A 288,358-nucleotide genomic window follows, 5' to 3' on the forward strand; every position below is an offset into this window, starting at 1 on the left:
CCCTGGCACACCCTTCAAATAAGATATAATGGCCCAAGCACCTCTAGGAAGTAACGGAGATGGTGATGGTGTGATCCTTATGGAAACCAGAGCTGGTGGCTGTAGACTGATGTCCTCAGAGAACAGCCAGGTAGACTGAGGTATTAGGAAGATCATGCTAAAAAAACACACGCCAGCACAATAAGGCTTTCTCTTGGGTAACGTCTCCCCTGAAAACTGCATCCCCACCAAATGCTTTTCTGAGTCACAGAGAAGGAAAAGAAATGCAAGAACGAACAGTTAGAGGTGGAGCAGGGGACACGCAGTTTAGGGAGAGCTGGGGAGCCTGGATGCTGGAGAAGTGGGAGCCCATGGCCCTGGGGACACTCAGTCCATCCCAGGGGATTGAACTGCAGGATGAGGGATGGGCAGGGGCAGAGAGGGCCAGGTTCTGGGGAGCTGAGAAGAAAGAGAATGGTCTCTTCTCAGGAGGAGGAAAGCACCAAAGACACATCCTGCCTGCCCTGCATCACATCCTGGGGGTGCTGCCTTCCCTGGCCCATTTTTCATAGAGTCCCCCAAGCAACCCCGAGAGAGCAGATCCTCACGGAGCCATTCCACCGCCCCGCTGTCCAGAACAGGGCCATCCAACACCTTCACCAGGGCGGGGCACCGCTCCCCTGCCTCCTACCCCAGCGGGAGCTTTTCACCAGTAGCACCTGTGCAGAGCTAGTGTAGTGGCTTCTTGGGGCCTGAAATCACCACAAACCTGCTGCCTTAAAACAACATGCATGCGTTCTCTCTTGGTCCGGAGGCCAGAAGTGCAAAACAGGTTTCACTGGGCTGAGATAAAGGGGTCTGCCGGACATGCTCCTTCCGGGGGATCTAGGTGAGCAGCCAGATCCCTGAATTTCTAGCTTCAAGAGCTGCCTTGCTCAGCTCGTGGGCCCTTCCTCCATCTGCACAACCCGTGGCGCAGCATCTTCTGCAGTGGGCACCTCACCTTCTTCTGTGCCCAATCTCCATCTCCTCTCCTTCTAAGGACCCCGGGATTGCACTTACGGCCCCCTTGGATGATTGAGGGTAACTCTCCATCTCGGGGTCCTTGACTCAACCACATCTGCAAAGTCCCCGCTCCCATAAGGCAAGGCTTGTGGGCTCTGGGGGCTGCCCATGGGACAGGACATGCATACATGTGGGGGCCACTGTCCTGTGGCCACAACAGGCACCCCAAACTCCTTTGTTATAACTTGTTCATCATCCCAGTCCAGCCCCTCAATTCAGCCTGTCTCCACACCATGTCCGTGTGACCTCAACTCAGCTTCTGCCTGTCACCTTTTTTGGGGTCAAAGAATTGTCAAAGTACATCAATTCATCTATAATGCAGCATATATTTTCCTAAAATTCATGGCACTATGAAAAACCCACAGTAATGGGAAAGATGGATTTAAGGGCACAACACTTAAAAACTTTGATCTTAACACAGAAAAAACAGGACCTAACTGAAATGCTAGCACAGTTTTACACACAATCAGTCATTAATAAATGCACGGACATGACAATGGATCTGGTGCCTTACCACGGGAAAGACCTGGAATTTGCTTGGGAATGGGGATGCCTGGTGGGCTGCCCCTTGTGAGTCCTTGTGAAGTGATAGAAGGAGGGTTCTCTGAACCAGGGCAGAAGGTTCTAACTCCAGATGTGGGCAGCTGTGGCCCATAACACGCATGGCAAACCAAGGTAGCAGGCGGTTGTGTGAGGTGTATGTGTGTGCGTGTACCTGTGCATGTGTGTGCATTCTTAAGTGGTTCCATGCAGCTGGATGCTTTTTCACCTAGAGTTTCTGGCAAATGAAATTGCTTCAAGCAAACTCAACACTCACATGATGCTCACATCGTTCCCTAATGTGCCAGTCACGGTGGACCCAATTTGCATTTGCAGAGCAAGTTTCATAGAGGGACAGGCGAGTCTCTTAGTCCACCCCACAATCTCTGGAGGCAGGTGAGCCTGCTGTGAAGACGCGGCCCTGGAAATCAGGGCGCTGGGGTGGGGTGCATGCTCAGACACACGTGGCATTGTCTGAGCCTCCTCTCTTCTTCCCCCAATTAGGTCCTCCAAGGCTCTGCAGCTGCCATTCCTTGGCTGTTATTATTTATTCTGTCTGCTTATAGTGTTTCCTCCACTTCCGTGACATGCCCTAGAGGGATGAGGCCATTGACTCTCCAGGATAATACAAGCCCCACCCCCCGTCCCAGCCCTGAAGGAACCCAGCTGGGGAAAACTGCAGGAAGTCAGAAATATGGCCCAAGAGGAATGGGGCACGGCCCAGACATGGAGACTGGGGTGATTAAAATGACCAATGTGCCAGGCACGAAATAGTAGCTGGTGACATCGACCGAGAGTCAGGAATAAGGCCCTTATATCACCCAGGAAATGGGCAATTTTATGCCAACTTGGAGCAGTGTATCTTGAGGTAATGGTGAGTATAATTCATGTCATTTGCACTGCCCCAGACCTGCTTGCAGAAAGAATTTCAGCCTGCGCTCAGGTTTCCTAAAGCCAGACCTTTAAAGAAGTATATATATTTAAAAGAATGCTAAAATATTTGCCTTACTCGAAGGGAGATACGTGCCAGGGAAAATGTCCAGGTCGATGGACCCTGGAGACAGAGGTTGCCCCCCTTATGTCCAGATGGGTCATTCTGGGCTCCGTCCCTCGTGCCCCATCCCCCACACTCCCCCACCCTCACCTGCATGCGTTATGTGGCTCTTGACACTTCCTTTCCAGTTCCTTTGCCCTCTCACTTCTACTTACCTGGGCTCGGCCTGCCAATGCCCTAAGGTGAGTGTGCCTGCCCAAACGAGAAGCTGTGGGTGTTAGGAGGCCTTTCCCAGCTTGTTTCTGAGGGGTCCAGGACAGAGTGCTTTCTCTCAGTAGCCAGCAGCCCACCTCTGGTGGAGAAGACAGAGCTTCTGGAATAAAAAGTGGTACGGCTGCCTCCCAAGGGAAAAATGAAGAAATAGGACTTGGCAACGTGATCTAAGAAAGAAGATATCCAAAGGCCTATGTTATTTCAGAATGCTTTAAAAGAATGTATGATTTGCTGCATTTCCCAGATTTTCTGCAATGAATATAGATGACAAATATATACAAAGAAAATTTTTTTAAATGTACCCAAACCCCAATAAACAGATTTTTGTTTCATTCAGTTTTCTAAATATCCACGCATAAATAATACAAATTCATGTCCTTTTCATTAGGATCCTACCATAAATCATTTTGTAATCAATATTTTCCACTTAATATCATGTTACATGCCTGTCCCCATAAATCGGAAATGTTCTAAAGTGGAATTTTACATCAAGAATTTTTCATTCTTTATGACATCTTAGCCATCTTCCCATTGGTTAAAGAGTTTTAAACTGTCTTTTTTAATGACTGAGAAATAGTCTACCATATGGACATACCCTGAGTTGTTAGCTGTTCGTCTGTTGCTGAATACATAGGTGGTTAATAGATTTTTTTTTTTTAACTCTTCCAAAGAACATGGCTCTGGTAATCCCTTTGTGGAAGTCTTTGCTCAGATACAATTATGTGGTTAAGATAAATTCTCAGGGATGGAGGAGGGTGCTTGCCAGGGAGAGCATTCTATTAAATTGTTCTCAGAAGGTTTTACCAATTTATAGTTCCATGCACCAGGCATGGCAGTTATACGTCATTCCAGCCTCAACAGCACTGAGTATTATTTCCCTTTTACTGTTTGTGTTTGCCCATTTGACAAGTGAAAAATAGGTGCTCCTTTTAAATTTATGTTGCTGCAGACTTCCAGCAGTTCTGGCACCCTGTGCAGAGCCCATTGCTTTCGCTGATGGTATTTGAGCCAGGTCAGCTCTGTTCTTACCCCACAGCTGGACAGCCAGGGGCTCTAGGAGTTCTCAGCCAGAACCAGTCTTTGTAAGCATTCTTGCACTTCTAGAGCCATTTCTAACATCACTGACTTTTAATTTTACCCCCCAGTGTCTCATAATTCCATTTTCTCCTCTCCATCTAAACCGCCCCTGTCTTCTTGGTTTAAGCCACCATTATCTTTCACCTGGACCTTTGCAGTAGCCTCATAACTGATGGGCCTGCATCCCTGCTGGGTCCCTCCACCTGCGTTTTCTCCACAAAGGCAAATCTGACTGCATTTACAATCTGCTGCAATGGTCCATACATCTCGCTGCTCTATGGGATAAAGATGAATCTCCTCCATGTGGCATCCTCTCCATCCTCTCCCACCGTGCTCCCCTCACCCTCCCTGCTTCAGCCATTCTCGCCCTTGTCCTTCCACTCCCTGAACTTTGCACGGGTCACCGCTCACCCTGAGCCCTCCACCTGGACTGCTGTTTCTGTCCCACTCAGGTGAGCTCCAAGGGGTGTGTTGCACTCTCACAGCCCTGGGCACCTTTCCTTGCAGGGGCTTATCCCAGTTGCAATCCCCCGTGTCAGCGTATGGCAGCAAGTGTTTGCTCTCAGCTTGCTCCCTATGAAATTCCCAAAGTTTAGCATGATGTTATGTATACAACAGGTGCTCAGTAACTACTGGTGAGCAGGATAAATGAATGAATAAATGGATTTTTGGTTCCGAAACCACAGTCATCTTTTCTATAGTTACTCTGAAAAAATGCTGCTCAAATCCTTTGAAAGGCAACATGTCCATTTCAGAAGAGGCAGGAGATAACCGGTCACACTCTCCTAGAAGGACTGGGCTGGGGATGGGTGGCAGCAATAAAACGGGACAAGTGGGCCTGTCTCCTGAGCTTGCCCGTACAGAAGACAGACACAAAAAATTAACTCCGTCCCTAGGGAGTGGGCTTGACCCAGTAAGGCGAGTGAGTGTCCCCTCACTGGAGGCGCAGCGCCATTTCCTTCCAGAACGCAAAAGAGCCTCTCTGCCAGACAGTGAGGTCCCTGGACAATGGCCGCTTGTTCCCAAGCCAGTGTCGGTGCTGGTCCCCAGGCCGGCCGCGGGCTCTGCCTTGAATAGGAGAAGGCTGGTCGTTTCCCCCCAAGAACCTTCTTCCCAGAATGAAGAACAAGCAAGCCCCTTATCTGTGCCTCATGCATATGCATTTATGGACATTTAAAGAGGCCCATTGCAGAAATGCACATTTAGCAGCTTCACAAAATGTGCTTTATTGACCATGTAGGACCTTTTGTAATATTCTCTGGAAATCCATATTAAAGAAGATTTCAAACCCAAATGACTGACCCAGCAAGCCCTTATGGTTCCTGTCTGCACGGAGGTTTTATTTAATAACAAAGTGCCTTATTTAAAGCTGGGCCTATTGATGAGATCGCCATGAAGGCGTTAATGTCTCCAGAATGCAATATTATATGCGTTATTGGCCGACTCACCCAATGCGCCTCTAGCTGCCCAATTTCCTTTTTATGTGCTGGGCGCTTCAAATCCTTACAAGATTTTCATGTATTTTTTAGCAAAATAGTGTTGCCGATTTCTGCTCTTTTAAAAACAAGAAAAGGTATGTAAATTACATCCTAAAGCAGTTTCTCAAGCTGGAAGTGGAAATCACGCACAGCTAGATAGAAAAGCGTGTTCTCTTAGCTTAACACAAGACCCTGTGAGCATAGGTGTGAGGCTGAGAGAGGCTGCAACAGGGAGGCTCGTGGCTGCCTCTTATGGGGTCACTTTCCCAGATTTCTTTTGGGGTGCATGTGCAGAGTGTGTGGTGGCAGGGAGAGAGGCTGAGGCCCTTACGAAGGCGAAATTGCTGAGTGTGTGCACGTACCACGGTGGAAATTGCCCTCATTGAGGATCAGAAATGAGCCCTGTGCCACCGTCCCTGTGAATTTGCATCTGGTTTTGGAATAAAAATGGTTCTGCTTTGGCGGTGCCAAGGGCTCCTGTTATGGCAATAAGGCAAAGGACTCGTGGAGACGCCGTCCTTCTGGAAGGCTTGGTCCTCTTGGACGCCAAGCTACTGTGTCTTGTCACAAGGTAAAGAGATTTTCCTGTTTGTTAGCACAACTGCTAAAAAGCTGCCCTTGAACCCTGCAAGTTTTCATTTTAAGTCTAACAATTCGGCATGTGTCAGGAGGGCAGGGGAGAAAGGAATGACAGGAAAGCAAGTATTGTGGGAAGAAGTCAACAGAGTTTCTGATGCTTTCCGTAAGTCCTGCCCGCAGCTGCCTGGCTTGGGTCCCGGGACCTCTTCTGCCAGGACTCTCTGGCAGAGGACAGAAGGCAGGTAGAGATTGTCGGGGTCCAGCCCAGCTCAGCATGTCCTGATATCTCCGTTTCTGCTTTCATCTGCTCACATTGTCTCTTCTTGATTTAATGCAAGAGGGAGCTTACGTCCAGCCACCGTTCTTTCAGCCCCTGTAGGAAGAGTTTATTTAAGCCCAGCAAGTCAAAAAGTCCACAAAAAAGAAAACAGACCTAAAGGGCATGGGGGCTGCTGATCTCTTTCTACATCTTATAGCATATGTAATTAGGCAGGAATGCAGCCCTCTTGCCTTAGGCATCAGCAGGTCCTGAACAGTCAATAATGTCTCTGACTTGCCCACTGTGTTCCATTCTCTATGGTTTAAAAATGCAAATGTGTGCTGTAAGAATGACCTTGTGACCTACTTGCCACCCAAAAATGACAACAGAGTAATTGCAATAAAAACTCTTGCTATCACACTGTCTTTTCTTGTTCTAACCGCAAGCCTTTGAACCCTTGTATGCTTGGGGGTCTTTGATGAGAGCCTTAAAAACAATGGGGGCCGGTGTCCATTTGGGCTTCTGTAGCATCTGGCTCAGTGGGACCAAGCCCATGGAGGGGGTGGGGTCTAATGCCCTACCTGCATCTCACCCACCTGGACCAAACCCACAGAAGGGGTGGGGTCTAATGCCTACCTGCATCTCACCCACCTAGACCAAGCCCATGGAGGGGATGGGGTCTCATGCCCTACCTGCCTGTCATCCTCCTGGACCAAGCCCATGGAAGTGATCGGGGTCTACCACTCTCTCTGCATCTGACCCACTTACACCAAGTCCATAGAGGAGGTGTGGTCTAATGCTTTACCTGTATCATCCACTGGGACAAAGTCCATGGAGAGGGTAGGGTCTAAGGCTCTACCTGCAGGATGAATGTTGGTTGGCATCGAGGCTGGACACGGTGTTGGGAAGAGGTGACTATTTTAGAAAAGACTCTGAAGACAAAGGAAAAAAGAAAGCTCTGTGTTCATAAAAGCAGCAGAAGGGCTTAACTTATTTTAGTGGCTGCTCACTGGCTCACTGCCATTCCCCCATTGGGGGGTTGGTTCTGCAAAAGAACAGTTACTTCTCTGCCGTTTGAGTCTTTATTACATGTTTCCCATTGCTTGAGACATGCTGCTGACGAACAGCGAGGAAGTCCTGAGACTACTGTCCCCCAAAAAGCTTTTGAGAACCAGCGTTGCTGTTGAAGACAGTTGGCGTCTAACAGCAAGTGGTAATCGCAAACCAGAGCTAGAGCAGGTCATTTTGTCTTTGAAGTTGAGCTAGGAGCTTTCCTGATATTTGGAACTAGGAATTTGGGAAATCCAGGTGCTCAGTGCTTGCCTGATGATTTCTTACAGAATTTTAAAGAACAAAATATGTGCCCACAGTGTGCAGGAGTGGGTGGGAGGATGCTCACGGCTGGGTCTCATCCCTTGGAGAAATCGAATAGGGGAATACCTGGGATTCTCATTCATGGTAGCCCCTTTAATTGACTTTTAGGATGGCAGTCAAGTTCTGATTTTTGGAGCCAGGCAGATGAGCTTCTAATTGTAGCTCTGCCCTTTATTCATTCTGCAAACTTGGACACACTTCTAAAACCTCATGAGACTTGACGTCTGGCATTGTCATAATGAGGTCATTACGTTCTTTCAAGGATTCAGTGAGACAATATGGGGAAATGTCTTAGAACTTGGCCTGGCATGTAGTAAGCCCTCATTAAATGTGTTACTTATTTTGTATTTGTAATTAAATTTGGATGACCAGCTGTCAGTCCACCTCTGAATTTCAGCATTCAGCTATAGAAATTGTAACGGAAATACAGAACTCATTGGGACTGAGCACTGGGGATATAGTTTTGCCAATTCTTGCACGACTTCCATGCCCAGCACGAGACACTAAGGGAATCCATCATTTTTATTTCCTTTCCAAATCTTTGCACTGGAACTCTCTGCAAGGGCACCAGCAATTCAAGCCGCAAGGCATTATTGGCATCCAATGACAGCCTACCCAAGCAAAGGCCTCAGCAACAGGTGCAGACTTAACTGGCTCCCCCCGGAGCTCCCTGCTCCCCCTGCTCCCTGAATCCCTTTATGGAGCAGCGAGACAGCTGCTGCACTTGACTCCTCTGTTTGGCACAGACATCGTTTCCTATCATCGATGTCTGTACCCGAGGACCCCTCTGAAACGTGGCACAGAGTTTTCAGAGAATGAATTCCAGCTGACATTTTCATAGTAACGGGGGAGGGAACATCTCTTTACTACACCAATAAATTCTGTGACCGATTTATCTTCCATCAGGCCAACATTAATATTAAAATTTTCTAGGAATCATAAATCTGTCATACAATCAAGAAAGGCAGTGCCAGGAAATCAAGAAGTCCTCATTAACAAAAGCCGAATGCGTCCTTTGAGGATGCTTGTTGATGGCCAAGCTGCCCATTTATGGTCCGACAATCGTAATAATGATCTACACTTAGGCACAGGGTCAGCGAACTAAACTTTAATTGGCCAGCCTTGGCCCAGCCAGTGACCATATTCCAAGGCCCACGAGGTGCTTGGAGGCTCGAAGTACCAATCCAAGTAGATGAGTAAGGACGTGGTGGTAAGCCACTCAGAGCTGGCGGCAAGAAGGAGCCTTGATGAAACGGCTGCTGACGCTTCAATGGGCTCTCTGTGTGAAGCCCTATGACATTTCATTTCAAAGAGTAGGAACCAAACACCGTGTGGGTGGCTCTGCCCTCCAGGAGTCTGCATTCCAGGGGAATGCACCTTTCCCTGGGAGGGTACTGGAGCAAATGCAGCAGGCCCGCTCCCCATGGGGACCTGGAAGAAGGGCGCTTCTCTGTGTGCTGCTGTGGCCCAGTCAGGAGACCCCATCTTGGGAATTTCTTCTACGGACAAATCACTGCCTCTGAAGCCTTTCTCACGATGGCAGATCATTACGTTGATATTATGGAAATAGGCTGAGACATCAGGGCCAATTGTGGAGCAGGGAGCAGCTGGTGGCCTGGAGGGGGACTGCACCTGTTCTCCCTGCGTGGCTCATAAACCAACTTGAAGTACAGTTTCCAAATGGAGAATACCAGCCACATACGCTTCTCTAGCTGGTTCGTTAGACCAGGTGAGTGACCTTCTCCACCCACTGTGGGTTAGGCAAGTTCAGTTTCATTCATTTAAGAAGGGAGTTTGCAGTTTTGTTCCTCTGTCTCCAGAGTCTCACCTGTTAACAATATCAGCTTACAAAGGCATAGGAAGATCAAGCCTTTTTTTTATATTCCAAAACAAATAAATATTTATAATAAAATATCAGCAGCTATCTTTACAGAAATGGAAAAAACTGAGTCATTTATATACCCACAGTAGGCTGATATTGCATATAAGTCTTTATAACTGAGCTTTAAAAATATAATACATAGTGAATCTCTGTGCATGCTAACCAGTATGCTTTTTTGACATGGGTTCATAACCCTGGGGTGCCTCTCTATCTATAGAGTGATTTCTATCTTTCATTAGACTAAAAAAGATTTCCATTGTTGAGCCTTAGTCAATGCAGCTCATGGAGGTGATGTGGAAGCTTTCTCTGAGATTAAATACAACAGTGAAATTGACAAGTACTAGCCTGATCAAAAACAAGAAAAGAAAATCCACAGACATTGTAAATGAAGAAGAAATGCAAAAGGAGTGCAGTGAGAGTGAAAGCTGAATGCCTCTGTGGATCTTGGAAGCCAAGGATTTAAGCCCACATGGGAGCGTTTTGCAGACTTTTGGGAAATGGGAAGGAGTGCTGCAGTGAGCCTGGAGCCATGCACAGCTGTCTTTGAAATAGGAACTAGGAAATATCTGTTATCAGCCCTGGTGAGGAATAAAGAAGCTTGATGCTGGCCTGGACTGCAGAAGGATAAAATATCAACAGCGAGAAATTGGAACCCAGTGTCACGAAGGACCTAACAAGACGATGTGGGCCGGCTCAGAGACTTCCCCTTCTTTGTCAGTGGCTACCCCTGGGTCACAGGGCCTGAGGTAGATCCACAGGAGTCTGGGGATGAACATTTTTAACTGAGCATGTTACTTCTGCCAATCAATCCAGAAAACTGGCAGGACTGGCTGTAGAGTGAGCAATCAGGAGTCTATGAGCTCCTACAGAAACATCCCTCTTGAGGTTAAGCCCTCAATCAGAGATCACAGTGAGTCACCACACAGGAGGTGAGAAGATTCAACAACAAAAAATATGGAGAGAAAATAGTGGAAGAAAAAAATTGCTGCCAATTTTTCAGAAGTGAAGAAAGACATGAATCCTAGATTCAAGAAACTCAAAAATCCTATGCAAGACAAATCCATGCATCATCACTTTTATAATAAAACTATTGAACCTCAGACACCAAGAAAAAATCTTAATATCCTCAGAACTTCATAGACAAAGGGAAAATCTTAAAATGCACCAGGAGAAAGAGATAAAAAGCAAAGCAAAAGAACAATAATAAGATGCAGAGTGGACATCTCTTTAGCAACATAGATGGTGTAATTCAGAAGAATAATTTATTTAAAATACTGAAGGAAACAACTTTTAACCTGGAATTCTATGCCCAGTCAAATTATCTTTGAAGACAACTTTAGGCTCAGTATGAGTTTATTAACCTATTTGAAAGAAGTACTTAAGGATGTAGCTCAACAAGTAGGAAATTAAACCCAAAAGGAAGAGGTAGGAAGCAATAAAACCTATGTAAATAAAGTGGAAATGCATTGGCAACTCTAAATAAGCATTGATACCTTAAAAAAAAGACAAGGACATTTAAAAACAAGATGACACTGAAATACTATTGAACGGCACATGAAATTGGGAACAAACATTTGTTTCTAGTTTCTGATCCCCCCCACCTCCAACCCACCTCTGGAATGATTCTAAATTTGGGGAAGGTAGACACAGTTTGGTGGTCTAAGGCCAGTGTTGCCCACTCCCCTGGTGTCACGATGGCACAGTGAATTTGGCATCTTCCCCTGGCCCAGGGTGCTGGGACACTGCACACTGTGATGCGGGAGTTTGGTTGAGGTATTAACTCAGCCTCAGATTTTATTATCAAGGAAAGGAATACTTTGTTTCATCAAGTTCCACCTAAGTGTTTGCATGTTCAAATTTATCCATTTTATAACTCACAGCTAACTGCCAGCAGAAGTCCATTCCCATTTTAGAGATGAATAAACCAAGGCTCACCGAGTACTTAAATTACCACTTTCACAGCTAATAAGTAGCAGAGGCATGATTTCACCCAGGCCTTTGGACTCTGGTGCTGCTGCTTTCTTGTTGTTGCACCACAACTAATTCACTGTACGAAATCCGCATTGGCTGTTCTTTGCAAGGATGCAGGTCTGCTGGAGATCAGCGAAGAAATCCCAGCTTGAGCCCAAGGGCACGACAGGTGCTGAAGGAATTCTCCAGGACTTCTGCAAAGACCCTATTCCTGCCCTTGGGAGACTCTTGTTAGACACAGGCAAAGCTGACCCTGAAAATCCCGTTGGATGCCAACGAGCACAAGAGGAATGGCATTCAAGAAAGACCTAGACAAATGCCAATGGATCGATATCCTAAGCGGGCTGGGGCAGAGCCCATCGGGCAGGGGCCGGGGGATTTGGTGAGCAAACAACTGCAGCTTCATTTCCAGCTGCCCAGGGCTGCAGGGGCAGAAACCCCAAGAGGCAAACACTGTAGAGAGCCTGTGGCTTTTGTCAGACCCTGTACAGAACTGGTTCATTATTTGGTAATATGTAGCCATTGTGGGGCATAAACCTGCTGGCTGGGAGACTGAACCCCATCACCCACTTTACAGCCACTGAGGATTCAGGCCAGGTTCAGGATACCTGCAGGCTGTAGGAGGGGTCAGGGGCTGGTGGCCCAGTCCTCCAAAATCCAGGGAGGTGCCCTGAACCCAGGGAGATGCTGAGCAAGCCAGAACCCACCAACACCTCAGCACGGACCTCCCCTCTCATTCTTCTTAAGGCGCTTTCAGTTTCATGCAGAGAAGAAATCCTGTAGGAGGTAATAGCAGCTCCTGCAGCAGCATTTTGATGGCAGAGCCAGGGAGGGATAAGGCCCGGGTATCCATGCCATCCCCTGGCCGTCCCTATTATCCTCACCCCACCCCCAAACCAGCCCTGCACCTTGGCCCAGAGGTCCAGTTTCCTTCCAGCCTGGGGGCTGCTGCAGCATCTACCGGACTGAAGGCCCAACTGGCCCCTGCCCGCCCTGCCTCCATTCTCAGTCCCGACATTTAACCACACTTCTTAGGCTCAGCTATCAGCTATGGGCAGCATCTCCTTGTTGTTGGAGGACAGTGAGTCCTTGCACAGGTAGGCACTCTGCACATGTGTGGTGCATGGACAAAAGCACATAGACTAGCCTCTCCATTCTTCTGTTAGTAAAACAGGCACAAAGTCCTCCCTCTGTGTCATTCTGGCTGGGTGTCACAGATATGAGCTAAGCCAGGGTCATGGAACCCTTTGAAATATGCTGAAGCAAGGAACTGAAAGCACAAACCATTATCACTGCTGTCACCACTGCTAATCCTTTCACTCGGGATGCCAGGGGTCCAGGATAGAGAACAGAACTCAGAGGGATGATTAGCTAAATTTAGCCCAGGACACAAAAGTCTGAAGCTTTGAGCTGCCTCTCGCTTTGACAAATGATGAGCTTGGAACCGCTGCCTATCTTTTGATTTTATTCCCTTGGTGGCCTAAGGAGCTGGGAAAGACTTACTCTCAGACAAGGATCTTCACTGTTTGCATAGCACGTATTTTCATGTGACTGCAAAAACATGCTTTATTAAATTTCCTTTGAAATATAATGCTTTGATTTAAGGGCAAGAATATTTTTCTGTGCCTTAAAAATGCCAGGCCAGTTCAGGCCGGAGCAGAAAGTCCTTGCAGGGTAATTTCTAGGCAGGAGCTACCCACTTCCCCCTGCAGTCCTACACCACAGTCCAGGGCCCAGGAGCTGTGGTTTACAAACCCTAGAGAGATCATGTGATGGTTGGGTTCAGGTGTCAACTTGGCCAAGTGATGGTGCCCAGTTGTCTAGTCTGGCAAGCACTGGCCTAACCATTGCTGCAAGGATATTTTGTGGCTGATTAATAACTATGTGGCTTATTAAGTCATCAGTCAGTTGGTTGCAGCCATGGCTGATTACATCTACGATCAACTAAGGGTAAGTCTTCTGCAAATGAAATAATCTAATCAGTCGGGCATGATCTGCTCACTTGAAGACTTTTAAGGGAGAAGAGAACATTTTCACCATTTCTTCAGCCAGTGAGCCTCTCCTGTGGGGGTGGTTGAGACCCTTCATCAGAGTTGCCAGCCTCACAGCCTGCCTTATGGATTTGGGACTCTGACTAATATAGCTCGAAACCAAGAGTGGGGTGATTCTTGAGAACAGAATCTTAAAAAGGGGCTTTTAAAATTGGTCTTCTACTCTGATAGATTCAAAGACACTAACAACTCTGTTTTCAATAATCAAGATGGCACTAATATATCTCCACGAAGTTGTAGCACACTCCATTGTGGGTGTGGTCTTTTGGTTAGATGGAGATGTGACTCCGCCCATTCAAGGTGGGTCTTGATTTCTTTACTGGAGTCCTTTAAAGGGGGAAAATTTTGAAGAAACCTCAGATGCAGATGCTTGCAGAACAGTTGCTACAGAGCTTCAGAGCCGACAAAGACACGAATGTTTAGAGATGTTTTGAGAGCCAACAGAGAGAGAAGATGCCAAGACATCGCAGAGCTCAGAAGATGTCACTGTGTGCCTTCCTATCAGATGCTAAGCAAGCCAGGACCCAGAGTTCTGTCCTGGAGGAACTAACTGAAGGCCCACAGATGCTTAGAGAGGAAACTACTGGCATCAGAAGCTGGAGGCAATGGAACCATGAACAAGGAGCAGCAGACACCATCCACATACCTTCCAGCTAATAGAAGTGATCCAGATGGCATCAGTCTTTCCTGAGTGAAGATAAACTCTTTTGGGTCTTGATCTGGACATTTTCACAGCCTTAGAACTATAAACTTGTAATTATTAAATTCTTTTTTTTTTAAAGCCCTTCCATTTCTAATAAACTGCATTCCAGCAGCTTAACAAACTAATGCAAGACCTTTCACCTGATTTTCCAGCCTGGCAGCCTGCCCTGTGGATTTTGGAGTCTCACATTCACAAAATTGTGTGAGACACTTTTATAAATCTTATATTTACAGATATCTCCTGTTGGTTCAGTTTCTCTAGAGAACCCCGACTAACACAGATGGATATATAAATAGATTGATGTTATGTGATAGACAGATAAATGGATGATGGATTGATATATGATAAAGATAGATAAATGATAGATTATAAATAGATAGATAGATAGATAGATGATAAATTGGTGACAGATATGGGAAGGATGGAGATTGTTTTAGTTTGCTAGGCTGCTGAAACCAGATACCATGAAATGGAATGACTTATGCTTTGCTGCCAGACTGAAATATATCAGAAATGGAATGACTTTTATAAAAATAATTTATTAAGTTGCAAGTTTACAGTTCTAAGACTGTGAAACAGTCCAAATTAAGGCACTAGTAAGAGGTTACCTCGCTCCGGAAAGTTTGGTGCCGTCTGTAACACTTCTACCAGCTGGAAAGGCAGCTGACCGGCATCTGCTGGGGTCTTTGGCTTCTGGACACCTCTGTCAGCTGGAAGTCACATGATGAAGTCTGTGAGATTTCTCTCCCAGCTTCTTCATATGGCTTTCCTGGGGGAATTTTCTTTCTGCATCTCCACAGGTCCCTGGTTATGTGGGTTCTGAAGCTTTTTCCAAAACGTTCCCTCTTAAAGAGTCCCCATAAGCAACTCCACCTTGAATAGGTGGAGATACATCTCCTAATCACTCCACAGTTGGATGGGTCATTTCTCCATGGAAGCAACTTAATCAAAAGATCCCACATAGCAATACTGATTCAGGGTTAAAGAACATGGCTTTTCTGGGGTACACAAAATTTCAAACCAGGACAACTTATAAAAATGGGAATTTATTAGCTTACAGTTTTGAGGCTGAGAAAAATGTCCAAATCAAGTCATCATGAAGGCAATCATTTCTTCCTAAGACCAGCTGCCGGAGATCCTTGGCTCTTCCACCCACGTGGTAAGGCTCACGTGGCATCTGCTGATCTCTCCCTTCTCTTCTGGGTTTTGTTGTTTTCAGCTTCCTGCTTCCATGGCAAGGCTCTGGATGAGAATGTTTTTGACATCTTTTGGAGTTACGTGCTATAATAATATTGACTAGTTGTTGTTAGGTATGCTGGATATAGTTATGAGAGAAAGGCATGAGCTGAACGCTTAATATTTGCAACTAAAATGCCATATGAAAGATGTAAAAGTTTTTATGTGTGCCCTGAAAGGAAATCTTATTTCTTGTAGTCATGTACTTGAGATCTCTGAAAACCAGACCCAGAGTCTCAATGTGCTAGTAGCAGTTTACAGTGCAAACTAAATCCTCAACCTTGTAGGGTGTCTGCTGTTAAAGTAATGGCTTTGATAGGAAAGGAATGGGATCCTTAAACTTAGGATAGGGACACATGGATTGATAATGATGGCAGTGGAGACATGGAAACCCTGGATTCTGCTGAGTCTTTGCTAGCTAGACCTGTGATGGTCTGTCCTGAGGAAAGAGCCACCTGACCTGCAGCCTGCCCTGAGTAAACAGCTTCCTGGTCTCCATTCTGCCCAGAGGAGTCTGCCATCCAACCTCCACCTAAAGGGGATAACCCTTCAGTACCTGCCAAACCTGTAACCACCTCCCTGGGGAAAACAGTCTTCACTCCTCTCTCTGGAGAAATTAATCCTGTTTTACTAGATGAAACTGCAGTGGAATGCCCTGAAGTAACTGGCTTGAAAGATTCTATTTTCTTCATGACCACCCCCACCACCCCTCTTTTCTTCAAGACATATAATCAGACCAAAGACCCTAACAGGCACCAAAAGATGAGGTACAAAGTGTCACCCATGAGGTTCACTAAACCCCAAAAGAACTGCTTGAGTTTCCAATTTATATAGACAGAAATCAAGGGAATATGTGTGTGAGTAGATGTTAAGGGTGCAGGATAATGGTGGAAGGAATATAAAGTTGGATCAAGCTTAATTTATTGATATAGACTATATTGGTTTGCTGAAGCCACTGGAATGCAATATGCCAGAAATGGAACGGTTTTTGAAATGGGAATTTATTGAGTTGCAAGTTTACAGTGAAGATCTTAAAAATGTCCAAATTATGGCATCTAGAGAAAGATACCTAGACTCAAGAAAGGACTGATGGACTTCTTCCAGGGCCAAGATGGCGGATTAGCAATGTGCGTGTTTTAGTTCATCCTCCAGAACAACTACTAAATAAACAGAAATAGTACAGAACAGCTCCCAGAGCCACGACAGTGACCAGACACACAGCGTACCCCAATCTGGACCAGCTGGGCCACCTGCGAGCCCCCCAGAACCGTGAGTTCCCCAAGCCGCGGCGGCCGGCACCCGGTGCCCCTCCCCCACAGGCAGCTTCCCAGAGGGAAAGAAAAGACACTCTAACAGTAGCAGGGACTGAGTCCAACCAAACACCAATTGTGGCATTAATAAACAAATTCTGACTACTGAAAATAGGCTCCCAATCAGGCAAACCTGGTCAAGGTAGAGGTCGCTTATTGGGCTAACCGAAAAAGAGGAAAGGGGATGAAACGGAGGTTTTTGTGGCTGTCTCTATGGAGGCTTGGCTGCCTCTGGATTCAGCGGCGGGATTGCTGAGGCTGCAACTGCCCCAGGCATAGGCATAAACAGACTGCTTTCAGGGCTGTCTCCTGCCTGTGCCTTCCCCAGGGGAGGGGTGAAGCCCAACTCAGGTGGAGTCCCTCTCTCAAGGAATTCAGAACCCAGGGCTCAGCAATTTGAAGCCATTAAAACCAGCCTACAATCTCTCCTCTGTCTCCACCACGTGCCCAGCTGGGAGAGCCTCCCAAACTTAAAGGAGCCACAACATCTTTTGCTGGGGGCACCCGCAGACAAACAAGCACCACATACTGGGCAGGATAAGGAAAACAGAGCCCAGAGACTTCACAGGAAAGTCTTTTAACCTGCTGGGTCTCACCCTCAGGGAAATCTGATGCAGGTGACTCCTTCCCCCTGATAGGAGTCCAGTTTAGTCTGGGAAAACCTGGCTGGAGTCTGTATTACCTATGTAGACCCTCCTAAGGGTGGGGAGGAAAAAGGCACCTTATAAGCAGGGCAAGAAACAAGAAAACAAGAACTGAAAAATTATCCTCTGTTAAACAAAACCTAAGCTAGAGGTCCAGAAAAAGCTGAACTGAAGGTCAAAGAACAGATAGACAACAAACTCATCTAGCAAGAAAACCCTAGGTAAGATAAGTGAAAGCAATCTCCAGAATAAACTAATTAAGGTAATTAAATGTCTAGACACCAGGAAAAAATAACAAATAACACCAGGAAAATTGAAGCTATGGCCCAGTCAAAGGAACAAACCAACAATTCAAATGAATACAGGAGCTGAAACAATTAATTCAGAATATACGAACAGACATGGAAAACCTCATCAAAAACCAAATCAATGAATTGAGGGAGGATATGAAGAAGGCAAGGAAGGAACAAAAAGAAGAAATGGAAAGTCTGAAAAAACAAATCACAGAACTTAAGGGAATGAAAGGTACAGGAGAAGAGAAGAAAAAACAATGGAAACCTACAATGGTACCTTTCAAGAGACAGAAGTTAGGATTAGTGAACTGGAGGGTGGAACATCTAAAATCCAAAAAGAAACAGAAACTATAGATAAAAGAATGAAAAAATATGAGCAGGGACTCAGGGAATTCAACGATAATATGAAGCGCACAAACATACGTGTTGTGGGTGTCCCGGATAGAGAAGAGAAGGGAAAAGGAGGAGAAAAACTAATGGAAGAAATCACTGAAAATTTCCCAACTCTTATGAAAGGCCTAAAATTACAGATCCAAGAAGTTCAGCGCACCCCAAAGAGAATAGATCCAAATAGACGTTCTCCAAGATATTTACTAGTCAGAATGTCAAAGGTCAAAGAGAAAGAGAGAATCTTGAAAGCAGCAAGAGAAAAGCAATCCATCACACACAAGGGAAACCCAATAAGACTATGCGTAGATTTCTCAGCAGAAACCATGGAGGCGAGAAGACAGTGGGATGATATATTTAAATTGCTAAAAGACAAAAACTGCCAACCAAGAATTCTACATACAGCAAAACTGTCCTTCAAAAATGAGGGAGAAATTAAAACATTTTCAGACAAAAAACCACTGAGAGAATTTGTGACCAAGAGACCAGCTCTGCAAGAAATACTAAAGGGAGCACTAGAGACAGATACAAAAAGACAGAAGAGAGAGGTGTGGAGAAGAGTGTAGAAGGAAGGAAAATTAGATATGACATATAAAATACAAAAGGCAAAATGGTAGAAGAAAGTACTACCCATACAGTAATAACACTAAATGTTAATGGATTGAACTCCCCAATCAAAAAACATAGACTGGCAGAATGGATTAAAAAACAGGATCCCTCTATATGCTGTCTACAGGAAACACATCTTAGACCCAAAGATAAACATAGGTTGAAAGTGAAAGGTTGGGAAAAGATATTACATGCAAATAACAACCAGAAAAGAGCAGGAGTAGCTATACTAATATCCAACAAATTAGACTTCAAATGAAAAACAATTAAAAGAGACAAAGAAGGATTCTATGTACTAATAAAAGGAACAATTCAACATGAATACATAGCAATAATAAATATTTATGCACCAAACCAAAATGCCCCAAAATATGTGAGGCAAAAACTGCAAACACTGAAAAGGGAAATAGACACATCTACCATAATAGTTGGAGACTTCAATTCCCCACTCTCATCATTGGACAGAACATCTAGACAGAGGATCAATAAAGAAACAGAGAATTTGAATATTATAATAAATGAGCTAGACTTAACAGACATTTATAGACCATTACACCCCACAACAGCACGATACACGTTTTTCTCAAGTGCTCATGGATCATTCTCAAAGATAGACCATATGCTGGGTCACAAAGCAAGTCTCAACAAATTTAAAAAGATTGAAATCATACACAACACTTTCTCAGATCATAAAGGAATGAAGTTGGAAATCAATAATAGGCAGCACACCAGAAAATTCACAAATATGTGGGGCTCAACAACACATTCTTAAACAGCCAGTGGGTCAAGGAAGAAATTACAAGAGAAATCAGTAAATATCTTGAGGCAAATGAAAATGAAAACACAACATATCAAAACTTATGGGATGCAGCAAAGGCAGTGCTAAGAGGGAAATTTATTGCCTTATATGCCTATATCAAAAAAGAAGAAAGGGCAAAAATACAGGAATTAACTGTCCATTTGGAAGAACTGGAGAAAGAACAGCAAACTAACTCCAAAGCAAGCAAAAGGAAAGAAATAACAAAGATTGGAGCAGAAATAAATGAAATTGAGAACATGAAAACAATTGAGAAAATCTACAAAACCAGAGGTTGGTTCTATGAGAAAATTAATAAGATTGACAAACCCTTAGCAAGAATGGCAAAAAGAAGAAGAGAGAGGATACAAATAAATAAGATCGGAAATGGAAGAGGAGACATAACCACTGACCCCACAGAAATAAAGGAAGTAATGACAGGTTACTATGAACAACTTTATTCTAATAAATACAAAAATGTAGAGGAAATGGACAACTTCCTAGAAAGGCATGAACAACCAACTTTGACTCAAGAAGAAATAGATGACCTCAACAAACCAATCACAAGTAAAGAAATTGAATGAGTCATTAAAAAGATTCCCAAAAAGAAAAGTCCAGGACCAGACGGTTTCACATGTGAATTCTACCAAACATTCAAGAAAGAATTAGTACCTACCCTGCTCAAATTCTTCAAAAAGATTTAAGTGTAGGGAAAGCTACCTAATTCATTCTATGAAGCCAAAATCACCCTCATACCAAAACCAGGCAAAGATATTACAAAAAAAAAAACCTACAGACCAATCTCTCTAATGAATATAGATGCAAAAATCCTCAACAAAATTCTAGCAAATCAAATCCAGCAACACATTAAAAGAATTATACATCATGACCAAGTAGGACTCATCCCAGGTATGCAAGGATGGTTCAGCATAAGAAAATCAATTAATGTAATACCCCATATCAACAAATCAAAGCAGAAAAATCACATGATCATCTCAATTGATGCAGAGAAGGCATTTGACAAGATTCAACATCCTTTCCTGTTGAAAACACTTCAAAGGATAGGAATACAAGGGAATTTCCTTAAAATGATAAAGGGAATATATAAAAAACCCACAGCTAACATCATCCTCAATGGGGAAAAACTGAAAACTTTCCCCCTAAGATCAGGAACAAGACAAAGATGTCCACTATCACCACTGTTATTCGACATTGTGTTGGAAGTTCTAGCCAGAGCGATTAGACAAGAAAAAGAAATACAAGGCATCAAAATCAGAAAGGAAGAAGTAAAACTATCACTGTTTGCAGACGATATGATACTATACGTCGAAAACCCGGAAAAATCCACAACAAAACTACTAGAGCTAATAAATGAGTACAGCAAAGTAGCAGGTTACAAGATCAACATTCAAAAATCTGTAGCGTTTCTATACACTAGTAATGAACAAGCTGAGGGGGAAATCAAGAAACGAATCCCATTTACAATTGCAACTAAAAGAATAAAATACCTAGGAATAAATTTACCTAAAGAGACAAAAAACCTATATAAAGAAAACTACAAAAAACTGCTAAAAGAAATCACAGAAGACCTAAATAGATGGAAGGGCATACCGTGTTCATGGATTGGAAGACTAAATATAGTTAAGATGTCAATCCTACCTAAATTGATTTACAGATTCAATGCAATACCAATCAAAATCCCAACAACTTATTTTTCAGAAATAGAAAAACCAATAAGCAAATTTATCTGGAAGGGCAGGGTGCCCCGAATTGCTAAAAACATCTTGAGGAAAAAAAACGAAGCTGGAGGTCTCGCGCTGCCTGACTTTAAGGCATATTATGAAGCCACAGTGGTCAAAACAGCATGGTATTGGCATAAAGATAGATATATCGACCAATGGAATCGAATAGAGTGCTCAGATATAGACCCTCTCATCTATGGACATTTGATCTTTGATAAGGCAGTCAAACCAACTCACCTGGGACAGAGCAGTCTCTTCAATAAATGGTGCCTAGAGAACTGGATATCCATATGCAAAAGAATGAAAGAAGACCCATCTCTCACACCCTATACAAAAGTTAACTCAAAATGGATCAAAGATCTAAACATTAGGTCTAAGACCATAAAACAGTTAGAGGAAAATGTTGGAAGATATCTTATGGATCTTACAACTGGAGGCGGTTTTATGGACCTTAAACCTAAAGCAAGAGCACTGAAGAAGGAAATAAATAAATGGGAACTCCTCAAAATTAAACACTTTTGTGCATCAAAGAACTTCATCAAGAAAGTAGAAAGACAGCCTACACAATGGGAGACAATATTTGGAAATGATATATCAGATAAAGGTCTAGTATCCAGAATTTATAAAGAGATTGTTCATCTCAACAACAAAAAGACAGCCAACCCAATTACAAAATGGGAAAAAGACTTGAACAGACACCTATCAGAAGAGGAAATACAAATGGCCAAAAGGCACATGAAGAGATGCTCAATGTCCCTGGCCATTAGAGAAATGCAAATCAAAACCACAATGAGATATCATCTCACACCCACCAGAATGGCCATTATCAACAAAACAGAAAATGACAAGTGCTGGAGAGGATGTGGAGAAAGAGGCACACTTATCCACTGTTGGTGGGAATGTCAAATGGTGCAACCACTGTGGAAGGCAGTTTCGCGGTTCCTCAAAAAGCTGAATATAGAATTGCCATACGACCCAGCAATACCATTGCTGGGAATATACTCAAAGGACTTAAGGGCAAAGACACAAATGGACATTTGCACACCAATGTTTATAGCAGCGTTATTTACAATTGCAAAGAGATGGAAACAGCCGAAATCTCCATCAACAGAAGAGTGGCTAAACAAACTGTGGTATATACATACAATGGAATACTATGCAGCTTTAAGACAGGATAAACTTATGAAGCATGTAATAACATGGATGGACCTAGAGAACATTATGCTGAGTGAGTCTAGCCAAAAACTAAAGGACAAATACTGTATGGTCCCACTGATGTGAACAGACATTCGAGAATAAATTTGGAATATGTCATTGGTAACAGAGTCCAGCAGGAGGTAGAAACAGGGTAAGATAATGGGCAATTGGAGTTGAAGGGATACAGACTGTGCAACAGGACTAGATACAAAAACTCAAAAATGGACAACACAATAATACCTAATTGTAAAGTAATCTTGTTAAAACACTGAATGAAGCTGCATCTGAGCTATAGGTTTTTGTTTTGTTTTGTTTTGTTTTGTTTTGAATTTACTATTATTTCTTTTATTTTTGTCTGTATATTAACATTCTATATCTTTTTCAGTCATGTTGCTAGTTTTTCTAAACCGATGCAAATGTACTAAGAAATGATGATCATTCATCTATGTGATGATGTTAAGAATTACTGATTGCATATGTAGAATGGTATGATTTCTAAATGTTGGGTTAATTTCTTTTTTTCTGTTAATTAAAAAAAAAAAGAAGGGGTAATTGGAGCTGAAGGGATACAGACTGTACAACGGGACTGGATATAAAAACTCAGAAATGGACAGCACAATACTACCCAATTGTAATGCAATTATGTTAAAACACTGAATGAAGCTGCATGTGAGGTATAGGTTTTTTGTTTTTTTTTTCTTTCTATTAATGTTTTAATTCTTATTCTGTTGTCTTTTTATTTCTTTTTCTAAATCGATGCAAATGTACTAAGAAATGATGAATATGCAATATGTGATGTTATTAAGAATTACTGATTGTACATGTAGAATGGAATGATTTCTAATTGTTTTGTTAATTCTTTTTTTAATTAATAAAAAAAAAAGTCAAAAAAAAAAAAGAAGAACTTTCCTGGAATACAGGAGATCCCCTAGGGCATCTCTTAGTACTAACATGCCCTGTGATTAAAGTCAAAGGAAAACTGCAACAACCCAATCCAGGCAGGACTACCAATGGCCCAGAAACTTCAGGAATGAACGTTTGGGTCATCCCACCAGGCAAAGAACCATGACCAGCTGAAGTGCTTGCTGAGGGTAAAGGGAACATGGAATGGGGAGTGGAAGAGGGTAGTGATAAATATGAACAGCAACATGTGACCAGTTACAAAAACAAAGACTGTGATTGTATCAATATTTCCTCCTTATTTTGTAATGATTATATTTGTATTTGTACATAAAGCAAATATCTTTTCTTCTTATCTTGTGACATAAGTTGTATTGTTTATGTTATAGTATTTAAGTTATAGCAGATCAAGTTTAAGAGTGAATGTTACCTAAGGACTTATACCCTAATCTGGAGATATTTAATGGATTTCCAGTTGTATGCAGGACAGTTGAGTATTGTTAGGTACAATATGCCTGCCATTGTGTTCTATTTAGAGATTAAGTATGGTTTAAGTGATGTGTGTCGCTCCAAATTGACAATGGGTGGATTGTGATGGTTAGGCTCTGGTGTCAACTTGGCCAAGTGATGGTGCCCAGTTGTCTGGTCAAGCAAAGACTGGACTAACCATTACTGCAAAGACACTTTGTGGCTGGTTGATAAGCCAGAAGGCTGGTTTATTAAGTCATCCCCTCCGTTGGCTGCACCTGTGAATGATTACATCTACATCAACTAAGGGTGTGTCTTCCTCAATGAGAGAATCCAGTCAGTTGGATTTGACCTAAGCAGTTGAAGACTTTTAAGAGAGGAGAGAGCATTTTCACTACTCCAGCCATTAAGCCTCTCCTTGGAGTCTGTTGAGGAACTTCATTGGAGTTGCCAACCTTGCAAGCTGCCCTATGGATATTGGATTCTTTTGTCCCCAAGGTCATGTGGGACACTTTTATAACACTCAAATTTACAGATATTTTCTTTTTGTTCTATTTCTCAAGAGAACTCTGACTAATACAGATGGGAAAGGACCTGAAATTCCACTGGACAGAGCTGTTATGGAAAATTGGAATCCTTCATTAACCAGCAGCATGGGCACAGCTGGAGCTCCCACTTGTGGGTGTTGAGGAATCACCTGTCTTATTGTGAGTGATGCCCAATGTGTTCCTCATTTAGTTCATTTCTACTTTCTACATCATTTTAAACACTGAACTGCAACTGAGGATTTCACTGGGTGTTATTACCTTGAGATGAAAATCTGGGTATGAATGCCTTCTGTCCCACTGCACATCAAATTCTGAAATCTTGTGTGGGCAGCTGTGTGTTTAGAGTCAGGGATGAGAATTGAGTTGGGTGGTGGGACCACCTCCAAAGAGGCACATTAAAGAATAAAGACAGCTATGTTTGGGTCATTAGCAATAGGATCCAGTACTTCTTTGGAAAAGAATCAAGCCATTTCAATGTGTTTTCCTTCCTGCATGCCTGTGGGAACGTGCACTGCCTTAGCCTGCGGAAGCCTGTGCAGGCTCCTGCCATCACGGTAGAAGGACGTGTGTGGGATGTGGGAGGGATGTGTGCTTGTGTGCCTATGTGCCACTTTCCTGGGGAGACTTCAGTTACACCCACCTCTTTAAAACATCCTACCTGCAGCCTGGATGCTTTCCTGGATACTTCCCGGCAGAGAAAATACTGAGGTGGTAAAAATCCAGAGAAGAGGCGCATTAAAACAACAATACTCTTTGATGGATGTTCCCCCATCAAACCTCCGGAGCGTGAGTCTGTGAGTGTTAAGAAGGCAATTGTCGGGAAAAAACTGCCACTTATTCCTTTTAACCTATAGGCTCCATTTAATCAATTAATCCTATTTATGAAAGGACAAGCAAACATTTTAAGTCTGTGTGGTTTCAGTTTTGATCATTTTTCTGCTGTGAACAGACAGGGTCATCCTTCCTGATAATTAAGACACTTAGAGTCAATAAGACCCCACTATTAAATTTAACTAATGTTGATGGCTAAACCATTGGCTGCCAGCTCTGCCTCCTGCTGCCGGGCTCTTGTTCCCTTTGCATGTACGTCCAACTTCTCAGCCTCTCTAGTTGCATGAAACCCAGCACCCATAGAAAGCACAGGCAGCGCCTTCTGCAAGCCCCAGGAAGAGAAGGCAGGAGTAGGAGGCCGAGCAAGGGGAAAGGTGGCATGGGGTCAGGTTATCTTCCGGCTGTATGCAGAAAACTTACAAACAAAATGAAACAACACCCTTTGGGCCCTGCTTCTTAATCTTACTATTTCTTATTTCTCTCCTTGCTTCCAATATCTGACTTCTCGACACCTAGATGGACCCCAGATACCACCTCTACTTCCATGGAAGTCCTTTGAGATCTAAATTCTGTGCCCACCACTCCGCAAGTCCCTTTCTTTCTTGCCTCTTTCCTCCCCTCCTCCCTCCTTTCCTTTCTCTCACTGGGCCTCTCTAGGGTGCTTGGAGGAACAAAGAAGATCAGAGGTCCCCGTGGCCTGGGAGGAGACCCACTCTGGCAGGGGAGAAATGAATTATCACCACAGACGTGGGCAATTGGGAAACGGAGGTTTGTTTTGGAGGTCATAAGTGTTAGGGGTTGAGTTGTGTCCTCCCAAAACATACATCGGCATCCTCAGCCCCATTATCCTTATTTGGATATAGGGTCTTTGCAGATGGAATCAAGTTGAGACGAGACCATACTAGAGTTAGGGAGGGTCTTCAACTAGCATGACTGGTGTCCTTATAAGAACAGGAGAAGAGTCCCAGGACTCTGGAATCACAGATAGAGATTGGAGTGCTGAAGCAAGGAACACCGAGGACAGCCTGTGAACACCAGAAGCCAGGAGAGGCACAGAAAAATCCTTCCCCGCAGGTTGCAGAGAAAGCACAACTCTGCCCACACCTTGACTTCAGAATTTTAGCCTCCAGAACTGTGAAAAAATAAGCTTCTGTTGTTTGAGCCAGCCAGTTTGTGGTACTTTGCTGCAGCAGCCCCGGGAAACTAAGACAGTGTCTTGGATACGATCCTGGATGTGTGAAAGTAGACGTTTTTGAAATGCAGTGTCCCCTCCATAATAAAGAGATCAAAATTCTTAAGTGGCTGGTATCATGCCCAACACACAGTGTCTGCTAAGTGGCAGCTGTCATTACCTTGGTTGTACGTAATTGATAGCATGCAAGGAAAGGCTCAGCAGGGATTCTTCAGGGAGGTTTTGGGGAGGAGAGAACATTTGAGCTGGGCATCACAGGAAGGGAAGGGGTGATGTGTGTGGTTGAAGGTTGACCATCACTAGTGGACAAGAATTCAGAGAAAGAAGAGAGAGGCAGGGATGTGCAGGTGTGCTTGGCGGGCAGTCAGCAGTCCAACATGGTTGGGGCACAGGGGAGGTGAGGGGAGTTCCTGGAGATATGCTGAGGTGGAGTTCTGGACTCCAGGCTGCAGTACCTGTGGTGGTTCCATTTTGTAGGCAAAAGAAAGTTTCGCAGTTATTCTTGTGACCTGGTGGTATTTGATATGATTAGAGCAATTTAAGGGGGCAGGGGAATTCTTTGATTATCATTGGGGAGTAGAACTGAGAATATCAGTTAGGAAAGGACATTTAGGGGGAGGAACCAAAGGTGGTTGGCACAGAGAAGACTATTGATCAGCCACTGATGAATAACAAGCAACCACGAGAACATCTCAGAGGTATACAACAATGAGTATTTGTTTCCCATGGCATTGGCAGTCTTCTGGAAGTCAGCTCATCTACGCTCCCCTCTGCAGCCACTCCCCTAGCCTTGGATCCTAGCTGTGTTGGATCTGGTCTCTTGGGGGAAGCTCTTCTCACAGCCATGGCAGAGGTACAACAGGGAAAGTGGTAACACGCCAGGTCTTTTAAGGCCAAGGGTGAGAAGAAGCATATGTCACTTTGCTATCACCAAAGTAAGTCAGGTGGCAAAGCCCGAAGTCAAGGGTTGGAAAACAGCCTCTGCTGTTACTGGGAGAAACAGCGAAGCCTCATGGCACCGAGTGTGGATGTAGTAAGGGATGATGAATGTGGTGATAATTCATTCTACAACAAGTACACTAACACAACTTGCTCCTTGATAATCAGTGGGGTTTTCTGTGTTCTGCCCATTATTCTTAAGAGAAAGTAGTACCTGGAGACACTGACTAGCTTTAACAAAAGTCATTTGACAGCACTAGTTCCCGTTCTTCTCTTTCTCCCCAGGGATAATTTACACATGAAAGTGCCCAGATTTTACATGCATAGTTGGGCGACTTGGGACAAACGTGTACCCCTTGTCTCTTGTAAATATAGCACCCCAACCAAGATGTAGGAGAGGCCCATCACACTGGAACGGTCTTTTCTACTAGAATGGTCTTTGGACACTTTACAGTCAACCCCTCAGCTCCTTTTAGGTAATGACAGTTCTGATTTCAATTCCCGTAGAGTATTTCCTGTTCTAGAATGTCATGCAAGTAGAATCATAAAGTACGCACACTTTGGCAACCTTCATAAAACTGGGGAAGTTCATCTGGGGTGTTTTATATCTCAGTGGTTTGTTCCTTGTATCACTGGGTAATATTCTATTATAGGAACTCACGATTTGTCCAGTCTCTTGTAGGTGGGCATTTGGATTATTCCCAGTATGGGGCTACTATGGATTGGTCTGTTGGGAACATTTGTGCACAGGTTGAGTTTTTCAAACACATGCTTTCCTTTGTCTTGGATAAATGCCTAACAGGGGGCCACTAGGTCATAGGATAAGTGTGTGTTAGCTACGGAAGAAAGTATAATGTTTAATGTGCTGGTACCATTTTACCTTCCCACCAGCGACATAGCAGAGTTCTGCTTGCCCCATATCCTTGCCAACATTTACTATTTCTGTGCTTTTTATTTGCCTATCTCTTTATGACTTTGATATTTCATTGAGATAGTTTTGTGACTAATGATGTTTCACCTCTGCATGTGTTTATTGGTCACTTGCACATATTTTTCTGTGAAGTACCTAGGTAAACCTTTCTCCCTGCTTCTTTTTCTTGTTCTTTATCTTTCTACTATTGAAGTGTAGGAGAGCTCCAATTTTTAGCTGTTTACCCCCTAAGTCAGGGGTTATTATCTGGGTAAATCAGAAACGGGGGCCCCACCACCTTTGCTGGAGCAGCTGGTTTCCTGCAGAAGGAGAGGCTGATATCAAAGCCCTAGGAACTCCAGTGCCCAAAAGACTGAGTCTCCCCCCATTGACCTGGCAATGTTGGTCTAGAGGAAAACCTGTTTTATTAAATCAGACATTAGCTAGTAGAAACAGGATATGAGACAACACTTCAGTTGGAGGAACACAAGCCACAACCTTATTTATGGAAAGATGAATAGCTAAGATGGGGAAACTGCACCGCCACGAATGCAAGAGGCTGATCCCACGGAGCATGGATTCAACTAACGAGATCAAGGGCTCAGGGATCCCAAGACATAGATGACCCCAAGGGTCCCAACAATTAAACACCCATGTTATGGTGGTCCTATCATAAGAGATCCTGAAGATGAAATCAGTGGTGGTGAAGGTCAGAGTCACAGGCGGTCCCCTTAGCATCTCCTCGCAGTAGGTCTAGGGAAGAGCTGGGGAAGGTCTGTGCAATGTGCAAGGAAGCACATAAAGCAGGGCTCTGGGGTGGCCTGCAGGGGCAGATGATCCACCTAGAACAGCCCTGTGTAGCTCTACAGAAGAGCAGCATTCCAAGGAAAGGAACAGCCTGTCCCAAGGCAGGCATGAGCATGCACAGGAAAGATGAGGGTATGTCTGGGAGCTGCTGGTCGAAGTGAGAGTGGCATGGGGAGAGGAAGGAGAGTCAGGCAGGCACGTCCTCCCCCCCCCCCCCCCCAATTCTCAAAACACCCTTCTCCTTTTCTTGAGAGCAGCAGAATACTGCACGGAATTGTCTGAAGTATTCAATAACATTGCTGCTGTATAAGCGAGCAGCACAAGTTCTAAGCAAACAGTAGGGGCCCCATAAGGGTTTGTTGAACAAGATGAATACATGAGAGCTTGTCTCAAGGTGTGACTAGGGTGGCACCCATGTCCATGGGAGGAGAAGACTTTGAACGCCCCTGTCGCCCTCTCCATTCTTGGATTCACAAAGCCCCTGAGCCACAGCCCAGCCAGGGTTTTCGGAGACCCCCAGAAAGCTTCTTGACCTCTGACCCAGGTGTCTGGGGCTGTCCAGAGACTCTAACACAGAACACCGATTTTTTTTCACCCGCTGTGATTTTATTTAGGATTTACTGGGGCAACATCTGCATTCTGAGATGAAATCTCAGATGGCAGATACACCCAGGACTCATTTACCACATCTTTTATTTTTACACACAGTAATGGAGTATAAAGATGGATATCTTGTGGTTTTCAGCTTCCTTCCAGGCATCTCACAGAAAAACTTCCAAAGTATTCCAGTGCTTAGCACACTCTCCAGGCATTTCAGCCAGCCGTGGCGCATCTACTTAGCCCCATGCCTGTGCTGACTTTGGGGTGCTGGGGAAGTCCACGGCCCTCCCTAGCCTCACCTCTGCTTGTGCCTGAGAACTCTGAAAGCTTCGGAGGGGAGGGCCAGGGCTCTTGGGGGTGAAGACCCCTCACTTCTGAATACTCTCGAATATGAAGGTCTTTGGCACTGCCCGGATGGGAAGGCCATGCCGTTGCCTGAGCCCACGCTTTGGAGGAACGAGTGGCTGTTATCAGCATCCCCAAGGGTTGATCACATCTAAGAAGAAGCACTCGTGGCTAGCATGGAAGCAGGCACAGATTTACAGAAGTGCAGTAGTAAATATTCAATGACCCACTTCAGGAGAGGAAGGGACTTATGTGTAGTATTTGCCAATTACCCAAGTGTAAATATACCCATCATGGCTAACTCCAAACTACCAGCAGGACATCCCCGGGCCTGAAGCTGGGAAGACATGCGCAGCATCGATGGGTCCCTGTGAACGGATGTGAGCTGGCCCCAGACCCCAGTGGAAACATTCTCTTTTTCCAGATGCCCTACTAGGCAAGCTCCTCTCCTGTTCATCCCTGAGGTCAGATCGTTCCTTTATTGAGCATCTTCCATGTGTGGGCATCATACAGGAACCCCAAGAAGATACAGGCAGGTGCAGAGAGAATTACACTGGAGTGGACACCGTGGAAATGGAAGTGGAGACTCTTCGGACCCCCTAGAATGGAGTGTGAAGGCGAGAGGAGAAGGCGCCTTCTCCAGGCTGCCCCACATTGGCTCACCACAGGTTGCTGATGAGCTCCCCAAGAGGAGAGTCCAGGCCATGGCCCAGGGCTGTGCAGGGGCTGCAGGTGGCAGCTAAGGGCTCAAACATGCAGCCCCCATACCAATTCTTTTCACTGTCCATTCTTTTGGACAGTGTTTCTTCCTTGCCAACTCTTCTCAGTTCTTTCTACTCCCTGCTCCTCCTGATGTTTACATTCCGGCTCTTTTGACCAGTGAGATAGCATGGAAATAACCAACTTTTCATGAAGAAGAAATTTCCCTGGCTCTAAGCAAAACAGAGACTCTGTCTACTGCTTTCTCACCATCTGGACCTGAGCAGGTGATCTCTGCTTCAACAGGCATTTTCTTCCCTCTCCTTTTTCCATGGGAAAGGTAATATAATCATCTCAAGAGAGTGTGGGGAACAGTCAGAAAGGATTTTAAACAAAGTACACAATCATGCTGTGTGGCCATTACCTTCAGTTTTGGGTGCCTTTCCTTCGAGTCTTTTCCTAAGTCCTTTCACACTTTTGTACGCCTTGTTTGGAAGCCTGCTGTTCGCGTGCCACCATTATGGTTCTCATTTTCCAGGTTACTGTGCAATTTCATATTCACCATTGTTTCCTTGGATTTTTTCTACTGAGTTTTTATCGTTAGCAAAGTTACCCATGCACATTGCTGTAGAGTCGATTCATTTTATAAGATTTATTATGAAAATCAATAGTCCCTGATTTAACTGTTGCCCATTTCCTTCTCCTCAGGGGTTACCACTTTCAAGTCTTTTAGCCATTTATTTTACTCTTTACCTCTATGCTTATAAATGACTTACTTCCCTGTAGACAGGTTGATTTTTGAACTTTCATCGTTATCTGTTATCACGAAGGACAGGGAATGCCGAGCATCTTTTCACCTCTCCCACCCTAACAGAGTCACGTCTCCCCCCTGGCTAGGTCAATACTCAGTGTTTACATTGCTTTAGCCGTGCAAATGCTGTGCGCTGGCACTAGAATCGTTTTTCCTTTCCTGAGCAACTGTGTGTTTTCAGCAGAGCTGATTGCCTTGAATGTTTGTCTTGACTTGTTCTTTGCCTGCTTTTCTATGTCCCTGGAGAAACCGACTCCCACACGAGGCTCCCCCGGGGTCACACCCAGACAGCGGTACACATCTGGGGACTGCATCTTCTGGGAGACATCTCTCCCAGTTCCCCATCTGGACTCCTGTGGCCAGGCCTGCCCGGCTGTTGCCCTCAGGTCTCCTTCACCAACACCCTAGGGATCCACCTCTCCGCGTCCCCCAGACCTTACTCCCTCCTGTTAACAGAGCCTGTCTCCAGTGGGATACAGAGAAAAGGGCGCGAGAACTCACACATCTGAAAACACTGCCATACCACACTCTCACTTGCCCATCTGGCTGAGTATAGACTGCTAGTTTAAGCTCCTTTTATCTCCAAATTTTGAAGGTATTGCTCCACTTTCTCCTTGTTTCCAGAATTACTCTTAAGAAATCAGATGTCATTCTGAATCATGATCTTTATAGGTGATTTATTCTCTACTGCTCTCTATCTATATCTATCTAACCGTCACGTATCTTTATCTCTATCTCCATCTCAGATAGTTTTTCTTTTTGATTAGAGAAGTCATGAGGTTACAAAAAAATCATGCATATAAAACAGGGTCCCCCTATGTTACCCAGTAATTAACACCTTGCTTTAGTGAGGTTCATTTGTCACAATCTGGAAAACCCATTTTTACAACTGTGCCATTAACTGCAGTCTATAGTTTACCGTTGCGTTTACTGTTTGTGTTGTATTGCCCTATGGATATTTTTTTAATTTTTATTTTACCAACATCCGTACAAACTAAAATTTACCCCTTTTGGCAACTTTCGAATATATAACTCAGTGCTGTTATGGTCATAGTGTTGTACCACCATCACCATTATCCATTACCAAAACTTTTCCAACATCCAAGCAAAAAACTCCGTACGATTTAACCATTAACTCCTCTTTCTCTACCTCCACACCATCCCTGGTAACCTCTATTCTACATTCTTACTCTCTGAGTTTGCTTATTCTAATTATTTCATAGCTCTGGTTTGGCCCAAGTGGTATGAGATTTCATGTTTCAATGCATGGTATTGATAATTTTTCACCTATTATACTGGACACTTTTAGTTTGGAATTCATGCCCCTCTGATTTGGGAAAAAGTCTTGAATTATTCTTTGAATTTTCTGTTGTTCTTTTGCCGAGAGGTGGTGAGTGTGAGGCAGTGGTTAAGGGCTTGGGTGCGGTGTCAGCCTCCCTGGGTTCACACTGGTTTGTCATTCACCATCTGGGCAGCTTTGATTAGTCAGTCTTTAATCTCTCTATGCCCTGGCTTCCATGGCCTCATTTGTCAGGTAGGATAGAAATAACTTCTACCTCAAGAGCTGTTATGAGGACTGCATGCATTAATCCATGCAGCTCTTGGCACAATGAGAGGTACAAAGAATTACTGCACTAGCAGCAGTCACCAATTACTCATTGATGGATAACAGATGGCCATGACTGACTGGCCGGCCCCATTTTCTAGAACTTTTTTTCCAAGGTTGGATCTCCAGGCTCCCCAAGCTGACCCTCTAAAATTTCTATTCCTTTTTATTTCATTTTGTCTTTTTGTGACTTTCTGGGCAATGCTGTCAGCTTTATCCCAAGAGGCTTTTACTGAGCTTTTAATATCTACCATTATCTTTTTAATTTTCAAGAGTCATTTTTCCTGTTTTCTTAATATTCCTTTTTAATGGGTTCCCTGTTCTTGTCCCATGGATGTAATGTCTTCTTCTACAACTCTGAGGATATTCCTGACATGCTTCCTGCTAGCTTGGCTTTGCTTTTATCTTCCTTTGTAATTGTTTCCTCCCTGAGATTCTGCTTGCTTGGTATCTGTCGATGCTACAAGCTTTCTTTAAATACTTGGTGATCTTTGAAAGTTCACTCATAAGTAATGGGTGGGCCCTAAAAACTGGCCAGAAACCCTAACTGCACGGTGGCATTGGCGACTGTGGCCTTGTGGTGGGACGAGCTACCTGGATGTCCTTGGGGAGACCGTTGGAGTCTGCCTGGCTTGTTTCACTTGGGCTGGTCAGACTTCCCAGAGAAGGCCCTTCTGGAAGGCAGAGTTCTGCCCACCAGTCTCCTGAGAGTCAGCTGCTCCCGTTTCATCACTGTATTTTCAACTTGGCCATTAATGTCTTCTGCCTGTATTCAGGGACCCTCTGCTTTAGACTTTCCAAAGAATAAACCTTTCACCCTGCCGGGTTGAGGAGACCACTGTCCTGGCATGCAGAGCCTAGAAGGCAGCTCTGGGAAGGGGTGACTCACCACCTCTCAAACAGACTGTCCGCAATTGTCCTGTTCTCAGCCACACCTCCACGTTTGCTCCCAGGGTATCCAGTGCCTCCTGGTCCTGCACCTTTGGGGACTTTCTGAAACTCCAGTCCTTCTGCATTTTCTGCACTGCTTATCGGATTCTGCTTTTTTGGGATATTTGAATCTGTTAACACTTGACCTTCTGCTTCCCAGCTTCCAAAATAATGTTATCATCTTCTTCTCTATTTTCACTGTCTTGGTGATCTTATATGGTTTTTAAAAATTCATTTACTCTCCCTTTTAGTCCTACAAAAAGGACAGTTTGGATAGTTACTAGAGACAAAATATTTGTGTTCTTCTTGGCCTCTATAACCTAAATTTCTAGATGTTATTTTTCAAAAGCAGCATTGTAGTCCACTGAATCATTTCCAATTTTCACTATCATAAGAAAACTAATGACTACCTTTTTGTCAAAGTCTTTTTGTGAGAATGTGTTTAGGTTCCTTCCTAAATGCGGACTATACGAGTAACTGTACACAGGAGAGGCTGCGATGTGGCTGGTAGCACAGCCTTTGGAGCCGGAATGCATTTAATCACTTCCAATCTGATGAACAAACACACACACACGTGCACACACACAAGTATCTGCATATTCATGCACACACTTGTGTGCTCACACTTACACATGCATGCATACACACCTAGTCTTAAAGCTCCATTTGCATTTTCAAGTGCTGAGGGAGTGGGACATTTTTCTGTACATTTGCATACTTGTCTTCTTCTTTTCGTGAATTGCTGGCTTGTGTCTTCTGCCCGTTAAAATTTAGGGTTCTCATATTGCACCCGTGGTGGGTGTGGCGGCAGACATTTCTCAAGTAAAATGATAGCACAGGAACAAGCTCACCAGCTGTCGGTCCTGCCTGCTCTCGCAGGAGCACTGCTCCATCCGGGAGACCTAAACATCCTGGGAGAAGCCAGGGACTCCAGGTGGACAGGAAAAGCTGTTTCAGGGGCATAAGGAGCAGCACCTCACTTCTTGCCTTGAGCAGACAGGGAAGTTTCGAAGGCTCTCACAGACTGTGCAGAGTACTCTGGATTTCCATAATCAGTCCCCTGCCAATGTGATAAACCTCTTTTCGATCCACAAATCTTGAGCAGATTTTCTCAGTACTTCCCAGGCAACTCAGCTGCCAAATGGCTTTGAGCCGTTCTTGTAGATGGAAAACTCACAGGACCAGAGAGGCAGAATCGACATTCTGGGGGAGAGCTGTCTTTCTTTTTGACAACCGTTGCAGTGAGGCGAAGGCAACAGCCCCTTGTCTTTTGCTTGGGGGAATCAAAGTGTAGCGCAGCTTCTCACGATTAATGCAGGCCGATTCTTCAAACTGGAAAGCAGAAGCCCAGCTGAAAGGTTAAAATGCCACTGATGACGGATATCATTGAGCTGACACTGGGTGATGGTTTTGCAGGGACCATTTGCTCAGTTGCAAAAGATGCACGGATGGGAATGGGAAAGAGGGTGGCTTCTTTTGCCATCTAAGAGGACGGAAGGCCAACATTCTTGTTCATTCTAAGTGCATTTTTTTAAGTGCAAGTAGCCATTCTCAGTTGTGCATCCCTACCTGGTACAGTGAGCAGGTAAGAGACATTTTATAACTGCAGAGGGGATTGGAGGGCATCCAGTAGAACATTTCTGCAGTATATATTTATTTGGAAACTAGCAAGCAGATGGTCCCATAAAAATAATATCCTCTGGTCAAATCCACCTGGGAACCCTGCATTTTGCCCCCCACGCCTAGCGGACCACGGATATTAGTTGTGAGGAGATGTCTCCCAAGTCAAAGCACTTGGTTTACTTCAGCATTTGCAAACATGCTAGATCTCAGAAACCTGGCCTGCCTATGAGCTGTCACAGGCTCAGCACCTGTGGGGAGCTCTGAAGACTCATCCTCTCGAGGACCAAGTTGAAAGGATGAGAAACCCACTCAGCCTCCTGGTTGAGCAAGAACAAGACCTTGCATCTTGAAAGTCTTGGCCCAGGGTTCTCTCAAAGGTCACTTAATCTTTGCAGAACTCAGCCTCCATGGCAGCAAAGCAAGATGATTGCAGTCTCTGCGTCCCAGGACTCGGTGGGGAACAAAAGGCCGGTACATGCAAGGGTGGGCATGGGGCAAGGTCTGCACACAGAAAGCGCTTGAGAATGGTTAGTTACAAAGATAAACAAAGAGCTGCATGAGCCCGATGACGAGAAAGCTCTTGTAAGCATACTTATTTACATCTTTCCAACTGCCGCAGTAATTTCTAAAATAAAATTAAACACTGACCAAAGAGGTGATCACTAAAAATCCAGGCATTGTAATCACCAGGTGCCCGTCTCTGTATTTTATACACATTAACTCATTAACTCCCCACAGCCCTGTCAATTGGGGATTATTTTTATGCCCATATCACAGATGAGACCACTGACATTAAGTGGCTCATACATAGTCACTCACTAGTAGGCAGCTGAGCCAAGATTTGAACTTGGGATGTCAGTCTAGTTTCAGAGCTCAATCTCCAAGATGTGAGATTATGCCACCATGTCTGTGGGCCTGTCCAGTACTCACAGAAAAAGAAGCTCATCCCACTTCTTGAAAGAAAGTGGTAGATTGTGTACTTTTGAAGATGTCAATAAAAATATTTATTAAGCTAAATGACCAATGAAAGGAAAAAAAGACTCAGTCCATATCTTAAAAATAATAAGAAGAAAAAGAATGACGTGTGGGAATGCAGAATGCAATAGATGCTTTGGAAGACAGTTTGTCAGTTGCTTACAAAATTAAAGTCTCACCATACGGTCCAGCAATCACTTGAAAGCATATGTTGATGAGAAAACCTGTGCACCAATGTTTGCAGCAGCTTTATTCATAAATGCCAAAAACTGGAAGCAACCAAGATGCCCTACAATAGGGGAATGGATAAACAAACTATAATCCATCCATATAATGGAATACTATTCAGTGATAAAAAGAAGAGTGCTGTCAAGCTATGAAAAGTCATGGAGGAAACTCGTAAATGCATATTTCTAACTGAAGAAGCCACTCTGAAAAGACTGCATGCTGTAATGATTCCGATTAAATAACATTCTGGCAAAGACAAAACTATAGACAGTAAAAGACCAGCAGTTTCCGGGGCTTTGGGGGAGGGAGGTGAAGAGGTAAGCACAGGGCATTTTTAGGGCAATGAAATTCTATAGCATAGTGTAATGGTGGATACATGATATGATGCATTTTTCAAAGCCCATAGATGTGTGCAACACAAAGAGTGGGCCCTCGTATAAACTATGGACTCCAGCTGATAACAATGTACTGATATCGGTTCATAAATTACAACACATGTACCATACTAATGCATGCTGTTAATAATTGAAGGAACTGTGGGGGAGCAGGGTCAGAGAGAGAGGATATATGGGAATTCTCTGTACTTTCTACCTATTTTTTCCTCTAAATCTAAAACTTCTCTAAAAACAGTATATTGAATTAAAATAATGCATAATTAAATAGAATCAGATGGTCATACTAATCCATGTGTACTGGAGAGCAAGTGTCTCAATTTGGAGCTCAGGAACTGTGCAGTGATGGGGTCAGCACACAGAATTGCAGTGACAGACCTGACCCAAGCATGAGCGCAAGGCAAGAAGCCCCAGGCTCATCTAATGTCCCCAATCCCAGGGTACCATTTCTGGCCATCTTGCTTAGGTCCAGTCTTACTGCAATACCTGAAGGGGCAACCTCTCTCTAGTCTGACTTTCCTCCTGGTTAGAGAGAGCTCTACCTGGTCTTCCATAGATGTCCAGGAGAAGTCCCCAGGAGAGTCTTCCATGTGTCAGGATGCCTGTCATCTGCTCTTCCTTCATACAAGGCATCCCCAGACCCAAACTCAGAAGGGTCTCGCTGTTTCCCTACTCACCCTATGGTGTTTCCTTGGTGCTCTCATGCCAACCTTAAGAAAAAGTGTCCAATAACCCTCTCCCAGGTGGCTCATCTCATAAGAGCTCCTCCAACCCATCTCAGATGCCTCAGTGCTACAGGGCCATGCTCAACTCAACAGAGAAACCTCAGCCAGTGGCTCCAAGACTGTCTACAAAATGCAGTCCCCAGTCTATGTGGCATCTCAGAACTGCTTAGGAAAGGATGGGGGAATAAGCAAAGCAGGGGCTAAATCATCCCACTCCTGAAGAAGAGAGTGAAAATCTTTTCTGTTTCTGGCGAATAAAACAAAACAGATGTTTTTGATACTGGAAAATGGGGTATGGTACTATTAAAAATATCTAAAAATGTGGTAGGGGCTTCAGAATGGGTAATGGGGTAGAGCCTGGAAGAATTTTGAGGTACATGATAGAAAAAGCCTTCAATGTTTTGTAGAAACTGTCAGTAGAGATATGGATGTTAAAGGTGATTCTGGTGAGAGTTTAGTGAGTGCTGTAAAGAAAGTTTCTGTTGTCTTAGAGAATACACTTATCATCTGAACAGAATGCTGGTAGAAATGTGGATATTAAAATAGCCTCCGATGCTGCCTCAGAAGAAAATCATGAATGTGCCATTGGAAACTGGAGGACAGGCAACCTCACTATAAATCAGAAGGGAAGTTAGCAAAATTGTGTTCTGATGTCAGATGGAAGGCAGAATTTTTTTTTTTTTTTTTTTTTTTTTAAAGAGAGAGGGAGGAAGGGAAGGAAAGACAGAGAAGGAAGGAAGGATGGAAGGAAGGGAAACATTTTTAAACATTTTCTTGTTTTATTATATTTTGTTTGTTTGTTTGTTTTTTTTTACATGGGCTGGGGCCGGGAATCGAACCGGGGTCCTCCGGCACGGCAGGCAAGCACTCTTGCCCGCTGAGCCACCGCGGCCCGCCAGAAGGCAGAATTTTTAAATGATAATCTTGGATGCTTAGTTGAAGTAATCGTTAAGCTGAGTATGGAAGGTGAAGCCTGGCTTCTCCTTGCTACTTATAGTAAAATGAAAGCAGCAAGGTATAAACTAAGGACTGAACTCCTAAGCACAAAGGAACTAGCAATTGATGATTGGGAAAATTCTCAGCCTGTCCAGATAGCATGCTCTGAGACTAAGTGCAGAATCCCAGAGCTTCTGTGAAACAAGACTCCAGAGAACAGGGCTTTTGAAAGTAGCCTATGACTCACAGACCCATTCAGTCATCTCAGAGGAAGTCACGATTGGAAATACATACAACCAGGAAGGCTCTGGGAGAGACCATTTTGTCTGATGGCTTGGACTCCCTTGAAAGGCACACAGAGCTAATAAGCCTGGGACAAAAGGAACAGAAACAGGACAAATGAAAGAAAAATGACTTCAAGGACAGAACCATGGAAGCAGCGGTCTGGGAAGAAGAGATTCCTTTGGTCTAAGAGAGAGGGCCTTCCAACCCAACTCTTAGGAAAGACTGGCCCTATGGTGCCAGCATTTGGGGAGAAGTGGCCACCACCATAGTGTCTGGGGACAGCATGGCCACTGTTCGAATGATTGGGAAAGTCCCAACATGCTTAGAGGACAAAGCACCTATCCACTGATGACTCTCAGACCTTAGAATCTAAGGGAGCTTACTTCCTCCTACCTTAGCTTATTGGCTATGAATCGGTTCTATTCTGGATTGTACCTGTTTCCCACCCACTCCTACTTCTCTTGGTACACTGTATCTATCTAAGCTCCTTAAGGACCCTTTTCCACCTACACTTATGCTCAGGGGCCTGGGTCTTTTGAAAGTCATTAGCTCTCACAATTCTGGGGCCTAATTTATTAAACTGGAGTGTGTTTATTTGAAGGGGAGTCATTAACTGCACTTAGTCTCCATGTACACATAACAGACTCCTGGGTCAAATACACAGAGATAACCCATCTCTTCCAGGGCCAGAGCTTCATTCATCAGTCCTGCCATGACCTGACATCTTCTGGAAGCTCCTGTGGTCTTCTCAGCTTGGAGAACTTCAGGGCACTTGTAGCTGAAGGTCTCTACTGAAAATCTTCTGGGATTTTAGCAGCTGGGCCTAGCTTGGCATTTTTATGGAAAGTTGAGAAGAATCACACTGAATGGCTTCACCCTTGGAGTTTTAAGAACATCATGCATCTCCTGATCAACTAAAGACCAAGTCACTTATTCAAGCTCCTTCTACTCTGATGTATTCATGAAAATAAAAGGTACGATTTTTTTTCTATGCTCAATGGGACTTGCATTGGACATATACTGCCTCCTACTTCCTGAGGGGAAGTCCAGAAGCCTAAAAAATAAACCCTTAAAGCAAATTGCCCTATAAGGTTGAGCTGTCCTACATCCTACCTGCAAGAGGATGTAACATCTATCTGGTTATGTAAAAGTCCATGCATATGATTTTGTCTAATAACTTAGTAAAGAAATATGTGTTCTTTCTGTCTGCTTGCCAAGACAAATAGATTTTTCCCTTTGGCCTTGTCACTGAGCTGACCCATCACCAGGCCCTCTGCCAGCACCAAAGAGTAGGTGAAGCTCTCATGTCCATGATGAGACAGGGCTTGCTGCACAGCCTGTCCTTCAATCTGTCACCCAAATCTTCAGTTCTCTCTTCCTTCTCCCTTGTTATATGGGAGTCATCCAAGATGGCAGCTCCACTTAAGAACAAACTTCCTCCCACTTCTGCCTTCTTAAATCTCTGCGAGAAGTACTGTAATTCCCTCCTCCAGGTCCCCTGGTAAGGAGAGAGACAGAGAACCCTCTGGGGACACGATTTTTAGGAATAGAATAGTAGAAAAGTCTACATATTGCAGAAACCATAAAGTTGAGCTGGCAGAGGCCCTCTGAAACTGCTGGCTGGTAACACAGGTCTGTTTAACCACCTAATCAATGAGAAACCCACTGGCCAGGACCCCAGAGGCGAATGACCTCACACTCAGTCTGAGAAACAATCTCTAGGGGTCATCTCCTCAGCCAGTCAGTGGGATAGGAGGAGAGCTTGACCTTGACTTTGCCACACTCAGCAAATAGTGCGATGCTGACTGCATTTAACAACTTACCTTTGCTTTCTCAAAGGGAGATCGGGATTCTTTCTCACATTGAAAGCCGAGGTTGAACTGCCTGCGTCGTGGAATGGGAAATGGGGCAGGTGGGAGAATCCAAGACCCTTGACCCACACCTGGGACAGCTCTGTGGCTACAGTCTAAGAGTCCTGGGGACAGAGATTATGCCAGCCCAGAGCTCCAGGAATTAGTACTGAAGATGTGTGGAATGAAGGGGTGAAGAAGTGAGCCAACCCTGCTTCCCAACCCCTCAATGGCTGACCCACCCACCCTTCTATCTATTGTAGGGCCAGGCTCTGGGGATAGTGAGTTTATTTTAACACAGCCCTAATCCTTGCTTTCAACATGTTCACAATCATGCAATGAGACTGGAGAACAAAGTCGTAAACAACCTCCTGCCACGGCTCATTGTAAGCTCAGAAGCACTGCAAAGACGTTGGAATCAGAGCAAATACTTAATGACCACAAAATTCATTTACATAAAAGAGAAGGGCATATTCAAGGGACTCTGTCAGAATCAAGGCACAGGGGAAGTTTCTGGGAACTCAGACGCTGAAAAACTGTGTTTGAGTCCTGGCCACCCCCCCCCACTCAAGCTGGGACGCACATCATCCTGAGTCCCAGCTTCACCACTGAAAAATCAGGAATTTCATCCACGTGGTGCTAAGGTCTACTTAACTGAGGTCATGCCATCCCAAGGGAAGGCTTTGGTTTTGAAACCCACCTCCTTGGACTCTGCCCACGTCCACGCGTGCACTGGAGTTTGCACTTTGTGATGGAAAGGACCCTTTTTCCCCCTGACTTGCCTGAAGGGCGGTACAGGAGATGTAGGGCTTCAACCTCGAAGATTCACTCCGTACCAAGCAGATGGGCTCCTTGTTCTGGCCTTGGCTTAACTCTGTGTGAGCTGAAGGGTGGGCTGAGGCTATGAGAGGTCGGATGATAGAGGCAGCACCAAATTGTGTGAGATACAACCAGTGAACATGATCCTTCCAGAGGCCCCCCTGGGGCTGGAAACTGTGAGTTTTGCTAATGAGTCATGTGCAGTGGTTGGCTCCTGTTATCTGGTGCCAGAGGTGCTGGTGTGAAAGCTGTAAAGATGCTGCTACCTCTTTTGTCAGCTAACTTTCTGCAGGTAAGTTTTGCGGTGCAGAGTCCAGCAGTGACCAGAGACCTAAGGCAAGCACAGCATGGGATCAGTGAATCCCCTAATGGGGGATCAGATACCCCAGGGCCTGTCTGCAGTCACCTGCCATGCACCGCTCTGGACCAAGGGGAAACCGCAGGACAGGAAGCACCCTGGGTCTGCGAATGATGGCAGAGGCCATTGCGGGGGGGAGGGGGTGGGGGGGTGGGTGGGGAGACCTGCTGCACCTCAGGCGGGCTCTCACTGGAGGTTTAAATCTTCTGCGAGATAAAGCCAGCAAAACCGTAACCCAACGACATTTCCAAGAAATCGCCCTCTAGAATTAGCTGCAATATGGTACTAATCAAGAGAGCAGTCTATAAAATATTATCAATTCTAATTGATAATGGGATTTTTGTATCACCATAAGTAAGGTTAAAAGCTTCAGGTATTGTATTTAAATTTCTACTTCAAAAAATGCTAGGAAACCTAGCCAGGCCCTTCATTAGAGAGAGAAAGAGAGAGAAAGAGAGAGAAAGAGAGAGAGGAAGGGAGTTGCACAATAAACACTAGAGATAAAGCTGAGAAGGCAGCAGAGAACTAAGGCTTCAGTAATCCAGAGCTCTTAAAAATCCTTTTCACTTCAATTTACCCTTCTTACTCACTTCTTCTCCTTTGTTTGACACGTGTTTAGTGCCCTGTTTTCTAAATATTTGACAGGCAGGGTTTAATCTCTGTAGGGTTAGTTCCAAGTGGTGTTCTTGGCTTTAGGAAGGAGACAGCACCCCGAGGAGGCTTCGGGGTGAGAGGATGGCATTTCAGGGTCTGTCCAGGACAGAGACTCTCAGCCAGCTGATACTAGGGCACGGTGCCCCCATTTGGCATGAGAGTCCTCATTGCAGAGCCCCAGGGCTGGGCAGCCTGACCAGCCTGCAGCTCAGCCCCCTCACTGGGATGGCTGGAATGCATTTCAGAACCCAACAGTACTCCCCCCAGACCCTGGGGGTTGGCTGTTGAGTGGCAGGAGGAGGCAGGTACTGGCTGGGAGGTAGGAGGCTCCATTGTTGAGAGCTGGCAAGCATGACAGTGTTCATCAAACTTCACAGCAAAGATACTCAGAACTGACACTTCTACACTAAAAGATTCATTCCTTGGGTTTAATCACAAGCTTCTACTTCAAAGAATGCAAAAATAATGGCGTTGTCAAAGTCCTTTGGAGTTGACAGGGTGTGTGTGTGTGTGTGTGTGTGTGTGTGTGTGTGTGTGTGTGTGTCCAGCCCCTCGGGGCCAGCCTGGAGCAAGGGCAGATGGAATCCTCACCTCCATCCTGCAAACACGAACAGGGAGTGGTGGAAGCTCCCACAGCCCCAAGCCTCTGTGCCCACATCGACTCCTCAGGCTTCTCTTTCCTCCCAAGTGGGGGTGGGGGGGCAGAGCAGGACCTCAACGAGCAGGTGAGGTGCCGCGGCCAGTGGGAGCACAGCATGGCAGGTGGGGCCGGGGGACTGGCCTCCCCCTTCCGTCTCATCCTGCTCTGCAGCCACCCAGATGCCACTCTGGACAAGTCACTGACACTCAGATGCTCGGCCCACTGGGGAAAGGACTCGGATGAGCTGAAGCCTGAGCGCCCTCGGCACGACAGAGCTGTGAAAAAAGGGGCCCATGTCTCTCATTATCCTTGCATCACTCTCCTTGCCTTGGGGTACCCGAACCCCAAAGGTTTCAGGGCACACAGTGGGATAAAGAGGCGTGCAGGTGTGCATGTGTAGTGTGTGCTGTTGGCTGTGTGTGTGTGATATGCATTTGTGTGTGTATCTAGGTGTGCATAGTGTGAATGCATAGGGTGTGGTGTTGAGGTTTGCGGTGTGTGTGTTGCGTGCACTGGGGCAGAAGGAGGCACATCAGCAAACTCCTGTCTGTGTCCCGGCCACCCCTCGGCCTTGGGTGTAATTTAAAATTTACCTCCACGTCCCAGGGGCTCTCCGGCCCTGGGTCTGATTTAGAATAGTCTCCCATGGTTTGTGAGCTCCCTGCTTCGGGGATCGGGCAATGCAGCCAAGTGCCCTTTGGGAACCAACCACTTTTCCCAGGCGGCCCTTGGCATGGACGGTGTGTCACTCCTGCCTAAGAGGAGGGGCCCACAGTGCCAGCCCAGGCTGCTTGCTGCTGCTTCTACCATTCCAGGAGGATGGCATGCTCCCTAAATTTGCCAAATTGCAACAAATCAGCCCACAATCACTTCTGTTTGCACTTGTAATTATGGAGGAAGCGAATTTTAACCTACAAAACAATCCCTTGGATGAAATTCCCCTGGAGAACTATTACAGACTTGCTGCCTGTTGTCTGCAAATAGGAACCCCCGGGCCAAAGGAGCCGGAGGACTAATGTGCCATTAGTGGGCAGGGGCTGTCACCACTTCCAGGCCAGGGGACCTAGACCCATGCAGCCTTTCCGCCATGGCCGGCTTCCCCTTCTTCACCAGAGGTCATGAGGATCCAATGCCACCATCTAATTGCACATTGCACAGCAAATGCTTTCCAAGCAAATGCATGGCATCAGGTCAGGATCCTGTGGAATTCCCAAAGCCTGGACAGGGCCAGCCCCAGCTTCGATGCTAACTTCCTTCACACCCAAGGCCAGGCTAGCTCTCATTTACACCAGCCTTGTGTGACACGTAGACAACTGGGAAGGCTTCGGAGGTCACTCTCAGCTCTTACGTGGCCTCGCCCTGCTCCCCCACCGTGTGGTCAAGACAGAGGATGCTCAGGGAGGCTGGTGAATTTGACAGCAGTGGAATCAAAACTAGAGACCCAGCATGATCGCCACCCCCCACCCCCAAGCATCTTACCAACTGGCTCCCCAAAGGGACCCTGTGCCCTGCTTTCTGGGCATCAATTTCTAGTGCCCCAGGGAACTGAAGGGGAAGGACGCCCCTGCTGCCTCTACCATTTTCAGAGGAATTGGCCTTTACCACCTCGCCCATCTGCTGCACCTCAGTCCACATTAGAACTTGCCACACCTACTTCAGAGCCAGGTTCAAGGATGAGGAGGTGCTTATTGGTTCTGCAGAAGCAGCAACGTCCATGGAGCCCCAGAGGGGTGAAAGGAGACTCTCGATGCAAAGATATTACAGAAAATAGGTGGTGGTGCTACTCGAGGGGAGCAGAAAGAGGCTGTGTGGGAGGCAGCCAGTGCTACGCCCTCCCAGTGCCCCCATGAGGTCCTCCAGCCTCGTCTCCTCATCCATAGAGGGGTCCTGCAGCCATGACAGAGAATCGTATAGGGCCATGGGACTGTGCCCTGGGACCTGCTTCCTACTGGACTTCTGCCATCAACCCCCCCGTGACCCTACCCCTGTCCTCCAGTGGTGCCACCTGGCTGCCTGATGCCTGCAGCGCCTCAGCCTCTGCGTCTCCAGGTGCCCACTGCCCACCCTGCCGGGAAGATGACAGATGCCAGCGCGTGGGCCCAGGCTGGAGTGCTCATGGGAATGTGGCAAGGGAGACTCTAAATGCTTTCCCTATTTGTGCCATTAACTCGACTTCATTTTCCTACCGTTCTGCCAGCATTCCAGCCTCTTTCCTTGACTAGGCTTCTCCTGGGATAGTGCTGACAAACTTAGGTGACCTGGCAAGGAGAACTCCATCCAGCTGACAACTCCTCTCTGCATCCTCGGAAGCCCTGGAGGGCTCTAGTGGCTGGACCCGCATCCTTCCTTCTGAGCTCTGATAAAGTCTCCCTCTAGAATTAAAAGTCCATCCCCAGGTTCTCCTGATGTTGCTAAGTCCCTGAGGGGGCTCAGACGGAGACACCCAGAGAGTGGCTTACATTTGGGGAGCTCCTCCCATGCGCCCATGATTTGAGACAGCTCCCAGGGGGCTGTGCCCCGCACACAGGCAGATGGATACCTGCCAGCCCCAGCCCTCTGTGGTCACGTTCCTGGCACGCTAATGCCGAGTGAGAACACCACTAATCCAGAGCAACTGTCCTAAATGAACTGACTCTCCTATTCTTATTCTATTTGCTGGGAGAAAATACTTTTAAAAAAAATTAAGAGTCAAAAGGAATTTGTCAGAAGGCCATTACCTGCAGACATTTCTGCCAGGTTGACTCTCTGAGTGCTTGTGCATAATTAATTAGCAGACACAGCGCTCATAGTCCCTACATAAAAGTTAAAAACCCATTTTACCATGCTCCATATTTTTTGCGTGGTATCACTGTCAAGTGGATTTCAAGGGAGATGGGCATTTGCATATGGTGCCAAGCCGGAGTTTCCATAGCAACAGGCTCCCTCAGGGAACTCCACCAATGGGCTTCACCCTCATTCTCAGGGTTCCACCCCGAATGTTGTGGGTGAGAGACTCAAGTGGGGGAGAGATCACGCCTTCCTGAATCTGGGCAAGCTGCAACCTCCCAGGGGCCCGCTTGCATATGCAAATCATAGGACAGGTGAGCTGCTGATAAAAAATAAAAACAAAAAGGCAAAAAACACAAGAGGTTTTAAAATTACTGGCTTTGAACTAAGCAAGGAAGAAGAAGGGGGTGGAGGAAGAGGAAAAGGAAAAAGAGAATTAGGAAGAAGAGGAAGAAAAAGGGGGGTGAGGAAGGAAAAAAAGGAGGAGGAAGAGGAGGGGGGAAGAAAGGAGGAGAAAAATAAAGCCCCTTTCTCCTAAAAATCCAGGCTCCTCTTCTCCTAGGGATAGTCCTATGAAAGAGGATAATGTGGACGGCTGCTGTGAGCTGTTGTGAAGGGGAAAATCTAACAAGGTTGCGTTTCCTGTAAGGGAAAGGGCAGGAGACTGCAAAGAGAGGGAAGGGAACATGGCCGCAACCTTGGGTGTGGGGTGCCCCAAGATCAGGTGAAGAAAACCCAAGTGTAGTTTTCTCCCAGAGTGTCTGTGGCCCGAGCCTCGCAGGCTGTGCATGGTGGGGGAGAGGGTTTCCCACAGCGGGTCCCTGTGGGGACTGGGTTTCCCACAGCAGTCCCTGTTGGACACTGAACATGGGGCTTTGGGGGCTCTGCAAGATGCCTCATGGCTGAGCTGGGAAAGAGGAGTTTCCGAACAGTGGGGCCCTCAGGTATGGACAAGGACTAGCTGAGGCTGCAGTCCACCATGGCCAGAGAGCCAGGCTTTGGCCGGAGGACCCTAGGAACCCCAGGTCTAGGAAACAATGGGGAGTAAGAAAGAGCGAACAGGAAAGGAGAGTGACAGTGGACTTCTACTCTCCAATCTTGGTGGGAAAGGGGCTGGACGTGAATTTTACTTTAGAAAAACAAAAGATAGGCTTTTTTGCAATTGTGCCCATCACATCATGAAGCAATGGCTGCCTGTTGCATGGAATGATTCATCAAACAAAGTTGAGCACAGATTTGACAGCTAATGCTTTGGAGAAATTAAGGGGAAAGAATTCTTCCCCTTGGTGCATTGCTTACAGTTTACAAAAAACACATCCACCCACTTTATGTTTCCTAAAACTTCCCAGAATCCAGTGAATCGGGGCTGCCCAAAATAGGGCTGCACCCTATTATACATAGGGTGAAACTGAGGCTCAGAGAGGTGAAATGACTTTCCCCAAACTTCGCAGATTGTTATCAGCTTATTCACCTCTGAAAAATAATCCAGAATTGGGTCAAAATCAAAGATCTTTAGGAATCCTTATAGAAGGGAGATCAAAAGCATATCTGCCAGTGAGGCTGGCTCCCAATGCAGCTCTGCTGTCATCTGAGCCCACAACTTATCTGCATTCCCTCTGTAAAATGGGGATAACACAGGCATCTCCCTTCAAGAGCTGTGGGAGGGTTCAATAGGACATGGTCCATGCAGGTGGAGGACCTGTTGAGTACATGTTTGTGTACTCAGGTGTAGACTTACTGATACATCCATGGTACACCTCATAATCTGAAGAGCTGATGGATATTCCCCCCCAAAAGTTAAGTTCCCATGTTTAACTTCCCAACCTCCCTGCATCCTCTCTTGCATAATGAGAAGCTTCCAATTCATGTCCTGTGATGTAGGCTGCAGCCCCCAGTTAGGCCATCAAACAAGCCTAGGGTTGCTGTGAAGGTGTTTTGTGAATGTAACCTGTTGTGCTGGTTTGGAAGGATGTATGCACCCTAGAAAAGCCATGTTTAATCCTAATCAATCTTGTGGGAGCAACAGTTTCTTCTAATCCCTATTCAGTACCATATGTTTGAAACTTTAATTAGATTACCTCCCTGGAGATGTGACTAAATCAAGAGTGGTTGTTGAACAGGATTAGAGGAGACGTGTCTCCACCCATTCTAGGTGTGCCTTGATTATTTTACTGGAATCCTAGAAAAGAGGAAACATTTTGGAGAAATCTTGAGCATCTGAGAGAGCAGAGAATGCCACATCACCACGAAGCAGTGAGTCCACCAGCCAGTGACTTTTGGAGATGAAGAAAGAAAATGTCTCCCAGGGAGCTGGAGGAGAAGCTAGCAGATGATGCAGTGTTCACCATGTGCCCTTCCAGCTGAGAGAGAAACCCTGACTGTGTTCACTATGTGCCTTTCCACTTGAGAGAGAAACCCTGAACTTCAATGGCCTTCTTGAACCAAGGTATCATTCCCTGGATGCCTTAGACTGGACATTTCTATAGACTTGCTTTAACTGGGACATTTTCTCAGCCTTAGAACTGTAAACTAGCAACTTATTAAATTCCCCTTTTAAAAAGCCATTCCAGGGGCGGGCCGCGGTGGCTCAGCGGGCAAAGTGCTTGCCTGCTATGCCGGAGGACCTCGGTTCGATTCCCGGCCCCAGCCCATGTAACAAAAACGGAGAAACAGAATACAATAAAACAAGAAAATGTTTAAAAATGTTTCCCTTTCTTCCTTCCTTCCTTCCTTCTCTCTGTCTTTCCTTTAAAAAAAAAAAAAAAAAAAAAAAAAAAAAAAAAAAAAAAAAGCCATTCCATTTCTGGCATATTGCATTCTGGCAGCTAGCAAACTAGAACAGCTCTGCAATCAATCGCTTTTTAAGTAAAGGAGATTTTCCTCGATAATGTGGGTGGGTCTCATGCACTCAGCTGAAAGGCCCAAAGAGCAAAAACTGAGAAATGAGGAATTCCTGTGGGGACTGCAACCTCACCCAGCCAGTCTGAGTGCCCGGTCTACAGATTTGGAACTTGCCAGCCCCCATGACTGTGAGCAATTACCTCATCGCTCTCTCTCTGACACACACACACAAACACACACAAAGAGATTTATTCCAAGGAATTGGCTTATATATATATACACACACACTTGCTTTATATGTATACATATATATACATTCGTATATACACACAGAGAAAAGAAATTGGCTTACACATATGTTTACCTTACACACACATATATAAAGAGTACACACACAGATCCCAGAGAATCAACACCAGTAGGATACACACACACACGCGTATGAAGATATTTCAAGAAATTGGCCTACCTGATTTTTTGCTTATGTATTTAACAATATAATAAATACACACAAATATACACACACATATAAAGAGAGAGTACATACACCCACAAACACACATACCAGAGAAACGGGGCTAGGATACACATCCATGTCCACACGCCTGCATACATGTAAACACACACACACACACCACAGAACCAGAACCGGGAGGATGTGCACACACACACATACACATACATAAATGCACACATGCGTATCCCGTTCTCTTTCTCTGCTAGACCCCTGACTTCCAGCAAAGAAAGACTATACACTGAGACCGTGGCCATCGGCTGTTCCAAGCTCAGAAAGTTAGGACAGCTCCCTTTGGACCCTCTCATACACTTCACTATTGCACCACCGAGATGCATGTGTTTATTTTTGTTGTCGTTTGTCTTGCTGGCGAGCTCTTACTTGGGCAAAACTCTTAGTCATCATCAAATCAGCCGGCAACTACTGCACACTGCGGCCACGCTCAGCATCGAGGCTTGCCTTTAGCTCCATTTCCCCATCCCTGATCTGAAGCCTCTACCACTACCCGCCACTACAAGCCCTGGAGTGCAGCGGTGAGCCTGTCTCGGCGGGTGGTTCTGATACTCAAGAACCAGACTTCATGCAGAAGTGGTTTCTTCAGCCCCCGTGTCCCTGTCTCCGGTGCCGTGCTGCGGAGAGGCGCGCTGCATGTGTTTGTAAACATGCATTAATCAGGGGTATGGGGCTTCCTAATTGCCATCCACCTCTGAGAGGCTCTGCAATGAATACAGTTGTCATCTACATCATTTTACATCTGAAAGGGCTTGTTAGGGCCCCACGCTTCTCAGGAATGTATACAGCCAGGGAGGGATAAAAACGCACGGTGGGATCCATGAACCATAATCTCAAGATGTGCTCTGCTGGAACGCATGCAATAGAGACGCAGGTGAACATCTCCGAAACTTGGGTGGTGAATGGGAGATCACCAGGCATGATAATGCTGCTTGATGAGCAATTCAGCAATCTGCCTCCACGGCTTCGGCCCGCAGCGCTTCGCCAGCGCCTTCCATGCTGTCTGCTGTTGGCTCCAGATCACGCAGCTGGCCTGATGTGCACTGATGCTTGCTCATTCTTTTGGGTCCTCGGAGAGACACTTGGTCCCACCATGTTTTACTTGGCTGGTTTAATGAGCTGCAAATTTACGCCACCGTGGTATAACTCTGCCGGTGGTTCTTGAAGCCATTTCTTTAGGAAACCACCCAACAGACCCTACTTAAAGGTACAGGTATGCTGAGTGCAGTTTCAAAGTGTTGCTGTGAGGCTCTGGGGTGGGACATTATATTTTTTGATGGGAAAATAAAGATTGGAAAATAGAGCATCTATCATAGAAAGGTAGCTTGGGGAAAACGTGGTTGCAGCTCACTCTTCTCTGACGTTAGCCGGGGGAGAGAATTTGTTGCTTACTGGTTGTCAAGCAACATTTGAATGCAATATTGAACTCTTTACTTGTAATGATTGTTCGCTTACATTATCTAATTTCATCCTCAAATGGGTCCCGGAGGGTGGGAGAGGAGGAGGAGAGAGTGAGCTCGCTGCAGCCAGCGGCTGGGTAGCCCTCTGCAGTTGTTCTGAGGGTTATTAACAGCCCAGAAGTCATCTCGACTTTTTCCCTGCTTCACAGTTTGAGGAAAATGAGGCCCAGAGAGTTTTGCCAACTTGCCCAAGATCCCCAAAGATATTTTGCAACTAGGCTTAAACGCCAAGTGAAAGGGCGACTCAGCATCTGACAATTTTATGTCCACCTCCATGTCTAGCAAAGCGTGAGCTCAAGAGGGGGTTATCCTGTAAATGGGGGAAGGGTTGAGGGGGCTGAGAAAGACCGAGTCACTTGTGTTCAAGTACAATGAGCAAGCACGTCTGCTGGGCCAATGATGGCGAGTCATCTGTCCACCTGGTGGGACAATACCCGGGACCTCTTAGTCAAGGGAAGCAACATCTGGTGAGCCTGGAAAGCCGTTATTGTATGAATTCTCTTGTTCTCTGGTCTAATCTGGAAGATTTTATTAACTCCCCTTTCCTCCTACTTAAAGCCCTCCCTGGAGAAAGACTTTAAGATTAATTTGAAAATAAAGCTTAGCACAGTGCAATCCACTAGTTAATTGTTGTTGGCAGACTTGAGTCGGGGGAAGCACATCATCTGCAGATGGTCTGACTCCTAAGAAGCCACGGACACTACGTCTTTTTTAACGACTGATTGGATGGACAGGTCAAGGTGATTCTAGACTCAAGCTTAGAGATGTGTCCAAATCCTCCACGTTTAAAATGTATCAGGCCTGTTACGTGATGTAAAACATCCCATCTTCAGTACCTAAATCAATTCAGTGGGGGCGAGGACTATTTTTCTCTTTTCTAGATGAGGAGACTGAGGCTCAGGGGTGCTGTATAACTTTCTTCCATGAATTGCCAGTTAAAAGGATCGGAGCCTGTGGCCCCACCCAGCCACACGTGCACCATTCCTGTTCAATTTCCCACGTTGTCATCCAGGCAAATCCTCCCACAGCCGGGTTGGAGCAGACTTGCCGTGGCTACTTTAATCAAAACAGGGAGCTGATAATCAGATGGCTGTTTGGAGACATCATTTCACAGTCTAAGCTCCATAATTCAGAATCAGTGGCTATGGCGCTGGGTGTGAATATGTTCTCTAGTGATGGAAGCAGCTCCATGAAATCCAATCTCATTGGGTGCTCCTGAGCTGGGAGTATCTTGTAAAAGTCAAGTTGATAATTGGGTGACATGGGTGATGAGGGGGCCCTCTGAGTGATTGGGCCGTAAACGTGGGGAAGTGCTGATGGAGAGAGGAAATGATACGCAACCACGGCACCAAAATCAGCAAAACTGCAGAGGAATGGCCTCAGGTTGGCTTAAGCTAGAATGCTGACAGTGTGCACCAACCCAGAGGAGGCAATGCCCAATACATCACAGCGTGTCCCCACCCCAATTTGTCTCCACCGAGGATAAGATAATTTTCTTTTAGAATAACATAAATTTCATATGGGGATCTGCTCTTTCTCTCTCCTTCCAGGTGTTCTGAAGGGGTGGAAGCTGATCAGAGCACACACTTTTTCTTATGCTGTGATGATTTGGGGTGGGGGGTGATAGGAAGTGGAATATGACACCCGTAGCTTTCAACCTGGGCTTTTACTTGTGCTGTACACTTCCCCGGGTACTTGGTCTGTGTGAATTTATGTGAGCCTCATATCTATGCTGTGCAATTGATATATCCCTTTTTATAGATGAAGACCAGAGAGGTTAAGTAACTTAACCAAGGTCACACAGTGAGCGTGTAATAGAGCCTGGATTTGAACCCAGATCAAGAGCCTGAGCTCTTGATCATCAACTCAAAGCTTGTAGATTCAGAGTGATAAGGAGGACTTCTGGGGCTACAGAAAAGACTCCCTTTTCTTGCTTAACTTAAATGTGAAAGGTTGTGAGTCTGGAGTTGGAGCACCCACCTTTTCACCACAATGGAAAAGCTGGAGCATCCAGAGACAAGAACAAAAGAGGGATGACAGTGCCAAGAGATGAAAGCTCCAAAAGTTCTGTTTGCACCCTGTTTATAACTCTGCCTTAAGCTGAACACATCCCAAGATTTTCAGTTGCATGAGTCAATACATTCCTATTTTTGTTTGAGATGGTTTGTGTCAAGTTTTGTCACTTTTGTAGGAAAAAACCCTAAACTGATGTAATGGTCTCTCATTTTTCACAACTTAAATAGAATGTGAAAATCTAAAGGTAAAGTTGGCATTTTTTTAAATCCAGATAGACTATGAAAACAAAGTACTACAATCAGCATCTCAGAACTATCCCTACAACTGTAATCTAGTTGTGCTGCTCCTGCCTGTAAGCCTTTTATCCATGCTATGCCTTTGCCTCTGAGGACAGCACTGGGCTACCACCTTCTCCACATATTCTGGAGGTGGGCTGACATGCTACATTTCTCTTCCCTTGCTGAACTCTGCTGCATTCCTTAGCGCAGCCAGATTTCAGAGACAATTTACTAGGATACCTTTAAAACTTCAGACTTGCAAGTCAGCAGGAGCTGAGAACATGGAAAACAGTGGGATGGATCAGAAAAAAAGAGCAAAACTTAACGTCAGGCTGTGATTTTTATAGACAGTGCACATGATGCTTGTAGACCAGCCACTTCAACTTGAAGTGAGAGAAAATGAGGCAATGGAAAGCATAGGAGGCCAGCCAGCCTGCAAGTGCCCGAAATGTCCACCACAGCTTGTTATGAAATCATTATTGGTTATTTTTGCTCCTGACAACATGATGCTGTCACCAAACTGTTTCATCCACAGCTGATTAATGTGTTTTAGAATTTCCCCCCACAATCAACATGGATGAGTTGATTAGCCCATTAAAATCCTCTCCTTTCAGCAACCACTAAATCACATTTGTTTTAATTCATTGATTTAAATTAGAGATGGTTGCCCTCCGACAAGTCTCAATTTCACAGAGAAAACTATCATTTGAAAAGTTATTTATCTTAATGTCAATTAAAAGTAGCTAATTAGATATAATTTACTGAACTGTAGTTACTTGAGTCTCATAATGGTGTTTATGATTTTAGAAAAGTATTGAGGAACAAAAGTGGGAAACGGGTGGAGAATTTGGGTGCAGGCCAGCTCTGCTTTCCACCAGGATCACTGGCTGTGATAGTATCACTCTCTCTCCTCTGGTCCTGCCAGTGAAGCTGTTACTCCATTCTTAGTATGGGAAAGTATTAGTATAATATTGGTAGTAGCAACTGGTACTGGTTTTAATAATTGGTATTAATAATACTACCTATATTGCCATAATCTGTACTGCATGTTTATTCAGTATGCCAGGCAGTATTCTGGGTACATTACACACGATACCACATTTAATCCTCACAACAAATCTTTCTCCTGACTGTACAGGAAACAGGAGCAGAAGAAGGCAAAATCATTCAACCCAAATCCCACAACTGGTAAGTGACAAAGTCAGGATTCAAGTGTGACTTTGCTCTCTCATATTCCTGCACTCGGCATCTCCTGTCAAGGAACGAGGGCCTGGGGTGAAGGCCACAAGTGCAGACCATTTGACAAGTGACTTAGCCTTACAAGTCGATCGCCTCATCTTTAAATGGGGACAACGACGTCCAGTTCTTGGGTGGCTGTGACCACAGGGAGGTAATGCATGGAAGGTTCTGGCATGGGGTGATCACTTATGATATTTGAATATGATTTGAATTTATGGGATGTCACTCCTGTGATTAGAATAGATTATGTGGCAAAGGTGAAGGAGTTCTTCAGCTGTAATTAAGATCCATAGTCAATTGACTTTGAGTTAATCAAAAGGGAGATTATTTTGAGTGAGTCTGGGTGATGATGGATGATTCATTGATTGATTGATGGACCGAATGACAGATAGATGAAAGCTAGATAGCTAGAGGGATTAGTAGATAGATGATAAGTTAAAAAGATGATAGAGAGATAGAGGCAAAGATAGAGATGATAGGGCTGTGGCCTGGGCCCTCTCTTCTTTGCTAGCTATGCCCTTGGCCATGGTCAATAGCATTTGATTCCAACTTCCCATCGAAAGTCTGTATTAGTTATCTATGCTGCATAGCAAACAATTAGATACTTGGTGGCTTCAAACAACACCCATTCATTATCTCACAGTTGTTGTAGGTCCAGAATCAGGGCACAATTTAACTGGGTTCTCCTTTCAGGGCCCCCATGGCTGAAGTCAAGGGGTCAGCTGGCCATGTTCCTTTATGGGGCTCAGGTCCTCTTCCAAGCTCACATGGCTGTTTACAGAGTGCAGGTCCCTGCAGTCAGGGACCGAGGCCCTTTCTTTCTTGGTGACTGACAGCAGGGACTCTCTCAGCTCTTACAGGTATGAGGAAGTTACTTGCCACATATTTGTATATCTATTTTCTAAACATTCAAGAGTAGGTTGCATGCATATGCTCTTAGAATATTTAATATTTTCATGTATATTTCCAAGAACAGGAACATTCATTTATGTGACCTCATTTAGTGCAGTTAACAAATTCAAGAAATTTAACACTGATACAAGCTTACAGTCAATATTCCATTTTTTCCAGTTGTCCCAGTAATGCCATTTTGGGCATTTTTTTCTCTCCATTATTAGATCCAGTCCAGGATCATGCATTGCATTTAATTGCCATTGCCCCATTAGTGTCTCTCCCTCTCTTCTTCATTGTGAAAACATGTATACAGCTTCAGATTTCCCATCTCTACTGTTCCCGAGGATCCAATGCATTGGTATCAGCTACATGCATAATTGTGTCACCTTCACCACCATACCATTACCTGAGACCCTATATCCATTAAGCGTTGACTCCTCATTCCCTCTTTCCCCACCCTAGTAACCTGTTCTTTATTTACTGCCTACGTAAATTTGAGTATTGTAGTTATTTTGTATATATATAAAATCCTACACTGTGTTCTTTTATAGCTGAGATATTTCATTCACCATGTTGTCACATTTATGAAAGCGCCATCCCTTTTCATGGCTGAATAATATTCCACTGAATATATATACCACATTTTCTTCATCCAGTTATCTGTTGATGGACACTTGGGTTGTTTCCACCTTTGGACTATTGTAGGCAATGTTGCTATGAACACTGGTGTACAAATATCTGCTTGAGTCCCTGCTATCAGTTCTTTGGGTAAACACCTGGAAGAGGGATGGCTGGCTTATATGGTAGTTCTATGTTTAAGTTTTTTAAGGAACTTCCAAACTGTTTTCTACATGGGTTTCTCCATTTTACATTCTCACCAACAACATGGTAAGGTTTCTGTTTCTCTACATCCTCTCCAACGCTTATGTTTTATTCTTTATATAATAGCCATCCTAGTTTGTGTGAGGTATATCATATTGCATTTTTGACTTGCATTTCCCTAGTGGCTGATGATGTTGAATATCTTTTCAGGGGCTTATTGGCCATTTGTACATCTTCTTTGGAGAAATGCCTATTCAAGTGTTTTGCCCATTTTTTCTTGAGTCCCCTAGACCACTTTTAGAATGGTTAGCCCCTCAACCCCTGTGAGGAGAGGATTGTACAGAGTGTGCAAACTGAGGGCCTGGAGACTTGAAGGCCACTTTGGAATTCTGCCCACCACAGGGTCTAGCCCATCAGGTGAAGGAAAGTAAGTATTTCTTCTTAAAAGCACAACCCTCTGGGGGCCACATTAGTGTGTAGTAATAAAGCAGCATGCAGTAGGAGCTGGAATGGTCTGTCCACCAAATGATTGTGGAGGGCAGACAGCGTGAACATGCAGCGTAGCAGGTTGCACCCCTCTGTGAAGCCCTCCGCTCCCAGCTGACATCTGCGAAGGTAGCTCTGCACCCTCCTGCTTAGACAGGTGAGCCACGTCACGTCTGTGCAGACTTCCAAAGCTTTGCACCCTCTGCAAGATTCAAAAAAAAAAAACCTGAATTGAGGAGCCCCCAGAATCTACCTGCCACTGTCGTTCCCCCTTTTTAAGGGGAGGTAGAATTTGCCATGTTGCTTTGCTGCTGCTTGAAAGGGGCAGAGCCTTGTGCTAGGTCGGCTCAGCTGGTTGTGCCATGGAAATCTCGAAGGTGAGGAGAAGTTGCTGCCCCAGAAACAGTGTCCAGTTCACTGCCAGTCCCAGCAAGTGCACCTTTAGGAAGGAATTGGCTATTGAGTTTGGAAACACTAATAAGCCCCACTCAAACCTCTCCAGTTAATTTGGCATTTTCCTTTCTGCACTGAGCCTGCAGAGAGAGGGCTCCCTGCTTGGGGAAGGAGGAGGAGGAGGGAGCGTGGCCATGAGATTAAAGGTGTCTTCTGTATTCTTTTCATTAGAAATGACACCTCATGTTGATTTTGGAGTGAAGGGGAGCTGCATTGAGGTTTTCTCAAGATTTTCCTCTGTGAAGAACTTGCAAAATAGGCAAATGCTCTTGATAGAATGCAGCACGCTTTTTTCCCTTGTTTTAATGGCTTCACTCTGATGAAGAGTGATTTTGTTCAGAAATAGCTGGTTTTCTTGAGCTCTGGGTCTGTTATGACTCTTCCACCTTAGATAAAGTTCTACTGAATTGTAAATCTCTGCCAAGGGAGATTACAGGCGGAAGAGGCTTATTACAACAAATTACCTCAATGCCCAGCTCTCCTACAACATTAGCTCTTCCCCAGGAGCTCACCTCTGCCTCAGGTGGGCAGCTCCTGGCAGCTGTTTGGATCTCAACCAAGAAGAAGACACTGTGTTTGAAACACTCAAGGTGTCTCAGGGTCAGCAATTTCAAACTTGGTTGAACTAATGCATTCTCTTTCCCCTGAGCACAAGCAAACTGTCAGCTCTCAAAAGGACTCAAAAAGGAATAGCTTGAACTGTAGCCCGCATGTGTGCACACTCCCACATGCATGCAGGTGCACACTTAGTCTAAACCACCCGCATGTGGGAACAAAATGACGGGCACTTCTAGCTCCTGTGCACCCCAGAGCTCAGCCTTTGGAGGAAGGAAATCGATTATTACTGACCACAGTTAGGGATTGGACTGCGTACCCCCAAAAAAGACGTGTCCGAGACCCGGTGCCTGTGGGTGGGAGCCTCTTTGGAGATAGGATCTTTGGAGATGTTATTGGCTAAGAGTTGGCCAACCTGGAATAGGGTGGGTCCTTATCAATATGGCTGGCATCCTCATGAGAAGAGGGAAATTCAGACACAGCGGCAAACAAGAGAAGGCACGTGATGATGGAGGCAGAGATTGGCAGGGGCCGCTGTCAGCCCAGGAATGCCAAGCATGGCCTGCAACGACCAGGAGCTGGGAGAGACAAGGACGCCCCTTCCCATAGAGGGTTCAGAGGCAGCATGGCCCTGCTGACACCTTGATTTCAGATTTCTGGCCTCCAAAACTGTGAGATGATACATTTCTGTTGTTTTATGCTTCTAAGGTTGTGGTACTGTGTTACAGTAGCTCTAGGAAACTGAGGCCAGCACGTTGCATCTGAGTTATGCTTTACATTCTGTGTCAGGGCTCCATGTCACATTGACATTGACATTGAATGAGGGGAACTAAGGCTGACCTTCGGAGCTCTCTAGGGCTTCCTGGAGCTGAGATCACTGGGACTCAAAAACAGTAAACAAAACTGACTCCCCTCCTCCCCTTCCCCTCTCTTTTTTTTTGCCCTTCTTTTTTCATTCCTTCCCTCTTTCTCTCCTTTCTTCCCTTCTTTTCTTCCATTCTACTTGTATCAGACTGGAGAGATGAGGTTATGCTGATGTAACAAGCAGACCCCAAATCTCAGTGGCTTAATAAAACAAATTACTTCTTATTCATTTTTAAATGTTTTTTTAAATTGTGAAATACAACATATGTACAAAGCAAAGAAAGAAAAAGGCAATAATTTTCAAAGTACACTTCAACGAGTAGTCACAGAACAGATCCCAGAGTTTATTATGGGCCAGCATTGCACCACCTCAGATTTTTCCATCTAGCTGTTCCTAAACACTGGAAGCTAGAAAGAATTTTAATATAATGATTCAGCAGCCATACTTGTTTGCCAAATTCTATTCTCTCTGTTATACCTCCTCCTCCTTTGATCCTTTTTCCAATCTATAGAGATCTTTGGGCAATGCCCATTCTGACTTTTTCATGTTGAGAAACAGTGTCCACACTAAAGAATAGAGGCTGTGATTAACTGACAATCTTGGAGAGGCTGGTCCCTCTGGGTTTCAAGATTTATCTGACCTAGGAACCCTCTGCGAATGATATGTTCCAGGAAAGCAAACTTAGTGCATGAAACATCTATAGAGTCTCAGTTTGAGCCCTAGGTGTTCTCAAGAGTCAACAGGAGTGACGTTGGTTGGGGTTTAGCAAATCATGGCAATCAGTACCATCTAATGGAAGCTTACATAAGAGTAACCTCCAGAACAGCCTCTCGACTCTATTTGATCTCTTTTAGCCAGAGATGCCTTATTTTATTGTATCTCTTTTCCTCCCCTTTGTTCTGAAGGCGTTATCAATCCCACTGTGCCAGGATGAGACTCATCCCCAGGAGTCAGGCCCCTACACTGCCAGAGAGAACTTCGCCCCTAATGTCACGTCCCACACAGGGGTGAGGGCAATGACTTTCCTTGCAGAGTTGGGTCTAAAGAGAGAGAGAGGCCATATCTGAGCAACAAAGAAGTTTCTTGGAAGCAACTCCTAGGCCTTGCCTTGGGCAGTGTGCTAGTTTGAAAGGATGTAGGTACCCTAGAAAAGCCATGTTTTAATCTTAATTCCATTTTGTAGAGGTAATTGTTTCTTCTAATCCCTATTCAGTACTGTATGTTTGAAACTACAATTAGACCATCTCTCTGGAGATGGGACTCAATCAAGAGTGGTTGTTAAGCTGGATTAGGTGGAGATGTGTCTACACCCATTCGAGTGGGTCTTGAGTAGTTTATGGGAATCCTATAAAAGAGGAAACATTTTGGAGAAAGCTGGAGAATCTGAGAGAGCAGAGAATGCCACAGCACCACGAAGCAGAGAGCCCACCAGCCAGTGACCTTTGGAGATGAAGAAGGAAAACACCTCTCAGGGAGCTTCATGAAACAGGAAGCCAAGAGATAAAGCTAGCAGATGATGCAGTGTTCACCATGTGCCCTTCCAGATGAGAAAGAGAGAAACCCTGACCATATTCGCCATGTGCCCTCTCACTTGAGAGAGAAACCCTAAACTTCATCGGCCTTCTTGAACCAAGGTATCTTTCTCTGGATGCCTTTGATTGGACATTTCTATAGACTTGTTTCAATTAGGACATTTTTCTTGGTCTCAGAACTGTAAACTAGCAACTTCTTAGATTCCCCTTTTTAAAAGCCATTCCATTTCTGCTGTATTGCATTGCAGCAGCTAACAAACTAGAACAGGCAGTCTTAGCTTCTCCCCAGCTATTTATCATTCATTTGTAAAGGTCCTTGGCAGATTGACAGGGAGCTAAGATCACCACTCAAGGACGGAAGCTGACCAAGGCTTCATCCCAGCACGTTTCCAATATTTTTGAAGCAGGCTGCGGGGAATGTGGAGAAGCACACACTGGTGCTGGGAGTTTCCTCCCAGAGTTGACACAGATCGTTGCTGCCCTCATTGCATTGGCCAAAGCAAACCCTTGTTCACCGCTAACTTCAGCGGGTCAGAGGAACTCCGACCACGTGCCCAGAAGGAGGATCAGAAATATTTGGTGAACAGCACAAATAACGGCCACACCTCCCACTCCATAGACTCTCCATCAGTATGAACCATATACCGTGTGCTAAGTCCCAAGAAAAGAGGGCTAAAAAGTTGTATGCTGTAATCTATGAAATCCTATACTTGCGATTGTATGATTGACAAAGTATGATGAGCAATCGCCATCTGTGGTCTGTGATGTAATCCCAATCTTCTGATCTGAGTCCACAGAGATGGACAGCAGATCCTTTTCTAAGGGTGCATCCTACGGGTCAGAGTTGTCACAAAAATCCTGGGGACACTTGGATCAGAAGCCTTTGGTACAGGGTGGGGACTGGGGATCAAATGATCATTTTTTATTTTTTCTCATTCTTAAAGATTCCTGGGAAGATCCATACTCTGGTGTAGACGGCCACAGGACACACGTAGGTGTGGGACGAGTCCCAGGGCTCCTTGAGCTGTGATATAGAGGAGGCCTCCTGCAGGAGTCCTGAGAGCTCTGCGTGGCTCCAGGCACAGAGCTGGTGTGGCCTCCCTCCTTTCTCTGTTCACTTATTCCCCATTCATCTTACACATATTCACTGAGCACCTACTTGGGTCCAAGGACTGTTTTAATGCCAGGAATTAGGAGTGAACAAAACAGACAAGAATTCCTGTCCTGGTGAACTTCACAGTGCGTAGAATTCAAAGCACGTTCCACAGTGAAATGTGCCCAGGAGAAATGGGAGAGGGTGGGAGCTGGTGAGCTCAGGCGGGGCAGGTCACAGGCACATAGAGGACAAGTGAGGGCAGGCTGCCTGGGAGGGAGCATTAGAGCAAAGACCTGAAGGTGACGCTGGAGAGAGCCTAGGACATACTTGGGCTTCGATCTGTCTCCTACAAGAGGACTGGGCTGGTCAGTTGGTCCATCAGACAGCAAGGGGGCCCTAGGGCAAAGCTGCAGCCACCCTCTAAGGAGCATTCCTGTCATCTTCACTCATGCCCAGCCCCCAGGACTCCAACCTTCATTCTGGAAAGCTGACCCCCAAAGAGCAGCAGCTCTACTTGATTTCATGCAGTTGGGTGAGAGCTATTGGCACCAGCTCCTTCAGTGTCTGCCGTGCACAGGTCTCTGACACTCACCGGGCACTTCCTGCAGTCTGCCCCGCATGCTCTGGGGGAGCACAGCCCAACAGATCACAAATGTGAAAAATACATCATCTTGTGTCTTTTAGTAACTGAAAAAGTAAAAAGAAGCATGTGTCACTGTTCATAAAACACTATAATTTATTTAATCCAACATATGCCAAATAGTTTCACATGGGTATATAATCGATACAAAAATTATGAAGACATTCTGCGTGACGTTTCTGTATGAAGTCAGCGAGACCCGGCACATGTCAGTTTGCACTAGCTGCATTTCAAGACATTGGACAGTGTGGCTGTAGACGAGGCCAGACTCTTCCTGAAGAATCCCGAGAGGTGGCATGGAATGGGACCCAGACAGCATTCTGGTAGGGATTGTTTTTAGATCCTCCCCCAAATGCTCCTAGGATTTGTAGAAATTTCAGATGCTTGGTCATGTGTCCAGCTAGGGGAGGCTGAGCACAGTGATGGCCGCTGGTGGTGGGCCTCCAGATTCTGGAGAAGAGGGATGAACAATGGGTGCTTTCAGCTGTTTAGTCCAGAGGTCTCCGGCAGCTTTGCCCAGAAAGAGGCCACAGAGCCCAGCTCCCCTCCGAGCGCCTGACGGCACCGACAGATGATGCGGCATCCTCTCCAACCTCTTGCTTCTTCCCACTGGAGCCATCTGAGCAGCCCCCTCCTTCCCTCTTCTGGAGTGCAGCATCCCCCTCCTAGGTCATCATTCTATGGCAAAGACTAACGTAGGAATTACTGTACGCCAGGCACAAGTCCAAACGCCTTGCAGTCACCCATTCAATCCTGTCACCAGTGAGCTACAACATTCTCTCTTTTATAGGAGGGGAAATGAAGTCCCAGAGTTGTTAATAGCTGGGCCAGCATCACACAGCTGGAAGGAGAGAGATGTAGGGTTCAAACTGTTCCAACCAATGAGGTCCAGGACCTGGAGCAATTAAGGGGTGCTCGCTGTCCCCTCTGCATTGCAGCAGGATTTCTCCTGGCGCACCGGAAAAGCCAGGCTGCATGCTGTGGAGAATCAAATTCGTAGCACAGTCAGCAGACCGTGGACTTCAGAGACGAGTAAATCTGCTTTCCAAATCTGGTTTGGTGTCCTTGGGAAGTCTCTCAACTTCTCAAGCCCTTAGTTTTCCTCCTCCGTGAATGAGGGGATAAAAATACCGTGGGTGTTCTTAAGGAAGGGAAAGAAAATAAAGCATGTCCAGAGCCCAGCATGTGGCCTGGTTGACCAGTGCTCCCCGCCCCAGGCACTGGTGTGCAACCCACACAACCCACACCACGCTCGGGGCCCTGCCATCAAGGCCGCATGGTCAAGTTTACTCCTCTTCTGTCCCTGCTTTGAAATTCGTAATAATTTTAAACAAGGGATTCCTCGTTTTCCTTTCGTACCGGGCCCTGCAAAGTATGAAGTTAGTCCCATTCTCCCCTCTTTCTCCATCAAAAATGGGTTTCTTTGGGTCAATTGTTCTCTTTTCCAGTCTGCATTAGCACCTGTGCAAGGAAGGCTGTGGGATGGAGGATAAGGACCCAGCAACAAGGGAAGAAGGAAGGAGGGGGCCATGCCCCTCCCTGGTTGGCAGTCCCCTGGGAGAGAGATGCTGGTGCACAGGGGGGTTTCATTTCCCTTGCTGAGAACGCAAATACTAGGCAATGGGCTGGCTTAACCAATGGGAATTTATTGCCTCATGGTTCTGAGGCCAGGAGAAGTCCAAAATCAAGGCATCATCAAGGCAATGCTTTCTGCCAGAAGACGGTGGCCTCCAGAGTCTGGCTGCCAGTGTCCTGGGTCAGTGACTTTTTGGTCACATGGCAGTGCACATGGCAGCCTCTCCTGGCTTCTCTGGGTTTTGTTGACTACTGGCTTCTTCCCAGGCTCTCTCTCCTGTCTAAATTTCATCCTGCATATAACAGACTCTGATATTAGGATTAAGATGCTTCCCAATTCAGTTGAGTCTCACCTTAACTGAAGTAACCTCATCAAAATATCCTCTTTACAAGTATTCACGTGGACAGGAATGGACTAAAATTAAGAGCATGCTTTTCTGGGGTGCATAACTCTGAGCCACCATGAGCGTAAGCAGGTCTATTGGCAAATGCACTTGGAGAAGGGACCACTTGGTTCTATTGCTCTAGGAGAGACGGGGTACCCCCACTGAATGGGGGGGTCAGGTGGGTCAGGTGCTGAAATAGGGACTTTATTTCCTGGTGCATTTTTTCCATGTCATACCCCTGTGTGTTAGCATTATGATTCCCAAATTGTAGATGAAGAAACTGAAACGCAGTAAATAATGCCTCAGTCCGAGGTTGCACTTCTGGCAGGTAGATAAAAGCACAAGCCAGCTGGAACTGTGACACCCCTTCTATTTTCTCAAGGTCAAAGATGCCAATTTTCCCAAGACCACAGCTCTCTGGTCAACCAAGCATTTATGGGAAATATCGCTGCCTGCATACAATGTTGAGCAGAACTGTCCTTGGATGTCACTCAGCAGGGTATTTGCAAGTATATAAAATAATGGGAAAACTAGAAGAAATGAAAACGGTTTACTCTTTGGAAGATTCAGAAATCCTGAACTATAATAAGAGGGGACTCACAACAACAAATCATGTTGGACATTCTTTATCGCTCTTTACTTCCAATAGGATTGTAAGAAAAGATGATTAGACACAATTGGCATTATATATTTAGACTCATAAAATGTTTGATAGCATCTCATGGAATTTTTACTGGCAGAATTATTTAAATTGGCTGGGATCACAACATTGTCACAAAGATTGAAGGCTGGACCACTGTCTATAAGGAGAGGGTTATAACACATGGCAAGGACAGAGTGTTTGCAGATGGGTGCTCGGGGGTTTGCCAAAAATTCCATGTTTTAATTAAGCCCTCTGATAGGAACCAAGGTAAGTCATGTGGTTATCTGGGAAAGGGGCTGTAGTGTGTGCGCTTGGAAACACACAGATGGCCCCAAACACCTGCAATGACAAGCACAGTGGCAACAACACGGCTACAATCATGACGACAGCCTCAACCAACAATAGCAACTACCACTGCCACGACACCCTCCACCACCACCAGTGCCTCAGCATGTCATCACTCACCACCACAGCAAACCCGTCAACCAACACCACAACCACAACAACACCCACCACCACCACCAGAGCCTCAGTGACAACCCCCAGCACAACGCCCACGGTCACCAGGGTGTCATCAACCAACACCACAACCACAACACCCACCCCACCACCAGAGCCTCAGTGACAACCCCCAGCACAATGCCTACAGCCACCAGGGTGTCATCAGCCACCACCACAGCAAACCCGTCAACCAACACCACAACCACAACACCCACCACCACCACCATCACGACAATCACAGCAATAACAGCACTGTCAACCACCACCACGCCACAGCAGCATCAACCACTACGATGACACTGGCAAACACAACGCTACCAACAACTCCACCAACCACCGTTCTCCAACATAGTGACAACCACAATAGCCACGACAGCATCCACAGCCACCACTGAAGCAGCATCATCAGCAATACCAGTAACCACCACAACATCACCATCAACCAGCACAACCACAAGCTTGGCCTAAACGTCAGGAAGGATCACACGGAGGTGACACTCGTTCTGCTACTTGTTCTTTGAACCTGGCTCCTGGAGATGTCACCCTCCCAAAGAACACGTAGCACAGGTCCTGAATCATCTGGACTTCTCCCCTAATATTTCCTTCTTTTTCTTATTTTTCTTTACTTAAATAATTTATGGGTTTTGTTTTGCAGAACATATTGCAACGGCAATTGCTAAGCCACAGTGTCTTCCCTCTCCCATCGTATCTCCCCTCTTGTCCAGGGGCATCGGAGTGGCCACTGGAATCTGAGTAAGGGGAGGCTGAGTAGGAGATGCACTGAGGATTAGAAGGGCGTGTTTTTGTGTATAGGGCATTGTTAGGTGTCTGGTCGAGGAACAGCTTCTAGGAGTTCTCCTTCTGGCCAGTTGTGTAGGCCCTCAGTGAACATATGTTGACATAAATGAGATTTTTGGGTCCAGTGCTAGAATTATGCATGTATTGGAGAAGAAATGAGGTTCGAAAGATACTAAGCTAAATGTAGTCCATAGTAAATTCTCCCAAGCATAGGGTGCCACTTTCTTCCCCAGCTCTGCTGTGATAAGTAGCACACCCTGGGTGGCTTACACAGAAAGAATTTATTATCTCATGGTTTGGGAGGCTGGAAGTCCCAAGTCAAGGTATAGGCAGGGTTTGCTTTCTCCGGGAATCTGTGGCTTTCTGGCAATTCTCTGTCACATGGCCATGTCTCTCTGTGTGTGTGTGCGTGTGTGTGTGTGTGTGTCTCTGTGTGTGCATCTGCTCCTCTCGTTTCCACCGACTTCTGGCTTCTACTTCTGTGTCCCGTTTCCTTTGCTTATTGGGACTCCAGTCACACGGATGACGGCGGACCCTGATTCACTTTGGCCTCATCTAAACAGGATCTTCACGAAGGAGTCCACACTTAGCCAACAATAACACCGTCAAAGGTCCTGTGTACAAATGGGTTCACACCTCCAGGTCCGGGGGTCAGGAATTGGACATGCCCTATTCGACGAGGGCGGTGCGTGCGATTGTGGACCCCAGGCTGGACATGTCTCTGGTCGTGGTCTGTGTTCTGAGGGCTGTGGACCCACGTAAATAGGATCTCTTAAGATGTTGCTTCAGGTCAGGGGTGTCCCCGCTGAACCAAGTTGGGCTTCACTCCGGATTACTGGCGTCCTCAGCGGCAGAGTGGAAGTCAGGCAGAGAAAGAAGCCAGGAGAGGCTGTCGTGTGCACCGCCGTATGACGGAAAGCCGAGGACCACGGAGCACGGGCAGCCAGTCCCAGAGAGCCACAGCCTTCTGGGAGAAAGCGTCCCCTTGATGCCCCTTGATTTTGGACTTTTCCTAGCCTCAGAGCCGTGAGGCAGTACATTCTTGTGGTGTAAACTAAGCCATCGCATAGTACCTATTTCAGCAGCTGGGAAACTAAAACAGGGACAGGATTCAATCCCCACTGTATGTGTAAAATAGTAGAGAAGGATTGCATTCTCATCATCCTGGCGTGATCCCACGAGGGTCTGGTCTCTGGAATATGCTCAGTTGTGTTGTATGTGCAGTTACACAGACACTATGTATTTTTTTTTCTTTTATGATAAGAATCACACAAAACAGAACTTATCAGAATGTCTGCGTTTGTAACATGAGGCAGAACTGCAATCCGCAAAGCTTGCATGTGACATCTCATATTTTATGCATTCCAATAGATTGGTTCAAATCTTAGTACATCTGATGCCTTTTATCCTAAGTCCAGCACTTCCAGCTGACGCAGAACGCACTGCTAGCAGCCCAGTGGAGCGGCTTGAAGAAATAAATGTTTCAATGACAAAACTATACTCATTCATCAGCAAGTTAACCTAGGGAATGTGGGGATAATTTGATTAGACAGAACTGTAGCTCAGCAGAACATAGCAGCAGTAGAAAAATGCATTAATTTCAGATTAATATTTAACTTTCTTTCAGAATTATGGATTAGACCAAATTCAAATGCAAATATGAGGGATGGAAGTATCTTAATGGAAGCCAAAAATGTAAACCAAAATAAAATATATCTGCCCGCTCTCTAAGAATTGAAATGAGTTGCAAGTTCTTTTTTTCTCATTCTAAATAAAAATTCACTCTAGAATCTAATTTTGTGTTTATATTGATATTTTCTGTTGTGCAAGAGAGCCCTAAAGTTCTCTAGTTTTCAGGCCCCAGCATTCTGGGTTTGCCTCGGCTGGGCGCGGCCGTGAAGATACTCGGTTGGCATGTTTCTTGGTTACTCCGAGGTTCTACTCTCAGAGGGAGTCCCTTCTCCGGCGTCCCCCAGGTTGCTTCCCCTCGTTCCTCTGCGGGGGGCCTGGTGGAGTATGTTCTCTGTAAGGGCTGAAGTGTTGGGGAGCTGGGGCTCACTGTTGAGGTTAAACAACTTTTGCAGGTAAAGTCTGTATTTTACTTGGCAAACCAGCCGTCTCAAAATCTTGCAAGTCTCCATTCTTTTTTGCTTCTAGTCTGATCCCTGTCCAAGTAACCACAGGCAAAGTTCCTGTTTCGGCCCATGTCTGAAGCCCATATCTCTTCTTTCATTTGTGGCCCATCCTTAGTCTCCTTCCCCCTCTGAATGGTTCCTTCTCTGAGACCTTCGGAAGTGAGCTTAAGGGGGAGGTGACGCCCACAGTCTGACCTTTTCCCACTGGACAGGCTCCACTGGCCGGCAGGAAGTACTGAGGGCCCAGCCTCAGACCCCACTGTCTATGATTCAAAAGCAGTTGATTTTTCAAGCCAACAGCACCCCAGGTTTCTAAGTACTCAGTCGATTTAGGGCGCCCAGGGAGAGGCCTTTGCAGAGAAGGGTGCAGAGCCCTTCCCAGGCAGCTGGCATGGTCTGAGCTTCAATCTCTCTTGGAATTTGCCAAATCCTACCAGAAGTAGCCAGCCTGTTCTAATTCTCTGACCCTTTCCTACCGGTTCTTCTGAAGTATATGTCAACGCTCCACGGTGTCCCAGATGCTTTGCCACCGCACTCGAGGGGGCAGCTTCCAGCGTGTGAGATCCGGGCCTCATGGCCTGCTGTCTGACTGCTGAGTCAGTCCTGCGCTGTGGGGTTTAATTATGGCATTGCCCATTTCCGGTGCCCATTTCTGTATTAATTAAAGAACCGTCTACGGTGCCGTATCGAAGAGACGTTGGTAAATTGTGGCTGAGACTTGGTAGAGTTTTACTTCTCTCACATTCCAGTCTGGTCGTAGCAATCTGCAGAGGGCAGGAGCTCCGTGTCCCCAGCACATGCCCGCCCCCTGTGAGTCAAGGGATATGCCAGTTCTTGTCAACTCCCAGCCAACGGGGAGAGGGATGGACCAGGAGTGGGCACGGTTGACCCAGGGAAGGGAAAAGCCCCTAGCAAAGTCTGGTGCCTCGCTCTTGCTCACATGCCCCTGGCCTGAGCATGTGCAAGGATGAATAAAAGCTTGTCAATCGTCTACAGGCAGCCACCCACCCACTAAAGGCTTTTACTGAGGAGGAAACGGGAAGAAAAAGGGGGTGGGATGGGGGCACTGGCAGCTTCCATGAGTGATCGTGGGCAGATCTCATCACCTAAGCCTCTGCAAGCACAACGCTAGCCTTCTACCATATTGCCAGGATTGGATGTCGATGCCCACACAAACTCTTAGAAGGGGGCCTGACACCATCCAGGTGCTCAAGACTTCCTCCCACGTCACCTCTGTCATCAGGTCAGTACCACCAGGGCAGACCCACACGCCCAAAACCCAGGACCGGGAGGAAGACAAGGCAAGGAGATGACTCATCATCACTGCAAATTCCAGCTCTCGTCCAGGTCGGGGACCACGGCTGCATCGCGCCCAAGAGAAGGGAGTGAAGGAGGCTCTGCTCAGTGTCCTGCTGCCATGAACCTTTCCTCTCGGGGAGGTTGAGGTATGCTTCCCTGTGCACCTGAGATGGCACAGGGTGTGTGCGCACACATATGCATCTGTGTGCATGTGTGTATGTATGTGTGCACGTGCAGGTGTGTGCACACATGCCTGTGTGTGTGCATGCAGGTGAATGCATGCATGCAGGTATGTGTGTGCATGTGTGTGTGTTTGCAGACACATACATGTTTGTGCATGCAGGTTTGTGCATGCACGTGTGTACGTGTGCATGTGTGTATGTGCACGTGTTGATGTGAGATACGTGGAACCCTCTTCAGGGGAGCCCTCACGGGCCACCCCCATGAAGCCATTCCTTTAGTAACAGCACCTCCATGACCCAAAGTAACATGCTTGTAGATGCTACGTCAATGATGAAACCCCAGGCCACATGCCCCGGCACATGTGTGCGCACACACACTTACACACACACGCTGAGCAAGATGCATGTCCGGGTGCTGACAGACGCACAGACAGCTGTGGGGTGTGTGCTCACTCCCACTCCCCACACACCCGGCAGGCACACTTTGCACACCCTCTCAGGCTCACGGGGTACACACCTGTGCAAACACCCCTATCCTTCACCCTGCTGGTGCACCTGAAGCAAGGGCTTCAGCTTAGGATCTCACAGGAAGCCATCCGAACCCATAAATTTGGTGCTGCATTGACATTTAGTGCCCAGCAGGTGTCAGACAGATATTATCTGCTCCTGACAAATCTGGAGGAGAGGCCAGCAGCCCCTTGGAAGGCGAAGCCCCTGATGAATAAAATCCAGGGACCCCCGTGGAGGTGCGATACTAAGCCCCACATCAGCAAAACCAGAAACCTAAGCTACTCCCTATTTCCAGTAAATGCCCCGCTCGCCCAGGAAATCTCATTTAAAGCACCAACTAACTTCCTCGATCCTAAGCAACCACCTGTTCCCCACTTTGTCAGACTCCCTAAGTAAAATGGAAACTTCATGTCAGCCAATAAGAACACTTCCTCACTTGTTTCTGCATCCACTGCATAGGAAGTTTTCCTTTCACCCCCTCTGGGGAGTTTTCTTCTATTTTCTGAGTGTGATAGCAGATTCATGAATTGCCCGATAGAGCTGGGAGATCCTAAAGTTCATGAAGCATTTTTCTTTCATCACCCCAATAGGAGAGAGAACAGTATTGACAAAAGAAAAGGAAAATGGTTGTAGAAACACGTGTCTGTTTATAGATGGGTCATAGAACAGGTATCAGTGGGTGTCTGAGCTCTAGTGTAAGGAAGGAGCCTGGGTTCCCCCAAATTTTCTGGGCTCATGAGTTACCTGTGGGCAGGTTTCAGGGGCCTGGGCACTGGGGGTGCTGGGGTTGGAGGGTTGTATAATCTGCCCTTGCGGGTGATCTTCCTTCTAGGAAGAGCATGCATGAGTGATGTGGGGGAGGAGAGTTCTTGTGAGTTTGCATAAGCCCTGGGGAGCACGTCCATACGTGGGGGTGGGTGGGGGGTGCGGCTGAACAACCAGTTGCATTGAGTGAGCTTGCAGCATCTGGCCAAGACCAGCTCTGGTTCCCAGGTGGGCCGAAGGAGGCCAGGCTGGGTGGGGGCATGGAGTGTGGGCTCCACATGGCCCCTGCTTCTCCTGGACCCTTCTCAGCGGACCCCACACACCACTTTCTGGGCTGTGTCTGCCATGAGCTGGGAGCATGGAAAGGGACTCGCCCCAAGTCATGGGTTTCAGCACAAGGAAGCCGTGACTACATGGCAGGGTACTCAAAATGACTTTAAGAAAAGCCCTGGGGGAATCCGGGGGGTAAGGGCCAAGATGGCAGCTTAGTGAGGTGGGGGATTTAGTTCATCCTCCAGAACAGCTAGTAAATAGCCAGGAACAGGACAGAACAACTTCTGCGGCCACATCAGTGACCAGACACACAGCGTACCCCAGTCATGACCAGCTGGACCAGCTGTGAGCATCCCCAGAACCATGAGTCCCCAAACCACAGCGGTCCGTGCCCCTCCCAGCAAGACTGCTTCCCAGAGGGGAAAGGAAAGGGACTTTACCACCAGCAGGGGCTGAGCACAACCAAGCTCCAATTGTGGAATTAATTCACAAATTCTGAATACTAAAAATAGGCCCCCAGCTCAGCTGAACCTCATCAAAGCAGAGGTTACTGATTTTTGCCCAGGTGCCGAGGGGGCAGGGCTGACAGAAAAAGGAAAAAGAAAAAAAGAAACAGAGGTTTTTCGGATCAGACAGCACATAATACTTGAAAGGGTCTGGGCCCTGAAGGAAAGTAGGGGGCACAAAGGATCTGAAGATACACAAAGCAACATACCAACTCATCCTCTTGATTGGCAAACCCGAGGAATGGAGGTCCTGCTCTGAGAAGGATTTTTCTCTTCCTTTTTTGTGACTGTGTTTCTACAAAGGCTTGACTGCCTTTGCACACAATGGCAGGGCTTCTCAGGCTGCAACTGCCTCTGGCATAGGCAGAAACAAGCTTGTTGGAGAACTTGTCTGGAGCCTGTGCCTTCCCAAGGAGAGGGGTGGGGCCCAGCTCAGGTGGAATCCCTCCCTCAAGGAACTCAGACACCAGGATTTGGAAAACAGAAGCGATTAAAGCCAGCCTGCAACCTCTCCTCTGTCTCCACCACGCCCCCAGCAGGGAGAGTCTGCTGAAGTTAAAGGTATCACATCACCTTATGCTGGTGGGACCTGCAGGCAGACAAGCGCCACATACTGGGCAGGATAAGAAAAACAGAGTCCAAAGACTTCACGGAAAGTCTTCCAATCTGCTGGGTCTCACCCTCAGGGAAAACTGACACAGGTGACTCTTTCCTCCTGACAGGAGGCCTGTTTGGTCTGGGAAAATCCGGCTGGGGTCTTTAATACCTAAGTAGACCCTCCTAAGTGTGGGGGGAAAAAGGCACCATACAGGCAGGGTAAGAAACAAGAAAACAAGAACTGAAAAATTCTGCTCTGTTAAACAAAACTGAGCTAGTGGTCCAGAATAAGTTAAGAGGGAAATTTATTGCCCTAAATGCCTATATCAAAAAAGAAGAAAGGGCAAAAATCGAGGAATTAACTGTCCATTTGGAAAAACTAGAGAAATAACAGCAAACTAACCCCAAAGCAAGCAAAAGATTAGAGCAGAAATAAATGAAATTGAGAACATGAAAACAATTGAGAAAATCAATAAAACCAGAAGTTGGTTCTATGAGAAAATCAATAAGATTGATGGACCCTTACCAAGAATGACAAAAAGAAGAGAGAGGATGCAAATAAATAAGATTAGAAATAGAAGAGGAGACATAACCACTGACCCCACAGAAATATAGGAAGTAATGAGCAGATGCTATGAACAACTTTATGCTAATAAATACAACAATGTAGAAGAAATGGACATATTTCTAGGAAGGCATGAACAACAACATTGACTCAAGAAGAAATAGACGACCTCAACAAACTAATCACCAGTAAAGAAATTGAATCAGTCATTAAGAAGCTCCACAAAAAGAAAAGTCCAGGACCAGATGGCTTCACATGTGAATTCTACCAAACATTCAAGAAAGAATTAGTACCAATCCTGCTCAAACTCTTCAAAAAAATTGAAGAGGAGGGAATGCTACCTAACTCATTCTACAAAACTGACATCACCCTCATACTGAAGCCAGACATAGATACTACAAAAAAAGAAAACTACAGACCAATCTCTCTAATGAATATAGATGCAAAAATCCTCAAGAATTTTCTAGCAAATCGAATCCAGCAACACATTAAAAGAATTATACATCACGACCAAGTAGGATTCATCCCAGGTATGCAAGGATGGTTCAACATAAGAAAGTTAATTAATGCAATACACCATATCAACAAATCAAAGCAGAAAAATCACATGATCATCTCAGTTGATGCAGAAAAGGCTTTTGACAAAATTCAACATCCTTTCCTGTTGAAAACACTTCAAAGGATAAGAATACAAGGGAACTTCCTCAAAATGATAAAGGGAATATATGAAAAACCCACAGCTAACATCATCCTCAATGGGGAAAAACTGAAAGCTTTCCCCCTAAGATCAGGAACAAGACAAGGATGTCCACTATCACCACTATTATTCAACATCGTGTTGGAGGTTCTAGCCAGAGCAATTAGACAAGAAAAAGAAATACAAGGCATCAGAATCAGAAGGGAAGAAGTAAAACTCTCACTGTTTGCAGATGATATGATACTATATGTCAAAAACCCAGAAAAATCCACAGCAAAACTACTAGAGCTAATAAATGAGTGCAGCAAAGTGGCAGGTTACAAGATCAACACTCAAAAAACTGTAGTGTTTCTATATACTAGTAATGAACAATCTGAGGGGGAAATCAAGAAAAAATTCTATTTACAATTGCAACCAAAAAAATAAAATATTTAGGAATAAATTTAACTAAAGAGACAAAAGACCTATGCAAAAAATCTACGAGAGATTGTTAAAAGAAATCACAGAAGACCTAAATAAATGGAAGGGCATACCGTGTTCATGGATTGGAAGACTAAATATAGTTAATATGTCAATTCTACCTAATTTGATTTACAGATTCGATGCAATACCAGTTAAAATCCCAAAAACTTACTTTTCAGAAATAGAAAAACCAATAACCAAATTTATCTGGAACAGCAGGGTGTCCCAAATAGCTAAAAGTATCCTGAGGAGAAAAAATGAAGTCGAAGGTTTCACACTACCTGACTTTAATGCGTATTATGAAGCTACAGTGGTCAAAACAGCCTGGTACTGGCATAAAGGTAGATATATTGACCAATGGAATCAAATAGAGTGTTCAGATACAGACCCTCTCATCTATGGACATTTGATCTTTGATAAGGCAGTCAAGCCAACTCACCTGGGACAGAATAGTCCCTTCAATAAATGGTGCCTAGAGAACTGGATATCCATATGCAAAAGAATGAAAGAGGACCCATATCTCACACCCTATACAAAAGTTAACTCAAAATGGATCAAAGACCTAAACATTAGATCTAAGACCATAAAACTCTTAGAAGAAAATGTAGGGCGATATCTTATAAATCTTATAATTGGAGGTGGTTTCCTAGACCTTACACCCAAAGCAAGAGTATTGAAGAAAGAAAGAAAGAAATGGGAACACCTCAAAATTAAACACTTTTGGGCATCAAAGAACTTCATCAAGAAAGTAAAAAGACAGATTACCCAATGGGAGATGATATTTGGAAATGATATACCAGATAAAGATCTAGTATCCAGAATATATAAAGAGATTGTTCAACTCAACAGCAGAAAGACAGACAGCCCAATTACAAAATGGGAAAAAGACTTGAGCAGACACTTCTCAGAAGAGGAAATACAAATGGCCAAAAGGCCCATGAAAGGATGCTCAACTTCCCTGGCTATTAGGGAAATGCAAATCAAAACCACAATGAGATATCATCTCACACCCACCAGAATGGCCATTATCAATACAACAGAAAATGACAAGTTCTGGAGAGGATGTGGAGAAAGAGGCACACTTATCCACTGTTGGTGGGAATGTCAAATTGTACAACTGCTGTGGAAGGCAGTTTGACGGTTCCTCAAGGAAGCTAAATATAGAATTGCCATATGACCCGGCAATACCACTGCTAGGTATCTACTCAGAGGACATGAGGGCAAGGACACAAATGGACATTTGCCCACCAATGTTTATAGCAGCATTATTTATAATTGCAAAGAGATGTAAACAGCCAAAATGTCCATAAACAGACGAGTGGCTAAACAAACTGTGGTATATACATACGATGAAATATTATATAACAATAAGACAGAATAAAGTTATGAAGTATGTAACAACATGGATGGACATTAAGGACATTATGCTGAGTGACATTAGCCAGAAACAAAAGGACAAATACTGTATGGTCTCACTGATATGAACTGACATCAGTGAATAAACTTGGAGAATTTCATTGGTAACAGAGACCATCAGGAGATAGAAATAGGGTAAGATATTGAGTAATTGGAGCTGAAGGGATACAGATTGTGCAACAGGACTGATTGTAAAAACTCAGAAATGGACAGCACAATACTATCTAATTGTAATATAGTTATGTTAAAACACTGAATGAAGCTGAATGTGAGAATGATAGAGGGAGGAGGGCTGGGGGCACAAATGAAATCAGAAAGAAAAATAGACAATAAAGACTGAGATGGTATAATCTAAGAATGCCTAGAGTGTATAATGATAGTGAATAAATGTACAAGTTTAAAAAATGTTTTTGCATGAGGAAGAACATAGAAATGTCATTATTGCAGGGTGCTGAAAATAGATGGTAATTAATATTTTAAAATTTTAACTTATGTGTGAGACTAAAGCAAAAAATGTTTATTTGGTGCAAAATTTATATTTTGCCTAGTGCATTTCCTAATATAACATATGTAGATAGCTTAACTGAACACCATAAGTACACAGAACCTTGAGTAAGGCATGAGATTTTGTTGGTTTGTCCAGAGTGATGCCCCGATAAATCCTAGAGTGATTTGAACAGTGAATAAAAAAGTATTTGCAGGGTGGGACACGGTGGCTCAGCAGGTAAGAATGCTTGCCTGTCAAGCCCGAGGATCCGGGTTCGATTCCCGGTGCCTGCCCATGTATATAAAAAAAAAAGTATTTGCAAAGTTCCCCTCAGAGAATGGTGAGAAAGGGGGAAAATTCAACTTCCCCAAGTTGAATTCTTGATGTTCTCACAAGCAGTCGGGACAACCAAAGCTATAGGCTGAGTCCCCAATCTTGGGGGTTTGTTCATATGAAACTTAACCCCACAAAGGAGAGGTCAAGCCTACTTAAAATTAGGCCTAAGAGTCACCCTCAAAAGAACCTCTTTTGTTGCTAAGATGTGGCCTCTCTTCTCCAGCCAACAGAACAAGCAAACTTACTGCACTCTCCCTGTCTATGTGGGACATGATTCCCAGGGGTGTGGACCTTCCTGGCAACGTGGGACAGAAATCCTAGAATGAGCTGAGACTCAGCATCAAGGGATTGAGAAAACCTTCTTGACCAAAAGGGGGGAGTGAAATGATACAAAATAAAGCATCAATACCTGAGAGATTCCAAACGGAATCAAGAGGTTATCCTGGAGGTTATTCTTAAGCATTAAATAGATATCACCTTGTTAGTCAAGATGTAATGGAGAGGTTGGAGGGAACTGCCTGAAAATGTGGAGCTATGTTCCAGTAGCCATGTTTATTGAAGATGATTGTATAATGATATAGCTTTCACGGAGTGACTGTGTGATTGTGAAAACCTCGTGTCTGATGTTCCTTTTATCTACCTTATCAACAGAAGAGTAAAACAAATGGAATAAAAATAAATAATAGGGAGAACAAATGTTAAAATAAATTTAGATTGAAATGCTAGTGATGAATGAAAGGGAGGGGTAAGGGGTATGGTATGTATGAATATTTTTCTGTTGTCTTTTTATTTCTTTTTCTGAATTGATGCACATGTTCTAAGAAATTATCATGATGATGAATATGCAACTATGTGATGATATTATGAATTGCTGATTATATATGTAGAATGGAATGATCATAGTAAAAAAATAATAAAAATTTTAAAAAAAGCACTGTTACATCTTGTGTGGCTGCTACCTGTGGCTTCTGAGTGCTGCTTCTCTTTTCCAAAATTATGTGAACTGGTGCTTAGAATATCCCAGACATTCCTCTCTGCCTTAATCACACTCATTAGGCTTCGATTAGGGCTAATGCTGGGTGGGTTTTGTTGTAGTTTGAGATTTCTCATCCATTTCCCAGATTTTGTAACAAGCCAGGTAAGCTCCAACCCACAGCAGTGCCCGGCAGAGGCTGCTTCCCTGCAGGACTCCTGAGCCTTGCGCCCTGGTCTCTGCTCATTCTTAATCCAGGGCTTGAGCAAGGAAAACAAAAGGAGGGGGTACCTTTTCACTTGGCCCCAGGTTCTCAGGGCTAAAGCTGGGGGAGGGTCTGGCCTCCCTGGCAGGTGTGAATCCCGCAGGGTCTGTGAACTCCCTTGGTGTTTGCACGATTCTGGCTTATTTAACTTCTCTGTAAAGTTCAAGGTTTCTCTGGGAATTCATAGAATATCCTGAACCCCAAAGAGGGGCAAACTCCTGTCCGAAACCTCTTGCTCCACTGGCCTTCTCTGGGTTTGAATTTCCACATTAAGGTGGAAATTCCTATTATCATGCAAATATGTTAATAGAATAACATTTCTACCCACAGGAATCACCAATCCACCAAATTAGAATGAGAAAGCAGAAGGGGGACCCAGGGGAAGCCCGGGAAGGCAGCCTGACCCCTGAAATCTTGGGACCTGAGGAGGTCTTGGGCCATCTCCGTGCCTCGGTTTCCTCACCCTCAAGAGGAGAGGGTTGAAACAGAAAATGCCGGCCCTGGGAGGGCAAACCTAGCCCCCTCTGCCCCAGGGGTCCAGGTTGTCTTTTTTCCTGTGTCATTTTCACAGCCCCTCCCCTTCACCCTGAAATTCTCTTACTTCACTGTAAACCGTTGCTGGCTCCCTTAAAGGGCCCTTGAGGCTCTGACCACTGCCTCTCTGAGCAGCTGCTTCTGGGGAGAATGAGGAGAACTTGAGGGCCACAGGAGGGAACTACAGAGAGGAAGGACGCGCCCCGTTTGGCGTCTATGTGAACAGCGCCCCCTGGCATTGTGCAGCCCTTATCACTGCACACGTAAGCCCTGCACATCTGCGGCTTTCAAAGTCCACCCTTCTCTGCTGACCTTTATATTTAAAAACATTTAAGGTATGAAATATCATATAGAAAAGTGCATGGAAAATAAGCGCTCAGTTTAACAAACAGTTCTAAAGCAGACAGCTGTGTAACTAGCGGCTGAATGAGCAATGGGAATTGGCCTGTACCCCAAAAGCCCCTGGAGCACCCCTTCTGCAGGGAAGACACCTCCCGATGTTAATGCAGACCATGTCCCTGCTTTGCTGTGTTTTGCTGAAGCTTTGCCACCTCCATGTTCATTCCTGATGGCTTGACGAGTGGTTGAAGATGCAATCGCATCACACCATGTGCATTATATGGTGTCTGGCTTCTCTCACCCAACATTACTTTACTTTCGTGAGATTCACCCATGCGTGTGAAGGTAGTTGGTTCATTTTTATTGCTGCTTAAGTACTTCATTGTAAGATTATACCACAATTCACGTCTCTCTTCTAGTGCCGATGGAAGCCTGGCTTGTTTCCACTTTGGGGCTCTTGTAATCGATATTTCCACAGCAATCTCGTGTATGTCTCTGGGTACATTTATGCGCCAGGTTATACAAACATCCAGGAATGAAATCGGTCAACCAGAGGGAATGTGTGCATTCACCTGGTGTGGATAATGCTTGATAAAATTGTATAGAGAAAGGCTTGGGTGTGCTCAGAGCAAAAAAAAAAAAAAAAAACCAACAAAACAAACAAAAACTCATGCCCGCTTGAGTTACCTCTTTATCTTGAAATTTGAAATCCCCACCAAGCAGCTGACCCAGACAGCAGAGCAAACCCCCTAGTTCATGACCATTAACCCAATACAGACAAAGTCCACCTGCCCTAAACCCAGCCCTATTAGATGGACAAATCCAGGTCCAGTCAATGGGATAGTAGCCAATTTCCTTTCTACATCTGTAAAAATCCTTTGCTGTCCCTAGAACCCAGAGCCATTTCCACTGTGGTGTTTGGCTATGATGCAGCGAAACTTTGGTGTCCTGATTAAAGTGCCGTAGTCTGCAAAATCAACCCTAATTTATTTACCACGTGCTCGACTGTGCTCCAAAGTGGTTGTGTGACCAAGAGTTCCAGGGCAGGCGCCAAGCGTTTCAGCTGTGCCATGCCCTCACCAACCCTGGATGACGTCAGGTTCCACTTTTGCCCATCAGGTAGGTGTGGAGCGGTAGAGATGCTTTCTCAGATTGATCAGTGAGGCCGAGCACAGTTTGCTTTTTTATGGGCTTGTTGGTTGTGTGTACGTCTTCCTTTCTGAGGTGTCCAAGTTGCCCATTTTTCATAGAGTTATTATCATTTAAAATTTTTTGCCTGTAGACTCTTTTTTGTTTTAAATAAGGCCAGCCTTCCCTTAACACTTCAGCAAATCAATTTCCAAACCCTCCCAACCTACTTATCAATTATTTTTCTCACCTTGTTCTCATATTTCCAAGAATTCTGCATACCTGGCTTCGTCCCCCGGCCTCCGACCTGGTCTAGTACAGTTTACTACCCAGACAAGTGCCAGATATGAGGACGGAAACTCTCACTATGTCAGCCCTCTGAAAAAACCCTCCACTAGCCAGCAGGGTCAGGACGCAGTTCTGGTTCTTAGCTGGCGTGGAAGGGCTTGTATGTTCTGGCTTTGCCACCTCTTCAGCGGGATTTGCTGCGCCTTCCATTTCATATCACAATACAGTGAGGCAGAATTGTCTGCAGGGCTCCCTGCAAACTATTTCACTTGTCCCTGGAATACATTTCATATTTTTAAAAAGTCAGCTTTATTGAGGTCTAGTTTACAAATAATTTACAGCACCTATTTAACTGTAGTTTGCTGAATTCTGACAACTGTGTACACGTGATCATCATAAACACAAAATGTAGAACATTACTGAAAATAATTGCCTCTTGTCACTTTGTGGTCAATCACATCATCTCAACCTCCAGTGTAAAGAAAATTCTGATCAGTTTTGTGTCAATAAAGATCAGCTTTGCCTATTTTAGAATTTCATATGAATAGAGTCATATAACATGTGCTTTTGATTTTGTTTCCCTTATTTTGCACATCCATATTATTGAATCTATTGGTACTTTGTTGCTTTGTATTGTTGAATAGTACTCTTTTGTGTGACTACACCACAATTTATTTACCCATTTAATTGGTAAATTTAGATCATGTGGATAGTTATTTGGATCATTTCCATTCTTCTTTTTTTTTATTAATTAAAAAAAGAATTAACAAAACAATTAGAAATCATTCCATTCTACATGTACAATCAGTAATTCTTAATAACATCACATAGTTGCATATTCATCATTTCTTAGTACATTTGCATCGATTTAGAAAAAGAAATAAAAAGACAACAGAATAAGAATTAAAACAATAATAGAAAGAAAAAAAAAACAAAAAACCTATACCTCACATGCAGCTTCATTCAGTGTTTTAACATAATTGCATTACAATTAGGTAGTATTGTGCTGTCCATTTCTGAGTGTTTATATCCAGTCCCGTTGTACAGTCTGTATCCCTTCAGCTCCAATTACCCCTTCCCTTTTTTTTTTTAATTAACGGAAAAAAAGAAATTAACCCAACATTTAGAAATCATACCATTCTACATATGCAATCAGTAATTCTTAACATCATCACATAGATGCATGATCATCATTTCTTAGTACATTTGCATCGGTTTAGAAGAACTAGCAACATAACCGAAAAAGATATAGAATGTTAATATAGAGAAAAAAATAAAAGTAATAATAGTAAAATCAAAACAAAACAAAACAAAACAAAAACCTATAGCTCAGATGCAGCTTCATTCAGTGTTTTAACATGATTACTTTACAATTAGGTATTATTGTGCTGTCCATTTTTGAATTTTTGTATCTAGTCCTGTTACACCGTCTGTATCCCTTCAACTCCAATTGCCCATTATCTTACCCTGTTTCTACCTCCTGCTGGACTCTGTTACCAATGACATATTCCAAATTTATTCTCGAATGTCTGTTCACATCAGTGGGACCATACAGTATTTGTCCTTTAGTTTTTGGCTAGACTCACTCAGCATAATGTTCTCTAGGTCCATCCATGTTATTACATGCTTCATAAGTTTATCCTGTCTTAAAGCTGCATAGTATTCCATCGTATGTATATACCACAGTTTGTTTAGCCACTCTTCTGTTGATGGAGATTTCGGCTGTTTCCATCTCTTTGCAATTGTAAATAACGCTGCTATAAACATTGGTGTGCAAATGTCCGTTTGTGTCTTTGCCCTTAAGTCCTTTGAGTAGATTCCCAGCAATGGTATTGCTGGGTCGTATGGCAATTCTATATTCAGCTTTTTGAGGAACCGCCAAACTGCCTTCCACAGTGGTTGCACCCTTTGACATTCCCACCAACAGTGGATAAGTGTGCCTCTTTCTCCACATCCTCTCCAGCACTTGTCATTTTCTGTTTTGTTGATAATGGCCATTCTGGTGGGTGTGAGATGATATCTCATTGTGGTTTTGATTTGCATTTCTCTAATGGCCAGGGACATTGAGCATCTCTTCATGTGCCTTTTGGCCATTTGTATTTCCTCTTCTGATAGGTGTCTGTTCAAGTCTTTTTCCCATTTTGTAATTGGGTTGGCTGTCTTTTTGTTGTTGAGATGAACAATCTCTTTATAAATTCTGGATACTAGACCTTTATCTGATATATCATTTCCAAATATTGTCTCCCATTGTGTAGGCTGTCTTTCTACTTTCTTGATGAAGTTCTTCGATGCACAAAAGTGTTTAATTTTGAGGAGTTCCCATTTATTTATTTCCTTCTTCAGTGCTCTTGCTTTAGGTTTAAGGTCCATAAAACCGCCTCCAGTTGTAAGATCCATAAGATATCTTCCAACATTTTCCTCTAACTGTTTTATGGTCTTAGACCTAATGTTTAGATCTTTGATCCATTTTGAGTTAACTTTTGTATAGGGTGTGAGAGATGGGTCTTCTTTCATTCTTTTGCATATGGATATCCAGTTCTCTAGGCACCATTTATTGAAGAGAGTGCTCTGTCCCAGGTGAGTTGGTTTGACTGCCTTATCAAAGATCAAATGTCCATAGATGAGAGGGTCTATATCTGAGCACTCTATTCGATTCCATTGGTCGATATATCTATCTTTATGCCAATACCATGCTGTTTTGACCACTGTGGCTTCATAACATGCCTTAAAGTCAGGCAGCGCGAGACCTCCAGCTTCGTTTTTTTTCCTCAAGATGTTTTTAGAAATTCGGGGCACCCTGCCCTTCCAGATAAATTTGCTTATTGGTTTTTCTATTTCTGAAAAATAAGTTGTTGGGATTTTGATTGGTATTGCATTGAATGTGTAAATCAATTTAGGTAGGATTGACATCTTAACTATATTTAGTCTTCCAATCCATGAACACGGTATGCCCTTCCATCTAGTTAGGTCTTCTGTGATTTCTTTTAACAGTTTTTTGTAGTTTTCTTTATATAGGTTTTTTGTCTCTTTAGTTAAATTTATTCCTAGGTATTTTATTTTTTTAGTTGCAATTGTAAATGGGATTCGTTTCTTGATTTCCCCCTCAGCTTGTTCATTGCTAGTGTATAGAAATGCTACAGATTTTTGAATGTTGATCTTGTAACCTGCTACTTTGCTGTACTCATTTATTAGCTCTAGTAGTTTTGTTGTGGATTTTTCCGGGTTTTCGACGTATAGTATCATATCATCTGCAAACAGTGATAGTTTTACTTCTTCCTTTCCAATTTTGATGCCTTGTATTTCTTTTTCTTGTCTAATTGCTCTGGCTAGAACCTCCAACACAATGTTGAATAATAGTGGTGATAGTGGACATCCTTGTCTTGTTCCTGATCTTAGGGGGAAAGTTTTCAATTTTTCCCCATTGAGGATGATATTAGCTGTGGGTTTTTCATATATTCCCTCTATCATTGTAAGGAAGTTCCCTTGTATTCCTATCTTTTGAAGTGTTTTCAACAGGAAAGGATGTTGAATCTTGTCAAATGCCTTCTCTGCATCAATTGAGATGATCATGTGATTTTTCTGCTTTGATTTGTTGATATGGTGTATTACATTAATTGATTTTCTTATGTTGAACCATCCTTGCATACCTGGGATGAATCCTACTTGGTCATGATGTATAATTCTTTTAATGTGCTGTTGGATACGATTTGCTAGAATTTTATTGAGGATTTTTGCATCTATATTCATTAGAGAGATTGGTCTGTAGTTTTCTTTTTTTGTAATATCATTGCCTGGTTTTGGTATGAGGGTGATGTTGGCTTCATAGAATGAATTAGGTAGTTTTCCCTCCACTTCGATTTTTTTGAAGAGTTTGAGGAGAATTGGTACTAATTCTTTCTGGAACGTTTGGTAGAATTCACATGTGAAGCCATCTGGTCCTGGACTTTTCTTTTTAGGAAGATTTTGAATGACTAATTCAATTTTTTTACTTTTGATTGGTTTGTTGAGGTCATCTATGTCTTCTTGAGTCAAAGTTGGTTGTTCATGTCTTTCCAGGAACCCGTCCATTTCATCTAAATTGTTGTATTTATTAGCGTAAAGTTGTTCATAGTATCCTGTTATTACCTCCTTTATTTCTGTGAGGTCAGTAGTTATGTCTCCTCTTCCATTTCTGATCTTATTTATTTGCATCCTCTCTCTTCTTCTTTTTGTCAATCTTGATAAGGGCCCATCAATCTTATTGATTTTCTCATAGAACCAACTTCTGGTCTTATTGATTTTCTCTATTGTTTTCATGTTTTCAATTTCATTTATTTCTGCTCTGATCTTTGTTATTTCTTTCCTTTTGCTTGCTTTGGGATTAGTTTGCTGTTCTTTCTCCAGTTCTTCGAAGTGAACAGTTAATTCCTGCATTTTTGCCTTTTCTTCTTTTCTGATATAGGCATTTAGGGCAATAAATTTCCCTCTTAGCACTGCCTTTGCTGCATCCCATAAGATTTGATATGTTGTGTTTTCATTTTCATTTGCCTCGAGGTATTTACTAATTTCTCTTGCAATTTCTTCTTTGACCCACTCGTTGTTTAAGAGTGTGTTGTTGAGCCTCCACGTATTTGTGAATTTTCTGGCATTCCGCCTATTATTGATTTCCAACTTCATTCCTTTATGATCCCAGAAAGTGTTGTGTATGATTTCAATCTTTTTAAATTTGTTAAGACTTGCTTTGTGACCCAGCATATGGTCTATCTTTGACAATGATCCATGAGCACGTGAGAAAAAGGTGTATCCTGCTGTTGTGGGGTTTAATGCCCTATAAATGTCTGTTAAGTCTAGCTCCTTTATAGTAATATTCAGATTCTCTGTTTCTTTATTGATCCTCTGTCTAGATGTTCTGTCCTTTGATGAGAGTGGGGAATTGAAGTCTCCAACTATTATGGTATTTGTGTCTATTTCCCTTTTCAGTGTTTGCAGTGTATTCCTCACGTATTTTGGGGCATTCTGGTTTGGTGCGTAAATATTTATGATTGTTATGTCTTCTTGTTTAATTGTTCCTTTTATTAGTATATAGTGTCCTTCTTTGTCTCTTTTAACTGTTTTACATTTGAAGTCTAACTTGTTGGATATTAGTATAGCCACTCCTGCTCTTTTCTGGTTGTTATTTGCATGAAATATCTTTTCCCAACCTTTCACTTTCAACCTATGTTTATCTTTGGGTCTAAGATGTGTTTCCTGTAGACAGCATATAGAAGGATCCTGTTTTTTAATCCATTCTGCCATTCTATGTCTTTTGATTGGGGAATTCAGTCCATTAACATTTAGTGTTATTACTGTTTGGATAATATTTTCCTCTACCATTTTGTCTTTTGTATTACATATATCATATCTGACTTTCCTTCTTTCTACACTCTTCTCCATACCTCTCCCTTCCGTCTTTTCGGTTCTGACTCTAGTGCTCCCTTTAGTATTTCTTGCAGAGCTGGTCTCTTGGTCACAAATTCTCTCAGTGACTTTTTGTCTGAGAATGTTTTAATTTCTCCCTCATTTTTGAAGGACAATTTTGCTGGATATAGGAGTCTTGGTTGGCAGTTTTTCTCTTTTAGTAATTTAAATATATCATCCCACTCTCTTCTAGCCTCCATGGTTTCTGCTGAGAAATCTACACATAGTCTTATTGGGTTTCCCTTGCATGTGATGGATTGTTTTTCTCTTGCTGCTTTCAAGATCCTCTCTTTCTCTTTGACCTCTGACATTCTAACTAGTAAGTGTCTTGGAGAAGGGCTATTTGGGTCTAATCTCTTTGGGGTGCGCTGCACTTCTTGGATCTGTAATTTTAGGTCTTTCATAAGAGTTGGGAAATTTTCAGTGCAAATTTCTTCCATTAGTTTTTCTCCTCCTTTTCCCTTCTCTTCTCCTTCTGGGACACCCACAACATGTATATTTGTGCGCTTCATATTGTCCTTGAGTTCCCTGATACCCTGTTCAAATTTTTCCATTCTTTTCCCGATAGTTTCTGTTTCTTTTTGGAATTCAGATGTTCCATCCTCCAAATCACTAATTCTATCTTCTGTCTCTTCGAATCTATCATTGTAGGTATCCATTTTTTTTTCTGTCTTTTCTACTTTGTCCTTTACTTCCATAAGTTCTGTGATTTGTTTTTTCAGTTTTTCTATTTCTTCTTTATGTTCAGCCCATGTCTTCTTCATGTCCTCCCTCAATTTACTGATTTCGTTTTTGAAGAGGTTTTCCATTTCTGTTCGTATATTCAGCATTAGTTGCCTCAGCTCCTGTATCTCATTTGAACTATTGGTTTGTTCCTTTGACTGGGCCATATTTTCAATTATTTGAGCGTGATCTGTTATCTTCTGTTGGCGTCTGCGCATTTAGACAGATTTCCCTGGGTATTGGACCCAAAAGTTTGGAAGATTTTTCTGTGAAATCTCTGGGCTCTGTTTTTCTTATCCTGCCCAGTAGGTGGCGCTCGTGGCACACGTTTGTCTGCGGGTCCCACCAGTAAAAGGTGCTGTGGGACGTTTAACTTTGGAAAACTCTCGCCGTCCGGGAGGTTCGCTAGCTGAAGCGGCTTGGAAGAGAGCGAGCCGGCCCGGGGTCTGAACGCGGGGAGGGTCGCTGGCCGCCGCAGGCCGGGAAAGCACCCGTCCGAATTTCCTAGTCGGCCCGGGGTGACAAGCATGGCAGGAGGGCGCCAGCGGCAGCAGCCCACCCGGGAGAGTGCATGTTCCCCCACCCGTCACCATTCTCCGCGGCCTGGGGATTTCCAATCCAATTCTCTCAGTTGGTCCGGGGGGCCGCGCGTGGTGTGGGCACCAGCCGCCGCGGTTTCAGGGGGCCGCCTCTCCAATTCTCCCAGCTGGCCCGGGAAGGGGGAAGGGAGTGACTCCAGCCGCTTGCCGCCCCGCCCAGTGAAGCCCGCGCGCCTTGGCGATCTCACCCGAGCGGCTTCTCTCAGCCAGCCAGCCATTCCAGGATGGGGTACGCTGTCTTTTTTATCTCTTTCATGGCTTTGGGAGCTGTTCTGTATCGTTTCTACTCCCCTAGTAGCTGTTCTGGAGGAGGAACTAAGATCCACGCGTCTTACTAAGCCGCCATCTTCTCCGGAAGTCCATTTCCATTCTTGGCTGGTATGAATAAAGCTGCTATGAATATTTGTGAACAAGTCTCGGCACGGACATAAGTTTCTATTTCTCTTGGGTAAATGTCTAAGAGTGGACTGTTGGGCTGTATTGTTAGGTTTAACTTCATAAGAAACTGGGAAGCTGTTTTCCAAGATGGCTGTGTTATTTTATGTGATGAGCAGTGATGCATCAGCATTCCAGTTACTCCACAAACTCAGGGCACTGGGTATTTTCCCTTTGATTTCAACCCTTCTAACAGGTGTGAAGTAGTATCTCTTATTTGCCACTCAGGTATCTTCTTATGTGAAGTGTTTGTTCATCTATTTTGCCCATTTTTAAAAAATGAAGTTGACTTCTTTGCTGGTTTGATACTGTTATGTACCCCAGAAAAGCCATGCTCTTTTTTTAATCCAATCTTGTCGGTGCAGACTTAATGGGGGGGGGGGACCTTTTGATTAGGTTGTTTCCGTGGTGATGTGAACCTGCCTATTCAAGGTAGGTGTTAATTGGTTTACTTGGAGTCCTTAAATGAGCTCATGGAAAGAGAGAGAGAGAGCTCAGCATCCACACAGAGAGCAGAGAGATGAAGCCAAATAACAGAATTTGGAGATGCTAAGCTAAGAGATGAAACCCAGAATCTGCCCTGGAGAAGCTGAGTGAGGACCCACAGATACTTAGAGAGAAAGCCCCTGGAAACAAAGCTGAGAAAGCCATTTGAGAGCAGAAGCTGGGAGAGGACAGGAGACGTCACCTTGAACCTTCCCAGTTGACAGAGAATCCCCAGACACCATTGGCCTTTCTTCAGAGTCAAAGAATCTTTCTCTGGATGCCTTACTTCAGACATTTTCATAGCTTCAGTACTGTAAATTTGTGACTTAATAAATCTGCCTTGAAAAAGCCAATCCATTTCTGGCATAGTGCATTCCAGCAGCATTAGCAAACTGAAACATTTCTTTTATTGTGTTATAAATCTTTATGTATTCTGGATATAAATTTTTGTCAAGTATGTGTATTGTGAATATTTTCTCAGTCTTTGGTTTGACTTAAATTCCCTTAACAGTGTTTTTAGAAAAGCAGAAGCTTTTAATATTGAATGATATACAAATTATTAACATTTCTTTGTGTGGTTTGTCCTTTCTGTGCCCTATGACATCTTTGCTTACCTCAAGGCCATGCATATTTCTCCTGTTCTATTTCAAAAGTTTCATAATTTTAGCCTCTATATTTATGTTTATGATGCATTTCAAGTTAAATTTTGCATATGGTATGGGGTAAGAATCAACGTTCATTTTTGCATATGGATGTTCAATTGCTCCAGCACTGTTTATTGAAAACATGATCATATTTTCACTAAGTTATCTCAACACCTTTATTGAAAACTAATTGGTCACAAATGCATGAATCTAATTCTCTCATCTCTATTCTCTTCCATTGACTAATCCGTCCATCTCTTTGCCTGTCTTGATTACTGTGATTTTATAGTAAGTCTTGAAATCAAGAAATTTAGGTCTGTCATTTTGCTATTGCTTTTAGAAATCATTTTATCAGGTGTTTTATAGCCATATAAATTTTCGAATAAGTTTGTCAATTTCAAAAAGTCTGCAGAGATTTTTAAATTCTTGCTCTACGTCTTACTGTGTGCCTTTTAACAAATCACAGACTACTTCAAATAACATATCATTTCATGTATAATGTAACAAATTTACAGTAATAAACTTCCATTTCTCCTTCCTATCCTGTGTACTAATTAATATTGTCATCTGTTTTGCTTCTGTTGCCAGATTTCAGCTTCCAGATTCTTGGCCATGCCACAAGAACCCACTTCTGCAGAGTAAGCAGGCAGAAAATTGTGAGAACACATGTAAAAGGATACTTCCTCTTTTTTAGCACTCCCTTTTTTTCTGCACCCCTACAAAGACTTTGGTGAGAAAGGTGAGGCCATAGGCAATGAGGGGCCATTTGCTTTACAGATTAGCTTTACTGCTTCTTGCTCTTCCAGGCTTTCTCTTCTACCCTGCCCCTAGTGCTGGTGGTAGAGGGTGCGTTTGGGTGGGTGGGCTGGCTCCATCCTTCTCCGTGGATGGTTTAGGTCGGGTCTTTGGGCTCCAGATGGATCAGCTGTTGCCAGTTGTTCCCCCTAAGTGGGTAGCCCCCAGGCACAATGTCTGTAGAAACCAGACCTTCTTGACCTTGATTAATTGTCTTCGTCCAAGGGCTTCTCTCCACTCTGAGAAGCCCTTGTTCTACCTGCCTCAACTTTTCTAATGCTTCTTAACCTCCTAGAACACTACAGTTTTTGAAAACAATAAATTATCTTTTAAAAACCTTAAAGATGAAGATGAATTATTTTTATATATCTGCGTATTTACCGTTCTTGATGCTTTCCATTGTTTTGTGTCGGTCAGAGTTTCCATTTTGGCATCATTATCTTGCAGTCTGGAAAATTCTAACCCTTCTTCTTACAGTGCAGCTTTGCTGACCCTGAATTCTCTCAGCTTTCGTTTGTCTTTAAAAGTCCTTATTTCACCTTCATTTTTGAAGGATAGTTTTACTGAATTCAGAATTTTAAGTTGATCTGTATTTTTCTTTCAGAATTTTAAGTATGTCACTTCATTGTCTTCTGACATGAGCTGTTTCTGATGAGAAGCTATAATAATTCTGATTTTTGTTCCCCCGTATGGAAGGTGTTTTTTAATTCTGAATTATTTTAGGGTTTTCTCTTTATGACTGGTTTCCAGTAATTGGGTCATGATGTGCTTTGGTACGACTTTCTTTGTGTTTATCCTGTTAGTGTCTATTGAGCTTTTTGGATCTGGATTATAATTTTTATCAGATCAGGAAATTTTCAGCCATTATTTCTTCAAATACATTTCTGACCCATCCAAATCCTCTTATTCCTGGACTCCAATTACACATATGTTACGCTGCTTGAATTGCTCTATTGATCACTGAGGATTTGCTCATTTTTTCAATCATTTTTCTCTGCTTCCATTGAATAATTTCTAGTTCTATATTTTCAGGTTTGCTGATCTTTTCTTCTTATTCTTATAATCTTATAATAAGATATCTTAGTCTTCAGCTCTAGAAGTTCCATTTGGTACTTTTTAATACTTTTTTTCACTTAAATCCTTGAGTATACTTATTTTTTTAAAGACCTTTTCCAATTCTTTCGTGTCTGTGACTTCTGAGTATGTTTCTATTCAACATTTTTTCCATGTGATGAATGACACTATTCAGATTCTTCATATGTCTAGTATTTTTTTAATTGATACTAGATATTTTGAGTATTACATTGTTGAGTGTTTGCATTTTTTATCCTTCAGAGTACAGTTACTGGTGGATTAGTTTGATCTGTTTAGGCTTGTTTTGAATTTCTTTTAGACAAGTCTACATTATTCTTTAATTTAAGCCTATTTTGGGGCAGTGTGATGGTGGCTCAGTGGCAGAATTCTCGCCTGCCATTACAGAGACCAAGGTTCTATTCCCAGTGCCTGCCCATGCAAAAAATAAATAAGTAAAATTTAAGGCTATTTTATTCAGCCTTATTAATAAAGTGTAACTCTCTGGGGTCTCCCTGAGTGTCAGAGGTGTTTAATAAAGTCCACTCTGGCTTACCAGAACTTGAAAATCTCCCATCCATGTATGGATTCTAGGAATTGTTTGGCTTACAGCTACCTGATAGTTCTCTACCAAGCCTTATGGAGTTTCACCTGACCCATTTGCTACTTGGTATTAAGCAGCAGACTCCTAAGGGGCTTATATGCAGGTTTCTGGAGCTTTTCTTTTTATGGAGTGTCCTCTTCTCCCATATCAGAGTCCACCAATTCCAGCCTCAGGCTTCTCATATGACAGTCCTTATCTTCTCACTTCATGAGACAGCTGTACTCTGCTTGAGTTCACACTGCCTGTGCCATGCGTTGGAAAGTACCTCCAGGGGAAAACCTGGGGAAATCTTACAATTCATCTAATTTGTTCTCTCCTTTCAGGGATCAAAGTCCTGCATGGCCACTTATCCCAGGTTTCATATATTTTGCCCAATTTTCTAGTTCCTTATTATGGGAGGAAAAAATCTGCTACAGTTACTCTGACATGGTAGAAGCAAAGGTCTTTCTCCTTGTGTTCTTCAGTCAGTCAATCCAGCCCAACTTTCACTTAGTCTCTGGCCACTTTTCTTTAATTACCTAAGGGACATTTCCTGCCCCGCTCTTGCCTCTGAGTCACCATGTTTCAAAGTGAATTCCTTATATTTCCCTTCTAAAATTCTATTCCTCCTGTGTCTGTCAGATTCAAAATCTTGATCATCTTCAAAAATTAACTTAATTGTCCATCTGTTATTTATAATCAATTCCAATTCCAAGGCATCTTGATTCTTCCTTGCAGGTCTTTTTCTTCTACTCTCTTCTTTCCTTTCTACTGCAAACTTAATATTAAGACAAGCCTTCATCAGCTCAAAAATAGTTTTCTAATTGGGAGGCTTTAAAGGGAGTTTGGAGGATAGCAAATGTCTTAATTTACCAGGGCTATAATAACAATCCTACAGACTGGGTGGCTTAAATAATAGGAATTTATTGTATCATCGTTTAGGGAATTAGATGTGCAAAATCAAGGTATCAGCCAGTCATGCTTTCTCTGAAATCTGTGGCACTTGGTGGTGGCCACATTTCCATTTCTTATAAGAGCGCCAGTTATATTGGATTAAGGCCCATCCTGTTTCAGGGTGGTGTCATCCTAATAGGACCCAGTTTATAAAGGAGTTCACATCCACAGGACCAGGGGTTAGGGCTTGAACATGTCTTTGTGGAGGCATGATTCAATCCATCATAGAAAATATGGCAGGGGCACAAGAATACCTCACAATGATCAACAGAGCTCTTCTAAGGATGTCCAATCCACTCTCTCTCTTAAATCCTGAGAAGGCTAATAGTGACCTCCTCTGCCATGATCCGTCTACCTCTCTCCACCACATACTATTCCCTCTTCATGGCTCATGCTTCCTTCCTACCCCTTCTCACCATTTTTGTCTCCAAACTTCTGCTCATCCCCCAGTTTCTCTCCCTTCCTCTTCACAGATGGGATTAGGTGGTCTTCTCCTGGGCATTTTCCCCACAGAGTACTAATCCTATTGCATAGATTTGTCATTTTCTGTGTCTCTCAATAGACTCCTGCACCTCTTTATTCACAGAGCTGTTAACATCACCATGCTGTCTCAAGTGCCTTGCATGAAACCTGGTACATACAAGCTGATCAATAAATGTCGAATAAATGAATGCCTGGATGAAGATATAAGGATGAGGTGCACATTGCTTGTTCTTCATTCCATCAATGTATTCCAAATAGAATCAGAGACTTATATAGGGAGTTGTTGTGAGAAAAGATGCAGACTGAATTTAATCTAATTTAATTAGGTAGCAGGTAGCAGGTAGCAGGTGTCCCTTTGCCATCCGAGCTAGGTTGTGTTGAACCTGCTCAATAACTGGGAACTCATTCCTTTTCATAGGACCCTGTTCCATCTATGACAAACTTTATTGTTATAAATCGCACTAGAATCTACTTTTATACAAGTTCCGCCCATTGGTCTCAGAGCTCAGGTCCTCTGTCGCTCTGTACAAGGGCTACTGTTCTTTATACCAATGATAGCTCTTAAGTCTCTGAAGATGTTCTGTGGGCCCCAAGTCTTCTTAATACAAACAGTCGTTACTTTATCAGCGAGCATTTGTCAAGTGTTTCCCTGCTTATTTGATTTTTCCAACAATCCTGTGAGATAATTAGTTTAATTTTTACCAGCTTTAAAAAGAGGAAACAGAAGCTCACAAAGGGGTGAGAGAGATAGAGAGATAGAGAGAGAGAGAGAGAGAGAGAGAGAGAGAGAGAGAGGGAGAGAGATGCCTAAGCTCCCTCAGCTAGTTGAGTCTTCTTGGCCTAGGCTATGGAACCATGAGGACTATGTCTTCAGAAGATTCCATTCCTAGCCACCATCTGACTAAAACTGCATGAGAAACCGTGAAGGAGAATGAGTCAGTTGAGCCCAGTCAACCTGCAGTGGAGTTGGAGAAGAGAATAAAACCAGCAATAGATAACCAGGCCATTAGCCTCACCTCACTCCGCCCACTCAGGCCAGAGTAGGGAAGACACTGTGCCGGGTATGCATGAGGAAAATGCTCAATAAATGTTACCTCGTTGCTGCCGCTACCACAACTACAAATACTTTCGTAAACATAACCAAACCTTATAGGAACCTCGGGCAGGGCTCATCTCACCCTAAATGTATGCCAGAAAGGTGAATAGTTGGGGGTAAAAGTTTTAGGACAGGAGTAGAAACCAAGAGCTGTACCTTAGAGGATATGAGATAGTCTTCTTGAGAGAAGGACAGCTGAAGTTGAACAAACAGTTTCAGCATGAATCCAGAAGGACAAACCATTTGACCTATGCTTTGTCCTAGGACCTAAACTCTGAGCCCTGAAGTTGAAGCACAGGGTGAACGGCAAGGAAGACAGAAAGGGATGGGAGGGTGGGGAGGAGCCTAGCCAATCTGATGACTTTAGGGAGATAAAAGCAAGTTTTCCACTGGCAGAAAACATCTAGATTCTGGAGACTCACTTCTTTGATTCTCCTGTGCTGTCCCAGTCTGTGTGGCTTGTCTCACCCATGTGTTGAAAATAAGAATAATGGCCTTCCCATCTTATCTAAGAGAGAACGGGGGACTTATTAGATCCTAACAGATGGGATACAGAAGTAAATATATGATACTGAGTTGACTTTTGCCATATTTCCAGACATTGAGGTTGTAGGGTCTTTGGGCAGATGCTCCTTCTGTGCTCAGCTCAGTATCACCAACTACAGACAGCATGCTACAGAATGCACATCTGTGCTTCTGGTATGCAGCCAGGAAGGGGTAGAGCAGAAAATGGGCTACCATACCCAAGAGTACATGAGTCTCTGGTGTCCACTACAGAACCTCCAAATGCTTCAGGTGGTTTGATGTGTATGCTTTCTGTGTTGCTTGACATTTTTATACCCATGATGACTTGAGCCCAAACCTTCACAAAAGGAGATGGAAGAAAGCCTCTTTTGGTCTTGGGTTTCACAGTTGTCACCTCTCAAACTTGGAATTGATAATAGATGGCCAATGTATAGTTTGGAGTGAAAAGAGTTGATCTAACATCAAAACATACCTCCAGTGGACTTGAAAAGCCTCAATGCAGCTGTTCCATGAGGTTAATCCATCAAGGAAAATAGAAGACACCCATCTGAATAAGGCCTTAATTTCATTGAAATTTAAATTTCATTCCTCTGGGTGTCACTTTCCAGGGGACTGCTCTTTCTTGGTCAAAAGTCAAGTGAATTCAAAGATGTCTGCTCCTAAGTGAAGAGGTGAAATGGGAACACAGCCCTTCTCAGGACCATCCTGAATATAGGAAATGAATGGGCTTAGAAGCTCAGCTAAGGGATGTGGGCCAATGAGGAACCACTGAAATGATTGGTACAGAAAGTATTCAAGATCAGTTTTGTGATGGGCAACAGGAAGACCAATGAGAAAGAGAAACAAATGGTGTGTGGCAGGAAGGCTTGACGAGAGCAGTGGGATAGAGCTCGAGAGATGGGAGAGTGCACAGCTATTTGTTAGGAAGAAAAGATGACCTTTGATGGACTCACCAGTGATGGACTCTTGAGACACAGCTAGTTTACCTTGTTTTCCTCAACACCGTGCTGCATCCTTGTCTCCATTCACTGGTGCCCACTCCAAGAGCCCTTTTTCATTCATTGGCACATGCTCCAACTTCCTCTCTGGCCACCCTTCTGCCAGACTGAGACAGGGGAAACCATTGGTTGGAGTTCTGGTGGACAGAGCATGAGAGATGGGGTCAATGAGCCATCTAGAGAGAGCCCGGGAGAATGAAACTCTCTGTCTGGATTTCTCTTTATATGGCAGTCACCCTGGTGTCTGCCATCTCCCAGGATCTCTCTGTAAGAACTCCCAGCCCCGCCTGGGCTCATGATTTCTGGAACTTTGTGTATTTGACCAGGCTCTGTCATGTGTGTGGACATTTTCCAGTATAGACATCTGGCTTGCTGGCGAGCACCCTAGATGGTTCTGGAAGCAGCTCAGCACAGTGTTTTTTTCTTCTTGTGAATCCTCCCCCTAACTGGCAATTCTGCCTCAGTTGACTTCTTCCCTTGGATGGCCCTTCTCATGTCTCCTCTCTGGACTCTGGCACTAGTAAGACTTCTCCTCCAATCCTCTACCCGAGTCTTTTTTCTCAAACTCTGTTCTACTTGTGTCACCTCTCTGCACAAAAGCATTAATGACTCCTCATTAATCTTCATTAATCCTCCTTAGTGCTTGCCCCAATGGGGTATCTCTGATTCACCTGGCACCTCCTTTAAAGTCAGACCCATTTAATCTGAGTATAGGCCTCTTTTTCCAGGTGTGCCCACATGGGACCATTGGATGTGTTCCCACCTGGACTGCAGAATTAAGCCTAAATGTCCAAACCACCCGTCAAAGCCTTCCTGACCTCGACCTACCTACATAGCTTTATGGAAATTATGCTTCTGGATAAAACTCCTGTACTCAGACTGGTCTCCTCTGATTCCCCAACATTACTGCCATACTGTGATTTCCCTAAATGTCTTCCCTTCCTCTCTGCTCACAAAAGCCACAAGATCCAGCTCTGTCTTAGGTTGGGTTCTCCAGATACCAGGACTTGAAACGGGACTTCCGTGCTGATGCTTTATTGGACAGAATGTAATCCTAGGAGGAAAGAGGAGTCAGTCTGGAAGGAGGGAGAACAAATTGAATATGGTGTGTGACTGTGTTGGCCATAGCTTTTCCAGAATATGCAATGGCCTGACCAGGCAGAACTTGCCTGGGAAAGTCATGCAGAAATGCTGGAAACATAAGAAAAGTGGAGAATTTACTTGCTGGCTCTTTCTTTTCATCATTCTCTTAAAATTTGCTCCATGGGTAGTTTTCTCCTGCACACATCCCGGGTTTTATTACCTGGGCCCTCAAGGTAACTTCTAGGGAAGGGGATCCTATTATCAGGGAAGCATCCCCATTATCAAAGGTCACCCAGCATGGTGTGCATGAGGACCCACATGTTGACAGAGCCCTAGTGATGTCTACACGCAGCCTACCCTGTATCCCACAGGCCTTTCCATGAGAGCCAGACATATGGGTAAGTGCTAAGCAGGACCTGGGGCATCTCACATCTTCAAAGAGACAGGATAGTGCAAGGTGCCAAGTGACAATGTGAAGTGTGAGATGTGAGGTGAAGCCTTGTCTGGTCATGAGCAATGTGAGGGAATGGGCACAGCTGCCACAATAGTCCTACAGCTGTCATAGGTGGCTCAGTCTTGGAGATGGTGAAAGAGCTCATTGAGAATTTCTCCAACAAAGATTTTGGCCTCTTCTCTGGCCTACATGGTCTTGTTTGGGGCCAGGTCATGTCCCAGAAGGGCCATCAATAAGATTGACAGAGTACTTCTGCCAAGTGACCTTGAGCAGCATCCTCACTATCATGACTCCTGTGCCCTCCTAGGCACACTGTCCCTCTCATGTTTCCAGGCTCTTTCACATGTATGGTGCATATGCTGTCTTGGACTTTTCACTTTTATGTATCTGACTCCATTCTTCTCCCCACCTGGTGCTGGATGTCATTTTTGGAAATCCCATGTCTCTAGGAAATGCTGGTTGCAGAAGCCCCTCCTGCAGAAGGTTGTGCCAGAACCCGCTTGGATACTGACCACTTGGCCCTCTAGCATAGCCTTCCTGGCAGAAGGGTTAGCACAGTGGTGGCACATGTCCCCTCCAAAGAAGGACTGCCTCTGGGAACTTGGGCAAGTTATTCAACTTCTCTCTGTCTCAAGTTCCTCATCTGAAAATCTGGGATAATGCTAAGGCAGGACTTACCATACGGCTGTGAGGAGTGAATGAGGGCATGTGAGCTGTGTGCTTGGCAAAGCACCTGGATCAGTCTTGAAGAAGGGTCAGGCATACTCGTTATGGTACCATAAAGAAAGAGGAGGAAGCTCCCATCTCCCTGGAAGTCTGTGGGCTCTTTGGTTTCTAGGTGTTCATTCTTTCTCTTCTCACCTCCAGCAAGTCTCCCTGCTGGGTACATGTTGCCTTCTTGGTGAACCCAAGATGGAAGGAAGAAGTCTAAACCCAATAAGAGATCAAGGTTCCAACTTAATATCAAAAAGGCAAATGCCATACAGATAAGAGAAGGAGGCATTCTGGTGGGTGAGGTGGTAGGAGAAAGGCAGGACAGAGACTAGAAAAAAGGGTGTTCAGGAAGGGGGGACACAGCAGAACTCCAGTTCCTGGGTTTGAGATGCAAATGGCCTATCGATTTGTACCACTCTCTGTCCTTACTCTATCTCCTAAACAGGCATTGAATAGAGCATGCAGCTGCATCACCAGCCTTTCTGATCTGACATTTCTATAGAAAAGAAGCTGAACCATTAGCTTCCGTCATATGCAAGCTCATCCTAGTTATGTTGCTAATCAATATTTATGCCCAGGGAAGTTAAAAATAATCATGGGAATTGGGTTAGAGCAAGCCCTTCTCAGTCCCCTCTGCAAAGAGTCCTGTGCTGAAGCCTCCAGAACAAATGAGTAAACGATGGGGGTGAAAGATGTGGGGTGGGAGTGTCCCTCATCCTAAGTGTGATGACATCATGCAGAAAAATAATGAGAACCATCGAAAGATGCTACTCATTTTGGGAGCAACTCTCTTGGGAGTGTTGGCAGAAACTTGAGTGTGCCAGGCAAGAAGCGTGCCCAAGAGACAAAGCTGAAATAACCCAGTCTTTGACCTCTTTTGTGGGAAAGCAAGCAAAAATTCTGACTTGTATGTACCTTAATTTAGATATGTTCTTAATCTTAACTCACATCCCTGTGGGTATGAACCCACTACAAATCAGGCCATTTGAAGATGTTATCATTAGAGGTGTGGTGAACCATATCACGGTGGATCCCTGGAGACCTTATCAAAAGAAAGCCTCAGAGAGGAGTCAGAAGCAGAAGTCAGCAGGACTCGGAAGTGAAAGGAGAGGATATGACCATGTGATGGAAAGTCAAGGAAATCACAGGTTGAAGCATCCTTTAATACGAGTGATCCTTTAACCTCTAAAACTGTGATCAAAGAAATTCCTTTTTTTAAACTGAAACCAGTTAGCAGTATTCGTGATAGCAGCTCAGGCAAATGGAGACATTGATTTTAGCATCAACTACTTACGATCCGACAGGCAGGAAGGGAGAGGCAGGATGTCACCAACACCGAGGATGGTTTGGGGACCAAGGGGACCAATCTGGGAAGGTTGGGAACTGAGTTGGCTGGTCCCTCCCATGGAACACTTGCTGGTTCGTCTTTGGCCCTCTGACCCCAGCCATATGCCTCTTACCACACTAACGACTGGACACAAGTCTTTATATCTGATAACTTTCTGAGGAAAAGCAGCAGGAGTCATTCTTCCCATCCCACCTAGACCTTAGAATCCTTCTTCCTCCACATGTCTCTTCAGTCTGCCTTGAACTGGAGTTTAAATACAGAAGGGAACAGAACTCAGTGTTGCTTCCTGTGCTCTCCCCAGTGCCAAATCCTTCCAACTTGGCTTCCTGTGTCTTTGATTCCAGGATGAGATGTTCATTTGCTCTCTGAAAATAACATTCAGAGCCATTCAAACAAGCCTCTTCGGCTCAGATTAATCACAAGGAATGGAATGGGAGCTCAGGATTATATTTCATTTAGAGGAGCCCCACTTTCTTGGAAAGTACCCAGCACCTTCCAATTGAAATACAGCTTCTTCCTTAATTTCATTCCACAAGCCCCCTGCCCAGTGTCAGTTTGATTTAAGTGGTAATTCAATCCCAAAGTGAGAAGCATCTTTCAATGGTACTCATTATTTTTCTGCATAATGTTAACATATATAAGGACTTGGGCTGAGGGACATCCCACCCCAGCCATTATTCATCCACATTGCATAGTCTCCAAGCCCAGTGAGAGTCTGGTTTAGAGAATCAAATGTCTTTCTGAATTCTGGAGCAATTCCAGTGGTTGGATTTTTTCTCAAGAGAAGAACAAAGCCAAGCCAAATGCCCAAATTAATGCTTCATTATTATTTTTTCCCTCATGATCCAAGGTAATCTAGCTTAATGAGTAGTCCCTTGGTGACTCAGAGAAGATATGAGATAACACAGACCACAGACTGTAATGTCTTGATGCATGACTTCAATGAAATCAAGGCAGAGCTGTTTCATAAATCTCTCTATGCTCTCTTGCCTGAGATGCCTTTGATGATGGCAAGCTCCATGAAGCTTGCTGGTGTTCATAGCAACAGCCCATTTGAGGTGGTTTGTGGTCCTAGGAAGGTCTAGCCTGTGTTCACAGTTGTGATGATCAAAACCTCATTATCTTGAAGTTTTCCAGAAGCTATCGTTTTGCATAATTGTCCCAGGGACCACACTATGTGTGATTTCTTATAAAACTATTAGCAGGATATTTACATATTGGTTCTACTGTAAATGTCTTATCAAACCAAAGAGAAAGAGTGGGCTAGGCTTCCCATCTTCAGCACCACGGAGAGCTCCTGAGCACCTACAGCCTTCTGGGCCCACCTTTAGGCAGAGCAGCAAGTAGCCAGGGTACTCTCACCCTCGCTTCCTGCTTTAGAACATTCCCCTTCACCCCTAGAAATGCTGCAACATTGCAGAAGTACAGCCTCGAAGGCCAAAGATTTTGCTACAACATTTTTCCACCAAGTCAAGGACTAATAGTTAGGAAGTGCCTAAAGAACTATGGAGAAGAGGAAGCATATAGAACTGGGTCTGGGCAGATAAGAGGGCTCCTTTTCAAAGCCAGACCTTCTTGCCCAAGATAAATGGGTGCCAAAATGCTGGGAAGAGCCTGCTGGATCATATGGCAAAGTCACCAAAAGTGATGGGGCTTTCATCAGCAGTCCCTGCCTCTGTCCGTACAGCAATGCAGCCGATCCTGAGGAATGCTCTCCAATGGTTCAGGCTGAAGTGTGCAAAAGCTAGATAGGATGCTCAGAAATGCAGGGAACAGATGAAATAGAAATGAGGAATCACAGATGCAAAAGGAAAAAAAGAAAGAAATGAGGCAAATCTTTGCATGTGCAGCTGCTCTCCGTGCAAGGAATTATGTATTCAGCATCCCCCATTTTTCCCCCAAAGTTTTATTACAGAATCTATCCACAGCAGCTGTTTCACCTTTATCTGGCAACCTGAAACCAAAACAAAAATACCATTCTGGGTGCTGTTAGTTGAAAAAGAAACTGCTTCCCCATTTAAAGCCCAGCTGGGCCCCCAACTAGAAACCCAGCTGCCTCAGTACTGGTGCTGCCTCACTGTCCATGCCATTTCCTAGGCCAGTCTCCCAGCTTCTGTGGAGGGAGAAGAAAACTGGAACCTCCTTTCTGAATACTCTAGCCACCCCTTGTCCTTCACTTACCTTTAGGGTAGTAGAGAATAAAGAAAAGTGGAGCAGTTTTTAGTGCTAATATGGGATCTCATTCTGATTCTGTAAGTTGAAAAATACATAAAAGAGAAAAGAGAGCTCTAGCTTTGTTGGGGTGGGAGGGAGCTGCAGTGCCAGCGTCTCTCAATGGAGTTGCTGTTTTCAGGAGTGCTCTGTGGTCAGGCTGGTGAGTCAGCCACCCATAGACCTGGATGTATTGGGTGATAAACATGCAGCCCGTTTGCAATTACCTTCTGCAGAAAAAACGCAAATTTTAACTCCCTGCCTCCATCCCTAGAGCAGGGTTTCTCAGTGTTGGCACTACTGACATTTGGGATTGAAACACTTCTCCATGGGGGAGAGCTGTTCTGCACATTGTAGAATGTTTAGCAGCATCCCTGACCTCTACCCACTAGATGGGTAGCCCACAGCATCCCCCACCCCCACACCCCATCAGCTGTGACAACCAAAACTGTCTCCCGACATTGCCAAATGTCACCTGGGGGGCCCAATGTGCAATGCCACCCCTAGGTAAGAGCCCCTATCCTAGAGGGACCTACCATACTTTCTTAGAACCCAAGCTCTGGCCCTGAAGTGGAGGACCAGCAGTAAAGCACAGGAGAACCTTCTACCTGATCAGTGTTTATTACAAGGCAAAACAAATGGCTTCCATAGACAGCACATCTGTAGTCTACCAGCATTCAGGGTTCTAGGGCCTTTCCTTACTTGGCAGCAGCCTGGCTCCTTTGTTTTGGCATATTTTTGTATCAAATCCAACGTGTAGCTTTGGCCTCTGGCCTATTGAATTGGTGGGAAGTGATGTTGTGACTCCCTAGCTCCCTGAAGGCACACCATCCTGCCCTCGTGGTCCTGCCTATGTTGGCGGGAGACTTGATGAAGACATCCTGTGTCTGTTTTCTATGCCACATCCTTCTGATTGATGGCTCAGCCCATCTCAACTACTGAGCCTCCACAGCCCTTGTCCTCAGCCAAAAGGTTTCTGCTGTGTTTGCAAATTTGGAAGCCCATCTCAGTCAAGTTTGCCAAATTTATCCAGCCATATTGGGGCCCCATATTTATTTTCTTGGCTTCTGTTCAAAGGCAAGAACTCTATATACCAGCAAATGGATACTAGAATTCCAATTTCCCACCTCTGCCTGGAGTTTATTTTAATGGCATCCAGGCTGTTGATTTGTTTAAATCGGTTTAATGGCCAAAGTGGTATTGTTTTTTCTGCTTGTTAAAGTCATTTATGTATTCCATTCATCAATGCTCCAAGGCCATCCAGCCCCTCATAGATTCAGGAGAGGTCTTCCCTGGGGAGCGAGTGGGGACTGCAGCCATCTGCCAGCTCACAGCCTCAGGAATAAATGGAAGCTCCTGGAGTGTAAATGAAAAGTAGAAGCAATGGCCCAGGTCAAGGCCAGAGACAGTAGGAATGGAAGTGCCTTGTGTCACTCCGGGCCTTGCAGCTGGGAGAGGCCATGTAATTGTCTATTCCACTGGGGTGAGGGGTGGGGGATGGGCCAAAGGTCCCCCTGCTGTCCCAAGATGAGAGAAACCACGCTCTGAGTTTGTAAGGAAAGTTCTCCACCCTGCTTTCTATCCTTGGCACTTCTGCTGTCTTCAATGGGCTTTCCTTTTAGGAAAAGACTGTGGCGATCTCACTTATTCAGACCCCCAGACCTTTGCCTTGTGCTATTTTCTCATGTGCAGGTCAGCCCATTGGTGCTGATGTCACCCTCCCTCCTGTCCTCCTGGGACTGGCCCTTGGCCTTGGCAGTGGCCTCACTTACGGAAGAGACAGTAGACAACATAGTAGAAGGATAATCATGGAATCGAGATTCTCCATCTCCCAAAATTGCTGTGATTAGAACCTGGCACACCAGGTGAGGCATTGCGTTCAGCTGGGTCCCCCGGTCCTTGGCTAGGGACTTATAAGCTAACAGTGTGCCCTCTTTGTTCTGTGGTGTCACATTTGCCAAGAGGGATGATGGATGATGTGCGTGTCTTTGGTAGAGTGTTCAAGTATTTCCAAAAATGTAAAAATATATTAGACAAGTGAAAAGGTGTAAGAGCAGATGTGCAAGAGTACCTTGGGGCTGGACCATGTGGCTTCACTGAAAACAAGAGACTGCCCATTACCCTTGCTTTCTTAGACAGCCTTAGGTCCAAGTAGCAGGGGAGGGTAAACCTCAGCAGCTGATGCAAGGTATGCACGTTTAAATATATGGTCCACTGAGCAAAACCCACGCCTCCCACTGGAGGTGGAGTTAAGCCCAACTTCTCCCCATGGTCTAGGTCAGGTTTCTCCATCTGGGTACCAATGACATTTGGGTTGGCTGGTTCTTTGTCTTGGGGGCCGTCCTGGGCACTGTAGCATGTTCAGCAGCATCCCTGACCTCTAACCACTAGACGCCATAGCAGGTGCCTCCTCCCCACCTAGTAGGGAGTTAAAAATGTGCTCAGTGGCAGAATTCTTGCCTGCCATGCTGGAGACAGGGGTTTGATTCCCAGTGCCCGCCCATGCAAAAAGAAAAAAAGGTAAAATGTGCTCAGACACTGCCAGGTGTCCCTTGAGGGCAAGCTCACCTCAGCTTGAGCATGCCTGGTCTAGAGGCAGGGAGTGCCTTGGTTACAACAGCTTTAGCCTCATCTGAGCCTGTCTGGAAGAAATATGGCGTCTTCCCCTCTGAAAGTGTTGGGCAGGTTCTAATTGTCCCCTTGGCTCCAGGAATGGCGACCCTTTCCAACTTCCTGGACTGGACACAGGCACATAGCTATAAGCTTTGGGTCCATCTGTGGCCGAGGGGAAGGTTTCCTATGCAGGACCTCAGCAGCATTAGCTGGACTCAGACTTTCCACCAAAGAGCCACAATTTGCGTCACCTGCCCCCCGTCCCACTCTTGAGGGTGATTGTGGTCTCAGGGAACACGGGTGCAATACTGCCAAACCTTCCTAGTTCACCCAAATTCAGTGTAAACCAAACCCAGGGCAAAAAAACAGACACTTGGAAATGTTTTCTTAACTGTTTAACTGGGTGAAACACTGGGTTGAAAATCATGGGGATCCCAAAAGAAATAGCTTAGAACCTATGAACCGTGGCATAGAAACATGAATAGCCATATGTTTAGAGTAGGTCTCTGATAATATTTTCAAGCAATAAATAACATTTTAAAAAAAGTCCTTTTGAGGTCATGTCCTGAACTCATGGCAATGCTTTTCTTTTTTTTTATATTATGTTTTTTGTTTTTTTTTAATAGCAACATCAGAGTACTAAATATACACAGGAGAGTTGATATAGGTGTTGCATTTACAATGTTTTCCAAATACATAGCTTTGAAATACAGAAACAACTTAAAAAAATCTGGAATAAAATTTACCTGTTTGGAATTCACACCCAGCCGCCTGCCTCCCTCCCGCCCCCCACCGTAATATAGTGTGTCATTTCTGTTTAATAACATGATTATGATGTGCATTTAAAGAAAACACAACATTAAGCAACAATAGTTTAACTTGTTCAAGAAATTGATATATAAATAAGTCTATAGAGACAGCTGTGGTATAGATAGATGCATAACACGTAAACAGAGAAGCTTTCATTTTTCTTTTGAAAAATAACAAGTGCTCCGTGTAAAAGTATAAATAAACAGTTAACAGTTTATTGTATCAGAAAATAATTTAGGAAAATCAAAATAAACCCAAGTTTGCTATACATGAGAAAGGGGGGAAAAATAAAATTCTTGAAATATTCAAATTAAAACCTGTGTCAAATAGGCCCTTTGGCCGCTGCTATTTGATTTCTTGTTGTGTGAGTGTGGCTGCACTTTTGGTGAGTCTCAGGTTCCACTGGTGAGCTGAGGAGGAGCCAGAAGAAATGGGCTCCATCTTTTACATTTATGTGGTGAGACCTGGTGACGCCAGGTGGTGTTCAGATGCAGTGGAAGCACTGAAATGGAAATGGACCCTCGGTTTCCAGCTATCTTTTGTTCCTCAGACCTGTGACTCCTCATAGATGCCCCACATAAAAAAATCCAGCCAATAATTTGGATGTTTCTCTGAGAGTTTTGTTTATCCCACCCCACTGCCCAAATCTGCTCATGGTCAGTGCTTGATGTCAAAGCAAAACATCCAAACGGTCAATCACCCTTTCTACCTAATCATGGAGACAATCTAAATGATCAACACAAGCTTAGTCAATGACAAATTAAACCAACAAAGATGTATGCAAGACTAATGGAACTTCCTTTTTACAAAACATACACTGGAGCCTGATTTGCCAAACGTATTAACTACAGATAGAGCCCTGTGGCATGCCCCCTCTTGTTCAGCATTTAATGCACAGTTCCCACCAAATTATGAATTGAAAGCCTCAGATCTTTCTTTTCGGTTTGGTTCTTGGGATTTTCCAGCAAACATTTCTTCTTTTTGCAAAAAACCTAAAAGACTTAAAAAATATTATCAATGCATGGCCTGAAAGAAGTCATTCAGCTTCCTCCAATCCTCCAATGTCCAATTTAACACTTTCTGGGTGTAACACACTCAAGGAGATGTGTCCTCAATAGCATGTGAAGAGTGACTGAATACCGATTTTTGGTCCCAATAATCTTGCGTTGATCTATGCATTAATGGCAAATAAAGTAAACTTCATCAACAAGACCACTGAAGTCCTTGGTTGTGGCTGTTCTGTTTTCATTTAAATACTTTTAATGAATGGTGGCCCTGGGCTTCAGCACCGCCATCTTGTGACTCTCCAGGGAAGGTAAGAGAAGGGAATGGTCTCATTGGGGGCTGCCAGAAGAAGAGGAAATTTAAAACAAAACAGAAAAAAACACAAAACCTTCTTGCTTTTTCAGGAAACAATTATCCAGAGCCCCAAACTGGTCAAACGTTCTCTGAAAATCTCAATGCTTCTTCCTGTAACTCCACAAATCCCCACCCCTTCCATTCCCCACCAGGAGCGGCTCCAGTGGCTGCCGTGGATCATTTTCTCCTCTCTTTACACTGGGTAGAGTGCCAGGAGACAGTTCCAAAAAATGGGGGCTGAACCTCAACACTCCGTGTCAGCTCAGGTTGGGAATTGTTTAGGGTGCCATTTCTGGTAAGTTGACTTAGAATTAACTTTGTCAGAGTCTGTTTATCCTTACGGCTTCAGAGGAAGTGACCCCAATGCAGGTTAAAAAAAACAAACAAAAAAGTCAAACAAAACATCTACAAATCATGATGACTAAATTCCAGAGCCCTGTCTTCAAGGTTCTTTAACTGTGGGAAAAGTTGTGCTTATATTTGGAAGAGACAGCACCTTAGAGGATACTCTCCAGACTTTCTAGGTTCACGTTTACCTATAACTCATCCAAAAAAAAAAAGAAGTCACATTACTTTGTAGACTTATGTTGCAGGCAGTCACATAACCTGACCAATGCATAAGAAGACCAAATGTATAAGAAGGAAAGAATACAGAGGGGGATCCCCAAGTCGGAGGAGATTTAAGAGGCAGAGAGAGAAAGAATGTTCCTGCTGGCAGGTGGTGGCTGCGATGTCACATAAAACCCTGTCCAGAACAATGACCCAGTTCTTGCTACCACACCCTATGTGGCTTCCAGCAACCTACGACATTGGCAGAATTGCTTTGGGGAGCAAAACCCCTCTCTTTCCAACTCCCAGTTAGTCACAGTGGGTTTGAAATATCCCATTTGTCTTGGGATGACCAAATAGTGGAAAAGGATGGGATGGTTTTGTTAAGAAAGAGGTCGGTGACCAGGGGTTGGTACAACGGCACTTGCCCTGCATGATGATATGAAACACACTGGGGGGTCCTCAGCGGGTTCCCATCATAGATTCTCAGCGGTTACAAGTCCTCATGGTATACAATAGTGCCAAGAAATATACCTTAGGACTGCACGGTGCTTTTGCTTCTCCTATGGCCAAAGCGACCCTCGACTCCCTGGAAGCACGAATTTGTTAAGTTCAGTAAGAGTAGTGTCAGCTGACAGTTGAGTGAACCAACTTGAAAGCTGTAAAGATCCACACTAAAGAATTTGATTGGGCAATTTCATAAATCTAATAATGGCAAAAGCTATTTTATCATTATTTATTATTAAAAGCTATTATTATTATACCTATTATTACAACAGGTGTGATCAGCTGGATTATTTCCGCAAAGGAATGAAGTTCCTAGAGAGTTATTAGTCAGCTTTGAAAATATTTGGGGGATGAAAAATATCAAAAATAAAGGCACTCAGTCACACGCTGCTGCCTTACACAAGGAGTTCCAGGTCTCTGGAGGTATTTTAAGAGACAGACCGTTTGGGACAAAACTAATTAAATTTTATAAAGAGAAATTACATATATTCAGATCCTGTCTGTCTCTGTGACTTCCACACATGATTCAGCAAATACTGCACTACAGGAGTCAAGATGTTGGCAAGAGTTCATTCAGCCCAATGGGGGTGACTTAGCAGCACTCTTGGTTGTTCTATTTGCTTGTTTAATTTAATACCATCCATGGCACATGTGTGCTGTGTTCCACCCAAGAGATAACAAAGCCTTCTTTGCAAACATGACATTTATATAGTCACCATTCCCTTCCCCCGCTACTCACAAGTGCTTTAACCAGCCCTGTCCTAAGTGCTTATAAACCCACAAGGCCCAGATGGGCAAGTCATACCAGTTTATATCATGCCTCTTAAGCTGAAGCTGTTCTACAGATGACTTAGATTTATGGGCTCATCCAAAACTACTCTCTGGATTCTATGTGCAGACTCTTAGAACATTTAGCAGGGAATACATCAAGTAGGAAATGCAATGGAGCTGCTGGAAGGATTTATTTTAGAACTTCGACTCCCAAATAGACACAAACAATATGTTGTAACTCAGCTGACCGCTCTCTTTGGTTGTATTTGTGATGGGGTGCAGTTACAGGTATGAGGTGTAGACTGACGGCTGATGTGTCTGGGAATTCATGCAGCACTCCGCCCTCACCCACATCCCACAGCTATCCATGCACCGTTGCCTTAAAGAGCCTCTGGTAAACAGCACACCTCTTACACTGATGCCATATTATATTCTGGAAGCCATTTGTCCATGGCTTCCTCAGTCAACTGTAGCCCATGTGCTTAACCCACCCCAAACCAAAGTGCAATGGAATAAGGGTGTGGGGAGGGGGTGTCAGTGCGCATTAGAGCCTGGATTTCTCTGCTCTGGTGGGACCATATTGTGTCACTGGCATGGAGGGCAAGGCCGTCCTTCTGAAAAGAGTGCAAATGTTACTACTGGCCTTTTAGTGTAAAGGGAAAATGTGCATGGAGTTAAATTTCCTAGCTAAGATTACCTCGTCAAGTGGAAAACGATGTGAACTGCAAAGACTGGCTGAGTGCTTGCTAGGCTGAGATCATTCCAGAGCCACCTGAGGTCAGAAGCAGTTCATTCTGTCTGTGTGATGGTGGGGATGGTGAAAAAGACAGTGATTCTCTGCCTACACTTCTATTTACACACCACTTCACCCAACTGCAAACTCTAGACCCAGAAATGCAAAACTGTACAAAACCATGCTTCACACTTCTCGGAAGGAAGGGCTGGTAGTCATATCTCAAAATGTCAAGCAGTGATTTTAAGACCTCCCTAGAAACCCCACGAATAATGCTCATGTAACAAACACACATCTTGTATCCAAGTGGTTGAAGAAGAGAAAAATCTTCTTCCTAGCCAGAAGCACATTACTGTACAATAAGCTGGGAAAGATAATCAAAGATTCTCAGATGGTGAGAATTTGGCTCATTTATGTGGGCTGTGCTATTTAGACTGGTTAAAAACAAACAAACAAAACCCAGAATGGCACAGCAAAATGACAGACTGCACCCAAGTAACCACTCCAAAATTACATGAATCATGGCATGCTTTGGAGTAACCGCTTGCTTAAATGCAGATGTCGCCTAAGAAGTACACTGCTAAGTGTGATTGGTGTTGAGCTTCAACTTTGGAAAAGGTTGTTGCCTCCCTTTGCCCCGAGGGCTGTCTCCTAGGGGTCCCAGCACCCCATGGATTACATCCATATCTAATTCCTCAGCCACCTTGAGACCTGGCAGACCTAATGGTGCCTTGGTAACATGGCACTAAGCATGGAGAAGGTGTCCAGGGCAGTATCACTTCTCTCAGCCCTACCCTTCTGCTTCTCCAGCAAGACTCTACCCTTCGGCATGATGGAAGGGTTTGGTGAGGAGCCCCATAGAGCACCTAGAAATGATGGGAAACCTTCTGTATGACACTGCACCACATTTTTAACCAGGAGCTAGGGGTAAGACTTTCTCACTCTCCTCAATTCCAGACCAGTCCTTGGTGAGGTGGTGGTTTCCCAATAGGAAGTGGTGGCAGGGCTCAGAGAAACAGACAACTCCTACTTCTCTCTCCCATCACTTCCCTCCAGTGTCCTCCTACCACTAGCCCTCCCTCTGGAGATCATTTTGTTTGCTTCTATGTTATTTCTCTGCATCCTCCCACAGTAGAATGAAAAACGACAAAGTCAGGACAAAGTCTATCTTGCTTCCTGCCATATTGCCAACAGAGTGGAAGTTCAACAAGTATTGGTATGACGAGCAGATGATGAATGATCAACTAATTATGGCAACTTACGAAGAGTTGATTCTATTCTCACTGCATGCCATGTCTTCTTAAAGAACTGTCATATCGAAACAAAAATGGCTCTGGAAATTGGATGTAATGGGAGTTTCAGTATCTCTTCCCATTGCTGACTTGAGGGTTGGCTCTGGGGAGGAGAGGTGGAAAGACAGTCCAGTGGAGTGCAGTGGCTGCCTCGAGACTCACGGGTGCTAAGAGCTCCCTGATGACAGAAGGTGATGGAGTCAGGATCTGGACAAAGAAGGTAGGCTTCCATGCCACTTCGAAAGGAGCCAGGGAAGATACAGTCTGGATGAAAAAGGGCTCAAGGTCCCAGCCCCGCTTCCTCATCCTATCTTTCAAAACATGGGGGTCAACCCAGCCTCTCAAGCCACAGAGGACACTGGACCATTGAGATGAAGAAGAAAAAGTGATGGAACACTTTCCATGGGCCAGAGAGTCAAGGCAGAGGCTATACAAGGGGAAAGGGGTCAATTCTCCAATGTGTTTGCTTTATGATAAGACTGACATGGTTGGACACCCAAGTGTAGAATCCCTGATAAACAAAACCTGCTAGGAGGTTCAGGCTGATGTTGAAATGTGGTTTGTTAAAGAACAATATAATTTTTAGGAGAAATGTTCAGTTTAAGACAGCAAGGTTATGGCTGTCTTTCCTGCTTTCTGGTGGTCAACTCTGGAGAACTGGTGGGGTTTACTCTCGAGTCCCAGTTTCTAAATGTCAAATGCTCTACGAGGGTCTAAGATGTACGACTGTGAGCTGAAAGTGGCAGGAGAGCCCCACCAAAGCTCAGGCCTGGGAAGACCAGAATCATTTAGGAGAAAGCATGGCTTCCTAGGGGACCTTTCTGTGCACGATGGACCATCAATCTGCGCACTCACAAACTTCTAGCACATGCAGATGTCACCACACTTTGACACTGTGCATGAGAAGGTGGAGTCAGAAAGGAGATTCCATGGCCCCAAGTCCTGAGCTTGACTGGACACCTGCCGGAATATATCCCAATGGAAAGGACCAGAAGGCCCTGCCGACCCAGCCTGGAGACACTTCCGGAAGCAACGATGCTGGCTATTTCAACCAGATAAAGATGACATCAAGCACATGAGAACGAGAGTAACTAAACCCAGAAATGGAACTGACCCCACGGAAACAGAGTGGGAGCTCCCCAAAGCTGTGCCCAATTGTTCCAAGTGTTTGAAAGTCTAAGGTCACTGAAGGGATCAGATGGGGGTTGACAAAAATTCAGGGACCTTACAAAACATATCACTCCTCCTTTAAGCACCTTCCCTGAGGGAATAACATAAACACCAAAGCAAAGGTCGGGCCTGGGCCCAGGGGTGTGGGAAGACGTCGTGTTTGCCACGGAACACTGGGGGAGTCGCTATCACATACAGTGGTCAAGCAGAGAAGGGAGAGCAGCTCACTCTAAAATAGGCTGCCGGTGGGCTGACCTGGCCAGGCTCATCACACGGGGATGTGCCTTCCCTGCGTCACTCGCTTTCACTTAGCATCTCCCCTTAGGCAGACAATGGCCCATTGCGGTGCTGGTGACCACTTATAAAAACTAACGAGAACCTTCTACATACACAGCCACGATCTTCGCAAATGGTGGATTTGCTTCAACAGATGGGGCTTTATACACGCTGGCTCATAGGGTGGGCTGTCCCCAGATCTCTGGTCCTGCCCTGGGTAGGTGCTGCGGCGCCCTTGTGGTCTCAGGTTTCCTTCCAAGGTTTGGTGTCCTGTGGAGCTCTGGAAAGAGTTTAGGGCATCCCGAGAGCAACTCATGGAAGGGGGAAGACATTGAGCAGGACTTGGGAGTCTCCAGGCACTGTGTCATGGCCCCATGGGGAAGCCTGGGTTCCTCCATCAAGAAAGGAGCAGGCTTCCCTACCATCGCCTCCTTCCCAGCTGGGTTCCCTCTGATGCTCAGAATGTCAAAGTTGGGGGCAGCAGCCTCTGCTGCCCTGACCCACGGTGAGGGGTCCTGAGCCCCCTTGGGGTCGATCCTCGGCACAGGTGCGACTGGAGGGCAACGGGTGGACACGGCCGGAGGCAGGGCAGAGGGGGCCCAGCCCAGCCTGACGTAAGGCGTCCCAGGGACCTGGAGATGACTGACTGCCAGTGGCAGATGTGTGTATTTCTCCACATGTGGCAAAGCTTTGGGGAAAAGCAAAAACAAACGAACACAAAAAATAACAAAAACGACTTTCCTACTTCAAGAGCAACTGATCTTAACTCTACTGTCTTACAAAAACATTTTTCCCTCCACTGCTGTCTTTACTTCCACATATTTCATGAGGTGCAAAAGTGAACTTTTGAAGAACATATCAAGTTGTTTTGGAGGGAGACAGAGGCTGATTGACGACTCAAAAGTTAATGAGCCTAGCCACTAAGTTTGCAGAAGGTCAGTTGTCCACCTGATCTCGGACCCAGTCCTTGGGCGGCAGTTCACCCGGTTCTTTCATGCGCCCTATTGTTGCAAAGTCACACCTGGGTCATCTTAGGAGTAACTTTCTTTGGAGACACAGCTGGTCTGGCCTCCCCACAAGCAGGCCCTGTCCTCTGTGGACCAGGGAAAGCCACAGGGCTTGTGGATGGACCTTCAAATCCCTTATAGAAAGCCACTGGGGCTTTAATGAGTTGTGGGTCCAAAGGGAGTCAACCCCCTCGGGGAGGGTGGTTTTTTTGGTTGGGACTCTCTAAACCAAGGCTCCAGCCTGGGACCCACTGTTTCCACTGGGAAGGATTACAGTAGGATCCTCGGGACAAAACACAAATGTCAACCCATGAAGCAGCATTTTTTTTTGCTACCGACTCCAGCAAGATCAAAAGTCACCTTTGGGCCCATGGAAGAGCCAAACAAGCAACGACTGTGGGAAAGAAATGCAGAACATTCTAGAACACAGCTCAACGGAAAAACGCCTGGATGTTTGCTCACAGAATTATTTCTTGGATATTTTTAACTTCTGCCCTGACATATGCACACACATGTATGAGGATATATCCCTTTAATTTTTGGAACTGGAAAACTTCTTTAATTCAGTCTATGCTCATATAACCAAATACGTTCAAGCATCCTTCGCCCACCTGAGCTTACTCTCCGGTTCACTTACAGGCGGTTACATCTGGGCGCACACAGCCGTTAGGTAGCATCTTCAAACAATTGAGTGGAAAAAGAAAAGATAGTATCTATATATTTATGTATATAAAATCAAAGCATTCTTAATTCTGCCCCAAGGCAATTAATCGCAATTGATCTGGCGCCACTCACCAAAGGTCTAACCAACGGAGGCCGCACCCTCAGGGCCTCGTGGTCCACGTGGAGGCTGGCCGCTGAGGCGGACGGTGATGGAGCTTCGGGTCACCAGGAGGAAAAGGCTCACCTGTGGAACTGCCTTTCCAATGGATGCGGATGCGCGCGCGCGTGTGTGTAAGATGAGTGGCCAAAGTAGAAAACTCCGTTCATACTAAGCATGTTAAAGAAATCAGGTTTTGTGACAGATAACACATTTCTTTTTTAAAAAAAGGAACATTTAAGATCTTCAAAAATTGCTACAGTACAAAAAAAGTGTGCATGTGTTTCCGCGTGTATTTATATATTTATATATATATATTAACCACAAATAGTGACTCTACGGGACGAGATTCCCACCCCTGTTTTCTGTAAGACTTCCACGCGAGATTCTCTTGGCTTCGGCTTTGTCCCCAAGCCTTTTGGGTCAGTCCATGGCACATAATGGTATTATTGGCACAGGCTCAGACGCGTTATACAAATCGAAGTTTCTAGAAGTTTTCTCCTGTCCTTTTGGCTTGGTCTCCTTTCCTCTCTGTCTCTCCAGTTCCTTGCTTGCGTTTCCTCTTTCTGTTCTCCAAAGAAAACTCTGGGAGAAGGCAGTCACTCATAGGCATGGGCATTTTTATAAAAATATATTTGGCCTATAGCGTCCTGCTCTGTGAGTCCCCCATGGGCAAACAGAAGTGGGAGTAGGTGCCGGGACCCTTCCCCTTATATATTTTAGTTTTAGGTTTTGTATTTTTTTTTACAGGTTCACCAGCGGAATCCTGTGTAGAAAGAAAACAAGAGATTAAATGGCAGCAGGTCAAAGGCTCGAAGAGGGCAAGGAGGCTTAGAGTTTCCCACCTCCTCAGTCCCCTCACTGCAAAGCCCCAATCTTCCTTTTCCTCGGCTAACAGACACCAAAGAGTCCAGTGGACATGGCCCCGTCGCCCAGAATCGGTTCAGACACGAGGTGTTCCAGGGGCAGAATACTGGGGCTAAACCTCGTGTTAGTTACGTCTTCCCAACTGAGGCTGAGATCCTTCTGCTGCCACGCCATGCGTGGGCCTGGCCCTCCGAGGCTGGGGCTGGGACCCCCCTTCCATAACCCAGGAGGAGACCCTGTGCCTCACCCATGCACCCCGCCCCCACCTGCTGATGGCACCCTCTCCCCCTTGGCATATTCCCTCTCCAGCCACCTGGGTTCCAGCTCCCTGATGGGGACAGTGTCTCCCTGCCCTGCTGCCTGCCTGCAGGGACAGTTTGGGCTCCCTCCATCCACCGCTTGCTGGAGGCTCCCTAAAACTCAGACTGGGGACCCATTAGTGGACTGCATCACAAAATCCTCCCTGAGAGGTGATCTTGCTAAAGAGGAGAAGAAGGAATCCAAAAGGCCTGCAGGCCAGGCCATCTGACTGCAGCTGCAGCTCTGTGGGCTGGAGAAGCAGGTGGCTCTTTCCCAGCCTGAGTGTGCACGTTGGAAAATAGGGAACCCACTACTTCCTGGCTCCATGAGAGACCCCAGTGGGTCGGAAGGAAGCGGGGGCAGACCCTGGGTGTCCCCAGAGGGTCTGGAGAGCTTCAGGTCTCTTGGGAGTGGCCAGTGGGCTGCAGAACAGCCAAGCCTGGGGGCACTTCTGCTCAAAGCTGCATCCATCCCACATATAGCGAGGAGGTCTCGGTTTCTCCACTGTCGATCAGAGCTCACCAGAACTGCAAGGATATTTGGACACTCAAAAATAGAAAGGCAGAAGGCCATCGTGCTTTCTCCCATGCGAATGATACCAACTAGAAAATGGGGTGAAACACCTGGAGATCCCAAAATGAAGCTGGGAAAACCAGGCAGCTGGAACGCTGGCATTTCAGAGCAGCTCCCAGATGCAGTGCGCAAGCTGATTGCAGCAGGACGGCTTCGAGCGTTTCAAAAGCACCGACTCCCAGGCCCAGCTCTGCAGATCCAGAATCAGGGCTCAGCTGAGAATGCGGGGTCTTAAAAGCCCACTGCAGCAGCTCTCCTTGACACACTGAGGTGGGGCTCTCTCTCCTGGTCAGCCACGCTTGGCCTGGAGGCCTTCCTGGAAGTGGGGGTGTCACAGGTGCTCGGCTTCGCCGAGGGCTGCAGGACAGCATCCTCCGAGCTGGGACAAGGCGGTCAGGGTGACCTGTGCCTTCTTTATCCTGGCCAGGGGCCTCTGCGTGGAAATGTCCAGGCGATCTGGGGTGGACTCGGATTCCTTCCTTCCTGACTCCCAGTCCAAGCACACGGGACCCCTGGCCTTCCCTGTCTTTGCCTTCTGGCCCCAAAAGACACCTGCCTGGGGGGCTCCAAGAGGCTTAAAACAGGGTGTGTATTCACCCCAGGGTGAATGGGTGCCAGGAGCCAGACGCTGCTCAGGGCACTCATGGACCCACCCCTTTTGTTAGAATTGGCCCCAACTCTAGGAATTTTTTAATTAAAAAAAAAAAAAGGAATTAAAAGAGAAATGCCCCTCTTTTTTTTTTTTTAAGTTTTCTTAAAGTTAACAAACATATATATGGTGCCACTCAAGGCTGGGTTCCGGCGGCCAGAGTCTCGGTGCCTGCTGCCGGCCCTGTTCTCCCAGCTGATTGTTACCACTCTCAGAGGGGACCATTTGGTCACTCATCTCCCTGAGAAAGGTTTCCTGCCCAGTGGGTGCCGCATTCCAATCCAGGATCTGGAGTTGAAACCGACAGCTCCAGGGACAGGCAGTGGGGGGCGAGGAGGCCCCAGCAATGGGCGCCACGTCCACCCTTACCCTCTGGCCAGCCCACCTCCTGGGGATTTTCCCACCTAAGCATCTTCAGTGCTTCATGTCTGTGCCAGTTCAAATCCGTTGTGTACCCCAGAAAACCCAAGTTCTTTTTTTCTCAATATCGCTGGGTGGGACCTTTCTGACTTTCCAATGGAGATGTGACTCACCCAATTGTGGGTGGTAAGTTTTGATTAGATGGTTTCCGTGGAGATGTGTCTCCACCCATTCAAGGTGGGGCTGCCTACTGGAGCCCTTTAAGAGAGAACCGTTTTGGAAAAATCTCAGAGCCAGGAGAACCAACAGAGCCCACAGAGCCAGACGTGGCACCTTTGGAGACGCATAAAGAAAACACTCCTGAGGCAGCCGCTGACAAAGCCTGGAGAGAAAGCTAGCAGACATCACCATGTGCTTTCCCAATCCCGCGAATGTCATGGGCCTTCTTGAGCCAAGATGCCTTCCCTGGATGCCTTAGTTTGGACATTTTTATAGACCTGCCTTATTTGGACATTTTCACGGCCTTAGAACTGTAAACTTGTAACTTAATAAATTTCCTTTTTAAAGCCATTCAGTTTCTGGTGTATCGCATTCCGGCAGCTTTTAAAAACTAAAAGGGTGCCCCAGCCAGTACCCTGCAGACCAGTGCCCTGCCTGCCATCCACCTCAGCCTTCCTCTCTCCCCGCAAGCTCCCAGGCGGCAGCCTGAGACCAAATCGCAAACTCGTTTGACTTGGAGCTTTTCCCTTGCTGTGCACCTGGCAGGGGCTCCCATTTCCCTGGACCTGCTTGCAGGCTCCCTCCTGGCCTCCAGGTTTCAGCTGAAACAGTCACTCCCTGAGCGACCCTCTGGTCAAATGTGCACTCTGTTTCACGTCTGTCTGGCAGCATGCCCTGTCCATCTACTTCTCATCTATAGTATAGTTTGCATTCATTTTTGTCCCTGCACGTGTCTATTCCTTGCCCTGCTGTGAGCACAGCTGCTGCTGGAGTTCAGGGGTCAGGTCCCCTAGGTCACTCTGTATCCCCCATGCACTAGCTCTGTGCCTGGACACGTGCAGGAAATCAAAGCCAGATGGAGCTCAGACAGAAGGCATGCGTGGAAGCAGGCGATGCATCCTCAGTCTCGTGGCGGGCCACTCTTCAGCACAGAAAGGATCCCACAGGGTGCCTGCAAGTGGACACTACAGAGTGTCCCCACGTGGGAGGACCACGCGTGGGGCTGTGCCTTTGGGAGAAGGAAGGCTGTTCCAAACCTAAGGGCAGCTGTCTCTAGCACTGACTCAGGATAATAGAGAGAGAGAGGGGGGTGGAGGGCTCCAGGCTCACACCTCAAATGCCTGTTCCAGAGCAGCGCTGACTTACTGCACAGGGTGGCTGGATCCCCTCTAAGGGGCCCCCCTCCAGGACGGCCAGCATCCAGGGTTGTCTGCAGTCACCTTCCTGGAAGGCCCCAAGTTCTTGCCAAAGCCCTGATGCCGGAACTTCATCTCACGGGGCAGTGCTGGGATTTTCCATTCCGGAGACTCAGCCCTGGGCACTGAGCATGGCGGGGAATGGGGACGGGGACCTCAGAGTGCAGGAAGCACCACGGGTGAAGATGTCCACAAACCGGTGTAGCACAGCGTCCGGCAAAAAAGAAGCTGGTACTGCAAAGAAATCAGTGAGATGTGGATCTGGGAGGAAGTTTGGTTTTGGAGCAAATGAGTGCCCTCTGCTGCCTGGGAGCTGGTGGAAGCATCTGGAAACGTTTGGGGATCTGGAGCTCGCCTGGCCCCACCGGGTTTGCAAACCACACTGTGCTGAATGGTCGGTCAGCATCTGCCTTTGCAAATCAAAGAAAACAGACCGCAGGGATTTCCCCCGGGAGCACAGCAGCTACTGGTTAATTTCTCTACACCCTGAAGCAGATGCTTTTCTACAAAATTTTAGTTGGTCCTTATTTTCTTCCTCCCCAGAGTTCAGCTTCCAGGACAGTCTAGAAGTTGCTTTGAAAAAGCATCCCTTTGAGTCACAGAAGCTTGATATTCTATTAATGTATTTTTTAGAACAAAATAGGAAGGCTCAGGTGCACTTCTTTTGCTATATTAGTTACGTCTCTGAATATGTTTTGGAAAACAATAATAACGCATGATTTATTTCTCACTTGTTTCCAAGTCAAGAGCTTTTCTTATTTTGCAGGCTCCGTTTGGAATGAAGTGGCCTCGGCAAATGAAAAGATCTGAAGACTAATGAGGTTTTCCAAAGTTTACCTGTTATATATGAAAAATGACGGGAAATTAGCCCAAGAACCAATGCCAGGCGTGTTTGCTATGGTTGCCGGCTCTGGCGCGCCTTCCGGAGCAGGGAAAGGCGAGTCCATTTTGTCTTTGTCCCCGGCAGAGCTGGTCTGAGCAAGAACTGGCTTGACTCTAAGGCAGAGGCTGAGCCAAGGGAAATGGCCAGGGCAGGAGCTGCCCACACACAGCTGGACACCGGACGCCGTCCCAGTTTGAGTCCCAGATGTGCAAACAGGTTAGGCTGAGAAGACAAGGCCTTCTGATAACAAACTGCTCTATCATCATTAAAAATGCATTTGGAGAGGCTTAACAGCTAGGCGAGAGATAAATATCTCCGCCAGCTCTTAAACCATAATTAAATGTTTTAGTATTAATTGCTATTTAGTTAAAGGACAATAAGTATCCTGGTAAAGCAGAGAGAGGTCTTCCTGGCAATTCTCTGCTCGATGCTCATGTCCGGGCATTAATTGCGAGAATCAGGGGCTGCTTGGAATCCAAATGCTTTCATCCCTGTGAGTGATAAACGGTCGGCGTGATCCACAGCGACGACGGGATCTCGAAGCATTTATCAAGGACTAATGAGGCTGTTTGCACAGCCCTGCCGGTTGGCGTGGAAGGGGAAAAGGCGACGGCCACTACTTGGTGGCAATAATTTGTACCGGCGACAGCTCAAGGCGAGTGCAGGCCAGGCCTGTGGCACCCACAGCTGGGTTCGTGGTAGGTGGGGGACCATAGGGATGCCCGCCTGGCTGCCCCGCCCAGAAGCTGAGCTGGGAGGGCTCCCCAGATACCCGTGGGGTCCTCAGTGCTCCGTGCTGCTGGAAGGGGAGAACTGGGCAGACGAGGCGGGAAGAGCTTTCTGGAGCAGAGAATTAAATAAAAGCATTTTTTCTGTTTCTCCCAATTTGGTCAATGCTGTGTGCACTCCTCTCCCCACCCCACCCCCGTTCCAGGGTGAAGGAGGAGCCCCTGGGCAGGGCTTGTGGGTGCTCACCCCTGGCCCAGTTCCCTGCCTGGCAGAGTCTGGCTAAATACCCATGCTGCTCCCAGTCAGGGCTGGGGCAGAAGGAACACGGGAAAATGGCAGGGGACGGGTTTGTCAGGGCGTCGTGAGGGCATGGTAGAGAGAGGCCGCTGCCTGATGGGTGCACTGCAGCCCTGGCGGTCTGGGTGTCATCCGCTCCGCCAAGCTCCGGGAGGCTGACCTTGAGCCTCAGTTTCCTCATCTATAAAATGGGAGTGTTCAGGGGATGGAATGAGTCATTGTGGGCAGAGAGCTGTGAGCAGTGCCAGGCAGGTGCCCCACTGAGCTGCCATTTGAACCTCTTCATTGGGGACCAGCCCCTTGGTGAGGCTACCTGGAAGAGAAGGTCTCCCAGCAGGCCAGAGGGTCCAGATCTCTTGGAGGACAGAGTGTCGGCGGCCACCAGGCCCTGGCCTGTGCAGAAGCACCACGGGGAAGGCCAGAGCCCCTGCAGCTGAGGCGCAAGCTCCCTGCTGCTGGTCCGGCTGGACCCCAAAAGGGAGTCCTGCTGCAGCCTTCCTGACTCGGGTCCCGTCAAGGTAGACAGGGGCGTGGGATTCCAATGGGCACGCCAGGTCTGGCACACTGGGTCCATGACAGCTCAGGAGCCCACACCCCAACTCCCAACTGCCGGGCCTGCCCAGACCTGTGAGCATTCCCATTCTAATCTGGCGGCACGATCTGCCTGTTGGCCGAGCACCATGCTGGCTGACCGCATCCTATTGGCTTCCGGACAAGGAGGGAGGCTAGAACTTTGATTTGGACCAAAAAACCCACGATTCATTAGCACGGGGATTAGGAAGTGACTACTGGTTCCTACTTCTGAGGGCAACGAGTTCCATTTGGCTCCGTCATAGCACCCCAGGCTGAGGGCTGGGGGGAGACGGGGTAATGGGGTGGGGGGTTACGGGCACCGCCCCAAGAAAGCACCTCCCCACCTCTGACACTGATGCTTTCCATTCAGGAGGTAAGCAAAGCATGAGAAAAAAATATATACATTTATATATCATTTTCAAACATTGCTATTCCATTCTAGAAACTGAGTTTCCTGTTCATAAAAGGAATCTGAGGTCACGATTCAAAGGAACATCTGGGGACAGGGGAAGATTACTTCTGTGGTTGAGTAAAATGAACAAAATGCGAATCCCTGGAAAATTTAGCATCAAAATGAAAACCAAACACCCAAAAAAGCCAACTCCCCTTGCATCTATAGACCGTGTATATAGAATGTTCAGTCATGGGGGCAAAATGCACTTTCCACCCAGCAGCCTGAGCGCACAGAAGATTCAGCACAGAAGAAAGCAATTTAACATTCACATTAAAGTTCATATCATTGAAAGCAAACCAAATGTTCTTATCCAGCAGAGCGTGGAAAATTCATCCTGTTTTGGTACCGGTTCTTGGCTTCAAATTAGTAGATGTCTCGACTCTTCACTTTCTTTCCTTCCCATTTTCTTTCTTATCTCATTTTTATATTTCACAATTGTATTTTAATTCTGCTTGCACCCTCCTCCTACCGTAAAGACATGAGATGAAGGCGTGGCCCCTGCCCCCCACTGCTGCCCTAATCTCTTCCTGATGAAGAAAATGAGAACTGTAATTGCAGTGGTTTCCAGGAATGGTTTTTCCTGCCATGTCTTCCCCTAGGGTTTGGAAAGACGCTGACAAAATGGTCAAGATGTGGAACCCGGGTGTGGAGGGATGTTATTCCCGCCAGTTGGGACCAAGGGGCATTTTCTAACAAACACAACAAAAAAGACCAAACGGTTAGCCATCCTCCCACAAGGCCTAGAAGGCTCCAGATATCCCAAAGGGGAATCCGGGCTGGGGAAGGTGAGGAAAACGGGGACAAATCAATGTCCAAAGAGAGATACATACCATGAAACAGACACAAGGCATCTGCCCTGCCCCAGGAGGTAAGAAAGGCTCCGCCGGTCAGCAGGAGATCTCAAACCACTTCTCAGACACAAAGGCCACGGGAATAAGATGCCGGTCAGAAGACGAGGGTCTGCAGCGAGCAGAAAAATGGGCTTGCGCGTGCTGGCACACAACACACAACAAGCCAGCCAGGTCAGGCCTGCTGCGGGAAACTGGCTTCTAGAGAAGTAAAGAATTCCAGAGGGGAATGCTCTCCTGGGACCCGCGGGGCTTCAGGCAGAAAGGTGGACGGAAAGGGTCCAGTCCAGCTGGCCAACGCCTCCCTTCCACCCTTCTGAGGCCTTGGGAGTCACCAAGTGACCCAGCTTAGGTGGAATTTGGTGGCATCTGGCCCAGCTGTGCGATCCCCGGAACTTAGTTCTGGAATTTGGTGGCCAAGCTTGGAGCTCTCAGAGGGCAGAGATTGGATGGGTTTCATTGAACACAATGGCGCGGGCAGAGCCTGGCTCATAAAATGGCTTCTCTATGTTTTGCCAAATTTGAGACCAAGCTTGCTATTTCCCAAGGCTGCTGAGATTCAACAGAGCAGTACCTCAGGACAGAAAGCAAGAACCCTTTCCAACCAATGCTTCCATGCCAGGGCATTAGCTCTCCAGCGGTGCCAACCCCAGACTGGGACAGGACACCCCACACAGCACAGGGGCAAGAAAAGACAGAAATGACCCCTCAACAACCCCCCCCCAAGCCCTGGCCCCCCAAAGGCGCAAGCACTGGTTGGCCAGGATTCATCTCCAAACCTACACACACAGTCAAGGAAATGGTTCGAAAACCTTTTGCCTATTCTTTGTGAGCTCAGCCTTCTGGACAGCCGGGGAGCAACAAAGAAGCTCCCCAAATGTGAGGTGAAAAACCAAGGTGAAGAACAGCTGAGAGGGCTTCTGCTCTCTGTTGTCCTTTGTGGAGAAGGGAACGTTCCTGACAGATATTGTGACATCCAACACAGGGGTCCCAACAAGATAAGGTGCAGTAAAAAGGCACTTAAGGAACAGCGGCATATTAGCTGGGGAGCCCTACAGCTGGCCACTGCAGCCCCCCTCACCAGGCGCCCTGCACTCCCTGTCTTGGAACAGATTTGCAAACAAAAGAGAAACAAGCAGGACCCTTCTAGATGACCCATTTCGGGAGACCTCAGCAAACATCACCCAGCAGCCAACCCCATGGTTAAAGCAGCTCCTCACTGCCTGGTTACTTCTTTTCTCCCTTAGATTTTTTAAGTCCTTGGAGAATTTTTTTTTTTTTAATTTACAAAATGATGCACGAGTACATGCTCACTTTAAAAAATGACTTATTGATATTTTAATTTAATTCTGGGTAACTCTTCAGGAGCTGACTCAACAGTTTCTTTGGTATTCCAGGGGCTGCTTTGAGGGGCATGTTCTCTTTGAAGAATTACACATGAATAATAAAGGAGAGCATTTAACTAGAAACCTCTGGTCAAATAGTCTGGTTGGCATTTGACACTTTTGCTCAATTTGCCACTGACATTTTACTGGGTTCAGAGACACTAGCTTGGGAAGGGCCAACACCCCATTTCGCTGCTATTTAGAAGAGTGGTAGGTGCAAAGCTGGCACCAGGTCTCGGCCATGGTGAGAGCCCAGCGTCCATGGCACGGCCCCCAGGGCTGATGCCCGCAGTGTCCGCGAGGATCCAGAGTTCAGATGTGAGCTCTGGCTGCCGTGTCCCACAGCTCCTGCCTCACCTGCCCTCGACTGCCAGGGGAGATCTCAGGACCCCTCCCCGGGGGCCCCAGCCCGCCCCTCGGCACCCCAGCCCTGTGCCTGCGATCCTGCCCGGGCCTTTGGGGTTTCCGGTCGGGAGCAAGGCCGAGCTTACCGGTTCCCATTGAACGTGGATTTGTACTCCCCAGGTGGGAGCAGTGTCTCGTCGGTGTACACAGGCACGGAGGCCCGCACACACTCGTGCGAACACTGGAGGGACTCGTTGTAGGCCGTGAATATGTCCAGGTTGCTGGGCACGCGGGCAGGCGTGAAGTCCGTCAGGTTTTGGCAGCTCTCCTCCTGCTGGTTGATCTTCCGCTGGTGGCTGTTCCGGCGAGGGTTCCCGCTTTGGGCACAGCTGGAACAGAGAGGGCAGGGGTGGGGGCACGCAGAAGCTGGGGCCTTCCATGCGGAACCTCCACTGCGGGCCTTAATTAGACATCATCTAATATTAAATGGTAATGCCCAGCCTCTTCAGAAAGATCAACCACAATCAAGCAATCAGCCTATTTTCTTTTTTTAATTTGAATTTTCAGGGTGGACCATTATTGCAGAGAGGATAGGAAATGAGTGGGCGAGTTGCGTTGTCAGAGACCTCAGCCTCATTGGTCCGAGAGCCATCAGCCAGACAGTGGTGCTGGCCCGACGTCCCCACGGACGCCCCATCGGAGTGGTCTCCGTCATGGGCAATGCCCGCCTCATGGGTGCTGGGTACAGGCTGGAGTGGCTCATGGATTCCTTCTAGAGGGGCAAGGAAATTACCTTTGGAGGAGAGCTGGGAAGCTGAGATACCCTCATCCTCAGCCAACCTGATGGGGATGAACTGGGAACCCCCTTCACCCCAGATAGGTGAGTTGAGAGAACACTTCCTCCATGCCCCACGGAGATCTGCCTTGGGCTTCCATCCCCTGGACCCCAGGGGCTTCCAGACACCACTTGGGGTCTGACAAGGTAGGCAACCAGTGGTCCCCTTGATGCCACTTCTTAGGGCACGTGTCATGAGGAAGCTGAGCCCACCCTTGCATCCAATCACAGCAGTGCCTGGAACAGGGGCTCTCAGGGAGATGCCCCTGTAGCCTGGGGATCCAGTGCAGTCTCTGCCCCTCAGGGCCCCCAGCTCCCGGCTCCCCTCCTTCCCTGGACCCTCAGAGCTGCACGGAATGAGGGGCTGCAAGGGGAACAGGGTCGTGGCACCAGCTCCCCGTAATCTTGGCATTTGCCTGCCATGGTCCTGCCAGTGTAAGGACTCGAGATTCCCAGAGTAACGGCCTGGCCCCGTGAACAGAGGGAAGATGCAGAGGCAAAAGCCACAAGGCCCCAAATCCCAATCCCACCTGAAAATGCCTTTTGCAGAGCACGCTCAGGGTCCTGGGAGCCACTCCCCCCAGCCTGGGTTCCTGCCCTCTTCCAGGCTGCTCTGCCCGCCTGAAAACCCAGACGTGCTGGAAAGCTGAGAGGAAGGTGTGTCCAGGGAACACAGCGACAAGGCCACCATCAGCTTTGAGGACCACAGCTGTCCTTCATTAGAAGGCCCAAGGCTGTTCCGTGCCTGCAGCTCCCTGCCCCTCACCTATTACCGAGGTCTTTCCAGGCCGGACCCTGCCTAAGAAGCTCCAATGTGGCTTGAGGCTTTGTCCCTGAGTCCTGTCTCCCAAAAGCCCCCTGTGTCCAGGTCTGCTGGCCATCAGATGTGGTTCGGGCCCCGCCTCCCATTCCAGCCAGGCGATTCCACGTGCCCTCGTCCCAGAGGTTGAATGTCTCTGCATTTCTTTTCTGACAGGTCCCTTTATTCGGAGCTCAGGTGGCATTTCCCATCAGCCCTCTGTGAGTTCGTGTTCCCACCTGGAGGCAACAGGGGCCCATGTGGTGGATTATCCTGCAAGAGGGCTTCAGCTCTGATGCTAGGAGGAGGCTGTCAGCTGGAGGTGCGACACGGGCAGACGGGGGCCTCCGGGGCGCCCCGCGAGCAGCAGGGTTACCCAGCACTCCCCTGATTCTCCCAGGGAGGCATCAGGTCCAAACACCCAGCAGGGCCAGCCTCAAAGTAGGCCAATTTTCAGGAGGAAATAGGCAACGGCAGGCCGCCCGGGGCAGGCGGTGACCTATTTCAGCCGGCGCAGAGCGGCCACCGGGGAAGGAGGGACACAAAAGAGGACAGCGGGTCCCCGGCAGCCAGAAGGCAGGGAGAGCGTAGGTCCTGTCTTTCCAGGGAAAGCCAAGAGGAGAGAAAAAGAAAAGAAAAGAAAGCAGAGGCTCCACAGGGCGGGCCACTTCCAAAGGTGCCCTTGGATCAGAGACGAAGGGTTTGGAAGCAGTTGCTGCGTGGAGCTTGAGAAACCTCTTCCTGCCACCAGGGTGATTCCGTCTCACAGGGACGCCCCAGTGCCCAGGTCATGTCCAGAGCACAGGACCCAGCGAGCAGCTGGACGTCAGGCAGCAGGAGCTACACAGAACGCTGAGCCGGAGCAGGCAGGGATTTGCGCTTCCCCGGGGACCCCTCCCCCAGCCCCCCTGTTCCAGACTGGAGGGCTGAGACTCCTTACCAATTTTTTAAGACAAGGGTTGTGATCAGGGCAGCGATGACCATGACGAGGGACACGGTGATGGTGATAATCTGATGGACAGCCAGACCTGCAGAGACAGAGGGGACAAAGCGGGTGTGAGTCAGGGGGGCGGGGAGCGGGCAGGGAGCAGAGGAGGTCTTGGCCCAGCTCCCTCAGTCAGGAAGGACAGGCCCTGCCCTCATGCAGACACCCCGGACGGGGAAATGGCAGGTGCTGGCAGGACTGCGGGTCCCTGCAGATGCCCCAACATGGGGTCCAGGAAGGGAGACCCAGCTCTGTCTCTGCCCAGCCATGACCTGTGTGTGTCCTTCTCTGCCTCTGCCCAGCCAGTCACCTGCACCTCTGCCTGGTGAGACACCCTCTTTCCTCTCCTCCTAGCCCAGGGGGGCACCTCAGCTCCTTGTCCTGGAACCGTGAGCACCGGGCAGCCAGGCCGTGAAAGAAGCAGGGCTTGGCTGGCCCAGGAGGAGCCAGGGCAGACCAGGGCTTGCAGGGAAGGAGGACGCACTGGCCGACGCCATGGCAGACGTGTGGGGAATCCCATGGGGTTTGCCCCTGCTCAGAGTTCTTCCAGACACTTGTTGCTGATGAAGCCCCAGTTAATAAAAGGCCCCAGCTCAGGGTGGGCCACAGTGGCTCAGCAGGCAGAGTTCTCACCTGCCATGCTGGAGACCCAGATTCAATTCCCGGTGCCTGCCCATGCAAAAAAAAAAAGGTCCTAGACCAGCGGGCGACGATTCCCCAAGTCCCAGAGGAGTGTCCATGTTCTGGCCACGCTGTTCTGTCCCCAGTCCAATTGGGAGAGGGGGGCGCGAGGAAATTGGCAGAGTAGGATTAGCAAAATGGGTCACTCGCCCAAGACGCCAGTAAGACTCCCAGCCAGGAGCTGTCTGCTGACCTTGCACAAGGATGGCAGGACAGGAGTGCTCTCCCGTGCCCTCCCTGTGTGTCTGTCAGTCCTGCCAGCTGCAGACACAGGGTTGCCAGCTGGGGAGCAGGAGGGGAGGAGTGGCGTCAGCCCCCACCTGGGGCCCCACCCTGAGCTACACTCCTTCCTGAGCTGTCTCCTGCCTGGCACTACTGGGTCAGTGGAGGCCTCCTGGAAGTCCATGGCTCTGGCCCTGTCCTGCTCTCAACAAGAATCAGAGCAGCTAGAAGATAGGGGCAGTGTGGGGGATTTGAGCATCCACCTGCGATGCCCAAATACCTGACCCCTCTGCACCCGGTGCCTCAATCTTCATGTCCGTCTTGCAGAGTCTCACTGCCTACAGGTTGAATCATGACCTGCCAAAAGCTATGTCCAGCTCCTCACCCCCAGCTCGTGAAGATGGCCTTATTTGGAAATAGGGTCTTTGCAAGTAGGATAAGTTAAGCTGAGGCCACAATGAATGAGACCAGGTCCTAAATCCAATATGATAGGAGTCTTTAAGGATGAGGAGGACTGACATGACACGGGGTGGGGGTAGGTCACGGGTGACCGAGGCAGCTATTGGAGGGATGCATTACAAGCCAAGGAATGCTAAGGATGGTGGCAAGAAACCCGCAGCTGGAAGAGGCAGGAAGGATCCAGAGGGTACATGGCCCCAAAGACACCTGGATTCTGGCCTTCTGATCTCCAGAGCTGTGAGAATAAATTTCTATTGTCTTTAGCCCCCTGGCTTGTGGACTCTGTGGAGGCAACTTGAGGAACCTGAGGCAGCCGCCATCATGTCTGATGGAGCTGCTGGACCACCCAGGCCACTGTGTTCCTGGAGGTGCCAGGGAAAGCACGAAGCACACGTATCCCAGGGGACGGACTGCATAATATAAAGATCCTTCTGGCAGCTTCCCAAGGACACAGCCTTGCAGACAGATGTTACCTCTCTATTGAATATTATCCTCATGGGTGAAATTGTTAATAAATGATTAAAAGTTGGCATGACTGGGAAACGAGCTTTCTCTCTATTTCCCTGCCTTCAAAGGCTTTTACTATTTATCACGAAGGTCTCCATATGGAACTTCCATGATAAGCATTGCTAGAAAAACAGCAAATACATGGAAGTCACAGACTTCCCATCATCCATTCTTTTTCCAGTGATTCCAGAACCACTTACTGAGCAGTTACTCTGTACCAACCAGTCCCAACAGTGACCAGTTCAGCCGTGGTGCTGCCCTCAGGCAACACCTGCTCTGGTGCCATCTCTTAAAGCTGCAGCATTGACATCCATACACAGGCGCACAATGTGTGGCACCTGCTGCAAACTGCTGCTCTTCTGTGACTGCCAATCGGCTTGCCCATGGCTCCCTCCCTCAATCTCACCCACAATGGAATGCCCACCAGCCTGAGTAATCTCTCCTTGTGCAGTAGGTTCTTGGAGACCCAACTCAAACCTTGATGGCAGAGCAAGGGGTTGAAAAGGATGCCCAGTTCAACATGTAATCATGAAGGGGTATTTGCTTGCCCTGCCTCTCCTTGCCCTCCACCTGCATACTTCCTCCGGCCCAGGCAAGAGGCAGCTGGCCTGCCACAAAGGGTACAGTCATGCCTATGTCTGTGTTGCCTATGATGATGATTTTGGTGGTAATGATGATGGCGATGACAATGGGGATGGTGATAATGATGGTGGTGGTGGTGATGGTGGTGGACATGATGATGGTGATGGTGGTAGAAATGATGACAGTGGTGGTGGTGGAAACTATGATGGTGGTGATGGTGGAAATGATGATGATGGTGGTGATGAGGATGGTGATGGTGATGGTGGTGGAAATGATGATGATGATGATGGTGATGGTGGACATGATGATGGTGATGGTGGTGGAAATGGTGACGGTGGTGGTGGTGGAAACTATGATGATGGTGGTGATGAGGATGGTGATGGTGATGGTGGTGGTGGTGGAAATGATGACGGTGGTGGTGGTAATGATGATGGTGACGATGGTAGTAGTGGTGATGGAAACGGTGACAATGGAGATGGTGATGATGATCCTAAAACATAGTAAGTAGCAATGATCATTGGGAATTGAGTGATCAATTGAAATGCATTATCCCACTCATTCTTGGCAACAACACTAAAATGTAAATACTGTCATCACTAATTTTGGAAGTGACAACTGTACCTGGGAAGGGTTGTATAAATTCCTTGGGTCACAGAGGATCTGCTGGCACCAAAGCCCATAACAAGAGCAGGTGTATATATACGATTTCCCTTCTGAACCCAGACTTGGTCCATCCATGTATTGGCTTTGCCCTCCCTGCCTCACTCCTTCTAGGGAAGCATCTGGCACCTTTGTTCTGTATGCTACTGGGAGATACTGAGGTTCTAACATCTCAAGGGCAGGTGCTGGTCCCTCACCACTTCCTCCTCCATGGATCAGGCTGGGTCCATGCCAACAGACTCCTAGCCATTCCTTGGCAGGTCACACCACAAACATATAACATAGCAAAAGACGAATCTTTATTTCCTGGGCGGGATCCATCATCTTCTAGGGCAACACTGGCAAACCCAATGCCTATAGAGATAGGGTGGTAAGAGAGCACAGCAAGCTGGGAGACAGTATCAGGGAGCTGTGGGGACAGGTTCAACTAGAGGGGCCAGGTCTCAGCTAATGTAACTGAAAAGTACCTTACAAAGAAAAAGCACTTGTCGTCCACTCTTCAATCTCTGCAGGGCCAGAGGAGGTCCAGGGGACTGCAGGATTTTGGTTTCTCGTCTTGTTACTAAGGAAACACATCTGTTGGCTTGATCATTTATATTGACTGACGTCCTTGGAAGGGAAGAGTCTTGTGATCAATTGTCTCTTACATGTTTAATTCCCTTTTATTCTACCTGGTACTGAGTATAGGAAGGAGCTGATGCTCCCCTTCTAACTGATGAAAAGAATTTAGTGCAAAGAGAAAATGACTGGCTCAAGGGACACACCTCACTGATGATACTAAGAGGAATGAGAACCTTAAGAAAGGGATCAAATCTTCATTATCTTTATACGTTCCACACACACACATGCACCTCCCCCCATGCACACACACAGCCTGACGCGGTATCTTGAAACAGTAGCTGTGATATATTATTAAACTTACAGCTGAGAAGTAAAAATCATAAACCAGGAGAAAGAGAGAAAGGTAATGACACAGTTCCAAAATTTGCTGTGTTTGGAAGGCCCTTCTTCTGCCATCTATTGGAATGTTCTATATAAAACTCCCTAAAATAACATTTGGAGGAAGTGATACGTGTTTAATTATCAGCTGAAGTAATCTGGGCAGAAATACAACAGTAAAATAACAGCCATCTTTTCTCAAAATATTTCTTTATGCCAGGTACCTTACTCTGTCTTCACACGTGTGATTGAACCTATTGCGTAGCCCCATCCTGTGAGAATAACAGTTGTTGCTTTTGTCTGACTTAAGAGGAGTTTGAGCCTCAAATAAGTAAAACGACTTTCCCGTGGTCACTGGGCAAAACCAGGATTCAAAGTCAATTTTCTGCCCTAGAGTTCCAGAGAAGATCAATCGTGCTAATTCCAAATCCAGTAAATCTGTAGCCACATTCTAGTAATGCAATTGATTAGAGGGAATCATCACCATAATCCTCAAAGCAAACAGCCTTGCACTTCAACACCTGGCCCTTGGGTTCTGAATGGACCATTGAGCTCAAGCAAAAGGAAGCAATGGCTGAAAGAGGATTTGGCAGGCCATGTTGGTTGGACAAGGAGAGGGTTTTCTGACATGTGGTCAAAATAATATTTATAAGAAACTAAAATATAAAAAATATTTATAAGAAGGATAGAACATCAATAAACATACCTTGTTTTTCCCTCTTTGGGAAGTTGGCCACCAAGAAAAGAGAATAATGTGTGAAGTTGGATAGCATTTTAAAACATTCAGTCATATCACATCATTTATTGCTCTCCAAATACCAAGAGTTGTTTCCTCCTCATCTACGTAAGTCCTTTAAGTCTCAGAGTGGTTTCTGGACTTATAAACCTTTTCTTGAAGGGCCAGATAGAAAATATTTTCAACTTTTCAGGGCATTGCAACTACTCAACTCTGCCACTGTAACATGAACTCAGTCTTGGATAATACATAAACACATGGACATGCTTCAATAAAACTTTACTTATAAAAAATAGTTGCAGAGTAGAACTTGGCACATAGTTTGCAGACCCAATTTAGATGAATAGCCTAAAATAACTTGGCTTGTAAATTAAATAGAAATAGGTATCTCTTTAAAAAATAGAGATACCTATTTTTGACTGGTTTGCTAAAGGTGAGACTCAAATTGCAATTGCTTGGTTCTTAAGATGAAAACCTTCAGACCTCATCATCGCAGGTTTACTATCTCATGGGATTTTCACTGGCTATGACCTTCAAGTCTGTCCCAAATACAGCGACAGCCTCTCACTTATTACTGGGCCACAATTACCTACAATGTTGCCACTTCACCCTAAAGGGTTCCTCTATATGAAGGGGGCATGATAGTAGTTCATTTAGGGCAAGGATTTCTCACCAGAATGCAAGATACCAGTTATGGAATAGTTTCTGAAAAGGGAATACATTAAGTTACAAGTTTACAATTCTAAGGCCATAAAAATGTCCAAACTAAGGCATCCAGAGAAAGTTAGCCTGAATCAAGAAAGACTGATGTTTGTCACATGGGAAGGCTTGTGGCTGGTATCTGTTGGTCTCTGTTCCTAATTCTGTTGATTCCAGCTTCTGATGTCAGTGGTTTCCTCTCTAAGCATTGTGGGCCTTTACTTAGCTCCCCTGGGACACAGCTCTGGGTTCTGGCTTGCTTAGCATCTCATGGGAAGGCACACAGTGATGTCTGCTAGACCCTGACTCTCCAAACATACATGTCTAGGCATCCGCTTTCTCTGTTGACATTCCAAACACTGTAAATACCTCCATCTCTGTCAGCTCTGAGCTTTCTCCAAAATGTTTCCTGTTTTAAAGAACTTCCAAAAACTAATCAAGACCCCCCTCGAATGGGCAGAGTCAAATCTCCATCTAATCAAAAAGTCACATCCACAGTTAGGTGTGTTTTATCTCCGTGGAAGCAATCCAAACAAAACTTCCACCCCATGATACCGAATCAGGTTTGAAAGAGGCATGGTTGCCCCCACAAGACTGGATAAGAGAAAAGGACATGACAGTTTCAAACTGACACAACTTTTGGGCTCAATAGACAGGATTCTTCACTTTTGGAAATCAAACTCAGGAAGAATTTCACCACTTCATCCCTCCAACACCCTCAGAATATGTTGGCTACAATTCTATCTCAATTTGCTCCATTAATGTTGGAAAAGAAACAGCCTGCATCTTGTGAAAGATAAGAATGTTCAGATCACCGATGATTGAGTTGAGAGGGCCTTGTCCTCTGGTCTCCCCCTGCCCTTCCTAAATGGCACCATTCCTAGAAGACCATCTTCCCACCTGTTCTCCTTCCTCGCAGCTGCCTGACAACACTCAGACCTTCAATAATGGTTCCTCTTGTCAAGTCTCTGGTGGCCGTTGAACAGCACAGGCAGAAGCAGCTGTACCATAAGCTTACCCACCCTGGTCAATGTAACACTTTGATGATTTTGCACCGACTTTCATGCAGCTTGGGATGGGGTTGAAATAATGTCAACTTAAGGGTATATATGCTTTAGGCCCCCAAGAAAGGGAAAAAAAGAATGTCTCCTGATTGTGCCCAAGGTCAACATTAAATCCCATCTTCCAACACTCTGCAGTTTAGACGTGGTCCCTGAGCTCAGAGGCAGGCTGTGTGCGGACTCTTGCTTCCTTTTCCTGACAGGTGTTATTGTTCCTTCTAATTTAGGGGCTCTTTCTGCTCCTGGTAATTGCACCGTATACTAATGTGTTGGGAATCAGTGGCCATCCAGATCATGAAAAATTATGCCTGGAATAATAGATGGGGACAGATGGATTGCCAAGCTCTGCATCAATCAATAGGGCTTTTATGGTTATATTTGCAGTGGTTTGTAATAAGATCAGGACCTGCAGATTGATGCGAACGTTGGTAATTCATCTCCGTGTCTGGACAAAGTCTCATTAAATGAAACCAAATCAAACCAGAGACATTGTCCTTTGCAAAAGCAAATAAGTATAGGACTCTCTTTTCCAGCATGTGAGGGATGTGTAGTTCATCTGGCTGGTACACTTGGGTGAAGGCGGTAACAATGGCCTTGGAAATGGCCAAGGCATATGGAGGCCATTTCTGTATTTAGAGCAGTTCGTTTTGCAATGCAGGGGTCTAACGAGACTGCAATATGCAAACAAAGACTTGGAGATCAGTGGTTCCAAGCATGTCTTTCCGGCACAGGTGCGTTTAATAGGTGAGAAATGACAATGGGTACATCAAGTGCCAATTCCACTGCAAGGAAACCATTTATTTTTCATCAATACCTGCGCAATTTCAACTCCACAGTAGGCCCTTCAAAAATAGTCTCTGGGAACAAGGCGGCCTAAGTAGCACTCACATGAGATGGGCAAGGCGCTAGCCTGGTGATCTAGGTAGAGGTGGTGGTTTCAAGGCTTAGAACCCCACTGGAGGCAGCTGGTCACCTCCTAGGGTAGGATATGGAGGAAAAGGTCTCCTTCTAAAACCAGGGTGTTAACAGAGTAACAAGGCTTTGTGGCAGGGGTGCTAGGGAGTGTGCAGTTTTCTGAGCAGAGCCCTCTGAGGGGCAAGTGTTATCAGGAAGGTCCTTGGAGCCTCTATCGGGGATGAGTCTCCTCCTATCAGAAGGGAAACTGGGAGTCCCTCCAGCTTAGGGAGGGCTCCTACACTAGAAAACAGAGCCTCCACCAAAGAAGCACCTGCCACTGAGCTTCCATGGAACTCCATGTGATCCCAAGTCCTCCAGAGACCATTCCCAAAGGTTCCACAGAGTCCAGGTGGAGCAGGTGCCCAATGAGAGTCACCTGGCAATGACCAGAGACATTCGCAATTGTCAACTGGAAGGAGATGTGCAAGAGGGAGAGGCCAGACATGCTGCTAAATACCTTCTAGTGCACAGGTAACCCCCCCACACACACACACACAAAGAATCATTCGGCCCAAAGGTCAAGGGTGCTGAGGCTGAGACAGCCTGCGCTAGAGGTCAGAAATGGCCCCTTGATCAAATCCTGTGCGGCCTTGAAGACAAAACATGGGCCAGTCTCGATACCTTTCTCTTTCATGGTCCCTCTGCGCACACTTCCAGCCCCTTCCTCATTTATGGCAAAGGCAGTGCCGGGCAGAGGGGATGCATGGAGCCCAGGACTGACTTCTCTCAGCTTCTGTGGAGCAACTCACTTAATGAACAGCCCTAAGTTTGGTGCATTGGACCAAGCAGCGTCCGAAGCACGTCCATGTACAGCTCCCACAATGCTGTGAGGTGGGAGGAGAGAGAATCCCACTTCCAATTGCGGAGCAATTGTCTCAGGGTCACACAGCCGAAATGGGGGCAAGCTCAGTCGTCAAGCTGCGGCGGGCTGGATTATGCACCCCAAAAAAGGCACATCCTTAGTCTTCATCTGCATCCCTGGGGGTGTGAACTTATTTGTAAGTTTTGAAGATGTCATTATTACTTAAGGTGTGGTTCAAATGCATCAGGGTGGGTCTTAACCCACATTACTGGAAGTCTTAGAGGAGCCAGAACCAGGAAGTCAGAGGAAATAGAAGGGCAGGTACCAGACAGGAAGGCAAGCCAAGGAACCCCAAGGATTGCCCTAACCAGCACCAGAACTCTAGAGACTCCAAGAGGAAGCATGGCCTGTCAAGACCATGATGTTGGATTTCTAGCCTCTGAATCCAAGGCAATAATCTCCTGCCGTGAAGCCAGCCAGTGTGTGGAATTTGTCACGGCAGCCCTGGCAGACTAAGGTAAAGCCCAAGCAGGCTCGCCCCAAATACAGGGGCCTGAGCCCCTTGCCACTGTCCTGCACAGCCTCTTAGAGAACAATAGTCTTTCCTCCATTCTACATGGCCAAAACCAGGGTTCCGTCACTAGAAAGTACTGGGGGATTCTCATACACACTCCACCAGCTATGGGTTCTCTTGGTTCTCGACTCCAAGAGGGCCTGATGCTTTGTGATGCCCCTAATCCAGGCTCACCTAAAGCTACTGCACCCTTTGCTTGGCAGTGACTTTGGAGAAGGAGAACCTTCTTTCCATTTGGAGATTACTCGGAACTTGAAAGAACACAGCACCACAGATAGGAAGACAGGGTGAGCCTTGAGGACAAAGACAAATCTCCACAAAAATGGTCACACATCAGCCTTCCAAACCCAAACAAGAGCTTGAACGACTTTCACTTCTCAGCACCATCTTCTCAGCCAAATCTCAGCTTGTCCTGTGTTCAGCCTGAGGGCCAAGGATGGCCCTTTCAAACTTGGGATCTGTCAGGAGGGTGGGGAAGAGGTGGGTGACGCGTGGGGTGGCCCACGGATGTAACAATGAGGTTGCCCTGAGTTGAAACGCTTCTGGAAGGACTGGACAGGCATGCTGGCGGACTGAGTAGAGTTGAGGAGGCTCTTCACCCCATGTTTGCAAAATCATGGTCCAACCATCAGCTGACTTCAGAGCTAGGATCCCAACTACACTACCCTGGACCCTGGGACAGCAGACACTGGACTGGGTGCCAAGGACTGGACAGCAACGTCTGGACTGGATGGAACAGCATCTCCTAAAATGCACATCCACCCGGAACCTGGACACAGGGTCTTTGTAGATGAAGTAAGTTAAGGATCATCTTGGATTTAGGGTGGGCTCTAAATCCAATGGTCTGTGTACTTGTAAGAAGAGGAGAGGCAGAGACACAGAGGAAGTGATATAGAGACAGGGAGAGCCTGAGATGAAGTGGGCCCAAGCCAAGGAGTGCCAGGAGCCTCCGAAAGCTGGAGGAGGCAGGAAAGAGCCTCCCCAGAGCCTCAGAGGGAGACGGCCCTGCTGACAGCTGGACGGCAGACTTCTGGTGTGAGATGAGAAACTCCTGTTGTTTGAAGCCACCCAACGCGTGGTAAGGCTTTTAAAGGAACCCTGGGGAACTGACACACTCGCCTGGCCTCAGTTTCCTCGTCTGACTGAGAGGAGGATCTCTTTGGCTGTCGTACCCATCGCAGGCCGATGGGTGCAGGCATCACTGGCGGTAAGTGTCCTCAGTGCAGCTCTGAAGTGGCCCCCCCAAGGCCGCATGTCTCAAACTTCTGTGCGCACATGGGTCTTCTGGGATCTTGTTCACGCGCGGACTCTGGTCCAGCAGCCTTGGAGGGGCTGACCTGCACTTCTGCCCCACGCCCAGGGGACACGGACAGCGCTGGCCACGGGCCACTTGAAGTAGTGAGGCCTTAAAGTAGAGGGCAGCAGACATCGGTCCCAGGCCAAATCGGGCCCATTGCTCGATTGTCTCAATAAAGCTTTATCAGAACACAGCTGTGCCCTTTCATTTACAGGCTGCCTGTGCCTGCCTTGGGGCCACCATGGCAGAGCTGCATGGCTGCAATAGGACCTTATAGCTCACAAGCCTAAAATATTTACTCTCTGGTTCTTTAAGGAAAATGTGCTGACCCTCTTGGAAGGTCCCTGAGAGTCCCAGAGCGGGAACTGAGTCTGCGCGGGGTGACTGGGGGGCGGGGGACGCGGGCGGCTGGGGAGAGGGCAGTGGTGCCCCTCCCTGAGCAGTGACCACATGGCTGGAAGGAGGCTGAGTCTGCATATTCGCCCCTGGTGGAAACAGCAAAGCTTGATAAGCGTTTCTGAGCTGAAGTTAACAGCTATGAAAATGGGTTACGAGCCGAAGCCCAGCCCTGTTCATTCCGCCCCTGTGACTCATGTTCAGAGACCTCGGGCCAGCGGACAGCGGCAACCCCAGCGCGGCATCAGGCCAGGGACATGCGGCCCCCCGCTCCCCACGACGCAGACGCGGGGCACCGGCTCTGCCCCAGAGGCCGCTCCCTTCCTGAACACAAACATCGGTCCTGGGGTCCGTGGGCCCCACCAAAGAGGGAATGAGATTAAACCTCCAGCACTGTGCCCCCGCACCCCGCTCTCTCCTCACCTGCCTGCCGTTTCCCCCAAATGCACGCACGCACCCACCCACAGGCAGCGTTCACTGTGCCTCCCATTTGAGAACAAAAGCAGCAGAGGTCCTGCCTTGAGCTCCCTGCACACAAGGTAATGGCCGGCTTCTCTCACCTGACTTCCCGGAGTCCTTGTATAGCTCAACAGAGGGTGGCAAGTTTGGCAGGAGTGTCCTCCCGCGGCCTGCAACGCTGGTGAGATCGGGGCCCTGGACAGAGCTCCCAGAGCGCATCCTCAAGAGGGTTTTTTCAGAGGAGCAGAGGCGCTGTTGCCACATCGCCGGAGGACAAGGCTCTGGGGCCCTGGGCCAGCTGCGATGTTGCTTCCTCCCCGAGGCGTCAGCTCCCACAACGGCAGGGAGCCTGGACTTGGCTCAGAAGACAGCGAATGGGCCACACCGCCTGCCCGCAGCCTGGCGTGCCCCGCTCCCGGTCACTCCCGGTCACTCCCACTGGGCGGCCCACGCTGACGATGGAGGACCTCCTCTGGCCGCAGGGCAGTGCACTAGAGACCCGGGGAGGGGCATGGGGTGGCATGTGCTCATGGCTGCAGCAAGTGAGGGCAGAGGCTCAGCGGCCGTCCTGGAACGAGGCCGGGCTCCCCCATCCTGGCTCTCCCCTAGCCCCCAGCGGATGCTCCTCCAACACATTAAACAAATCTGCATGCGAGCGCCTCCTTGACATCAGAGACCTGCGGAGACCATGGTACCCACCGCAGCTTTGCTATGCTGCTTTCCCTCCCAGAGGTGCCTGTCACCAGTCTTTTTCCATCTGGGGATCTGTAAAGATGTGCATCTTGTCCCCGGATGCGCAGAACCGGAGGGAATCCAGACTGTAGGATGTCTGTCTGTCTCCTGGTGGCTTAAGGCCTCGTCTCATGTCAGGTGAGTTGAAGGGAGCCACCCCTGGCACATGGCCGCCGGGTCGCCGAGGTCCCCAGCTCAAGGAAGAGGGTCAAGGCATGACCTGTGCGGCTTCTGAGCGAAGCAGCGATGCTAAGGGCCGGGGAAAGTGCTGCGGAGACAGGGGCTTCTGGCAGAAAACCCCTTAGCCGCTGGCGCCTCCAGAGGCCCAAGAGCGCGAGGAGCGGGAGGTGAGCCTGGCGGAACAGGACCCGGTCCCTGGGCTTCCCAGCCCAAGTTCGGCCAGGTCCTCGGAGCTGCCTCCCTCAGGAACTACTGGGAGAGCTGTGGGGCGCGGCCAGCACCCCGTCCTGGGGCCTCAGGGTGAGGACAGAGTGCTGCCTGCAGCTTGGCCCTGGGAAACTTGTCTCATGTCCCCCTGCCACAGGCAGCCCTCAGGTAGCGTCTCAGGCTCCCCAGTGAAACGGGCCACTGGCTCAATGCAAGGCAGAGAGGGGACTCGCCCCCCAAGCTGTGCTCTGCAGGGTGTCCCACGGCCCCCTATATACCCCTCCCCCTCCCCCCCAGGGTCTGACAACCCCACACAGTTTAGGAGCAATGTGCCTTGTCTCCAGAAGGCCCCTTTAGATAAAGACGTACTATTTATTCCTTCAACAGGCGCTTATTGAGCCACTCTCCTTCCCACCCACTTGGCAGTGACCCCTGCACTTGCCACGCCCCTTGCCTCTGGGTGGGGCCACATGACCTGAACAGAGGCTGGGCACGGGCATGTCATGGGCTGGCACTTGGGGCCTTTTGCTGTCACTGTGGGAACGCACCTGAGCCAGCCGCCTGGGGAATGAGAGGCTCACAACCCCAGCCGAAGCCGGCCTACATCCCCAGCAGCCAGCAGCCCCACACACGTGAGCAAACCTGGCTAGGATCAACAGAGCTGCCTGGGGGGCCCCAGACACCTCCAGCCATGTAAGCCATAAACTCTTAGTAGCGCGTACCTATGAGGCTCGGTGGCTGTTTGTTATGCGGTGTCTTTGAGGCCATAGCTAACTGATACACTAAGTGAAAAGGACAGGAGAAAGGATTCCAAGCAGAGGGAAGGAACCTCAGGGAGAAATGCCTGCAGGTAGGACTGCTGGGGGGTGGCGCAGAGCAGGAGGCCCCCCACTGACCCAGCAGTACAAGTGAACTGTTTCCTCCTAAGCAGGATGATGTGGGGGCGCCAATCTAGAGAACTCAGAAGGTCAGATGCCACCGGTGTCCACTTCAAATCCTCTCAGCCTCACACTGACCACCTGCTATCACATTCTCAAAATGACTTTTGTCATATAAACCCCTCTGAGGGGCTCTCCCTCCCAGGAAACCCAGGCTGTGGCACATGATACAAAGAACTGCACAGAACAGTTTTGCTTTGTAGAAGCCAGGAGGGTTTAGGGAGGCAGCTGGGGCAGACTGAAGGTACCCTGCCTGGAGGGGCTACAGGGGAGTCAGCTCCCCACCATCCCCAAACTACTTCTCAGTGCTCTGAAAAGTCAGGAGCTCGTGCTCAAATCAAATAGGGCATTCCGTGCTCGGAGTTCAGCTCTTCCTGCAGATTCACAGGCACTGTAGCTAATGGACAGGATGAGAATCCTCCAGGAAATAAATCTATTTCAGAAAGTTTGCTTAACCCAGCAATTCCCAAATGGCGTGGCATCTGCACCCTTCTCCCAAGGAGAGCTGAAACCTGGCAGAATTCATCCACCACGGGAAAGTTCCTAGAACACAAGCCCACGAAAGGAGGGGGTCCCTCTGTTTCATGATCCTGCTCAGTGCTGCTTCTCCATGTCCAGCACAACACCCACAGCCCCTGGCCTCAGCATCCGTGGGCTGGGCGGGGTGTGCTCAGTGTGGGAAACACTGACCCAGGAGCAATGTCAGCTGGTGTACAATCTTGGTGCACCGGTTTCCTGGGGCTGCTGTAACAAATTACCCCGCACTGGGGGGCTTAACACAACAGCAATGCATCCTCTCCTATTCACAGAGGCCTAAGTCTGGCAACAGGCGTCGGCAGGGCCAGGCTCCATCTGGAGGCACTAGGGGAGGCTTCTTCCCAGCCATTTCCCAGCTTCTGAAGGCAGCTGCAACATGTGGCATTCTTTACAGCTGCCTCCCTTCAATCTCTGCCTCTGTCTTCACATGGCCTTTTTCTCCACCTCCCTGCCTCCTAACCTCATTCTATAGAAACACCGATCATTTGATTCAGGGCCTGCCACAATCCAGTGGGACCTCATCTTAACTAACTACAGATTCATGAAAGCTATTTCCAAATGAGGCCACTTCCTGAGGTTCTGGGTGGGCATTAATTTTGTGGGAACACTTTTTCACCCCACTACAGTCCACCCTCTGGTCCCTAAAATTCATATCTGACCCCTGTACAAAATACAGTCCCCTTTTCCAGTATCCCCAACATTCCAGCATTAACTCTGAATACAGGTTCTCATTTAAATGCCATCAACTCAAAAGTTCCAAACTTCACCTAAATCAGGTATGGATAAGACTCTGGGAAAAAATTCCTCTCCATCTGTGGGCCTGTGAAATTAGAAAACAAGCTACCTGTTTCCAAAATACAATGGTGGGACAGGCACAGCTCACTATTCCCATTTGAAAGGGAGAAAATGGAATGACCAGGTCAAACCAAGTCCAAAACCCAGCTGGTTTCAAGACCTGGGAAATTCTCTGTGACTCGGTACTGTGCCCTTTGGGTATAAGGAGACAGCAGCCGGGTTCTCTTCACCAGTGAGGGCGGTGGTAGGTCCATCCTCAGCACCCCCCCCCCCCAAGAGGCATTTTTTTCTTTTTCTTGGAGGATAATGCAAAGTGCCCAGCCGAGTACCTCTACTGGTCCATGTCATGACTGTGCAATTTTGGAATTCTGACAACCTTCCTGCATTTCACCTCATTTTTGCCCCCTTTCAGTTCCAACTGTCAGTTTTTCTATCGGCCTACCTTTTTCAAAAAGCTTGTCAGTTTCCTGGGCCATTCACAGGCTCCAATCCATCATACCTAAGGGTCCTCCACAGATCTTTACTGGATGACCCCATCTCAATTCCTGGCTTACACTAAGAATACTGCCTGAAACCATGAGTCACATACTCAAATCTCTTTAGCAAAAAGCTGTCCAGCCACATCCTTGCTGTTTTCTCCAGGGTCTGCCTTCTCACCTTTTGCTGTCTGAATAGGTTGAGAACTTTCCAAATCATCAAGTGCTGGTTTCTTTTTTGCTTGACAGTTCCTCCCTTGATTTAACTCTTTCCTTTCACATTTAGCTAAATGCAGTACTTTGCTTGCAAATTTCAGCTAAATATCCAAGTTCAATGCTACCATCCAATGGTAGAACACAATTCAGTCAAATTTCCTGCCACTTTATAAGAAGGAGCACCTTTCCTCCAAGCGTCCAATAACATCGTCATCATTTCCTTCTAAGCCTCCCCAGGGGAACTTTAACATCCATCATCCTAGAAACATCCTGTTTATGATGCCATATGTGTTCTCCAGGATCATAGAGGCTTTCTCTGCAGTTCTCCCCTCTGCTTTCTGAGCCCTCTCCAGAATTACCTTTAATGTCCCTATCTTTACAAATCTCTTCAAGGCAAGCTAGATCTTTTCTACCATGTTTCCCAAAACTCTTTCACCTTCTAACCCTTACCCAATTTCAAAGCCACATCTGCACTTTTAGGTCTGTTTTGCAGCAGCACCCTCTTCTCAATATCCAAACCTTTATTAGTTTCCTGGGGCTGTGGAGATTAGAAAATCAGAGAAGAGGGTCCACCTTGCATGTCCACTACATATACCCACAGAGCATTCCTAAGTGTCTGGTCCTGGGCTCCAAGACGGGTGACATAGTGGTAGAAAGCCAGGCTTTCCTTCCACCCTCACTGGACTGCTTTCTGCAAGGCCAAGTCCGTAAGCTTTGCTGGTTTCCCCTGATTTTGAGTCCCGAGGCAACCACAACTCTATTTCAGTGGGGAGAGGCACTTGCTCATGCGCGTAGCTAAAAATGCAAACATGCATCAGCAACATACCTTCCGGTGAGTTCTACGTCCAACCTCTAGGGTTAAACCTCGTCAAATAGGCAAGGTGGGAGGACCCCGGCCTCATCTTGGAGCATAGCCTGCAGCTTGTGAACAGAGCCCAGCAGCCAGTTGGCAATCTGCTCTGTCTTCAAAATCCACAGACAGAGTCAACTGAGCCAGCAGGAGGGAGATGGTTATCCTGTGTTTCATTAAAATCTCAATGCAGCCTGAAACTTTGGGGAAATTGCAATGCAATTTTGATGGGGGGGAGAAGTATGAGAGAAGGGGAAAAATGCAAGAGCTCCCAGCCCTAGCTTCCCACAGAGGTTCTCTGAGTACTTTTTAAAGGCTTCCTGGTGGGGAATATCATTAAACCCAACAGCAGCTGCTGTCTTTATGCTGCCAGCTGCCATTTTATTAAAAACAATAAACATATAAATAGATGCATTTAAAAGGCACCCCCAGTCCTATATCCCCAACCCAGCAGACCATGCTTGGCCTTCTAGTTGACCCAGGAAGCGTTTTTATCCCACTTCCCCCACTAGGATGGTGGCAAGCAGTGCCAGGGTAGTGCCATCTGTGGTTTAGGCCCTGAAGGGACAGACCCTGATACAAAGCACAGCTGCCCCTACCAACCCCCGCCTCAAGGCAAAGCCACCTGTGGATTAGGCTAGAGAGTCCCTTGTCCAGGTAGGGCTGGTTCTCTCTGCATCTTACCCAACAGGGAGTGCTGCACAGGCAAGACAGGATTGGCCAGGGCTGGTGGCTCTGGTGACACCAGGCCTCAAGGTAAGTTAGGGGTGGGGGGAGGTGCATTTAGGAGAGAAGATATGAGGGCCCAAGGAATGGGGGCACAACGGGGGAGGTGACTCATTTTGGAAGAAGGAAACAAACAGGAGAATAGCGCTCTTTCCTTTGCTGTGGGGTCCCTGTAATATTCGAACACATTTCCAAGCACAAGACTGGACTCCATCGTAGAGCACAGATGGAAACAACAAACAAAATGCTCAAATTCAGTCTGGGAAATCAGAAGCTGGGAATTCCATGTGAGCTTGAATATGGAAAAGATATTGTCCTACTATCCCAAATACGACACACCAGGAAGGCATCCACGTGCTCAGGAGACAAAAGCTATGCTGAAGTCCTGTCTAAAAGGAGAATCCTTGTGAAAGATGGAAACCTGGCTTCCCATCAGCACAGCCCCAACCTAGCTGCCTGCCAGAAGGAAAAGGCATTCACCTCTGGAGGAGGGTGACGTCATGTGGAGCAGGAGTCAGCAGAGCTGTCCTATAAGGACCACACAGGTCATAATTTAGGCTTCATGTGCCAGGAGACAGTCTCTGCTGCAACTACTCAATACTGTCTTTGTAGCTCGAAAACAGCCACAGACAGCAGTGAATGAGTAGGCACTGCTGCGTTTCAATAAGATTTGTTCACGGGTGCCAAAATTTGAATTTCAAGTAACTTTCATGTGCTATGAAATCTTCTGCTTTTTTTCAACCATTCAAACATGTAAAAAGCATCCTTAGGTCACATAGCATTCAAAAACAGGAAGCATGCAGCACAAGTTTGCTAGTCCCTACACTGAGCCTCAGATTACCTCTATGATGTTTTCAAGCAGGATGTCCAGCACTCAGTGCAAAATTACCAGGCATGCTAGGGAAGATAACCAAATGACCAAAATGAAGAAAGGAAAGAAAAAATAAAGACAAAAGACAGTCTTATAAAATGCATAGATAATGGAGTGAGTTAGACACCAATTTTTAAATAATGGTGATTAATGTTTTCAAGAAAGTAGATTATGACATGGGGATGTTAAGGGAGAAATAAGACATATGTAAATACTAACATATTTAAATAACACATGGATAATCTATATAAAAATAATATACACATGAGTATTTTTGAAGAAAATGCAATCATCCCTGCTAATTTCTGTGTGCCTGGTTTGGGAAGTCCTTGTTTCCTTTTGTGTCCTGGTTTCCTGATGTGTAACGAGGAACTGTACCAAAATCGGTGGTCCCCAAGCTGTGCTCCTCAGACTTAGGGACCTGAGGTTGCACCTTCTAGGTTCCTGGGCCCTGCTGTCTCTCCACACCGTGACGGCCCCTGTGCTCCTCAGACTTAGGGACCTGAGGTTGCACCTTCTAGGTTCCTGGGACCTGCTGTCTCTCCACACCGTGACGGCCCCTCCAACTGGCTTTCCACACGAGGGATGCAGCTGAGATTTAGCTAAAAGGAAATCTGAAAGCGTTGGACTTCAGTGTACAGGGCTCTTCCAACACGACCACACACGATTCTGTGAAAGACGAAGGAGCCTGACTCCAGGCTCTGGGAGCATCTTCTGCAGCAGGTCCAGGACGCACTGGAAGAGGTCCAGGGGAGGGGACCTGCTGGATGGCACAGGGCGAAGGGGAAGGGGCCAAGGGGCTTCCAGGTCACAGCGCGCAGGACCAACGCGCAACGTGCCGTGAGGGTGCCTGAGCAAATCCAGATGCAACCTGGTGACCGTGTAAGGCGTGCCTTCCCCAGACAGACCAGTCTTGGTTAACTCCCACCACTCCGCATCCAGCCCCTATAGCTGTCTTTTAAGAAGCAAATTCCCCTTGGAAACACCCATTGTTCAGGCGACAGTGTATTTGGAGTGGGGGAAGGAGGTCAGAATCATTTTCTTAGTGACAGAAGGGGCACAGAGAAGCAAGAAGACCTCCAGTTCTGGGCAAGTGGTGGCACCGAGCATGGGAAAAATTGATTTCTTCCATGATTCTGCCCAGGACAAGAGGCAGAGGGGGGCAGGTGGCATGGGCAGGGCAGCGGGCTCGGCTCATTTAGACTTTACGACTTTACAAATCTCAGACAAGTTTCCACAACCATGTCTGTTAAAACCAGTTGCCGTGAAATTCAAGGGCCTGGTTTGGTCACGGCCGGCTGATAGCTGTAAAAGCCTCCCTTCCTCCTCTCTCCCCATCCTGTGTTTATTAACGCTTCTGACTGTCTGGGCATCATTGGCAGAGCTCACGGGGTTGGTCGGCAATTTTTAAAGTTATCTTGAAGACGAAGATGAGAGTTAGTAGAGAAGTCATCTAAAGCGCATCTGTGACCACTAAAGGTCACGCTTCCCACAAACCACCTGGGTGGGGAGGGGCCTCGGTCAAAGCTGACGAGGCCCCTGACCAGCCAAGACATGGCACAGAAGGCACTAAAAATGACCACGGGGGTCTCTGTCCTGAGACACGGTGGACTGACCGGGAGAGGTGTGGTTCCCAAGGAGGGGAGAGGGCTTTTCCCAGGTCTGGGACTCCATGTGGCTGCTGTGGGACCCCTCTCCTTTGTACATGCCTGCGCTGGAGCATCCTCTGTCCACTCGGGTGCATACTCACTTTCCTGGCAAACTGTCTGTCTGTGAACACTGCCATCACATCCTCACCAGAGGGTAGGCTGTGTCGCCTGCACCCGCAGTTTTGTTGTCTCGGCCCCAGCACCGTGACCCACTCCGACTGCACGTGGAGACACGCTCTGCCGAGAATGGAATGCCCAGCCCTGGCTTTGTTTCCCCTGCACCCGAGCTCCCTGCAAAGCACCGTTGCCTGTCCGGCCTAGCAAAGCCCCTCTCCCCCCGATGAAGGGCAGAATGCAGCAGGCTGGGTCCCGGGCCACACTGCGGACACATTCACCCAGATGGGGCAAGTACGGCCCTTGGCCGGCAGCCACTCACGAGGCATCTGATGAGGAAATGACTGTACGGACAAAGGAATGAATGAAGTCAACATTCGGTTTGGTTCTCTGCACCTTCCTTCCAGCAACTTCCCTTTGCCCCACCCCAGGTGTCGTCTGCGCGCGCGCGCGCGCGCACACACACACACACACACACGCTTAGCTCAGGGGCCTGTGCTCTGCTGAGTCGGGGGAGCTTGCCAAGAGGCTCACGGGTCACCCTCCTGGAACCGAACCCAAGGATTGTCGTCCCCAGGTGGCGACAGACGCTGAGGCTCTGTACCTCCGGGCGTCACAGCGTGGCAGGTTGGTCCCCAAGAGGAGAGCAGGCTGCAGGGCGGGGCTGGGGAGCGACCCCGAGGAGGACCTGTCCACTGGCAGGTGAGGGCCCTGGGGAGAAGGAGGCAGAGCAGGGAGCATGGCCTGGGAGCCACCCCCATGGGCTCCCGTTGCAGCTCAGTGGCTGGTGGCTGGTGGCTGGTGGCCAATGACCTGGCAAGGAGCTGGTCAACACCCCAAGCCTCAATGTCCCTAAAATGAGGTAAACAGAAGCCGTCGACCTCATCCCCACTCGGCCTCCCAGCCCACGTCGGGGTACCCCTGCCCTGCTCCCTAGACGCACCACCCAATGTGTCCCCTGATCCTGGGAAAATAGGTGGTGTGGCCAGAGACTGGAAGGACCCCTTTACACCCAACCTTTCCTTCCTGTCCCTGCCTCTAGGGGAAGGTCCCCGCCCTCCTCCCTAGCTGAGCCAACCCCCCTGGGGCTGTCTCACAGGGTGATATGCCCTGACCCCCACTGCCCGCGGCAGACCCCCCAGGGAAAATGCCCTTCTGGCAGCAGGACTGCCCATCCACCCAGGGAGCTGGGCCTGCCCCTCCTGCAGCCTTGAGACGAGGCTACCAAGGCCAGCGGTCAGTGCCCTTTGTGGCCCCCACCTCATTCTTTTTTTAACACAGAACTCACGAGAGCAGTAAAGATAGGAAGTGATCATACTGCCACCTGCCTCCTCCAGTGCACGCATCTGCACACACACACACAGACATATGCCTGTGTGTGCACACTCATGCACACATACATGCACACAAACACCAGCACATACGCACACCCACATGTGCACACCCACACCCACACACACTCTCAGGTGGAACGCTCTCTCAGGTGAAAAGCCCTTGCACCCAGGGACCTGCCCCCCTAAAATGCCTGGGGTGTGGGGACTCTGTGCACACGCAGCTACTGCCAATGAAGTAGATGCGCTGAATGCTCCTTCTTTTGCTGCCACCTGGCCCCTTTCCTGTCAACCATGGCCTCACCCAGCATATGCTCCAGAGCAAAGAGGAATCCATCTCCGTCCATGGGGAGCTTGTGGGTGGGAAGGGCAGATGCAAAGGCACAAAATCACAGCAGTTCATACATGGCACCTGCTCATCCCAAATCACGGTCCCACCTCATGGTTCTCAGGCTGCTGCTCTCTGAAGAAATCCCAGGACATGGTAAGGCAGACACTATCCCAACTGGGCAGATAAGAGTCTGAGATTCCAGGACAAGGTGACTTCGCCGAGTTCATTTGGCCAGCATGAAGGCCAGCATTACTTGAATCTGGTGCCCGCGCTCAGGCCCTGGGCATGCCCAATGGGCCCTGTGTGCCGTGCGTGTGTTCCAGGAGCATCTGCGAGGGTCTGGAGGTCTGGGGAGGGGCCTCTGCCAGCCTTGGAGTTCACAATCCAACAGGGTATCCAAAGGTAGTGGGACCAAAGCGCAAGAGCCAAGGAAAGCTGGTCTGTGGGAGGGGTGCAGGGAGAGGGGAGGCGGATCCCAGCGTTCGCAGGCAGTCTCCTATTGCAGGGCCATGAGACGGTCAGAAGGCCCTGGACGAAGAGCACTGGCCCCTCCACTTACAGGCAGAGCTTGGAGACCCCGCGGGCTCAGTTTCAAGCCATCAAAATAAAGCAAATTTCACGATCCAGCAAGTCACACACATATTTTGGTTTTCCAGTGCCTATAAAAGTGATGTTTTCACTATACCTAAGTCTAAGTGAAGAATATCATTAGGTCCAAAGAAACAACGTAGAGATCCTAATTAAACTGTGACACAGAGACACAAAATGAGCACATGCTCCATGCAGGGTTGCCACAAACCTTCTACTTATAAGAAACGCAACATCTACAAAGCCAATAAAACAAAGTGTGGTAAAATGAGGCACGCCTGCACTAGTTTCGTATTCAGGTTCAAGCCACCGAGCCTCAGTTTCCCCACTGGTACCACACACACCAGCACTGCGGCCATCAGGCACGCAGCTGGTTCTGTGCAGGCCTTGCCAAGGCCCCCGTGTGCACCACCTGAGCTCACCTTTGTGCAAACAATCCTGAAAGGGCGAATAACAAACACAACAAAGCCGAGCGTGCCGGAGCCGTCTCCTGCAGCAGGTGTGACAAAGCACTACCAGAAGGCTGGCTCGGAACTTCAGATCTGGGGGCAGAAGTCCAAAGCCGAGATGCTAGCAGGGCTGGTCCCTCCAAAGCCCCGGGGGGTCCCCCCTTGTCCCTCTCAGCCTTTCACGGCCAGCTGCCATTGGTGTCCCTCGGCTCACGGAGGCATCCTGCCCTTTGCCGATGTGGCCACGGGGCCTCTCCCTGGGCGTCTCTTCTCACCTTATGAGGACACCCATCACTTTATGTCTGGGGCCGCTTAGCTGAACTCTGTCTGCAGTGACCCACTCCTCATGCACCCACCTTCTGATGTGTCCAGGGGGCACCTGTCACAGCCCTGCTGGCACCTGGATGAGGCTGGCATGGAGCGCGCACAGGGACCCACCGAGGTCTCAGCTGAGGGTCAGGGCTCTCCAGGGCAAGTGTCCCCATGGCGCCTGGGCTGGCCCGTGGGGGAGGGAGGGGGCAGCAGCGGCGGCAGCAATGACCGTGGAAGGTTCTGCTTCTCCACAAAATCCAAGGTGCTTGTCAGGAAGGTCAGAGGGTCGTGGGCTGGGGCTAGGGGTGGAGACGGACAGGCGTGGGAGAGAAGAGGGACGCTTCCTACAGACCCCAGCAGCCGGGAGCACAGAGCGCCACCCCTGTGAGTGGACGGCAGGAGGCCGCAGCCCGAGGGTGAGGGGACAGGTGAGTGGCAGTATCAGGGAGGGCATGCAGGGGACGTTGGATGGGCCTCCAGGCCAGGAGCTGAGGGATGGGAAGAGAGTGGCAGCATCAACGACTACAAGGCCACGTGTGACAGGAGAGGGGCAGGGGCAGGGAGTGTGAGGGACAGAGGGAGGGGAAGGTCAGAGAGCCAGATGAGGTGGCCAGAGGCCACTGGGTGGATGCTAGGCTGACCTGGAAGCCAGCAGGAGCACAGAGCAGGGCGCTGGCTGGAGAAGGGGGCCACCTGGGGAGGCAGTGGCACAGCCTGCAGCCACCTGCTGGAGCAGAGGGGGCTTTTGCAAAAAGCAATTTTCTGAAAGTCTAAGGAGAACAATGCCCTCCCCCCTCCTGGGCCAACCGGCCTCATGCAGTACTGGAGAGAAATGTCACCACCACCTGTAGGCACCGGGGGACAATGTCACCACCACCTGTAGGCACCGGGAGACAGTGTCACCACCACCTGTAGGGACCGGGGGACAGTGTCACCACCACCTGTAGGGACCGGGGGACAATGTCACCACCACCTGTAGGCACCGGGGGACAATGTCACTACCACCTGTAGGGACCAGGGGACAGTGTCACCACCACCTGTAGGGACCGGGGGACAACGTCACCACCACCTGTAGGCACCGGGGGACAATGTCACCACCACCTGTAGGGACCGGGGGACAGTGTCACCACCACCTGTAGGGACCAGGGGACAGTGTCACCACCACCTGTAGGGACCGGGGGACAATGTCACCACCACCTGTAGGGACCGGGGGACAGTGTCACCACCACCTGTAGGGACCGGGGGACAATGTCACCACCACCTACAGGCACTGGGAGCAGTGTCACCACCACCTGTAGGCACCAGGCAGCAATGTTACCACCACCTGTAGGCAATGCCTGAGAGGCTCAAAGTGGGGCAGGGGTGGGGGAGGGGCTCCAGGTAAGGCAAGGAGTGGAGGGCACATTTTCGGGAGTGAGGGTCAGGGCTCAGGAATTCAAGGGGACGTGGCAGAGGATTGTGGGTGGGGGCAAAGGGATGGCTGGGGAAATGTACAGAGCCCTGCAGCAGCAAGAGGGTCTGATGATGATGGTACAGGGAAAACCTCAGACCCAGGCTGGGTGTGCCTGGAGGCCCCTCGCCTCCTTCTCGCCCTGCACACCTCCAGGGGTACCTGAGACCCACATCCCACATCTGGTGGCTCTGGGTGACATTCAGGTTTGGTCATTTTGCAAAGGTAAGAATAGAAATCTCTAAAAGTTGGCTTACTGTGAGTGCTGGCCACATGAGCTGCTGGCACTTCAAGGCGAATTCACTCATGGATGAATCTGGGCCCCTACCCTCAGCCCCCATACCTGGACCCAATGTCCCGGTCATGCAGTGACCATGGGGATGGCCGTGCACCCAGCTGGGAGGGTAGGCCAGCACAGATGCTGGACCACCGGCTGCTGTGCCACCAGATTCCTGAGCACTGAGGGCAATTTCCCAGGCTGGGAGCATCTTCAGAGGCCAGTTTGTGGACACCCAAAGCAACGGGCAAAATGTGCAGCGTGCAGTTGCATCCCATACCACCGCCACACCCAGCCAGTGTCCACAGGGCTGGGAGAGAACGGAAGGCCGTGGAAATGGTTTGTACCACCCAGGACTGCTTTCATTCTACGGCACAGGAAACGTCTTCCATCAAGGTGTGATTCTGCCTTAGAGCACACATGGACCCTTTCTTCGGTCCTTCTACGGATGATGCTGGCTGGGGACCATTTGGTGGGTCCTTGGCAGGGTGAGGCTGAGCTGGGGCAGACACATAGACGACTGTTTATTCTCACAGCTGTCACTGTACAGAGCATGGTGGGTTGGACGGTGGCCCCAGAAAGAGAGGCTCCATCCCAGTATCTGCGCAGGTGATCCTATTCAGAAGGAAGGTCTGCAAATTGTCCTTAGGGTCTCAAAATGAGACCACCCTGGATATAGGGTGGGCCCTAACACCCATGACTCCCCTTAAAGAAAAAGGAGATGGAGCTTTGAGACACAAAGACACAGGGGAGACGCCATGTGAAGATGGAGGCAAAGAGGGGAGGGATGCAGCCACGAGCCAAGGGACACCTGGGGCCACCAGAGGTGGAAGAGCCAGGCAGGACCCTCCCCCAGAGTCTTGGAAAGGAGCCTGGCCTTGACCACACCCTGATTTTGGACCTCTGGCCTCCAGAACTGTGACACAACACATTTCCATTCTAAGCCACGCAGTTTGTGACAATTTGTCATGGCAGCCCTGAGACGGCCATGTGGCAAGTAGGTTTAGCTCTCTTCATCCCAGGAGGAAGTAAAGGATGCTTAGAAAGTCCAGGTTACCTAGAGCCTGGCAAAAGCCACCCCTCCCAGTGGTCTCATCCCAGCCACAAAGGGACGTGGGGATGAGAAATCAGACCTGGGGACAGCGGTGGTCCCTTTTGTCCAGACCCCAACCACAATCCCCAAAGGATCCATCTTTTCTGAATCAGAGTCAAATGTCAAATGTTTCTCCATGGGGGAGGCTTCCACCTCCACCCCTGCCCGCTGACATGCCTGGTTCATTCCTGAGGCCAAATTAAGGGGAGGCAGGCTATTCCCGGGGGGCTGGGCAGGAAGGGGGTGCAGCCCAGATCCCCGCCTGGGGAGGAGGCCCCTCCAACGGCTTCCCAGCTGTGCACTGAGTGCTATGCCGTCATCAAAGCACCCAGGGCTGTTGGAGGGGAGGGCGCGATGTAAATGCTCAGGGGCTCGAGATGGGGACAGCAGCAGAGGAGCTGGATGCTGTCCCCTCCCTGGCAGGGGGGAGCAGAGAGACCTCCCACGTGGAGCGCCTCGCCTGCGGTTGAATCGGGAGGGCACCCAAACAATTAATTTAGGAAACTGTCATCCTAGACTCTCCAACAGAGTCGGGGCCTATGAGGGTGTCTCCGACAGCCATTTGTTATCCTTACACATTGGTATTTAGCATGATTGCATATGATAATTTTGATTATTTCAATTCTAGCTGTGGACATGGAAAACAGCTGGGAATTCCGCTGTGATTGGCTCATTCTCTCCTTTCAAGGAGTCTTTGTCAAATGGGTTCTTTCCTTGGCCCTGGTGCATGGACACAGGCCCACGAGGGGGACACGCACGGGCCTGGGCCCAGAGGTCCCCCCGAGACTGCCCAGTCCTGTGGTCCAGCCCCACTTAAGTTCTCACCTGAATTCCCAAAACCCAGAGGAATTCTGCCCCCTCTGCCTTCCCGTCACATTTGGGTGGCACCACACGTGGACAAACCCTCACACGTGGCTCTAGCCTGTTATCTGCCTTTGTGTGCACGTCTGTGGGTGTGCGTGTGATTTTCACGTGCATGTGGCTATGAGCATGTGAACGTGTGTTGTGTGCATGTAGGTGGGAAGGAGGGAGTGTGTGTGTGCATGGTGTGCATGGGTGTGCAGGGCTTTTGAGTGTGCATGGGTGTGCAGGGCTGTGGGGGGGGTGCCTGTGAGCCTGAGAAGGTGTGTGTTGTATGCACACGGGTGGCAGGGGGCTGCACACACATGGATGTGCACCCATGTCTGCATCTACATCCACATCAGCATCTCTCTCTGGCCCACCCCAGCCAGGCCCTGGGGCCCCGAGGTTGCTCTCTTCTGCCCTCAACACAATATTTGCAATAGAACTCAATGATTGCTCCATTGATGGATTCATTGACCTTGGACAAATCACTTAAATTCTGAGCCTACTCATCTGCCAGAGGAAAGAAATAAGTGAGAATCTTTAAAAAATCATGAAGTATTGTACAAATGTGAGGCTCTGTGTAAGGTTCACAGACAGGAGGAAGAGAAGTCCACCTCCAGCCAGAGACGTGCGGAGCTCACACCGACAGGCAGAAGCTCCTTCTGAGTCTCAGCCCACACTCCAGCAGCTGCTCTGTGTCCGGCCGCACTGCCAGGCCAGCCAGGCCACTCTGCCCTTGACAAAATGACACGGACCCTCAAAGGGCCATCTGCTCTTCTCCCAGGCTGTCCCTGGAGGTCACAGAGCCACTGGCTAGAGGCCAAGGGTCTCCAGCCATCCTCCGTCCCATTCTCTCCCGGTAATCCCTTCAGCTGCCCCCAGTTCTCAACCAAATAAAAACACCTAATCACTTCAGTGTGCCGTCCTGAATTGCAATCGAAGTCTTGAGAGTTCTCCCTGTATTAGTGCAGGGCACGCTGCTGCCTCGCCTTCTCCCATAATTATATCATCAAGCCTGAAATCAACATGCACGCTGACATCGAAGTCGGGAGGCCAATCATTTCCCAATCAATTTGGAGTAGGTAAGTCAGGGACCGCTCTTGGCAAGACCTCTACAGACAGGGTGAGCCAACCTGACCTTCACTTTGCAAATCCATCCCAGCTGCACAGAGCACTTATGGGTTCAGGTCAAAATGCAAAAGGCGAACTCTTGAGGGGAGAAGGGTGAGGAATTAGAAAAGTATTCCAGTCCACTTAATTGTAGGCTCCTCGAAAAGTCTCAGCCATTTATTTACTGGTCTACTGTTGAATGAATGAATGAAGGTTATTTTTGGTGGTTCTCTGTCCATACCAAGTGCTGTTCCCTGAAACTCTTGGGGCCCTTTAACTGTCCCACTGACCCAGTCCTTCCATCACTCACCACACACAGGAGGGGCCTCTGCGGTACCCTGCTCAGATACTAGCCCTTCCAGCCCCTGTCCTGCCTCCCATGTTCTCAGGACCCTGAAGAAGTTCTGAAAACTCAACATTGAAGAGGCCAAATCTGAAAATGGCCCTGTGGGACAGCTGGCAGCTAACACACCTCTATTTTAATACGAACTTCCAGGGCAGCCAGTGGGGTTGTGTCCCCCACCTCGCAGCCAGTGTGGGGTGAATACCTGCCAAGAGCAAGGACCCCCGAGTCACACTGCGCAGGACGGCGTGGGGCTGGCACTGGGCTGTTGGGGACCATAGTCCTAAGCAGCATTTCCCAGCACCTGCCAGACACCTGGCCACTGGGAAGCGCCCTGCAGGGCCGGTGAGCCTTGCTGCATGCTGTTTTCCTTTTACCTACTGGGACACAGTCACCAAAAGGGGACACAATAAAGCCCATTCATAGTGAAAGCGACCTTAAAACATCAGCGCTTCTGGGGTAAAAAAAGAATTGAAAAGGGGAAGTATTGTCCTGAACTATTTTTACTGGGGCTGTTGTGGGGGGGTGCATAGAGTTCTCTTTATCTCGTAAGTTGCCGCCCGAAGGGAAGGCGATTCGCGGGGTGTGGACAGGTGTGTCCACGTACAGGGAGGGGCTTCCAGAGGTGTGTAAATGTGTGAGGCTTTTGCACTCATTTCTTTCTTTTAGTCCATACTTTGAAACCATTTCAAACTTAGAGTCAAGGTCCAAGGAAAGCAAGAAGAGCCCACACCCCTTTCCCGGGGCCCCCATACCGGTCTGGCTGATCATCCCCAAGGATTCAACGCAGTGTCACACGTCATGGTTTTGGCCACTTGTCACTCATCTCCTTTCGATCTGGAATCACGTTCCCCTCCTACCTTGACTGCCATGGCCTTACCCTGGGGAGACTACAGATCAGGGACTCTGCAGAATGTCTCCCGATTGGGGTTGTGCGGTGTTTCCACACATGTAGACCGGGCTATGGAGTTGGGGCAGGAAATTCACGGGCATGACGCTGTGCGCTCAGTGCCCCGAGGCAGAGCTGGCCCCTTGCTGCTGGGGCCACATTGGTCATTGCGCTAAGATGGCGTCTGCCAAGGCTCTCACTGTGAAGTTTCTCTCCCCTCTTTGTGAATCAAAATCACTTTGTGAGCCATCATTTGAGACCAAGGAAAGTGTGGCCCCTGCCCCACTTCTACCCACTATTCTTATCACCTGGTGATGCTTCCTGCCTGCACCAGTTCTCACTGTCATGGCTCAACCTTCCTAACCTCGTCCATCTTTCTACACGTACTGGGTGACATTCCACCACCAAGGAGAGCTTTCTCATTCAAGTGGTTCATTTGCTTTTTTTTATGCTCGTGTGGACTTGGGGATTCCTACTACATTCAAAGACTACACCATTAGTGCTTATTTTGTAGCCAAAACTGTATTGGGTTTAGCCAACAGGACCCCATCACGCTGACTTGGAGGTCCTTTTTACCTGCCTCAATAGTCTTTGAATGCCTCTACACTTTACGGAGCAAGATGCTTCAGGCTTAACTTGTTCTTTCCCCGCCCTACTGCTCCAGAGCTCCCTCTGATGGAGAACGCTGGACACCACGCTGGGCACTGGGTGTGCTCGGTGCCATAGGGTATGGCCGTCCGATGTCCTGTTAATCTGAGTTAGAAAGCGTACATGAATGGGGTATTTTAAACCATGAGTTTCCACCTATAGCTCCAAAGCCAACCCAAACCAAGGGGCTCCTTCTAGCTTTCCCCTCTCCATGCTGGGGCCTCCCTTCTACCCCAGGGAGAAAACCGGCTCCCCTGTCCGCCTGCTGACTCACTCACTGTCCCTGTATGCAGCTGATCTCTCAACCCGGCCAGGACTCCGGCTGCCAGGCGGTCAGCTCCGAAGTGACCCTTTGTTTTGCTGTTACACTGCTGACAGCTCTTCTGCTCTTAGACCCTCCAGGAAGTGTCTCAGATCCAAACGTTGCCCGGGGATGAACAGTGCCAGAAAGCAAGACACATTGGACATCACTCCCGAGAAGGGCTCTCTGGCAGATACCCGGGCCGTCCGAGGAGAGAGGAGGTATGAACTGGACGGGGTGACCACTGGGCACAGAGGCTGTCCTGGAAACCCTCCAGGGACCTGGGCAGGAGGCAGGGGTCTCACTCATCAACAACAGATGCCAAGGAAACAAGAACAGACCTGGCCCCTAGCAGGGAAGCAGAGAGATGTGCATTTGACCACATATGTACTTAATGGAAGAGGTGGGGCCTCTGCAACCACTGCACACGGCGAGGAACAGAAATCACAAGTACAAAAGTAAGAGGAGGGGAGCAAACAACCCAGAACCTGCTGCTTCTTCCCCCTCTTCAGATGGCTTTCCTTCTTTTAAAATATGCTCTAAGGGTCATTATCTGTACAGCAAGAGAACACAAAAAATACCAACAACTCCTGTGAAATACCAGCCAAGATGACTAACTAAGAAAAGATGAAATGCAAATTGATCTCTGCCTCCTGAGTACTGATTTAAGAATCTGTTCAAAATCAAATTAACTTTTTGACTTATTTCCCCAGAAAGCTCTGAAGGCAGCACTGAGACCTCGTGTTAACACTCTCAATAGGGAAACATATGAGAGTCTAGGGGGAGTGAATTGAAAACACATTTCCCACATGCGGCTTCCCACGGATCCATCATTTGGTCATTGGTTTTGACAATGAGTAGCTCTCATGCTTGCAGGGACCGGCTCTCCAAAGCTGGCAAATCATAAGCGCCCAAGGTGAGACAACATCTGCCTGCTTGATCAGCGTCTCAGGCACTTCTCCATGTCACTTAGCTCCTGGTGTGAGGAGTCTTGGGGTGGGGGGCCTGCCCGGCGTCGATGGACAATCCAGCCTCCTAGGGGGAGAGGGGAGGGTGGCTCCTGGATGGCCCATGGGCCTCTCTGCATGAACAGGCCAGCCCCAGAGCCCTGCCCCATCCCCCTGGTCGCCAGCAACCTTCACCTCCACCACCATGCCCCCCACTCAAGCACCAGATCCTGGGGTCACCTTTTATTCCTTCTGGCCCCCACCTGGTTCCCGCCACCATCGTGCCTCCCCTTGCCTGGAGGACTTGCTTCCGGACAGATCACCCCACTTCTCTAAGTCTCCCCAAAATACAGTGACCTGGAGAAAATAACCGTGGAGAGTGCAGAGCACATCTGGTCACGCTCAGCTCACAACTTCCAACAGCCTCTCCCAGCCATGGGACAACCCTTCCATGCTTCCCCATCCTGCACAGCCCGGTCCCCTGGTGCTGGCAGCCCCCTCCCTCACCTCCATCCCTCTGTTTAGTGCCAACTCCGGCTCCTTACCCAACTTCAACCAACCCCCAGACTCAGCACACACAACCCACATGGGCCACTGAGGCCGGATCAGTCTCTTCCAGTTGCCCAATCAAAACAGGCTCCTACAACAGAGCCCCACCCGGCCCAGGGGGCTGGCCACAGTTGCAACCTGCAGTTTTGCATTTACTTGAGCAATTTCACATGCACTCTCGCTGCACATGGGGGCTGAAGCTCGGTGAGAAGAGCTCTGGCTCTGCCACTCTGCTCCCAAGCATGAGTGCTCCAGGAAGAATGGAGGGATTCGGGGGCCTCTGGGGTGAGGCATCCTGGCCACTGTTATCCTCGCCACGTCGATTCCCTCCCCCCAGAGACGGCCGAGGAAGTGAGTACAAAGGTCACGGGCAGGGGCTACAGTTTGCTCTTGGGAGGTGGCAAAGCCAATAGCAGGAAGAAAGATGGTGGGCAGCAGGCTTGAAGGGTCCTGGGGACTGTGTGATTTCAAGGGCTTTAAACCCACATGAAGAACATGGGCCTTTGTGGAGGGGGGTTGGCAGTAGGGAGCCACTGACAATTCTTGAGCAGGCGAGAGGCAATGCCAGAGCCGTCCTTTGGGAAAACAGCTGCCTGCGGACCCTTTTCTAGAATGCACTGGGAGGACACTTGATAGCTCTTCCTATGGGCCAGGCATCCCCAAAGCACTTTGCAAATCGCAACTCCTTTCCTCCCAACAACACGATGAGGCTGGTAGCGTTATCATCCCCATTTCACAGACGGGGAAGATGAGGCATGGAGACGTTAAAGCATCTTGCCAAATAAGTAAGGGGGCCATGGTGTTTGGACCATGGTGCGAGGGGCAGACAGCGGAAGGCTGGGGCGCAGAAGGCTAGCGGTGAGTACGTCGAGGAGAAGAGCCACTCCTCGATCAGGGGCCCAAAGCCAGAAGGAATCAGGGAACGTGGGGGTCTTGGAGGAAAAGGACGCCCCACGGACCTTATAGCTGTCCCCAGAAGGAGTTGGGAAAGCTGGCACTGGCCACCATCAACTCCTCTTGGGGGCCATCTCTGTTCGCCATCCAAGAACACCTCAAGAAGCCAGTGCACCCACTGCTCTTGGCACCACCCACGGAGAAGTCACCTGAGAAAGTCTCAAGCCCACGTAGCTACAAGGCCCAATGTCCATTCTTTGGAGGATGATGGGCTGGATCCCCGGGCTCCTGAGGAGATGGACAGTGTTTTCCGGAAAGCCTGGTACCCAGGCTGGCCTGGCTGGAGGTGGCGTGATGCCAGAGAATGGGTGGCTTCGCTGCCCCCTCAGCCGCCAGCTCCCCCACCCCCTATGCTCTGAACGCCTTCCGTGGGGCAAAGCTCCCACCAGCTGTGTCCTCGGGGCCGGAGACGGTCAGCAGACACCCTAGACTTAGGTCAGGGATGCTCCTGCCTGCATCCACTCCCTGGGGCCAGCAGACCTCTGCAGCCAGGTAGCAGTGTGCTTACCTGTGCCCCCCGGGTACTTAGGCTCTCTCAGATTCCGTTTCCTAATCTGTACAAGACAATATATCCCAAAAGGGGTCGGGAGGATTATGCGAGGCAAGGTTGGGTGGCGCAAGGCATCCCATAAGGTCCCAGGAGTCAGGTTCACCTGTTTGCTGTGAGAGCACGGACAACACACTTAACCTCTCTGGGCCTGTTTCCTCCTCCACCAAAAAGTATCCAGAGAGCGCCTGCCTCCCAGCTCTGCTGCGCCTAACCTGATTTGATTCATGCCGAAAGTTCAGAACCCAGCTCAGGGCAAGGACACAATAAATATTAGCAAAGTGTTAGGACTAGGGCCGGAGCTGCAATTATGATCCCTTCCCCCCCTGCACTTCCCAAGGCCCAGGTGACGCGCAGGTTTCTTCTAAGAACAGGTGGCATCCAAGCCGGCACCTCTCCTCCCCCATGTGGGTACCCAGGGACAAGGGATCTGCAGGGCTGGGTTTGGATTCTCACTGTCGTGGTTTAAGGGCATTTTGCAAATCCCTGTCTTCTTCTTGAAACTCAGCCGAGTAGATGGCTGGGTGGCTAACGGGGGTGTCGCATGGCCCCATGTACCGAGCCCGGACCTCGCGCCAGCCGCTCCACTCGGATCCGTCCCTCCCCATCTCCTGTGCTCCACATTTCATTGGGCATCTTGCCCTAGAATGATGAGCACAGAAATCAGAGCAGGAATCTTCGGCGTTCTATTCTGGGCACTGACACAGACGCCGGGGCGTGGGCAGATGCGACGCCAACGTGCTCCCTGGTCCCTGGGAAATGGCACAAGTCACAGTGACCTTCTCTCCCTCCTGTCACCCCAGAAGGGGACAGAGGTCACCGTGGACCTCCCTGCAATGGGGGACAATGCACCGGACCGCCCACATGAGGCTGGCCCCTTGGGATTTCTGGGGCTTGAGAGCAAGGTCCGTTCTTCCCGAGCGATGAGTCTGGGGCTCACAGAGCTGGGACGGGCACGGCTCCCTCGTGCTGTGGGCAGGGTCGAGTCCCACCCCTCAACCCCAGCCCAGGATCCATGCACAGGAGGTACTCGAGATATGGGGAGGGGTATATGAATGAATGAATGAATGAATGAATGAATGAATGAATGAGGGAGCAAACAAGAGCCTGTTGGGCAGCTTCTCACTACTGGACAAGCCTCCTCTGTTGCTCCTTCTGGTTCGAGACCCAGAGTCAGGAGATGGCCACTTGGGATCTTGGGCGAGCACCAGGCCACAAGTCCTGGAGAGCTCTAAATGTCGCATGTCCACAAAGCAAGCCCGTGAGAACTGTGAGCCCAGCGCAGCAGGTTCTGCTGCCTCCCCACACCCCCAGCCCCGAACAACGGACAGGATAAGACCAGGATGGGGAGCTCTGCCCATACCTCAGGGGGACAGGGAATCCCACAAAGATCCCCAAGGTGCACATAAGTGTTTTAACAGCTTTTAAAATCTTCCTTAATGCAAACAAATTCTGAGACTCCTTGCTGGGCAGAGAAGAGTCCACAAGTCCGATTTCGGTTCTGCTGTGGGGAGCTTGGACTGGAAGAGGCCACAATTAGAAGTCCAGGCTGACATGTCTGTTTGGAAAAGAAGCTGCCTGAGGATCTCCTGAGAACGGCAGGAGAAGGAATGACACCAGCTCCAGCTCACAGAGCAGACCCTGGCTCAGCGGGCATGGCCGGCCAGCACCATCTCCAGAGGAGGAGCCAAGGCTCTGAAGGAAACGACTTGCCCAAGGATCCCAGGTGTGGCACAGCCCTGCATCTTGAGGCTCAGCATCTCTGCAGTCAACTGGCCTGGGCACTGTGCGAGCCCAAGGATGGGTGTCACCCGGCTGTTTGCAGGCAGCTTCTAGGACAGGGAGGAGAGGGCAATTCTGTAGGCTCCCCTTTCGTAGCCCTAGCAGTGGCACAGCTTCCTGGACTCTGCTGGGAGCAGTGCCGGGGCACAGCTGTGGGCAGGTAGTCTTCTCAGGGTCCCTCTGCTCATCCCTCCCAGAGGTGGGGCTGTGAGACACCCAGCAATGGGCCCTGGAAGCTGCGGGGCCTCCCCCAAATGCTCGGGGCGGGGGTCCTGCTGGCCCCAGCCCCCTCCTCAGCTCGTCTGGGCAGGGTGGGCCCGGCTCGCAGGCTGTGGCCACACTCGAGGCTGCGGAAACGTGCGCTGGACCCTGAGGGAGGCTGGTGAGGTTGGCCCCGCGTCCCGTCTCTCCGACGGCCCAGCTGCTGCGCTTCAGAGAGGAGAGGGGAGCAGGCCCACCCGGGGCGGGGGGACGGGCATGGCAGGCACACACCATTCTTCCACCCCAGCCACGAGGGAGGGAGGTGCCATGGTGGCCAGGGAGAGGAGGGGAGGCCTCAGGGGACCCATGAGGGGTCTCTTTGGGGGTGCTGGCATCCAGAGAAGAGCTGATGGGGACAGCTGGCCAGGTGGTTGCTCTGCAGAAGAATGCGGGTGAGGGTCCCTGAACAGAAGGAAAGGAGGACGGGGAGGTAAGTCCCTCACAAGCCCGCTTGGGTTTGGGCTTTTCTCTGGAAACTGCAGGCAAAAGGGGCTGCTCTGCTGTGCCTCTCCAGCTTCGCTCTGGGCAGAGGCACTGGTCCTCTGGGAACGCCAAGCCTGGCTCCTGGAGCTGGGGTCTCAGCGTGCACCTGCCGTGTTGGGCTCCGTATGATGCCAGCCAGGCACCACAGCCCTTACAGCACCCACTTCTCGAGCTGCCCACGGGGCTCCGGATGGCCTTGAGGAGCAGAAGGGCTTCTTCCCACACCGGCTCAGGATGCCACAGGGCCCTTTTCCCCGCCTACCCTTCAGGCTTGACACCTCTCATTCTTAACTCTTTGAGGCACCTAAGAACAGCCCTTAGAGCGCTGTACACTTGCCCAGTGATGAACACATCCCGGTGGAGTCTGAGCGAGGGTCAGCTCTTCAACTACTTAAGAAAAACTTCTCCTACCTACAGAAAACACACGCACACACGCAAAGTGTCCTCCCTGTAAAAAGCATTTGCACTCTCCCTTGAATTGTGGGAGTTGAGTCCCTGAAGGAGCCTAAGAGAAAATACTCAAGCGAGAAGTGGCACACTATACATAAGGAAATTGGGAGATGGAAGGGGTGATGCCTTGGAGTGTTTGTACCCTAGAGAAGTGTGTTCTTAAAGGCAATCGAGCCCTGTGGGTGTGGGCCCATTGCAAGTGGGACCTTTTGGTGAGTAGACTCTTAAGATGAGACCCACCCTATGCAAGTCAGGCTTCCCTAGAGAAAAAGAACCAACAGGAGATACCTGTAAATAAAAGATTTCTGAAAGCGTCTTACACAATGCAAGAGTTTAAAATCCATAGGGCAGTCTGTGAGGCTGGCAACTCTGATGAAGGGTCTTGACGAACTCCACACGAGAGGCTCGCTGGCTGAAGAAGCAGTGAAAATTCTCTCTTCTCCCTTCAAAGTCTCCAACTGACTGGATTAAATCCAACTAACTGGAGTATCTTGCTTGTGGAGGACACACCTTAGTTCATCGTGGATGTGATCAGCCACAGCTGCAATCAGCTGGCTGATGATTTAATAAACAGCTTTCTGGTGCATCAACCAGGCATGAAATATCTTTGCAGTGATGGCCAGGTCAGTACTTGCCTGACCAGACAACTGGGCACCATCACCGGCCAAGCTGAAACCAGCACCCAACCATCACACACTTCAGACAGGGCAGATCATAATTCTCTAATGAGTCCATTATAAGAGAATGAAATACAGAGAGAAAGGCAGAAGCTGGGAAAGGAAGCCTCAGAAACAGAGAGGAAGCCACTGAAGCCAGATGCTTCCGCAAAAAAAACCTGGAAGCGAAGGGAGAGAGCCGCTCACACCGCATGGACCTTGCCACCTGACAGAGGGGCTCAGGATCGCTGGCAGCCTGTCTTCAGGAAGAAAGTATTGCCCTGGTGATTCCTTGATGCGGACACCTGCATGGCCTTGGAACTGTAAACTTGTAAGCTAAGAAGTCCCCACTGTTAAAAGCCAGCCCATTTCTGGGATATTGCGTCTTGTAGCCCAGGTGAGTAAGGCACAAGGCAGAAATTGGCTGGAGCCAGGCGGTGGTGAGAATTTCTGGAGCATGCAGAAGGGGGCCTGCCGAGGCCGAGTTTGCGCTGAGCCTCGGTGCCTCATCTTCCTCGCCCCCTTGCCTCACTCCATTCTAGGAAGCATAGGTCCTCCAGGAATGCTTCTGTCCATGAGGAGATGAGGCCTGGGTCCAGAGGCTTGGTTAGAGCCCAAGTCTCCACCTGGGTCCACCCGGGGGACAGGTGTCTTTTTCTCTGGCTTCTGGCCTGAGGGTGGCTTTGGGCTCCACGGTGCCATCATCAGCTGCAGAGCTCAGAGAGACCCCACCATGGCTCCTGACATCTGGATTAAGGAGACACTACACACATCCTCAAGGAATCCATCAGCTAAAACAGCTTCAGCAGGAGGAGAAGGGGCTTTCATTTGTTGCTTCACTTTTAAAACGCATAAAAATGAAAAGAGATGGAGAGGAAGGCAGGTGCTTTCCCATGGCGGGCTTCTCCAGGGCCAGCCTGGGAGCTGAGGCTTTATCTTGGCTACTGGAACAGCTGTGCTCAGCTGCTCTGCCTGGAATTCTGATTCCATGTCTTGTGTGGGTTTGTTATGCCCCTCTGAAGCCAAAGGTTACGATAAAATCAAACCGACAAGAGCCCCCTACAAGCTCCTCTCCCTTCCTCCATGCTTCCTCCTCTCACAGGACGCTAACCCACCTGCCACCAAGAAAAATTTCAGGAAACTTCACTTCCCGTGGGTGCAGCATCTGTCGGTGCAAAGGCAGCTCCGGTCGCCCAGCGGAGGCCCCTTGGCTGCAGAACTTCCTTGCAAAACGCCTCCTTGCTCCCTGCCTTATGTCCTGGGGCAGCCAGAGCAAAGGACTCCAGATGGGCTGCTCAGAGCAGCGGGAATTCGTGGTCTCCCAGCCCCCGAGGTGTTGGCAGGGCCAGGTTCCTGCAACCTGCAGGAGAGGGTCTGTGGAGGCTTGTCAGCAACCCAGCCATGCTCAGGATCAGCTGTCACCTGGTGTCCTCCCTCTGTCTGTCCGTCTGGGCCCACATTTCCTCTTCTTCTAAGGATGACATGTTGGATGGAGGACCCACCCTACTCCAGTGTGGCCTCATTTCAACTTGCGAATGCCACCTGTTAGGACCCTATTTCCCAGGAAGGTCACATTCCACAGTGCTGGGGGTTAGTACTTGGGCATTCCCTGTGCTGGGGTAATTAGCTAGTGGCAAGTGGGAACTGGCGCAGTGCTCGCCGGTTAGGCCCTGGGTACAGAATCGGCCAGGCAGGGGCCCCCCGCCTCGCCACCCCCTCCCCTCAGCCCTGCAACGGAACCCTCAGAAAGTTCTGGGCTGGTGCACGCTGTAGTGGCACCAACCAAGGACACAGCCTCCTGTCACATGTTTTTCTTCCTCTGACCTGCTTCCCCATCTCAAGAAAAGACAGAACTTGTCGATATCCCAGCCTGTGGAGCTGCACCTGCTTATTTATTCACCACGGGTGCTATTTATGGCGTGGGAAGTCGGGATGGCTGGGCTTATTAATTAATGACCCATCTCTAGGTGTTGATGTATAATTCATTTTAATGATTTTTTTCCCCAGGACATAGCTGAACAATCAGCTCAGGGCAAGCTGGGGCTGGAAGGGAGCGGGAGTTGGGGGGCAGCCGCCCTTGGTGTCTGTGGACCCACCTCATCAGGGGCTGACGGGGGCACCAGGCCCAGGGATGCTGGCCCAAGTGGGGTCCAGATACCAGAAAGAGAGCCCCTGCACCAGGTATGCCAGGGAGAAGTTCAGAGGCCAGGTAAAGCACACATGGCTCTCACCTGAGGACCTGAGGCCCAGGTGTCCAGGGCCCCTGGTGACGGGAGCAGACCCTGAGTGCTCTAACTAGGACAGGGCTTGGGTGAAAGGAGTAGGGGGCAGCCACTCCCAGGTTGTATGCAGAGTTCCTGGCCACTCCTGCTCTCCCAGGGACTCAGGCAGGGGCTGGTCCGCCTGCTGGAGATGCCCTCCAGCCCCACCACTCCCAGCCTTCAGTTATTCCTCCATTTACTCATTCACATGCTCAGACCCACTCACTGGCATGGACTAGGTTCCAGACAGTACCAGCTAGTTATGCTGCGTAATAATTCACCAGTGTAGAACATCCAGTTGTTCTCTCACACTTGCTGTGACCAGGACTCCGGGCACAGCTGAGCTGGAGGCCCTGCTCAGAATCTCACAGGCCCTGGGGAATCAGAAGATGCCCCACTGTTTCAAGGCTCCTGGAACCTCCCATGGCTGGGCTGCGTTCTCCTCCAGAGGCTCGAGTGGGGAAGGAGACCCTTCTAAGCTCCTTGAGGCTGTGGGCATGATTCACTTTCTCACAGTGGCAGGACCGAGAGCTGGCTTCTTCTGGGGCCCTCCCATGGCCTCCCTTTCAACACGACGGCCACTTCTTCAAGTCTCCAGTGGGTCTGGGCAAGGTGGGTCTTCAGTGCACAAGGCAACCCCATGTGGCACCTGTCGCCCTGCCACATTCTGCTGATCAGAGCAGGCCCAGATCCTATCTACATCCTGGGGAAGGGCATGGCCCAAAGGCACGGACATCCAGGAGGTAGGGCCATAGGGGTTGCTGTAGGGGCTGCTGGTCCTCAGGCCCCCCGCCAGGCACTGGGGACACAGTGTTGACAGCATCATGACCTCTGTAGCAGGGCCAGTCAAGTCCGGCTGACATTTAGGCAGATGACAATGGTGGACAAGCCCTGCAGACGAAGCCAGGGTGGGGAGCGGCTGTGGGACTCTGGCACGTGGGGTGCACATGTTAGTGCATGGCTAAGGAGGAGCGAGGTGTGTGCGCATCATCTGGTGGAGAGGAAGGACGATCCAAAAGCAAGGGGCTGGGGAGCTCTGAGAACACGGAGAGGTGGGCCCTGGAGCCAGCCAACATGCTCCCTGGGCACCCCAGGCCTGGGCTGCAAGCAGACAAGGGGGGATCAGAGGCCCCACATTCCGAGGTTCCGGGGCCTCCAGGACCTCTCTGCCATGGCCAAGTGACACATTCCTGCAGGGCTGGCGCGTGGTGCCTGAGCTCCTGTGCTTGGCAAAGGTGCCCTGGCCTTCTGGGAATCACGTGCACCCCTGCCCTGAACCAACGATTTGCCCTGCACTGAGGCATCCTGGCGGGGGCGGGGGGGTTCTCCAAGAGTTGCTGCAGATGGGGCTCAGACTGGGGGACCCAGATTCACACTGCCAAGGAGAAAGGCCAGCTCCCCACTCGGTCTGGGCCACATCTGTGCCTCTCAAAGCTCGTCCGTGTGTTTTCTGTGCTGTTTCGTGAGACTCTGGGGCAGGCATCCTCCCTGCCCTCAAGCCCGAGGAGACCCAGGTCCAGGAGAGGGTGCGCTGTGTCTCTGAAGCCCCTCAGCCCTCAGGTGTGGTCTTCAGACACCTGAGTCCAGCTCTCCCAGCAGGGGCCGCGATGCACCTCCCAGGCCGAGTTTCTCACCAAGTCCCCAACACTCCGTACTCTTCCCAGAGTCGAACGGCGTTCATTCACGTTTAGTATCACCTTTTTTTGGACCTGCCTTCTCTGCGACCCCCACCCCAAGGCCTCTCTTCTGGGCTCCCCAGGCCCGCACCCCACCAAGAAACCCGTACGAGTTCAGGAGGAGGCCCTGCTCACCAGTCCCGGCTCTCGGGGCAAATCCTTCCCTAAATGACGGCACCGGTGAAGGTTTCTCCCCCTGCACAGAAAGACCCTGGAGCATTGCATAGGGGTCCCCAGAACTCACAGCACCCAGCTGCTGGGAGTCTTATGCAGCACTCCAACCCCCCCAGCACCCTCCCAGGCAAGTCAAAGCCTCAGCGAAGGAGTTCTGGGCCCCCAGCCCTCTCCACGCTCCATCCCAATCCACCAAGGTTTTCAGGTGTCTAGGGTGCCCTTTGGTCCCCACAAGGGGTGACCACACCCAATGCAGCCCAGCCTCGGGCACAGGGAGCCAATTCTCTCATAGGCCCCTACCAGCCCTGCTTCTAGCCAGGGGAGCCACAAGCCCTGAGGGACCCAGACTGTTGGGGGTCCCGAGTTTCTCCCCAGGATGCTTTTTGGAAAATCCTGAATCAATCTACCCCCCCCCCATCCTGTTTCCTCCATTCCGCTGACGTTCTTGGCAAAGCCCCCGCCTAGTTCAGCCAGCGCCTTTGCAGGCTCTCAGTGTGACCATGTCACTGCCACAGGCTTGTCACGGCTTCCAGGGCCCATGTGCTTGAGCCAGCTGGGGGTGAGACTGCAAGTCGGGGAGGACAGGGTGCCTCATGCTCCCCCAATTGCCCCCCACTTCAGGGCTTGCTGCCTAGTAGGGGATCAGACACTATTAGGGGAAAGAAGGCAGGGAGGGAGGGGGAGGAGGGGGAAAGAGGGAGGAGGCGGGAAGGGAGGGCGCCTGGCTCCAAGTATCAGTAACTGTGGGGCTGGACCAGACGAAACGAAGATATGGACACTGCCTAGGGTTTTCCATCTAGAGTCTCCGCTCCCCCCAAAGACCCGGCCATCAGCGCAAGGTCAGCCAGCACATGGCTGTGGCAGGCTCGGCTCCTTCCTGGCCCTGCCCCGCCCACCTCCCCAGGGTTTCCTGCCTGGACCCTTTGCCATAGCCCACCCTCCCGCTTCCTCACCCTGCCCCTCCATCACGCCTCCCTGTCGGAGCCGCGGAAGGGTCTGCAGCCGAGTCCTGGCCCTCCGCTTGCTAGTAGGGGGCTGGAGTTAGTTCCTGAGGACAATCCAGAGTCAGCAAATGTTTTCTGTAAAGGGCCAGAGGGCGAACACGTTAGACTCTGTGGCCCATTGTCTGTGGCCCCAAAGCAGCTGCACGCACCAAGCCAACCAACAAGTGCAGCTGTGTGCCAATAAAACCTTACTTACAAAGCCAGGTTGCAGGCTGATTCAGTCCGGGGCCCGGGGCCCACTGACCCTGCTCTGAGTCCAGGGACCCCAGATCCTGACCCCCAGTGTGTCTGGCTATGCCCCGGAGGGAGGTGGACCCAGGAACCACAGCCACTGACTGCGTTTCCCAAGGGGAAGTCTCCGGCGGATTCTCCACAAGGGGTTCTGTGAGCAAGTGAGTTTGAGAACCGCCCTCGGCTCTCTCCCCTTCACAGAGGTGGGGAAGGTACATTAGCATATTAATGACACCAAGAGAATGATGTGCATACATTAGCATAATTGCTGCTCCTGGCATCCTGTGCTGGGAAAGTCTGCTCACCTCTGTCTAGCTGAGTCCTTCCCAGACATTTCTTCTTCCTGGTAGCCCTGTCAGGAGTGCTGCAGGCCCCTGGCCGGGGAAGGTTGCCCTAATTTGACAGGTCAGGCAACTGGCAGGTGAGGAAACCCAGGTGTGACTCCAGCTCAGCCAGGTGTGACCAGACCCAGGGAGCCGTGGTTCCTTCCTGAGCCCAGCCCAAGTGAGGCAGGGGGAAGCCTCTCCAAAAGGGCCTCCCCGTTCATTAGGCGTGCATTTATTGTGCACCGTCGCATGCACGCCCGGAGCCAGGCCGCAGGGAGCCGGGACGTGGAGGGCGTGGCCCCACCCCTGCACGCTCACCTCCACGGGACAGGTGCCTCGGCAAGGACGGGCGCACAGGAAGGGGCTTCAACTCTCACCGAGTGTGGGAAGGGCAGCCCACACGGGAGGCGACCACCCCAGCGGGCAGCCCACCCTCTTGGAAATCTGCTTTCCCCAGGGAGATCGATTCTGAATTCAGCACCAGCTCTGCCCAAGGGGCGACCTTCCTCTTGCTTGCAGGATGGGGGTCGCGGAGCTACCCCAGGTTCCAGGGCCTGCAGGCAGGATTGGAATCCTTCCTGCCACCGCCCTCCACATCTGCACAGGCGCAGGGGCGCAGCCAAACGCCCCCCATACCTCCCTGCTTCCTTGGCCCTCGTGTCACTGCCTGTAGGCGGCTTCATTAATTTTCTCCAAGATACAGCAGTTCTGCCTGCTCCAGACACTAGCTGGAATCATCTCCCGCATTTCCCCACTTAGGGTAACATCTGATGCGTGGCAGACACGTCTGGGCTGACTGTGCCCACGCAGCGTGGATCGGGGCGTCTCGACCCGGGTCCGGAGGGTCCACGGCAGTGGGGGGAGCAGCACGGCTTCTGTCTGGGCACCCGTGAGTCTCGAGAGCACAGACCATGGTTATCCTGCTTCTCCTTTTCATTTCCTCCTTCTCTTCCGCCTGGAGATCTAAAGATCTGGATGGTGCTTCACCCCGGGCGAGCGCGCCCCACTAGCTCTCTCCAAGACCAGAGGAAGCTGCAAGTATTGAACTGCTCAGGAAACGCAGGGCGCGCCGGCGGCTGGTGGGCACTGAGCCAGGGTGGGAGGTCTGTCCCTGTGCCTCACGGAGCTCTCAGGCCAGACATCATCCTGGGACTTAGTCATTATAGGAGTCGATGGGGGACAGGGGTCTAAGGGATGCTGGAGACAAAAGCCCTGGGGGTCCTGGGGCGTGGAATCCAAAGGGAAGAGGTGCAAAGGGCATGGGAGGGGGCGAGCACCAAGGGGCAAAAGCCCAGCTAAGGAAAGATCTTCTCTCGTCAGGTGCTCAATGCCAGAGCCAGACCAGGTGCCTCTCCACCCTGGGGGGTGAAGGGGGATTTTAAATGTCCCTGGCGGTGATCTGGGCCCACACAGGGCCTGAAGGATAAATGGCTGGATGGGAAGAGCCGAGGGAGCAGTCTGAAGGCAAGGTGGGCGGTGGATCCTGGGTGGAGCTGCTCCCTGCCTGTCCCCACATGCCAGCCTCAGTTCTGCCCACATCGTGCCCACTCTGTGCAAGTTTGGGGATACAGCAGGTCAGGGCAGAGTGTCTGCTCTCCTTGAAGGTGTCAAGGCTGGGTGACCAGTTTCCCTAACAGGCCTGGGGGTGCTGGCCTGACCAGGTGGCTGAGAGGGACAACAGTGCTGTGTCAGCTCTAAAAACAGGAGCGGGTATAGTCTACCATCCACCAACTGGAGGCCCCACCCCGGCCATGCCGGGGCAGGAAGCTGACCACCGACCGGTGCTGGGGGATCATTCTCTGCAGGGAAAGCACCAGCCCTGGGTCTTAGGCCCCCATGCCTACCCGTGGTCTGCTAAAGGCAGAGGAAATGTGCATTCCCAATAAAGTCAGGGCCTCAGAGGGAGAGGGGGAGGCCGGCGGCTTCATTTCTAAGCGGGGTCTGAGTCTCTGCCAACAGCAGGGCCAGGCCTGGTTGTAAATTAGAGAAGGCTGTTACAGGGCGTGCTCCAGCCTCACTGCGGGTCACCTGGCAGTCCCTCCAACCCTGGGGCCACAGCTTTGACAGCACAGAAAGCCCTGTGCCTCCCACTCTCCAAGGAAAGAACATGTGCGTCGGCTTGTGGATGCCATGCAGAGGCTGAAGTGTACCCAGGGGTGTCTATGACACCAGAGGGTTTTGGCACTTCCCCACGAACTGGTTTGACCATGGAGGTGGGGGGGACAGGACCCTGGGGAGCAGGGGCAGGTGCTGGTGCAGGGGTGCAGTCTTTCACTCCAGCTGAGCGCCATACTCCACTACAGGGGCCCAGGGGAGGGGACACGGCCAAGGCCGGGGCAGGCAGATGCCGCATATCCATTTGGGGGAGCTTTATGACCCCCCAACGGCTTCCCTGTGAACTTAGGAAAAGCCTAAACTGCTGTGACCAGGACGTCTACGGTCCCCCGACCCCATCACGAGCTCCAGCCACTCCACCCCTCCCTGCTCTTCCCGCCACCCAGCGTCACCCCTGCCCTCGCCATGGCACCCCGGAAGCCTCCGCACCCGGCCACCCCCGCCCCAGCCAGGCCTCACTCAAAGCCCCCAGACCCGAGAGGTCTCCGTGGGCTCCAGCTCAAGTCACCGGCCCCGCCCTGCCCTGCCACCTCTGGGTCCCTCATTAATGTCTGCTGCCCACCCGCGCTAGGGGCACGCAGTCCACCGAGGCAGGGACCTTGTCTGTGCTCCTTGACACAGACTTTTAGTACTTGTGCTGTCGTATATTCTCAGGCATAAAATGGGAAAAACTTCTGCCATTTGGGACAAAACACAGAATTTCTCCAAGCAGTGCTTTAACACAGCCAAGCGGGAGCTGCCCACCCTCCTTCCACGCCCAGGGCTTCCCCGGTGAAGGCGGTCTCTGGAAGAGGCACACATCGCTCGGGGAGAAGCGTTAGGAGGCTTTCTAGGTTGTTCTCTCGCCCTCAACCCCCATACCCGCTTCCTCAGTAAGGCCCGTCAGTTTCTCCCCCAGAAGTGTCCTGAATCTGATGAGGTGCCCCATCTCGACACAAGTTCAGGCTACCGCCTCCTCTCACTGGGACACTGGCCTCCACCCCTGCCTTCGGCCCCCATCTCCGGCCTTCCTCCTCCGGACAGCATCTGCAGGTTTCAGAAGCGGCATCAGGTCCCGTTTACCCCCCGTGACTTCCCGTTGCATACAGAATAAAATCCCAAATGCTCACAACTGCCGCAAAGCATCCTCAGGCCCCCATCCCCAGTCTCATGGGAGACCCACCCCTGATTCTCCACACCCCCCACCTCCAGCTCTCTATGGCCCCCACACCTGACACCCAGTGAGCCCCTCCCCAGCAGCCTCCCTGCCCACCCCTGTTCTTTCGTCCCTCTGGGCACCGGTGCCCCCACCGTCCTTTGCTGTCACTCTCCTCCTGTCTCTCGGTCTTGTCACGACTCAGGTCTCAACTGAGACAGCCCCTGGGAGGCCTCCCGTCCCCTCGCCATCCCATCCCATTGGTGCTGGCACCGTGTCTCCCAATGCCCGGAGTTCTCTTACTCGTGTTGGTGCGTGCCCACCTCTTGCTCTCCTCCCCGCCAGAGCGTGCCTAAACGGGGCGGGACCTTGCCCCTGCTGCCTTGGGGGGCACAGGCCCTCCATGGACATTTCTGATGAATGAATGGGGGACGGGACCATGGCTGTGCAGGGGACAGGACCCAAAAGCGGGCAAGCGGCCCGAGGACGCCCACCCCCACCCCCGCATGGGTGGTGACTGGAGCTTCTGCAGTGTGGACCCAGGCTCCCGGGCCTCTGGCCACTGTGTCCCCATCCTGCCCTCTTCACACCAAGGCAGTGTCGGGGGAGGACACGGGATCAACCAAGACTCCCCAAGAGTCCTGGGGACCCTAGCCCGAAAGCAGCGGCTGCTCAGACAGGGGAAAGCCCCTCTGATTGTGGGGATCAGACAATGGGCCCCGAAAGGCACGTCTACCTCCTCCCCCATGGAACCAGGAAGGTGGCCGATTTAGGGAAAGGTCTTTGCAGATGTGCTTAAGGGCAGCATCTCGGGCTGGGGTCATCCTGGATCGTCCAGGAACCCTGAACCCATAGGAAGACAGAATCCCGTGGGGGGACGGAAGGGTCCCAGAGAAGGTCAGAATCCTATAGGATGATGGGAGAGGAGCCCCACGGAGGGACGAGGGATCCCACTGGAGGAGGGAATCCCATAGGGAGACGGAGGGGGATCCCATAAAGGACAGAATCCATAGGATGATGGAAGAGGATCCCAAAGCAGGACAGAATCCCATAAGAGGACAGGATCCCACAGGAAGAGGGAAAAGAAGAAACACGGTGAGGCCTTGCCAAGACGGGGCAGAGATATGGCCACAACCAAGGAGCACCTGGGGCCAGCGGAAGCTGAAGGTGCAGTGGGGGGGCTTCTAGTGGTGCTGGGGGGTCTCTATGGTGCTGGGGGGGCTCTGGTGGTGCTGGGGGTGCTGGGGGAGCTCTGAGGGGTGCTGGGGAGAGCATGCTCTAACCCTCATCTGTGGACTCCGGCCTCCAGAGTGGGGGGAGAGTAAGTGTCTGCGGCTTCAAGTCCCCTACTGGGGTACTCGCTACGGCAGCTAAGAGAGGCCCGTGCCCCCGATGGGGCAGCCCCACCAGCTGACCCTATTCAAGCACCGGAAAAAGGCCTTCTGAGACAGGACTCATTTTCCGAATCTGCTGGCAAAGAAGCTGGGGCTCTGAGAGGGGACATGGCAGCACCAAGGACACACAGCTCCCGAGACCCGGGTTCAAGTCCCACCAAGGCCCCTGCAACGACTGTGCCGACTCCCCCCACCCCACGTCCACCGTAGCCAGGTGTGCGTGGAGACTCTCCCCAGGGTGTGAGCTTCTGCTCTCCTGACAACTGCAGCATCCACCCTTCCACAGGAAACTTCTGGAAAGGGAAACTTCGCTCCTCTGCTCCTGCTGACCATCGCACTCTGCATCAGGCGACAAGACAGGGGCTTGTAACACCCACTGAACACATCAAAAGCAAAGCCCCAAAGCCTGGTTTGCATTTTAACCATACGGCACATCCATCATGCGTCCGCGGTGACTTCAGCTGAGTCTCCGGAACTGGGGCGCAGGTGCCAGGGGAGCTCTGGAGCGTCACTCGCAGCTCACCTGCGGAAGAGGTCTGGGCAACGCTCCTTCTCAGGACACGCATCCCTCAGGTAGGGGAGAGAGGGAGCAGGGCTCCGCGCAGCTGGGGACAGGGGGCACCTTCTCAGCCACCATGGGGGCCACAGGGTGCTTCCCTGCAGCTCTAAACTCCAGGCCCTCAGCCACGGCCCGGCTGATCCAGAACTGCCCCACACCCAAGGGATCACCGCGGATGCACAGGGAAAGGGAGGCCAGAGGGCAGGGGCCGCGCTCCAGCGTCCTTGCTTTATTCATGACAAAACGGAGAGGGAGCGTCTCGCCAAGGCCAGTTTGCAGCCGCAGCTGTTGTTAGAAGAACCCCCCCCCAATTGCAGCTTCTCACCCCCACCCCCGCCATCCTGCCCCACCCGCGTGGCCTCCCTGTCCCAAACTCCTGGTCAGCCCCGCCCTTCCTGCTGCAGGGGCCCCACCCCTCAGTATATCTGGCACCGCACAGCTGACAAAGCTGTGCTCAGGCACCGCTCCTCTGCTGTCCTCACTTGTCATTTCTCGCTGGGCTTTGTCCTTGCTTGTCTCACTTTCCCAAATAGCTTTCCAAACTCCCTGAAAAGAGGGCGAGGGGCTTCAATCTCCAGCTCTCGGCCCCTCCCCCACTTGGAGGGTGGCATTTGATAAAAACAAAACACTAAACACTGGCTCGCTGAGCAGCTGGTCGAGAAACCAGAAATTATCAAACCAGCCCTCTTCACAGAGTCAAATAAAAATCCCCAAAACCGTTTTCTGTCTGATATTTAATCTCAGCGCTTTGAATCACTCCACTGTGAGTAGATGAGAATCGTAAATTCAATCAGATATGTCAAACGGATCTGGGATCAATCCAGTATTTAGTGAACTGGTACAGTGTAAGGAAAGACAAATGCTAGGGAGACGAGCTTCGTGTAATTTCACTATTCAAAGGCCCCTGTGGCTCTCGGCTCCCCAGCCTGCCGGAACAGCCCAAAACGCCACCCTCAAGGAGAGCTATTTCGGGCTGGAGGGTTGAATCCATTGGGCCTCTTCCTGCTGCAAACTCCCAAGCAGGATGGCGGGCAGAGGTGCCAGGCCCTCCCTGGCAAAGGAGCCCAAGACAGTTGAGCTTGGCATCTCCTAGATACAAAGCACATTAGGACAGGCACACGGCCCTCCAAGAATGAAAGACACTTCAGCCTCCCTAATGTGCTCTTAGAAGGAGAACGAGGCCCTGGGGGAACACGGAAGCTGGAGAAGCAGGAAATGCAACAAGTTGGAACAAGGAGCAAGGGAAAGGCAAATAAAAAGGAGCCTGCCGGAGCGTCACCTACTGGAGGCTGGAGGCTGGTTTTAATGAGACGGAGCCCCATTGTCTATTTGGTGTGAACAAAACTTTGCTCAGCAAAAGCAGAAGGACGCGTTCCGAGGCATCAGCACAAGACAAAGCAGGCCAGTCCAGAGACCCGCCGGCAAGCAATCCAGCCTCAGCCTGCAGTGCCACCGGTCTCCACCTGAAACTACAAGGGGCAGGAAGTGCCACACCAGCTCCACCAGGAAAATCCCAATCAAAACCTGTAAGGCCAGTGTATTAGTTAGGGTTCTCTAGAGAAACAGAATCAACAGGGAACACTTGCAAATATAAAATTTATGAAAGTGTCTCACGTGACCATAGGAATGCAGAGTCCAAAATGCACAGGGCAGGCTGCGAAGCCGATGACGCCAATGGATGGCCTGGATGAACTCCACAGGAGAGGCTCACCAGCCAAAGCAGGAATGCAACCTGTCTCCTCTGAGTCCTCCTTAAAAGGCTTCCCATGATTGGATTTAGCATCACTAATTGCAGAAGACACTCCCCTTTGGCTGATTACAAATGGAATCAGCTATGGATGTAGCTGACGGGATCATGACCTAATCCTATGAAATGTCCTCATTGCAACAGACAGGCCAGCGCTTGCCCAATCAGACGAACAGGTACCACAACTTGGCCAAGTTGACACCTGTCCCTAACCATGACAGCCAGTCTCACCGGCTACAAAGTATGGGATGTTCAGTAGAGCTTCCAACACTCATTTGTTCTTTGATGCTTTTATCCCAATTAAGCCACTCCAAACTTTGGAAACTTAGAAGTCATTTGCCTCAAATGTCTTTATGTTAAGGATGGGTTCGGTTCCCTGGTAGCAAATACCCAGCAACCTAATTAAAGGGGTGCAGCATTTAAACTGCCATCGCAGCTTTACACAGAAAGAGAAGGAGCCTGTCTCCCAGTTACATCTGCCTCCAATTCCTGCTGCTCTGATTCTGGTATTTAGAAACTATTTCATCCTAATGAGACTTGCTCCTCAGACGGGCCGGCCGGCTCCCCCGCTCAGGTCAGCTGGCCATCAAGGTGCAGATAAGATGACACCAGCTTGTCCCTTGTGCTTACAAAGGGACACGCTAAAGGACACCGATGGCCTCCCGGTGACAAGGACAAAGCAGCTTGGAAATCATCCTTGGAAATGCATGAGTGAATTCCGATGTAGAAATTACTAGGCAGGACCGGGTGGCATCTGAGCCATCGCATCCTTGAGCTGCTGAGTGTCACTGATACGGGATTGATCCGGACGAGCACAGACCTTGAATGATGATGGGGATCCAAAGGACTTCATTACCTCTCCGTCGTGGGGCGCCTGGGAGAGATGTGAAAATCTTCATTTCGTGACAGGACCAGAAGTGTCATGGCAGATTGGAGGGCGGCACGGCCCAGGTGCAGGTTGGACAGAAGCAGAAGTAGCTCTGGGGAACTTTTACTGAGCACTACGTGTATGCCCAATGCCCACGCACCAGGCTCTCCCCTAGTGGGCTTATTCTGTTGGCTTCAATTTCCCATCAGCTCACTTGCTAGTTTGAAAATAAAAGCCCAGGAAACTGCTTTCCAGTTTTTCTCCCGGGAAACTCTGTGATTTGAGATTCAGAACATGACCAGCAAGGGAGCTGTCACAGGGAGAAGGGGCCGTGCTGTGGGACGCCCTCCTCTAAGGAACTCAAGTGAGCTCCTGACTCCTCTGACCTCCACCCCCTGCCACCACCCGTGCGAGGCTGGGCACAAAGCCTCAGCGAACCTGCGCCAGGTGATTTTCCAGCCCAGCTGGCTCCTGGTGAGCACCAACTATACCCCTGCACAAAATGCCAAGGTCAGGCCTCGGGGACCTCATCAAAGGACCTCATCGGATGTCTCCAGGATGAAGCAACAAAGTTAGCATCAGCAAATTTCCACAATATCAGCCATCATCATCTCCATCATCATAAACATCACTGTCATCACCACCATCATCACCATCACCACCATCACCTTCTCCACCACACCATCATCACCACCACCATCATCATCGTCACCATCATCATCATCATTTTAGCTGCTGGTAAGAGGATGATGGTGATGACAGTGACAATGCTGGTGGTGATGGTGAGACCATGATGGTGATGATGGTGGTGATGACAGCAACAATGATGGTGACGGTGACACTGTCATCAGCATCACCATCATGGTCTCACCATCACCACCACCACTGTCACTGTCATCACCATCATCCTCCTACCAGCAGCTAAAACTTACTCAGCAGCTGTTATATGGCTGGCCCTGAGCACTCGAAAAGTACTATCTCCTTTAATCTTTGCAACAACATTACGAGATGGTCCTCTACTATTTCCATGTAGCACTGGAAGGACAAATAAATTCCCCAAGCTGACACAAGAAATAAGAGGTGAAGCCAGAACTTGAAGGCAGGCAATGGGACTCTTACGCACTAGATTAATATGAGGAGAGTTTTCTCAGCTATTTCACCTCTAGGGTGATTTCCGGGGGAGGGTTTTTGACAATTCCAGCAGGCATTCCATGGACTGGAATTCCTAATCCCCAAATGATGGACTTCATAATCCCCAAATTATCATGCCCAGCAGTGCCTGACACGCAAAACAATGTAATATGCTCCTTCCAAACACTTCTCTATGAAAGCAAGAAAAAAACTAACGAATCCCAAAATCTGATTCCAAAGAGCCCTCTTCGGACAGCACATTTTTTCGGTTCCTAAAACCCTAACTGCAGACCTTGATGTGCCCAAACAGTGACTGGGCTGAGCTGGGTGAGGCGTCCTTGGTGGCCTGGACACAAGCAACTATGAGAGTCCTTCTGGCCACTCTGGCTGGGTATAAAACACCTGATGTCAGTGGGGGATCTTGTACCAGGCTTTTGCACTCTGCGTTGACTCATCAAATCCTCACAGTGGCCATTCAGGAGAGGCGTTACTTACCTCCATTTTCCTGATAAAAGAAAGGAGACCAAGAGAGAAAGGAACCCTTTTAGGGCCACCCACCCCATGCGGCAGTGTCTAATTCATACCAGATCTGGGGCCTCGAAGCATACGCCACTCTCTGCAGCATACGCAGCCCCCCAGACCTCAGCTCTGCAATCCCAAGACTGCCCTGGCCGCCCTAAGTCCTGGCTGAGAAGAGTGAGTAGGGAGCTCACTCTCCACAAACAGGAGGAGGCCCACCTCATTGATGACGGCCAAGGCAAGGGGGTTCCTGAGATCTCAGGCCCCTTCCCCTCCACCCCTTCCATCAAGGCAGGCTTTGGCAATTGAGTTTTCCTGCCCACCTCTGACATGTCCCCACCTGAGAGACCCAGGTAAGGCAACTGGCCCTCAGCAGCCCAAGCAAATGGCTCCCTTGTCCAACTCCAGACAGTTCTTCCCAAAGTCTGACTTGAATGACTCCCCAGGACTTGGGTCTAAATCGTGTCTTTGCTTAACACTTTGGTTGGGGAAATCAGCTCAGCATTTCCTCTTTCCCTGGCCTCGGCCTTGGCTGGAAGCTGAGGTAGCTGCGTGGCTGAGAAACAGGGCCTCAATACACCATTTTTCCCTCAATACACCACATGCTTTCAAAGTTAGCATTTCTCTGCATTAGAAGCAGACGTGCATATTTTCCCCTTTTTAAATGTGTTTTGCTAAACAAATTAATCTAGCACCAGATTATATTATGAACCATAAATCTTTTCCAAGATAAGCATCTGTCGAGTTGGATTAGCGACATCCAATGTACTATGAATTAATTTGCTAAACCTTATAATGCTGTCCCAGAGGTTTAACTTTGGTAATAACAAATGTAATTTGGAATAAACGGGAACTTGCTTCCTCATCCATGCCTTGTCTATATAGTAAGTGACGTATGCAGAGGAAATGAGTACAAAACTAAATTACGGGATATGATATCTGGAGATTGCATTGAAGTAAAAACAAATGCTTTGTAAGCTGCTTGAAGGCCCCTGACGCGAGATGATGAATCTCAGGGCCCCTGAGAGGCTGCGTGGGAGACAACCTATGCATTCCCAAACTCACGTCCATGATGCTCCTGGGCTCAAGGACACCTGGACAGAGCTCAGGCTCTACTTTCACAGGTATGTTGCTCACTAGAGAAGAGGAACTCGGAATCAAAACCACAAGTTCCCTGGTAGGTGAAGCGAAGGGAGGTGAGTCATGAACCTGCAGGACCAATGCTACCCGCCCCAGGCACACCTGTTTAACTGCAGGCCATCACCTGCCTGCCCAGGTGTGAGATGGACAGCACCCAAGGTCTAAGAGAGAAGGTGGAGTCCACCCTCGGGATGCCTGGGAAACAGCTCACGGTGCAACTCAGTCCCCAAGGACAACTTTCTTCTTTCCCCTTGATTCCAAAAAACAACATGTGGGGCCAGCGCAGCCCAAGCCGCCAAGGGTGCAGAGGAGCAGGCTGTACAGAGCCGCAGGCCATGCCACCCCCGCGCTCTGGGCTCCCACCCTGAAGCTTGCTTGCAATTTGAGGAAGCTGGCAGATCCTGCTCTTTGCCCACAGGTGACCATCTGAGTCGCTGAGGTGCTGGAGCCAGCGCCTGCTCAGAGGCCAGTGGAGTTGGACACAGGCAGGGCTGGCAGGGCCGAGGGCTCTAAGCCTGTCTGAGGGTGAACTGAGGGTGTTTCCGCACCCACGGTCACCTGTTCAGGGGCGATTTTCCGGGGTTAATCATTCTGAAGCAATTGGAGAACTAGGTACCGTAGCAAAAAAGAGAAAAGGAAACTACGTAGACAGCAATCTCACAGCCAAAGGACCGTAACCGGCCACACACAGCTGGGAGAAGTGCAGCCACAGAAGCTGGCCATTTGCACTCGTCTCTGTCTTCCCAGCACTGCAGGGAAAAGTCATTCCCCAACCTGAATTGCTGCTTCTAAAGACACCACGGGAAGTTCTTGCTTTGGCTTTTCCGGTTGTTTAAAGCAATTCCTAATGGGGGGGCCAAGGTCAATCTGACCGTTACCCCCTATGGGTCCCACACCCTAGAAAATTCAGCTGGAAGCACCCGCGTGGCCTGGTTCCCTCTGTCCTGTGATGTGTCTGCAACTCACTCCCTGGACCAGTCCGGAGAGGACGCTCTGGCTCAGTGCACATTTGGGTCGGCCAGCCCCAGACCGAGGCACGGTGGACGCTAAGGGAAGCCCCCCATTCTCCCTCCCACCGGCCAGGGCAGCCCCCAGAAGCACTGCTGGCACCTCCCAGTAGAGATGCAGGTGAGTGTGTGAGCTCGTAGAGACAACCAGCACCTCCATGGCTCCTGAGGCTCTACGCCCCAAATCCTGGCCTCCTGCCTTAGTCTTAGGCTCTGCCACTGACGAATGCAGGGTCACCCAAAGGAGCACCCTGCTTGCGCCCCACCCCCGTTGGCATCGCCCCGCCCCACGAACCGAGCCCAGAAGAGGCGGTGGGTGTACCTGAGGTCTCCCCCGGGATCCTTGGGGGCTTGACGCCTTTGCCGTTGCTGCTGGGGCTGGTGGAAGGCTCCGTTGTGCTAAGCCCGAGCGGCACCCCGCTCCTGGGGCCGGGCGCCCCCGTGGGCCCGCGAGTCTGCAGCGCCGCGGAGGCGGTAGTGGCGCCGGCGGGGGTGGCTCCGGCGGTGGCCGCCGTGGTCTTCCGCGTTTGTAAGGTGGAGACGGTGGTGGGGCCGTAGAGGCCCGGGAGGGTGGGGGGCTCCAGCCCCTCCTCCTCGCCCGTGGGCCCCCAGGCAATGAACTCCGTTTCGGTGGTGGGCCGGCCGGCCCTGAAGTCAAAGGCGCTGAGTCCGCGGCCCTGCAGCTGCCTCCGGCCCCGCCGCAGGAGGCTCGGGGGGTCCGTGGGCCCGCCGCCCGCCGCCGGCGACAAGGACGAGGCCGAGGAGGCGACGGAGGGGCCGGCCTGGGCCGCGGCCGGAGGTCTGGGCAGCCCCGCTCTGGCCGCGAGGGCCGCCGCCTGGTCCCTGGGCCTGCGGAGCCTCCTGGCGCGGGGGCCCTGCGTCTGCGCGTGCGCGCGCTCCACGCGGGCCGTCCGGGGGCTCCAGGGGGGCGCGGGCAGGCGCGCTGGCTGTCCACTCCTGCCGCTCCACACGCGCGGGGTCCGGTGCGGCAGCCGCGGCAGAAGCCGGAGCTCAGGGCCGGGGCCCAGGGACTCGCAGGCGGGGAGTTCCATGGCGAGCTGGAACATGGCTATAAGTATCCAAACACGGCTTCCTAGGGCGCAGCCCGGCCGGCGGACGCACATGGAACTGCGCGGGAGAGAGAGAAGAGGCGTCAGCGGGGCGGCCGGGGCCCCACCTGCCCGGCGACCTTCCCCCACCGCTCCCACCCGCGGAGACTCCCCTTTGTTCAATACAAGCAAATCCCACCTTGTAAAGGGAGACCAAAGCCCATGGTTACTTCACTCCAAAGGCCCACTCAAGGGCCGCTTTTTCATCAGCACCTTAAAAAAAGGCGCCAAGTGCATGTGCCAAAGGCGCCATCACCCCGGCACCCCAGGCCTGGCGCTTCCTTTATCCCTGATACCTGGACAGTCCATTGCCTGGGAGGGAGATTGAGCCTCGTGGGCTCCCCGAGCGTTAGTCCTGACAAGATGACCCTAAAGATAGGCCCAAATCCTTGCCCCTTCACGGGCAATAACCCCCAGGGGGAGGCTGGTAAGGAAATGGCAGAGCTGGGGCACCCACGCCTCTGGCTGCCACGCAGGCTCTCCCTCCACCGGACGGACGCTCCCCGACTCGGGCAGGGGGATCGGGGTCCATCAACTGCCTCCCGAGGCTTGGAAGGGCCAGGGCACCTCAGGCCCTCTGGGTGCCCAAGCGCTTTGGGGAACGGCCTTTCCTGAACTCTTGCTCTCTGGAAGGCGTTTTGCAAACACCACGGGGGACCTCGCGCTGCAGATCCGAGCTGAGTGCATGTTCGCAAGCAGGCCTGCTGCTGCCAGTGCTGTGCACGGGGGGGGGCGGGGGGGGGCGCGGGGGGGGCGGAGCTTCTTGTGCGGGTTCTCAGGACTTCCCTGGGAGAGGTGGGACGCCGCCAGGTAAGCGCACAGTGCTGCATGTCCACCTCGCTCAGGCACCGGCCCTGCCCACAGCTGGCTCTCTTCAATTGCCTGCAGCACAGACGCCCTGCGATGCCCCTTCGCCCACCTCCTCAGCTCCCGGGGGCGGTGCAGAGAGGGCAGAGCCGGCTCACCCAGCTCCGGCTGAGCTGTAGGAGAATAGGGCCGCAGCTGGGGCATGGGTGGTAGCTGGGACCTTGGGGCCTCCATCAGTGGCAGGGGGCGTCTAGGGTTGCCAGGCTGGGGGCCGCAGGAACCCAAAGCCCAGCAGAGCTCAGCTGGGAAGGTGGGGGCGCCTGGGCCACGATGTGCCAGTCAGAAGCACCTGCCGCCAGCCTCCTGTCTGAAGGTTCAAAGGGATCCAGAAACCACAGTGACTTCTGGGGGTGGGACGGGATGGGTGGGCGAGGGGCTCAGGTGGGGGCAACGCCCCTGGTCCCAGGCCTGGCTGCTCAGAGGCAGGTCTGCAGAAGCCATGGAGCTGGACGCTATACTTTATGAGGCTGAGCACAATTCTAAAAACAAATGCACCATAGTGTGTGTGTGTGTGTGTGTGTGTGTGTGTGTGTGTGTGTCAATGACCCTGTCTGTGTCCATCTCTGTGCATCTGTGTGTGTGTGCCTTTGTGTATTTCAATGTGTCTGTGTGTGTGACTGCATGTGTGTATGTGTGTTAGTGTGTGTATCAGTGTCTGTGTGTCTGAGTACATCCGTGTGTGTGTGTGTGTCAGCATGTGTGTATGTTTGTGTCTGTATGTAGTTCAATGCGTCCATGCGTGTGAGACTGCATGTGTGTGTCCATGTGCCCATGAATGGGTGTGTCAGTATGTGACTGTGTGTTTGTGAGACTGTGCATGCATACATGTGTGTGTGTCAGTGCCTGTGTGTGTTAGTGTGTGACCATGTCTCTGTGAGACTGTGTGTGAGGAGGGCAGCCCCGGTGAGCCTGTCCGGGGCCCAGGGCCCAGCGCCCTAAGGAAATTAACCACAGTGCACCCAAGCCCGAGTCGGCCTGCCCCAGCAGAACTTCACAGACAGGATATTTCAGTGATTTTTTCACCAGTCGTAAGCTGTGATTGGTTACCATGGGAACCGCCTCATTTCCAAGTCACCTGGCTGTTATGCAGAAAAGCCAAGCGATGGCAACTGTGGGGAGAGTTTGATCTGTTTTCCTTTTTTCAAGTCCAGTTTTCTCCTCTCTAAAGTGGCAGCTTTGCTGAGGGGTGAGATAAAGAGAGCAGGGTGGGGGGCAAGGAAGGACAGGGGCCCCAGCCCAGCAGCCCAGGATGGCAGGCCCAGGAGGCAGAGGGAGCCCCGCTAGGGCCTGCGAGGTCACCACTACAGGACCCTCCGGGGATCTCCAAGGTCCCGGACCCTCTGCTTTGCCGACCCGAGGTGCCACCGGGGCCCCTGGGTCCTGGGACAGTCTGGAGGTTTCTGGCATGAGGGGCGGCATCCCAGGGCCACAGGAAGGGGAGCGGCTGGGACCCCAGCCCGTCTTCTCTCTGGCTCTGCTCCACTCCAGGGTGGGGTACCCACCTGTCCTCTCACCCCAGAGGGGCTGGGGGCACCAGCTATTTCCCACCCATCCGTGAAAAGGGGGCTCCCCAGCTGCCAACAGATCCTACTAGCCCTCAGCTCTACTGGGAACGTGCCTGCCCATGTCACACCCCAGGGCGGCTAGAATTGAATGGACTGACCATTCCATGTGCTGGCAAGGAGGTGGGGAAATGCAACCCTCACAACAGGGCAGCCACTTTCGGAAAGAGTTCAGCCGTCGCCCTAAAGGCCATACAGTCTCCACCTGACCCAACAGGTCCTCTCCCAGGACACACCCAAGAGAACTGCGAGCACACGTGCCCACGGAAGCCTGGACACCCACGGCCTCTCAGCAGCAGGATTCACAGCAGCCAGAGGCGCAGGTAACACACGTGCCCCCCACGTCCCGACGGGCGAGCGGGTGCATCTCCCCACAGAGCCGGACACTCTCCAGCCATAAAGGGGATCCCTGCTATGGCACAGAGGAACCTCGAAAGCATGACTGGGTGCAAAAGAGACCAGGCACAAAGGACCACATAGCACATGATTCCATTTACACAAAATATCCAGAATAAGCGAATCCATAGACATTTACATGAAATGTCCACAACAGGCAAATTTATAGGGACAGAGCAGATTACTGGATGCCGCTGGGGGAGGGGGAAATGGGGAGCGACGGAGAATGGGCAGGGGGTTTCTTGACGGAAATGTTCTGCAATTAGAAGGTGAATATTCCAAAACCCAATGAATTTGGACACTTTTTAAAGGGTGAAGCCAATGACATGTCTCAATAAAGAAAATTATATCTCAATAAAAATAAAAGAGAAGCATGCCGAAGAGCAGATGTGTGCGGATGGCAGGGGGACCAGTTTGGGGGTGCATGGCATGGCAGCCTCGGCACTGGCAGTGGGAAGGAGGAGAGGGAGTCAGAGGCTCGGGCTGGCCCTGTCCGAGCTGCGGGGAGGCTGCGATGGGTGTGCGACAGCCGACTTCTCAGACCCACTGCGCAGTGCCGGCCGCGAGTCCCTGGGGGAGCTGCTTCCCTGCTGGAAGGTCTGGCCACCTCCTTCCGGTCCTGCGAAGGGTGGGCGTGAAGGGTCTCTCTCTGCCTCCAGCCCCGGCTCCCCAAAGGAAGAACGAACTCTTCTGGCCACCTCCCCTCCCCCCCACTCCCAATTGCTTCCAAACCGGGCGCTGTTCCTCCATCCATTTCATTGTCTAGTTTGCAACTTTTCCTGCTTCTCTCTCTTTTAAATTGTCATGGCAATCTTTTCCCAAGATCAGTTTAATAAGATTCAGTGAATTGAGATTCAATTTATCTTCTGTATATTTTCTTCACAGAAAAAAAAAATCACTGTCAATTAAAGGAGACAAAGATATCTCTTCTACTTAAGGTTGCACCTTCCCCCAAGTGGGGATTTTGCGGGATTTGCCTCTTTCCAGCAGCTGGCATCTGACTTGCTGGATCACGTGGGGAAATAAGAATCGGAACTGGAGGATTCCACGTGGGCTGCCCCTCAAGGACTCAGGCCATGGAGCTCCACACTCTTCCGCTATCTTGGAAACGTGAGAAGGGTCCTGAGGTGCCTGCAGGGGCCAGACCTCTCCATCCTGTGCAAGGGCTGGTCAGGCACCCCCAGAGTACCCATCTGGCCTGGGGGACCCGAGGAGCCCCTCTGTTCGGCTCTCTCAGGGTACAGGCCACTGGCTCGTGGATGACGGAGCAGGACCGTCATCCTGGGTCCTAGATGCTGGAGAAAGGAGCCTGCGCTCGGGCTCTTTCCTTCTGATGGCCGAGGCCCACGCTGTCCATCAGTCCTTCGGGACGTTTGGAGCAGGTGGGCTGAGGGGTCCCTCCCACCTTCTAGGGAGACCGCGCGGTTCTGTGATACATAATTCATAGGACGCAGCCAGAAGTGGTTCAGAGGAGCAGGTGGAGCACAGGGAGAAGTCCGTGTTCTAGAACAGGCCGGGCTCCGTCCCCCAAGGGGCGGCCACTCACATGGTGCCCAGGGACCCTGGGAGACCCTCCAGGCCCTCCCTCACCACGCCCAATGGCTTCTAACCTCCGCCCCACTTAACTCGACTGGTTTGTTTAAATAAACATCTTATTTTAGAAGCATTTATGATTTTCAGCAAAGTCAGGGAGACCCACAAGGCCAGCACCCAGCTTCACCCAGTGTCCTCGTGTCCCCTCCCCGGGCCACGTCTGTCGTCATTAGGGAACGTTGGCATATGGCCCAGCTACGCGCCACACCTTCAGATGTCTCCAGATTTTCCTGAATGTCCTTCTTCTGCCCCCAGAGCTCATCGGACCCCACCGCATTCATTCCTCACATCTCCGGCCTCTGGGCTGTGGTTGCGTCTCAGGCTCTCCTGGTTGGGATGACTTTCATGGCCAGGTCATCTGCAGGGCATGCCTCCTTTGGGATGGGTCTGATGTTCTCCTTGGGGTCAGCCTGGGGCTGCAGGGTCGGAGGAGGAGACCCCAGTGGGCAAGCGTCCTTCTCAGCCCATCCCCTTCCACCTGCCCCAGGTCCTCGCTGTTCGCGCTGACCCAGCACAGCCAACGCTGGCCTTGACCGCCCGGCTGAGCAGGCAAACAGGCTCCCCGCCCTGCCTACACTCCACTCTTGGAAGGTCACTAAGCCTGGCTCACGTGGGGAGGCCTGTTTTGGGTTGAGTGGCGTCTCCCCACAAAGGACAGGATAAAGTCCTGGAGCTATGACCTTAAGTAGAAACAGACCCAGAGAGGGGGAGGCCATGTGAAGTTAGAGGCACAGGCTGGAGAGTGGGGGCTACAAGCCAAGGAGGGCCTCAAACCTCCGGAAGCAGGAAGGGGCAAGGAGGACTTGACCACTGAGCTTCAGAGGGGGAACAGCTCGCCGAGACCCTGATTTTGGACTTCTGAGCCCAGGACTGTGAGAAAATCACGGGTGTGTGAACATCTGTTACAGCAGCCCCAGGAAATCCATCCTGCACCCTACTTTTCCTAACTCCTCAAAACCCACCAGGCTGACAGCCAGTGCAGGCCTGCAGCAGGATGGGGCAAGTCTGAGGAAGCAGCAGCTGCAAACAGTGCCAGTGGGGTCAGTGGGGCAGTGTCTTCCCTGGCCTTAAGGACCTCTGCTGGGTTTGCAAAGGGCTTCAGGCTTTGGGGAACATGGCTAGAGTTTGGGGGTCGGAAGCCTGAACCACCAGCTCTGAGAAGGGGCAGAGAAGCCCCTTCTTCTGCCCACGCAGGCAGAGAACTGGACACTAACTGTGATTTATCCCGAGGGAGCCTGGAGGAGGTAGGGAGAACTGGAAATATGTTCTCAGGGCACAGATGGATCTACCAGTCTACAGTGGTCTTTGCAAAGATGAAGAGTCCAACGGGCAGTGCCTGGGGGTCAGATGGAGCTGCAGGGGCCTTCCCAGAAAGCCCTCGGCCTGAGAGCCCATCCGACTGGGGGCACTGGGGACAATGCTCACCCACCCCTGGCCTCCGGACTGAGTAACCCTCCAAGCGTGGTCGCTCTCATCATCCCATCCTCTTCCTGCTAAATGTGCAGTTTATTAACCTGGCATGGAGATGGACCGATTGTCCCTATGTTCTCCTCCGATTCCACATTGTTCCAGGTCCCCTGATACCACAGGAATTCCACCCTCCAAAGCTAGCGCCCTTTCATGACTTTTCCTTTCTGACCCCTGAAGGCAAGAGCCAGCCGGGAGGCCACCTGGATGGAGCTCCCTGCCCCCCTTTGGGTCACTACCGAGATGGCGCAAGTTTCCCTCTGCTCCAGGAGCAGAGACCCCTGCCCTGCTTGGGGACCACGGCAAGCTGCCTCCCAGGCTCCACCCGTTCGCCTTGGCTCGGGAGGAGAGTACCCAATTTCTTCTGGAAAGCAGTCACTGATTCAGTTTCCCTAATGAAAAAAAATTAGGCCATGATTCACTATCACGGCATCCCCAGCCAGATGTCATGTAACGGCCTGTCAGAGGCGGTCCTCGCTCCACCCCGTGATTTAACACGGTTACAAACATCCGTCCCTTTCAGGAAAGGAGCTCAGGGTTGCCTAGAAGGTTTTCATCCTCAGTGGTCTCCGTGTATGTCAGGCGAACACGTGTGATATTTGATTCCAGAAGGAACAGTGTATGAATGATTCATTTGCGCTGGATGGAAAGCTCCAGAATGATAAGTAAGGCCTCCTGACCGCTGTCTTAGAATCTGTGATATTCAGGTGGCCCCAATGTTTTGGGGAGCCCTTGGCAGCCCTTCCCCATGAGAGCGGTCGAGACCCAGGCTGCTTCTTCCCAGCCCTGGGAGGCGGTCCAGGGCCTGTGTGGGCCCGGACAGTGCAGAGAGTGACGTCAAGGAGACGCCTCCCATCAGCCCTCCTGCATCCAGCCAGCCCAGGGCCGGCGCTGGTGGGAGGGTCATCTGCTGGGACACAGACCCTCCCCAAGGCCACTGCCACTGGGCTACGAGCGCATTCAAGCACGGTTCACCCACAAGCCCACCTGCGTTCATCAGCCTCATGGAGGTCTCTAAACGTCCAGAGAAGGGACATGATGGCCATCTGGCCCAGCCCACCCCATAGCAGTGGGTTCCTTAAGCCGCCCATGAGGGGCAAAGAGCACTGACCAAAGGCCCCTGGGTCAAGCACATGTGGGAAACAACAGACCAAGCACAGGTGAACAGGTGTCTTTACCACAGCCCCAGATGTGTCTGACCCCAGAACTGCTTTCCTTCATGGGGCATCTGGTGGATCCCTGCTTTTCAGGCCACATTTTCCCAAACGCTGAACTCACCCCAAGTTTTCATTAACCAGATTGCAAGGATGCTGAGTCACAGAAGCCGGGACAGACCCCATGTCTAGGACTCAGGACTCCAAGTTCTCTAGACCATGGGCCAGAGGCATATTGGAAAATGTAGAACAACCCCCAAAAAGCCTTCTGTAGCCATGGTGGCTCTAATTCCTGCAAATCTGCTGTGTGTCTTAGCACTCAGGGAGGGGCCTGGTGTGGGCAGTGCCCTTGACAGGTGCTACCCTCCCCCCGCCCCATACGGCAGCCAGTGGGCATGGGGGTCTCAACTAATTGCCAACACCCAACAGTGGGCATGGGGGTCTCAGCTAATTGCCAACACCCAACTGTGGGCATGGGGGTCTCAGCTAATTGCCAACACCCAACAGTGGGCATGGGGGTCTCAGTTAATTGCCAACACCCAACAGTGGCCATGGGGGTCTCAGCTAATTGCCTAGCACCCTCTTACAGAAGATAATAGTGCCCAGCAACCAGGTGATGCCCATGGTTTGCACAGAGTATTTGTGTACAGCCAAGGTCCTCACCTGGGGAGCATTCTGACCCCCAGGGGACACTGAGCAATGTCCAGGGGCATTGTCGGTTGTTCTGGAAGTGACCGGGTGTGGTAGTCATGCAAGGTGGGCTCAGAGCCAGCTGCCATGCTTCAAATCTCAGCACAGTGACTTGCTGGCTGTGTGGCCTGGGACACTCTGCATGGCCTCTCTGGGCCTCAGTTTCCCCATCTGCAAAACAGGGTGGATGTGGGTACCTACATCACAGCAAGACATGGACACATACTGCAAGCTGGGCTCTTGGTGAAGCAAGCACTCAGTGGGATGGGCTGTAAAGAGCTCCCTCTTTCCTTGCGACAGAGGGAGCCTGGGTCCCGTCTCCCTTCCCCAGGCATCTGCAGCAACTCCGGGGCACAGGGGACGCTGCGCGACAGCCTTCACCAGTGCTCGAAGGAAACTGAAGGATAGCAACGCGCTGGCGTTCTGGTTGCCTGGGCAACGTGCCTGCCAGCAATCCGGAGGAGTGAAGTGGTGACAAGCAGTGGGTGGGGAGGGCTGTGGGAGGGAATGTTCCTGGTCCCCGGGGTGCGGGACCTGGATCCCGGGTCGCTCGGCTGCAGCACCCCCCCACCACACCTGGGCTTGGGGCGTCTCCCTCCTGCAGCCATCCCACGGTGGTGGGGAGGTGAGGGGTGAGGGCAGCTGTCTTGCACCAGTACCTGGGCCAGTCCTCCCGAGCTCCCCATAAGGGTGGCGCCCCAGCCCCCCTTTCTCCTCTCCATCTCCCTCTGGGTAAAACCAGAAATTCACGGGAGCTGGACTCCATGGAATCCGCTGGCTGGTGACCTCAGAACAAGGCAGGCAGAGTCAACTCTGCAAATTGCCCAGCAGAGGGTCCCAACTGCGCCTCCCATGAGAATCTCCCGGAGTGGGGAGGAGGGGTGCTTAAAAATCCCAAGAACCCCCCCAACCACAGACCAATCCTGCAGCACCTCTGGGGGTGACACCCACAATCAGGACGTCTTGGAAGCCCCCAGCTGTACCCAGGAACACTCCCCGTTCCTCACGCGGAGCTGGCTGAACACAATTCAGTGTCCATTTTTAACCGGACATGTAAGATGGGGGCGGCAGGGAGAAAAGAAAGCACAGGCAGGCAGGCAGGATGGCGGGGGAGCCTCAACGGTAAAGAAGGAGGTGGGACAAGGGCACCAGGCATTGCACAAGTACCAGGGGCTGCAAGCTGCAGCCCTTTCCAACCCCCCGGTCAGGCCGGGAAGCTGCCCCTGGGACGCCCTGGCACAGTCGCGTGAAGAGGCAAAAGCAGGAGTGTGCATTTTGCTAGGAAAACCAAATCGATGGGAGCTGCACTGAGAGAAAAGACGGGGCGGGGTGCTAAAATGCCAGCCCACGCGGATTAGCAGGAGCTGCGTGCCAGCAGGCGCTGGGCTGTGTCATACGCACATCGTCTCACGCCGTTTGCGCGGTAACTCTCGCAGGAGAGCTGATGCTACTCGCATGTTGCCGGAGAAAGAAAAACACAAAAATAGTAGCTGCGGCTTTCTCCAGGAAGAAGTCTCTTAAGAATGCAAGCGAAGGAAGGTGGGGTTTGAGGAGGTGAACATCCAACCGGAGGGAGCACATGGATCCGGGAAGGAGGCGTTTCTCATGGAGAACATTCCAGCACCGCCGCTGGGGCTCCTCGGGGTCGCCGTGCAGCTTGTTACGGATCGTCTCATCCCTGAGCCGCCAGCTGGGGAGAATAAATGTCAGGTTCTCACCGGTTTCCAGCGCACTGACTGGAAGTCCCTCCGTCCTCACAGGAAATTTCTATTTTGGTTTGGCTGCAATTGTTAGGCTGATATTTACAAAACTCGGTACACCTGCCAGGCACGCGGGGAGCCGATGGAGAAGGATGGGAGAACAGCGAAGGCAGAGCCGAGTAGCTTTCTTCCTGCATTTTAGGGTTTGCAGACGCAGGAAGACAACGGCATGGTGGGGAGGGGGGTGCGGGGGGCGGGAGGGCGTGTGACGGTTCAGGACGGAAGCACGGGTCAGGGGGTGTCAGGATGAAACAGCGGCTCCATGTGGCCCATGAGGCGTGCAGCCGGGAGCACATCCACCCAGCTGTCCTGGCAGCCTCCCGAGGTGGCCGGGGTGCCCACACGTGCAAGGCCGTGGGACGAAGAGGGACAAGGTGCTGGAGGGCGCTTAGCCAAGGGACAATGGTGCTCGCTAGGAGGAAGAGGAGGCAGGGCTGGGGCCCTAGGGAGTGGGGTGGGGTAGATGCTGCCTGTCCAGCAGTGGAGATGGCCGATGGGACCAGGACACACCAGGGAGGGGTGGTGAGACCAGAGACCACCCAGGGAGCACCTCCCAGGAAAAGCTGGGGGCAAAGTGCTCCGTTCTGGGGCATGGGTGGAGGGCCCTCTGGGTGGCTAGGGCAGAGGGGTCCTCACACCCTGTAGACCGAAACATCCAGAGGAGCCATGCTTCCATTTCCTTTGCTGCTCAAGTAAATGCCAAGCACCGAGCCAATGCTTCAACAGCAGCGACCTCCTGGCGTGTGGCTTTGAGGCTGGGAAGACGTCCCACGCAAGGCCCGCTGGGACAGTGCTTCCACCCTGAAGACGCGCTCTGGGGCTGCGTGGCCCTCGGTCCTGGCTCCTCTGAGTCACGGCCGAGCTCGCTGCGCCTCTCCTCTTCCAGGATCTGCTGGCCGTCAGCTTCTTGCTTCCATGCCTTTCTCTCTCCGTCTCAATCTCATTTCACTTATAAAGGACCCCAGCGCAGCACGAAGGTCCGTCCTGATGAGGTGGGCCACACCTCACCTGAAGTCACTCCAACAAAAGCTCCCACTTAAACGGTCCACGCATGGAGATGGAGGAGGGTCAGAAACATGTTTCCTGGGGGGCCCCCAGCTCCAAACTACCTCTAACCGCATTGCACAGGAGATGCCCAGAACATGCTTGGAGGCACCGGCACTTGTCCAGCGGCGCTGGCACAGAAGGACGGCCTCCCAGGCTGCTGTGGGCAGGGCTCCACCATCCCTGGGTGGGGCGTGGTGGGGCAGGTAGGGGAGGCAGGTGACCCAGAACTCCTTCTGTGACCAGCACGATGAAGAAGGAAGTAAGTCAGGGCTCAGACAGCCATGAATAGACACAGCCCTGATTTGGGGACCCCAGAAGTCCCCCAACAGCCTACTACAAATACCCCACATGCTCACTCATTTACACTAGAGTATAAACTAGGCTGAGGCCAGGCGTTTGCAGAGGACTAAGGGCAACGGGACCCTAAACAAAGCCTGCAAGTCCTGAGATGGTCAGTGTAAGGAAGAGGGGCTGGGGCAGGGTGGGGGTTCTCGGGGATGGCCCTTCCCCTCACAGGTCCATCCGCTATCCCAACACGCAAGGGTGGGGAAGGAGAAAAATGGCAACTGTTGGAAACAATCTGGAATCACCAAAGGGACACGAAATCCTCTCTGCCAACCGAACACCACAGGCCAGGGGCCAGGACCCTTGTTTTCCCATCAGGGGTGGAGCAGAAAATAGGGTGAGGTTTTGCGGCCCAATAGAAGACAATTGGACCCCCACGTCCATGCTGTCTTCTCTCTGCCCCCGACCGCCACACCACAGTCCCAATGCCCTCTGTCCAGAGGCGGGCTGGACCCCATATGATCTCCTCACTCGGACCCCAGCCACAAGCTCAGGGTTCCCGGAACACCCCCACTCCTCACCACCAGACTGCAAAGAAGGGGCCCCCAGCACCCCTTCAACGCACTCTACCCAGGAAAGCCTCCCGCTGCTGATAACAGCCAAGTGACTACAAGCCAGGGCCACCTGGGGGCGGGGGGCGGCTGGGAGGGCCCCCAATGCGGGGCTCTTGTCCTCTCCCCACCGTCTCAGGACCCTCCACCCTCCAGCACATCCGTGTGCTGACCAGGGGGCCCCCCGAGCTTCGGAGTCAGGGTTTGAGTTGGGGTCTTGTTGTGTGGGCAAGGCTGATGGGAACTCCGGTCCCACCCCCTAACCACTGGGGGCCCCCCACTCTCTCAAAGCCCCTCCCCCCGACTCAGGTGTGGTCTAGAGCCTGACATAAACAGCAAAGATGCTCCCATCACTGGAAATCCCAGGTTGTAGGGGTCAGCCTAGGAGCAGGGAAGAGGCCAGACCTCCTTTTGGAGGCCCCCGTCCTTGCCAGCCATCACCCCTGCTGATGGGAAGGGGACACAGAACCCACGTCCCCACCTCCTCAGATGAGGGCCGGAGGGGACAGACACAGACCAAGCCCCTGCAGGGTCAGGGACACCCGTCCATGCCAGCGACGGTCCTCGGCTGGGCCAGCCTGTACTCCCTCCCCAGCCGCTGGGGTGGGCAATTTGGAGATACAGGCACGTGCACCCAAGGTCACCAGCAGGTGTTTGCCCCGTCGCCAGGGCAGAGGGAGTGGGGGACACCCTTCCCAGCCCAGGCACCAAGGCGACCCTCAGCCTGGTGCAAAAATCTCTGCTCTGCTAATCACCATAAATGGTTCCCCAGCCTCTGCTTGAACACGGACAGCGACGGGAGGCTCACTACCTTCAAAGGACACAGAGCAGGTGCTGGGCGACGTGGCAGGTAGAAGAGCCTTCTTGCCATGAAGCCATAAAGTGCCTCCTTCTGATTTCTATCCCCACAATCAGCTCTGCCCTGTGGGTGAGAGACCTTGAACGCCTGGGCTGCACTCTCCATTACCAGTGCCACATGTGCCCCCCTACCCGGCACACATGTCTTCCAAACTCATCTTCTCCAGGTCAGTCGTGAAGCCCCAGGCCCTGGGTCACCCCCACTCAGGTGCCCGCCGTCTCGCCAGAGTCGCCAGGTGGAATGTCCAAAGCACAGCAGCAACGCGCGGCGTGGCATAACGTGACATGCTGGTCACCCCCTGGCCTGGGGACAAAATGCTGCCAGTTGTAAAAATTCTTCCCAAAAGAATCTAGCGGAGCCAGCCCAGTGGGGGGCTCGGACAGGGAGCCCCCAGGGGAGCCAGTGCCCTTGGCACCGCTGCGGCTAAGCCCTCACACTCCTACGTGATCCTGACCTCTCCTGGAGCAAGCCTCACAGGAATTCTTGCTGGAATGTCTGGGATACTCAAGAGCAATTCCAGGAAGCGCTGGAGCTGAGGCAGCAGCAGCAGTTATTCGTGGGGAAGAAATACTCTGTTTTCTGGGAAAGCTTAAATTCCCAAAGTGGGGGCATAGGCGGCTGGGGGGGCCTCCCTCCTCTACCCTCCCCCAGGGGTCTCCGGGCCTTGCTCAGGGGCCCCCCCAGCCCTTTCCCTCACGCCCCAGCCCACTCTGACCCGACCCCCAGCTCCCCCATCTGCCAAAGCGCGTCTCACTGAAGTGGCCCACGGCCGCATGTTCCCGGACCACGTGGACAGGCCGCCCAGACCTTGTGGACATGTCAACCGGCGTCCCCTCCGCAGGACCGAGACACCGCAGCGGCCGCGCAGCCCTGTCCTTCGCGGCTCCTCCTCCCCTCGCCGAGGCTCCCGCTGTCCTTGGCTGCTCCCGCCGCAGACCCTCCTCCGCGGTCCAGCTTCTCCCTCCCAGGGGACCCTGCCCCGCCGCCCTGCATGGTGTAAACGCTCGCAGACGTGCTCGGCACTGTGGACACGGCCCTGCCCGAGGGCCCCGGTGGCCCAGCTGGGACCCCACAGGGCGCGCGAGAGCCTGGCCCGCCCAAGACGGAGCCACGCGGTTCTGAGCAGGATGGAGGAGCTGCAAGGCCGTCCTGACCCCGCCTTCCATCCCCGTGCCCCCAAATGTCCTCTCGCCACCTCGGGGCCCTCACCCTCAGCTTCAGGCTGGGTCGTTCTGTGTTGGGGGCCCATCCTGTGCACCCCAAAATGTCGAATGGCATCCCAAGCCTCCACCCCTCGGAGCCAGGAGCGCCCCACCCGGACACAATGCCGTAAACGTCTCCAGCCACGGCCGGGGTCCCCGCAGGGGAGAACTAGGGCCCTAAGCTCCTCAGGTCTACCCACCTCTCTGCACCCCCACCTTCCCCCAGTCACCCCAGCCTGCCCTTCCCCTCCCTTCGCTCTCCCCACAGCAATCTCCACTCGGCCATAGAAGCGAATCCCAAACTTAAGCGGACTGTGATGCCTCTTTCCCTGCTCCATCCTGCAGACCTCAGCCTGCCTCACCCCTCCAGGCTCTCCCCCCAAGTGCCCCAACATGGTGGGCTCCACACACCCCAAGATGGTGGGCTCCATGCACCCCAACATGGTGGGCTCCACACACCCTGAACACCCACCTCCTGCCAGCCCTGGGGGTGTGCACGACTCCCCTGCCAGAAATACCTGCACCCCACACCTCGCCAGGCGCCCCCTCCTCACCCTCAACCCCAGCCTTCCCCAACCCACCCAAGGAGAACCCGTTTCATGACCCACAGCCCCTCTCTTTGTTAGTGTGTTTATTTTTCTAACTGCTCCAACCTGCAGTTACTCGCTCTGCAATGAGCCCGATGCCCCCAATCCCAGAGAAAGGGGTCTGAGCCCGACTTCCTCGCCGGGTCTCCCCGAGGAGCAGAGCAGTGCCCAGGGCACAGGCCCCTCCCCCCACGTGTATCTTTGTGGAATGAATGAGCAAATGAATGAATGAATGCTTAGGGCACTTGACCTCCCCCAGCTCCACTGTCCCGCATCTGTCAGCAGGAACAGAGGCCCTCCGGTTACTCGCTGGAGCTGATCTAGAACGTCGCCGCAGACGCTGAATTTCATGAACCATCCAGGCGCAACCTCATAGTAAGCGTGCTTCTGCTTAAAGACCTCTTACTTAGTATGTATCCTGGATTCGAGAACCTCGAACCCACAGCCAAGGGCGTTTGACCTCAGGCCTTAACAAAGCTCAACTAATACACGGGTTTTCTGAGTAAGGCGCGTCGCAGCTCCCTGCACTCAGGCACGCTGTATGGCACTGCAGTGCTATGCTGGGCCACTTCACACAGTGACGTCCCCGATGAAAAGCACAGAAATGCAAATGAAGGAGGCACGGAAGGCCCCAGAAGATGCGCTCATGCACAGTGTGGGGCCCAAACCGGGAACACACCTCAGCTGGGAAGGTGCTCCAGGGACACGGATGTCCCTGTCCTTGGCAGGTGCCGCGAATGGCCGAAGGTGCCGCGCATCCTGCTGCATTCGGGGTCACAGGTGAGTGTCAGCACGTGCGAGAACTCACAAGTGCAGAGTCCACGACCAATGACAGATGCTTCAGGAGGCGCCGGCTTTGGGGTGCCCAGAGGGAGGGGGGCTCAGCGGTGAGGATCCCCCAAGTTCCACCGGGACAGCTGGTGCAGGGAAGTCGCCCGCTGCCCTGAGAGGACGCCAAGGCCACGCCACGAGGCCGCAGCAGGCATGCACTGAACCTGGGCCCGCTGACTCCGAAGCTCGCTCGTCCTGACGGACCGTGACCATGACGCTTACAGGGCAGCAGAGGGAGGCGGCAGGACGGCCTCACCCGGCCATCAGGGGTCAGAGTTCACTTTGCGCGAAAGGATGGAACAGAAACAGAAGGGGCAGCTCTAGGGAAGTGTCTGCCGCCCTCTTGTTCACCTGCTCCCTGCATCAGGGAACAATGAGCTCCAGCTCTCCTCTGACTAATCGTCTGCATCTGGCTCTGCGTATCAGCGAGGAAACTCTCCCCGCAGCTGCCCGTGGCGTCCTCCAGACAATCTGGTCCCCTCCACCACCTCTGGGAAGCCCTCCCTGACTGCACCCCTTGGCTCTCCTCCTCCTGGGCCTTCAAAAGTTCCCTGCTCTGAAGACCCAGAGCCCTGCTCCCTGCCTCAACTTCTCTCTCATCCGTGACTTGGGACATTGCTGTGGCCTCTGGCTGGCAGTGCCCGCACTCGAGTCTCCTCACTAAACTCATGTGGCCCCTCCCCAACCAGGGGGGGACTTTGGATCCCAAGTGGCACCGGGCCCAGAGTGGGGGCTTCGCAGAGGATTCTTAGGAAGCTTTCTGCCCAGAAAATGGGGAAATACTGTCCAGTCAACCTGCTGGGGGCTACGCGAAGAGCAGGGCACTGAGCAGCATCTCAGTGCCTGAGATGGGCACTTTCATGCTTGATTCTTATTTAATATTAATTATGCTTTAATAACACTAACGAGGCTTATTGATTTTTATTTTTATCCAATTATTCAGCCACCAGTTATTAAGCAGCTGCAATTGCAGGCACTGAAGATGTAAAAACGCGAGGACGTTGTCCCTACTCCTTCCATCCCAGCACACAGCACAGGGCTGGCTCATTCAGTAACTGTTCATGGAATGGAAGAATGAATGAATGAATGAGTGAATGAATCAGCAGGTCACAGTCCAGCAGGGGAAACTGGCATGTTAGCTGACAAGTGACCCAGAGACAGGGCAGGTGATTTGTTAGGGTGGTTTCAGCTGTTCCTGGATTAACCTGGAAGGCTTCTTGGGGAGTGGGGGGGTGGCGATGGGTATAGAAGGATGAAGAGAAGTTGGCCAGGGAGCGGAAGTGGAGAGAGCAAAAGGAACGGTGTAGCTTGATTTGACATGTGGTGGGGTCTGCTGGGGAAGGCTCAACAGTGGTCAGAAGGGCTGCTGAGGAAGGAAAGAGGTGGGAAACTCCCTCCATTGGCCTCGGGCTGGACCAGCCCACCCCCTGGGGCAGCTCTCAGCACCCGTGGCCTCGCCACAAGTGAACAGGAGCAGCCCCCCCCTCCCAATAGCCCTGAGCCCTTGGCCTGAGCTGGGGACAGTGCTGGGCCTTCTCTAACCAGTGGTCCCCATGGCAATCCAGTGACAGAGGCAGGCCGCCCCTCTCCAAGCTTCAGTTTCCTTACCCGTAGCCTGCTGAGCGCATGCAGTAAGGCTCTGGGGCTCAAAGCCGGGGACATAACCACCCCCCATAATGCCTTGTCGACACGTAGGGTGAAGAGACCCTCATGGCACAAGCATTCTGCGAGGAAGCTTAGGCCCGCCATGGCACAGTAGCCTTCTCACCCTGGGCAGGTGCCTGCCATGGCTCTGGGGTTCCGTGGCCTCTGGGAAGCAGTTTCTCCCTGCCTGACCACCCAGCCAGGAGCAGCACGCCTGAGGAAATACCCTCACACTCTGCCCCACTCAGTCCCTAGCAGACCCCAGGAGGACCATGTCCTGGGGGCTATTTTTCTCTTTTCCTAGGACGCCCCATCCGCTCTCTCTGCGACAGACTTCCTTGGGTCCTGGCCAGCAAAGCAATCAAATGTTTGCATAATAATGCATCCTGTTGATGCCACTTCCATTTAGGGTGGAGGCTGGCCTGCGGCAAAGCTGACCTCGGTGCCCTCTGTCCTCCCCCAGCCTGCCCCGCCCCTGGACATGCCACCCCTACCCCTCCTGGCAGGCCTGACTCACAGGACGGGCAGCCAGGGCTCTTTCGGGGCAGGCCTGGGTCTGGAGGCCACATGGGATCCCTCAGCATGCCTGCCCTCCTTCTCTGCCCGGCGCCTGCTCTCCCCGCCCACCCTGTCCTGGTGACCTACCCTGGTGATCAAGCAGGTGACAAGAACCACTCACCAACTGCTGAGCCTCATCTGCACCACGGCTGACACTGAGCTTCTCTGGACCTTGAAGGTCCAGCCTAGGCCCCGTGCTCAGGGATTCACTTGAGTGTGCCTGCCGCGTGCCCACTGCATGCCCACCCAGTGTGCCCGAGGGATGACCTTGGTCAGTGGCAGGGGCCCTGCCCTGGGCCGGCTGCCAAGCGGCAATGGGTTCCCCTCTTCCTATTTGATGGGAAGCAGAAGAGTGAACCTCTTCGTGACTCGCCTCCACCGGGCAGCTGCCCTCCCTCTGCAGGTTCCATCCGAGGGCCAGTGGCACAGACGGCCTCCCACCCACCCACACTCTCCTCCTCTCCATGATTCTTCATGGGACTCACAGCTGTCCCTCCTTCACAGCGAGCACCGGCTGGCAGGGGAAGCACAGTCCCTCCATGCTCTGGGGGGGGACACTCACAGCCCCTGGGACCACCACAAGCAATACCACCATATGCATCCACCGTCCAAGAAGCAGGTGCCCGGAGAAGCCAGTGGGCTCTCCATGCCATGGCCCAGAAGCCACACCCCAGGACTCCTCGCACCCCGTCCTCATCCCGAGACCCCCGCCTTGCCGGCCATGACTTCTGGCTGGACTTGGGGGATGCCGGGGGCCCATTGTCTCTGAGCCGGCCCCAAGGCCTCTTGTCCACTTGGCCATGTACACATCCTGCCAGGAACACCTGGTCCCCACCTAACTGGGACCAGAAGCTTTGCTTCTCACGAGTGGGCTGAGCACCCTCCTTGCTACTACATCAGGACATAAGTGTTTTGGGGTAACAGCTTCCTCGGTGCCTGGAGGGGAGAGATGCACTCAGGAACTCCCCACAGATGCTGCACTCTGAGGCAATCCAAGCACGTGGACCATCTCCACAGCAACCATAACAATGAGCAAACAGCCAACCGGGGTCCTTTTGTCATAGTTCTATTTTCAAGTTAATCACTTGTTTGTTTTTAAGCGAGAAGTTACACCTTGAATGTTTTCACTAAATAAGACCATGTTTGAACATCGACCAATATATTTAAAGTTCTCACATATTGTGTCTCACCTTGGGGACTTCAATCTCAAGTTCTCTCTGTTCATCTCAACTCTCTCTTCCTCCCTCTCTTCTCTACTCCTCCCACCGCCTTTTTTTTTTTTAACATGGGCAGGCACTGGGAATCGAACCCAGGTCCTCGGGCATGGCAGGCAAGCACTCTTACCTGCTGAGCCACCGTGGCCCGCCCCCACTGCCTTTCTTTATTGACCACCCAGTCAACCAATTTGTCCCCACATATTAGCTTAGCCTGCCCCGTTGGAGCCCCTGTTCCAGACCTCAAGTTGGAAGGCGTGGCTATGCCTGCAGGCAGTCACTGAATGGTGGGGGGCGACAAGCGGAAGGCAGGAAGCCCCGAGAGGTGCCAAGTGGGGTCCCGGACCTGCTGAGCCATCCCTGGCGTGTCATCACCAGTGGTCAAACCACAGACAAATGGAGGGCCCAGGCCACAGTCCATCCCCTCCTGGACTGCCTGCTGTGACGACCATAGAGCTGCTGTCCCACCCCCAGCCAGCACCCCAGCCATGTACATGGGCTTTCCGACCTTCTGGTGTTCTTGAGGCTCCCCTGACCACAGAGGGGCCCTCCCAGCCTTGTCCTGCCCTCCAGCCCCCTCATCCCTTCCTGTAGCCCCAGAGCTACACATAATGCCTCTTCCTCAGAAGGTTCTCCTTGTCAATCCAGAAAAGGCTGGTCCCAGAGAAATGTTCTCATGGGGCGCTGCCCCCTTGCCAGTGGCTACTGAGACCTGCAACCCTTTCCTTAGTGGCTGGGATTTTGTTTGGCTTCACCCACCACTGTGCCTCTGGACGGCAGGCTCTGTGTCTGTGTCTACCTTTGTTCTCCAGAACCTGCCCAGTGTCTGGCAAGTGGAGGCTGAGTAAATGCTGGGTGGATGGATTTGTGGGTGGATGGATGGTAGGTGGTAGATGTTTGGGAGGATGGATGGTAGACGAGTGGGTGGGTGAGAGGATGTGTGGGTAGGTGGGTTGATGTGTGGGTGGGTGTACAGGTAAGTGGATGAGTGCCTGGGTGGGTGAATGGATAGATGGATGGATGGTTGGGTGGATGGATGGATGGATGAGTAGATGGATGGGTAAATGTTTGGTTAGGTGGTAGATGTTTGGGTGGATGGATGGTGGACGAGTGGATGGGTGAATGGATGTGTGGGTGGGTAGGTTGATGTGTGGATGAGTGTATGGATAAGTGGATGGGTGTATGGGTGGGTGGATGGTTAGATGGATGGGTGGGTGGATGGATGGATGGATGGATGGATGGATGGATGGATGGATGGATGAATAGATGGATGGATGGATAGATGGGTGGATGGACATGTGTGTGGGTGGGAAGATGGGTGGACTGATGCACAGATGAATGGATGGATGGATGCATGGATGAATGGATGGATGGATGGATGGATGGATGGATGGATGGATGGATGGATGGATGGATGGGTGGGCAGATAGGTGGATGGGTGGATGAGTGAATGCATGGATGGGTGGATGAGAGGATAAGTGGATGCATGGATACCTGTGCCTCTTTCCTTACTGGGACACCTGCCTGTGCTCCCCATCTGCTCTGACCACCACAATACTGAAACTGCCCCCTTCTCTGGTAGACAGCCATGCTCATGATCTATGCCATTCATTTCAGCATTTAACAGCTGTGGCCTGAGTGATTATACTCATACATGAACATTCTATTTTCCTAAAGAAGTCATAGTGACTTGAGAGCAGAAATCTGCACAATAATCTCTTCTAATCTCTTCATTCATCCTCTGCCTCATTTGGTGCCATGTGATGCTGGCAACCCCATTGTGATGAAGACAACAAAGGTGCCAAATCATGCTTTTATCTCCAATCAATTAGGAGTCACTGAGGCTTTAGTGGAGATGTTCCAGCATGGGGTCCCCAGGATTGCAACCCTTATTCAGAGCCCCCCGCCCCGAGCCCCCCGCCACCAGGACTTGACCTAATCTTGGGCACAACATGCTATGGCTGAATTGGTATCTCAGGGCTGATGGAGAGCCAGCATGTTTATACCTATCCATGCTTGGCTTAAAGGAAACCCAGCTCCAAATATCAGCTGAGTCAACAGATAACCAAGGGAGATTGCAAAAACAAATAACCCATGTCTTCCCAAATAACCCCCTCCAGATTCTGTTAAGTGGTGAGTACAGTTCACTAAGTGCACTTCAGAGGTTTACAAACCCTCAAACTTACAATCTTACTATGATCACGATTTTGCAAGTTAAAAAATTTTCTATGCTTTTTGATGTATTCTGTAAAGAGAGAGAGGAATAAAAGAGAGACAGACAGACACTCAAGAGTCCTTTAGGAGGGAGAGGCCAAACCACAAATTCTGGATGGTGGGACAAGGACTCCTGGTTTCTGTCGCTGTCCATTTCATCCGTTCTGAAATTCAAGGAGGATGGGGCTTGTGGGGGACTTGGCAGCACTCACAAACCAACCAGCGGCTGAGCTCATTAGCTGCTCAGCTCTGGGGTAGAAATTGGCACCAGGGATGTTGGCCAGACTCAGCGGCTCAGTCTGTCTGGACTGACCCCTCTGCAGAAGTGAAGACTAATCTTTGCTTGGTGGTTGAAATCTGAAAAAAAGAGCTGCCATAAGTCAGCTGGTCTGTGAGACTCGAGGAACTGGTGACTTCTGGAAACGCCAAAGGGACAGAGACACAGGGGATCTCCTGGGCCAGAGTCAAAGCCCTACAGAGGCTACAGGCAGGCAGGCAGGCCAAACACTCCAGAGGGTGTTCTATCCACATTGGTATTCTACACAAATCACCTTTGTTCTTTCAAAGCTTTGAGATCCTTAGAACACTATGTAGGGGCTAAATTCCAAACCAAGCCTTGAGATAAAAAAGGCTCGGTGGCGCCAGTGTGGGCCCACTCCCTTGGAGGGGGAGAACTTCCCAGGAAGATCAGGCTTATCAATCTACTCACTTATTGAAGCCGAATAAGGATCTGGGGTGTGCTTTTGGAGATGAGGTTATTCCGGGGCATAAAACTATAAGGGTCTGACCCATAAGCACAGGGAAGAAAGAGAACTTGAACCCAGTCCCCACCGTGGGGTCCCGCTGGGGAGAAGGAAGACAAGACAGGGGTCAAGTGCAAGAATCTGGACCTTGCACACCCACAGTTCTGGGGTGAGCCCCCAGCTCAGCCAGCCCCAGCTCTCTGGCCGGGGGCATGTCGGCATGGCTGTGCACACCGGATTCATCGCCTATAAAACACCGACGATGGGAGCTACCTGTGGGGTCCTCAGAAAGCGTGGGGAGGACAGACAGAACGTCCCTGGCACAGGGTCCTCAGCCTGACACTGGGCGTCACGCAACACGGGTCTGGGTGGAAAAGTCGTAAAGATGAGGGTCAACAAATGGTTTCATCAGATCAGCAACTTCTTGGCTTCCTCAGCTGCCAGAGCAAAGCACTACAAACTGAGGAGCTTAAAACAACAGCAATTGGTGGTCTCACGCTGTTGCAGCCTAGAAGTCCAAGGTCAAGGGGTTGGAAGGGCCACGTTCCCTCTGAAACCCATAGGGGTCTGGCTTGTCCACAGCTGTTGCCGTCCCTGGCCTTCTCTGTGTCTCTTCCTTCCCGTGTCTGAATTTCTTCGGCTTGTACGGACCAGATGTGGGCCCACCGTGATCCAGCGTGGCCTCATCTTAACCAGGGGAAGTTTTGAAGATCTTACTTCCAAATAAGGTCACATTCACAGGGCCAGCGGCTAGCACTTGGCCACGTGTTTGGGGGGCGCACAATTCAACCCATGAGAGCAACTGCCAGCTGTCTCATGCTTGACGTGGGCTAACCACATTGGGAAGAGTCCTCAACGTGGCGGGTTTTATGTACCCAGAAGAAACTGCAAGTGGCCCCTGAAGGAAGAGGTGCTGACAGACGTGGGGACGGAGCCCCGAGGGTGCTTCTGGCTTTCCCTCCCACCCCACACCCCGCAGAGGGTGTGGATTAGCCAGCAAGGACCCAGCAGGCTGCCCAGGCAGCCGAGTGCAGGCAGATGTGGACTGCACTCGGGGAGCAGAGGGGAGGTCCCCCTCAGTGGCCGCTACAGTGGCACCTGGGAACCGTCATCCTCGCACTTGCCCGCCCCTGCCTGGGAGAGCGGGAGGCAGCTCCAGGCCCAGGGTCCTGGCCCCCAGGTCCTGGGAAGGGGCTCCCGACACAGCAGAGTGGGCAGAGACTCGTGATCTATCAACACCACTCGCCAGAATCAGGTTGCACTTGGCTCAGAGAAATTGTGAAATACTAATTGCGAGCAGCTTGCAGACCATTTGCAGATAAACCATCTCAGTAAGGCGTTAACAGATCCCCTAAATAGGCAATCCTGTGGAAGGTGGTGCCACAGGAGCTTGTTTATACCCTATTCGTTTGACACTTGTTCCATCACAGGGAAGCCTCCGTCATCCCCACGGAGAGGCTGTGTAGGCAGCACTTAAAATGCAAAGATCTGCTGATTTTTAATACGGAATTATACAAATGGAACTGCTCTTCCATTTTATGATTGAATTAGGTAATGTATTGATGGTGCAGAAAGAACCAAGGTTACATCCTTGTTTCTCATGATTTATGGACTTGGAACGTTTTGGAGCTCCCAGTTCTGGGCAAAATCACGCTAAGGACGCTTGCCAGAGTGCCCAGGAAGGCTGCCTTGCAACAGACTCCGGCAGGGGTTCCAGGCCTCACCACATCCCCCAGAGAAGCCTGGCTACGAGGCAGCTCCAGGAGCGGAAGGCTGGTTTTGTAGTTTTGTTTTTTTCCTTCCTGCCACGATGGTGACAAAAAACCAGAAGATGATGGTTTAGGACCAGTCTGTGACTCCATTCTCAATGCACAGATCACGTGATTGTGCAATCTCTGTACCTGTTTACCAGCTGCTCTTGAACAAGGAGATACCTCAGTGCCTCGGTGTTCCCATCTGTAAAATGGGGAGATGCCCACCGTCTCAGATGGCTGATATGGAAATCTATTTGGAGACATGTGCACACGCAACTTCTCCACTCCAGGATTCCACCCAGGAAAGGCAATGATTTAGAATGTGGAAGTTTGGAAGAGGGGTGGGGCAGAGCCTTCAGGAGCGGGGGCATGCTGGCACTCACTCAGGTGGCTGCCTGCCCCCGCCACCCCCGCCGGCAGCCCCCGCCTTGTTCTCAGGTCTTGCTGCCCCTGCTGCTTCCCCCCACAGCTCGTTAAGCTGATGTCTCAGAAAGCTGGCCTCATAAAGGCCAACTGCTTAGCTCCCCCAGCCCCAGCGCCAGGGGACGCTCCCCGCCTCCTCCTTCCCACCTGCCCTGTGAACTCTTAAACCTGCAAGATGTGCTGAGCCAAGAGCAAATGGAAGGGAGAATGGCTTCCGCAGAGGAAAATTATCAGCTCGTTAACAGCTGCCCCCTAAACAGCTGGGGACACTTCCCATCCAGCACTTGCAGAGAGCAGCACATTTTCCAAACCTGAACCTCAGGCTTCTCAGACAAGCACTAAACTAAATCCATGAGAGGGCTGGGAAATGCACACGAGGGTGACAGGCGGACCAGCAGCCCGGACACGGCTGCCTCTTCTGGGATCCGAGGCATCTGCTCTCCCCAGCCTGCCATGCCCGCCCTCCCCAACCTCCGCCCCTGCCCTCCTGCAGCCTCCCCAGCCCACCCCCACTGTCTGTCTGTCTCTGCTCCTCCCCCAGAAGCCTCCCCAGGCGCACCCCTCTCAGCCCTGTCCCCTGGCTCTGGGCATCAGTCTGTATCCCCTCTTCTGAGAACAGTGGTGGCCTTTGCCTTCCTCTCTGCAGCCCCCAAAACCAGCCAGGGCTGGCACATGGTGTGGGGGTCTCCCAAAGGTTGCCGAATGAATGAATGAATGACAGAACACGTTTTCAGCTGAGTAAGTCCAAGCTGAGGCAGGAACATCTGCAAGGGGCCTGGGGGGTTGGGTGGCCAGGGGTCAGCAGGGTGCAGCCAGTGGCCCCCCCACCCCCTAAAATGCACAGAAATGGATCCCCAAGGTTTCTGTGCCCTCCTAAGCTTGTAAAGTAACTCTTGCCTTCCATGTGTATTATGGTTATAGGGGTCAAAGCCAAGGGAATGCCCTGACTTAGGGGGATCTTCAGCACAGATCTCCCACTCAGCAGCACCAGCATGAGTCAGGAATCTGCATTTCAATCAGCACCCCCCCCCCGCCAGGGGCTGAACAGCTGCCTGGAGTCCTGAGGCCAGGGGCATGGGTTTTGGCCCGTGGCCCCCAGCTCACTCCCACTTATTGTCCTGGGGCCTCACAGCTGGGCCCGGGCCCTTTGTGGACCTTGAAGAGGGTCCAGGACCTGGCGGCCCTCCCAGGCTCAGGGGAGACCCCACGTCCAACCCCGGGACTGCCAGGGCTGGTCTCCATTCCCGAAACATAGACACCGTGGGAAATTTGCAGCTCACAAATAATCAAAAACTAAAACACTGTTCTGCAAATGGAGTGTGTTTCAGAAGAAGGCTTTGGCCTGGGGAGGGCCAGGTCAGGGGCTGCAAGTGGGCCCAAGATCTGTCCACTCATCCCCTTTCCTGGCCTCAGCCCCCCTAACGAATTCTTATCCGAATTGGCGGGACGGCTGCAGGCCTGCCTTCTGGCCCCCATCCCAGCTGGGGGGAGGCTCCATCTGTGGTCAAGCCCAGGCCGGCTCTGCCCACGCTCCCATCTTCATGTTCAACGCTGGCCAGGCAGCCAGCCAAGCTCCTGGAACATCCACTCCTGGCCTCAGGATGTCCTGGCAGGGGTTCCAGGGAAGAAAGAGAGGAGAACGGGAACTGGTACGGAAAGCGGAGGATGTGAGGCAGTGTCCCCACTACCTGGGCAGGGGGTGGCCAAGTGCCCACCTTGGGTATGGTGCTTTCTCCATACAAGGTCAAGGAAGTTCTGGCAGCCTTGGTCAAGGCATCACTGAGCCGGTGAACGCACTGAGCCAGCCCTGGCCAACGTGGGCGAACCTCCACATGCCACACCCAGTGGTATAGGCAGGTCCCCATCACCCGGCACCCGCTGTGATTCTGAGCTCCGCAGGCAGGTGGGAATGTGGGCTGACCTCCCTAAGCACAAACTATGGACAAACACCATGCAGGCACTTGGTGGTGTTAATCAGTTCAATCCTTCAGCACCCCTGAAGGACAGATGCTGTTGTTAACCTTTTCTGCAGACAATGGGATGAAAGCACAGAGAGAACAAACTATATACCCTACGGGCACAGAGGTGCAAACTCAGAGCCCACTCACCCTGCTGGAGGACACTGCAGAGAGGAGGGAAAGGGACACAGACTTAAAAGTCATCATCATCACCATCACCATCCCCACCATCATCTTCATCACCACTACCACCATCATCACCATCATCACCATCATCTTCACCATCATCATCATCACCATTATCTTCATCATAACCATCACCACCACCATCATCACCATCATCACCATCATCATCACCATCATCACCATCACCACCACCATCATCACCACCATCATCACCATCACCACCATCATCACCATCATCACCATCATCTTCACCATCATTGCCGCCATCATCATTATCACCATCATCATCACCACCACCATCACCACCATCATCATCGCCATCACCACTATCATCACCACCACTGTCATCACCATCATCTTCACCATCATCATCATCACCATTATCTTCATCATCACCATCACCACCACCACCATCATTACTTTCACCACCATCACAACCATCACCATCATCACCATCACCATCATCACCATCACCATCATCATCACCACCATCATCACCACCATCATCACCACCATCATCACCATCACCATCACCACCACCACCACCATGGGGGATTCAGCATCACACTGAGTGTGGGGGGAAGGAGCAGAAACACCTAACACAGTCTTGGATTTGAGATCACCACATGTCAAACATCAGGAAGCCTGGCAGACTATATGCACATTCCACAGCCCTAATGAGAGAGAGAGCTCACAGGGGCTGTGGACATCCAGGGGGAGCTGAGATGCCAGCTGGCACTGATAGGTGAAGAAGGGTGGAGAGAGAGAAAAGGCATGGATGGAGGCATAGGTGGAGGTGGGGACCAGGCAGGGTTGGTGGGATGAAGCCATGCGGAGAAGGTGGATGCCAGACAGGTGACAAGACTCTGTTTAAGAGCAGGAAGACACTTTTTAGCAACAACAACAACAAAATAGCTGACTATTGGCCGTTTCTGGAGAACCTCAGGACCCAGCAGTGCGTGCAGCTCTCTGATGCTGGCACCTCTATGTCACATGGATTCTAGGGTGCACACTGTTTGCACGTTTTACGTCTCAGGACGTGTTGCCAATGTGTGGCCTCTCACTATGGTATTACTGAGGGATGCTGGGTGGAGCCTGTCTCAGGCACTTACTGGCTGTGACTTTGGGAAGTTACCAACAATCTCTGCACTCAGCGGTCTCAGCTGTGAAAGAGGAATCTCTGTAGGATTGCTGAGAGGATTGAACACGTCACTACTGTAACCAGAAGGACAGAAAAAGCTGTCTCTGGGATACTGTCATCACTTTCATTGCAGGTAAGGAAACCAAGACATTAGGTCACAAGGTCAATCCATGCTGTCCACGCAGGAGTATCTGACCCAAAAGTGCATCCCTCCTACCACGGCCTGCCTCTCCTTCAGAGGAGACAGGTTTGAGGTGCGCAAATTCAGGCTACATATTACTAGAAAGGCCTTGCTTCTGGGGCCCAGGATGGGAGCAGGGCATTGTCCAAATGAGAATGAGAAGGCTGCTGTCTCAGAGGCACAGCCTCAGTCCTCTCTGCCCTGATGGACTTGCCTGGGAGAGATGAGTGGAAAGGCCTAGGATAAAGGCAGATCCCCATTTTCCTGCAGGCCAGGTCCCCAGCCTGCCACACCCTCCCAAAGGCATGAAAACTGGGGCCACAGCCCTCCCCCAGACACCCCTGCTGCCTCCAGGCCTTGGGGGAGGGGGAGGTTGCTCTCCGCTGAGCTCTGGTGGGCATCCCGCCCCTACCCTTCCCCTGCGGCTGGCAGAGGGAGATGCTGACAGCGTGGCCCAGTGGACACGGGTCTCTGTGGCAGTCTGTGTCAATTTTGCACACTGTCCGTGCTGCTGAAAACACGGGCTTCCGAAGGGTTTTGCCAAACACTGCGGGCATTTAGTGGGCTGTGGGTTAACAGTGGGGCATTTCATCAAACTGTCTGAAATAACACTCGATGTTTGTCCAGTCTAGACAAAGGGATTTTGTATGAGTTTGGCTATTTAATCTAAAAACTGCACCTGTCTCTTTGATTTATTTAACTCTTCCCCCCAGGATTTTAAACCAATAACGGGTGGTAGAGAACACTCCATTTCAAACAAGACTTGCTCAGAAGTTTATCTTTGCAATATTTCCCGATCCGCCCAAATTCTAATGCCAAAGACCTATCATTTAGCTTATTTCTATGCGACCGGTTCTAAGACAGTAAAATGCAATCCTGCAGAGAAATGGTCCCTTTCAATCCCCCTTCAGCCAGAAGCCCATCTAAAATCATTGCTAGAAAAGATGCCTGCAATGGAATCAGAGAGCCGCAGTACGAAGTACGAATCCTACAGTGAACTTCACGATTCTTGGTAAGGTGGAAACAAATTGTTCATGTCCAAATGTAAAAACTCCAATGCACCTGAAAACACAGCGGTAACTCTCCTTGCCTGGAAGGCATCAAGGCCAGCATTTGTCCCAGACTCCACGGTGGTCCTACTGGAGAAAGAGACGGACAGTGGCCCCTGGACAGTGGCCAGAGAGGGGGCTCCGACAGATTGGTGTCTTGTAAAGGGCACTCACTCACCAAGGGTCTTCTGAAGCGGGGTGCTAGGTACCCCAGGGACAAGGAGGGCAAAACAGGCTGACTCTTGGCCAACAGCCTCCCAGACAGAGTCTCATAGGGATGTACTGGGGTCACTGGTGTCACTTAGGATGTGAGGCCCTAATGCAAAGCCTGGGGTGTGAGGGTCGGCCACCCCCCACCCACCCAGCTGTCCACTCACCACATCTTCTGGGGACCTGCACTTTGGGGGTTTCTGTCCCAGGATCTGGGGACACAGGACATAAGTCTTTGCTCTCATGAATTCAAGAGGGAAGGGGGCAGGTAAAATTTGAAGTGTATCAGATAGCAATGTGTAACCTATGAGAAGCCACTGTGCAAGGAAGTGGCAGGGTCAGAAGTATCAGGAGTGGGGTGCTGTTTGAAGGAGGCTTGGGGGAGCCAAGGGTGCAAGGCAGAGAGTGTTCTCCAAGAGCTGTCTTAGTGATCGGCTTGTACTTGGCCTCTGGAGGTGAAAGAGTTAAGGACATATGTACCAGCCTATCTAGTTCAAATATGAGCTGTGTGGCCTTGGGCAAGTCACTGAGCCTCTCTGTGCCTCTGTATTCCCAGATGTAGATGAGGGTAACAGAAAGGTGGACAGTACAGGACTGTTGCCAGGATTAGATGAGATGGTCTGTGGTGGGGGCACCAGACTGTGGTCTTGCTGAGTGAATGAACATTAGCAATTACTTAGAACACCCCAGATAGAGCAATTTACCAGGGTGGCAGGCAGACACCAAGGTGGAGTACATTCCCCCTCAGTGCATGGGGGACCTGTGACTTGCTTCTAACTAATAGGATATAGCAAAGGTGGTGAGGCCACTTCATGGTGATGTTACGTAAGATTTTGACATCTTATGAGGAGATGCTACCATGTTGCAAGCTGCCCTCTGCAGAGAACCACGGGGCAGAGACCTGAGGGGTCGCATCCAGCCAACAGCCTTGTGAGCTGGAAAGCTGAGCCTTCCCCAGATGAGCCCCCAGCCACCTAGCCTGCAGACTTGTGAGGGACCCAGCCTGGACACTAAAATGGAATCCTGCAGAAAAGTGGTTCATTTCAATTCCCCTTCGAATTCCTGACCCTCAGGAACTGTGCGTTGTTCGGAGCCACTGAGTTTGTGGTGATTTGTTATGCAGCGTAGCTAACTGATACAACCACTGCTCATCTTTAGAAACAAGCTGCAAGGACCTGAGTCATCGATGCTGGGGATGCAAACTCTTGTATCATACTCATTTGTATCAGACACTCTTCTAAGCCCATCACAAACACTCATTTCTCCTCAATTCTCCACAGGACTCTCAGGTCCGGTAGAAATCCTGTAAGTTTCAGGCAATAGGGAAGGTGCACAGGAGAGCTAGTGATGCGGCATGGCCGTCTGAGCTGACAGAGGGTCATCTCCACAGGGAGTGGCAGATGGATCAACCCGCCCCGTGTGGAGCTGTTGAACACGCACCTGCCCGCCTGCCACCTGGGCTGACACACACTCACCAAGCCACCCACAGGGAGAAAATGTGCTATTCGCGCAAATGATGAGTATTCAACTCCACGTGATGTTTACAGTTCTTATTAAAATTAGTGAATTGGCATTCCAGTTTCACACAAGTAGACTCCAGAGAAAAAAAGTGGTTCAATTTCGTCATTTCTGGGGTACATTTGGCTATTGGCTTTCAATGACCTGAATACAGCTATGCATGCACGCACGCACACACACACACACACACACACACACACACACACACACACTATCTTTTTTGGAGTTTTGTATGTCATTTTCATTCAGAGCATTAACTGGTTCCTGCAAACCATGGTTTCACACCCTCTGTGTGACAAGTTTTGCTTTCAGTTTGTTCGATTTTTTTTCAATTCTTCTTTCCCACCTTCGTCCTCTCCCTGTTCTCTGCTCAGCATGGGAGGGTAGGAGAGGGAGAGATGAAACCCCCTGTAGAAAGAGGAAAGGTCCTGGCCAGCCCCTCTTGAGGCCCTCCTTGATTTAGCACTTCATTTACTACAAATAGAAGCAACCACTCTTAGCCGCATGCTGGGGAGAGCAAGTGCCCACGTGCACACAGGGTCACCCCTGCGTCACTGGAAGCAGGGGGTTGTGAGGTCAGAAGTCTCAGCTTTCGGGACCCTGAGAAAGCTGGAGCATAGATGAAATTATGATTCACCCCAACTGTCAGCTAGGGCACCCCTCTGCAAGGTGCTTTCATGTGCTACTCAACCCAGGCTTACATGCCTTTTCTGACGGGAAACTCACTCTCACAACAGGAGGCTCCTTTCATCACCAGGCATCTCTTGCTACAACCAAGTCACTGTTTATACTGAACTCAACCAGCCACCGTGCCATGCCTGCCCACTGCATCCCATTCTGTCTCTGGGTCTCCCAATGTCACTGGACAGCCCTTCTGACCTTAGAAGTTAGTTCTCATGCCCTCACCCCCTCTCCTAGCCTTCTCTCCAACTGGGTAAACAAACAGCTCCAATGTATTCAAGCATTTAGTCATCAGCTAGCCCTCCATCCTTGGGTTCTGCAAACACTGTTGGGATGCCTACAGGGGAGGTGTCAGGCCTGTACCTGCTAGGGGCCAGGAGCTGGACTGACCTGGCCCTGGGTGCTGGTCTCCAGGCAGGAGCAGGGCTGACCAGGCCTCCCTCCTGGAACACACATCCTACCAGGGAGGGACCGACAGCAAGAAAACCGAGCTGCATGGAGATTCTGGGTCACTACAAACCCCTGGCATGGAATAAGGAGTTGTGATGGGGAGTATCAGAGAGGAGAAGGCAGGGACGGGCCCTGCAGGGGGGAGGGTGAGGAGGCAAGAAGGAAGCAGGGATTTCCTGGCACTGATCCTGCTTCCTGGGGGTTCCCTCTGTGGCTCCTGGAGTGACGGGTGTGGGGGCCTGGTCGATCTGCCAGGGGCTGGGAAGGGACGAGGGGGCGGGGAGGGGGTGGGAAGGGATGTGGGGCGGGTGGGCCTCCTGCCTCTTGATGTTCTTCAGGCTCATGGCTCTCCGGGTACCAGCAGGGCGTGGACAGGGTCCCCTTTTCCTTTGTGGGACGAGGCCTGGGGTGGGGCCCGGGGTGGGGCAGGCCCAAGAGCCTGGGGACAGCCGGCTGCTCTCTGGGCTGGGCAGGCACCCCTCTGCCTCCCCCTCTCCCGCCCGCAGGTCTTGCTCTGAGTCCTCTGGGCAAAGCGCCCGCTTCCACGCCTGTGAAACCGACAGCACCACACTGCGGGCACATTCTTCACTGCACTAGGAACAAAATAAACCAGCGTCTGGAGCCAGTGCCTGCCTCTATTTCCCCCACTTTTGGTGAATTCCTGATGCAATGCCTCTTTAGGTGTCCAGAGGATGAAAGTACTGCCTGCTGCAGGTACTGCCGGGGAGGACCTGTTGGGAGTGGGGGTGCCATCCCCAAAGCCCGGTGACAGCGGGGCGGGGGGGGGGGGAAGTCCTGGCAATTCCCGGCCCCTCCTTCAGCCTCAGCCTCAGACGCTGCAGTCTCCAGCTTATGGGCGCAATACCTGGTGGGTAGTTTCCCGAGGCATGGACTGTCTTCTCTCGAATTTCCAGCCCGGGCTCTGGCGCCCGGGAGAAGGAGCTCTGCAGATCAGATCACCATATCCAGGCTCCAAGGCAAGGGGCAAAGTTCAGAGTCTGACCACACCGGCTGGACCGGGAACTTCACGTGGGCCGATGCTGCCCTGTCAGCTGCCAAAGCCGGTGGTCCCTCCCGGATCCCTCTGCCCAAAGTTGGCTTCCACTGATCTTTCGTAAATAAACTCAATTTTCCCTGCCTTTGCACAAATCATCTTTTTTTGGAACTGGTAAAAAGACGAGCAAGTGCCTGCGAGATGAAGAAATGAGAAGAGCGTGACTAAGGCAGCAGCACCAAAAATGAAACGAGAAGGCAAACACAGGGCCTACTGATCTCCGCAGGGAGGAGAATGAACTAGAAAAGGAGCCTCCCGGACCAAAGCGAGTGTCCAATCAGCAGCAGCAGGAGAAAAGGGATGAAACGAGCAGCGAGTGACCTACAAGGTTGGCTGTCCTGGGCAAGGACACGGCGCTGGCAGCCCGCGGGGCAGGGTCGTGGCACTCGCCCGCAGGTGTCCGCAGCTCTGCTGGAAGCGGGAGGCGCGTCCTGCCACTCTTTGCAGCAATTCAGCTGAATGGTCCGCGAGGTCTCACTGATTAACGGAAAAAACATTCAGTATCTTCTCCCCTGGTTTTTTGTTTTTGTTTTTGTTTTTTGTTTCATTATTTGCTTGCCCAGCAGTCCTTCAGGGAAGTGTTTAACTGGTGCTGGCTGCCCCGTGATCAATGGTGGGGTTACGTGGGACGCCTTGACCCCCGGTTCTAGCAGTGTTCCGGCCACCAGGACGGGGAGCGTGGCCAGGACGTGCAGGCACCCTCGCTCCGCCTGCCACTCTGACCCCGGGGCCTCTCCCACCCAGCGCCCAAGACGGCTTCTCCACGGCAACCAGGCACCGTGACTCACGCCCTGCGCGGAATCCGTGTTTGAAAATGCTGAATGTCAAAAAGGAAGAACAGGAGTCGGCAACAAAACAGAAATAGGCGCCTGCAGATGAAACGCTGCTTTCGCTGGCAGAACTGTGTTCCGCCAGACATCCCCAAACACTGGAGACGGGCGATGAGAGAATGGGGGCCGGCTTCTCCCGCCCTGTTCCCCTGAAGCAATCGGAGAATTGGGGCTCTGACCCCGGGCCCCAGGGAGCCGGCCACCCCCAAGGCCAGCCACAGCAGCCTGGGTGCTGAGCTTCCTTCCGTACCCGCCTGACCAAGGGGCCGGGAGGGCACACCCACCCAATCGGGAAGTCCCCCCTCGCGTCTGACCTGGGTCTTCCCGCTGCACTCCCAGCACTTCTCCTTTTGCCTTGGTCTCTGCAGCCTAGACCAGAGCTTGGCACACTTTTTCAGAAAAGGCCCAGGGAGCAAACGTGTTAGGCCCTTCAGACCGGCTCAGCCAATCGCTGTCCTGTGGCCAACACTCAGCTCTGGTTGTCGTGTGAAAACAGCCACAGGCAATATGTAAATGAATGGGCTGGTGTGTGCCAATACAACTTTATGTACAAAAGCAGGCATCTGTCCGGACTGGGCACTGCCGCGGCCACAGACTCCCGACCCAGACAGCAGCTCCCCAAAGCCCAAAGCGTAGCCGAATCCCCATTCTGGGGCAGGGCTCCCACCTCCTGGCCGCCCCCTAACGCAGACTCACTGCCCCGTTGGCAATCCCTGGGACTAGGGCCAGCAGAGCGAGCAAACAAATACATAGGATGAACAGTTTGGGTGTAAGTAGGTCCCGCGCACAATGTGGGGCATCCTTATTGCCAAAAGGATTCGCCGCTTACGTAACTGCTGCCTGCATCGCATCTGGGGTCACGTGGGGCGTTTCATTCCGTGGAGGCCCCAAGATCCCTGCTCCCAGCTCAGGAGCCGAGACCCCGCTGCACCCACAATTCTCAAGACACCTCAAGTGAAATGTGTAAGAAGAGTCACGGCCAAGCCCATGGCCAAGCCACTGACCCATGTCCGAGCAGTAGGCACAGCGGAGCCCACACTCAGGGCTGCCTGGCCCCAGAGACTGAGACCCCCAGGCACCGTCTCCACGTGTCCCCAGACTGTGTGGCTTTTGTCCCCAGAAGGTCCAGTGACAACAAGTCTCTCGTTGACCCCTGAACACCCTCTGGGGAACCCCCTGCCCCACCCCACACCCCACACACTCAAATGGCAGGGAAGAGATCAGAGTGAGGGTGGCAGGGCAGAGAAAGTCAGGGCTTGGGACAGAGCCGGAGAGGCCCAGCCGCGGTGCAGTTTCTTGGCCTGGGGCTCAGCGTCAGCATTTCCCCCCTCTGGACTCCTCGATTTTAGTGGGGATTGAGCTGAAGGCGTGCCCACTCCTTACCTCTCTACTTTGTCTCAACACTAATTTGGGAGACAAGCCTGGGCTCCTGTAAGAAAAAGAAAGAATAAGACAGGGAGACGGAGGGAGAAAGGAGGGGAGGAGGGAGGGAGGGACAAGCCAGGGCACCTGGGCACTACCGCTCAATCCCCTGCAGCAGCAAGCTTGCCTCACAGCACGCTGTCATGAGTTTAGTGGATTAAAGCAATGCACGCTTACACTCTCTGGGTTCCGCGCAGCAAGGCTGGATTCCCCACTTGGGGTCTCAGGAGACTGAAACCAGGGTGTGGGCAGGACCGTGGCCCCTTCTGGAGATGCTGGGGGCACACCCTGCAGGCCCACTGGGCCGCTGGCAGAACCGAGTCTCTGCGGTCATAGGGCTGGGGTCACCGTGGCCCTGAGCATGGCTGTTCTGCCTCGAACTGCAGTGGCAGCACGTCTGATCTCATTCTTGGAAGCTCTCTGGCTCTGCCCTCTGCCACACCCTCTTCTGTGGGAACACCCAGAAATTCCAGAGTGACTCCCTGATTAGTGCTAACTGATCAGTATTATACCTGCCAAGTCCCCTCTGCAGCATCGTGTTGCATCTGGGGCCACACTTGGGGGGTGAGGGCCAGGCCCCCCCGGGCCCACATCGTTCACGGGAGGCTCTCAGCAGTGTGCTAGGCAGACATGGCCCCGTTCCCTGGAAATGACCACGGAAAGGCCTCGGGTTCTGACGGGAGAGCCTCTACCTCGGACTTTGGGGTCTGTTGAAGAGTTTGTTGTTGGACCTTCTGCTCCTGCAGTCTCCAGGCCGAGAGGTTTCCTCTATGCTGAGCACACAAAGGAGCCCAAGGGAAACAGACACAATCCCAGCCACGAAGACAGAGTTTGTGCTGTAAGAGTCTCATGGCCACCACCCAGCCAGGACCACAGCACAGTCAGCCTTTGCAATTCCAGGTTCCATGTCTGCAAGTTCACCCACTCGGTAAACGTACTTGTAACCTCGAAATCAGCACCCGTGACGTGGAGGGCAGCAGGACACCTGAGTCGCCCGTGCCTGCGTTCCTTGCTGGCCAAGCCCTCTGGATTCAGCTCTCATTCTGCAAACCAGTGTCTTCTTGCGGTGTCTGCAGAGCTGTGCGGCCCCACTTCTGCACCACTTTTGGGGGACTTCGCTGTTCATGGTGGCTCCATGCAGTGCCGAGAAGCTGTCTAGTCTTCCCATGTGCAGGAAGCTGTGCCTTAAGGAGAAAACACGTGTGCCAGATGTTTGTTCAGGTGTGAGTTACAGCGCTGTGGGCTGTGAGTTCTGAATTAGTGAACCAACAATATACACTAAATGAGGTGTCTTTAGACAGAAAGTAAGATTGCGTACGTATCGGCTGACGGCAAGGTTGTGGCCAGAGGCTTGCCAGGAGGTGATCCTGGGTTTCCCTCACGGGCAGTCTGAGCTGGACAGTCATGGCGACTCTGTGTTTGGACTCGCATGGGGGCCTGCAGCCCTTCAAATCCTGGGGGATTTGCCGCTTTGTTTTGTTTGCTGTCCTTTGAATCCCTTTGTGGCGCAGGGATTGGAGGTCCAACGGCCACAGCTCTGATGAGAATGCGGTGCAGCTGCCGAAGCACAAATGGCCCCAGAGGCTCCATCCCCCAACCCGCCCGTGTGTGCCCCACACACCTCCCCATGAGAATCCAGGTTTCAGCCCAAGTCACGGCAGCTCCGCCAGGAGGGAAAGTAGCAGTGCCCATGGTGGCAGCAAAGGGCTTCCGTGAAGACAAAGGGCATGCTCCATCCCAGGGCTCGTTTCTGAACGCCTGTGCTTTCGGCACACGCCTGAATGCAGGGAGGGCCTCTCTGCCTCAGCATCCTGGTTAGGCTGTAGCAATAAAAACAGGGGACTGCACAAGCTTCCCGGTGAAATGCTGGGTTCTCATTCATTACACTGTCTGGTTATCTGAGGATTCAGTTTTATCCAGGCTCCAGGTTTACAAAAGTAAGAAAAATGATGGGCCAGTATCTTTCAGATTAGAAGTCCGGCAAACCGATTTCCATGTCACCCACAGCTGTCCTGTGATGAACAGGGAACAACAGGGGTGTCGGAGGGCCCGGGAAGGCCTGGCCTTGGAGGACCGCCAGGGGCCGAGCGTGGGCTCACACACCTGCCAGGGGGGAAGGACGAAGACCCTGTGGCTCTGGGTGGACTGAGGGTCCAGGGAGGCGATGCACGTGGGGCACGGGGTGAGAGCCTAGTGGAAGCTGGAGTGACAGTTCCTGTTCATAACCGTCATTGCATCGGTTATGATTCTTTGAACCTCAGAGTCTCCTACCATCGAATGGGCAACACCACCCTGCTCTGTCCAGGGCTGTAAAGGCCAAGGCAAACAACACACAGGAAAGCGGGACGCCAACTCCACAGCAAGTGCAGGGATTCGTGTTTTCACCACCCGTGGCTACATTCAGGCCATGGGCTCCAACCGTGCGGATGCCAGGACATTCCTTAGGAGACGCTTTCCAGACACGTAAATCCCCACTGAGCACGTGGTGGGTCATGGTTCGCGCTTCTTCCTCCTCCAGGAAGCACCCCGGGAGATTCCCACGCGTGTTTTCCCATGAAAGCGCACAGGTTAAGGGTCTGCTTCATGGTTCCCGGCTCAGGGGACCACACAGCGAGGGGGCTGGGACAGCGAGGTCCCAACTCACGGCTGCTCGGCCACCAGGCTGGGGCCAGAGGGACCGGGGGTCTCGGGGAGGCAGCCACAGAGGGCAGCTTCCAAGCCGGCGAGGACACAGCTCTGAGATGAAAGGGACGGCTTCCGAGTCCCATGGACGCAGTCGGGCCACAGAGTGGCAGCAAGTGTGGGGCCGGCTGGAGCCACGTGGAGAGAATGAGGTCCTGCTGAGGCGTCTCACTGACTCCACAGGGCTTGGCTCTGGGACCCACAAAGAGGGGGCGTGAAAACCCTCGAGAAGATTCATCCCAGAGAAATTGCTTTAATCCACTCCCAAACAGCTCCTAATCTGTAGCGGGTGCAGCTTCTCACCCAGCTTCCTCTCTGGGGGTTTAAGTGGAAAAGACAGAACAACCGCTACCCGTATCCATGGCCTGGGCTGTGCTTTCCATGTACCATCGCCCCAGCCCAACACCCATAGATAAGGAAACTGAGGCTCAGAGACAGCGTGAGAACTGCCCAACAGTGCACAAGCCAGGCAGCTGCAGAGAAAGCCCAAGCAAGGCTGATTCCCGAAGCACGGCAAGCAGGGACCCAGCTGCGGGGATGCAGGGATGCGGGGATGCAGGGATGCGGGCATGCAGGGATGCGGGATGTGGGGACGCAGGCATGTGGGGACACGGGGACGTGGAGACACAGGCATGCAGGGATGCGGGCATGTGGGGATTGGGGATGCGGGCATGAGGGGATGTGGAAATGCGGGGACGCGGGGATGCAGGGACGCGGGCATGTGGGGATGCGGAGACACAGGCATGCGAGCCTGCAGGGATGCGGAGATGCGGGGATGTGGGGATGCGGGCTTGTGGGGATGCGGGGATGCGGGCTTGTGGGGGTGCGGGGATGCGGGCACGTGGGCATGCAAGGATGTGGGGACACGGGCATGCGGGGACGCGGGCATGCGGGGATGCGGAGACACAGGCATGCAGGCATGCAGGGATGCAGAGATGCGGGATGTGGGGATGTGGCCATGTGGGGATGCGGGGATGCGGGCATGTGGGGATGCAGGCATGCAGGGATGCAGGGATGCGGGCATGTGGGGATGCGGGCATGCGGGAATGTGGGCATGCAGAGATGCTGGAATGCGGGGATGCGGGCATGTGGGGATGAGGGGATGCGGGCATGCGGGGATGCGGGCATGTGGGGATGCGGGGATGCAGGCATGTGGGCATGCGGGGATGTGGGCACACGGGCATGCGGGGATGCGGGAATGCGGGGATGCGGGCATGTGGGGATGAGGGGATGCGGGCATGTGGGGATGAGGGGATGCGGGGGCATGCGGGGATGCGGGCATGTGGGGATGCGGGGATGCGGGCATGTGGGCATGCGAGGATGTGGGCACACAGGCATGCGGGGATGCGGGGACACGGGGACGCTGGGATGCGGGCATGCAGGGTAGGGGGATGAGGGCATGCGGGGACGTGGGCATGTAGGGATGCGGGGACACGGGAATGCGTGCATGTGGGCATGTGGGAATGCGGGCATGTGGGCATGCGGGCATGCGGAAGCTCATCCCACCTGATGACTACGGGAAAGGATGGAGGCAGCTCCCAGACTACTCTGTCGAGCATCATTCGGTCACAAAAAGGCACCAAGACCTGAACCCCCTACAGATCGGCAGATCCTTGGAAGCAGCACGCTCGGTGAAACAGCGAGATGCAAAAGGACTCACTGTGCAATTCTATTTATAGGAAACACCCAGGACAGGCCACTCCGCAGGGACATAAAGCAGGTTGGTGGTGCCACGGGTTGGGAGAGGGAGACGCAGGCACCGCTTCCTGGATCTGGGGTTTCCTTTGGGGAAGATGACGGTTCTGGAAGGAGGTGGAGGTGGCGGCACAAGATTGTGAATGACGAAATGCCACTGAGTTGCACACTTTAAAACGGTTGGTGTAATATGCAAATTTTGCCCCAATGCAGGCATTCATACATTCACCCAGAGTAAGCGTTGCTGAGCCCGAGTCCATCCTGCGAGAAGCACATCCCTGGGGCCACCGGGATTGGGCCCCACTTGTTGGGGAACCGTGGGAGGGACTGAAGAGAGGCCAGCTGGAGAGCCGTCTCAGCTGCAGTTGCCCCTCACAGCGGCCAGGGCCAGGCGTGGAGCCACTCGCTGGACGAGTGAGTGCGGACAGAAAGCTCACCCCAAAGAGCACAGTCCCGAGCGAGTCAGCTGTTGGCCCGTAGAGGATGGACGGACGCACTGCCCATGGGTCTGAGCCAAGCTCCTCCTGGGAGCCTTGGGCACCCCTTCCTGACGCGGCTGACCCCGGAAAAAATCACGTAACCAGGCTCTGCCTCAGTTTACCCATTTGTGAAGCAAAGGCAGCAACAGTTCCTGACCTAGGAGCATTGAGGCATCTTGTGAATGAAAGTTTCTGAACTGCTGAGCCAATGATGGGCGCAAAGGGCAAGTGTGCATTAATCAGTATTTTCATGTCTATGGATGTGTCACACACTCACCCACAACCACTGTCAGGCACATGCACAAGATACACATGTTCGAACACACACAGACACTCATGGACAGTCACACACACAGACATGCACGCTCATCTGACAGACACTACACTCAGTACGCATTCACAGTCACAAACGGTCACAGAGACACACTCAGTGTCACACCACCATACCCCACACAGAATCATACAGTCACACATATTCACATGCTCACACATTCACACTCTCACACAGACATACACACAGAGACACACATGGCACACAGTCGCACAGACTCTCACAGAGACATACCTGCTCTACACTCATCACACAGTCACAATCGGGTGGTCATACATGCACACACGCGTAGACACAGATGCATTCACACACAGACACAGTCACACACACACACACACACACACACACACATGTGCACCCTCTTCTTTCTGTGCTCCCCTGCCTCCATTCCCGCCCTGCCCCGGCCGCACGCAGGGACGAAGGCAGCTCCACCGCAGAGACCCTGTCTGGGAAGAAACCGGCTTCCAGGGCTGCGTTTCCCGCAGGAGCCCCCCAACGCAAACTCCCCCCCTCGGGCTCAGGGCCTTGTCTTCATGGGTGGGGCTCTTCCCACACACCCAGGCAGCTTGTCCGCAGGTGGGGATCCGCTTCTTTGCCATGAGGCAGTCTCAGGGCTGGGCAGCGGTGAGAGGGGAGCTGGAAGTGGTGGGGAGCTCGGGGCGGGGCCTGAGGGCGGAGAGGATGCAGGGGTCCAGAGTGGGGGGGGGCAGGGAAAGGAGGGGCTCAAAGCCTGTCCTGCTTTCCCAGGCATTTCCAGGGTATGGCCAGGCCGTGGCCCCTCCCCTCGGCCCCTCACACCAGGGGTCTGGCCAGGACCCCGAGATGGAAGCCCTACAGGCACCTTGTGCCCTCTGCCGCCCCAGGTTCGGGCACCCCGGCAGCCGACAGTGCTGACCTCCCTCCCACCTTGCTCCCCAGGGTCCACCTGTCCCGGCGGAGGGAGCAGGGCCTCCCAGAACACTTCCCTGCCCGCCCCCCACCCCCAGGAGTGACGCACGAGCCCTGGGCTTGGCGTTCAAGGCCTTAGCACGCTGGGTCTTGCTGATGTGTCCACTCTCCTCCCTTCGGCACCGTCCTCTCCAGCTGCACAGAGCCACGCCACGGTGCTCCCCCAGGGTCTGGTGCACACTGGGGAGCACGGAGAGCTGGTCCCTGGTTTCAGGCCACCTGAGCTCACACCTGGTTCCCAACGTCCCCCAGACTGAGGACTCTCGGGCAGGTCATTTAGCTCCCAAGTCCCCACCTGTGAACCCAGCACCCAGCAAGCGCTCATAAACACAGGCCACCCTGCACCCTCTGCCTGGATGTCCCCCTCTTCTTGGGTCTTCCTGGCTTCTTTCCACTCGTCCTCTGGGACTCAAGTGCCACTTCTTCCAGGAAGCCCTCCTAATTGCACATCCCTCCCAGCTCCCATGACTCTGTTCACACTTCTGCTCCATTCAGCCCAAGGGGCTCTGGAGGACCAGGCCATAGCGCCCTCTGTCCCAGGGGTAGCACAGTTTCTTGCCCGCAACAGACATAGGGTGGTAGGATCTACTCTTCTCCTGTCCCCACCAGGTGGCAGCGGCCTGCCCTGGGACCTGCCCCTGCTGCTCCTGTTTCCTGGCTGTGTACTTGCCGGGGCCCGTGGACCCTCGGGGCCCACGGCACCCGGAGGCCAGCATGCAGGTTTCCACCTGCACGTGCTGAGCGGCGGGAGCTGAACCAGGGGTGCCCCACACAGACCGGGGGGGAAGGAATCGGCCTCGGTGGCTGGCACGATGCCCCCTTCCCCCGCTGCCTGCGATCGTGTCCCAGCCCTTAGATACTGTCCACCCCAAGTGTCGTCCTCCGGACCTGGACATACGGAAGAACTCCAGGGCCCAGAGGCCTGGGTGGAACCCCAGCCCTGCCCTGTGACCTTGGACAAGTTACTGAGCCTCTGGGAAGAGGAGGTAGTTACGTTCCCACATCACAGTGATGCTGTAAGGAGGCAAGACAGGCAAAACATTCGGAAGCTTGCCTGGCGACTCATAAGCACTATTCAGTCATTCACTAATTAACTCACACTCACACACACACACACACACACACACATGCCTTGGTGAAGACCTTCAACCTAGGACTGACCACCCCACAGACTGTTCTCCTAGGGGACAAGGGGGCTGCGTGGCCCTCGGGTCACCACTCTCCTCTCGCATGCCAGGGCACACAGGACAAATTCTCCATGAACACCTTTTCCCTTCCAAGGCCCAAGGGGGACTCAGAATCCTTCGCAACACAGAACTCAAGGAAGCAATAACGAAACAATCAGTGGGGGCAACCAGAGTGGAGATGTCTCCCCAACCCTGGGCCTGGGGGGCCCTGCCCTTGGCACCAGCTGACCAGCTGGCATCTGAGAGCTGAGGCTCTCTAAGGCCGCCCAGACCATGGCCCTTGCCCCCAATGCGGGTCCCACCCTGGAAGGAGGCAGGAACCCCCAGGCTCACGCCCCGCCGCCTGAAGTGCAGGCACACGAAGGACCCGTGGATTCACCGTCTTTGGCAGGATGGCGAGTGTTTGCTTCATTTTCCCCTTTTATGGAATGCCCAGCTGCCCTGGCACAGTCTCCATCGGGGGATGCATGCAGCCTGGCGCAGGGGTCCGCCTGCGCACATGCAACCCAGAAAAGCCTGCTCCCGGGATGCTTGCCACTTGCACTGCCCAAGTTCAGGGCCTGGCACTCTAACTAGAAGGACACATGGAGTCCTGGGTGGGAAGATGCCCCACCAGGGGGTCCTCCTCAGGCTGACGTCGCTGTCCCACTGGAGACCCACCATAAACGCCACAAGAGAAGGAGCACCCACCCCCGCCCCCTAACCCAGGTGTCCCTCCACCCGCAGGCCTACCCCAGGCTGGCAGGGGCCCCTCATGAGCCCAAATGCCCCCCCTCGCCAGGTCTCTGTCCTCACCTTTAGCTCTCCAAGACCAGCACCGAGGTAGGACAGAGCTGACACCTGATACGTGTTAATGGAATAAAAAATGAACGAATAAACAGTGCATCACGTATCAGCTCGTCTCTTCTGAGTTAAGGGAGGGAACAAATGCAAACCAGAGAGGACCACTGGCTCCCCGCAACCCCAAAGCGCTCAGTCTCGTGGCTGTAAGGCATGGGTGGTGGCAGGAGAAGGAATAGCCCTGTCCACATGAAGACACACACGCCAATGTCCACACAGCACTGGCCAAAAGGACGGGAAGCCGATGTCCACCCCTCGGAGCATGCCCAGGCATCCAGCGAGACAGGGAAGAGGGATGGGCGTGTGACAGGACTCACAAAGGTGTGCAGGGGGGAGGGGCCAGAGGAAAAAGTCCACCCACTGGAAGACTCCACTTACCTCAGATGTCCAGAAGAGGCACATCTGCAGAGACGGAAGCCAGCTGGAGGCTGTCTGACCCGGAGCAGGAACAGAGCTGACTGCTAAGGGCACAATCCTCTCCAGGGCTGGCAAAGCTGTACTGAAACTGGACGATGGTGATGGCTGCACAGCTCAGTAAATTTGCTATGAATTGTTGAACTGTACGCTTCAAACAGGTGAATGTTATGGTATATAAATCATGCCTCAATAAATACACACACACACACACACACACACACACACACACACACACATATATACGGCGTGTTGCCTTTCTACCCAGACTTCTAAACTGGGCTAAACCCAACTTTTTTGAAGTGACCATTCACTAATTTACACAGTTTGATTTCACGAGTGCTCTCAGAGGGGCCTCCGCGGACTTGGCGACATACTTTTTAATTATTAAACAGATTGGATGACAGTAACCGTGTCACAAGTATGTTTCATCCCCTTACAACATTTTGTTGATTCTTGTAAAATAACTTCCCATTTTGGCCATCAGCCTTTTACTTAAAGTTGCGGGTTCCTGAAGGGTGTGAATCCAATCAGCTGAAGGCCAAAGCTCAACATACTGGTGCTGACCACCCAGGCACAGGCATTCGGCCATCCTCCTGTAATTTTTTCTTTACCTTTTGGTTTTGTTTTTCTGCAAAAACCAATGTGTAACTTAATAAAGGGAGTGAGGAGTAGGTTTTATGTAATACCTGGGAGCCCTGGGGGACCCTGAAGAAGACACAGACTTGGAGTCCATGAAACATGGGTTCGAATCCCAGCCCATGGCTGGCTGTGTGACCTGGGGCAAATTACTCAACCTCTCTGAGCTTCCGTTTCTTCTGGTGCAAAACGTGAGGAACCACCCCAGCCTTGCGAGGCCATCAGTTGGTATACTTAGCACAGAGGCTGGTGACAGAATGGCCGACACTGGGAACAAATTCCAGCGTCTCTGTAATAGGGCTAACTCTAAGGGTATTTGGAAGTTTGCAGCCAAATTCAAGACAGAGGCCCTGGCATTCATCATATTGTGCAACTTCATTAAGCAAACATTTATAGAGCACCCCCTCTTCACCACGTCCCCATGCCCAGTTCTTAGCCTAAAGTCCAAAATGAAGCCATAGCCACAAAGCAGCAACCTCACATCCTGCCCTCACAAATGCCTCAGCCCCGTAGCTGATATGATCTTACTGATAGAAACAAGAAACTAGTGTTTGTGCATCTGACTTAAAATCCTCGGCATGTGGTGCTGCAGCCATCAGACGTGCGTCAAGTGGGGCTGTCCCCAGAAAGCCTGCTCCATTTTCTGAGCTGACCTGATTCATGTACGATTCTGGACAGCTCTTCTTATCCAATAATTATGTGCCTGGCCATTTACTACTGTCACTGAAGATGGGTCTTGGAATATTAGCCGCGCTGCACGCTCACAGGCTGCTGATTTGCTTTATAAAAGTGGGGCAGAAACACCACATAGCAGATTTTGAAATGTAATTCTTTTACCCTTTTCCCTACTTCCACATAATAACTGGCTGCCATTAAATCCAGGCACAAGTTCTTTGAAGAGACTAAACTCACCCAGAACAAACACTCAGAACAAAGATTAGTCTCGTGCTGATCTTTGGCAGATGAGCAGAGAACGTTAGTTGCCTTTTATGAAACCATTTAAGATGATTGTAGATTCACATGCAATTGTAAGAACTCGTGTCCTTTACTCAGTTTCCCCCACGGTAAATCTCACAAAGCTATTGTGCAAATCACTGGCACGGATACGGATCATTTCCATTTCTATCGTCCTGTCATTTTGAGAACATTACATAAGCAGACTCATACGGCATGTGACCTTTGGGGAATGTTTTTTTTTTTCCGCTCAGTGTAATTCTCCAGAGATTGACCTAGAGCGTTGCTTGTTTGTATCAATCATCTGCTCATTTTTATTACTCACGATTCTTCCACATCGGGAATGTCCTCCGTTTGTTTAATCACGGCCAATCACCTGGTGAAGGCCATCTGGCTTGTTTCCAAGTTTGGAGCTATTACCAAAAAAGCTGCTAAAAATGTGTGCAAGCTTTTGTGTGGCACAGTCTCCATTTATCTCCAGGCTCGATTGTACCAAAGCCGCATGTTTAGTTTCTCAAGCCTCTGCCAGCTACTTTCCGAAGTCACTATGGAGATGCCAGAGGCTCCCTGCTGCCCTTAGTGTTGTCACTCATGATTTTATGTTAGCCATTTTGAGAAGCGTGTAGTAAAATCTCATTATGGTCTTAATGTGCATTTCCCTAATGACGAATGATGTTGAACATCTTTTCACGTGCTTCTTTGCCATCTGCATATCCTGTTTGGTGAAATGTCTGCACAGTCATTTTGCCCATTTTCTAATCATACTAGGTTGGTGTTTCTATCGTTGAGAATTCGAGCTCTTTATATACTGTGGGTACTAGTCCTCTGGCAGATGTGTGGTTTGCAAGTATTTTCTCCAATTCTGTAGTTTGTCTTCTCATTCTCTTTACAGAGTATTCCATGCAGCAAAACTTTCCATATTGATGACACCCAACTTACTGCTTTTTTCCTTTCATGGACTGTACTTTGGGGTGTCAAGTTTAAGAACCCTTTGCCAAAGCCTAGATTCTGAAGATTTTTCTCCTGAGTTCTTTTCCCAAAATTTTTATAGTTTTGCATTTTACATTGAAGACTGTGATCCATTTTGAGTTAATTTTTCTCAAAGGAGCAACACTTGGGTTGAGGCTCACTTCCTTGTGTAGGGAAGTCCAATCACCCCTAGCATCACTTGTTGACAAGGCTCTTTCCTCCACTAAATGTGCCTCTTTGTCAAGGAGTTGATCATAATTGCGTGGGTCTCTTCTGGGTTCTCTTTTCAGTTTCATTGATCTATACGTTTATCCCTCCACCAGTACAGTACGAGGTCTTCATTGTTACAGCTATATAATAAGACTCGAAATTGGGTAGACTAATTTCTTCACTCTGTTTCTCTTTTTGAAAATTGTTTTGGCTAATCTAGTTCCTTCACCTTTACACACACATTTGAGAATACTCTCATCTACATGTGCAAAAATCTCGCAGTGACTCTGATACGAATTGCCTGAAACCTATATATCACTTCGAGGAGAGCTGACATATTCCTTCTACTGACTCTTCTGATCCATAAACACAGTCGGTCTCTCCATCAGCTCAGACCGTCTTTGATTTCTCTCATCAGTGCGGAGTTCCTAGCATACAAGTCCTGTACATGTTTTGTCAGATTTATACCTAAGTATTTAATTTTGGGCGTGGTTGTAAATGGTATTGTATTTTTAATTTCAGTGTCCATGTGTTCATTGCTGGTGTGTAGAAATACAGTTGATTTTGCTTGGTTATCTTGTAATCTGAGACTTTGGTGAACTCACAAGTTTTCTTCGTTTTTAATAAACGACTTGGGATTTTCTACGTAGGTAGAAAATCCAGTAGGACAGTCCTAGTTCTTTCTTTCTGATTTCTTTCCATGTCTCACTGGCTGGCATAGCTAGAGCTCTCAGCACCGTGTCAAATAAGTGTGCCAGGACAGGGTCTCCTTGCCATTTCCTGATCTCAGGGGAAAGCAGCTGAGTTCCACCTGGAATATGACTTCAGTTGCAGGCTTTTTGTTGATGCTCTTTATCAAGTTGAGGAAGATTCCCTCTATTTCTATTTTTTGGAAAGTGGTTTTTATGAATAAGTGTTGGATTTTGTTAAATGAATTCTCTACATCAATTGATGTGACCATGTGGCCTTAATATGGTAGATGGCGTTGATTTGTTTGCAAATATTGCAGGAGCCTTGCTCCTGTGGATGAAACACCATCTGTTCATGGTGTATAGTCCATGCTGTATGGGCTGGATGCTTTTTGCTGATGTTTGGTTAAGAAATGTTTGCATCTATTTTCACAAGGGGAGTTGGTTTTTGTTCTGCCTCTGTCAGGTTTTGATGTCAGGGTAATACTAGCTTCACAAAATGAATTAGGAATTTTTAACAGCACTTTCCTGATGCCAGACTTTGCTCCCTGGGACAACCCCTTTTTCTACCTTAAACATGCTTGTTTCAGGACCAGGCTTTCTGTAAAACAGCACAATAACATCTTACACGGGCCTGGGTATGTTGGAGCTTGTTGATCAGCTCTGTACTCCTTCCCACCTCCTGGGATTCCAGTGGTTTTCAGCCATCTGCTGTGTTCCCTTCTTTTTCACAACGGCTAATAGAGCTGGGCTGCTGCATCCAAGGTGGCCAAAAGAGGGCGCTGGACCTGCTATTCAGTTGCCTCAAGGTTCAGTACGCTTGAAGGTAGGCATCTTAGAATAAATCTGTGTCCTACTTAAGTAAGTCAATGAACTCAAAACTGAAGTCACCTCAGAGCTCAAAGAGTTTACCACTAATTTAGACAGAGTTCTCAAACTGCAGAATTGTCCGGCAATACAAACCCTTTATCTGAAACCTTAAGGTCCAGGGACCGCAAAGGATCGGCTGGGACAACTTGGCAGACGGCACTAAGTTTAGGAACCTGGCTGCATTTCTCATACACTCATCTTATTTCCAGATCAAGCTCCTTTTCTGTTGGGAACCTGCACCCCATAAGTGCCACAGCCAGAACCTATCCTGCTCACACGGAAAGCTGAGAAGCACCCCCCGCCGGCTCGGGACAGAAGGTCCCTCTACAGCAATTCATCAGCTGCCCGTTTCCGACTGTGGCACGTTTTCTTATCCAGACTCTCATTCCTAGGAATAGCAGCAAGTTTCCTTCTGCAAGAGGCATTTTGTTTAAAAAAAATCCTGTTTTGACCTGGGGTTGGAACCCCTGATGGTACGTGCTCTGAGACCCAGCAACCCCCAACCCCAACCTCAAACCCCTTTTCTGGAATGAGGGTTCTAAAAGCGTTCACTGAAACCAGACCTTGGTGAGTCACAATCTCTCCCCTACCCACAAGGCCCTACATGGCCTGGCACTCCTGGGCTCCCTGTGGCCCAGCAGCTCTGGGGCCCACACGGCCTGGCAGCTCTGGGCCCCAGCAACAGGTGCCGGGGTAGAGGACAAAGAACGTGGACCCTGGCCAGACCTGGAGGGTGGCACCACCTTGGCTCAGCATGGCAGCTGGAGCTGCTTGGGCCTTTCCAACATGTACTCATTCAGGACTGGCTTGACCCAGGTCCAGGACCAGCTCTGAGGCCCGAGGAGCGCACTGGACATGCTTCTCCAAGAGGTCAGCCCTCCCTTCTGGTGGGTGGGCCCTCTGTCTTGCCCCTTTACTTGCTGGTTTGGCCTCACCACCAACTGAGACTGATGCCCGACCTCGGCCCTGACCCCTCTGGGTGAGCCCGCTGTGCCACTCGCTGCCCGAGTCCCCAAAGCATGTCCTTGTACACTGGTGTGTGATGTGCTGGGCAGGTATGAAGGACTGCCCGGCGTGGCCGTGCCCTCAGCAGACTGGGGACCCCAGAAGCAGGTGCTGCGCCCCCACTCGTGGGTCTCCCTCCAGCCCTGGCGCAGCCCTGGTGGTCAGCACCCATCCACCACGAGTCAGGACGGCCGCTGGCCAGGCTGGCCTCCCCAGAGCGCCTCCCACTGAGTGGCAGGCCCGAAAGCAGACCGCGCCTGGGGAGGCGGCAGGTGCTAAGGAAAGAGCTGTCACCCCCAGATTTCCACAGCAAGCACCCACGATGGTAGCTGCTAACCCCATGTGGACACCGGTCACCTGACACGTGAGTAAACCAAACAGAGAAGCGCTAGGGGCACACACTGAGCACCTGACGGTGGAGACTTATTATGGGACAGAACTGTAAGGTAGCTCATTCATGCTGTTTTATATTGATTACATATCAAAATAATCATATTGGGCTTTATTGCATGAAATGAAATATGTTATTAAAATTAACGTCATATCCTTTTTTTCTGATGTGGCTACTGGGAAATTCTAAAATGCGAATGGGGCTTGTACTGTACTGCTAGAGGCCGGCGCTGGCCTCTACTGCAGTAAGCGTGTTTTTATCCCACACACATTCCTCCGCCACTGCTGGACTACAGGGTCCTCGAGGGCAGAAATGTACTTGTTTCTGGGTCTGCCTCGGCAGCTCCCAGACCCTCCCTAAGTGAATGAAATAATCATTTTCTCTATGTTAAGTTAGACACTCATAGATCCTGTAGCTTCTGATCGGATCAGAAGGTGTCTAGAGAAGAGCACTAGTCATAAGGCATGAGACTGACTCTACCCGAAAGCCCCCCAGCCCACCCCCTGTGGGCTTTACAGACTGACCGGAACCTTCCCTTTTAAATGAACTGGTCCCTCCTGGTCACCCTTTCCCTAGCAGGTGTGTAATAACCCCAGGCTCCAAGAACACCAAGGACAAGGGGAGACCTCAGCCAATGGCAGTTGGTAAGTTTGCCCTAGGTGCCCCCTCCAGGCTACCCATCCTCTGTTGGTGGTGCTTTCCTACCCCAGCCCCTGCCCCCTGCCGGATTTGCACCACTTGCATCATGTTCTCTTCCTATCCACACCCTCCCCTCCTACCACACACTGAACAATCTGACATCGTCACTGATACTGAACTGGTAATGACTGAAGGAATTTGATGGATCACTTTCTTGAGCAGGTTTGCATTCTAATCATGATAACTCTAAAGGAATGAATCTCTAACGGTGGAATGCTAAGCATAAGTAAGCCACGGTGAAGAACTAGCATATATTTTGGGACCAGTGCCTAAGGTTGGCCCTGACTCTACACCCATTCTGGGATTCAGGGCACGAGGGCAGAATGCAGATAAAGAAAGGACACTGTGCCGTGGGGACACAAGCTATCCATCCCATGGACTCTACCTGAGCACCTACTATGTGTCAAATGCTCTTCTCAAGATGCAATGAAGAGTTAGGAACCCACGGGCCAGCGTAAAACAGGACACACACATACTCCTAGCCTTTCCTTGGCAGACCCGCCCCCTTTAGTCTCCACCATGAGGGCAAGCTCCTGGCACTGCCAGTTCTGCTCCCCTTTCCAGCAGCCGGGCTTGGAGCGCTGACGTTCCTAGCAGCAGCACCGTCCAGGAGACGACGGCCCAGGCCAATGCCAGCCCTCCATGGCCGGCCACGCTGGAGAATGTGCAATGGATGCAGAAGGTCCAGCAAGCAGAACTAGTCCCGTTAGGGACAGGGAGCAGGGGAGCAGGCTGCGACTACCATGACGGATCCAGCACGAACAAACCAGCATCTCTGCAGCCCAAGGGTTTTACTGGGGGTGGGGTTGCTCCCTGCCCCCACCTCCTGGGCCCAGCAAGTATTGACGCTCACCCCCAGGCAACATGGTAAACACGTGACTTCCGACGGGCTGTGTGAAAACCAGAGCAGAGCCGGTGCTCTTTTGGCTGCTTGGGAGATATTTATCAGCCACGAAGATCCGGCGGTCAGTTGGTGGCTTCTGGCCCCTCTGCACCCTCGGACCCCTCCAAAGAGAGAGGCAAGAACCCCGGCAAAGTTCGACCCCAGCTTCTGTCCTGCAGGCCGGGTCCAGCTCTGCTGGCGCCAGTGAGGCAGCTGCTGCCGCTCCCCTACATGGAGAGGGAGCCCTCGCTGAGGTCCCAGTCTGGAAATGGCTTTGGAGAGCTGGCACTGGGGAACTGACTGCTGGGGCACAGAGTGCTGCCTCCAAAAAGGAGGGCTGGAGGGGGCCAACAGCCCTCCTCTGGGCAGCCAGGGATGACGCCACACCCGGCATGGGGACAACCCGGGGACGGGGGTGGGGTCAGGGGCACCCCCAGGCTCCACTGCTCTGACCCAGACACATTCCAGCCTGTGACTTTCTCTTCAAGCCCGAGAAGCCGAGAGTTAACTGAGTTATGTAACTACCACTCCTTGCTCCAGGGCCTCCCGGCTCCCTGGAATTCCTGGAAGGGGTCTTGGGGAGGGAAGAGCCTGGGAGAGGCCCGTGTGCTTGGGCAGGAGAAAGCCCCTGGCCCCGCCTGCCCCTCGGGTCTGACTGGCTTCGGAGGAAGAAACACTCCTGCCAGACTTCAAACGTGAAAATCTAGATCAAGGATATATTTGGCTTTCTAAGCTAATCTTTACATCAGTTTGGTCTCTACTGACTTGTAACCCTTTGAAGGAAACTTGGCAGTTACGTATTTAAAGCTGATGGCTCTTATGTAACCCCGGAGCAGGCCCCAGGGTCCGGGAGGGCCTGGCAGCAGGCTGAGCTCCCCACTTCACCGAGACAGGGGTGCCCGGTTCTCCACCTTCCCCAGGAACCCTGCTGCCTCCCGGCAGAGGCCCAGGGATCTCAGGGAGCAGGGCGCAAAGTGAGCCAGCGCCTGCCGGACCCTCATCTGCATCGGGGTCCGACCGGTGGTGAGGACAGGGCCGGATCCCAGCCGCACCCACAGCCTTCGCGGCCGCCTCTGAGTGGGGAGCAAGCTGTTCCTTCTCCGGGGACCGGGAGACAGACATCTCAGGGAGGCGGGGAGCTGCCTCAGCTGGTCCTGAGCTGAGGAAGCCAAGCTGCCTTGCCCTGCTCCCCTCTTAGCGCCCTCTTGAATATGCCCGGAAAAGGCAAGCAGATGATTAAAACAAATAAACAAAAGGCAGCCTAGATTGGAGTGAATCCCTGGTTGGGGGTGGTCACGAGGGGAGGGAGAGGCACTGATGTTGCCAGAAGATCTGAGCTGCCTCCTAAAACCAGGACTGATGCAAGCTCCGTGGTTCCTGACGAGTGCCCCAGCCCCTGTCCCTGCCCAGATTCCAGCACAATCAGTTGAGCAGCCACGGTCGGAATTCACCAGGAGAGAGCGTTTGTGCATGAAGTACCCACTCCATCCACTAAACCCCCCATCAAGGTCCCAGGTGCTGGGGACTTGGCAGGAGGTGAGCGCCAAGCCGCGAATCCCCACAGGGTGGCCCAATCACAGTGCAGCCTGCATGAGGACCTGGGGAACTCAAAGTGCCCCACAAATAAAGTGTCATGTTTTTATTTGACATCATCCCTGCCCAGTGCTTCCCAAGAGAAGGGGCATGAGAACGGAGCCACTCCAGGGGACAGGGTGCTAGGGTCACACTCCTGCAGCCGGGGAGGCCCCTCACACCCAGGCAGCAACACCCCAGCCGGCCGGCCGCAGGCTGAGCAATCCCCCCTTCCAAGCCGCTCTGGGCTGTCCCTTTATGTGTGAGCTCAAATGCAACTTGTCAAGCTGCTGGGTCTCCCTAAAGAGTTAGCCTTATCTGCGCTGATGGAAAGTCTCTTCTGAGCTTTGATACAGCGACCACACAAAAGGCACAGAAAAGCTCTTGTAAGCCTCAGCCAGCCTCCACCTATCTCTCCTTCGTAAAAAGAAAAAGCTCCGTCCACAGGCAGAGCCAAGCACAGACCGTCTGCGAAGCTGTTGCCGAGAGGCCCCCCAGGCAAACCCAGACTCTGCCTCGTTTCCCCCAGCACGGCGATCGGCTCCGGGTTCAGGGTCACCCACTTGGCTTCAGGCTGCCTGGGCTCACTTGGTGGCCATGATGTGGCCCTAAGGGAAGGTGAGGGACAAGTAACCACTCTGTCTTGGCAGGGGAAGCACATTTCCACCGCACAGCTCTCTGCCCTCCTGGCCTGGCCAGACACAAAAGCACACAGGCCCTCCCTACCCAGACCCTGCCCCTGCCCGGAGACCTCACCGCCAGGCAGGAGCTCTGCCAAGAGCCCGGGCAAAGCTCATCCTTACAGGCACCATGGCAAGTCTCCTATGCTAACAGTAAGGGGGAAAAATAAAAGGTCAAACTTCAAAATTACCAAAAGAACTATTTTCTAAAGCAAAATCCCAAGTAAACCTCACTTGGGGATGCTTCAGAGGACCTCTTTTAGTGAATTTCCAGCCAACAAAGAGGTTTCTCTCCATGCCATTTACTCTCCTCTTCCCTTATCGAAGTGTAATAATCTTTCCATCTAGCAACTTAGCAATAAAAAATTGTCCACCCCAATAACTTGTCGGCAGAGACGGGGGGCCCCAGGGCAGCTCGGGAAGCGTCCAGGAGCTGGAGGGGGAGTGTCCGGCCAGAGCCGCCCAGGGTGGGGAGCCTGTTGGGTCCTGCTGGGACCTGGGACCGGCAGCGGGAGGAGAAAGGAGGGCAGAACAGAAGGGGCAGGCAGCGCACCTGGCGGCCGTGACGCCAGCAAAGCCTCCCTCGCTCCATTTTGTCAGCGCCCCAGATCAGGCTAAAGCCCAGACCTTACCTAGCAGGAGCACGGGGTATCCATTCTAGTCCAGCCAATACCTAACACCAGCCCATCCCTTATTAACCTCTTAGAAGCCGCAGCAGGAGGAAGACCCGCTACTAGGAGAAGCGTGGCTTTCCTCCAAAAAGGCAAACCAGAGCATTCGGCGATTTTCACTAGACGTTTTCAACGGTATTTACTCCTGGACAGCCGGATCCTCTCCCAACCCAAGGGCAGCTAGAAAACCCTTCAGGCGCCTGGTCCCTTCCGATTTCTCGAAATCGGGACGCGCATATGATTCTCCCTTGGGCCGCTCCCCCCCAGCCTGTTACCGGCTGCGGGTGGGGGCACTCGCAGCTAGCGGTCCCGTTTCTCCCCACAGCGGGCGTGCAGTGCTTCCCAGTGGACGAACTCGAGAACCGCACGTTGCCTTTCTCCGCCTCCGCCTGCTTCCTCCCCAGTCTGGGTCCAACCCCGGGACCAAACACCGGCCCTGAGAAGCGCCCCCACCCCCACCCCCACCCGGGCAGGAGGAAGATGGCTGTGAGGCAGTCTGCCTTGGAAAGGGGGACGAGTGTGTCCCGGGCTCTAGGCACCGAGAGGCAGGGGCTGGAGAAGCCCGAGCGCCACGGCGGGGCAAAGTTTGCGGAGAAGGCTCTTGCTGTGCGCCTCCACCGCGGGCTCCCGGGCTCGAGCCCCGCGGTTCTCCAGCCGCCCTGGATTCCCAGCACAGACAAGCTCCGGGGCGGGCCCGCGGGCTTGGAGTTATGTTTGGGGGTGGGGGTGGGGTGCCGCCCGCGCTCCCCAGAGCCCAAGCGTCTCTCCGCCCCAGCTGCCCGCCAGCTGTGCGCGCCCGTCGGACCCACCCGGAGGTCACCGGCAAACAGCTGGGTGGGCAGCTGGGAGGCACCGCGCTCAGACCCGAGAAAGGGAAAGGGCCGGTGGAGTGGCTGTTTGATTTTGTTTTTCCCCAACTCCCTCCGGCAAGGCTTTCGCCGGGAGCCGGAGCCCTGGCTTCCCCGCGCGACCGGGACCCCAGCCGCGAGTCTCCGGCCCGCCGCGCCCAGCGGCCCGCACCTCGCTCGGGGCCCGGAGCAGGAGGCGCGCCGGGGCGGCGGGCCAGGACACTGCGCTGCCGGGGATCTAGGGCGGGTGCCCCTGTCGGGCCCCGGACGCGCGGAACCCGGGAGAGGCGGCCGCTCTCTGCGAGGCTGCCGGGCGCGGAGCCCCGGACCGGTCCTCCCCTGGCCGCCGGTCGCTCGCAAGGAGCAGCAGGGGTCCCTTTATTTGCAACACTGAGGACCCAACGCTGAGTCCAACCCGACACACGCACACACGCACCCCGGCCCGGGCCGCGCCGGGTCGCTCACCTGAGTCCTAAAAGCTGTTGAATCCACATGGTCACGTTTCAGGGAGCCGAGCCTCAGACCTTGCTCGCCCCGGCCATCTGCGCGGCGCCCGCCCGCTGCTTGCGTCCCGCGGGTCTCGGCTCTCGGTCCGCCGCCCGCCGCCCGCCGCCGGGCGCAGAGCGGAGTCAGAGCGCGGCCGCGCGGGGCTCCATGCCGGCCGGCGCGCCGCCGCCGTGGGGGCGCATGGCTCAGGCGGGGCGGCCCGCGGGGGCGCACATTCCTCGGCCAGGAGCGGGGCTCGCAGCCCCCACCGGGGGCGACCCTGCGAAGGCGGCGGCGAAGCGGGGGCGCCCGCGGCGGGCCCGGGAAGGGCGCGCTCCGGTGCTGTCGCCGCGAAGCGAAGGTCCGGGAATCCGAGCGAGGCTATGCCCTCCGCGGCGACGGGAGGGAGGCCGGGCGGTGCCGCCACGCAGGATGCGAGTCTCGCCGCGCAGGGCTCTTGCCTCCAGCCGGAGCCCCGCGCCGAGGGGGCGGCGCTGCCCGGGGGGGCGGGCGGCGGCGACGCGGGCAGACGCGGGTCCCCTGGGCGCGCCGCCGGGCCAGAGGTTCTCGCCCGGGCTCCGCCGCCGACCGGCGCAGCTCAAGTTTCCCGGGGACTCCGTCCGGGCGCTCGCCCTGCAGACGGCCGCGGTACAGGAGGCTGGCAGGAGGCGGGCACGGGAGGCGCGCGGGCCGAGGGCGCCGTGGAGCGCGGGGCGTGGGGACGCGCGGCGGCGGCGCGGCGCCGAGGAGGCGCGCGGGGATCCCGGAGCCCCGCCGCCCGCGCCCACCGCGCCCGCCCGCCCGCCGCAGAGCCGCCCGCGCCACTCGGCCGCCTCCCTCCGCGCGTCTGCCTCGCCCCGCGCTCGCCCCCGCCTCCCCGCGCGGGTCCCAACTCCGCCCGCCCGGCCCGGCTCACGTCACCCGCCTTCCCCGCCCCTCGAACTGGAGCCCGAGCCCCCTGCCCGGCCCCGGCTCCCGCTCGCTGCCCCGCTTCGCGGCGGCCAGACTGGCAGCGCGCGGCTGTGCATGCCCTGGCGACACCGCCGGCGGGGTCCCCGTCCGCCCCCTTCCCCATCCCTTGCCTCATCCTGTCCCCACCTTGGGAAAGGCTCGAGAGAGGCCGCAGGCTCCGATTGGACCGCCGGGCGCCGCCGGATGGTGTTGCCACGGTAACCGGATGGCGTGCGAAGCAGTTCGAGGTTCCGACCCGGTTACGGGTACGCTCAGGGGACCTTGAGAACTGCTTTGGGGAGGGGGCGTTCCCGAGGGAGGGCTTGGGGTGGGGGCGAGCACCGAGCGGGGGTTGCAGGAAAAGTTTCCTCCAGGCGGAGCTACACAAAGGGGCCGCACTGAGATTCTGTGCTCGGCCTGGGATGCTCTTGTGGGATTGACTTCTCGTCCCGCTGCCTTGGCCGCCTGCCTCGGGCCTGGGGACGGTCCCCTGCGTTCCGCGTCAGCTCTGTGCACCTCGTGCCCTGCCCAGTGGTCCCTGGCTGGGTGGACGGCCCCGCAGCCCCTCCTGCTTCAGCCGCCGCCGCTGCTCGGCCAGACCCTCGCTCCCAGAGTCACCTCTCGCTCAGCTGCCGCGTTCCGCTCCTACCCCCAGCCCCACCTTGACCTCCCTCCGCTTAGGCTGTGACTAGGGAAAGAGGGCGCCTGGCGGGTGGCCCCTTTCACACTGAGCCAAGGCATACGCAGCCCCAAAACTCCACGCGGAACGCCAGAGCTGGGGCTCCCTGAGAGCCCATGGACGCAGTCCTGGTTTCAACTGCTCAGGCCCTGGAGGGCGCCACCAATTCAGGGGCCTTTGAAACCCTGCTAGTCGGTACTTCCTACTGCCTCCCGGACCCTGGTCCAGGGAGGGGAGGGGGGCTGCAATTACCGCACATCTGCCCAGCAGGTGCTGGGTCCCTCCATCACGTGAGACCAGCCGTGGCCCCACTTTGCAGATGTGGCCTCCCTTGGGGAACTGGCAGCTGCTGAGCCGCAGGGGCAGGGGCAGGGCTGGGCCTCCCAGCTGTGCTGGGGCTTGCAGGATACTTGCCAGAGGTCTTGAGAGGCCCAGGGATTCCCCACGTACTAGGCCTCCAGCTCCACCCGGATGCTTGGAAAGGTTGCTGAGAGCAGCAGCCCCAGGTGGGCAGGCCAGCATCCCCTGTGTATTCGGTGGGGGTGGCTTAGGTGCATTATTTCACCTTTCTGACCTTCAGGGTCCCCATCTGTAAATGGAAAGCTGGAGCAAATCGCCGTCCAGAGACTTTGCCCGTCTTGAAGCAGAGGTGCACAGGGGTGAGTCAGCACTTTGCCGACCTGGCAACTCCTGGGCCATCGTCCCCTCCGTCCCCCTCCCCTAGGGTTTTGGAGGTGCAGACCCCATTAGAAGGCAAAGCAGCTGCGACGCCAGGAAGGACTGGAGCAGGCCGAGCCCGGCGAAGGCCAGGAGAGACGAGGTGTCGGCACTGCTGCCACCTAGCGGTAGCATGTGGGAGTGCACGGGTGCCCCCCAGCCCCCACCTCCACCCCCGGAGCCGGGCTGGCCGCTGGGAGAGTGCAGGCCTGTGCTCCAGGATGGAGCGGCAGGCGCGGGGTGGGGGCCCCGGGGGGGGGGGGGTAAGGGGGTTTCTGGCACGCATCCTGCCACGGACCCTTCCACAGCCTTGTGAAAACCCGTGCACCTCGTCCCAGAACAAGTTTTCAATGCTTAAAATAAAATTCTAAAATTCACGGGGTTATCAGGAAACCAATTATATGGAAATGCGTTATCAAAATGTGGATATAGCAATTTTTATATAGCAACATGTGCTCTTTATTAATGCATTAGGCCTAAGATCCATGGGAGAGGGGGGTGTCCAAAAGCTACCCAATACTGCTATCCTGGTATGGAGCAATAGGATTTGGAGTTACCTGGGGTGTTACCTGTGCTGGGACGTGGAAATGCCTGTGACTTCCCAAGTCAGCCGTGGAAAGGAACGCGAGATTGCAGTGAGAAGTTAAAAAAAAGAAAGTTGCCCTTTTCTTGCTCATCCAAGTTCAAGGACCCTGTGAATTTTACCCACAGACTTTGAATGTCCCTGGGTCCCTTATATTCTTTCTTCAGACCTTAGGGGTCCCTGAACCCCACGAAGAGCCGCTGGGCAGGACCACAGTAGATGGAAGTGTTTTTCGAGAGCCGAGATGGCCGTGAACTCTGATAGACGCAGGAGGTGAAGGCAAAGCCTCAAACACACGCACACTTGGGGGGAAGGAGAGCCCACCTTCTCCCCCAGGCTTGAAGTGTTGGGGAGGAGCTCCTCCCTGTCCCTAGAGCTCTGGTAACTCTCCTCCAGCCTGGTCCCGAGGGAGCAGACCCTGTATTGTGTTTTTGTTTTCCCTTTTGATTTTTTTTACATGCTGTAAAACAATAAAACCAGGGCTTATATTTCACATTGATGTAACTAATTTCCTGTACTTTGACAGGCCTATCATGTTTTTGATCATTTCAATTTTCTTCCCTCCTGAGAAAGGGGAGGGTGGACGTGTGTCACTCCCCATTCCCCCCACTCATTCACACATGCACACACGTACACACCCAGACACAGACACACATGCACTTGCACACCAATCCCTTCAACATGTGCAAATGGGGATTTCCAGATGTGCCCACTGTAGAAAGCTCTTCTGGTGCTCTTGCCCCTTCTGGCCTCTTACCCCATTACCCAGCAGAAATCTGTACTCTGACCCACCTGGCGGGCACCAAAGGCCTGGCTGAGTGGCCTCTCCCCTCTGCTATTTTCCCAGCCAAGCAGCCGGTGGGCCCGGCGGGAGGGGCCCTCGAAGCCTCTCAGACTTGAGTAGCCCCTGATCCACCTAATGGCCTTCACAGACTCAACTATTTTTAAACCTATCCACAGCCAAATTGACCTGCCGTTGTTCATTTCTCTCCCAAGGAGGTAAATGTGTCTTAGGCATGACATTTGATTAAGTAGCTAAGTTTGTGATTTTTAAATGGAAGGGGAAATGCTGATTAAAATTATTGTGAGTTTCTTTATAGGGTCCACTCCTCCACCTCCCCTGCCTTCCTGGCTCTCCCCTCCCCAAACAAAAGGGAAGGTGGGAACTCAGGGTCACTTCCTTTCCCTGGGGAGGTGAAGTACCCCGGCTCTGGGCCCCTCCCACCAGCCTCTGAGCTGAGCACATGGTGGGGAGCCCCGGAGGGGGAGGAGGAGAAGAAGGACGAGGCTCAGCGACACCCACAAACAACAGACTCCAGAGCATTTGGTCTGGTGGCCAGCGGAGGTCCAGCAGACAAGTTAACTCTCCGCTGCCTGCATCAGATGGAGTGAAAACATCAGAAGAGGACGCCACCTCCCTGGCTGAGCTTGGGATCTGCTCTCAGTGCGGGTGGACCCGGGGTGGGGGTACAGGGCAGGGGAAGGGGCCCTGCCAAAGAGCTCCATCAGGCCCGAGATGGGGAAACGTCTAATTTCAGGATCTTTCCCTTCTCCGCTTTCATGGACTCGCCTCTCCTACCAGGGACAAGGGCGTGAAGGATTCATTTGCACAATACAGTAACACGATTTGAAGGCCGTGTATTGCGGTGCTAGGTCCAGAGATGGGGTGGAGGGGCATCTGAGTTTGGAGAGCAGAGGGCAGGGTCCTGGGGTGGGCAGCCACGTGGCAGGAAGCCCAGGAAGGGGCACGGTGAGACCTTCCCGTTTTCTCTTTAATTTGGGTCGCAGACACATGTAGGTTTGGCTGTCTAAGTGCAGGTCCCTGGGTGCCCTTCTGTCCAGCTGGCAGCAGAGCTGGGGCCAGGCCTTGTGTGAAAGCCGTGGTGGGGAGCCGTGGAGGCCCCACCGGGGGTCCAGCAAGGGAGAGGGACACCAGTGGCAGGGGAGGAGCACCAGTGGCAGGGAGAAAGGCACCAGTGGAGGGGGGAGAGCACCAGTGGTGGGGGGAGGGGCGCCAGAAGCCGGGCACCAAGGGGGGGCATGGAGCACCTGGACTCCCTGGGGCACAAGCGGGGAAGGACCTCCCTCACTCTCTCGCCGTTCAGTGGAGTTGGGCCTTGGAGGTGGAGCAGCCAGGCTGTGGGCTCATCACTATTCTTGGGATGGGGCTGAAGACAAATTATTCGGGCACTAAGGAAGAAGAGGGGGCTAGGGGCCCCGAGGGATCAAACGCTTGGGTTACGCTGGTGAGCACATGGGAAGCTGGGGGCCGAGTCTCTCACTGGCCCCAGAAGCTCCGGTTGCTGTGAGGGAGGTGTGGGAGGCCTGAGGGTTTGCAGGAAGCGCCCATGGGCGGGGGTCTCGGGGCACAAGTATGACCCAGCAGAGGAGCCCCCAGTGACTGTGTGAGGGCAGAGGGAAGGCGCTGTTAGGGGAGCGACCCCACCGCTGGCTGGTCCCAAGACCCCGGGCTCCAGTTACACAAGGGCAAAGCTGGGCACAACAAGACTGTGCTGGCCGGGCCTGCCCCGAAACTGCCCACCACATGGCCAGCACAGGCCAGGCCAGCCGTTCCCTCCCAGAGCTCGTGGCTTAACCCAACAGAGGCTGATTTCCTCCTCCTGGTGGTAAGAAGTTGGTGTCAACCCCACCAGCCTCGGCTTCATCCTGGGACTCAGCCTGAAGACGCGGCTTGGATGGGTCCCTGGCACAGTGCAGAGGGTAAGGAGTCATGGCGGAACCTCCCACGGCCTCTCCAAGCTCCCGCCCTGAAGGGACAGAGGTCACCTGCGCTCACATCTCACTGACCAGAGCAGGCCACGTGGCAAGCTGACTTGGGGGGATGAGGAAGGCGGGGCCTCCCACTGTGAGGCAGGGGGCAGGGCAGGGGGTGGAGGACATTTTGAACAATCATTTAATCTTCTGTGCTCATAGGTGCCAACAATGCAAGAAGAAGATTTATAGCTTGTTTTCACTGAGGCCCTAAACTTGAAGAAGCCCAAATCTGATAGAATGAGGCAAGCACATCCAGCAAGCACGCATAGTTTTGCCCTGCTCCAAACTCCAGCACAGACCCTCGAGTCTGCAGCCTGGGTGGGATCTGGCCTAGACCTTGTTACTGGCCCGGGAAGCAGGGTTAAGACTGAAGCCGGGACTGCAGAGGCAGAGGCTTGCAAATGCCAGCTGGGGGTGGGGGGACTGACTCACCCTGAAACTGTCAGATGGTCAGATAATGCAACTTGGGGAGCTGTGCTTCTATCGAGAAAATTCGTCACCGTCGTCATCATCGCTATTTTTCATCATCGTCACCACCACTATACATCATTTTTTCAAAGTTTTTTTGAGCGCAGGGTCTTCCAAGAGACTCATTCTTATACCATTACCAGCTGATCCCACAATGACCCCTTCTTGGCCAGTGATTGTTGGACCCCCTCTTTCCAAAGCAGCTCAGCTCAGGCAGCATTTGGGGTGGCTGCTTGCAGCCAATCTAGAGGGTAATTGAGGGGAAAGCCACATTCACTAACAACGCCTTGTCGGAGCTGGTATGCACTGGCATGGAGAGGTTTCCGGAACACGTGCTGATGCAAGAGAAAGACATGTCACTTACTAAATGCCCCAGTGCAGGACAGAGCCCCAGCTGCTTCATCCAGCCGGGCCCACTCCACCACGTCCTCTGAGATCCGGTACGACTAGTGCACTTGCCGTGTCTGGTCTCTCTGAGTGGCACGAGCCTTCCTCTCCCTGTCTCTCCTTCTGCCCCGTAAGGACCCCCACCACATTGGATTGCAGCCCACCTCACTCCAGGGTGGCCTCATCTTGGCTTGAGTCCACCCAATTCCAAATAAGGTCACAGTCTCAGGTACTGGGGGTTAAGATTTCAACATGTCTTTCATGGGGGGACACAATTCAACCCCTGTCACAGGGGGTGATAAATGTGCCTGGCCAAAATGCATGTTCTCCAGCCTCCCTCCTAAGAGTGGCCATCTGACACAGTCTTGGCCAATAAGGTGCAAACAGAAGTGACTCGGTAAAGCTCTTCAAAAAGAGCTGACACTTTAGCATGCACCTTTTGTCTTCTTTCTTGTTCTTATTCCCCCCAGGGGTACAGGTGGGATGCAGGGGCTGGGGTAGCCATACCATGAGGTTGCAAGGATGAGGAGGGAAGCTGCATGCCAAGACTGCCAGAGCAAAGGGACAGAAGTTGTGGCACACTGTGGCAGTGTGGACGTCCACATTTCCCACCTCCTGACTTACTAATAGAAAAGAAAAATAAATCCATCACTAGTTCAACTTTATTCTAGTTTTCTGCCAGAGGCAGCCAAATGTAAATATAACTAATAGAGTGGGCAAGTGCTTATCTGTGAGGGTGGTGAAACTCATGCGCAGGCCCTCAATTCGTCAAGGACATCAATTGTCTACGGAGGACTATGAAGTGTTATAATCAAAGAGGAAGGCTGAGATCAAGCTGGACTCAAAGGGCAAAACAGAAACATAACACACAACTGTTAGATTGTCTCTACATTCTGATGTGTGTCTATTTTGCCAAAAGTCTGCGTCCCGTTTTTGGCCAAGCTCTGTATTGGGATGGGAGTGGGGAAGTCAAAGAATTCATTTTCCCTTTGTTTCAGTGTTTCTGGAAATGTCCCTGAGGGAGAGGTACGTGCTGAGTCTCCTGAGTCACTTCTGGCTCTGGGTTTCGGTGCCTCTACTCAGGAGTCTCCTTTGCTGCCAGAGCCAGCGGGCAGTCCTGGAGGAGGCCACGCTGACCTCTGATGCCGGAAGCAGGTGCTTAGAAGCTGAATCTGACCTGCAGCCTCCCAGATGAGCTGGAGAAGTTTCTTTTCTCCTGGCTCTATAAAGCAGTGATTGCAACGCATGACATTGTTTTTTTGGGAGGAGCACAACCACGAGTCTGCCTCCTGTGTCCCACCTCTCCTCTCAAGGCTGATGGAGATCCGTGGAGTCAGCCTGGCCATTTGTATTAAACAAATGGAAGCTTAAGGTAGTCAGAAAACACATTTTTTTTTTAACGACCCAAGCAGATAATTTCAAGTCCTACCTCCACCACTTACCAGCTGCGTCATCTCAGACAATCACTGTCACCCCCGTGACCCCGGTTTTCACATCTTTAAGGTAGGAGGAGAAAGGCATGCTCCAGGGATTGTTCAGTGAAACATGCAAAGCTCTGACCAGGTTAGGCAGTCTTAAAAGTGCTGTCGTTATTAGCAGCAGGGCCACTGTCAGTGACACTGATGTGGATGGGCAGAAAGAATCCACCAACTCTTCTACATTCAGCAAGAACTTACTGCACCCTGTGCTAGGTGCCTGGCATACCTTCCTGTCAGTCACACTTGGTTCCTGCCCTCACATGGCTTACAGTCCAGGGTAGAGCTCAGCAATGAGTAAATACACTAGAAATGCACACATAATTTTCCATAGAAAAATTTCCTCTGAAGGTCTCTACCTGGCTATTTAGCATGGTCCCCAGCAGTGTCACCTCTCTTCTAAGTTCTCTCCTATTCTCCAGGGCTATAAGGCTGTGAACTATATTCCCTAGACTTCAGTGTGCAGAGAAGTGAAATGACCCTCTGTATTATTGTGAGTTGACGGTGTCCAGATCTCAAAAGAGAGTTTGTAGAATGAGACTACAGAATGCTGTCACATCCATGAGAGTGATAGCTTAGCCAACAAGAATTTCATGAAGAGCTTTTGTTTGGCAGGTGTCAGGTATGTGTTGTGAAGGATATAAAGTTGGACAAGACACAGTTGTCTGTACCTCTACCTCTAAGGAACTTGGTAGGAAATTAATGGCACAGTAGGTTTGGATTAACCCTCTCCAGGTAGAGCAATCAGCAGTCAACATTTATTCATTCATTCTTCCAGCAGAAATGTACAAGTGACTGTTGTGCATCAGGCATCAGCTTAAAAGCTGGTGACAGGGACAAATCAAATGAGCGATGCTGTTTCCTGGCTGCCAAAGAAAATGCCATGTAATGGGTCAGCTTAGACAGTGGGAATTTATTGACTCACAGTTTGATGTTGGGAGAAGTTCAAATCAATGCATCATCAAGGTGATGATTTCTCCTAGAAGAATCGTGGGGGCTGGCTGTTGGGGATGTTTCGCCATTGGCTCCTCTGGCACCTGGCAATGCACATGGCGGCCTCCCCTGCCTTCTCTCTACTCTTCCAGGTTCTCTTGGCTTCCAGTTTCTGGTGTTCCCTCTGGTTTCTCTTTCCCTATGAGGCCTTCAGTAGTGGGACTAAGTCCTGTCCTAATTCAGTGGGGCCATGCCTAAACAGAAGTAACCTCATCAAAAGGTTCTACTTAAAGAGTTCACACACCCACAGGAATAGAGTAAGAACATGTTTTCATGGTGGTACAGAGCTCAAAAGCACTGCAGACAAGTTATCTTCCCTCATGCTGTCTGCATACTAGTGAGTTCCAGGAATAAGAGAAAAGACAAACATCCTTCGGAGTCTTGATTTGGAAACAGGAGTGGCTGAGATGGGGTTTCTCCATGCACAAATTCCTCTTGTCAAATTCCTAGCCCCAAACAACCAGGTAGGGAATCAGTTAAATTCCCTATGAATGGGGTTGTATCCAGCTTATTGAGCCTGTCTGGGGTGGTGAGGGGGTGGTGGGCTGGGAGGAGGCAGCCTCATCTTTATGGGGTTTAAGACAGTGGTTGCCGGTCTTTGAGAAGTAAGGCCCCCAGAAGGAGGGACCCGGCAGGCAGGTCGGCGTGGGATGTATTCCTGGAGTAAATATTCACAGTGTCCCCTGACCCTCAACGTGCTGCCTCTGGGCTGTAAATTCTATACAAACCTTCTAGACCAACCCCCCCCCACACACACACCGAATGCTGCAGGGCACTACGAGAGCCCACCTGGGGACATAAAGCACCTTGAGTCTTAAGAATGAGGGAAAAACATCCACACAGAAACTTGTGCACAACAACCAAAAACCGGAAGCAACCCAAATGAATAAACAAAATGTGGCCTATCGGTGTCATGGGATATTAGACGACCATGAAAAGGGATGAAGTACCGATCCATGCTGCAATGTGTCTGAACCTTGAGAGCAGTATGCTAAGTGAAAGAAGCCAGGCACAGAAGACTCCATGCTGCATGATTCCACTCATCTGAGAGTCCAGAACAGGGAAAGCTATAACAGCAGAGAGCAGGATGACGGTTTCCAGGGTTTGGGAGGGCATGTGGGGGGGCAGGCGCAAGAAGGGGTACAGGACTTCTTTAGGTGATGCACACAATCTAAAATCAACCTAGTGTGGGTCGCACGTGTCTTTGACTATTACCGAACTCCACTAAACTATGCACTTCATTTGGGTAAACTGTATAGTATGTGAATTTTAGCTCAATAAAGCTATTAAAAATCATGAAGAGGTAAAATGTCCGTTCAAAGTAATATAAACCAATGGATTTCAGTGCAATACAGTACAAACATTTCATGGGTATGGATTCCACATTGCAGCTAACCTTTCAGAATCTGCCACTTGTCGAATTTTAGTGTAGTATCAAACAAGATAGGCACAATTGTCTAAAAATGCTATTAAAGTAATCCTCTTTTCCAACTACATATAGGTATGAGGCCAACATTTCTGCATGTATTTCAGCCAAGGCAGTATATTGCAACAGACTGAATGCAAAAGCAGATATGAGAATCCAGATGTCTTGTATAATTTCTTTTAATTTGGAGATGTTATTTTTAATTAAAATGTTATTTATGCTAACAGCCACAGAAAGAAGAATGAGGTATGAGATGGAGAGAGACTAACTGGCCAGTTCTTGTCCTCAGCTTTGAAATAGGGATAGTGCTATGGCTGAACTTACACAGCTGTTCATTAATTCATTCATTCAAAAATCATTGAATGCCCACGGTGTGCATTTGTGGTGATAATACTTTCATTGTTAATACTAGGTAATGTTACTACATGCCAAGTGCCTTGTGAAAATTGGGCCAATTCTTTCTCTCAGCCCTGTGAGGTAAAAATATTATTAGCACTTGTCAAAAAAATATTATTAGTACTTAATTAGCATTAAGTCAAAATAGATCAAAATCTAAATATTTAGGCTAAAACTATTAGAAAAAAAATGTATGGATGAATCTTCATGACCTAAGATTTGACAATGGATTCTTGGAGTTCACACCAAAGCATGAACAGCAAGCAAAAATAGGTCAATGGGGCTTCATCAAAATTAAAAACATTTTTGTATCAAAGGACATTATCAAAAGAATGAAAAGACAACCTACGAAAACAGATGAAAAAAATCACAAATCGTGTATATGATAAAGATTAGCACTGTATAATCTTACAGCTCAACAACTAAGACAGAAAATCCAATTTTTAAAATGGGCAAAGACCTCGAATAGACCTTTTTCCAACGATAAAGTCAATAAGTACATGGAAAGATGCTCTGCATCATTAGGCATCAGGAAAGGGCAAATCAAAATCACAATGAGATACCATGTCATATCTACTAGGATGGCTATAATTTAAAACAAAATGACTCCACTCCCAAATTAAAGTGGAAAACAACAAGTGCTGGCAAGAACATAGTGAGATAGGAATCCTTATACCTTCCTGGTAGGGAGGCACAATGGTGCAGCTGCTATAGAAACAGTTTGCCAGTTCCCAAAAAATTAAACACAGAATTGCCCTATGACCCAGTGTTTCAGTTTGCTAATGCTGCTGGAATGCAATATACCAGAAATGGATTGGCTTTAAAAAAGGGATTTACTAGGTTACAAGTTCTCAAGTCTAAGGCCATGAAAATGTCCAAATTAAGGCATCCGGAGAAGATATCTTGACTTTGAAGAAAGTCCACCAGCATCTGGAACACCTCTGTAACCTGGGAAGGCATGTGGCTGGCGTCTGCTGCTCCTTGCTCCTGGTTCTTTGCTCTCAGCTTCTGATTCCTGTGGCTTTCTCTCTAAGTGTCTCTGGGTCCTCACTTCTCTGGAGCAAACTGGATTTCATCTCTTAGCTTAGCTCTCCAAACATCTGTCCTCTCCTAAACGTCTTTCTCTTAAAGGACTCATTAAGTGGATTAAGACCCACCTTGAATGGGTGGGGTCACATCTCCATGGAAACAACCTAATCAAAAGGTCCCACCCAACAACAAGCCTACCCGCACAAAATTGGATTTAGAAGAATGTGGCTTTTCAGGGGTACATGACAGTTTCAAACCAGTACACCTCAGGAATATGTATCCAAGAGAAAAGAAAGGACAGCCAACTTGTAAAGCTTTCTGGTTGCAAAGAAAGTTCACAGCAGCCGAAAAGTGAAGCAAGAACTCATGTGTTCATTGATCGGTGAATGGATGAACCAGTTGCAGGATGTTGTGCAGCTGTCAAGAGGCATGGAGTGCTGACACTTGCCACCACAGGGGAAGCTTGAAGGCATTGTGCCAGTTGCGAGGAGCCACACGGGAACGACACGTGTCTGATCCCACTTCTTTGAAATGTCCAGAGCAGCAATTTCGTAGAGGCTGAAAGCAGGTTGGTGGCTGCCAGGGGCTGAGGAAGGGGAAGTAGTGGGGATGACCATGTAATGGGTATGGGGGATTCTTCCCGGCTGGTGAAAAAGTTCTGAAATTAGAGAGCCATGATGGTTGCCGCAGATGGCTCCTAGTGGACCTAAATTATTCACTTTAAATAGTCCCTTACTAGTCGGTGGATTCCACCTCAATTTTAAAAATTACAGCAACTTAAGAAAAAAAGAAAATGTAGACTTACCTTGGAATAGAGAAGAATTTCTTAAACAAGACACACAAATCATTTACTTAAAAGAGAAGATGGAGTGCTCGCTTCGGCGGCACATATACTAAAATTGGGACAACACAGAGAAGATTAGCATGGCCCCCGAGCAAGGATGACACGCAAATTCATGAAGCATTCCATATTTAAAAAAATAAAATAAAATAAAGAAAAAAGAAGAGAGAAGATGGATACATTTGACTATGTTAAAATTAAGAAAGGCTGCTCATCCCAAATCCCTTAGAGAAAGTGAAGACAAGTTAAAAACCAGAGAAGATATTTTCAACCTATATAGCTGAAAAAAAAAATAGTACCAATAATACATATTTAAAAAAACTCTATACCGATAACATAACAGTAAACGACCCACTAGGAAAATGGGCCTAAGATAGGAAAAGACATCATCCAGAGGAGGAAATGTATGTGGCCAATCAATATTTGAAGAAATATCCAACTTCATTGGTAATTAGGGTGAGTGAAAAAAACAAGTGTCAGAAGACTGCAGCATGATATTCTTTATAAAAATAAAGACACAATTAAATAGAAGTAAATATAAACACAATTAAATATTAGGCATACGTATAAATACAATATAACCATTAAAAAATGCAAGTTGTTATGGTTCCAGCTCTTGGGTTGGGTGGCAGATTCATGAGCATTCCTTCAATTATTAAAGATAAAGAAATCATGATAATGATAATGATGATGAAGAAGGTCATGCACAAGATGAAGCTTAAAAAATTCTCTACATCTGAGGTCCATAAAGGCAAGCAACCAAACAAGACCATAAAACACCAAACAAGACCATAAAACACAAAGCACACCGGGTCACTCCAGCTGCCACCGTTCTTTCTCCGCCTTCCTCCTGCTTCTTGAGCGATAGACGTGCAAACCCCCGGACCCCCAGCCAGCAGGCCGAGCCCCCCTTCTCCTCCCTAAACTGAAACTGCGCTGGAGACAAGTAGATGGGGCCTTCCAGAAGCCTCCTCTGCAGGGTCAGTGTCATAGACTGTCCGAGCTGTTACGGAGAATACCACACACTGGGTCGACGACAGGGCCTCATTGGCCAGAAGTCCCAAGTCAAGGGGTCGGCAAGGCCGTGCTCTTCCTGGAGTCCACTGCTGTCCGATGCTGGCCGGGCACTGTCCTTGGTCTCTGCCTTGGCCACATGGTGTGACTTGCTGTCCCCTATGGCCCTCTCTGATGTCCGACGTCCATGTCTTCTGCATGCTTCAGGGTCCTGCCTGCCTCTGAAATGCCTCCCTTTTAAGGCCTCCAGCCACGGGGATCGAATCACCCTGATTCAGTCTGGCCACAGCTGGCCTCACACCATCTTTGAAGGGCGCTATTTACCGTGAGGCGTGAATTAAGATGAAGAATGCACCTTCTCCTGCTGCATGATTCAGCCCAGCACAGCCAGGCACCGAGACGGACCCTCGGCCTTGTCTTCCATTAGCCAGAAACCCCCTACGCCAGGTCCTCCGTGGCCCCAGGCCGCCCTGCTTGTGGCGAGCACACATTTGACGGGTCTGAGAGCAGTTCTGTCCCCTTGAAGGTCAAGAAGGTGGGTGAAGACACCCCGGCCGTGCCCCAGAAGGGACGCAGCCTCCTTGACGAGCCCCATCTTCTCTCTCCTCATGCAGGCTCTGGAGGGTCGGGGGCCCGTAGGCCGCCCCCCCGCCACTCCACACCCTGCGGGGGTCAGGAGAGGAGCCCTGTCAGGGAAATGTCATTTCGAGGTGCCCGACGGAAGGTTGTCTGGCTGTTCCTTCCAAGGTAATTCCCCACAATGACCATGGATAATAGAGTTCCAAGGCTGGAAATTACTCCCCAGGTCCAAACGCCCAGTTTCCTTTATTTCCTCAAAGATGACCCTTATTTTCCAGCAGCCCGACAAGGGCGGTCAGCTCCACGAGCACCCTGCAATCTGCCAGCTCGGCCTGCAGAGCTGCTCCCTGAGCTCCCGGGGGACACAGAAGTCCAGCCCTTCAGAGCAGAGGGGGCGGCCATATGAGAGGCCATCCCATCACAAGGGGCACAGGGGTCCAGGCAGATGAGAATCCACTCCCTCCCCTCCTCTCCAGGGACCTGCAGCTTCATGAACCTTTCCTCCCTGTACTTGGGGTGAAACGTCACTGCCGCCCAAGGCCGGCTGTGGGGCAGCCCTGCAGGTCTTTGTCCTGGATTTCGACATGTCCCCGTCCCTGATGGTCTCAGGGTCGCTGTCGCACACTAGAGTATTTTTGTCACGTCTTCAAAAGGCCCAGAGCAAGGAGAGGCCAGCTGGATATGGCCAGGACCTTATTTCTTTGCAGGCCCTGTTCCTAATGAAGCAAGTTTCCTCGGCCTAAGATATTTCTGCTTTTAGGAGGGGCATGGCTTGGGCTGGGAGCCTGGAGTTAGAAGGCACTAATTAGCCCTCCCCTCACTTCCAAAATAAAATCATGGTGCAGGATGACAATTAAATTATTGTTGTCCTTTATTATCATGGCTGCAATCACTTGTACTCTAGGCTTTTCATCCCCGAAATTCAAAGCAGATACTGTGTAAGGAGACGCCCGTGCATTTCTACAATGAGGAGCCTCCTTTGAAAATGGGGCTTTCAGACTCGTGATGGAAAAAACTCTGATTTCTACCCAGCATGATTAAAAGGACGTTAGACCGTGAAGTCTGGGTCCAAACTTCTGAGTAGCTCTGCAGCCACCTCAGCCCCACTTGGGTCCACCTTCTTCCCCAGGGCTGTGGGATCAGAGGCCAAAGGCCAGTTGGATCAAGCGCACAGCTCCTGGCCAGAGCTCATGGGTTCCCACCTGGCTTTGCATGGGACATTCCAGCTGCGTGTCTTAGGGTAACTTACTTTACCTCGCCGTGCCTCGATTTCCCCTTCTGTAAAGTGAGGTTTCTACCTCTTGGTGTTCTAAGTGTTAAATGAGTCAAGTAGGGTTTGGTGCAGAGTGAGTGCTCAGTAATGAGCCCCTGGAGGGGCCATGGGGTGCCACTACCTGGCATAACGTTCAGCAATGGCCCCTCCTACTCCTGGACACAGAGTCAGAGATGCCCCTGGACCTAGCCCTCTCCCTCCCCTCCAGGTTCTTCCTTGGTGCTGGCCGCCACCTATCCCGGCACCCACCTGCCCCTGCCCTGCACACCCACCACGTCTCGCACTGCACATGTCCCGAGGCTCTCCATGCTCTCTCACCCCTCCGCTGGCCAGTGGCTCCTCTGGCTGCTCTGCCTTCCTGCGCTCACTGTTCTTGGCTCACTTGTTCTCGTCTTTCGGGGTCACTTCCAAGCCAGCTTCTCCGGGAAGCTTCTCCCACCTCCCTGTCTGGACACCTCTCCCTTCCACTCTGCCTCGGGCCTTCTCTTCATCGCTATGATCCATGCCAGGGGGTCTTCTCCTCCTCCTCTCTCCTCTCCCTCCTCCCCTTCCTCCTCTTCCTCCTTCTTCCTCTTTCTGCTACCTCCTCCTCCTCCTCCTCCTCCTCCTCCTCTTCCCTCTTCTTCTTTTCCTTCCCCCTGGTCATTTTCTCCAGGGCAGAGCTCACAACTGGTCCCTTGCTCGCTGGCCCTTGCAGCTGGCCAGCACCTGTAGTGGCTTCCCGGCCCCTCAGGAGTGCTGGGCCTTGTGGAGACCCAGTATCTGCAAACAGAGCAGGTGCCCCACTTCTTGGGGAAGCCATTCCTTTTGCATTGGGTACTTAGGGGACACAGCAGAGACAATACTTTGGGGTCTCCCTGGCAGGCCTCCCCCACTGTCTGGCTGTCACCAAAGGGCCTGAGCAGCTGTATATTGAACAGACAGATGGATGGACGGATGCAAAGAGGAACAGACGGCTAAGGGCACAGGGGGCAAGGCCAGAGCCGGCCTCCCTAGGCCTTTCTTTGCTCTGCAGGACCCCAGGACCACCTTAGCTCACTTAGGTCATCCTAAAACCCCATGATTTAATGGAAAGCACCCAGTCATTCCCAGGGAGCCTCCAATGAGGAGAGAGCCCCTTTGCTTGTCGTTAGATATTGTAAATGGCAAAGGCATGATGGAAACACAAGAAGTTTTCTGGGCGCCAAGCTCCTGACTGTGCTTTGGCAAAACCAGCTGAGAACAAAGAGGTGGATAAAATGAGAGGAGAAGCTGGGTAAGGCTGTGTCCTGGCATCCGCTTTGAAGATTGACAAAGCAGTTGGGTGTCTGTTTTTAATATTGATTAGTTTATTAGCTAACGTGTCGACTCATTTATTTAATAAAAAGTGTTGTGCATCAACTCTGCAGGGGGTCACCGGTTATAGATAAACATGAATCAAATAAAAGAGGGAAGAATCAGGCATATGGAGAGCTATAAAAGAATCAAGATTCAGGGTTGGATATGTCCTCTGGAGGCCGCCTAGGCCTGTCCCCTGTTCATAGGTTCATGAATACAAGGTTGAGGAATCAAGGCACAGAGAAGTTGAGAGTCCAGCCTGAGGTCACACAGCACCCGAGTCTGATGGCTTCGCCGCGCTGCTGGCCAGTCCTGCCAGTTCCCGCAAAACTGTCCCCCAGTGAACAAACCTCAGGAGCTTGTCGGGCTGGAAGGTGCGGCTCTCCTCAGGTGGAGCACAAGCCCCTTTGTAATCAGCCTCCTGCAAACAGCCGGACACACCCTGTAAAGCCTCCCCCACCTCACCGAGTGCTTACACCCAACACGCTGCTTGGCTCCGAGGACCAAAGGGACCAGAGAAGTGCCCCTACTTCTTGGGAACCCGCTTCCCTTTGTCGTGGGCTTGGAGGGGCCACGTGAGCCTCCACGCTGCTCTCTGGGCCGGTGAGGAGGAGGCCAGGCCTGCAGACGGGACTTCCAAGCCCTCCAGACTTTCTGAAAGAAATGGTGGAGACAGACAGATTCCCACTAAGGGTCTTTACATGTGCAAGGAAGATGATGCTATTTTGGGGCCCTGGAGACTTTTAAATACAAATTAACAGCAAAGCACAATAGCCTGGATGTGTGACTCACTCGGGAGGGGAGCGGAGGGGCCACGGGAGGGGAGCGGGTGTGGGCCCCACCCTGCTGCTTTCTGCACTTCCATCCCAGCTCAGGGTCCCTGGGTGACGGAAGAGCCACGGAGCAGCACCTCCTGCAACCAGAGAGGAAGCTGCTGCGGTCGCAGGGGCCGGCATCCATAAACCCTCTGAAGTTGAGTAGCTATGCTGGGGAAACCAAAGCCTGCCTCACCTTCTTCCTGCCCAGAAGCTGGCCGAGAAGACTGAGCACCCCAAAGCCCGGGCCCCTCCCGGGGTGTCCAGGTACCAGAGGCCTTTGTGTGGTCACCTGTGGCTCCTGTCTCAATACCATGACTGGGAGGCCGGCTGGAGGGCAGGTGGGGACACGGTGCGGGGGACGAGCAGGTGGGGACATGGAAGGACGAGCAGATGGGGACACGGGGTCAGCTCGGTCCCCACAGGAGTCCTCAGGCCTCCCCGACTGCCCTGGCAGAGGGCTCATCCCCCCTCGCGCTCTTTGCCGGCTCCTCCTGCAAGAATAAAATTAGGTTTAGCTGTCATGCAAAATGACAAAGAGTGGGGAAAACACAGCTAATGAAACAAAGGGTTGCAAAGCCAACTCAGGCCAGTCTCAACGACCAGGAAGGAGAGGGCTTCTAGCCTAAGCCCCAAATTGGCGTCAGATCCTTACACGAATAAAAACACGTCTAAACTAGTAGTGACCAGGCTCACTGAGAAAAACATAATCCAAGGCAGGGATTGCTGCAGAAGATTTAAACTAGTTAAACTGCTCGGATAGGCTGTAAACTCTCGAGTATTCATCAGCGGAGAGACAGAGGAGGGACCCGCGAGCCAGGCTCGGGGAATGAACACTGCTGCTTCCCCCGGCGGAGCACACCAGTCACCACGTGCCAGTGGCACACCCGTTCTTGAAAGATCACGAATCATTCTTTTCTTCTCCACTATTGCTAAGCGTTTATTCTCTTTCAGATGCGACTTTCTTTCTAACACTCCGTCCCCCAGGCCCAGAGCCCACTTTGTCCCGGAGCCTTTCTCACGAAGCTCAGCGTCTGGCATCGGTGGTTTTCCCGCTGGTGCTGATGCTGAGTTAATTCATGACTTCATTCCTGGCATCTGGCCCGCCCCCCAGCTTTGGGCTGAGGAGGAGCTGAGCCCCGTGCTGAGGAAGCACCTGCCCTGGGAAAACGTCTGATCTGTTCCGGGGGCAGGAGGGCAGGTGCTGGATGACCCAACCTGCAGCAAGGACTAAGCAATATGCCCACCAGTGGTCAGGTGAACAAAGACCCCCCAAAGCTGAGCCTGTCCTGACCCCTAGACGCTGTGACCACAGCACCTCTCATGGGAAAGGGGGCTGGGCAGATGGGACAGAGTCCCCGCCCACGATAGGGGTTCTCTGCATTATTGGGGTGGGATCTGGGCGTCCACATGAGAGGGAGGCAGGGGTCAGAATTGAAGATGGAGCTGAAAAGAGGCCAGCAGGGGCTGGGGAGAGGCTGGAAGACGCCCCGCTCAGGTGCAGGAAAGGGAGGGCGGGGCTGTGCCCCAGGGCACAAGGTGGCTTCTAGAATCCGGAAAAAGCCAGGGACAGGCAGCCTCAGAGGCGAGCCCTGACCAGTTGGGGGACGGCCAGCCGGGTGCACTGGGGGAGACAGAGGCAGCAAGGGCTGGGAGGGCGAGGGGTCAGGGGGCAGTGCACCACCCCCTTGTCTGGTTTCAGGAGCTTTTATCCCTCCTGTCCGTGCGCAGACGGAAGGCCTCAGCCCCTGCCCAGGGGTGGATGTGGCCCACCGCCGAGGCACTGACCTCAGGAGACTGCTTTCTGGTTGTTCACAGCCCACCTCCCTCCAGCCTGGGGGCAGAGTGCTGCAGGGCTGAGGCCCCGGGGTGGCCCTGGGGTCCCCACAGTGGGGAAGGCCTTGCCCCTTGGAGGCAGGATCCCTGGGGCGCAGAGCCCACGTGCCCTTTGCGGCTTGTAGTCCCGGCTCATGGCCATGGGTCCCCTTGCACAGAAGCAGGAGTTGGAAGGTTGGCTCCCATCCAAACTGCCGACCAGTCAGACCTCCGCCCTGAACGACAGAAATGCCCATTTCCTACCTCGGGAAGGGCGGGGAAGAGGGTGGCTCCTTGAGAAAGAGCCCTCAGCACGCAGGGGCTCCTTTCTGCTTCCCCAGTGTCATCGGCTCCTGAGCGGGACCAGGTGAGTATGTGGCCTGAGCGCGTGGCCAAAGGCAGCCACAGTGACACCCAGACACCCCCTGCCAGTGAGCTGGGGGCCCTGGAGGCTGGGAGGGGCATGCGAGCCTTCCTGGGCCTCTTTTCTTTCCTTATCCCTCCCTTTTTCCCCTTCTCCCTCCTCCAAGCCCTAAGTGAGAACCTCACACCCTGGGCTGAGTGAGGGAGCCCCGGGGGACCCCAATTCCAGCCGGTCCATGCCCTGGAAACCCTGAGGGCACTTTGCCATCACCCCAGACCAGGTCTGTGCGTCCTGAAGTGCATATGCACCAGGGGTGATGCCAATCCGAGCCAGGCATCCCCTCCCTCGGGGAAGCCCCCTCGACCCCTGGTGGGGCCAGCCCCCACCCCACTCAGTGCCCCCCACCACACACAGGCTGCACCGTGTGTGCTTAACTTGGTGTCTGGTAACTAGTTTCTGTCCACTTCTCCATCTGCAGCTAAGCTCCTCAAGACTTCAGTCTGGTTTTCACTCTTATGTGTTCTTTCCATAAACTGTGTCTAGATGAATGAATGATCCCTGCAATGACTTATCTTCCGTATCACCTTGTCTAGATGACAGCATCCGATTATTTAATATATGTTCACTTTGCATGGCTGAGAAGGTGCTCCCTGGACATGGTTAACACCTCCAAACCATCAGCTTTAGTAACGGAGTCCACGCTCCATGGCAAGGTGGGCCTTGTCTCATCAGTCGGAGAGGCAAGGTGGGCCTTGTCTCATCAGTCGGAGACCTTGAGTGCAAAGAACCAAGGTTTCCCAGGGAGAAAGGCGTTCTGCCTGAAGACCAAGCTCCACTCCTGCTGGAGCTCCCAGCCTGCTGCTAGCCTGCCCTACAAATTTCCAACTTGCTGACCACGCGAGCCAATTTCTTAGAATAAATCATGTATGTATAAAGTCTCCCCTCGGTTCTGATGCTCTGGGGAGCATTGTCTGATCTCACCTGTCCAGAGACTCACACTACTCAATGACAGGTTCCCAGGGTAAGCAGTTTAGCCTACCCTTTTACCTAGACAGGAAGACATGCTTGACTTTCTCCAGGGACAGGCAACTCAGTACCTATATTAGTTAGCTATGCTGCGTAACAAATCACCATAAATTTAGTGGCTCAATCAGCATCCATTTGTCATCTGACAGCTTCCTCATGGGTCAGGATTCCAGGTATGACTTAACTGGGTCCCCTGTGCAGGTCCCAGAAGGTACAATTCAGATGTTGGGGGTTGGGGTCTCCACTTGAGCCCAGAGCTCCCCTCGGAGCTCGTGTTTCTGTAGGCTGGGTCAATTTCCTGGCAGCTGTAGGATGCCTGGAAGCTTGCTTTATCAGGACCAGCAGGAGAGAGATCTCCTTTCTCAGGGAGGCCCCAGCTCCTCCTGCAAGGATGCTTCCCTGATTAGGTCAGGCCCACCTAGGATAACCTCCTTTTTGATGAACTGAACAGGGATATTAATTACATCCACAAGACCTTGCATTTTTGCCATATTCTCTTGACTAGAAGCAAGTCCCAGGTTCCCCTGCACTCAAGGGTACAGCCCCTGGGGGCAGAGACCATGGGGCTGTCTTAGAATTTGATCTGTGACCATACCTCACATGGCTGCCTGTTCCATTGCCCTCTCGGACTCTTAGAGTTTCCACATTTTTGAAGACATTGCCTCATCCCTTGACCACTCCCAGAGGTCCTGGCCTAAGTGTCCTTCTGTCCCCTTTCCCTCCTGACCCAGGACACCCCTTGGGCCTCATCCTCTGCCCTCAGCTCTGTTCAACCCAACAACCCCCACCCAGCCAGTGATCCCCACACCCACTCCAGCCCCCCACCCAGAGCTGCACCCCCAGCTGGCCTCACAGCCACTGTCAGCACCCCCCAGAGCCTTGCTTTCCTCACCTCCTCTCCATCCTCCATCCAGAAGCACAGCCACCCCCAACTTAGCTCCCTTCTTTGATTCCCTTCAGGGTAGCTCCAGCAGCCCCCTCCAGGCTCAGCACTCGGAAGCTCTTTGGCCACCCGCCTCTCAGAGGCGTATCGTACCCGCCCTTCCCCCTCCTTCGCTGCAGCCCCCACCGGCCTGAACGTGCATCTCCACCTCCGTCTTTCACCCGTCCTGGTGCTGTTGCCTCACATGGCTTTTCTGGTTGCTTCCTGAGCGCTGGGGGGCTGGGGAGGGCCCCCCACCCGACGGCCACGCTGGGCTCTGCAGCATGTTACTGGGAACATCCTGACTGGGGCAGTGGATGTGTTCCCCGATTTAGGGATGAAGAAATGGAGGCTCAGAGAGACTGAGACCTGCCTGGGTCTAAGGTTGCCACAGAAAACAAAGGACACCAGTTCACTTCAAATTGCAGAGCAGCAACAAATGATCTTTAGCATAAGTACATCCCCATAGCAGGATGGGGTATACTTATACCATTTAAAATGACTTCGTCGTCATCACTTATCCTGCTTTCCTCCCCCTGCAGGCAGCGCGCTCTTGGATGGATAGGACCAGACCACAGGTCCTTGCTGGGCAGCAGAGTTGGGGGAAGACTGCAGTGATGTTCGCACCGACCCAGGCATGGACCTTTCCTGCAGGTCCAGCCCCAGCAAGGTGAGCTCCTCAACGGGCACTCGGCAGCAGGGGCTGAGCTCCCAGCGTAGGCCTTGCCCACCGCGCCCTTCCTGCCCTCGGGGCATCCACGCCCGCGGCCCTGGCTCTCTGCGCCGAGCAGGCCCCTCCATTCACGCCCAGAGGGAGAGTCATGGGCCGCCACCATTTCCGTGGTCCGTCTGTGCGGGAAGTAGAGCGACTTTGACTCCTCCGCCTGTCACCACCCATCTTGCAATGTCATATTAAATGATGAAGCCGATGAATGGTTTTATTTCCTCCAGCAGCCAACAATTCTGTGAAATGGAGTTATTTTAATTTAAAGTGGTACCATAAAAAAAATAATAAAAATAAAAAGACCTTCTCTGTTACTTTGAAACTCAGTGAGGAGGCCCTAAGGGAGGCCGGGGCAGTCATTTTCAGCAGCCACGGAAACCCCTGCCCTGGTGTGGGGTTGCAGGCTGATTCGGACCCAACTGTCACCTGGGGGAGAGTGGGGTGCCCCAGCATCCTCTGACCTTTGACCCTTGGCCAGTCCTCCCCTCCCTCCGGCCACCCCCCAGCACCTTCTCCTGCTGGAACATCCCAGAATCCACGCTGCCTTCCTTCCCTGGGCTGTGATGGCCAACACCACGGACCAGGCTTAAAGAACAGGAACTTATCGCCACAGCTGGGGAGGCCTGAGGTCCAAACTCAACGTGTCATCCGGTTCGAGCTTTCTCAGCAGCTGGCAGGGCTCGATGGTGGCCGGCCCTGCTCTGCCTGTCCCATGGCCGTCTGTCCCCTTCCCTCCCCTGCTTTCTTACTGCATCAAATTTCCTCTGCTTCGAGGGTCTCCCCCCACCATGGGACGAGGGCTCCCCTTCATTCGGTTTGCCCCCCCTTAACTCGCAACATCCTCAAGGATCTGATTGACAAGGGGATTCACCCTTGCAGGGACGGGGTTTCGGGCTTGACCACACATCTGGGGGGGGACACGGGACCACCCTGGCCAACAGCCCCTTGAGACGCAGAGCTGCTCCTCCCGCAGCGTCTCCGAGGCCCGCGCAGGTGGGGCCCTGCCTTCCCATTCGGAGGTGGCCAGGCCTTTGGAGCCCACCTGCCCCCTAGGTGCAGCTGCGAAGCCACTGAGCCCTCCCAGGAGCCACCCTGTCTGTTCCCACACGGGGGCCCTGAGACGGAGCCGCCCCAAGAGTGGGCAGAGCCTGCGAACTGGCCGCCACCCACGGGGGCCCCTGATGAGCCTCCTGGGCAGCCCCCTCCTGCTTCTGTCCCCCGAGAGCCCCAGAGGTCACTCTTGGTTGCTGCGCTCCAAGTCCAGCCTGGCCTGCTGGCAACCAGCTCCCCAAACAACCACAGGTAGGACACAGCCCTGATGTGTTGTGTATGCAGAGCGCTGTGGTGCAAACACTCCTACCAGCCTGACTCTAGCTACCAATCCCAGCAAACTGCTCCCTAAATTCATCTCCTTCTGGGTGCAGCTGACCAACAGGTACACAAGGCAGCTGCAGGCGCCTCTCCCTGCATGCACAGGGCCTGCTAGGAGGGAAGGGCCTGAGGGAGAGTGGACGAGACTGACCCTCAGCCAGCAGGGGCCAGCAGCACCCCACCCACAGTCCGGACGCTGGGCCCGTGAGCCCTCTTTCGCTCAGGGCGTTTGGGTCTCAGTTTTCTGCCTCCAAACTCCAGCGTCCTGCAGGCGCGCCATCCCCAGGGCTGCCGTGGGAATCTGCGCTGGTGGTGAGTGTGAGCTCACACGGCCCCCGAGGGTGACTGACCGCAGAAGTCTTTTCCCTCTTCCCAGCTCTTCCCACGGCTTGGAACCAGCAGCTCCATCCTGTCCAGGGCCCAGAGTCAGGTGGAGAAGGCCGGAGCCCATCTCAGAGCTGCTACAGGCAGCATCTCTCTCCCAGGGCTTGACCGAAAGGGCCCTGGGCTGCGACCTGCCCTCCCAGCATCTGGGCAGGGTGTGGGTGGGGCACAGGTGACGCAGTCACCTGGCCACCTGTAGAGGAAGTGGTGGGTGAGCAGGACAGGGCCAGGAGGGCGGGGCAGCGAAGCCGACCCAACGGGGCTGGCGGAAGGAAACGAGCTGTCAGGTCAGGTTTGCTCACCAGCCAGTGGGATCCCCTGGGGGTCTTGTTGAAGTGAGACTCATGGATGCCCACCCCCAGAGACCCCAAGTCAGGAGGTGGAGATGGTGTGGACTGGAGGTGGGTGGGGGAGCCCGGGCACCCGGGAGGGCAGAGCCTTAGGGTTTTACTTGCAGGGCAGTGGTTCCGACAGACGCCTCCAGGTCTGGACGGCTGGCAGAGGGACAGGACGAGGAAACGGGCTCCTGGTCCCGGGGTTCCTGGAAGGCGCAGCTTCCCTGCAGGTGGCAGTCAGCCTCCTACATCCTACTTCCCCGGTGGCTAGGGGTTGAACTGCGACCCCAAAGGACAGGTTCGAGTTCTAAGCCCTGTCCCGTGAATGTGACATAATGGAAACTGGGCCTGGGAAGGTGCTGTTACTTCGCATGAGGCCAGATCCAAAGGACGAGGGTCCTTGTAAGAGGGGGCGTTTGGACACAGAGACAGACAGACACACAGGAAAGAGAAGGGCGTGTCAGGTGCGGAGGCCAAGGCTGCAGCAGTTCATCTGTGAGCCAAAGGATGCAAAGATGAGAGGCTCCAGAGGCAAGGAAGGAGTCTCCCCTACAGGTTTCGGGGAGCAGGGCCTGACGGCACCTGGACTTGAGGCTTCTGGCCTCCAGATCTGTGAGACAATACACTCCCGCTGCTTCAAGCCCCCAGTTGGTGGCACCCTGTGGGGGCAATCCCAGGAAACAGACACACTTCACCCAATTAGCATCTGTGCCATATTTTTCATTCTCTATTGAATGGAAAGTATTACATGAACAGTGTGTTAAAATAAACCAGGGGCCTTTTGGAGCCTGCCCCTCGAATCCCAGCTTCTGCAATGGTCTTGCCCATTAGTAAGTGGAACAGAGGGCAGATCTTTCAGTTTCTCAAGGGGTTAAAGCTGAAAGACCACCCGTAGTTAAGTGGATAAGCTTGTTCTCACCACTTTTCAACCCAACACCTCCCACCCCTCCCTTTGAAGGATGTCGTGGGGGCACTGTTGGTGAGGTCGAGTGAGCTGGACAGGAGAAGCAGGGGATGAGCTCCTTCTGACCTCAGGTGAGGCTGGTGGAAGATCTCAGGTTGCCACTTCCATCAGCTGGCACCTGCTGGACCAGCCATTTGTGCGGTGGCCCCACCCACCTCTGCCTGAAAGATATCAAGGCCACAGGATACTATCCACAGGATCTGCGGGACATGATAAACACAATATGTGTGAAATACAAGGAAGAAAATAGAAGCTGAGTGAGCCATTCTGCCGTAAACACATGGATAAGGAGTAGCCTGTGTGCTCTTGTGACAAATGACCCTTTCTTTATTGTGGGGTAAATATGCACCAGATTATGTGTCTTGCTATTTGCTAATGCTTTTGAAATTTCATAATAACCCCCCTTGGCATCAATGAGCTAAAATAACGAATTGCATGTTTAATAAGAAAGCAAGCACTGATGTTCCATTTGTCTGTGAAGTTGATGATGAAGCTATAGCTTGCACCAGAAGTTCAACAACGCTGTCCGTCCACCTGGAGCTTTTGGTCCCACAAACGCCAAAGGAGAATCCTGATCTGCTGAAGCAGCAGCAGCAGCTACTTCCAACATCAGCGGTCATTTTCAGAAGACTTTTCCTGAATATGAGAATTTAGCATGTGGTCTTTTGTACCTCACTCTCTGAATCATGACCTTTCACTTAGATCAAATGGCTGTACTTCTTCACTTGGTTTGCTCCTTTTCGATTGTAAATTTTCTCGTGCATGTATGCAAAGTGAAGCAGTTGCTGTTGCTATGTCACCTCCACTAGCAAAAGAAAAACTGCAAGCTGTTAAAGGAAGACAGTTTTAAATAAGGACATTAGATACTTCAAATGGAAAACCAGTTCATTCCAACATTGGTTCAATTCTTTCAATCTCAATTATACAAATACATCTCATCTAATACAGCTTTTAGAATTTCATTCTGTTGTAGGTAACATTTCCAACTCTTGTGAATGCTGTTGCAAATTCAATCAGAAAGTTCCACACTGATAAAATTATTTGTTTCATTATGGTGATATGTCCACGTTTGACCAAAGGGTCATGGTATGTCATGGTTTACTAAGAAACCCATAGAGTGGACATAATTTTGTAATTGGTTGTAGGACGTCTGCGATTCATAATTGCATCCACCGTGAAACAAGTTGTAATTGTTAAAATTTGCAAATACTTAAATGTGATTAAAGCGACTGAATTACACCATTCTGTGACAAAGATACATTGGAAAAAGGCACTTTAGTGAGGTATGACAAGGGCTGCTGCCCACAGTGAATGAACAGGGCTTTAGGAACATCTCAGCATCCGATGAGCTACTTTGGAAAGTAACCTGCAGGTCCCTCAATAGTATAGAGTCCTTTTCTAAACAAATCCTCTAAATTGGTTACATTTTATTTAAATTGGTTGGAAATCTCTAATCAAATAATTCAATGAAGAGCACAACCAAAATCTTTGGCTTTTGAAGCAGTTAGAAAATTGCACTTATTATAAACAAAGCTTACAAAATGGAAGACATTAAATTTACCCCTGTAAAAGCAAGGGAGAGCCAGAACAAATTAAACAATGAGAGTTCCAACAGCATATAAGATTTAATTTTGAAATGACGTAACTGTGCTTTGGAATATCCTAGATTGTGGAAAGCATCTTTAAATGGAGCTCCTGACTTTAATTAAACAAATTTGTATGGAATGAAACAAAATTAAAAGATCTATTAGTTTGTAGCATCTAAATTTGGGGAATACATTAAAAAGACATATATAGACACAATTTCAAAATAGACAACTAACTTGACAAGTTCTATAAAAGCATCTGTCAAAGGAAGATTCTCTGAATGCAGGTGAGAAGCCAACATCATCTGTAAATACATTTGGGTGAAATAGTTACACATTTCAATGTGGGAAAAGCAAAAGAAATGAACATTTTCTCCATAGAGCAAAATGCCCTAAGCTTACCAGGTAACTCTGCTCCTGTAGAGAGAAAATTGTCTCAATTAAAAATGTTCTGGTTGAACAGAGAGAAGTCGATTTAAGGTGTCAACAATTTCAAATTTATTAACAACATAAAACACAACTTTGAAGAAGCACACAAAGCAGTTATGTGCTTTAAATTTTATGAAAAAATTTAAACTGCTATGACTGAATAGGAAAAAAAATAATTCTTCAGAAAAACACCTAAGAATCTGCCAAAATAATGAAGTCAGCATGTCAGCCAAATCATATTTAAAAATATGTATATAACTTTGATTATCTCCAGTGGCCCCTTTCACTAAAAAATGTGCCCCAGTTTGAATGACAGATTGAACGGTGGCCCCTACACACAGACAAGTTTCCCGCACAGACGCTTCCAAACCTCAGACTCTTTTGGATTGGGGCTTTCATTCTGTCTGACACAGGGGTCTGAGGCATCATTTTTCTGTTTTTTTTTTTCAATTGAGGAATAATTTACGATAGATAATTGCAAAGATGTTAGGTGTGCAATTCAAAGACTTTTTTTTTGGTTTTTAAAATGGGGAATTTATGATGTTGCAAGTTTACAGTTCTAAGGCCATGAAAATGTCCCAATTAAAGCAAGTCTATAAAAATGTCCAAATTAAGGAACCAATGAGAGTTTACCTTTAAACACTAAAGGCTGATGATGTTCAGGGTTTCTATCTCAACTGGAAAGGCACATGGTTAACATGGTGCCGTCTGCTGGCTTCCTGTCCAGGCTTCTTGCTTCATGAAGCTCCTGGGGGGCATTTTCCTTCTTCCTCTCCAAAGGTCTCTGGCTGCATGGGCTCTCTGTAGTTCTCATGGTTCTCTCATTTGTTACAAATGTTACTTCTGTTGAAGGATTCCAGTAAACTAATCAAGACCCACCAGGAATGAGTGGAGTCACATCTCGCTCTAACCCAAGGTGACAACCCACAACAATTCAGTGACTTTTGACACGCAACATGACCATCACCCAACACGTTTCAGAACGTTTCCATCAATCTAGAAAGTTCTCTGCTGCCCCTCTGCAGTTATTTCCCAATCTCCATGGGTAACGACCTGTAGTGCCTTGAACTGTATCCCAAAAGAGATGCACTGAAATCCCAGCTCCCAGTTCCCATCAATGGGACCTCACTTGGAAACAGCCTCTTTGCAGATGTGCTCAAGTAACGATGGGGTGAGGCTGGAGTAGGTGGGTCCTAAGTCCTTAGAAGAAGAGAGAGATTTAGACACAGATGCACAGATACCCACAGAGGACAGACGGCCATGTGAAGACAGAAGCAGAGATTGTATGATGTGTCCACAAGCCAAAGAACATCGAGATGGTCAGCAAGCAGCAGACACTGGGAAGAGGCAAGCAAGGGCCCTGCCCTAAGGGGTCCAGGGGGCACAGCCCAGCCGACACCTTGATTTCAGACTTCGGCCTCCAGAGCTGGGGGAGAACACAGGGCTGTTGTTTTGAGCCCACCACTGTTCTGATTTCCAATGGCAGTGGATTCCATTTGCCTGTTGAGATCTACACTCTGAGAAACTTGGGTTTCCTGTCTTTGCAAGGCCCAGGGGTAGAAAAACGAGGTGGTTTATTGTGTTTGTCTATTGCAGGGTTCAGGGGTGCACCTGAGTGGGGGTGCTCAACCTGCACCCACATCCAAGCAGCAGGAAGCCTGCGGAGACTGCAGAGGGAGGTGTGGACAGGGCAAGCTCAGCCTCACCGGCCTGAGACTCCCGGGGATGGGGGGTCCGCCTGGTGCCTCCCCTCCAACCTGTGCATGGGTCAGGGGCCCCATCAGCACCTCAGGGGCTGGCCTGAGCCCCCTGCTGAAGCCCAGGTCTGGGCAGAATAGAGGGCAGCCGTCAGCCCCCAGGCCCACTGACCTCTTCCCTGAGGCGCTGGGGCCAAGAGCTGAGGTCCAGGTGGAGGACAGCATTTGAGCCAGAGTCGAGTGTGGTGGGATGAGCTGGGGAGCTGAAGAAACAGACAAGTAAAGGAACCATGCAGGGAGAGGCATCACAGCCACAGGTGCCTCTGCCCACAGCAGGGCCGTATAGAAGGCAAGATCTAGGTGCCCAAGTTAGGGTCAATCATGCCTGAGACCCCAGGCAGGGTGGGCACCAGGGACAGGGAAGGGGCTGCCAGACCCCCCAGATACAAAGGGGGTGGCTCTGGGGTGTAAAGAAGGGAGTCTATGCCCAGAAGGCTCTGAGTTCAAGTTCTGCGATGCCATTACCATCTATGACGCCTGGGGGAAGCTGCCTCAACTTCCCCAGTGCCAGCTGCCCGCCTGTGGAGCCACCTGAGTGGGCCAGGCCATTGGGGCTACGCTAGGCAGGAGCTCAGCAAGTGAGTTCGGGGGCTGGTTAGAGACAGGGAGAGCCTGGTGCCCACCAGTGGGTTTCCATCACCAAGGAGGGCCCAGCATGTGCCGAGTCTCCAGTCAGACCTTATGCAGGTGCTCTACCTGTCCATACCTGGCTGTCCAAGCTGGGGTCACCATCCTTCTTCAGAAAGCCCATGCCCATCTCCAGGGTCTGGAGTCCATCAAGTCCAGTGGAGTGCCCCTCCACCTGTGATGACCCCTCCTGTGCATGGATTGCTGCCCCCATAAATGCATCTATGGGGGTGGTGCTAGGGTAGTTCAGTGATCAAATTCTCACCTGTCATTTGGGAGACCCGAGTTCAATTCCTGACCTGTGCATTTCCCAAAAAAAATCAGCAAGGCAACCACAACCAACCAACAAAAATCTCAACAAATGGTACTGCAATAACGGGATACTCATGTGAAAAAAGAGAAGAATAAATGTGGCCCTGCTATACAGCATACAAAAAAAGCCATCTACAGGGTTTTGGTGTGCCTGTTTCAAGTAAATATGAAACAATCCCATGAGATAAGCTTAGGGTGCCCATTATATAGACAATAAAAACTGAAGCTCAGAGGCACGAGGGTCCCCTCCCCCTACCAAGTCACCCACCCAGCGAGAAGGTGCTGAGACAGCACTTTGAGACTGGCTCTGTGACCCCAGCCATTGGCCTCGCCCCATGCCGCTGACTCCACCCCTCGCTGCTGACTCCACCCCGACAGTGCCCACCTTGCCTGTTGCTGGATGAGGTTTGCACCACCTTCCTCATATCAGAGCCCTGGACCCCCTCTTTGCTGGGTGGCAGAATCCCCTGGGCCTGCTGCCCGTCCCCCTGGTGGGTCTGAGAGTTTATGTTTTGGGAAGTCCCCAGAGCCCCCATCAAGTGGAGCATGGTCTGTTAGCATCCTGAGGACAGGTAACATGCCCCCGAATGACTCAACAACTGTTCTAGTTTGCTAGCTGCTGGAATGCAATATACCAGAAACAGAATGACTTTTAAAAAGGGGAATTTAGTAAGTTGCTAGTTTACAGTTCTAAGGCTGAGAAAATGTTCCAAGTACAACAAGTCTATAGAAATGTCCAATCAAAGGTATCCAGGGAAAGATACCTTGGTTCAAGAAGGCCGATGAAGTTCAGGGTTTCTCTCTCAAGTGAGAAGGCACATGGTGAACACAGTCAGGGCTTCTCTCTCATCTGGAAGGGCACATGGCGAACACGGCGTCATCTTCTAGCTTTCTCTCCTGGCTTCCAGCTTCATGAAGCTTCCCGGGAGGCGTTTTCCTTCTTCATCTCCAAAGGCTGGTGGACTCTCGGCTTCGTGGTGCTGCAGCATTCTCTGCTCTCTCCAAATCTCCATTCTCCAAAATGTTTCCTCTTTTATTGGACTCCAGAAACGTTTCAAGACCCACCCAAATGGATGGAGACATGCCGTCACCTAATCCAGCTTAACCACTCTTGATTAAATCACAGCTCCAGGGAGATGATCTTATTACAGTTTCAAGCATACAGTATTGCATAGGGATTATTCTGCCTATATGAAATGGGATTTAGATTAAAACATGGCTTTTCTAGGGGACATACATCCTTTCAAACCAGCACACCAACCCCCACTCCCATCCCGGCAGTCCCACATCACTGACACCGAGTTCCTGAGTGACACCCTGAAAGGAAAAGCGAATCGTGGGGCTCACATGTGCTGGCCAAAGTACAGGAGGCTTTCGGAGTCTGAGTGCCCAGCTATCCAAGCCAGGTCCCTGGGAGCCCCTCTGCCCTCAGCCCAACCCTTGGAGTCTCTGCAGCTCTCACCCCAACACAAGCCCCGCTGGGAAAGAGATTATGGGAAGTAGCTAATGCCACTCCAAAAACTGATCTCACATCTGTGCTCCAAAATGCAAATGCAGAGGGGCTCATTTTTACCTGCAAACGCTGAGTGTGTCTAATATATTTATAACGGCTGGAGTAGCTCAGCTGGTAGCAACTGCCCTGAGTGACAAGGAAAATTGTTAGAAATTGTTCCCTGTAAAAATAATGAGCCCTGCTGAAACGAGCCAATCAAAACAGCCTCCTAATGGCGTCCTGCCCGAGTCAGGTGTGCCGGAGCTGGGGCTAGGGCTCTTCCTTCAGGAAGGTGGCCCCTGCGCTTTCTGTTCTGGGCATGGTTTCTGAGCCAGCTGAGGGTGAGAAGGGACCTGAGGGCCGGGCTGGGGGCGTCCTGGACAGTGACTGAGTCCAAGGTCTACATTCGTGGGAGCCCCCAGACCTTGAGGCAACCCCCTCTCTGGAAGGGTGCCAACCCCAGCTCATCTGCCCCAACCCAGTGCAGGCCAATCTGTCTCACCATTTCAGAATGTCCTTTCATCCTGCCCAGTCCATCAGGCATTCACAAACGCTGTTCCTTCTACCGGGAACGTCCCTGCCCCTTCCTAACCGTCTGCCCTCACCTCTTCCTTCTCCCCAGACTCAGCTCAAAGGGCAGCTCTCAGGCAGTCCCCCCCCCACCCCAGGGGACAGGCACCCCCCTCCCCACACCACCTGCTGTGAATTGCTATAATTGCTGTGTCTGTGATCTTCTGTCCACTTGTCTGTCACCCCAACCAGGTCGGAAGCTTCAGGGGTACTAAGGCCATGTTTTGTTTCCCAGGTCCCTGGAATTATATGGGGTAGAGACTGGGTACTCAAAATCCAAGCAAAGAATGAACGAATGAATGAATGAATGAAAACAATTGGAGTTAGTGCATAAAATGTCTATTATATCTTGTGCATTGTATGTTTTTTATCATCCATCACATACTCTACAATACATATCATTATGCGTTTACTCCCCCTGCCCTCCTCGCCCTGATTCTCGGTGCCAGCTCTGCAGGGCCAGCACTACAGTCCCTTCGTTTATTCCTTGTCGTTTATTCCACCTGCCCCATCTCACAGCCTTCTGCCTGGTCTCCCTGCCTCTGCCCTGCTCCCTTCAAAGCTCTCCTCATTGGGGCTGTGTTTGACAAGTCACTGCTCTCTCTATAGCATCTTCCATGGCTCCCCATTGCCTGGACAACAATAGCATCCCATGGCACACAAAGCCCCCCACGGTCCTGTCCGCCCCTTCCCCTCCCACCTGAGGGCCCCCGAAGCCCTGCTTCAGACCTGATGCTCTACGCCGCCGAATTCTCATCTTGGTGTTGCATGTAGCACAGTTTCTTACCTGGGAGCCTTGGCTCACGCAGTCGTCCCAGCTCCAGATGCCCAGGCTGCCCTTCCACCCTCCAGCACTCAGTCTTGCCTTGTCATTCTTGAAGAATCAGCTCTGACGTCAAGTCCTCTAGGACCCCCTTCCCCCATCCTCCCTTCCTCCACTGGGCTGAGCAGATGCCCCTCCTCTGAGCACCCACAGCAGCTGGCACAGGTGGGTTTGGAGCATGCACACATCCTCACACCTCTTGTGCTGGACCCCGATGCCCTCCTGGGGCTGCCTCCCCACCAGCTCCCGGCGTCAGGCATGAGAGCATGTCTCTGTGCCTTTCCAACCGTGGCACAAACCCACCCCCAGACGATGTTTCAAGATGCCGTGCATTCCCCAGTGCAGGTTCACGCTCCCAGGGGAGGTACTAACGTCACCTGGAAAGCCAGAGGCGACATAGCAAGGTCTCAATCACACTTCCTTACTCAGATGAACTCTGCCCACCTGGCCGTGGGCATCCCACCCCTCACCTCTGCTCTGAGGGGACGTGGTTGTCGTTCTCAGTCTCCAGACAGGAAACCACCTGAGCGGGGTCTCCTCCAAAGTAAGTGGCAGCTGAGATGTGTCTGGGCTCGCTGGGCTCAGGGCCCGCGGCTGCCTCTGCTGCTCCAGCAGCTGGAGAACAGCAGGGACAGAATTGCCGGTGGGGGGCTCACCTGGAAAGCCACACCTTCCTGGCAGCCCGGGGTGACCCTGTGATCGCAGCCTGTCCCTGAGTGTGCAGGGCGGGCCCCAGGGAACTGTGGGTCCATCAGGTCCAATCAGAGCACCAGAGCGGCACTGGTATGTGAACAAGGAAAGTTCAGTACCTAGAATTATGACTTTCACAGGGGGATCGGCCCAAGGGACAGGGCATCTGTGCACGGGTTGAGGACGCGCCGCTGTCCAGCGTCCAGGGGTCAGAGCAGATGCTCCGTCTGGGGCTGACCCTGCCTGGGACTCTGGCTCTCCTCTAGCTCCGTGAATGCGAATGCAGTGGAATGGGGCCTGTCCTCCGTGGCTGCCAAAGCCACAGTGGCAGCGTGTGGAGATGCTGTCTGTGATCGTTACTCATTTTATCGGTTACTTATTTTGAGAGCAATTTAACAATTACATGTACAGTGCAAAGCATAAACCTGATTTACAGAGAAACTGCTAATTTCCTGCCTCCACTTGGGCACCTGACAATTGGCGTGTCTCCATTTAGCATTTTTCCTTCCCCTCGGGGCCCCGGGTTAACATCATCTTTCTATTAATGTCTCTGCAGGCTCTCCTGAAGGACGCGGCACCGGAGCCTGTGAAGTCACCCGTGTTTGGCCACCCAGGGGGTCACACTGAAGACCCCTAAAGCCGTGTCCGTGGCAGCTGAGCCAGAGCGGGGGTGGGGGGTGGGAGGAGGTGGGAGGGAGAGACCCTCGGAACAGAGGGGTGGTCAGCAGCAGACCCCCGCTCCCCTGGGGTGGAGGGTACCGCCAAGGGGTGAGCTGACCCTGCAGACCTTTCAGTCCACAGGAGAGGGAGAGAGACGAGCTCACGTCTGGGTCACAGGTGTCAGGTTAGAGGCCCCCAGGGTCCTCCAAGGGGGTCCCTCAAGGTACCAGCCTAACCCAGACCTGCCTGCACCAGCTGTGTGGCCCCCGCCCCAGTGCCCCGTGCCACAGGCTGCACTGAGAAGCTGCCGCCTCGGTTGTCAAGGCAGCTGCCATTTGGGATTGATCCTACAGACAGATAAACAAAGGGGAGGGGAGAGGAGGGGGAAGGGGAGGGGAGAGGAGGGGGAAGGAGAGGGGAGAGGAGGGGGAAGGGGAGGGGAGAGGAGGGGGAAGGGGAGGGGAGAGGAGGGGCAAGGGGAGGGGAGAGGAAGGCAAGGGGAGGGGAGAGGAGGGGGAAGGGGAGGGGAAAGGGGACAGGGAGCAAGGGGAGGGGAGTGGAAGGGCAGGGGAGGAGGAGAGAGGGAAAGGGAGAGGGAGGAAGTGTAGGGGGAGGAGGGGGCCAGGGCCTGAGGGGGCAGGTGTCCTGCCCATTTTCAGGGCTGGGGGTGAATCTCTGGCCCAGACCCCCCGGACCCCACGCCTCTGACTGGACAACCCTGGGTCCCCTCTGGCTTCCCCCTAGTGTGTCCTGGGTGGAGAAGGTGCTGCTGACCACACCCTCCCCCCGTTCTGAACTGGCCCTTACCCCCCCGCCATCTCCGCTGTTCTCTTTAATCGACTGCTGGTGAGAAGACAGTCTGTTGCCTCTGTTTTATTTATTTGGTAGGAAGGAGAGCTGTTCGATTCTGGTGGGAAGCAAAGCAGAGGAGAAAATGGGAGAGAGCCAGCAGGGCCAGTGAAAGGTGCAGGGGCACCTGGGAGCCCCGGGGCACGGTGGGCGAGGCCACGGTGGCATTTGCCCTTGCTGGCAGGGTCTCCGGACCGGCCGCTGAAGCAGCGTTGGATCTGGGGGTTGTCGCTGGGGTGATTCGGCAGAGGCCTTACCTCCCACCCCAGGCACCTCCCTGAGCATCCTCTCACCTCATCTTTCTCGTTCATCATTTCTGATGCTGTCCCTCTGTCCAAGCGGATGCCTGCTTCTGCTGCCCTCTCTTTTGGGAACCCACATCCTCTTTCCCTTTGGAAACCCCCGATCTCTTTAGGGGTCCAGTCACGGCACACATGACGTGAGTCTGCTCAATAGAATGACCTGTGGACCCTCTTCTGGGAAGGCTGGGTGGGCCCCACAGAGGCCAGACCCTCCCGGGATGGAGTGTGGGCAGGGACGCAGCCTGGCAGCCACTGGGTTGGCTGACACTTTGCCATGATGAGAGTCAGCTTTGGAGCAAAGCTTCCTGAAGGCAGCAAGGAGAGGCAGGAGACACAGGGCTGGGGAGCGGTTGCTGAGGCTTCCCGTGCTGGTAGGCTCAGGTGAGCTCACTGCTTTAGCAGGTCATAATGGGTTTCCGTCATTTGTGACCATTTAAGTCCTAACTGGCAGTTTCCAAACTAAGTGAGGGGGCAGAAGCAGGAATCTGGGTGTTTTCCCAGAGAAATATGCATTTTAATGACTCAACCGGCATGTCCCAGGCTCCCCTCCTGCCTGCAAGTGATGGCCACAAGGTCCTGCATTTGAAAAGCCCATGGTGCAGCCAGAGTGAAGGATACAAGCCTTAAAACCGAAATGCAATGTGCTTCAGAAAAGCCACTGCAGGAATTCACGGATGGCTTAACCCTTTCTGGCTGGTGTGACCAAGAAAAGCTTAATTTAGAGCAAGCCCTGCTGAGAGGTGAACGGTTGGCATCCAGGAAGAGGTGGGCAGTGGTCAGCTCCGGTCATTTCATGGGATTGGCTGACCTCAGAGGTGCAATCGGGGTGTGAGAGCTGGTCTCAGGCACAGCAGGGGAATGTGCAGGGCTCCAGGGGCTGCATCATTAGGACAAAAGAGGGTGAGCAGCGAGAAGAATGCCCATTATTTTATGTGTATTTTAATGCAATAAGCCCTTTGCTAACTACTTTGTGTGGATGATGCCGTTGAATTCTCACCAGAATTCCACAAGACTGCTAGTTTTCCTTTTCCAAGAGTAAGCGAGCTGAGACTTGTGATGGTTGAATGGCTTCCTGGCCATGTGGCTAGCAGGACAGACAGGGCCTTGCACCCAGTATCTGTGCCTAGATGACACGCTGTGACACCATTCTCGTCCACCTTGGTGGAAGTGGAAGGACGGGGGCTGTGGACACATTTGGGAAGGGCCTCCCCAGCTTCTCTCACTGAGAGTCAGTCACCCAGTGCAGTCCTGGGGTTGGAGCTTCTGCTGCTCAGGTGAGAAGAGGATGATCCCATGCCACAGAGGCCAACTCAGGGTCTCCCTGGTTCCCCACTGCCCTTGAAAGAGAGGATCAGGGCGGCAGGGGAGAAGGGAGTTCCTGGTGACCACTGGTAGTCTTGGTGACCACAGACGGTCCATCAGAGCTGGTGATGATGGAGTCCCACCCCCACATCCACACCCCACTGGGCCAGGCCAACCTGGAAATTCCAGAGGCTCCCATGACACCCTGACAAAGGCCCTTCTGCATGGAGGGAGGCGTATTAGCTAGCTATTGCTGCGTAACAAATTACCCCAAAACTTAGCAGCCAACAACAGGCATCAATTGTCTTCTTATGTCACCTATTTTGAGGGTCAGGAATCCAGGAGGAGTGGCTCAGCTGGGTGTTTCTGGCTCAGAGTCTCCAGGAAGTTGTCATTAAGCTGTCGGTCAGGGCTGGGCTCCCCTGGAGGCTCAGCCGGGGCTTGAGGTCTCGGCTCTGTGCCATGTGCATCCGTCCATGTGAGCAGCAAGAGCAGGACGAGGGGGCCCTTCCTGGAGGCTGGCCACACAGGTGGGCTGCACAGCTTCCAGAAAGGAGGAGCAAGCTTCATGCAATGCCCTATCTGCCTGGAGAGCTTGAATAAATAAGACACTCCTGCTGCATCCTATTCATTTTCTGCAGTTGAATCCAGACATTTCAATGCCTCATTTAACCGATTGGGGAAAAATATATTATCTCTGAACAACATTTTCATATACTATATATTCCTTTAACTTAAATTACTAAGATTTATAAAAATTGAATTCCTATTTACAGAGAAAGGAAATATTTATCTCTCCACTGTAATGAGCCTGGGACCTCTTGTCACAGAGTGGGGCTGGACCTGACCTGCTTACATCTATCGTTTAATTCCCAGCTTCACTCAGGAAAGGAGGGCAGACTACCGTTTTGATTGCCTGTGTCCCAGACAATGATTTTCAGGCGTGTTTTCTCATTGAGTTTCTGTAACAACTCAATAAGGAAAATATTATTACCCATCTATTTCAGCTGGGGAAACAGATTTAGAGCACAGAAGTAACTTTCTCAAGATCACACAACTGGGTAGCGTTTGGACGTGGTTCTGTCTATTTCTGAAACTCGTGCTTCTTTCTACCAAACCATTCTTCACCTCTACAGACAAAGGAAAGAGGTCCAGGCTCGGTAAGGGCCGGCCAACGTCACCCAGTGTCCCGAGCTGAACTGAAGAGAGAACCCGGATCTTGTTTCTTCATCAACTCTCAATTTTCCTCATTCTTCTCTGTGCATTTTAAATGTTACACACACACAAAAATTTAATACAAAGAAGTGCTCCCCAGAGGACTCATTTGTTTTTTGTTTTTCTAGCTAGAAAAAAGAATCAAGAGTTCAGGCAGAGCCTTCCTTGAAGGAGTCATTTGGAGAAGAAAGAGAATGCAGATGGGTTCGGGTGGTCAAGCGTCTGTTCATTCTCAGTCCTGGAGGGCACAGGAGACTTCAGCACTATTTTACTACTAGTACCATCAGCCGTCAGTATTCCCAGGTGTGTTTGTTTCACGGAGCGGCTGCAAACAGCGTGTTTCAGACAGTGGGCGTTTAGACTCCACAGTTCTCGGGGCCAGAAGCCTTAAACCGGGGTGTGGGCAGGGCCAGGCTCCCTCTGAGGGCTGCAGGGGGCCCCTCCTCTCCCCCCATGGCGTCAGCTGGTGGCCACCATCCGTGGAGTTCCTTGGCTGTGGCTGCTGTCCCCGACTCCGCCTTCACGTGGCCATCTCCTTTCATGCCTTCGTGTCCAAACTCCCGTCTCAGGGTCCCACCCTACTCCCCATGACCTGGTCTTACCTATTTGCACCTGCAGAGACACTGTTCCCCAGGAAGGTCACTTCCTGGGTGCTGGGTTAGGACTCGAGCACAGCTTTCGGGGAGACACAGTTCAATCCCCAGTGCTGACTCTGAGCTTTTATCCGATCGCAATCATTGCAGACCATGGTGGGTGGACAAGGAGAACCAGAGGATGGAAAGAGGGGTGTCTGGGCCCTTGAGAGATAGGGTCCTGGCACTGAGGAGGGTGGAGGGGAATGTGGGGCAGCTGGCCAGGAAGGACATCGTGTGGGTGCCAAGTGCATCAACTGTGCGGGAGCTGTCCCTGTGGGCCAGGCAGACTGACCCACCTCCGTCCTGCTAGCCATTTGGGCACCACCTATGTCTGCCTCCAGCAGTGCCTCAAGGAGAACGGGGGGGCATTTGCCACGAGTGGGTGGGGACAGCAATGGGCAGGTGATGACCCTGCCCTGGGGACAGAGAGGAGGACACCCCTCTGGAATTCCAGTGGTCACTTGCTGGGCCCCCTGAGCTCTTCTTTTTCTTTTGCTGTTTGAACACTGGTCCATGGAACAGTTGCCAGGGCTCCATGAGGCATCTGCCACCTCCCCTCCTTGTGAGTAGGGGCCACCTTCCTGCTTTGAGAGGAGAAATGCTATTTTCTAAGCAAACACCAAAGTCTTATTTTTTCATGTTGGAAGTTCCTGCAACAGACAGAAAATCTAATTCAAATGTCACGCTGCTGATAGGGGTGGATTTGAAAGGTCCCAGTATGGGAGGTTGGTTGAATTACGTACTCCAGCTTAGATGTTTTCTTTTTCTTAGTCCCTGTCCCGTGAGTGCAAACACAACGCATGTAGGATCTCATGGAAGTGTTGCTTGTAGTTAAGAAGCGGCCTGACTGAGCGAGGCTAGGTCTCCATCTGGATTGCTGGAAGTCTTCATACACGGAGAAATTCAGACAGAAAGCAAGAGAGTCAGAGAGAGAGGGAGAGAGAGAGAGAGAGGGAGAGAGAGAGAGAACGAAGAGCCAGAAGCAAGGCGTCAGCAGGAAGCCAGAGGGAAAGGCAGGACACCGCCATGGGGCATGGAGAATGGGGCATGGGGTGGGGACTCAAGCCAAGGAACCCCAAGGAGGCAGGCAGCCAGCACCAGAACGTGGCAACTCTGGGGACAAGGCTTTGTCTTGCCGATGCGTCGATTTGGACTTCTGGCCTCAACATCATGCACCAACAAATTCCTGTGGTTTCTGCCAGCCCCTGGTGCAGGGTTTGTCGCAGCAGCCCTGCCCAAGTGAGACACCGAGCTGCTGGCTTCCTGCCCTCCTCCTAAGGCTTCACGACCCTGGCCCTTACCCACCCTCGCAATCTGTTTAAGGAACTCATAAAACCGGGTGCAGTTGCTGAGCGGTGGCCCCCAAGCTGTGTCTGCATCTGGTCCCCAGTCCTGTGACGATTGCCTTACACCATGAGAGAGATGGTTACAAGTCTGTCCCCCATCATTCTGCTCTCCCAGCCTCCGGAGCTGGGCGGGCATCCATCTCTGTGGTTTCCAGAGGCTGGGTTAATTTGTTGCAACAGCCACAAGGAACAGATACACGGAGTAAAGCCCAATGAGCCCCACCCTGAGAGAGGGAGGGTGGGCCGCGGCTTCTCCGTGTTTGGCCCTGCCCCCTGATGGCCCCTACACAGAGCCTCTGCAGGGGGCCACTTCTTCCTTGGCCACATGGAAGGTGGACAGGCAGGGAGCTCCACCCGGGTGTATTCTGCACAAAGGGGTCACTGATGATTCTCCACCAGCCCAAAGCTTAGGGGGCAGGACTGGCCACACCTGGAGGCAGGGGTGACCATCGTGAGCGGGGGAAGCCGCAGAGCTGTGGCTCTGATGGATCACTGTGGAGCCATCTCAGAGGCTTCTGAGCTCTCCTGGATTCGTTGTCTTGTACGTGGGAACAATTATAATGGGATCAGCTTTTGGCACTGCCGGCCCACTCCGCAGGTATTTGTCATTGACTGGGAGCCTGCCCTGACACTGCAGCAAGCTTGGGGCAGAGGGCAAGGACTCGGCCGCCAACAGACAAGCACCCTGGCCTGGCAAAACGAACATCCCAGGGAGGTGGGGAAATGTAAAGAAGTTTTTTCATAAAAGGTAATTTTGTAATGTGATTGCCTGAGAGTGGAATAATGAGTTGAGAAGTGTCAGGGTGGCCTAAGAGCAAAATGCCATTTTAGAGAGGTGTTCCAGAGGCACGGGCTGAGCTAAAACCTTCTGGCAGAGGAGACGGCAGTGGTGAAGGCCTGAGACTGGGCACTGGGGCACTGCGGCAGGCCTGGAGGTAGACCAGTTGTCTTACTTTCCAGCTTCTTTGACAAATACAAACAATGGGGTGGTTTGATAGAAATTCATTGGCTGACGGTTTTAGAGGCTGGAAGGCTTGCTTCCTCCTGAGGTCAGTGGTTTTCTGGATGGCTGGCACGCCTGGGTCCCTTGGCTTTCTCATCAGTTCATGTGGTTCTGATCTCCCCTTTTCCCGTCTGGGTTTCTGTGTCTTCCGGCTTCTGGCTTCTCCCATGGCTTTCTCTCCAGGAGACCTTGAGCAGCCTCACAAGTAGGACTCATCCTGGTTCAGTTGGCCACAACTTAGCTGAAAATAGCATCTGGAGATGGGCTGAGGAGCAGGAGGCAGCAAGGTCAAGTGGAAAGGAGTGGGTGGTGAGGTCGGAAGTAACCCAACGCAGCGTGGAAGCCCAAAGAAGAAAGTGTTTCAGGGAGGATGGGCCCACTGTGCTAAGTGCTGGTCAAGGCCAAGTGTGACGCCAACAGATGTGTCCCTGAGATGCAGGGATGTGGAAGCCCTTGGCAACCTTGAGAAGGTTACTTTGTGGCATAGAAAATGGAATTAACTGGGTTCCAGGCAGGTGGCTGACTCTGAGAATCCAAGGAGGCAATTCTGGGATCCACTTAACCTGATGCACATTACTAGGAGTAAATTATTAAGTCACACCTGAGATTTCTCTACCTTGGATGCCTGCTGAAATACTCGTGCACGCAAAGAACCTTCTCTCCCAAGCACATGTCCTGAGTTTTACCAAGCAGTTGTTGGGTGCCTTCCAGTGAATTCACTGTGAAAGATGAAGCTTCATGATCATCCTTTCCTCCTTTCCTGGGCCCTTGGAAGAGGCCCTTTAAGAGGCTTGCTAAGCAGGCTCACTGTTTTCATTCACGGGGTCTCATCACATTGTGAAGACACCCTAACCATGCCAGGAGGCTGGAGATTGGCCCTGTATCCCCATTAATCATACTGGTGACTCAAGCTGCATCCTAGAAACTGGACCCCAAAATTCTTTTGGAAGATGTACCTGAGGGCTACTAAGGTGAGAAGGCAGGCCACCTGGCTCAAGCCCTTCCCCTCACCTTGCTTTAAAATGGCCATTAATATAGATATATAAGTATTAAGTCACAGATGCCAAAAGTCTAGTGTATGATTCCATGTATAGTAACTTCAAAATGAAAGCTGCCTTATGTTATTTTTTTCTATTTATTCTTTTCAGTACCTCTAAACCTGAAATTTTCTCAAACATATACCCAAGGATGTCCCCAAAATACAACTGGAGGTGTACAATAAACTCTGACGTCTTCCTGTTTACAGGACACAATTGAACTTTCCAGAACATAGCAGCCAGGCCCTCCAGAGGGTGGGCCCAAGATACACAGAGTGGGGGACCGTCCAAGGGGAAGTCTAGATCATCCCCACTCTGCAGCCAACTCCAGGTCCCCCAGGAATGTGCCGGGCCTCTCAGGCACACCTGAGGCCAGCAAAACTGGGAACAGTTCCCAAAGCAGTGCCCCTGGTTGATGCAAAACTGACACCACATCGTCTGACCTCGTCCAGAAAACAGCTCCCTACAACTGTGCTAATTCCTGCACGAAACCTGGGGGTCTCCCTGCCTTCTCCAGACAGAGGACAGATGGATGTGGAACCATGGGCCAAACTTCCCCCTCTTTTGTCCGCCCTGTCCCTTTCCTCTTGGTGAGACTCAGAAGACCCTACCATGTCATACGGATAAGGAATAAGGGAAGAAGTCGCAGTTTGAGATTCCCTCTCTAAACCACCCTCCAGAACCAGGCTTCCCTGGGACACAAGAGGTGCTGCTGACACTTTAGCTTTTCCCTGTTCCTGGTTGAGGGGCAGCAAGAAGGAATCCCTATCGTGCTTCTGGTCCTCCAGCTGCTGGTGTGCTCCTGGGGAGCAGGGACCCCCTTTCCACCCTCTGCTCCTGGGGGGCAGGGACCCCCTTTCCACCCTCCGCTCCTGGGGGGCAGGGACCCCCTTTCCACCCTCCGCTCCTGGGGGGCAGGGACCCCCTTTCCACCCTCCGCTCCTGGGGGGCAGGGACCCCCTTTCCACCCTCCGCTCCTGGGGGGCAGGGACCCCCTTTCCACCCTCCGCTCCCCAGTCTTTGTACAGTACTTGCACGCATGAGGTGCTTCGTGAAGCATCATTGGAGGACCCAATATTCAAAATAAAATTTGCTAACCAAACTGAGCTTGCCTGCTTGGCCCTCAGCCATTTGTCAAGACAGGTGCCGTTAAAGGGCTCTGCAGGGAAGCTGCTCTCTTATCTATGCTTTAGAACCCGCTCCCCTGCCAAGGCCAGCGGGGGCTCGACCCCCGTCACCTTCCCTTCCGCACTCCCACATCCACAAAGTCTTCCACGACACAAGCCTCTCCCGCTGCCCGGGCCTGCATGTTTTCACCTGTTAAAATTCTTCCACAAGCCATCTAGACAACCCTAATCCTCAGGATTGAAATGGAATTGCGTTTCGCCAGCTGATAGAGTGGGTTTTATGATGCCCCGGGGAACTGTCCTTTTTCCTTCAAGCAGAAGATTGCTGAGAGCACCGGCAAGCCGACCGGCCTGACAAGTGCGAACACAAATAAAGCGGAGGGAGGGGGCCGGGCGGCCCTCGAAACGGGACGGCTGGGCGCCGGGGACTGGACACCCCCAGCTGTGCCTTTTGTGCGAAATGCCCGGCCCTGGCGGGGCCTCGGCTCAGCTCACTGCCCCGGGTGGAGGACACAGTCCTCAGGGGAGCCCGTCCCCAGGGCCGGCTTAATCCAGGACGAGACCTCATTACCTCCAATGACCAAGGCAGGGGCAGGGCGCTGCCGGCCACTGGGTTGCTTCTGTGGTGAGAGCAGGGGGTGTGTGGAGGGCACGGAGGTGGCCTGGGAAGGCTGTTCCTTCACAGTCATCCTTATGGACTCCTGTCCCATAGACCCTCCACTGATGGAGGGGATTTGGACGAGGCTGACAACCATCGGGCTGCAGTTTGAATGTTACAATGGGAACCCTTGTGTCTCAGGGTCCCCCTGGGCGGCCGCAACAAAGTAACACAAACCGGGGGTGTATTCTCTCACAGTTCTGGGGGTTGCGCATCTGAAATCAAGGTGTGGGCAGGGCCAGGCTCCCTCGGAAACCTGCCGAGGAGAAGTGCGCCTCTGCCAGGGTCAGGTGGTGGCGGCAGCCTTGCAGCCCTGCCTCGGTGGCCACACGCCTGCTCTCCGGTCTCTGTGTACTGAGCTCCTTCTTCTCTTAAGGACCTCCGTCATGTGTCAGGGCCGAGCCTACACCAGTGTGACTACGTCTCACTCAGCTGCATCTGCCAAGACCTGATTTCCAAAGGAGGCCACATTCAGAAACAGGATTGAGATGAACATGCCTTTTGGGGGAAACCAAGTCGACCCATAACTTCTTTTCTTTTTCATTTTTAAACCATTTTATTTGCTCCTCATCCAATCCAACCTAAGTCAATAGCTATGCCTTCGCCACCACAATCTATATGAAGACATTTCCTTTTCTTCTTCATAGAGTCCATGCCCCTACTCCATGCCCCCCGCCTGTTGACATTTAGTTTTGGCACGTGCCTTTGTTACATTCCCTGGAAGCAAATCACAATGTTACTGTTGACTATAGTCCCTAACTTGTTTTGACTATCCTTTTTCCTGTCTACCATTCATTTTCAACCCTTTGCAACTTGACATTCAGTTGTTCTCCCACATGCAAAAACATTTTAGTACTTGCACCGTTAATCACCATCATTGTCCACTCTAGGCATTCCTAAGTTATACCGTCTCCGCCTTTATCCTCTATCTTTTCTCCTGGTTCCATATGTGCCCCCAGCCCTTCTTCCTCAATCATACTCACATCCAGCTTCGTTCAGTGTACGTACATTATTTTGCATAATCAGGTAGTATTGTGCTACTTATTTCTGAATTTTTACAACCAGTCCTTTTGCACAATCTGTATCCCTTCAGCACCAAATTCCCAATCTCTTTCGATCTGATAAAGTGATCATAACTTTAACTCTGAGTTCACTCATTAATATTAGTTCATATTAGTGAGACCACACACAGTATTTGTCCTTTTGTTCCTGGCTAATCTCACTCAGCATAATGGCCTCAAGGTCCATCCATGCTGATACATGCTTTGTGACTTTATTCTGTCTTAATGCTGTGCAATATTCCACCGTATGTATACACCACAGCTTGTTTAGCCACTCATCCACTGATGGGCATTTGAGCTGTTCCCATCTCTTGGCAATCGTAAATAATGTAATGTGTAAAATACATTTTACATTCCCATCAACAGCGGATAAATGTGCCTCTTTCTACACTCCAGCACTTGTCATTTCTGTTTCTTGGATAATGGCCATTCTGGTGGGTGTGAGATGATTTCTCCTTGTGGTTTTGATTTGCATTTCTCTAATAGCCAGTGAAGTTGAGAATCTTTTCATGTACCTTTAACCTTTGTATTTCTTCTCCTGAACAGCCCATTTTTTAGTTGGGTTGTTTGTCTTTTTGTTGTTGAGTTGAAGATTCTTTTTATATATTTTGAATACTAAATCTTTATCTGATATGTGGTTTCAAATTGCATAGGCTGCCGTTTTACTTTCCTGACAAACTTCTTTGATGCACAAAAGTATTTAATTTTGAAGGGATCCCATTTATGTTTATCTTTTCTCAATGCTTGTGCTTTGGGTGTAAGCTCTAGGAAACCACTTCCTATTGCAAGATTTATAAGATATTTCCCTACATTATCTTCTAAAAGTTTTATGATCTTAACTCTAACGTTTAGGTCTTTGATCCATTTTCAGTTAATTTTTTTGTATAAGATATGAGATATGGATCCTCTTTCATTCTTTTGCGTGTGGATATTAGTTCTCCAAATACCATTTATTGAACAGACTGTTGTGTCCTAGGTGGGTTGGATTGACTGCCTTATCAAACATCAGTTGTCCATAGATGAGAGGGTTTATTTCTGAACACTCAATTTGATTCCATTCATCAGAATATCTATCTTCACGCCATGCCATGTTGTTCTGATGACTGTAGCTTTGTAATATGCTTTAAAAGTAGCGTGTTTTTGTTGTTGTTTTTCTTTTTTTTTTTTGCATGGGCAGACTCCAGGAATCGAACCCAGCTCTCCAGCATGGCAGGCGAGAAGTCTGCCACTGAGCCATCATTGCACTGCACTTCATTTTTCTTTCTCAAGATATTTTTGGCTATTGGAGGCACACTCTCCTTCCAAATAAATTTTGTGATTGGTCTTTCTATTACTGCAAAGTAACTTTTATTGGTATTGCATTGAATCTATAAATCAATTTGGGTAGAACTGACATCTTAGCTATATTTAGTCTTCCAGTCTAATAACATGGTATGCCCTTCCGTTTATGTAGCTCTTTCATAATTTCTTTTAGCAATTTCTTGTAGTTTTCTGTGTATAGGTTTATTGAATCCTTAGTTGAATCTATTCCTAAATATTTGATTCTTTGGGTTGCTATTGTAAATGGAACTTTTTTGTTTATTTCCTCCTTATATTGCTCATCACTAGCATATAGAAACACTACTGATTTTGGGGTGTTGATCATGTACCCTACCACTTTGCTGAACTCATTTATTAACTCTAGTAGCTTTGCTGTAGATTTTTCTGGGATTTTTCAAATATAGTATCATGTCATCTGCAAACAGTGAGAGTTTTACTTCTTCCTTTCCAGTTCGGATGCCCTTTATTCCTTTTTCTGGTCTAATTGATCTGGCTACAACTTCCAGCACAATGTTGAATAACAATGATGACAGTGGGCATCCTTGTCTGTTCCTGATCTTAGAAAGAAAGCTTTTAGTCTTTCCCCATTGAGGATGATGCTAGCTGTGGGTTTTTCATATATTCCCTTTATCATAATGAGGAAGTTCCCTTCTATTTCTATCCTTTGAAGTATTTTCATAAAGAAAAGATGTTGAATTTTGTCAGATGCCTTTTCTGATCAATTGAAATGATTGTGTGGCTTTTCTGCTTTGATTTGTTGATATGGTGTACTACATTAATTGATTTTCTTGTGTTGAACTAGTCTTGCATATCTGGAATAAATCCCACTTGGTCAAGGTGTAAAATTCTTTTAATGTGCTGCTGGATTCAATTTGCAAATATTTTGTTGAGGAATTTTGCATCTGTATTCATTAGAGAGATTGGTCTGTAATTTTCTTTTCTCATAGTATCTTTATCTGACTTTGGTATTAGGGTGGTGTTGACTTCATAGAATGAGTTATTTAGCTTCCCCTCTTCATTTGTTTTGAAAAGTTTTGAGTAGGATTGGTATTAATTATTTCTTGAATGCTTGGTAGAATTCACATGTGAAGCCATCTGGTCCTGGACTTTTCTTTTCTGGGAGCTTCTTGATGACTGATTCAATTTTTTTTTACTTGTGATTGGTTTGTTGAGGTCGTCTATTTCTTCTCGAGTCAATGTTGGTTGTTCATGCCTTTCTAGAAAGTTGTCCATTTCATATACATTGTCTAGTTTATTAGCATATAGTTACACGTAGTATCTTCTCATTATCTCCTTTATTTCTGTCCCCTCTTCCATTTCTGATTTTACTTATTTGTCTCTCTCTCTCTTTTTTTTTCAGCCTAGCTAAGGGTGCATTGATTTTATTGATTTTCTCAAAGAACCAACCTCTGGTTTTGTTGGTTTTCTCTATTGTTTTCATATTTTCAATTTTATTTATTTATGCTCTAATCATCATAATTTCTTTCCTTTTGTTTGCTTTGAGGTTAGTTTGCTGCTCTTTCCCTAGTTCTTCCAAGTGAAGAGTTAATTCCTCGATTTTTGCTCTTTCCCCCTTTTTGATACAGGCATTTAAGGCAATAAATTTCTCTCTCAGCACTGCCTTTGCTGCCTCCCATAAATTTTGAAATGTTGTGTTTTCATTTTCATTTGTCTTGAGATGTTTACTGATTTCTCTTTTAATTTATACCTTGACCCACTGGTTGTTTAAGATAATGTTTAGCCTTCATATACTTGTGAATTTTCTGGCCCTCTGACTGTTATTGATTTCCAACTTCATTCCATTATGATCTAAGAAGATGTTTTGCATGACTTCAAGCTTTTTACATTTATTGAGTCTTGCTTTGTGACCCAGCATAAGGTTTATCCTTGAGAATGGTCCATGAGCACTTGAGAAAAATATGGGGTATAATGTTCTATAAATGTCCATTAAGTCTACTTCATTTATCATATTATTCAAAATCTGTTTCCTTATTGATCCTCTGTCTAGATGTTCTGTCCATTGATGAAACCAGGAAATTTAAGTAGCCAACAATTATGATGGAGGTGTCTACTTTTTCCTTCAGTGTTGTCAGTGTTTAACTCATGTATTTTGGAGCACACTGGTTAAGTGCATAAATATTTACAATTGTTATGTCTTCTTGTTGAATTATTCCTTCTATTAATACATCTTTTCTTCATTTTATATTTGAAGTCTAATTTGCCAGATATTATTATAGCTACCCCTGCTTTTATCTGGTTGTTGTTTTCATGAAATATCTTTTCCCAATCTTTCACTTTCAACCTTTTTTTACCCTTGGGTCTCAAGTGAGTCTCCTGTAGACATCATATAGATGGGTCCTGTTTTTTCAATCCATTCTGCCAGTCTATGTCTTTTGATTGCGAAGTTTATTCCACTAAAATTTGATGTTATTACTGTAAAGGTGATATTTTCTTCTACCATTTTATCTTTTGGCTTCTATATGTCATATCTATTTTTTTCTCTTTTTACCTTTACTTATAGTCCTTATTTGCACACTCTTCTCCAGACCTCTCCCTCCTGCCTTTCCTATCTACCTGTGAAGTTCCCTTTAGTATTTCTTGTAGAGTCAGTCTCTTAGTCACAAATTCTTGTGACTAAGTCACAAATTCTTTCAGTGATTGTCTGAAAATATTTTAATTTTCCCCTCATTTTTGAAGGACAGTTTTGCTGGGTATAGAAGTCTTGGTTGGCAGTTTTTCTTTTTCAGAATTTTGAATATATCGTATCACTGCCTTCTCAGCTCCATGATTTCTGCTGAGAAATCCAGACATAGTCTTATTGTACTTCCCTTGTATATGACGGATTGCTTTTCTCTTGCTGCTTTCAAAATTCTCTCTTTGTCTTTGACATATGACAATCTGATTAGTAAGCATCTTGGAGTATGTCTATTTGGATTTATTCTGTTTGGGGTATGCTACACTTCTTGGATCTGTAATTCTATATCTTTTGTAAGAGAAGGGAAATTTTCAGTGATTATTTCCTCCATTAGTATTTCTCCTCCTTTTTCCTTCTCTTCTCCTTCTGGGACACCCACAACAACTATTCTTGGGCTTCATACTGTCATTCAATTCCCTGAAACCCTTCTCATATTTTTTTCATTCTTTTCCCCATATTTTCTTTTGTGTGTCAGATTTCAGATGTCCAGTCCTCCAGTTCACTAATGCTTTCTTTTGCCTCTTCAAATCTATTGATGTAGGTTTCTGTTGTTTTTTTAATCTCTTCTATCATGACTTTCACTCCCATAAATTCTGCAATTTGCTTTTTTCAAACTTTCAATTTCTTCTTTATATTTGCCCAAATGTCTTTAAATCCTCCTTTAACTCATTGATTTGATTGGTGATGAGATTTTGCATGTCTGTTCTAACATCCTGAAATAGCTCTTTTGACTCCTGTATCTCATTTGAAGGGTTGGTTTGTTCCTTTGATTGGGCCCTACTAGATTTTTCTAGTATGACTCATTATTTTTTATTGGTGTCTAGGCATTTGATTTCCTTAGTCTATTGTGGGTGTTGTTTTTCTTCTTTTACCTAGGATTTTCTTTCTGGATGGCTTTGTTCTTTGTGTGTTTTGTTCACATTCAGTTCAACTTATTCTAGACCTCTGGTCTAGGTTCTTTTTAACTGATCAAAATTTTTTAGTTCTTGTTTTTCTGTTTATTGCCCTGAATATATGGAGACTTTTTTTGAGGCAGGTCTCTGCAGATATTATAGATCCTTAGTCAGATTTTCCCAGACCAGATAGGTCCATGCCTTAGAAGGAAAGAGTCGTCAGCATTAGTTTTCTCTGAGGGTGAGACCCAGCAGGTTGTCAGACTTTCCTATGAAGCCTCTAGACTCTGTGCTTTTCTTATCCTGCCCAGCATGTGGCACTTGTCTGTCCACAGCTTCCCATCAGGGTAAAGTGATGCAGAGCCTTTAACTTCAGCAGACCTTCCTGTCTGGGGCATGGTTGGGAGAGGGACTGAGGGAGTAGGTGGGCTTAAATTGCTTCTCTTTCCCAACCTTTGGGGCCTGAATTCCTTGAAGGAGGGATTCCACTTGAGCTGGGCCCTGCTCCCATTTTCTTGGGGGGAGATGTGCCCTTTAGGGAATTAACCCTTTTCACCTAACTAGTTACTTTCTCTCTCAGACAGGCTTTAGCTCTGCCCTTGCCTGGGGCAGTGCTGGAGCCTGAGAGTGCTTGCAGTTCCACCTAATGAGCTGTTCAAGAAGTTAAAAAATAAAAAAAGCAAACATGCCTTTTTGGAGCCAGGTTCCTACTCCTTAGGTTTGCCAATCAAAAGCTTGTGTTGGTACATGGCTTTGTGTAACTTCAGGCTCTATTTGCCCCTTTTTCTTGGGGTCCAACCATTTCCAGTACTTTGTGTTGTCCAACTCAAAAAGCCTGTGGTTTGTTTTTCCATCAGCCCTGCCCCCTCTCTGTTGGGGCAAGAACTCCTAGTACCTTTAGTGCTTACTCCAGGTGTCTCTGTGCTGGGGCCTGTTTTCAGTAGTCATAATTTGTTAATTAATTCCACAAGTGGCGCTTGGTTGAGTTAAGCCCTTGCTGCAAATAAAGTCTGTCTCCTTTCCCCTTGGGGAGCCAGCCTGTCGAGCCTGTGGGGGAAGTGTGCCGGCTTCCACGGCTTGGGGGACTTCCCGTTCTGTGTGGGGCCCCAGCTGTTCCACCTGCTCCAGACTGTTGTTTGCTGTGTGTCTGGTCACTGATGTGGCCCCAGCAGTTGTTCTGTCCTATCCCTGGCTATTTACTAGCTACTTTGAGATTGAACTGAATTCCACTCCTCACTAAGCCAGTGTCTTGCCCCACGTTGGCCCATAACCTCTTGTTTCCAGAATGTGGGTGAGACACTGTGGGGCTCTGGGACTTGCTGGGGGAGAGTAGGGTGTGATGGGGTGCTGGGAGCCCCTGGGCTCTGCACTGAGTGCACCTGCCTCAAGTGAGCTTCAGGTGTACTTTCTCTCCTTCAGCTGGGGCATGTGTCTGGGGTTGCCTGGAGCAGGACAGCATCCTGCCCACAGAGGACCCAGACACCTCTAGGGCACCTGCCCCACGCTGCACTGCCTGCTCGCATGGGGAGTGAAACCCTCCCACCCACACAGCAGCAGGTGAGGACTGGGGGGCAGCGGGAGGGGATGGGGGGATGGCAGTGGGGGGCTGGGGAGTGGTGGGAGGGGAATGGGGGTGGTTGGAAGGGGCAGAGCCTAGAGCCATGCCACTGGGCTATGAGAAAGATGGGGAGCCCCACAAAGATGTGCTCACGACCTGGCCTACAGCCCTGTGGGTGTGAACCGCTCTGTCATAGGACCTGATGATGCCATAGCTAAGATGAGGCCACTCTGGGTAGGGTGGGGTGGGGACCTGTGTCCACATGGCTGGGGTGTTTATAAGCAGAGGACAGACACAGGGAGCAAGCGAGCAAGCTGTGTGACTGAGAATTGCCAAATGCTACAGATTTTGGAGAAAGCACAACCCTGTTGCTATCTTAGTGTTGCACTCCTAACACCCAAACCCTGGGACAATAAATTCCTGTGGTTTACGCCATCAGCATGTGCTGTTGTCAGAGCAGCCCCAGCAGACCAAGAGAAGGGGCTGAGTGGAGCCTGCGGGGTGTGGAATCAGGAGGATGCAGATTTGACGTCCTTGCTGTGTGACCCTGGGCAGGTCACTTAAACTCTCTGAGCCCTGTTGGCTTGTTCATTTGTGGTACTAAACAAGCTAATGAGTACACAGGACCTGCTGAGCCCAGGCACCAGCTGGGCTTCCACACACACCCTTGAGTGCTTTCCAGGTGGCGGGCAGGGATCCCAGCCAAGGATGGGGCCCTGGGCCTTCAAGGAGGTGACCTGGACAGGGGAAGACCCAGCCCCAGGGATTGTGGACTGTGGCCAAGTGCCCACACGTCCTTGCTCCAAGCCAGGCCCACAGCGGAGGACAAGGAGTTCCCTTTTAGCACGTGTGAGTTTGTCTGTATGACACGCCTGTGCTGACTCAATCCCCTGTGTTAACACTTCACTCATGGGCAAACACGGATGCGGTCGCTCTTCTGAGCCAGGCTCTGTGAGGGCTTTGGGTTAAAGCTTATGAAACAGGGATTGTTCTGGAACCCTCAGGAGGAAGCACTGCTGAGTTTGACGGCGGCCTGGGCGCTGTCCCTCCGTTGCCCTGTGCATCTCAGGAGCTGGTCCCAGGCTCTGGATGACCACGCTCGATGTGGGCATTTTAGAATCAGGCTCCCTGGAAATGGACGGCTGAGCCCAGAGCCCACAGAGTTAAATGCAGCAGGTCTGGGGTGGGCCTCAGATTCTCTTCAAGCTCCCAGGTGACGCTCCCAGGTGACCCTCCCAGCTGATGCTCCCGGGTGACCCTCCCAGTTCACATTCCCAGGTAACACTGTCAGATGACTTTCTCAGGTGATGCTTTCCATAAACCTCCCAGGTGACTTTTCCAGGTGACCCTCCCAGGTGACCCTCCCAGGGGACTCAGCCACTGAGGGGCCTCAGACCTTGTTGAGCACTGAGACTGCAGTTGTGCGCTCAGGCACTGAGCTTTGCCTCCAGGTTCTCCGGCTGCTCTTAGGCCTTGTGGCTGGGCCACCAGCTGACCTCCCCAGGGACTGAACCTGCCACGTATTCCTCTTGCCCTTGAGTGCCAACGATCTGCTGGGAGCCTCGGCCATGACACAGCCAGCAGCACTGGACCGAGTGCTCACCTAAGCCGCTCAGCCTCTGAGCCTCGCTTTCAGCGAGCCCTAGATACAGAAGCCTAAACTCACCGACGGACCCTCACACAGATGCTGACCTGACAGGCGACCGAGCAAATCCCGGCCGCTTCTCCCACCACCGGCCCTGCTCCTCGGAGCAGCTCTAACCGCGCAGGGGCAAGCCTGCATCGGGATCAGACGCCCCACCTGCGCCTCCACGCTCTGATACGTTATGTGGGGAAGAGTCACAATTCCCTCTGTACACCCCAATTCTCTCATCTATAATCTGGTCGTCCTCACGGGGCCCCAATGAGAATTATATTAGGTGATAGGAACTGTGCTTCATGAGCGTTGGGAAGCCAGTTAGAACACGAGCTGCTGTGGATTCCTCTCCCTCCCACCGCAACCCCAGCCCCTTTAAGGCACCCCTAGACCATTGTCAGAGCCTCTTAGAAGTAGCGAATGGGGAACTGTGCACTTGCTCTGTGACTTTATCGTTCCCGTGAGGAAACCGAGGCTCAGAGAGGTTGAGCCGTCGGCCCAGCGTCACACGTCTGGTCGTGAGTGACGTCAGGGCACAATCCCTGTCGGACGAACCCCAGACCTCCCCCTGCTTGCCACCTCCCAGCTGTGCTTCAGCCAAATGCTGCAGCTCAGACTGCGATTCTCCCGTCCAATTCTTTCCAAAGTTTTCTGACACCTCCCGAGAAGGTAAGCAGGTTTCCTCGGCTTCCACGGCCTCCTTCCAGCACACACCCTGCCTTCCATTTCCCTGCGTTCTCCTCCCCTTCCGCCCCCACACCTGCCGACCCGAACACCCTCTCCACGCTCCTTCCGAATTTGTGACGTCTCTCTTTAGCCCCAGAAGTTTTCCACGCATCTCCCCCCAATATAAAGCGCCATCCCCTCTTCTCAGCCTCCTCAATGCTGGGCGCAGCAGACACCGGGCAGTTAAAAGGCAGGCGACGTGAAGTTGCACGACAGGCCATCTGTGGAATTTTATCGGGGTTTGAATGTAAGCTCTGGGCAGTGATGGGAGTGCGGGAACGTGAGTGACTCAGCTAAGTGGGCCTGGCTGACCGCCAGCCATCGATACTTTTATGGCTTTGAACTTGTCCCTTCTTTCCTACCGGTCTCAGGACCCGTTGAAGACAGGACACTTGTCTTGTTGATCTGTGTATCCCCACGCTTGGCACTGAGCTAGAGAATGACATTGGAATCAGTACTGAGCTAGTAAAGATCTACTGCAAATTTTTTTTTTAATGCTAAGTCTCCCAGAGCAACTAAAATAGTGTTTTTTAATTAAAAATTTGATTTTTAAAAGACAGTCCAACAACTTTGTTACCTAAACTGAGGTTCTCTTATGTTTCACAGGTGACTCTCCCAGCATCTAATTTGTACTGGAGTGTGGGCAGTTGCTATATGCGAGACTGGGTGCCTGCTGGACGTCAGAGGGAAAGGAAGGGCCTAGCGCTGTTGGGACTGAATCATGTGCCCACAAAAGACATATTTGAGTCAGTCACTGTCCCAGTAGGTGTGAACCAGTTTGCAAATAGGACCTTTAACCATGCTGTTACTAGTTACGCTGGACCTTGGTCCAGTGAGGGTGAGGTCTTCTAAGGACAGGAAATTGGACAAGGAAGGAACAGAGACAGAGGCGGCTCATGGGCGGGGCCTGTGGCTGGGGGCAGAACCTGTGGCTCAGGGGCAGGGCCTGTGGTTCATGGGCGGGGCCTGTGGCTGGGGGCGGGGCCTGTGGCTCAGGGGCAGGGCCTGTGGCTGGGGGCGGGGCCTGTGGCTCAGGGGCGGGGCCTGCCATCAGCGTGCTAGACTGCCAACACCTAGAGGTGGATGCCCACCTCCCAGACTGGGAGGTGATAAACCCTTGTGTAGAAGCCCTGGCAGACCACACCCCCTCTGAGAGCACCAAGCCCACACGTGCACGCACACTCACACACACACACACGGATTTCCACATTCTGTTGGGCTTTTCCTCCAAGAGCAACACTTGAGCACGCCCCATAGGGCCCTGCTGGGGGGATCCCAGCGACACTTGTGGAATTGACTCAACCTCAGGAGCCTGCAGCGGCTCAGCCGCCTTCCAGCACTCCTGGA

The 288,358-nt window shown here is 50.6% G+C and overlaps 1 protein-coding gene, 1 long non-coding RNA gene and 1 other non-coding gene across 3 annotated transcripts; 1 reads left to right on the forward strand and 2 right to left on the reverse strand.

Moving 5' to 3' along the window:
• Positions 1 to 6,069: 6,069 nt before the first annotated feature.
• LOC143664796 (uncharacterized) lies at positions 6,070 to 11,903 on the reverse strand. The gene is made up of 3 exons (XR_013166589.1): positions 11,436 to 11,903; positions 7,050 to 7,176; positions 6,070 to 6,358 (listed from the first exon to the last, which is right to left on the reverse strand). It is a non-coding gene; the product is annotated as an uncharacterized LOC143664796 (long non-coding RNA).
• A 91,799-nt stretch (positions 11,904 to 103,702) lies between these two features.
• AJAP1 (adherens junctions associated protein 1) lies at positions 103,703 to 233,141 on the reverse strand. The gene is made up of 6 exons (XM_077151513.1): positions 233,059 to 233,141; positions 178,010 to 178,815; positions 124,437 to 124,524; positions 122,009 to 122,251; positions 120,115 to 120,244; positions 103,703 to 112,950 (listed from the first exon to the last, which is right to left on the reverse strand). The coding sequence occupies exons 1-5, from the start codon at positions 233,085 to 233,087 to the stop codon at positions 120,172 to 120,174; spliced, it is 1,239 nt and encodes a 412-aa protein (XP_077007628.1). The 5' UTR covers positions 233,088 to 233,141; the 3' UTR covers positions 103,703 to 112,950; positions 120,115 to 120,171.
• A 12,686-nt stretch (positions 233,142 to 245,827) lies between these two features.
• Positions 245,828 to 245,934, forward strand: LOC143675215 (U6 spliceosomal RNA). Its single transcript, XR_013171458.1, has one exon. It is a non-coding gene; the product is annotated as a U6 spliceosomal RNA (small nuclear RNA).
• The last annotated feature ends 42,424 nt before the right edge of the window (positions 245,935 to 288,358 follow it).

Source organism: Tamandua tetradactyla, chromosome 2 (genome assembly GCF_023851605.1).
Source record: "Tamandua tetradactyla isolate mTamTet1 chromosome 2, mTamTet1.pri, whole genome shotgun sequence".
NCBI classification, from domain to species: Eukaryota; Metazoa; Chordata; class Mammalia; order Pilosa; family Myrmecophagidae; genus Tamandua; species Tamandua tetradactyla.

Excerpts from the sequence above, each read along its gene's own strand:
- AJAP1 (XM_077151513.1), bottom strand. The coding sequence starts at position 233,087 with ATGTGGATTCAACAGCTTTTAGGACTCAG. Across the intron at positions 124,525-178,009 it reads GATCCCGGGGGAGACCTCAG|GTCTGGCTGTCCATCAGATT; the intron begins GTACACCCACCG and ends CTGTCTCTGCAG. Across the intron at positions 122,252-124,436 it reads ACCCTTGTCTTAAAAAATTG|CTGTGCCCAAAGCGGGAACC; the intron begins GTAAGGAGTCTC and ends TCTCTGTTCCAG.